This window comes from Alosa pseudoharengus, unplaced genomic scaffold (assembly GCF_046254945.1).
Source record: "Alosa pseudoharengus isolate Yale_2024_CS ecotype anadromous, Long Island Sound unplaced genomic scaffold, YU_APseudo_1.1 YU_APseudo_1.1_scf_10, whole genome shotgun sequence".
Taxonomy (NCBI): Eukaryota; Metazoa; Chordata; class Actinopteri; order Clupeiformes; family Clupeidae; genus Alosa; species Alosa pseudoharengus.
Genome location: NW_027468565.1, coordinates 1417854 through 1706211, shown reverse-complemented (window position 1 = coordinate 1706211; position 288358 = coordinate 1417854). Strand labels below are relative to the sequence as shown.

At 39.6% G+C, this 288358-nt stretch overlaps 2 protein-coding genes and 4 long non-coding RNA genes across 6 annotated transcripts; 1 reads left to right on the top strand and 5 right to left on the bottom strand.

The window, feature by feature from the left end:
- Window positions 1-4812: 4812 nt before the first annotated feature.
- Window positions 4813-6240, bottom strand: LOC143139008 (uncharacterized). The gene is made up of 2 exons (XR_012990317.1): window positions 6016-6240; window positions 4813-5837 (listed from the first exon to the last, which is right to left on the bottom strand). It is a non-coding gene; the product is annotated as an uncharacterized LOC143139008 (long non-coding RNA).
- A 2542-nt stretch (window positions 6241-8782) lies between these two features.
- On the bottom strand, window positions 8783-9920 carry LOC143139001 (uncharacterized). Its single transcript, XR_012990315.1, has 3 exons — window positions 9735-9920; window positions 9265-9393; window positions 8783-9103 (listed from the first exon to the last, which is right to left on the bottom strand). It is a non-coding gene; the product is annotated as an uncharacterized LOC143139001 (long non-coding RNA).
- Window positions 9921-16713: 6793 nt separating this feature from the next.
- Window positions 16714-18860, bottom strand: LOC143138999 (uncharacterized). The gene is made up of 4 exons (XR_012990314.1): window positions 18794-18860; window positions 18401-18430; window positions 17335-17424; window positions 16714-16801 (listed from the first exon to the last, which is right to left on the bottom strand). It is a non-coding gene; the product is annotated as an uncharacterized LOC143138999 (long non-coding RNA).
- A 55697-nt stretch (window positions 18861-74557) lies between these two features.
- Window positions 74558-278782, bottom strand: cep290 (centrosomal protein 290). Its single transcript, XM_076302635.1, has 47 exons — window positions 278262-278782; window positions 266951-267028; window positions 266729-266798; window positions 266567-266613; window positions 241003-241146; window positions 240832-240885; window positions 227257-227403; window positions 210688-210870; window positions 197593-197682; window positions 185840-185962; window positions 174339-174462; window positions 174063-174235; window positions 173795-173957; window positions 173552-173652; window positions 163735-163801; window positions 163515-163606; window positions 163247-163331; window positions 163018-163151; window positions 162711-162875; window positions 160389-160538; window positions 160149-160264; window positions 159952-160054; window positions 149011-149241; window positions 148722-148895; window positions 148511-148622; window positions 147924-148117; window positions 135461-135612; window positions 135259-135370; window positions 125380-125835; window positions 123140-123304; window positions 114330-114437; window positions 114118-114243; window positions 109955-110218; window positions 109740-109847; window positions 109430-109629; window positions 105502-105715; window positions 105204-105341; window positions 104893-105114; window positions 100920-101030; window positions 96844-96989; window positions 93301-93459; window positions 93087-93198; window positions 83400-83534; window positions 83230-83316; window positions 82970-83134; window positions 74951-75055; window positions 74558-74842 (listed from the first exon to the last, which is right to left on the bottom strand). Exons 1-47 carry the CDS (start codon window positions 278340-278342, stop codon window positions 74678-74680), a joined length of 6651 nt encoding a protein of 2216 aa, XP_076158750.1. The 5' UTR covers window positions 278343-278782; the 3' UTR covers window positions 74558-74677.
- Window positions 222498-225811, top strand: LOC143141970 (uncharacterized). Its single transcript, XR_012990846.1, has 3 exons — window positions 222498-222755; window positions 222902-223129; window positions 224933-225811. It is a non-coding gene; the product is annotated as an uncharacterized LOC143141970 (long non-coding RNA).
- On the bottom strand, window positions 223342-227216 carry LOC143141964 (uncharacterized). Its single transcript, XM_076302645.1, has 4 exons — window positions 226370-227216; window positions 225942-226042; window positions 225739-225812; window positions 223342-224817 (listed from the first exon to the last, which is right to left on the bottom strand). The coding sequence occupies exons 1-4, from the start codon at window positions 226568-226570 to the stop codon at window positions 223658-223660; spliced, it is 1536 nt and encodes a 511-aa protein (XP_076158760.1). The 5' UTR covers window positions 226571-227216; the 3' UTR covers window positions 223342-223657.
- Window positions 278783-288358: the final 9576 nt, after the last annotated feature.

Genomic DNA, 288358 nt, shown 5'->3' with positions numbered 1-288358 from the left:
AACCTGCCATCTCCGTGTCATCACTCCATACCATTGAGCCTTCTGAGTCACACCATTGAACAGCACCTGAATGACATCAGGCAATTAACATTCACACTCATTACACACTGCTGGTGTTTGTTAGGTTGAGAGTTCGAATCCTGCTAGAGCTTGAAGCTCAAGATGCACATGCTATTGGTTATTGAAGATTGACACCATTGAACAGCACCTGAATGACATCAGGCAATTAACATTCACACTCATTAGTTGCCAAGAATCAGAATGCCGACACACTCTATGACATATAGGGGAACTTCTTTGTTTACTATTTTTCCTTCATCAAGTCTATCATATTTATATTTCATCCATTACTGTTCTTCTCTATAAATGTCTAATTGCCCCAGAATATCCAAAAGTTTTCAGGTGAACTCTTTCAGGAAAGCCCTTCATTTTATTGTCAAATGTATACTTGGAGTTTTACTTGTGTGTTTACCAACACACATTTTCACCATGTGAATGTGACTGCCTAATATGTCGGATTGTTAGTGGCTCAGAGGGATAATGCCTAGTGCTGGTGTTTGTTAGGTTGAGCGTTCGAATCCTGCTAGAGCTTTAGGCTCAAGATGCACATGCTATTGGTTATTGAAGAGTCACACCATTGAACAGCACCTGAATGACATCAGGCAATCAACATTCACACTCATTAGTTGCCAAGAATCAGAATGCCGACACACTCGAAGACATATAGGGGAACTTCTTTGTTTACTATTTTTCCTTCATCATTAAGTCTATCATATTTATATTTCATCCATTACTGTTCTCTACAAATGTCTTATTGTCCCAGAATTTCCAAACGTTTTCAGGTGTTCTCTTTCAGGAAAGCCCTTCATTTTATTGTCAAATGTATACTTGGAGTTTTTCTTGTGTGTTTACCAATACACATTTTCACCATGTGAATGTGACTGGTAAAGATGTAGGATTGACAGTGGCTTAGTGGGATAATGCCTTGTACTGGTCATCCTTATGTTGAGAGTTCAAATCCCACCTGAAGCATTAGTGTTCAAATACAGTTGGGTTGTGGAGGTTAGCATACTAGAATAGAATGTTGTGGAGGTTAGCACACTATAACATTACAGCATTACAGCTACTTGTCAATATGGACTTGTAGTGCAAGGCAAGTATAACTGTATAATTATAGGCTGTTTATCTTATTGACTCCGACACAGAACCCACCACCACAAATGCAATTCAATTCTGTGGGAAACACTGCCTTCCATTATCAAACCCTTCATCTTATCCACAACAAATAAATAGTCCTGTAGAATCAAGTATTGTTAGAATACTGTTGGGTTGTGGAGGTTAGCACACTATAACGTTACAGCACAGGGTAATCCTAATTTTATGGATCAAATTTATTCCAATCTAACTCAAAAGTTTTGAACAACACAAAGGTTTTATCCAGATCAAAACCAAGAATAGATTATGTGATCTAATCCAATTTCAGGATCCTTGTTTCCTTTTGAACAACCCATTTTCAAGATTTGATCCAATCCGATAGCCGAAATCCGGTAACTGAAATCCGATAACCGAAATCCGATCACATTTCTTTTGAACAATTGTGCCCAAACAATCAAAGCATATGTAAAACTAAAAAGCTATGCTACATCATGTTCGTTTTGCTCGGACCCCGTAAATCACCGCTTGCGGTTATATTTATTATTTAACATCTTTCCTCTGCCATTGGAGTCTATGGCAGCCCATAGAACCGTCTGGTGAAAAGTTGTGAAATTTGGCACACTGATTGGGGACTCACCAATATTTTATTTCACCAAGTTTTATGCCTCCCTGTTGAACCCTCTAGCGCCACCAACAGGCCAAAGTTGGACGTGCGTTCACGCACGTAACTTTTGACCCGTTTGCCCGATTGTCAAAAATGTGGTATCGTTGGAATCCTTGGACCAAGCCGAGGTCAACGCACTCTATGACGTCAATTTCCGCCATGATGGATTTTCCGCCATTTTGGATTTTGTCAAAAACCTTTAAAAAGTTTCACGCCTCACATAGTTTGTCCGATTTTCACGAAACTTAGCACATAACATCTTCAGACCAAGCCGCACAAAAGTTATCGATTTTCATCTTCGGAACTAAAACCGTTTTCCCGGAACAGCCAAACGAAATATGCGGCGAAGCCGCCAAACAGGAAGTGAGCTCATATCTCAGCAACCCTTTCATCTGTCATAACCAAACTTAGTACATGGACTTATAACCCCATCAGTAGGGCACTCAAAAAATCTGGTGACCTTTGACCTCTAGGGGGCGCTGTAATTAAGAAATATGCCTATTGGCCTGTAGCTGCTGTTGTGCTTAGAATTAAAACGCACTAGTGGTGTCTGACAATACTGTGGAAGGTCCTTAGGCCGACCCAAGCCAACTTGTGATGTCATCGTAATTGATTTGGTCGCCATATTGGATTTCATCAAAAACATGAATAAGTATTCGGAAGTCACAAATTTCAGCTGATCGATCCTCACCAAAATTAGCAGAGACCATCTTCAGACCATGCCTTATCTGTGTATTTTTTTCTGGAACAATTGACAGAAGCATTCGCCTGTAACAGCCAATCGAAATTTGCGGCGAAGCCGCCAAACAGGAAGTGAGCTCATATCTCAGCAACGCTTTCATGTATCAAAACCAAACTTAGTACATGGTCCTCAGGACCCACCAGGAGGACGCTCAAGAAATTTGGTGACCTTTGACCTCTAGGGGGCTCTGTAATTGGCAAAAATGTATTTTGGCGTGTAGTTGCTGAATTATTCTGCAATGGAGGTCAATGCCAGCCCATAGAACCGTCTGGTTCATCCTGATGATGCACAAATCATTTGGTGACCTTTGACCTCTATGGGGGCATTGAAATCACAGCAAGCATGATAATATCTCAATCGATCTTTTATTTTTGATGTGAAACTGATGACAGCGAGTTCCATCCAGTTAATTCTAAAGCGTGCGTGCAAGGGTGGGGCGGGGTGGGACGGGCAGGGGCGATTGCGGCGGTGGTTTGGCTGGGTGAGGGGGCGGCGACACTCAGCCCTGGTTCAACCACACAAAATCAGTTATGTTTTGATGTGAAACTTGACCTTGTAACTCAGCCAATCTTGGGTTGTTTGACATGGAACTTGTTGTGACTGCTTAATGCTATATGCCTGATGCCACGGCATTGAGTTGCATGGCAAATCTGGACTGCTGAACTGCCTGCTTGGCCCCCTCATTGCTGCTTGCAGCTATATTTATTATTATTATTATTACGCTTCCGCCATTGGAGTCTATGGTAGCCCATAGAACCGTTTGGCAAAAAGTTCAGAAATTTGGCACACTGATTGGGAACAGTCCAATGATTAATATCACCAAGTTTCATGTCGGATCCTCGAACCCTCTAGCGCCACCAACAGGCCAAAGTTGGACATGCGTTCACGCACGTAACTTTTGACCCGTTGACCCGATTGTCAAAAATGTGGTATCGTTGGAATACTTGGACCTAGCCGAGTTCAACGCACCCTATGACGTCAATTTCCGCCATGATGGATTTTCCGCCATTTTGGATTTTTTCAAAAATCTTTAAAAAGTTTCACGCCTCACATAGTTTGTCCAATCTTCACGAAACTTAGTACATATGATCTTCAGATCAAGCCGCACAAAAGGTATCGATTTTCGTCTTCGGAACTAAAATCGTTTGCCCGTAACAGCCAATCGAAATATGCGGCGAAGACGCCAAACAGGAAGTGAGCTCATATCTCAGCAACCCTTTCATCTGTCATAACCAAACTTAGTACATGGACTTAAATCCCCATCTGTAGGGCACTCAAGAACTCTGGTGACCTTTGACCTCTAGGGGGCACTGTAATTAGCAAAAATGCATTATGGCCTGCAGCTGCTGTTGTGCTTAGAATTAAAATGCACTAGTGGTGTCTGACAATACTGTGGAAGGTCCTTAGGTCAACAGAAGACAACTTGTGACATTAACATAATTGATTTGGCTGCCATATTGGATTTAATCAAAAACATGAATAAGTATTCGAAAGTCACAAATTTCAGCTGATCCTCACCAAAATTGGCAGAGACCATCTTCAGACCATGCCTTATCAGTGTATTTTTTTCTGGAACAATTGACAGAAGCGTTTGCCTGTAACAGCCAATTCGAAATTTGCGGCAAAGCCGCCAAACAGGAAGTGAGCTCATATCTCAGCAATGCTTTCATGTATCAAAACCAAAATTAGTACATGTACTCAAGACCCCATCAGGAGGTGACTCGAAATGTTTGGTGAGCTTTGACCTTTAGGGGGCACTGCAATTAGGAAAAAGGCATTTTGGCCTGTAGCTGTTGATGTGTTTGGAATTAAAACTTAAGTGCAGTGTCTTTTAATACTGTTCAGACTTAGCCTTAGATATGTCTTGTTTTTTGAAGCCATATTCACAAGCGTTTGCACAACACAGCCAATCAAAATTGGCAGTGAAGCTGCCAAACAGGAAGTGGGCTCATTATCATATCTTAGCAACCCTTTCATGTATCAAAACCAAAGACAGAAGGCTCAAGAAATGTGGTCACCTTTGACCTTTAGGGGCCATTGCACTTAGCAAAAATGCATTTTGGCTTGTAAGTGTTCATTTGTTTGGATATAAACCTTACTGGTTATTGAAAAAGATCCTTTGGCTGACACGTGCCAACATTTGATATCAATGCAATTTATTTTGATAACAGTCTATGTATAAGGATGTAAAACTTGACGTATTGAAGTTCAGTCATTTAAAAATTAACTGAGTAATCAGTCTTTTTTTAAGTAAAGATAAGGCAAAAAACGTTTGTACTTTATTAATCACAATTTCATTATAGCATAGCTAGTGATATGTAATTACATTTTACATAGATTTTACAATCTCACATTTAGGTTAGTTAATTCCTTAGTGTTGTTAGTCTGTTAACTTTCAGGCTATTTATGGACTAAAAGTCATTACTGCAGTCATTGATAATCTGCTACAACTCTGGTAGACAAAACAATCTTTAAAAATGTGTCCTTTTTGTCATGTGATCCACATCATCACATCTTTTCTATCCTTAATATATAAACATCTTAACATATTTTCTGAATTATTCTGGTTTGTTATCAAAACATTATTAACAATAAGTGTTCCAATTGAAGAGGTAAAAATTGCATGATGTTACGCAAACAAATACCCTGAAAACTAACCTCCTAGCTAGTATGGAATTTATTTACAATTATTCTATCAAATGTTATGTCACAAATAGAAAGTTCCGCATAAAACAATGATAGAACAAAAAGCAAAGATGTCCAAAATAGTAAAAAAATAAAACTGAGAAAAAGCAAAAACATGAAGTCATTAAAGCCCCAATTACTTCTATTTCTCTTGTATTACTAAATGGTCCAATAATAATCTACAGAACAAAGTCAATCTTCTTAATTGGGCTGTCATCCCTTAGTCAGTAGATGGCCACATCTACTGCTCATTGCTCTTTGTAATGCTGTCCTGTAGTGCTGTTGTAGATTGCCAAGATCAGCTGCATGAGCCTCAGCAGGTCACAAGGCTGGTGAGAGTCCTGAGCCTCAAGCACTCTGACAAGTACAAGTCCGTCTGCACCACCACAACCACCAATGGAAAATGAGGATGAGTCTCAGCAGGCTCTTTGTCTGGTACAGTTGGTTCGATAGGCTGTGTGGCTTGTGAATGTCCTCAGCAGTCCTCACCATTGGCGTGTCCCATGGAACAGACGCATGGACCAGTTCTGTGCATACCACAGCTCTGAAGCATCTCAGCAGATATATTCTTTTAGACTGGGCAACTTTTATCTGTAAGGTAATTTTAGAGCAGATGTAAATTTACAATAAAAGTATACATTCTTTTGTTCCACAGGTGTAAGAAAGTAAAATGCCTATTCATTGACAGTGTATAAAATGTACATCCTACTAAAGTATGCATAAACGTTTAGATTGCATCTTTTGTGAAAAGAAAAGCATGGATACTCACATAACCTCATAAGATGTTGATAGGCTGCGATGCTGGTGGATGTCCGTGATCCTCAGCAAGCCCTGTGATTGGTGTAGGTCCCTTGCAAGGCTGCGTTCCTGGCGGATGTCTGTGATCCGCAGCAAGACTGGTGCAGTTCAGTCGGAAGGCCACATTGCTGGCGGATGTCCGTGATCCTCAGCAGGCCCAGCATCTGGTGCAGGTCACTCGAAAGGCTGGGTGGGCCTGGGCCAACATTGTCTGTGGTCATTTGAGAGCAGATGTACATTTACAATAAAAGTCTACATGCTATTGTTGCACAGGTGAAATAAAGCAACATGTCTTTTTCTTAAAGTTAACATCCTGTCAAATGTGTATGAATCAGAATTAGGATGCCTGTTTTTAAAAAAATGTACAGTTGAATATAATGGGTACTCACATAATGTCAATATGTCAGAAGATCTCATGACAGCATTTCCAACTTCACACCTCTGAAGTGGTTGGTTCACTTTTGTCTTACAAAGTAAGACTTCTTGCCCTCCATATTCAGTCCATTGTTTTGTGGTGGTTAATTTTACAGATCCAGCAGTGAAATGTAGCAATATGTTAGTGAACATATTCCATATATCCCATTATGAAATGAAATTCATAGAGCATCAGTAACTCTTTTGATATAATATCAATAACTCTTCCTTCTTTTTCCTTCTTTGTAATTATTCATGCCAAATAATAACACAATAATTGACAATAATATAACAAAACAAAAACAAAACAAAATAAAAATAGTTCATGCAATGTATCAACAAGTAAAGTAACATGTTACACACCATCTAAATTACAATGCTTGCTGTGGTAACAAAATACTTATAGTACAGTCGCAGCTAAAACAAATCAGTCCCACATAAAAGAACAGCCTAATACAAAATCAGACCCAAATGAAAAACAAAGAACACATCACACAGGCAGAAAAAATAAAACTTAAACCATTAAATATAGTTATTTCAAGTAATTGTACAGGACTAATGGCTGAAAATTGTCCTGGGTTGATTAAGTAGCCAACTGAATTGTCCTCACCCAATCTAAGACTTAGAAACAAAAACAAACTTTTTTCTCTGAATTTTTCATGTCAAGACATAGCATTTTCACACTAACAAAATAATTAACTAAAGTCTGGCAATGTATAGTAACATATTTGTAAATTAAATTATCAACTGATGCATATTTGATCTACTTTAACAATGCAATTTAGTTCGATTCATCATGTGAATTAGACCCTGTTTACAGAACTGCATACCAAGTGGACAATGATAAATATGTAGATTACTTCGAACATGTATTTTCATCACTCAAACAAAAACGGTAAGGTGTTCAGTTCAATTGGTATGAAAGATATACACAGATGCCACCTGTCAGTCTTGGTAGACATAGAAATCAATGCTTAGAATGGCTGTGTCCCACATAGGAATGGCTGTTGCTGTCTTTTTTTAAATCCAAAAGGTATTCTTCTGAACGTGTCTTCTGAATTTGTCCCCTTTACACATCACCTGTCTCCAGCAAGCATGTTTACTCACATGCTTCTCTCAAGAGATTGCATTGCTGTCCATGGCTTTCATGTCCTTCAAATGCCCTGGTGCTAGTGGCAACTCCACCAAACAGAATGTCCTTGGAGATCCTGCCCTTTTCCAAGAAATAGTGGTGTTGTAGCAAGCGGGCTGGGCCTCGGACCTGTTTTATCTTAAAGGCAACAGAACTGATCCCACAGTAAATAACAGAGGTTGTCTGTAATCAGCACTATTCAAGTGATCTTGTACATATTGTATCATGACTTTACTGTACCAAAGCATACGTCAGTAAGACAACAATAAGGGTGAAGCAGGAACACTTTTTGTGTCACACTACTGTATATGTTGAAAACTGTGGGTTAGCTGCAAATTGGTGGTGAATTGGACACCTTCGATATGCATGATAAACAGTAATGGCATGACTGTCCACTTGGTATAATTCCATAATTCATGAAAATGTTGAACAAAAAAGTTCCCTGTATAGGGGCCATTTCCCAAAAGAAGTTGCGCTTAAGATCTGTTTTCCTTGTTTGTTTTCACCACTCTTACACAATCTTGAGACAAAAATACACAATTTATTCTTTCACTTCATTGAAGATTTAAGGTATTCTTGTCCTTTAACTCAGTGTTGCAATAATACTACCAGTCTTCAACTGACTGTATATCTGTGTAAAATAATATGGTTAATTTAATTTTACTGTACTAAAATTGAACAGCTGTGTTTGCTGTTATTGATTGTTATCATTCTAACTAATTCACTGATAATGTTAAGGTTTTACAATAACGGTAAAGATAAAAACATTCAATACGCTATATATACAGTGCTATGTCTGTCCATTCATTATAACTTTAATTTGGATTCTTTTTAGCATTTAAAGCATTACACATAACTTGGTGTAATGGTGGTGTAATACAACGAAAATTAAATAATTCAACAAACATTAACAAGACATAGTCTAAAATGCTTGAGACAATTAAGGAATGATCCACTGACTTAAAAAAATCATCTACATAATAAATCAACTGTATTGCTTCCTGATATTTACACATTCATCTGTATATCTTTACCGTTATTTGCAACTTCTTTTGGAAAATGGCCCCTATACCCCTCCCATCCCCTGCAAGGAGCCGTCCAGTGTTACGCTCTCTCCTTGCCACCACCCACCCACCCGAACCCCACTTAGCGGACGGAATATGTAGTTAACTCATAATGACATTATGTGTATCATAGCCAGAATATACATACCTACCTATTCAAAGACAAATATCATTAATCACAGAAAACATTACAACAGTGAGATCAGTATGGCTTCATGAAAACTGTAGTATGTCTGCACAACTTCAACAACAACATCGTCTGTGCCTTTAATGTAGACATGATCTATTAATGTACCTTTTTCAGTCGTAGCTGCTTGCACATGTTGAGTGTATCCATGCCGTTCCAGTAAGTTGAGAATTGTAGACGATACAATGATGTCCTCATTGAAGTCTCCCATGATGAGTTTCCTCCCTGGATGCTTCTCAAGTTCAAAGATGACCTGTAATAACTGTTCTCGAAACATGTCAGTCTTATAAGAGCTGGGCCTGTACAACACAGCAGCAGTCAAATTTGCATGAGGTATTTCAAAATACATACATTCCAAATTGCAACTTTCTGGAATTGTCACCTGCACGTCAATGTTTTCTGAACAATACAGACCAACTCCACCTCTTTGTTGTTGTTTCAGCGCTGCAAAGGCTGGCTCGGAGTCATCGTAACAGTTTCCTCTCGGATTGTGTTTGAAGACGTATCCTGGAAGTTGTGGCTCTTCTTCAGTGTCTACATTGAGCCACGTCTCTGTTAAGCAAATACAGTCAGCGTTCATTAGAGCTTTGTGGGATTGAACATCCTGAATGTGAGCATTCAAACTCTGTACATTGTGAAGTGCTATTGTGCACACAGGGTTCATGTTGGATGAAACAGACATTCCAAAGTTAAACTCAGGCAAGCTTTTCATAGCCGAATCTACTTTGTTATCACAAAATATGGCAGATTCTTTGAAGTCCTCAATCATCAGCCCACCGAGAGTTCTCACGCGACTCAACGCAACATATGCTTGCCCTGGAGCAAAGATCTTCTTGAGTGATACAACAGCCCTTTCAACAGTAAGCCCTTGACATTTGTGTACAGTTACTGACCAGGCCAGGCTAATCGGCAGTTGCCTTCGTACTCCACCATTATTAGCCACTTGTTCCTCTTGGACTTCCACTATCGTTGAACTTTCGCAAACCCTTTTTGCTTTTGACCTCTGGATCTTTCCTACATTAGGGTCTTCAAACTCCACGTGGATAGCTGCAGGCATGTCATCGTCTTGTTGACTTTGAATGATTTCCACAACTGTGCCACATGCTCCGTTGACAAGGCCATCAGACACATCTATGTTTTTCTTTAACATGACCCTTGCTCCAACGCCCAACGAAACACATTTAGGCAAGCAAGAGTTGAAAACTTTTGTGTGAAAGCCAGCTTTCCGTTCCATTCTTCCAGTTTTGGGATTTCGGACAAAGTCTTGAGCACGTATGGTGATTGCGTCTGGGCAGGTCTCTTGCAGTCTCTTCACGTTATATTCATCAACTTCCACATTTGTAGCATACACATGAATGTCCGTAGATTCCTCACCAGTTTCACGCTGCTTCAATGTGAGAACATCACAGTCGGTGAGAGGCTCGTTCTTTTTACGGACTCTGAGACGATTAAGCATTTCAGCAAATGCTGCATTTTCTTGTCTTACGACTTTGGTCAGTTCTGCAACCTCAAAGTTGTTGTCCCACAGGTTGGCTCCTTTGTTGTCAGCAAAAAGAGGCGTGCCTTTCACAGGCTTGAGTTGAAAAACAACACAACACAGGGAAACCTTTGCAAACAAGGAATAATCACCAGTCTGCTTGATTTGACGCAGTCTACCATGAATGTAGGCCAGAAGACGGTGGTCGACCATGGACACTTCATCAATGATCAGAATTTGCAAGCTGCCCATTTTGGTTCGCAAAGAATTGACTTTCTCATCGCCTAGTGGTTGATATGGTAGTTTGACATTTGCACCAATAGAGAATGTATTGTGAATTGTTGCAGCACCAATGTTATATGCAGCCACTCCTGTAGGTGCTGTTAGAAGCACAGTGAGATCCTCAGGGTTTTCAGCAATCTGTGACAACAGCCTTGTAGATTCGTAATGTATCGCTTTGATTAAATGGCTTTTCCCAGTTCCTGCTCCACCAGTAATGAATAATCGCAACGGTTCAGGATTTTGTCCAAACAGTTTCTGCAAACACCACTTACGAACAGCATAGAATATGGCAGACTGTTCTTCATTTAATGATCGCAACAAATGCAATGCATCCTGTCTGGGCATTGACACATGATTTGTTTCCAAAGTGCATGTAGTCTGTGGGTTTGCTGTCAGGTCAGGAATGAGTCTGTCATCATCATCACCTTCATCATCTACAACTTTTTCTTTCATCAGATCCAAACAACGAAGACGCTCCCTTTCTGTTTCAGGACATATCTGAGCCCAGGCATCTTCTAAATCAATCTGGTCTTCCAGCAACTGTTTAGCTCTGTCAATCTCATCACTTTCTTTTTCAAATAAAGCTTTGTTGGTATCCACAATCGACTGCACTCTTTGGACATCAATGCCACATTTCACTGCACCATTTTTATAGAAATGCTCATATGTATCAAACTGGGGCGGTTTGAGGTGACAGTCTTCATAGTAAGGCAGAAACAGTTGCAGCAACGAATGGAAGTACTTTTCTGGGTTTTTTGTGGGAGAAAATCTGGGATACCTCACAACAGCAGGTTCAGTTCGGGTCCTTCGTTTCACAAAGCCGCAGTTGTTGTTGAGCTGTATAATGTCATGTGAATCTCTTTCAGTCGGAACCTGTGACTTTGATAGAACTCTGTATTCAGAACAAAAACTGGCCAGGCATAAATCCTCAAACTGTTCATTCTGGGGTCTGCTCTTATACCTCTCGATCACATTGGTCATCCAAATGCTGCTTTCATCATTACACTGAGCTTTAGTTTGGAGGACATGCAATGGAAAACTCATCCTAACAGGATTATCACCTACTGGAATGAACTGTACGTCACGAGAGCATTCTTTCAAGTGCATGTGTGTTAATCGATACACTGCCTCTTGGGCTGAAACTTCTCTGTTGTGTAGGTATACGCTCCCAAGCTGTTTGAATGCTGCTTTTGCATCAAGGTTGCCATTCATTGACTCGTCTTGGGCACGTTGTAAGAGCAAACCCATTTCCTGTTCTGCTTTTGTGATGTACGACAGTATGTAGACCACAACTGAAAAGGCATCTGTGACATACTGGATATCCATGTTGCCTTGCCAAGCACGGAGTAAGTCCTTGTTGTACTGGTTCACCCAAATGTCTCCAGGATTTCGTTTCAGGACAATGCTTTTCTTTTTGGAACATATGTTGTATGCCCTTTCAAACAAACCTTGATCTATCCCAAGAGACTCAAAAAATGCATCGACTGTATCAAAATTCATGTCAGGCATGGTCAACGCAGTTTTAACATTCTTTATTATTGCACCCGCACTTGTATTGTCCTCATTGCCATTCAAGTCCTCACAGTTACCACCTCTTGTGATGAAAGTACAGCTTGATGGTGGCCGTGGGAAATTGAACCTGCACACTGTGTTTTTCTTGCGGCAAGTCTTAGAGTGTCTTGTGCTGTGCCTCTGTACACTGCTCACAACCTCGTTAAGCTCTGCATCAGTTTCTGGTGGAATCTCACAGGTGATGTATGTATCTACGAACTGTGCCACTTCATCATCACTCTCTTTATCAATCTTGGGAGCATTTTCAACCCAAAAAAGACAGTGGACATGAGGAGAACCACGCTGTTGAAATTCAACACGATAAAAGTAGTCCTTTATTTTCCCTATGGGTTCTGCTGGCGACATGATTACATCACGGAGAAAGCAATGCCATCGGTGATCAAACATTCTTGCCACTGTCACAGGATTTCGACGTATGAGTCCACATTTGTCAGACCAATCAAGATCGTCAACAGACGTTTGTTTACCTTCTATTCTTAGAATAGAGTTCAGCATTTCAGGCCATCTCAAATCTGCAGAGCTAAAAGATGCAAAGAACGTGGGTATGGAGAGTTGTCTTATCATGGCAAATAAATCTTTCTGAACTGACATCCAGTATGGAGGTGTGCCACGAATTCCTCGTAAGAACTTGTATCCTTCGTCATTGCGCAATATTTTACCCAATGAGTCTGAGTCTAACAACATGTCTGGCAATGCATCTTTCAGAGAGGAGTTGCCGCCACCTTTGCGTAATGCCACTGATACACTAGATACAACTTGATGCACCTCTGATATGTATTGTGCGTAAAAAATGAAGTCTGTGTTCTGTGCAAAACGGCCATCTGCATTCAGAATGCGTGTATTCAGGTAACGTGACAGAGTTATTTTGGACTCTCTTTCATCATGGAATGTAGGTCCACCAGATGGATACAAAACAGGGAAACATTTTGCCTCATTGGTTTTATCGGTCAGCAACCGCACTGGACTGTTACCTTCACCTGGTGCCACATTAAGTATATCCTGAAAATTCTGATCAATGATCTCTGAACCCAGATCAACAGGTTGTAATGATGTATCTGACAAAAGCCCATTCTGGTCTTTGACATAAGTTACGTCTTCCTCTGCTTGCTCTTCAGGAACATTTTCATCATCACTGTTATCAGGTGTTTCCTGTTTGGTACTTTCCTCATGCTGGTCAGTGCCATTCAGAGAGTTTACCCATTCGTCATTCATAGTCACATCACCATACCACTTATTGTTTGCCATCAAATACCTCAGTGCATTTCTGACACGATCAGTGTGGACATACATGTACTCGTAATGACCTTTATATGTCAATTTGCGTTTCAGTTTCACTCTTACCATCTTGTCATCACATTCATTTCTTGGGAGTATATTTGTCACAGTTGTGTTATTAACAGGAACAGAGACGCAAGGACCATGGCAAGCTCTCTGGCGGCCTCGAGGCAAACACAACAACTTCATGAAGGGAATGTGACGTGCAATGAGATGTTGTTCCAAAGAATTCAGACATTTAAGTTCTGCTGGAATATCATCCAAATGCATGTTGTTGGTGACACTCTCTTCGGGAAGTTTTCCTCCAAGTATTTTTCGATGACATGTATGGCAAATCCATAATTTGCTTGATGGACTATCAGACAAATGGCACCTCTGCTCACATCCAACACCACACACATGTAAATATTGCAATGTTATGCATCTATTAGCCAATGCAGCCACTTCAGCTCGTTTGCTTTCATAGCAATGTCTTTTACACTCAACCACTTGCTTCCTGAAGAGTAAACGGTGACAGACTGAGCACACATATTCAGGACCACGGCTGACCTCCTGACGAAAATGACCAACAGCAAAGTCAATGTCTTCCTGTTTCTTTTGCCACTTTGCATAACTGTCACAACTACGTTTTATTTTATTTGCACGGATGTTGTTTTCTTTGTATGCCTTCTTGCTTGCCTCTTTTTTTTGTTTTTGAAAGCTAATGTTGTTATTGTATTTGGTACGACAATAACCACGGACAAGGGTCTGAAATGTATTGTTTGTCTTATATTTGGCTTTAGAATAAGCACGGACAAGATTCTGGAATGGCCTGTTTGTATTATATTTGGCTTTAGAGTAACCACGGACGAGATTCTGGAATGGCCTGTTGGTTTTATATTTGGCTTTTGAGTAACCACGGACGAGATTCTGGAATGGCCTGTTGGTTTTATATTTGGCTTTTGAGTAACCACGGACGAGATTCTGGAATGGCCTGTTGGTTTTATATTTGGCTTTTGAGTAACCACGGACGAGATTCTGGAATGGCCTGTTGGTTTTATATTTGGCTTTAGAGTAACCACGGACGAGATTCTGGAATGTCTTGTTTGTCTTATATTTGGCTCTTGAATACCTAAGTACCATTTCTTGAAAGGTGGAATTGTTCTTATATTTCATTTTAGAGTGATCACACTTCAATTTCAGATATTCAGGATCAGACAAATACTTATTCCGAACACGTGCACGCTTTCTCTCTCTGTAATCGCTGTCATTGTGATATCGCTGGCGATCTTTCTTTGCTTTCACATTTTCTGATTCATTGTTCAACTTTCTTTTTCGTGTTGACCTCAACTTGTCATCAATATTTACAGGCTGGCATGTTCCTGCGCAACGTCTTGCATCTTTGTGTTGAACACATGTTACAACCTCATAATGATTGCCAGTGTGATTTAAATAGATGCAATTCTCTGTAGGCCTACATGTCTGTGAGTCTGCAGGTCTGTGCATATTCCATCTTCCATCATTGAAAGTAAAGATAGTTGTTTGCAACAAGTCAGCAGCAGCAAAAATATCAATCTCTTTTGCCCATGAACCACAGTAGTAGATCCTTGATTTAGTCACATAGTCCTGCACAGATGTGTATTCATCCCTCAGATATGTTTCAAATTTGGTGCCGTTTCTCTGAAGGTGTTGCACGACAGCCCGTCTTATTTTCAAATGCTTGTCTTCATTGTGGCAAATGCTAAAGGCTAGGCTACGGTAAAAGCAATTCCCATCAGGTTTTATACTTTTTATCTTACAGGGACATCCCATGTCATCAATATCAGTTGCCATTAGGCCTACATCAACATTTCCGTTTTGAAGCTCTAAACGCGTGCACAGTGCATCCTGGTCCTGACGAGTTAAAGGTTTAAAAGCATGTTTGGGAACTCTTACATCACTTACAATGACATCATCATCAGTTGCCTGCACATCACACTTTAAAGGTTGAAAAGACTGATCGCGCGCACCTGCATCAATAAGAATGACATCGTCTGTTGCAGTTTTGTTTTGCTTAACACCCTTACTGGAACCTCGTTTCAAAACGTCACTGTAGAGTGGTCTGCTGTTTACATTACAACAAGCATTTGTGTCTGGTATGGTCTGTGAACATTCTGTGCCACTTGTGAAATTAGCTGCAACTGTAGACGATCCGCTTACAACTCCTTCACACACTTTAGGCTTACGCTTCACCACATCGCTGTAGAGTGGACGGCAACTTGCAGAGCTCGTTGAACAGCTGGATGAATCGTCCATCTGGGCGTTGGCATCAGTTATTACCGTGACTCCAGTTACCTCAAACCTTGGTGTGCTTACGCCAAAAGATCTTGCAAAGTCATAAACAAACGTGAACAGGGAGTGTACAGAGCTGAAATACGCAACACAACTTGTCCTTTCACCTTTCTGGTTGACGTTTCTGTTAGCGTGTGAATCAACAAAGGCAAACCTTGCTCCTACATTCACTATAGCACACGTGTTAGCACAAACAGTTAACAAACAAGCATCATTGCTAAACAGCGCCCGCTGCAGTGCTACATCAAAAGGCATGGCAACATCACGTAAAGCACTGTCATAGTCATCAACCTGAATAAATCCAGTGTAAGATTCAGCAAAGTTTATTGCAAAATGACAATTCCACATTTCATATTGCCTTGGCAATTCAGACACAGCAATGTAACCCCTTCCGTGGTCTCTGATTTTACCCTGTGCGCTCATTGACCTGTAAAGAACAGTTCCCTTAATCAAAACATCATCAAGATCTCTAGTATCCCAGCTCCACACGTTCTTCATCTTGGACTTCAAAACAGCAGTCAAACTGATGGCACCACACTGCTTGTTGCGCACATTTCCAAACCGTGGATGACCTTGATGAAAGGACCCCATCAGCACAGATCTTTCTGGAAAGTCATCAGATTGAGTCAAACAGGAACAATCATTAGCAACAGTTTGTTTATTGACACAGTATGGCACTGAGTTTCCATAAGAGGCATGAGACTTTGGTAGAGAGTCAGAGAGAGTGAGTGGAGAGTTTGGCATATAGTCAGCATATTTGTCTGCCAAAGGGTTTGGCAAAGGGTTTGGCAAAGGGTTTGACACCAGATTTTGAACCAGATTTGAAACCAGATTTGAAACGAGGTTCGACGAAAGGTTCGGCAAAGGGTTCGGCAAAGGGTTTGGCAAAGGGTTTGGCAAAGGGTTTGGTATATCGTTTGGCATATCGTTTGGCAAAGGGTTTGGTATATCGTTTGGCATATCGTTTGGCATGTTTTCAGAAAGTGATTGAAGGTCAGCTTCTTTCTTCTCAGCTGCCAGGAGCGGCTTACTCAGACGTGGCATCTGTAACACACAGAGAGTCCATATAAAATATTGAGTCTAACTTAACATTTCCTTAATCATCTCTTACAGTTACACTGTAATCATTTAAGCAGTTCTAAGATAAACATACTTTCAAAGTCTGCTTTATTGTCAATTTCTTTTCATGTCAAGACATAAAGAGATCGAAATTACGTTTCCCACTATCCCACAGTGGAGACGAGACATATTTTACCAATTAAGTCCACAGACAAACATAATTCAAGTAAACAATATAAAAAAAAAGTAAAGAAGGCACATACAATGAAGAAATTGCAGTATTTCGGTATTGCAGTGCATATATTTATATCGGAGATTTTTTAACAACTCCCTAACTTTAATTTATAATCCATTATTATAATATATATATATATATATATATTAATCATTCTGCAGCATACTGAAAAATTCTGCTACTTCCTCACTGTGAATAACAATTGGAGCGATGTTTAAAGTGTACAATGCATAATACACAATCGTAATACTTCTGGACAAAAAAAGTCAAATGGACACCAGACCTTGTCAGAGGACCCCTGGTCCTGTGATTGTGATCCACAGTCAACATATCTCTTCTTGGCTGCCAGAGACCTTTTGCTTGAACGTGGCATCTGTAAAACACAAAGAAAACACACGAGAAATATAGTCAGGTCTAATATGCCACATCTACTTAATTGACTCAAACAGCTACACTATAATCATTTTTCATGTACAGAAATATTAAAAGATAGCAATGCACGCATGAACAACTTGTAGACTTTTTAAAGCTTTTCATTTCAAGCAAATACATTCAAAAGCAATAATTAGAGTCAAAAAAACAGAATACTGCAATCCATTTGTGAATAAAAACTAAGACTAAGGGCTCCTGCACACTGTCTGTGTGGCCATTTTTATTTTTGGGTCCCATGTTAACAGGTTAGAGCTTGCACACTACCTGTGTGAGGCACAGCTCGAGCCGTGCCAAAAACTTGTGCATGCTAGAAATGGGACCCATTCCTATTTTTCACGCAACACACAAGCATGTTGGAAGCGTTTCCATTCAAAAGCGAAAGTGAAGAGATGTTTTAATAGGCAGAGGGGCCGCCACAGCGCAGCATCAGACACATTTCGGGTGTTCAAAAACACAGAAAACACCACGCAACAGAAACGCCACAGGCAGTGTGCAGGAGCCATAACACTAAATATGTGTTCAACATTGCATGCCTTTAAATAAAAACACAATTGTCCATACTGCTGGATAAATCAAGTTCAGTGCTTACTTGCTTGCATACTCTACCAGACCTGATATATTGTTTTTTCCAATTGAAAAGGTTACATGTCTAATCACTGATATCTTACAAGTTCGGAGACCAGTCACCTCAACCTGCCTCTGACCTCAGGTCTACAATGCCTGCTAATATTTAAGCAATTTTAGCTATGGCGCTCTCTAGCATTGCAGTGACAATGCTAGAGAGCGCCATAGCTAAAATTGCTTAAATATTGTAGGCTACATTTACATAATGCTTAATTCCACAGCCCTTAATCCTGCTTCTCTACTTTCATGTGCAAGGGTAGGTCACTCCACATTCATTAAGAACACATGCTTACCTTTCAAAAGGAGGGACACAATTTCAGTATCTGCAAAGGATAAAAAAATAGAAAGCAAAAGTAGTAATGTTTTAGAGCCATTATTAATATCAACTCAAACATTCCATTGTGTTCTTAATTTTTCCTGATATTTCATGCACATACACGAGTGAAAACAAAACCCAAGAGGCTTGCAATTGAAAAGGTTACGTGTCTATTGACTATATCTTACAAGTGCAGAGACCAGTCACCTCAACCAGCCTCTGAGGTCAGGTGTACAATGCCTTCACTGCAATACTAGAGAGCCTCATAGCTAAAAAATGCTTAAATATAGTAGGCTACATTTACATTGCAATAATCTACAGCCCTCAATCATGCTTCTCTACTTCCATGTGCAAGAACACCCATGCTTACCTTTCAAAAGGAGGGACACAATTTCAGTATCTGCAAAGGATAAAAGAGCCATTATTAATATCAACTCAAACATTCCATTGTGTTCTTAATTTTACCTGATATGTCATGCACATATACAAGTGAAAAAGCCCAAGAGGCTTGCTTAACATCATTAGGCCTATAAAATGGAACCTTTGTTGTACATATGTACAGCTACAGCTTAGACAGATGTTGACCAACTGGAAAAGTCATGACACAGGAATAAAAACGAATTATGCATACAAATCAAGTCCAGAATGTGTGCTGCCCATTGAGACCTTATCAATGACGCCGACTAAGAGTTGGGCGATCCAAACGATTGAACATATTTCTCCAATTGAATCATGAAAAGTTTCCAGTTTGAGTCGGAGTGAAAGTCGATCATTGTCAAAAGCAATACAGCATAGAAAGAACGTGATTATAAGCTTAGTGTAACATTACTAACTCATCATATATATAAATAAAAGTACTCCGACAGACATTTCAAATTTGCAACGTTAAGTTAACGTTATCGAACACGCTAGCTGCTAAGTTACCTTCCGTTAATCAGCTAGCAGCTAACGTTAATTTAGTTGGCAATTTAAAATACTCTCTTACAACAGTAAACCAACGTGATAACAGTAAACGACCAGTTATTAAACTCATACTAGTTTGCTCCAATCTGCTCATAATATTAATTGCTGATTAGCACTTCAAGTTAAGACCCCCCCCTCCCCAGCTAACTTTTCTCAATGTTCACTTAGCAGGCTAGGCTAACGTTAAAGTTAAGTTACTTCAATATATGACTCGACATTAACGTTCATGAAGCGAACTAATGTCACTCTCCAGAGACACCAACTAATATATAATGTTATAACTGCTAGTTCACTTATGCTTAGTATAAGTAGGTCAATGCAAAATATACAAACATCAATTCCCTCCCCTATTCAAGACACGTCTTACCTGCCGATGGCAATCAGGTTAAAGGAAGAGCATCTGTTAAACCAGACCAATTATAGTAAGATTGCACGTCATAATAAAAGTCGATAAATGTCACGTGTGACTGTAAATATTTCTAATCACAACCACAAATTATCTATCCACTTACAAATGAGAAGCAAACATATTTAAGAGTATAAATACAGTTATATAGTTTAAATTAATTAAATAGTTTAATTTTACGTTTCGAAGTAGATAGATAAGATATGGTATTCAAATCATTGTCGCCACAATTGGGATGTGTAGGTATGCCTATTTAACACGCCCTACCACGAAATAATGACATACAAATCACTGGCTTTATTTGATATAGCCTAATACACCACGCAAATGTCAGATTTCTCCTTTGCCCACTAAAAATCAGGCTGTTGAAAAAAGCATGAGTTTACAACTAAGAAGCCTAGGCTATCACTTATGTTTGTGTCACTGTCACGTTCAAGCCCACCGTCAGTTTATCAAACTGCAGCTAAAGCCAGTTTTGCGAGAGCATTAACACAAAAGCAGCCCAGCTGTGATTCAAACACAATACTAAACTAAAAGCTCAACCACACAACAACCACAGCAATAAAGCCCACGGATTATTTTTTGTTTTGTTTTAAATGCTATTCAATTACTGCCTATAAACTATCACCCATGGACACTGCAGCCACCACCACCCTTCCCTCACCCTACCACCAAACAAAACATGATTGAAAGAAGATTGAAAGAAATCGTGAACTTTATTTAAATTAAACAAATACGTAAATGCATACAAAGAGTCAAACAGAACAACGTTTTCCCCCCAAACACAACAAACTTTTTTCCCCCAACAAAAGTCAATGAAAACTGAGCAAAAACACACAACATCAAACAGTCGGTTCTGCGGCAAACAAACGCTCAAGTTCCTCGCCAGTAATTTCTCCTTCAGCCGCAGTTTCTCCTTCAGGCAACGGCTCAATGGACAAAGTCAGTCCGCTACAGTTCACGTGAACCTCGATGTTCCCGGTGCAGAGGAGGTGCTCCTCAATTACCTCCGCCTCGTTAACGTCGCCCAGGTGCTGCTTAGCGTAACTCCAAATGGCGGAGTTAGGCAGGCTGACGGAGTGGTCCTCGCCGTCGCATGTCAGCTCCAACGAGCCGCTGTATGTGGCTTGAAAGGACGAGGACTTCTGAAGCATCTTGCAGCCCTCGCACCTGTGCGTTGTGCAGCGCTTGGGGAACTCCTCCTGGTTCTTGTGGCACCTCCGACAGCGCTGCTTTTGTGCGATGTACACCGCGCTGACGCAGCCGCGGAGAGTGGTCGTGGTGTCACTGGAGTCGTCCAGGGGCTCAAGGGAGTCGGGCTCGCCCACGTCCTCGATCGCGGTCGCGGTTGTGATCGGAGTGCTGGTTAGTACCGTCAGGTCACCCGACTTCCGTGTCACCAGGTGGCACAACTTGAACGACTTGGAAGGCTTGACGTCCAGGATGCTGCTCTCCCACAGCGTCAGCTTAGTCTGGCCGCTCCTGTCGCAAATCCCGAACTCTTTAAGCTCCTTCATAGTCCCGTCCACCGACACCACCCGGCTCACGACGCCGTCTGCCAGTATCTTTGCGTGCAACTCGCTGACCTGTAACACCACACAACAAAGGCAAAACGAGTTAGTGAGGCGCAGAGTGTGTCCAGGAAGACCGTAGGCTGTGCGACTCTAGGCGCTCTCCGCTTACTTTTTGTCTCGGTCCGAGGGCCAAGACGTCTGAGATCTGCTGGCGGGTGGTTCCGGGGGGCTCTCTCCATATGAAGGGCGCCGTCTCCACCGCGTCCAAACCGCTGGCGCTGGAGAAGAGCACATCGTAGCCGGTGGGGTCGCTGTAACCTGAACAGAAATGCCAAAGTTACATCACTGGTCGTCTCGTTGGGCACATAAGCAAATTAAATCACTACAGGTGCGGGCTACTTACTGACGGTTTTCCTGACGTTGGCCAGCTTCACTGATCGCTTCGCCAGCGAGGACTGCGCGAAAGCCTGCCGCTTCTCAGCTGAAAACGCCACCAGCCGATGATACTCTTCGCGGCCGGTCTGCAGGGTGGCCTCGAAGTATCTCACGTTCCTCTTGGACATCTTTATGGGGGACACAGAGTGAACGTATCCTACCGCGGTCTCCAACTCGGATCTCGCTCGTTTCGCCGGGCTGGCCATTCTGCTGTTCTTCACCTGATTCCTTCTCCCTTTGACCAAGCAGCGCTTCGGCCGCAGCATTTAAACTCTCTCCTCGCATTTGTTACTTTGTTTCTTTCAAACCAGACTAACGCAGCCCCTTGACCCAGACGTCCCTGCACCTTGAATTGATACATCTCTTCACCAGTCTCGAAAGTATCGTTCTCGAGCCGCCAGCAATCAGACTGTCGGCGTTAATTAAAGCGCTTTACTTCGCATCAGCAGATGCAAAACGGCAAGACCCTCGGACAACGTTTTCAGCGGGGTCAACCGAAGCACATTAGGCCTATAAGATAATCGTTTGCCTACTCGATCTATTAGCTACGCTACTTTAATAAAAGTCATTAGTTCGATATCACTGCCGATGCAATAGTGCAAACGACATGATCCTTTCCTGCACTCTGTTGACATTGCACGCTCACTATTCGGGCTATACAGTCTGCGCTGGGAGCGTCATTTTCATGTCTGGCAGTTGTCAAATGCTTCGCTCACGTTTTTCATACAGAATATACACAATTCAAGCCACGGTCTCCCTCACGAAACACGCGTGCATTCTGCTCTGTTTTATACCTCCTGCAAAGCAAGCGGTACGAATCGTCATGTTTCAGAACCATGGACAATTCACTAGGCTACGTTGGCAACATTCATTAAATTAGCCTGTAGGGGGCTGCGCTAGGCCTATACTCATTTAATGTAGCCTGTTTTGGTTCAAGTCACTGGCCTACTCAAACAGCTAAAGATACCAAGCTTAATGTGTTTGCCCCCCCACCCCTTGCCCATTCAAAGTCAGGCTGTTAAAAAAAGCAAGAGTTTACAACCCGGTAGCCTACACCATCACTTCTGTTTGTGTAACTGTCACGTTCAAGCGCACAGTCATTGTTGATATTAACCTACGGCGTCATGGAACTTTTCTTTGAATATTGCAAGGGTGGCCTAAGTTTATCAAATATATTGCAGCTATAGCCAGTGTTTTGCGACAGCATTAACACAAAAGCAGCCCAGGTCTAGGCTAATTGTCAAACACAATGCTAAACTAAAGCCCAAGGATTTTTTTTTTAAATGCTATTCAATTTCTGCCCATAAACCATCACCCATGGCCAGTGCAGCCACCACCCCTTTCCCTCACCTACCACCAAACAAAACATGATTGAAAAAGATTGAAAGAAATCGTGAACTTTATTAAATTAAGCAAATGCATAAATGCATACAAACAAACGTTTTCAAACAGAACCACCCCCCCCCCCCAAAAAAAAAAAACAGAACAAACTTTTTTTTTTTTTTTTAAACAAAAGTCAATGAAAACTGAACAAAGACACAACACATCAAGCGGTCGTTTTTTTTGTTTCAGGCAACGGCTCAATGGACAAAGTCAGTCCGCTACAGTTCACGTGAACCTCGATGTTCCCGGTGCAGAGGAGGTGCTCCTCAATTACCTCCGCCTCGTTAACGGAGTCGCCCAGGTGCTGTTTAGCGTAACTCCAAATGGCGGAGTTAGGCAGGCTGACAGAGTGGTCCTCGCCGTCGCATGTCAGCTCCAACGAGCCGCTGTATGTGGCTTGAAAGGACGAGGACTTCTGAAGCATCTTGCAGCCCTCGCACCTGTGCGTTGTGCAACGCTTGGGGAACTCCTCCTGGTTCTTGTGGCACCTCCGACAGCGCTGCTTTTGTGCGATGTACACCGCGCTGACGCAGCCGCGGAGAGTGGTCGTGGTGTCACTGGAGTCGTCCAGGGGCTCCAGGGAGTCGGGCTCGCCCACGTCCTCGATCGCGGTCGCGGTTGTGATCGGAGTGCTGGTCAGTACCGTCAGGTCACCCGACTTCCGTGTCACCAGGTGGCACAACTTGAACGACTTGGAAGGCTTGACGTCCAGGATGCTGCTCTCCCACAGCGTCAGCTTAGTCTGGCCGCTCCTGTCGCAAATCCCGAACTCTCTAAGCTCCTTCATAGTCCCGTCCACCGACACCACCCGGCTCACGACGCCGTCTGCCAGTATCTTTGCGTGCAACTCGCTGACCTGTAACACCACACAACAAAGGCAAAACGAGTTAGTGAGGCGCAGAGTGTGTCCAGGAAGACCGTAGGCTGTGCGACTCTAGGCGCTCTCCTGCTTACTTTTTGTCTCGGTCCGAGGGCCAAGACGTCTGAGATCTGCTGGCGGGTGGTTCCGGGGGGCTCTCTCCATATGAAGGGCGCAGTCTCCACCGCGTCCAAACCGCTGGCGCTGGAGAAGAGCACATCGTAGCCGGTGGGGTCGCTGTAACCTGAACAGAAACGCATGGCAAAGTTACATCACTGGTCGTCACGTTGGGCACATAGCCTAAGCAAATTAAATCACTACAGGTGCGGGCTACTTACTGACGGTTTTCCTGACGTTGGCCAGCTTCACTGATCGCTTCGCCAGCGAGGACTGCGCGAAAGCCTGCCGCTTGTCAGCTGAAAACGCCACCAGCCGATGATACTCTTCGCGGCCGGTCTGCAGGGTGGCCTCGAAGTATCTCACGTTCCTCTTGGACATCTTTATGGGGGACACAGAGTGAACGTATCCTACCGCGGTCTCCAACTCGGATCTCGCTCGTTTCGCCGGGCTGGCCATTCTGCTGTTCTTCACCTGATTCCTTCTCCCTCTGACCAAGCAGCGCTTCGGCCGCAGCATTTAAACTCTCTCCTCGCATTTGTTACTTTGTTTCTTTCAAACCAGACTAACGCAGCCCCTTGACCCAGACGTCCCTGCACCTTGAATTGATACATCTCTTCACCAGTCTCGAAAGTATCGTTCTCGAGCCGCCAGCAATCAGACTGTCGGCGTTAATTAAAGCGCTTTACTTCGCATCAGCAGATGCAAAACGGCAAGACCCTCGGACAACGTTTTCAGCGGGGTCAACCGAAGCACATTAGGCCTATAAGATAATCGTTTGCCTACTCGATCTATTAGCTACGCTACTTTAATAAAAGTCATTAGTTCGATATCACTGCCGATGCAATAGTGCAAACGACATGAGCCTTTCCTGCACTCTGTTGACATTTCACGCTCACTATTCGGGCTATACAGTCTGCGCTGGGAGCGTCATTTTCATGTCTGGCAGTTGTCAAATGCTTCGCTCACGTTTTTCATACAGAATATACACAATTCAAGCCACAGTCTCCCTCACGAAACACGCGTGCATTCTGCTCTGTTTTATACCTCCTGCAAAGCAAGCGGTACGAATAGTCATGTTTCAGAACCATGGACAATGCACTAGGCTACGTTGGCAACATTCATTAAATTAGCCTGTAGGGGGCTGCGCTGGGCCTACTGACTCATTTAACCCGGTAAGAGTCTTCAGGGACATAGGCGGCCGCGTATCTTCTACCTGCCAGTGTTAATGTAGCCTACAGTTTTGGTTCAAGTCACTGACCTTATTCAAACAGCTAATTCAAACCATGACCGGCCACTAACAACCGCAGTAGGAGCACGACAATGGACAAAATCCACAAAGAAACATTATACAGAACGAATTAAAGACGGACATTCCTGTCCGTATAGTCAGCGAGACTCCTCTGTCTAGCTGAAGATGAGATTTCTTCGGCATCGGTGGTGCTAGCCAGCCACAGACGCTTCCAAACTACGTGTGTTAACTATGTCTCCAGAATAGCCAACCCTCCACCCATTTAAACTCTCAGTCTCATCTTGTCCAGGTGCATCATTTCAGCAATCATGACTAATTAGTGACAGTGATCCTTGCAGTGCGCCTGTAGGCCTATTGCCACAGTCAATCTGCATTCTCACCACAGTATTAACGATTTTTATATTAGGTCATATTTCATGATGCCTTTCAACACTCCAAGCCAACTTCCAGCATCATATAGCATAATATTTTGTACCAATTTATAACATAACCCTATGTCTTTGCTTTTCTATATGTAAGCACATTTGTTTGTGTTTGGTTTGCATGCAGTTTACACTTTCTATTCTAACCCTTATGGACAAGGCAAGGCAATGCAAGGGAATTTTTATTTAGGCCTATAGCCTATATTATAGTCAGCGATGTAGTGGAAACTAAACACAAGGAAAATCAGTTTATCCATCTCTGAATTTCCAGAAATAGACTTTATCCCCCTCTTATTAGAGTTTAGCCACCTCTCAAAAGAGTTTATTCACCAATTGCAACTTTTAACATTCAAAATCGCACTATATTATCTACATTCACAATATGTACATTCATCAACAATCTAGGAACCATTCAATACCACTGGTATTGTTATAGTAGTAGGACAATAACCTCCACCATCATCAAACATGTTCTGAATGCCTTTTTAAAAATCTGATACTGTATGGTGCAGTCCACTTCACCAAGATAACATTCATAGTTTACCACCTCATACTTTACCACTACATGCCTCATTATAGCGCAAGGCAATTCACTGTGTTCTCTAGGCTACAACAATATTTTATGATCACACGGGTGTACTATATATCATTTAATGAACGTGGTTACATTCATAACATAATACAAAAGGCCTACTATTTTGCAATGCATGTTTCCATACTTTATTTAGACACACCAAAAACCAAAGACATCTAAAAGGAACTTAGCTCATATCTCTGCAACTTCATTCAAGTCTTTCATCCATTGGTACATGTGCATCTAACCATAGGTGGTACTGCAAATAGCAAAATTATAGGCTAACTTTTGGCTAATAACTGTTGTATTTTAGCAACCCTTTCATGTATCGTAACCAAACTTAGGACATGGACCTATAACCCCATCAGTAGGGCACTCAAAAAATCTGGTGACCTTTGACCTCTAGGGGGCGCTGTAATTAGCGAAAATGCATTTTGGCCTGTAGCTGTTGATGTGTTTGGAATTAAAATGTACTAGTGGTGTCTGGTAGTACTTTTGGATGTCCTTAGGCTGACCCAAACCAACTTGTGATGTCAACATAAATGATTCGGCCGCCATATTGGATTTAATCAAAAACACTAAAACGTTTTCACTGGTCACACATTTCATCTGATTTTCACCAAAATTGGCTCAGACCATCTTCAGACCATGCCTTATCAGGTTTGACAAAAGCATTCACCCGTAACAGCCAATCGAAATTGGTGGCGAAGCCGCCAAACAGGAAATTACCTTGTAACTCAGCCAATCTTGGGTTGTTTGGCATGGAACTTGCTGTGACTGCTTAATGCTATATACCTGATGCAACCGCATTGAGTTACCTGACAAATTTGGACTGCTGAACTATCTGCTTGGCCCCCACATTGCTGCTTGCAGCTATATTTGGGGGCCAAGCAGCGAAGCTGCAGGGCAACCCTTAGTGATTCTATGTTTTCTTCCCTATTATTATTATTAGGGGTCCGAGCAGCGTAGCTGCAGGAACCCTATTGTTTCTGTACCGTTCATTTTTTGGCCAAAATTCTGTAAAAATCATACTGCAGCCTAAACCGTAACTCCAAAACTCTTGAAATTTTCAGGTATGGTTACCAGTACCCCCCTCTACCCATAACCCAAAATTTGGGGTACTGCACCCAAAGGTGGCGCTATTGAAAAAAAAAGTTAATTATGCTTATTTCTCCTTACCAGATTCACCTAGACTCAAAATTCTTTCAGAATATTAATCTCTAAACTCAGATGCATCTTTTTGGCCCTGGTCTTATGGTCTACAAATGTTTACTTTTTCCACAATTTCATGGAAAAGCCAAACATTATAAAAAGTTTCACACTCTTCAAAAATAATCGAATCTTCACCAAAATTCTCACAGACAATGTTTAGACCAAGCCTCACAAAAGTTACCGCTCAGAATTTTGATATTTTGTTCCATTTCAGAGATATAGGCCAATAAAGTTAGACCACTTAGGCCTTTTTTCCTAGATCACCTATATTCCTATAAACCGTAAGTCCTAGAAACTTGACATTTTCAAGTATTGTTACCAGTACCCCCCACTACCCATAACCCAAATTTGGGGTACTGCACCCAAAGGTGGCGCTCTTGTCAAAAACGCTTATTTCTCCTTACCAGATTCACCTAGACTCAAAATTCTTTCATCATATTAATCTCTACATTCAGATGCATCTTTTTCACCCTGGTCTTATGCTCTAAAAATGTTTACTTTTGCCACAATTTCAGAGAAAAGCCAAACATCATAAAAAGTTTCACAGGCTTCAAAAATTATCAAATCTTCACCAAAATTCTCACAGACAATGTTTAGACAAAGCCTCACAAAAGTTATCAAAAGAATTTGGATACGTTGTTCCATTTCAGAGATATAGGCCAATAAAGTTCGACCACTCAGCCCATTTCTCCTATATCACCTATATTCCTATATGAGTATTTTTTTTTTCTTGGATAACAACCATACAACCATCATTAGGTGGATACCATTAACAGTGCACATTTTCAGATATGTACTCTTTTTTATAAAGCCCTTAATTCTATTGTCAAATGTATGCTAGGAATTTTCTTGATGTTGTGTGTTTGCCAACACACATTTTCACCATTTGAATGTGACTGCTCAATGTGTATGATTGTCAGTGGCTGAGTGGGATAATGCCTAGTGCTGGTGTTTGTTAGGTTGAGAGTTCGAATCCTGCTAGAGCTTTAGGCTCAAGATGCACATGCTATTGGTTATTGAAGATTCACACTATTGAACAGCACCTGAATGACATCAGACAATTAACATTCACACTCATTAGTTGCCAAGAATCAGAATGCCGACACACTCTATGACATATAGGGGAACTTCTTTGTTTACTATTTTTCCTTCATCATTAAGTCTATCATTTATATTTCATCCATTACTGTTCTTCTCTATAAATGTCTATTTGCCCCAGAATATCCAAAAGTTTTCAGGTGTATTTTTTCAGGAAAGCCCTTCATTTTATTGTCAAATATATACTTGGAGTTTTTCTTGTGTGTTTACCAACACACATTTTCACCATGTGAATGTGACTACCCAATATGTAGGTTTGTCAGTGGCTCAGTGGGATAATGCCTAGTGCTGGTGTTTGTTAGGTTGAGGGTTCGAATCCCCGGTAGTGCTTTAGGCTCTAGCTCGAATACTATTGGTTATTGAAGATTCACACCATTGAACAGCACCTGAATGACATCAGGCAATCAACATTCACACTCATCAGTTGCCAAGAATCAGAATGCCGAGACACTCTATGACATTCAGGGGAACTTCTTTGTTTACTATTTTTCCTTCATCATTAAGTCTATCATATTTATATTTAATCTATTAGTGTTCATCTCTACAAATGTCTAATCGCCCCTCCATGCTTGGAGTTTTTCTTGTGTGTTTACCAATACACATTTTCACCATGTGAATGTGACTGGCCAACATGTAGGATTGACAGTGGCTCAGTGGGATAATGCCTTGTACTGGTGATCCTTAGGTTGAGAGTTCAAATCCCACTTGAAGCATTAGTGGGTTGTGGATGTTAGCATACTACAATAGAATGCTGTTGGGTTGTGGAGGATAACACACTATAACATTACAGCTACTTGTCAATATGGGCTTGTAGTGCAAGGCAAGTATTACTGTATAATTATAAGCTGTAGCCTATAATTATTTGTTATTCTTATAATATTTGTCATTTCTTATACATATTTAGTCGGCTCATCCACTTGACAGAACAACTCTATATCGGTTAAGGATGTCACGCATGAAACAATGCTGCAGAAACATGAAAATACGACTTTGAGTTTAGTAGGCTATAATTTTCAGTTCCTGTTTATCTATTGCACAATGGGTAATAATTTAAAGGAATCATGTTTGCAGTCTTGTAAATAGTGACCCTGCAAGATCCCTAGTCATTGCAAAATCATAGTCTGTGACTTAAAACTCTACTACTTGTCTTTAGATGTGAGAGGGTCTGAGACTGTAGTCTTTCAAAAATCTTTTCCAAATCTTTGCAAATCTTTCCAAAGTTTACCCGCTGGGAAACCCTGTAGCTCCGGAGCAGGGGCTCAGACCAGGATAAATTGTTTGCTCGCCCTCAGTTCGCTCTTTTGTTCATCTCAACCCAGCACTCCAGTGTGTCCTGCTCTGTGTGCGTCTTTGAGTTAACGTAAGTCATCATTTTAATCACCCTCACTATGACTTTTGTGATGTTTATCAGTTTGTAGAGTAGCTCTGCCATCATGTGTAAAGTTAAGGTCTTTGTTTGTTGGTTTGGTGTGTTGGAGTCCCATGTGAGAGATGATTAGGTGATGTTGGTTGACTTGGGATGTCAAGTATTGTTTAGTTGTACCTTATATAGCCTTATGATTTCAGTTTATTGTTCAAATGTCAATTGGTTTGTTTGTGAGTTGGGATCTGTACTGATTTACCCCATTTCACTGATTACTCCATTTTCTGTTTGTTTCCTCTTTGATGCAGCACACATACAAATAAAGAACAAAAGAACAGATGAATTGAAACTCAAATAAAGTTAACTTGTGTTGCACCGAAACCTGCCATCTTCGTGTCATCACTCCATACCATTGAGCCTTCTGAGTCACACCATTGTTTGTTAGGTTGAGAGTTCGAATCCTGCTAGAGCTTGAAGCTCAAGATGCACATGCTATTGGTTATTGAAGATTGACACCATTGAACAGCACCTGAATGACATCAGGCAATTAACATTCACACTCATTAGTTGCCAAGAATCAGAATGCCGACACACTCTATGACATATAGGGGAACTTCTTTGTTTACTATTTTTCCTTCATCATTAAGTCTATCATATTTATATTTCATCCATTACTGTTCTTCTCTATAAATGTCTATTTGCCCCAGAATATCCAAAAGTTTTCAGGTGTATTTTTTCAGGAAAGCCCTTTATTTTATTGTCAAATATATACTTGGAGTTTTTCTTGTGTGTTTACCAACACACATTTTCACCATGTGAATGTGACTACCCAATATGTAGGATTGTCAGTGGCTCAGTGGGATAATGCCTAGTGCTGGTGTTTGTTAGGTTGAGGGTTCGAATCCCCGGTAGTGCTTTAGGCTCTAGCTCGAATACTATTGGTTATTGAAGATTCACACCATTGAACAGCACCTGAATGACATCAGGCAATCAACATTCACACTCATCAGTTGCCAAGAATCAGAATGCCGAGACACTCTATGACATTCAGTGGAACTTCTTTGTTTACTATTTTTCCTTCATCATTAAGTCTATCATATTTATATGTAATCTATTAGTGTTCATCTCTACAAATGTCTAATCGCCCCTCCATGCTTGGAGTTTTTCTTGTGTGTTTACCAATACACATTTTCACCATGTGAATGTGACTGGCCAACATGTAGGATTGACAGTGGCTCAGTGGGATAATGCCTTGTACTGGTGATCCTTAGGTTGAGAGTTCAAATCCCACTTGAAGCATTAGTGGATTGTGGATGTTAGCATACTACAATAGAATGCTGTTGGGTTGTGGAGGATAACACACTATAACATTACAGCTACTTGTCAATATGGACTTGTAGTGCAAGGCAAGTATTACTGTATAATTATAAGCTGTAGCCTATAATTATTTGTTATTCTTATAATATTTGTCATTTCTTATACATATTTAGTCGGCTCTTCCACTTGACAGAACAACTCTATATCGGTTAAGGATGTCACGCATGAAACAATGCTGCAGAAACATGAAAATACGACTTTGAGTTTAGTAGGCTATAATTTTCAGTTCCTGTTTATCTATTGCACAATGGGTAATAATTTAAAGGAATCATGTTGCAGTCTTGTAAATAGTGACCCTGCAAGATCCCTAGTCATTGCAAAATCATAGTCTGTGACTTAAAACTCTACTACTTGTCTTTAGATGTGAGAGGGTCTGAGACTGTAGTCTTTCAAAAATCTTTTCCAAATCTTTGCAAATCTTTCCAAAGTTTACCCGCTGGGAAACCCTGTAGCTCCGGAGCAGGGGCTCAGACCAGGATAAATTGTTTGCTCGCCCTCAGTTCGCTCTTTTGTTCATCTCAACCCAGCACTCCAGTGTGTCCTGCTCTGTGTGCGTCTTTGAGTTAACGTAAGTCATCACTTTAATCACCCTCACTATGACTTTTGTGATGTTTATCAGTTTGTAGAGTAGCTCTGCCATCATGTGTAAAGTTAAGGTCTTTGTTTGTTGGTTTGGTGTGTTGGAGTCCCATGTGAGAGATGATTAGGTGATGTTGGTTGACTTGGGATGTCAAGTATTGTTTAGTTGTACCTTATATAGCCTTATGATTTCAGTTTATTGTTCAAATGTCAATTGGTTTGTTTGTGAGTTGGGATCTGTACTGATTTACCCCATTTCACTGATTACTCCATTTTCTGTTTGTTTCCTCTTTGATGCAGCACACATACAAGTAAAGAACAAAAGAACAGATTAATTGAAACTCAAATAAAGTTAACTTGTGTTGCACCGAAACCTGCCATTTTCGTGTCATCACTCCATACCATTGAGCCTTCTGAGTCACACCATTGAACAGCACCTGAATGACATCAGGCAATTAACATTCACACTCATTAGTTGCCAAGAATCAGAATGCTGACACTCTATGGCATATAGGGGAACTTCTTTGTTTACTATTTTTCCTTCATCATTAAGTCTATCGTATTTATATTTCATCCATTACTGTTCTTCTCTACAAATGTCTAATTGCCCCAGAATATCCAAAAGTTTTCAGGTGTACTCTTTCAGGAAAGCCCTTCATTTTATTGTCAAATGTATACTTGGAGTTTTTCTTGTGTGTTTACCAACACACATTTTCACCATTTGAATGTGACTGCTGAATGTGTATGATTGTCAGTGGCTCAGTGGGATAATGCCTTGTGCTGGTGTTTTTTAGGTTGAGAGTTCGAATCCTGCTAGAGCTTTGGGCTCAAGATGCACATGCTATTGGTTATTGAAGATTGACACAATTGAACAGCACCTGAATGACATCAGGCAATTAACATTCACACTCATTAGTTGCCAAGAATCAGAATGCCGACACAATCTAAGACATATAGGGGAACTTCTTTGTTTACTATTTTTCCTTCATCATTAAGTCTATCGTATTTATATTTCATCCATTACTGTTCTTCTCTATAAATGTCTAATTGCCCCAAAATGTCCAAAAGTTTTCAGGTGTACTCTTTCAGGAAAGCCCTTCATTTTATTGTCAAATGTATACTTGGAGTTTTTCTTGTGTGTTTACCAACACACATTTTCACCATGTGAATGTGACTGCCTAATATGTCGGATTGTTAGTGGCTCAGAGGGATAATGCCTAGTGCTGGTGTTTGTTAGGTTGAGAGTTCGAATCCTGCTAGAGCTTTAGGCTCAAGATGCACATGCTATTGGTTATTGAAGAGTCACACCATTGAACAGCACCTGAATGACATCAGGCAATCAACATTCACACTCATTAGTTGCCAAGAATCAGAATTCCGACACACTCGAAGACATATAGGGGAACTTCTTTGTTTACTATTTTTCCTTCATCATTAAGTCTATCATATTTATATTTCATCCATTACTGTTCTTCTCTACAAATGTCTAATTGTCCCAGAATTTCCAAACGTTTTCAGGTGTTCTCTTTCAGGAAAGCCCTTCATTTTATTGTCAAATGTATACTTGGAGTTTTTCTTGTGTGTTTACCAATACACATTTTCAGCATGTGAATGTGACTGGCAAAGATGTAGGATTGACAGTGGCTTAGTGGGATAATGCCTTGTACTGGTCATCCTTATGTTGAGTGTTCAAATCCCACCTGAAGCATTAGTGTTAAAATACTGTTGGGTTGTGGAGGTTAGCATACTAGAATAGAATGCTGTTGGGTTGTGGAGGTTAGCACACTATAACATTACAGCATTACAGCTACTTGTCAATATGGACTTGTAGTGCAAGGCAAGTATAACTGTATAATTATACGCTGTTTATCTTATTGACTCCGACACAGAACCCACCACCACAAATACAATTCAATTCTGTGGGAAACACTGCCTTCCATTATCAAACCCTTCATCTTATCCACAACAAATAAATAGTCCTGTAGAATCAAGTATTGTTAGAATACTGTTGGGTTGTGGAGGTTAGCACACTATAATGTTACAGCACAGGGTAATCCTAATTTTATGCATCAAATTTATTCCAATCCAACTCAAAAGTGTTGAACGACACAAAGTGAAGGTTTTATCCAGATCAAAACCAAGAATAGATTATGTGATCTAATCCAATTTCAGGATCCTTGTTTCCCTTTGAACAACCCATTTTCAAGATTTGATCCAATCCGATAGCTGAAATCCGGTAACTGAAATCCGATAACCGAAATCCGATCACGTTTCTTTTGAACAATTGTGCCCAAACAATCAAAGCATATGTAAAACTAAAAAGCTATGCCATCATGTTCGTTTTGCTCGGACCCCGTAAATCACCGCTTGCGGTTATATTTATTATTATTATTATTATTACGCTTCCGCCATTGAAGTCTATGGCAGCCCATAGAACCGACTGGTCAAAAGTTCTGAAATTTGGCACACTTATTGGGGACAGTCCAAAGATTAATTTCACCAAGTTTCCTGTCGGCAATTCGAACCCTCTAGCGCCACCAACAGGCCAAAGTTGGACGTGCGTTCACGCACGTAACTTTTGACCCGTTTGCCCGATTGTCAAAAATGTGGTATCGTTGGAATCCTTGGACCAAGCCGAGTTCAACGCACTCTATGACGTCAATTTCCGCCATGATGGATTTTCCGCCATTTTGGATTTTGTCAAAAACCTTTAAAAAGTTTCATGCCTCACATAGTTTGTCCGATTTTCACGAAACTTAGCACATAACATCTTCAGCCCAAGCCGCACAAAATGTATCGATTTTCATCTTCGGAACTAAAACTGTTTGCCCGTAACAGCCAAACGAAATATGCTGCGAAGCCACCAAACAGGAAGTGAGCTCATATCTCAGCAACCCTTTCATCTGTCATAACCAAACTTAGTACATGGACTTATAACCCCATCAGTAGGGCACACAAAAAATCTGGTGACCTTTGACCTCTAGGGGGCGCTGTAATTAAGAAATATGCCTATTGGCCTGTAGCTGCTGTTGTGCTTAGAATTAAAACGCACTAGTGGTGCCTGACAATACTGTGGAAGGTCCTTAGGCCGACCCAAGCCAACTTGTGATGTCATCGTAATTGATTTGGTCGCCATATTGGATTTAATCAAAAACATGAATAAGTATTCGCAAGTCACAAATTTCAGCTGATCCACACCAAAATTGGCAGAGACCATCATCAGACCATGTCTTATCAGTGTATTTTTTTCTGGAACAATTGACCAAAGCGTTCGCCTGTAACAGCCAATCGAAATTTGCGGTGAAGCCGCCAAACAGGAAGTGAGCTCATATCTCAGCAACGCTTTCATGTATCAAAACCAAACTTAGTACATGGTCCTCAGGACCCACCAGAAGGACGCTCAAGAAATTTGGTGACCTTTGACCTCTAGGGGGCTCTGTAATTGGCAAAAATGTATTTTGGCCTGTAGTTGCTGCATTTTTCTGCAATGGAGGTCAATGGCAGCCCATAGAACCGTCTGGTTCATCCTGATGATGCACAAATAATTTGGTGACCTTTGACCTCTATTAGGGCATTGAAATCACAGCAAGCATGATCATATCTCAATCGATCGATCTTTTATTTTTGATGTGAAACTGTTGACAGCGAGTTCCATCCAGTTCATTCTAATGTGTGCGTGCAAGGGTGGGACGGGGTGGGATGGGCAGGGGCGGTTGCGGCGGTGGACTGGCTGGGGGAGGGGGCGCCGACACTCAGCCCTGGTTCAGCCCCACAAAATCAGCTATGTTTTGATGTGAAACTTGACCTTGTAACTCAGCCAATCTTGGGTTGTATGGCATGGAACTTGCTGTGACTGCTTAAGCCTACATGTCTGATGCAACGGCATTGACTTACATGGCAAATCTGGCCTGCTGAACTGCCTGCTTGGCCCCCTCATTGCTGCTTGCAGCTATATTTGGGGGCCAAGCAGCGAAGCTGCGCGGCAACCCATAGTGATTCTACCTTTTCTTATTATTATTATTATTATTACACATCTTTCCGCTGCCATTGAAGTCTATGGCAGCCCATAGAACCGTACAGTAAAAAGTTGTGAAATTTGGCACATTGATTCGGGACAGTATAAAAATGAATTTGAGCAAGTTTTATGCCTGAACCACAGAGAGTCTAGCGCCACCAATGGGTCAAAGTTGACATTGCATCCATGCAATTAACTTTTGAACCGTATGCCCGATTTTGAATATCGCAATATCTTTGGAAGTCTTGGATGAGGCCGAACTCAACGCACCCCATGACGTCAATTTCCGCCATGTTGGATCTTCCGCCATATTGTATTTCATCAAAAACACTTAAAAGGCATCAAAGGTCAGAAAGTTTCTCCGATTTTCACGAAACTTGACGCAGATGATCGTCAGACCATGACTCATAAACGCATTGCTTTTTGGAGACATATTCAAAACCGGTTGCCTGAGACGACCAATCAAGTTTGGCGGCGAAGCCGCCAAACAGGAAGCGAAGTAATATCTCAGTAAAGCTTTAACGTATCAAAACCAAACTCAGTACATGGGGTCAGGACACCAATAAGGAGAAGGCTCAATAAATTTGATGACTTTTGACCTATAGGTGGCGCTATAATAAGCAAAATTACATTTTGGCCTGTAACGGGTGATGTGTTTGGAATTAAAACTTACTATTGGTGTCTGTTAATGTTAATGTTAATATACTAGTGATGTCTCTGGGAGGTCCTAAGGCTGACAGATGTGATTTTGTGATGTCAACATAATTGATCTGGCCGCCATATTGGATTTAATCAAAATCACTTAAAAGGCATCAAAGGTCACAAAGTTCATCCGATTTTCATGAAACTTGGTTCAGATGATCTTCAGACCATGACTCACAAACGCATTGCTTTTTGGACCCATATTCAAAACCCATCGCCCGTCTTGACCAATCAAGTTTGGCGGCGAAGCCGCCAAACAGGAAGTGAAGTGATCTCAGCAAGGCTTTTGCGTATCAACACCAAACTCAGTACAGGGTCTCAGGACCCAATTAGGAGGAGGCTCAATAAATTTGATGACTTTTGACCTATAGGTGGCGCTATAATCACAAGAAGTGGGCTCATATTTCAGCAATGCTTTCACATATTGAAACCAAACTTAGTATATGGACTTGGGACCTCATCCTGAGGACAGACAATAATTTTAGCAACGTTTGACCACTAGGGGTGCTATAATTTGCAACACTTTCTCGTATCGACACCAAACTTGGTACCTGGACTCGGGACCACATCCTGAATAAGGACAATACATTTAGTGACCTTTGACCACTAGGGGCGCTATAATTAGAAAAACTTTATCGTATCGACACCAAACTTGGTACATGGACTCGGGAACACATCCTGAAGACGCACAATATATTTAGTGAGCTTTGACCACTAGGGGTGCTACAATTATCAACACTTTCTTGTATCGACACCAAACTTGGTATGTGGACTTGTGACTACAACCTGACTACGCACAATAAATTTGGTGATGTTTGAGGTATGCATATGTGTGGGGGGTTATTGGGGTGTGTGGGGGAAGAAGTTTATCTGTGTATATGTGTGTGTGTGGGACAGGGGGGTTAATTGGGTGTGTGTATAATGTAGCAACATTGGGTTGCCATGACAACTCCTGCTCAACTGCTTGGCCCCCTCATTGCTGCTTGCAGCTATATTTATTATTATTATTATAACGAAACGCTCATTTGCCATTCAACCGTACAGTAAAAAGTTGAGAAATTCGGCACATTGATTCGGTTCAGTCATATCTTTAATTTATCAAAGTTTCAAGTCTGCACTTTGAGTGCTCTAGCGCCACCAACATTTCAAATTTTTTATTACATCTATGCACATAACGTTTGAACGGTACACCACATTTTGAACATTAAGGTATATTTGGAATCCTTGGATGAGACCGAACTCAACGCAGATGTGAATTTATGAGGTAAACGTAATTGATCAGGCTGCCATATTGGATTTAATCAAAAACACCTAAAAGGCATCAAAGTTCGCAAAGTTTGTCCGATTTTCACGAAACTTGACGCAGATGATCTTCAGACCATGACTCATAAATGCATTGCTTTTTGGAGCCATATTCAAAACCCGTCGCCCGTGGTGACCAATCAAGTTTGGCGGCGAAGCCGCCAAACAGGAAGTGAAGTAATCTCAGCAAGGCTTTCGCGTATCAACACCAAACTCAGTAGAGGGTCTCAGGACCCAGTTAGGAGGAGGCTCAATACATTTGATGACTTTTGACCTATAGGTGGCGCTATAATAACATGAAGTGGGCTCATATTTCAGCAATGCTTTCACATATTAAAACCAAACTTAGTATATGGACTTGGGACCTCATCCTGAGGACAGACAATAATTTTAGCAACCTTTGACCACTAGGGGTGCTATAATTTGCAACACTTTCTCGTATCGACACCAAACTTGGTATATGGACTCATGACTACAACCTGAGGACGCACAATAAATTTGGTGGCTTTTGACCACTAGGGGTGCTATAATTATCAACACTTTCTCGTATCGACACCAAACTTGGTATGTGGACTCGTGACTACAACCTGACTATGCACAATACATTTAGTGATGTTTGAGGTATGCATATGTGTGGGGGGTTATTGGGGTGTGTGGGAGAGGAAGTTTATCTGTGTATATGTGTGTGTGTGGGACGGGTGGTTAATTGGGTGTGTGTATAATGTAGCAACATTGGGTTGCCATGACAACTCCTGCTCAACTGCTTGGCCCCCACATTGCTGCTTGCAGCTATATTTATTATTACGCTTCCGCCATTGAAGTCTATGGCAGCCTATAGAACCGACTGGTGAAAAGTTGTGAAATTTGGCACACTGATTGGGGACACTCCAATATTTTATTTCACCAAGTTTCATGCCTCCCTGTCGAACCCTCTAGCGCCACCAACAGGCCAAAGATGGATGTGCGTTCACGCACGTAACTTTTGACCCGTTTGCCCGATTGTCAAAAATGTGGTATCGTTGGAATCCTTGGACCAAGCCGAGTTCAACGCACTCTATGACGTCAATTTCCGCCATGATGGATTTTCCGCCATTTTGGATTTTGTCAAAAACCTTTAAAAAGTTTCACGCCTCACATAGTTTGTCCGATTTTCACGAAACTTAGCACATAACATCTTCAGACCAAGCCGCACAAAAGGTATCGATTTTCATCTTCGGAACTAAAACCGTTTTCCCGTAACAGCCAAACGAAATATGCGGCGAAGCCGCCAAACAGGAAGTGAGCTCATATCTCAGCAACCCTTTCATCTGTCATAACCAAACTTAGTACATGGACTTATAACCCCATCAGTAGGGCACTCAAAAAATCTGGTGACCTTTGACCTCTAGGGGGCGCTGTAATTAAGAAATATGCCTTTTGGCCTGTAGCTGCTGTTGTGCTTAGAATTAAAACGCACTAGTGGTGTCTGACAATACTGTGGAAGGTCCTTAGGCCGACCCACGCCAACTTGTGATGTCATCGTAATTGATTTGGTCGCCATATTGGATTTAATCAAAAACATGAATAAGTATTCGCAAGTCACAAATTTCAGCTGATCTACACCAAAATTGGCAGAGACCATCTTCAGACCATGCCTTATCAGTGTATTTTTTTCTGGAACAATTGACAGAAGCGTTCGCCTGTAACAGCCAATCGAAATTTGCGGCGAAGCCGCCAAACAGGAAGTGAGCTCATATCTCAGCAACGCTTTCATGTATCAAAACCAAACATAGTACATGGTCCTCAGGATCCACCAGGAGGACACTCAAGAAATTTGGTGACCTTTGACCTCTAGGGGGCTCTGTAATTGGCAAAAATGTATTTTGGCCTGTAGTTGCTGCATTATTCTGCAATGGAGGTCAATGGCAGCCCATAGAACCGTCTGGTTCATCCTGATGATGCACAAATAATTTGGTGACCTTTGACCTCTATGGGGGCATTGAAATCACAGCAAGCATGATCATATCTCAATTGATCTTTTATTTTTGATGTGAAACTGTTGACAGCGAGTTCCATCCAGTTAATTCTAATGCGTGCGTGCGTGCAAGGGTGTGGCGGGGTGGGACGGGCAGGGGCGATTGCGGCGGTGGTTTGGCTGGGTGAGGGGGCGGCGACACTCAGCCCTGGTTCAGCCACACAAAATCAGTTATGTTTTGATGTGAAACTTGACCTTGTAACTCAGCCAATCTTGGGTTGTTTGACATGGAACTTGTTGTGACTGCTTAATGCTATATGCCTGATGCCACGGCATTGAGTTGCATGGCAAATCTGGACTTCTGGACTGCTGAACTGCCTGCTTGGCCCCCTCATTGCTGCTTGCAGCTATATTTTTGTATTGCAATCATTGTAGCCTACAGTTGTAACAGCGCGTAACAGTCGTTTTACTCCCCGGATGCGCTCATTATAAAGAATGTTTAACGTGTCCCAAAAACAGCTATCAATTAATCACCAAACGTCTTATAAACAAGTATTGCCAGGAGCAACACCTTGCAAAAAATGATAACAATAGGCCTAGGCCAGCGGTTCCCAAACTTTTCCCCCCGCGTACCACCGCCTACATTCCGACTCGGCTCGCGTACCCCCACCATCCGACACATAAACACATAAAAACGTAACGCATTCTATAACAACCCCCCCCCCCCCCCCCCCCCCGCGCGCGTTGACAATATTTGTCCGTTTCCCGGTTTTAGGTGCGTGCATTTGGTCAGTTAAAAAGTTATGAAAAGTAGCCTGCATAGTAGCCTAACTACATCCACATACAATATCTTATAATAGGCCTACAACAACGCCTGACAAGGATGTATTCGTTATTCGTTTGGACAACATTAGGCTATACAGCCTAGAAAGGCTAAACTTAGGCTACCTTTAGTTTGTTTAATGTAAAGCCTAGCTTAATGTTACCTTTCTTGCCCATCTGAAATAACTCCTAGCTTTGCTCTTTCCCTCCTTTCTGTTTTTGTTGTTTTCAAAAACCTGTTATATCCGCGAAACTTTGCCCCCCACGGACTACGGACCATCCAACGCATTCAAAAGTAACGCATTCTATTAGCTATTCCAGGCGTCATGTTTATGCCCTTTTTTTGATGAACACATACAGAGTTTATAAATGATATCCTTTAATTTCATGTTTCCATATCATTATGACCTTATTCGAAATTATGTATTTATTCATGAATTAATTACAAAAGATTTAAATTTTTCATTTTACACCTGTCCGCCATAGCCCTTTGCATCTCGCGTACCCCCTAGAAGCAGCTCGCATACCACAGTTTGGGAATCCCTGGCCTAGGCCTTTATATGGCTCTGCTCCTGCCTAGATTCGAACTCAGAACTGCCTGAGAGTTGCAGACCTGTTCTGGAAATACGTGCATTAACCCACTCGACCGTCAGACAACGCTATCTGCTTCGAGTAGGCCTATTGGGTAGGACTGTAGCCTACACTGGTTGCTGTGGCACAGTCTTGAGTGACCGAATTCGTTTTTCTTTGTCATATGAATGCTGTCATTTTGTTAACATTACTGTTAAGGAGATGCTGTAGGCAAAGTCTATATTTCAACCTCGTTAGTGTAGTAAAAAAAATCATAACTATTCACAAGGTTTCTGGGCAGCATATTTATGTTGTTAGCAAGCGAACTTCTCACGACTAACGACAAAGTAGCCTACTGCCAGCTGACGAAGCTCTCATTTTAAAACATTACTGAGAGACAGACACTGTACAATCAAGAAATCTTGCCACTGAATCCAAAACTATGTTTAACATTATGTACAAGGCTTAGGCTACAGTGGACTAGCATGTTGCAGGGGCTGCTACTAAAAACACAGAGAAACGCACTGAAAACTCGGCCAATCACAGCCCTTGCTGTCGAATGCGCCGTCTGGTTCGACCGTGGAACTCCACAGCGGACTATGCTGCCCCCAAGCGGCTGCAGTTGTACTTACATTTCACCATTCACCATGATCGTGAATGAAGTGTCAATTTTTAACTGGGACCCACTGTAGTGATCTTCCACTGACCTCATCCACAAGTGTTAAAAACCTGGGAGTTATAATTGACCAGGACCTAGCACTAAGTAATCACATAAAACCGATCAGCAAAACGTAATTTTACCATTTAAGGAACATTTCAAAGATAAGGAAGTCCTTATCCTTACCAGATGCCGAGAAATTAATGTTTTGTCATCTCAAGGATAGACTATTGCAATGCTATTATGCTGGCTGTAATAATACCTGTCTAAAGAGCTTACAGCTTATTCAAAATGCAGCTGCTCACACACACAAAAAATATGAACATATTTCCCCCATCCTAGCATATCTTTACACTGGATACCTGTTAAAAGTCATTGACTTCAAAATATGACTTATAGTTCTTGGTTGGTGGCCTGCATTGAAAGAGGACACCTCATGAAGACGCTCTTTTGTCTGCTTCTGACAGAAGAAGCACTTATCTATGCTGGCAGCAGCTGCTGCTGAACAAGTGTACAAAGTCCCTCTAGATGGACTTGATGCAGTTGCAGGTGTTGCTGCAGGTTCAGAAGATGGTCTACCACGTCTTTTCTGAAGACACTGAGTCCTGCCTGCTTCACATGATTTCTAGTAGCGAATCTTAGCATGCTGCAGATGATCACTGTTACAGGTGGATTTGTAGCAGTTCCTGTGCCAAACTGCTTTGTTCTGTTGTAAAATAACTGCACTGTAACAATGTAATCGTTGGCTGATCTGTGATCCCCATCTCCATACTTTCTCATGGACAAAAACAATATGTCTAGTGATGGGTCATTCACCAGTCCACACATCTGCCACTGGATACATAGCCCAAAATATGTTTCTTTTAGAATATGGGCTCTATCGTGCGTCCCAGCGCAATTGACTTTGTATACTCGCGCTTTTGTCTTTCCTATTTTGCAGTCAGCGCATATTGGAATTTTCCCTCCACAGGTACATGCCTGTAAATTAGGGAATTCGATTGCGCCCACCGGGGCGGTTCAGCGAAAAGACGGGGCGTGTTCCGGCGCAAACGTTCACTGTTGATATTTTGCAGTTTCAGAAAACAATTCCGCCACAGACCAGGAACTCCCTGGTCTAAAGTCTGTGGAGCAAATGCAGATGCTATTTTAAGGGCGCATGCATGACCAGGCCTGCATGAGTGAATGTGTTGCACACCAATCTACAGACACCCCCATGCACAGACGGAAACATTCAAAGCCTTGATAATATTTGTCCATTTCCCGGTTTTGTTCGTGCATTGGTGACCTAAAAATTTAGTAGCCTATATAGTACAACATCTACATGCTATATCTTTACAACAACAACGCTTAATTATGACCTATTAATTTGGACAACTTTATACAGCCCTATAAAGGCTAAAGTTACCTTTAGTTTTGTTCCAATTTACCGTTGTGTATGGCTTTAAACATCGCGTGCGCTTTAACATCAGCCTAAGCATTATTCCAGCTGCGTTAAGGTTTTAAGCACCACAATTTTGCCTACCTTGTTGTAGCCCATCTGAAATAACTCCAAGCTTTGTTATGTTCCCTCCATCCTGCAGGTGAGAGATTACATTAGAAAGAATTTCCCTTCATTCCCTGCCCAGCCAGATAAAGACTGGATTGATGAGTGCCTCCATTATAACCCATCCTGGAGAGGATCAGTTTCTAGGTTATATCAAATATTCCAAAGTATCTCCGCACCTTCACTTAGCCATATTAAGGATCAATGGCAAGAGGAATTAGGGAGAGAGATCTTGGACGTGAATTGGCATTATGCAATGGAAAGGGTACACTCCTCTTCAATATGTATTAAACACGGTGTAATGCAGTTTAAGATTGTCCATAGGCTCCACTTATCAAGGGCAAGACTTGCCAAGATATACCCTAATACTGATCCAACATGCCTAAGGTGCCATCTGGCACCAGGAACATTATTTCACATGTTTTGGTCCTGCTCTAAATTAGGTACATTTTGGTCTGGGATTTTCTATACGTACACACAGGTCTTTAACAGAAACGTTGACCCTGACCCTTTGATTGGGATTTTTGGGATTGCACCTTTGGGGTCTGAATTCACAATCAGTTGTCATTGCATTTACAAGTATGTTAGCGAGACGAATCATTTTACTGAACTGGAAGTCTGTTATCCCTCCGACATATGGCCGTTGGGTGGTAGATGTTATGGCCCATCTTAAGTTAGAGAGAATAAGGATAGCCTTAGGAGGCTCAGAAAGGAAATTCTGGAAAGTATGGCGACCATTTATAGATCATATAGAAAACAATTTCAGACCTTGTGTATGATCATTGTTTGGAATCACTGCAACCCCCCCCCCCCTCCCCCCCCTTTTTTTTTTTTTGTTTTTTTTTTTTTGTTTTTGTTTTTGTTTTTGTGTGTGTGTGTGCGGGTTTATTTGAGTTTTTTTCTTATATCTCTGTAATGTACTTTGGTTTTGTTTAATTTAAGTGATGTTCTGAATGTTACACTGTTACTGTTGAATTGTTGGTATGTTCATTGTGGAATATGTGTCTTCATTGGCCTCTACAGAATATATACATTGTAAGTCTAATTTGAATGTAGGTGGATACCAGAGAAAACTCAATAAAAATAATTTCATATATGTTCCCTCCATCCTTTCGTTATTTTCAAAAAACGTTTTATATCCATGATGGCCTTAAAGTCTTGAGTTAGTGAATTAGCTTAAATCAGCTTTTATGTGCTGTTAACCATAATAGACATAAATTAGAAAATATTAGATGACTTAAGGAGACGTGATGTTGAATTGCATGCCGATGCCATTTAACCCAAATGCCCCAGAGGCAGCACGGGAGAGTATGTTAGATTACATTGTACATTGCAAAAATATCACCATGCATTCATAACCTCGTGATTCAGAGAGAGTGATCCCAAAACATCGGAAAGTATGTCTTTTAGTCCATGAGCCACAGGCCCAAAAAGGGGCGTGTCACTACCACTTGGGGGGGCAAATTCTCACTATATTTTTCTGAAAGCTACATATCTCTGGAGTATAAAATGGTATGATAGCAAGTTGGATCTTGTAGCTTTGTGGCTGTACAGGCCTTCAAAGTTGACCTCTGATTTGAAAAAAGGAAATTCCGCCTATTGGCTTTTTTTTGTTAAACCACTCATAAGAGCCCAGAAAATAATCCAAACCTTATTATTACTGATGCATATGTGGTGTTTGATGTTGGCATACATATTTTGAATCATTATGTGATTTTGCCCTTCATTTTGGTTGATAAAATTCAAGATTCATGTGTAATAATGTGCAAATCTACGTTTTCAGAGACACAACGTGTTGCAGCACTAATTGAAATGCCCACTACCTCATTAATCAATGTATTTCTACCTTCCTACCTCCCAGCAGAGACTTGAAATACAAATGATTACATAGGTCTGCATTGCTATGCTATTTACTATTTGTAAATGTACTATTCGGAAACACCCCAAAATTCAGTAAATTAGTATTTTATTGAAACTACCCATAAGAGATATTCCAAGAGATCAAAACATCATGATTACCAATCACATATTACCTTTACATTCAAGGAATATCATATGAAAATTGTTCACATCACCACATGTACCCAGCTTAACATAAATATTATAATTTTATAATGTCCAGGGCACATGAAATACATACAGTAATTTTCTGTGTATTAGCCATATTGTGTATAAGCCACAGGACAGTGTTTTATGCAAGTTAAAAGAAACAAAACCATATACCATATTAACTGCCCCCGTGTATTAACCTCATAGCTGAAGAAATTTTGTATATATCATTGTATAATCATTGTATAAGCTGCAGGTAATAGTTGGGAAATTATGGTAATTGCATCACAGGTGCTAAAATGATCTACATTATACATTTCAGTTGTACTTTTGACTAGTAAGAATGTGGGAATGAGATGTAGATGAACTGGTTGGTGAAAATATTCATACTTTACACATTGTTATCATTATGTACAATTATTATTATTATCATACTTAAAATTGTCTTTCATCTGATGTTAAAATAATTTCCATTGAAAAGATAACTATTTTCCAAGACTTGATCTACAAGTACATACATTTACAACAGTTTTAAAAATTCTACACAGTTAGATCTGATGAGACAGAAACTGAAATTGGATCAATCCATTTTCAGAGGAATATGAGTTCATTTGCATATCTACAGCAGGCAAAGCAACACTAGGTTAGGGATGATCTGATTCAGGCTCATACTACAGGCAAAGATCATGACATAGAGGCTGGAGTCAGATACACCTAAGCACAAATTCCATGATACATTGACAAAGCAAAAATTAAATACATTTACGAGCATGAGTCAAAAAAGAAAACACAGGCACATGGCAAGACCATCATGTTAAAGACTGGACATGAGAGAAGTCTTTTGTCACCCTTTGGACCTTAACCATGGTCATTGGCGACACCTGAGGGGACCCCAAGGAAAACCTCTAAAGCAGCACTTGCAAAGCATTTGCAGAAACTTGCATCACTATCAAATAATCTTCCAGATATATATATAATACAGCAACAATCATTGATGGAATGTCTCTGGTCCTTATGCAGACATTGCTGCTGCTATTCATAGCATGATCCGTAAAGAGGCAAAGCAGAGGCAGATAATTTTCTAGATTAAATTAGATTAGATTTAACTTTATTGTCATTGTGCAGAGAACAAGTACAGAGACAACGAAATGCAGTTTGTGTCTAACCAGAAGTGCAAAAAAGCAGAAAAGTACAATGTGATATACACAGTATAGGCAGGTGGTGCATAGACAGGACAAGAAATATAGTGCAGTGTAGACAGTAGTATACAGTTGTTTTGCAGAAGGTGGTTTAGTAGCATAAATTAAATATAAATATGTGCAGTGTATTAGCAGTTACCTTATAAGAGCAGAATAAATATGGCTGTGTACTGTAATATGAACAATGTATGAACAACATGTACAGGTATGTGCAATGTAGTGGCGGTACCATTATAGTAGTAGTAAGAACAATATAGATATATGCAGTGTATTAACAGAATATTACAGAAAAACTGAATAAATATGGATATTTAGTATGAACCATATAGACAGATAGGTACAGTATGTACAACTATGTGCAGTGTGGTAACAGTACCATTGTAGTGCAGAAACAGTAACATTACAATAGTATTAACTAGATGTACCGCAGAGCGGTACAAAATATGACCGCCGCCCAGTCCAGCACATGTTTTCCACAAAAATAAGTCACGCTGAAAGGCATATATGATTCTAACTGTCTCACTGAATTGCATTATGCACACTCAATTCTCACTGGTATCTGCTAGACAACAAGTACCAAAACATGATTAGTTCATAGATTTCACATGTAATATACATTTTAAACAACCCCACCCCCATCTTGCCTGTTCATAATTCTGAGAAATTCTTGAATTGTGTGCATGTGTGCGTGTACATGCTTATGTTTATGTGCCTGTGTGTGTGCATGTGCATGCATGCGTATATATACTGTATGTCTACTGTGTGAGTATGTGTCATACGTAGGATTACTGTGAATGTATGTGTGTGCGTGTGTATCTGTTTATGCACATGTGTGCATATGGAATGGGTTTACATGACCCCTGGAGGCAAACATACGCAATAAATGGGTCATCCTAGGCCCTACGGTTCTCAAGATATTCACAGAAAACTGTGTCTGCCCTACCCTCCTTTCGGGGGGTCCAGTGCAGCGGGGGGGCTACAGATCAAAACGAAAAGTGATGGTTCCATGCTATCTATGTGGGGTTACATGCCCACCAATTTTCGTGTACCCCGGTCTTTCAGTGTCCCGGGAATCCTTGTTGGTGTACGGTCATGCAGTTTTGACCATGTCAGCCAGAGATATTGTGATGAAAACACCTAATGTTTTGCTTTTTCATTTTTAACTAGGTGGCGCTATACATGAAATAAGTGGTAATGGGATAGGTTGACTTGCCCCCTTAAGACCAACATACAAAAAAAAGGTGGACCTCCTAGGGCATACATGGGCAACATACGGCCCGTGGGCCATATCCGGCCCGTGGGCTTTCCCTGACCGGCCCGCGTAAGGTCCGTGAAAGAACAATAGTCAAGAGCCTAGCATAGAGATAATGCATGCAAATCAATATCGTTGTTTTTTATTTTGAAAGCGACTGCTATTTGTACGCCCATACATTTGTGCGTGGATGCATATGACGTAAACACCCTCACTGATGTTGCTGGTCAATAGAATTTATGCTTCTGCGTCGACACAATGCAGTTGCCTTTACGTCGGCGTAAACCTTTCAAAGTTTTGTGTCTCTTATGTCTGCGTCGCTCACCACCGCAAAGGTTGTTAGAACGAACTCCTACTGCTGCTCGTTGGCGATACGAAGTGTTCATTTCAAAACGTTACTGGCAGATAGACAGTTTACAATCGGATAACCCCGTAATTGTAACCAAAATATGTCTGAGTTTATTTGCAAAGCTTATGTTAGCGAACTAGTATGATGCTACTAACCACAGGTTGCTTGAAGCAGCCGGCTCAACACACAGAGCGAGTTCACCAATCACAGTTATGCAAAGCAAAAACCTAGCCTATATTTTTAAAATAGTTTTCTTTGTGCATATTGATTAACTAATGACAGCCTACTATTGTCTGCTCCACATTTTCGTAGTCTAATTCTGCATAGAGTTAATTTAATGATGGTAATGATTTAATGAGGAAATATTGCTGATTGTTGATGAAATGGTGGCACAGGCCTATCGGTTGTACTGACTCCTTCACATTTTCATGACCTAGCCTAATTATATAGATATTGTAGTACTTTTTTTATATCAGTCTTTGAAAACTGAAAAAAATGTCAATGTCAAAAAATCATTTTCGAGAATGAGGATTAAATACTGGACATAGATTAAATATTGCTGTTTTTCCTTTGTCTCCCTCACATTTTCATCTGTTCTTACGACTATTAAACAAAACCATATGATTTACTTAATGTTATACAAGAACAGAATAGAATTGAACAGAATTGAGTTCAGACTTGAGTTCGGTATTTTGAGTCCGGCCCTCCTCAACAGTCCCAGTTTGTCATGTGGCCCCTTGGGGAAATTAGTTGCCCACCCCTGTCCTAGGCCCTACGGTTCTCAAGACATTCACAGAAAACTGTCTCTGGCCACCTACAGGCCAGTTAGTGTATAGTAACATAAATTAATTTATTGTGTGGCCCCCCATGAACGGAATTCCACGAAACTTGGCGTGCATTCAGAGGGTGTCATAATGATCCTACACTTCCAATTTCGTGCAGTTTTGACTATGTTAGGTCACAGATACCTGCGATTACAACACCTCATTTTTACTTTTTTGTGTTTAACTAGGTGGCGCTATACATGAAACTGTGTCTGCCCTACCCTCCTTTCAGGGGGTCCAGTCCAGCGGGGGGGCTACAGATCAAAACAAAAACAGGAGGTTCCATGCTATCCATGTAAGGTTACATGCCCACCAAGTTTCGTGTACCCCGGTCTTACAGTGTCCCGGGAATCCTTGACGGAAATTTGGACATGCGAAAAAGAAAAAAGAAAAAAAATCTGACTAAACCTATATGACCGCCGCTTCGCTGCGCGGCGGTCATAATAATAAGTGTATGTGCAGGATGAAAAACAGTAGAATATGGCTATGTACAGTATAAGTGTAATTACAGTATGTACATTTGTAAATAAATAGATGGATGGGATAGATGGGTGGGAAAGGGTAGTGCAGTTGTGGGGGGGGGGGGGCTAGGGGATGTCCGCCTCCTTGTTGTCCCTGTCATGGTTGCCATGGTCGTGGACACCTCAACAGGCACAGGCAAGGAGGCATCAGGCGAGGGCGGGGCAGGGGGTGATGGGGGCTTAGTTTGTTGGATGTCACCGGGATGCAGAGCTAGAGTTCAGTAGGGTGACAGCCGCAGGAAAGAAGCTTCCTCTGAACCTGCTGGTTCAGATGCGGAGAGACCTGTAACGCCTCCCGGAGGGGAGTGGGGTGAACAGTCTGTGGTTGGGGTGAGAACAGTCTTTGATGATGTGCCTTACGCAAGCATCGCTTGCCCTGGATGGCCTCGATGGAGAGGAGTGAGGAACCGGTGATGTGTTGGGCAGTTTTCACCACCCTCTGCAGTGCTTTCCGGTCGTGGGCAGAGCAGTTGCCATACCAAACTGTGACACAGTTGGTGAGGATGCGTTCGATGTTGCAGCGGTAGACGTTCACCAGGATCTGAGGAGACAGATGGACCTCAGAAAGAAGAGACGCTGGTGAGCCTTTTTGATCAGGGTAGAGGTGTTGAGGGTCCAAGAGAGGTCCTCAGAGATGTGGACACCCAGAAACTTGAAGCTGGTGACATGCTCCACCTCAGTCCTGTTGATTAAAATGGGTGTGTGTGTCCACAATGAGCTCTGTCGTCTTCTTGGTGTTGAGAGCCAGGTTGTTATCAGTGCACCACGATGTTAGGTGCTGGACCTCCTCCCTGTAGGCCGTCTCATCGTTATTGCTGATGAGCCCAATCACCGTCATCTGCAAACTTGACAATGGTGTTAGAGCCATGTACAGGTGTGCAGTCGTAGGTGAAGAGGGAGTAGAGGAGAGGGCTCAGCACACATCCCTGTGGTACACTGGTGTTCGATGGTTGAGGAGGTGAGGTCTCAGGTGAGACTGAGGTCTGTTGGTTAGGAAGTCCAGAATCCATAAGTTTGGTTTTTCTTTTATCACATACACATATATTGGTAGATGTTTTTTCTTTACCTTGACATGTTTCGATGTATACTTCCGTCTTCATCAGAAGGTCACACGGTGGAGTAGTGTGACGCGTGTTTATCAGCTGATGTTGTTACGGAGGTGTGATCCACCTGTCAGTTTTTTGACAGGTGGACCACACCTCCTGCATGCCAGTCATTAAGCAGGAGAACAACCGATACCACCGCTGGATAAAGGAGGCGATTGAAATAAGAAAGTGGAGCCCAAAGACGATGAACAGAGATGAGGGAGCATATATGCTCTCCCATACCTGGAGTGCCGTCCTGGGGGGCGGCTGACTGACAGCAGGAGGTGACAGGTGGATCAAACCTCCGTAACAACATCAGCTGATAAAAACAAGTCACACTACTCCACCGTGTGACCTTCTGATGAAGATGGAAGTATACGTCGAAACATGTCAAGGTAAAGAAAAAACATATACCAATATATGTGTATGTGATAAAAGAAAAACCAAACTTAATTATCTCAAGTGTAGACACAATGAATGCAATAAAAGTAGTCCAGAATCCAGTTACAGAGAGGTATTGATGCCCAGTTCACTGAGTTTGGTGATCAGTTTGGAGGGGATGATGGTGTTGAAAGCTGAGCTGAAGTCAATGAACAGCATTCTTACATAGGTGTTGCTATTGTCAAGGTGGGACAGGGCAGAGTGAAGTGCCATAGAGATGGCATCCTCTGTGCTCCTGTTCTGACGATGAATTCAATGAATAGATTTAAGATCCTTTGTACTCATTTCAGCTACAATTTAAAAAACATTTGTACTGCAGACCTATGTATGTCATCATTTAACATTAATTTCAACTCGCAATTGAAAGTAAGGAAGGTAGAATAGTAATGATCAATAAGGTCTGCATTCAGGTATTGCCATAACATGTTGCTCTGAAAACTCAAATTAGCTTTTTTTTGCACATAAATCTTGAATTTTATCAACCAAAATGAAGAGCAAAATCACATAATGAGTCAAAATATGTATGCCAACATCAAACACCACATATGCATCAGTAATAATAAGATTTGAATTATTTTCTGGGCTCTTATGAGTGTTTTAACAAAAAAGGCCAATAGCCGGAATTTCCTTTTTTCAAATCAGAGGTCAACTTTGAAGGCCTGTACAGCCACAAAGCTACAAGATCCAACTTGCTATCATACCATTTTATACTCCAGAGATATGTAGCTTTCAGAAAAATATAGTGAGAATTTGCCCCCCCAAGTGGTAGTGACGACCCCCTGTGGCTCATGGACTATTTGTGGCAATTCTGTATTACATTTTGTCAAGAGGAAAAATCAATAGCTGACCGTTCCTAACTGAACAGTAAAATTATAGCCTGTGAACGCTCCTGGCTGCGCCTGGCAAATACCACCATAATAGCAATCAGCTATGGAACAAGCGCCTGTTATTAAAGGGAATGTGAGATGATGCCCTGATTGGTTTATTGCACGTTACGCCCAAACCACACCCATGATTAATGTAGCTACTTCAGACCACCCCATTTTAGATTTGCGTCGGGCGCAACAGTCAAATATCCCGCCGGTAAAATAGCATCAGCGCCCAAGATCCGCCCACAAAGTGACTTGCGTTTTGCGCAAAGACACTTCCGTTTCAGACCGTTAAAATATAGCCCTATGTGTGCCATCACCTGACTAACAGAAAGACACACCTCAGAATATAACCTAACTAGACAGTGCCAACATGAACTATGAAAATGTGCTTGCTCAAATGTAGAAGGCTAGGTGGTCACTAATATCACCAACCATGAAGAACAGAGCACTATGTGCTTATTCGATATTCTAAATTCTATCACTGCCAGCTATCATCAGCCAACTGTCACTGGTAGTCAGGGATGGATTACTGCACAGGCCTACCGGGCCCAAGCCCAGGGGCACAAGGATACAGGGAGCCCAAGCCATTGCATGGAATCATTGCCTCAATATCAACACATAGGCTATGAATCTGATTGAACTAAAGTATTGGCCATCCCCAAAATGCACCAGAATACAGGAAATCACATCAAATAAATTTTAAAAAATGTCCCCCACAACAATTAGTGGGGGGCCCTTAATACATCTGGGCCCAGGGGCCTGAAAGTTCATAATCCGTCCATGCTGGTATCTCTCTTTCTCTTTCTTACACACACACACACCTGTCTGTTTGTCTATCTGATCCTTTACCCTTTCTTTTCTTCACACTTACATAGGCGATGGAAGGCCTTACAGACTTCAGCTGGTACTATGTAAAAGTCTATTAAATTTGATTTAACAGAGATCTCTGCACTTTGTGCTCTGAATGGGTGTAGACAAGAACTGACAGAGCAGACTAGGCCTACACTCAAGCACACTAATAGGCATGAATTGATAGTATTGATATTGAAGTATTATTTTTATATGTGGACAATTTCGAGAATTTTAGGGCCAATTTCTTGTTAAAAATATCAATCATCAGCCTAAATTTTTTTTATAATGTTGTATTGTTTATGTGGCCCACTTTTGCACACTACCTTGTAGAATATCTTTGATTTTGGCACCAAACCCTATGCTATAATACCAGCAATGTGAGGTTTATGGACAAAACACCAAATTTGACATGTTTTTTTTACTCTTAAGAACCCCTAGAACAAAGATATAATACTCTCCAAAAATTAACATGCGAATCCCACAAGCCCCCCTACTACTAGTATCTGGTTGAATCCAAAATTATGCATTAACAAATCCCCCATTTAGTGGAAAGATTGGATTGAGAGGGGGATTGTTACTCTGGGCGATAGGGTGCATCAAATTTGAATGGGAAATTTTAATTTCAAAATATCAATTTGGCTGGCATTGCATTTTGTTCCAATTAACATAAAAATGACTTTTGCACAGTTTTGAGTAATTCCATTGAGATTTAGGGGTGCCACCTAACACATGAACTTTGGCGAAATTTCGAAAAAATTTTAGTCTAATTGCCAAAATTTGACCTGGAAATGTTGAGTACAGTGAACTTGTATACAGTACATGGGTAACTTGGGCATGTCTCAGAATTCAACTTTCAAGATTCTCCATTCACTGTCCTATAGACAAAATGAATGGAGGTCAATGGGACATGTTCACGTGGCCTTACCCTGAATTCTGTGCAGCAGTGATGGATGTCGGACACACATATACAATTTAATTGACTTTATTGTTAAACACAAAGGGCGATACTGACAAACTTAAAAGAACAAACCCTCTATAGTGGCTAACTCACTGACTAACAGGGCCTAATAGTAAAAGCTGACACTAACTAAACTCCGAACTTAACTGCTCAGTCTGTGCCAGAGTCTCTGCTCCACTGAGCAACATCACCAGGGAGAAAGAGAAAGAGAGAAAGAGAGAGGGAATGGAACCTGAACTCTGAACCTAGCCAGTGTGTCTCCCCCCAGATATGTCTCCCCCACCCGCCACCCAAGAGTAACCGTCCTATTCAGGGATTAGCTTGGGTTTGCAGCGGCAAAGGTTTGGTTGTTGGTTGCGGTCATGTTCAACTCACACACACACACACATACACACACACACACACACACACAGACACACACAGACACACACACACACACAAAGACACACACACACACATACAGACACAGACAGACACACACAGAGAGAGACATACACACAAAGACACAGACACACACACACACACACACAGACAGACACACACACACACACACACACAGACACACACACACACACACACACACACACACACACACACACACACACACACACACAAAGACACAGACACAGACACAGACACAGACACACACACACACACACACACATACAGACACACAGAGAGAGAGAGACATACACACAAAGACACAGACACACACACAAACACACACACACACACAGACACACACACACACACACACACATACAGACACACACTAAGACACACACACACACACACACAAAAACACAGACACACACACACACATACAGAAACAGACAGACACACACACAGAGAGAGACATACACACAAAGACACACACACACACACACACACAGACACACACACACACACAAAGACACACACACACACAGACATGCACATACACACACACAGACACACACACAGAGACACACACACACACAGAAACACACAGACACACACACACACAAAGACACACACACAAACACACACACACACAGACATACACACACACACACACATGTTCTCCACAGCCAAAGAGATAAATAGAGAGAGAGAGAGAATAAGGGATACAAAGGAGAGAAGAAAGACACACCCAGAGAAAGCGGATGAAAAAAGGAGAGACAGGGCCAGATGTATGTTTTTGTGCGCACGTCAGGCATATTTCATTCGCAAAGTGCACGTAAAAGCATGGCGAGGTATGTACAAACAGGCCGCACTGAGGAAAAAGCGTAGACTGCCTGTCGTGGGAGCTGCAAATGGCTATTTGAGCTTTTCCGTGTCATGCATATGCATTCATAGGAGGGTCAGGGGTAAGTGGGAGTATCGCGCAAACACAGGAGACGACAAGTGCTAATAGCATTGATTAGGTGTTCCGCCATATGTATGAAAACAGCGCATGTCTGTTTTGCGGTGAAAAACTTGCGCCTGTTAAAAGCAGGTGTAATCAAAATCGCGGTTGAATGCGTCAATTAGAGAAACTTTTAGAGACAGCTGAATAAGTATTCAGAGCATCAGTTTTCTTAATTGTGCAATAAATAGTTCAAGTATTTTTAAGTAGATTAGTAGAACTACTATGCCTACTCTGTATGTCGCTGCTCGTTGACATCTTATTATCATGTATGATCGCTAAAGTTTGATTCTTTTTAATGTCACAATTGGTTAACTATTCAACTGCGCTTGTGGTTCAGCTGTGGGCACGCAATTAGCTTTGCAGAGGGGGCGGGGAAACAACTACAGATATGATAGTAATATGTAATAACACACCCAACACAGATCAAGATCACCTCAAACAGAAAGATCACCTCAGTTTTCTTGAGCTGTAGTATTGTTTACCTCAGATCTCCATGGCGACCATTGAGCACTGTTAACCACTTTATCCAACAAAAACAGATGTGCGGTGGCACCCCTAAATCATAATGTACTGGAAAAATATTTTGCATGTGTTGTTTCTACATATATTGGAACACTTTTAGCACCCAGCCATATCAAAATTCAAGAATTGTGTTTTTTGATGCACCCTACTGGGCGATCTTTATTACTACAGGGGCTCTATCACCTGCCCTTTTGCCCCTTTGATGTCCAAGTGCCCTTTTGACAAGACCCGTTTTTTACTTTTTAAATTTTGTAATACTTTCGCTAGTTCCAACGTGAATATTCACTAAAATGTCTCATTAATAGTTTGTGAAATTAGAAATTTACAATAATAACAATTTTCTGTGTTAATTGAAATGCCTTGCGGCCACCAATCCGTGACGTCATACATTCAGTGAACTCAGAAGGTGCACGCAGGCACAGTGCTGCAGGAGACGTTTGGGAGCACGGTAAGGTCACTTGGCAGTTAGCCTATCTGAACATGCAATAGTATTCATCTTAGAGATAGAGAATAAAATGTTTAAAGTTGTTTTATGTTTAATGAAGTAGGCTATCAAACCCGTTTTAACCATGTCATGGTCCATCCATTTCAATAACCTGGCAGCTTTGAAAATCTAAGGCTGAACGTTCATAACATATTCTGATTAGGTTACTATGTTATAGTAGCTTAGGTTAGTAGACCTAGTTCATAAAACAGAGTAGGCAAACCTTTTCTAAATCGTCATAAGCCGACGACATAGGCTACTGTAGTATATTAAACCTCATCATGTTGGTTGCCAATTAGCACATCATCTGTTTTAACAATATATTTCACACCATATGTTTTGCATTTTCATGCACTGGTAATTCCCTGGAATTGCGTTTTCTAGTTAGAGTGCATGAAAATGCACTCTACTGTTCTTCCTAGGCTTCTTCTTCTTCTTCTTCTTCTTCTTATTAGAGTGCATGAAAATGCACTCTACTGTTCTTCCTAGGCTTCTTCTTCTTCTTCTTCTTCTTATTAGAGTGCATGAAAATGCACTCTACTGTTCTTCCTAGGCTTCTTCTTCTTCTTCTTCTTATTACAGCTTTATTATTAGCTTTGTAACTTTTATACTTTTTAAACTATTAATTAAAAACTGTTCAAAATTTCCCCATAGACTTAACATGGGCTGATGACATCACAATAGAGCCGTTAAGCAATTAGAATCCTATGGCAGGTGTTCGGGCCAGCTGCATCAACTGCCAGTCTCAGGCTTTAAGCATACAAACTGGCCCTATTAAGACTACACATCCTGTCCAACTGCTTCCTCTGCCAAAAACTGTTTCAAAATAAAAGTCCTCACTACAATATTTCACTGCTAAACAATTTAAGCCTTTAAACTACTGAACTTTTCAACTGTTCAGCCATTGTACCTGTTACTTGTCATCAACTATGACTCCTACCCACTGTAGCTAGTTAGCTAAGTAACATGGTTAACATAGTTAGCATGCTAGCATGTTAACATGCTAGTTAACATTTTTAGCAAAACTGCTAAAAATGATTAGCTAAGTTAGCTAAGTAACATGGTTAGCATAGTTAGCATGCTAGCATGTTAACATGCTAGTTAACATTTTTAGCAAAACTGCTAAAAATGATTAGCTAAGTTAGCTAAGTAACATGGTTAGCATAGTTAGCATGTTAGCATGCTAGTTAGCATTTTTAGCAAAACTGCTAAAAATGATTAGCTAAGTTAGCCAAGTAGCATGGTTAACATAGATAGCATGCTAATATGTTAGCATGTTAGTTAGCATAGTTAGCATAACTGCTAAAAATGATTAGCTAGGTTAACTAAGTAACATGCTAGTTAGCATAACTATTAAAAATGAAAACATTAGCTAAGTTAACTAAGTTAAGTAACTTGGTTAACATTATTATCTTTGATAACATAGTTAGCATAACTACTAGTAAACATTAGAGCCATTCCAAATGTCAGTTATCGTCAATTATCTACCTAAATAATTTAACCAGTTAAATTATCCACCTATTTAACCGTTCAATCATTCCAACTATATTAAACCTTATCTACCAAGCAAATCATTTAACTATATAAACTATCCACCTATTTAACTGTTCAGTCATTCCAACTATATTAAACCTCATCTACCTAGCAACCAATATAGTTTGTTTTTATTACAGTGCATGAAAATGCACTGTACTGTTCTTCCTAGGCATTTTATTACAGTGCATGAAAATGCACTGTACTGTTCTTCCTAGGCTTCTTATTCTTATTATTCCTCTTCTTCTAACGCAGTTAATGCAGCTTCAACCGTTTAACGTAGAAACTTCATTCAAACATTGACGCGTAGGTCTTAATTAGGACATGTGGGCTTTGTATTTTTCAACTTTGTAACTTTTATACTTTTTAAACTATTAATTAAAAACTATCAAAATTTTCCCATTGACTTAACATTGCCCTTTATGACATCACAGCAATTAGAATCTTATGGCAGGTGTTCAGGCCAGCTGGCCCAACTGCCATTCTCAGGCTTTAAGCATACAAACTGGCCCTATTAAGACTACACATCCTGTTCAACTGCTTCCTCTGCCAAAAACTGTTTCAAAATAAAAGTCCTCACTACAATATTTCACTGTTAAACAATTTAACCCTTTAAACTACTGAACTTTTTAACTGTTCAGCCATTGTAACTGTTACTTGTCATCAACTATGACTCCTACCCACTGTAGCTAGTTAGCTAAGTTAGCTAAGTCACATGGTTAGCATAGTTAGCATGCTAGCATGTTAGCATGCTAGTTAGCATTTTTAGCAAAACTACTAAAAATGATTAGCTAAGTTAGCTAAGTCACATGGTTAGCATAGTTAGCATGCTAACATGTTAGCATGCTAACATGTTAGCATGCTAGTTAGCATTTTTAGCAAAACTGCTAAAAATGATTAGCTAAGTTAGCTAAGTCACATGGTTAGCATAGTTAGCATGCTAGCATGTTAGCATGCTAGTTAGCATTTTTTACAAAACTGCTAAAAATGATTAGCTCAGTTAGCTAAGTCACATGGTTAGCATAGTTAGCATGCTAGCATGTTAGCATGCTAGTTAGCATTTTTTACAAAACTGCTAAAAATGATTAGCTAAGTTAGCTAAGTCACATGGTTAGCATAGTTAGCATGCTAGCATTGCTAACATGCTAGTTAGCATAACTACTAAAAATGAAAACATTAGCTAAGTTAACTAAGTTAAGTATTATCCACCTATTTAACCGTTCAATCATTCCAACTATATTAAACCTTATCTACCAAGCAAATCATTTAACCATATAAACTATCCACCTATTTAACTGTTCAGTCACTCCAACTATATTAAACCTCATCTACCTAGCAACCAATATAGTTTGTTTTTACTCTGTATGATATTTTACATCATATTTTTTGCATTTTCATGCACTGTATTTCCTTCAGGAAATGCTTTTCTAGTTCTTATTATTCCTCTTCTTCTAACGCAGTTAATGCAGCTTCAACCGTTTAACGTAGAAACTTCATTCAAACATTGACGCGTAGGTCTTAATTAGGACATGTGGGCTTTGTATTTTTCAACTTTGTAACTTTTATACTTTTTAAACTATTAATTAAAAACTATCAAAATTTTCCCATTGACTTAACATTGCCCTTTATGACATCACAGCAATTAGAATCTTATGGCAGGTGTTCAGGCCAGCTGGCCCAACTGCCATTCTCAGGCTTTAAGCATACAAACTGGCCCTATTAAGACTACACATCCTGTTCAACTGCTTCCTCTGCCAAAAACTGTTTCAAAATAAAAGTCCTCACTACAATATTTCACTGTTAAACAATTTAACCCTTTAAACTACTGAACTTTTTAACTGTTCAGCCATTGTAACTGTTACTTGTCATCAACTATGACTCCTACCCGCTGTAGCTAGTTAGCTAAGTTAGCTAAGTAACTTGGTTAGCATAGTTAGCATGCTAGCATGTTAGCATGCTAGTTAGCATGCTAGTTAGCATTTTTAGCAAAACTGCTAAAAACGATTAGCTAAGTTAGCTAAGTCACATGGTTAGCATAGTTAGCATGCTAGCATGTTAACATGCTAGTTAGCATTTTTAGCAAAACTGCTAAAAACAATTAGCTAAGTTAGCTAAGTCACATGGTTAGCATAGTTAGCATGCTAGCATGTTAGCATGCTAGTTAGCATTTTTAGCAAAACTGCTAAAAATGATTAACTAAGTTAGCTAAGTAACATGGTTAGCATAGTTAGCATGCTAGCATGTTAGTTAGCATAGTTAGCAAAACTGCTAAAAATTATTAGCTAGGTTAGCTAAGTCACATGGTTAACATAACTACTAAAAATGAAAACATTAGCTAAGTTAACTAAGTTAAGTATTATCCACCTATTTAACCGTTCAATCATTCCAACTATATTAAACCTTATCTACCAAGCAAATCATTTAACCATATAAACGATCCACCTATTTAACTGTTCAGTCACTCCAACTATATTAAACCTCATTTACCTAGCAACCAATATAGTTTGTTTTTACTCTGTATGATATTTTACATCATATTTTTTGCATTTTCATGCACTGTATTTCCTTCAGGAAATGCTTTTCTAGTTCTTATTATACTTCTTCTTCTAACGCGTTTAATGCAGCTTCAACCGTTTAACGTAGAAACTTCATTCAAACTTTGTTACGTAGGTCTTACTTGTGTCATAGGGGCTATGTATTTTTCAACTTTGTAACTTTTATACTTTTTAAACTATTAATTATTAACTTTTAAAAAATCCCCATTGACTTAACATTGCCCTTTATGACATCATCGCAATTAGAATCTTGTGGCAGGTGGCCAGGCCAGCTGGCCCAACTGCCATTCTCAGGCTTTAAGCATACAAACTGGCCCTATTAAGACTACACATCCTGTTCAACTGCTTCCTCTGCCAAAAACTGTTTCAAAATAAAAGTCCTCACTATAATATTTCACTGTTCAACAATTTTACCCTTTAAACTACTGAACTTTTTAACTGTTCAGCCATTGTAACTGTTACTTGTCATCAACTATGACTCCTACCTACTGTAGCTAGTTAGCATGGTTAGCATAGTTAGCATGTTAGCATGCTAGCATGTTAGCATGCTAGTTAGCATTTTTTGCAAAACTGCTAAAAATGATTAGCTAAGTTAGCTAAGTCACATGGTTAGCATAGTTAGCATGCTAACATGTTAGCATGCTAGTTAGCATTTTTTATAAAACTGCTAAAAATGATTAGCTAAGTTAGCTAAGTCACATGGTTAGCATAGTTAGCATGCTAGCATGTTAGCATGCTAGTTAGCATTTTTTGTAAAACTGCTAAAAATGATTAGCTAAGTTAGCTAAGTCACATGGTTAGCATAGTTAGCATGCTAACATGTTAGCATGCTAGTTAACATTTTTTATAAAACTGCTAAAAATGATTAGCTAAGTTAGCTAAGTCACATGGTTAGCATAGTTAGCATGCTAGCATGTTAGCATGCTAGTTAGCATTACTATTAAAAATGATTAGCGAAGTTAGCTAAGTCACATGGTTAACATAATTAGCATGTTAGCATGCTAATTAGCATAGTTATCATAACTAATAAAAATTATTAGCTAGGTTAGCTAAGTCATATGGTTAGCATAGTTAACATTTTAATATTGTTAGCATGCTAGTTAGCATAGTTACTTGGTTAACATTATTATCTTTAACATAGTTAGCATAACTACTAGCAAACATTGGAGCCATTCCAACTGTTAGTTATCGTCAACTATCTGCCTAAATAATTTAACCATTTCAATTATCAACCTATTTAACTGTTCAGTCATTCCAACTATAGTAAACCTTATCTACCAAGCAAATAATTTAACCATATGAACTCATCATATTTTTGCATTTTCATGCACTGTATTTCCTTCAGGAAATGCTTTTCTAGTTCTATATGATATTTTACATCATATTTTTTGCATTTTCATGCACTGTATTTCCTTCAGGAAATGCTTTTCTAGTTACAGTGCATGAAAATGCACTGTACTGTTCTTCCTAGGCTTCTTCTTCTTCTTCTTCTTCTAACGCATTTAATGCAGCTTCAACCGTTTAACGTAGAAACTTCATTCAAACTGCGTTGCGTAGGTCTTACTTATGACATGGGTGCTATGTATTTTTCATCTTTGTAACTTTTATACTTTTTAAACTATTAATTAAAAACTGATCAAAATTTCCCCATAGACTTTACATGGGCTGATGACATCACAATGGACTAATTAACTTGATTTGCACCTGGTATCATCTTCCAGCTGCTCATCTAGGCCCCATCAAAGAATCAGTTCAACTGATTGCACCTGTATCAACTGCTTTCTACTGAACTAGACCAACTCTTTCTGTGTCTCTCCATTCTACAAGGATATAAGACACATTTCCTCCAACTTTCTATCCATTCATCCTCTTCAAACCATTCACTCATCCACCCATTAAACTATCCATCAACATCCATTAAACAATCTGCCTATCAACATCCATTCAACTTTCTGTCTATCAACATCCATTACACTATCTACATTTAACTTTTAAACTATATACTCTGTCTCAGGCTTTAAGCATACAATATGGCTCTATTAAGACTGCCGTTAAGCAATTAGAATCCTAGGCCAGGTGGCCAGGCCACCAGCATCAACTGCCAGTCTCAGGCTTTAAGCATACAAACTGGCCCTATTAAGACTACACATCCTGTTCAACTGCTTCCTCTGCCGAAAACTGTTTCAAAATAAAAGTCCTTACTACAATATTTCACTGTTAAACAATTTAACCCTTTAAACTACTGAACTTTTTAACTGTTCAGCCATTGTAAATGTTACTTGCCATCAACTATGACTCCTACCCACTTTAGCTAGTTAGCTAAGTTAGCTAAGTAACTTGGTTAGCATAGTTAGCATGCTAGCATGTTAGCATGCTAGTTAGCATGCTAGTTAGCATTTTTAGCAAAACTGCTAAAAACGATTAGCTAAGTTAGCTAAGTCACATGGTTAGCATAGTTAGCATGCTAGCATGTTAACATGCTAGTTAGCATTTTTAGCAAAACTGCTAAAAACAATTAGCTAAGTTAGCTAAGTCACATGGTTAGCATAGTTAGCATGCTAGCATGTTAGCATGCTAGTTAGCATTTTTAGCAAAACTGCTAAAAATGATTAACTAAGTTAGCTAAGTAACATGGTTAGCATAGTTAGCATGCTAGCATGTTAGTTAGCATAGTTAGCAAAACTGCTAAAAATTATTAGCTAGGTTAGCTAAGTCACATGGTTAACATAACTACTAAAAATGAAAACATTAGCTAAGTTAACTAAGTTAAGTATTATCCACCTATTTAACCGTTCAATCATTCCAACTATATTAAACCTTATCTACCAAGCAAATCATTTAACCATATAAACGATCCACCTATTTAACTGTTCAGTCACTCCAACTATATTAAACCTCATTTACCTAGCAACCAATATAGTTTGTTTTTACTCTGTATGATATTTTACATCATATTTTTTGCATTTTCATGCACTGTATTTCCTTCAGGAAATGCTTTTCTAGTTCTTATTATACTTCTTCTTCTAACGCGTTTAATGCAGCTTCAACCGTTTAACGTAGAAACTTCATTCAAACTTTGTTACGTAGGTCTTACTTGTGTCATAGGGGCTATGTATTTTTCAACTTTGTAACTTTTATACTTTTTAAACTATTAATTATTAACTTTTAAAAAATCCCCATTGACTTAACATTGCCCTTTATGACATCATCGCAATTAGAATCTTGTGGCAGGTGGCCAGGCCAGCTGGCCCAACTGCCATTCTCAGGCTTTAAGCATACAAACTGGCCCTATTAAGACTACACATCCTGTTCAACTGCTTCCTCTGCCAAAAACTGTTTCAAAATAAAAGTCCTCACTATAATATTTCACTGTTCAACAATTTTACCCTTTAAACTACTGAACTTTTTAACTGTTCAGCCATTGTAACTGTTACTTGTCATCAACTATGACTCCTACCTACTGTAGCTAGTTAGCATGGTTAGCATAGTTAGCATGTTAGCATGCTAGCATGTTAGCATGCTAGTTAGCATTTTTTGCAAAACTGCTAAAAATGATTAGCTAAGTTAGCTAAGTCACATGGTTAGCATAGTTAGCATGCTAACATGTTAGCATGCTAGTTAGCATTTTTTATAAAACTGCTAAAAATGATTAGCTAAGTTAGCTAAGTCACATGGTTAGCATAGTTAGCATGCTAGCATGTTAGCATGCTAGTTAGCATTTTTTGTAAAACTGCTAAAAATGATTAGCTAAGTTAGCTAAGTCACATGGTTAGCATAGTTAGCATGCTAACATGTTAGCATGCTAGTTAACATTTTTTATAAAACTGCTAAAAATGATTAGCTAAGTTAGCTAAGTCACATGGTTAGCATAGTTAGCATGCTAGCATGTTAGCATGTTAGCATGCTAGTTAGCATTACTATTAAAAATGATTAGCGAAGTTAGCTAAGTCACATGGTTAACATAATTAGCATGTTAGCATGCTAATTAGCATAGTTATCATAACTAATAAAAATTATTAGCTAGGTTAGCTAAGTCATATGGTTAGCATAGTTAACATTTTAATATTGTTAGCATGCTAGTTAGCATAGTTACTTGGTTAACATTATTATCTTTAACATAGTTAGCATAACTACTAGCAAACATTGGAGCCATTCCAACTGTTAGTTATCGTCAACTATCTGCCTAAATAATTTAACCATTTCAATTATCAACCTATTTAACTGTTCAGTCATTCCAACTATAGTAAACCTTATCTACCAAGCAAATAATTTAACCATATGAACTCATCATATTTTTGCATTTTCATGCACTGTATTTCCTTCAGGAAATGCTTTTCTAGTTCTATATGATATTTTACATCATATTTTTTGCATTTTCATGCACTGTATTTCCTTCAGGAAATGCTTTTCTAGTTACAGTGCATGAAAATGCACTGTACTGTTCTTCCTAGGCTTCTTCTTCTTCTTCTTCTTCTAACGCATTTAATGCAGCTTCAACCGTTTAACGTAGAAACTTCATTCAAACTGCGTTGCGTAGGTCTTACTTATGACATGGGTGCTATGTATTTTTCATCTTTGTAACTTTTATACTTTTTAAACTATTAATTAAAAACTGATCAAAATTTCCCCATAGACTTTACATGGGCTGATGACATCACAATGGACTAATTAACTTGATTTGCACCTGGTATCATCTTCCAGCTGCTCATCTAGGCCCCATCAAAGAATCAGTTCAACTGATTGCACCTGTATCAACTGCTTTCTACTGAACTAGACCAACTCTTTCTGTGTCTCTCCATTCTACAAGGATATAAGACACATTTCCTCCAACTTTCTATCCATTCATCCTCTTCAAACCATTCACTCATCCACCCATTAAACTATCCATCAACATCCATTAAACAATCTGCCTATCAACATCCATTCAACTTTCTGTCTATCAACATCCATTACACTATCTACATTTAACTTTTAAACTATATACTCTGTCTCAGGCTTTAAGCATACAATATGGCTCTATTAAGACTGCCGTTAAGCAATTAGAATCCTAGGCCAGGTGGCCAGGCCACCAGCATCAACTGCCAGTCTCAGGCTTTAAGCATACAAACTGGCCCTATTAAGACTACACATCCTGTTCAACTGCTTCCTCTGCCGAAAACTGTTTCAAAATAAAAGTCCTTACTACAATATTTCACTGTTAAACAATTTAACCCTTTAAACTACTGAACTTTTTAACTGTTCAGCCATTGTAAATGTTACTTGCCATCAACTATGACTCCTACCCACTTTAGCTAGTTAGCTAAGTTAGCTAAGTAACTTGGTTAGCATAGTTAGCATGCTAGCATGTTAGCATGCTAGTTAGCATGCTAGTTAGCATTTTTAGCAAAACTGCTAAAAACGATTAGCTAAGTTAGCTAAGTCACATGGTTAGCATAGTTAGCATGCTAGCATGTTAACATGCTAGTTAGCATTTTTAGCAAAACTGCTAAAAACAATTAGCTAAGTTAGCTAAGTCACATGGTTAGCATAGTTAGCATGCTAGCATGTTAGCATGCTAGTTAGCATTTTTAGCAAAACTGCTAAAAATGATTAACTAAGTTAGCTAAGTAACATGGTTAGCATAGTTAGCATGCTAGCATGTTAGTTAGCATAGTTAGCAAAACTGCTAAAAATTATTAGCTAGGTTAGCTAAGTCACATGGTTAACATAACTACTAAAAATGAAAACATTAGCTAAGTTAACTAAGTTAAGTATTATCCACCTATTTAACCGTTCAATCATTCCAACTATATTAAACCTTATCTACCAAGCAAATCATTTAACCATATAAACGATCCACCTATTTAACTGTTCAGTCACTCCAACTATATTAAACCTCATTTACCTAGCAACCAATATAGTTTGTTTTTACTCTGTATGATATTTTACATCATATTTTTTGCATTTTCATGCACTGTATTTCCTTCAGGAAATGCTTTTCTAGTTCTTATTATACTTCTTCTTCTAACGCGTTTAATGCAGCTTCAACCGTTTAACGTAGAAACTTCATTCAAACTTTGTTACGTAGGTCTTACTTGTGTCATAGGGGCTATGTATTTTTCAACTTTGTAACTTTTATACTTTTTAAACTATTAATTATTAACTTTTAAAAAATCCCCATTGACTTAACATTGCCCTTTATGACATCATCGCAATTAGAATCTTGTGGCAGGTGGCCAGGCCAGCTGGCCCAACTGCCATTCTCAGGCTTTAAGCATACAAACTGGCCCTATTAAGACTACACATCCTGTTCAACTGCTTCCTCTGCCAAAAACTGTTTCAAAATAAAAGTCCTCACTATAATATTTCACTGTTCAACAATTTTACCCTTTAAACTACTGAACTTTTTAACTGTTCAGCCATTGTAACTGTTACTTGTCATCAACTATGACTCCTACCTACTGTAGCTAGTTAGCATGGTTAGCATAGTTAGCATGTTAGCATGCTAGCATGTTAGCATGCTAGTTAGCATTTTTTGCAAAACTGCTAAAAATGATTAGCTAAGTTAGCTAAGTCACATGGTTAGCATAGTTAGCATGCTAACATGTTAGCATGCTAGTTAGCATTTTTTATAAAACTGCTAAAAATGATTAGCTAAGTTAGCTAAGTCACATGGTTAGCATAGTTAGCATGCTAGCATGTTAGCATGCTAGTTAGCATTTTTTGTAAAACTGCTAAAAATGATTAGCTAAGTTAGCTAAGTCACATGGTTAGCATAGTTAGCATGCTAACATGTTAGCATGCTAGTTAACATTTTTTATAAAACTGCTAAAAATGATTAGCTAAGTTAGCTAAGTCACATGGTTAGCATAGTTAGCATGCTAGCATGTTAGCATGTTAGCATGCTAGTTAGCATTACTATTAAAAATGATTAGCGAAGTTAGCTAAGTCACATGGTTAACATAATTAGCATGTTAGCATGCTAATTAGCATAGTTATCATAACTAATAAAAATTATTAGCTAGGTTAGCTAAGTCATATGGTTAGCATAGTTAACATTTTAATATTGTTAGCATGCTAGTTAGCATAGTTACTTGGTTAACATTATTATCTTTAACATAGTTAGCATAACTACTAGCAAACATTGGAGCCATTCCAACTGTTAGTTATCGTCAACTATCTGCCTAAATAATTTAACCATTTCAATTATCAACCTATTTAACTGTTCAGTCATTCCAACTATAGTAAACCTTATCTACCAAGCAAATAATTTAACCATATGAACTCATCATATTTTTGCATTTTCATGCACTGTATTTCCTTCAGGAAATGCTTTTCTAGTTCTATATGATATTTTACATCATATTTTTTGCATTTTCATGCACTGTATTTCCTTCAGGAAATGCTTTTCTAGTTACAGTGCATGAAAATGCACTGTACTGTTCTTCCTAGGCTTCTTCTTCTTCTTCTTCTTCTAACGCATTTAATGCAGCTTCAACCGTTTAACGTAGAAACTTCATTCAAACTGCGTTGCGTAGGTCTTACTTATGACATGGGTGCTATGTATTTTTCATCTTTGTAACTTTTATACTTTTTAAACTATTAATTAAAAACTGATCAAAATTTCCCCATAGACTTTACATGGGCTGATGACATCACAATGGACTAATTAACTTGATTTGCACCTGGTATCATCTTCCAGCTGCTCATCTAGGCCCCATCAAAGAATCAGTTCAACTGATTGCACCTGTATCAACTGCTTTCTACTGAACTAGACCAACTCTTTCTGTGTCTCTCCATTCTACAAGGATATAAGACACATTTCCTCCAACTTTCTATCCATTCATCCTCTTCAAACCATTCACTCATCCACCCATTAAACTATCCATCAACATCCATTAAACAATCTGCCTATCAACATCCATTCAACTTTCTGTCTATCAACATCCATTACACTATCTACATTTAACTTTTAAACTATATACTCTGTCTCAGGCTTTAAGCATACAATATGGCTCTATTAAGACTGCCGTTAAGCAATTAGAATCCTAGGCCAGGTGGCCAGGCCACCAGCATCAACTGCCAGTCTCAGGCTTTAAGCATACAAACTGGCCCTATTAAGACTACACATCCTGTTCAACTGCTTCCTCTGCCGAAAACTGTTTCAAAATAAAAGTCCTTACTACAATATTTCACTGTTAAACAATTTAACCCTTTAAACTACTGAACTTTTTAACTGTTCAGCCATTGTAAATGTTACTTGCCATCAACTATGACTCCTACCCACTTTAGCTAGTTAGCTAAGTTAGCTAAGTAACTTGGTTAGCATAGTTAGCATGCTAGCATGTTAGCATGCTAGTTAGCATGCTAGTTAGCATTTTTAGCAAAACTGCTAAAAACGATTAGGTAAGTTAGCTAAGTCACATGGTTAGCATAGTTAGCATGCTAACATGTTAGCATGCTAGTTAGCATTTTTAGCAAAACTGCTAAAAATGATTAGCTAAGTTAGCTAAGTCACATGGTTAGCATAGTTAGCATGCTAGCATGTTAGCATGCTAGTTAACATTTTTAGCAAAACTGCTAAAAATGATTAGCTAAGTTAGCTAAGTCACATGGTTAGCATAGTTAGCATGCTAACATGTTAGCATGATAGTTAGCATTTTTAGCAAAACTGTTAAAAATGATTAGCTAAGTTAGCTAAGTAAAATGGTTAGCATAGTTAGCATGCTAGCATGTTAGCATGCTAGTTAGCATAGTTAGCAAAACTGCTAAAAATGATTAGCTAGATTAACTAAGTCACATGGTTAACATAGTTAGCATGTTAGCATTGCTAACTACTAAAAATGCATTAGCTAAGTTAACTAAGTTAAGTATTGTCCACCTATTTAACCGTTCAATCATTCCAACTATATTAAACCTTATCTTCCAAGCAAATCATTTAACCATATAAACTATCCACCTATTTAACTGTTCAGTCACTCCAACTATATTAAACCTCATCTACCTAGCAACCAATATAGTTTGTTTTTACTCTGTATGATATTTTACATCATATTTTTTGCATTTTCATGCACTGTATTTCCTTCAGGAAATGCTTTTGTAGTTCTTATTATTTTTCTTCTTCTAACGCAGTTAATGCAGCTTCAACCGTTTAACATAGAAACTTCATTCAATCTGCGTTGCGTAGGTCTTACTTATGACATGTGGGCTTTGTATTTTTCATCTTTGTAACTTTTATACTTTTTAAACTATTAATTAAAAACTGCTCAAAATTTCCCCATAGACTTAACATGGGCTGATGACATCACAATGGACTAATTAACTTGATTTGCACCTGGTATCATCTTCCAGCTGCTCATCTAGGCCCCATCAAAGAATCAGTTCAACTGATTGCACCTGTATCAACTGCTTTCTACTGAACTAGACCAACTCTCTCTGTCTCTCCATTCTACAAGGATATAAGACACATTTCCTCCAACTTTCTATCCATTCATCCTCTTCAAACCATTCACTCATCCACCCATTAAACTATCCATCAACATCCATTAAACAATCTGCCTATCAACATCCATTCAACTTTCTGTCTATCAACATCCATTACACTATCTACATTTAACTTTTAAACTATATATCCTGTCTCAGGCTTTAAGCATACAATATGGCTCTATTAAGACTGCCGTTAAGCAATTAGAATCCTATGGCAGGTGTTTGGGCCAGCTGCATCAACTGCCAGTCTCAGGCTTTAAGCATACAAACTGGCCCTATTAAGACTACACATCCTGTCCAACTGCTTCCTCTGCCAAAAACTGTTTCAAAATAAAAGTCCTCACTATAATATTTCACTGTTAAACAATTTAACCCTTTAAACTACTTAACTTTTTAACCGTCTAGCCATTGTAACTGTTACTTGTCATCAACTATGACTCCTACCCACTGTAGCTAGTTAGCATGGTTAGCATAGTTTAGCATACTAGCATGTTAGCATGCTAACATGTTAGCATGCTAGTTAGCATTTTTAACAAAACTGCTAAAAATGATTAGCTAAGTTAGCTAAGTCACATGGTTAGCATAGTTAGCATGCTAGCATGTTAGCATGCTAGTTAGCATTTTTTAGAAAACTGCTAAAAATGAATAGCTAAGTTAGCTAAGTAACATGGTTAACATAGTTAGCATGCTAGCATGTTAGCATGCTAGTTAGCATTTTTTACAAAACTGCTAAAAATGATTAGCTAAGTTAGCTAAGTAACATGGTTAGCATAGTTAGCATGTTAGCATGCTAGTTAGCATTTTTAACAAAACTGATAAAAATGATTAGCTAAGTTAGCTAAGTCACATGGTTAGCATAGTTAGCATGCTAGCATGTTAACATGCTAGTTAGCATTTTTAGCAAAACTGCTAAAAAGGATTAACTAAGTTAGCTAAGTCACGTGGTTAACATAGTTAGCATGCTAACATGTTAGCATGCTAGTTAGCATTTTTAGCAAAACTATTAAAAATGATTAGCTAAGTTAGCTAAGTAAAATGGTTAGCATGCTAGCATGTTAACATGCTAGTTAGCATAGTTAGCAAAACTGCTAAAATGATTAGCTAAGTCACGTGGTTAACATAGTTAGCATGTTAGCTTGCTAGTTAGCATAACTACTAAAAATGAAAACAACAGCTAAGTTAACTAAGTTAAGTATTATCCACCTATTTAACCGTTCAATCATTCCAACTATATTAAACCTTATCTACCAAGCAAATCATTTAACCATATAAACTATCCACCTATTTAACTGTAATTAGAATTCTATGATAAAAAAATGGGGCAAATATTTAACATTCTATGAAGGAAGAAAATAGTCTCTAAATTGAAATAATTCCCTGAGAGATGCATCTATTGTATTTTTTGGTCATTTAGTTTTAGTGGTTTGCATGTGGTATGTTATTGTAATACATATGTATTAATCATATCTTGTATGCATTTGTTTTTATTGGTAGGGTATTTTTATTTTTTTGTTTCTTCCTAACATGCCAAGACATCTTATATGTGGACAATATCTGTGTGCAACCAAGTGAATTTGTTTGTGGTGATGTGTTTTGGTCAGGGTGGGGGGTGGGAGGGGTGTTGTATCTGTATTTATGTTTGTCTGTATTCAAAAAAAAAAAAAACTGTTACTCACAAAAAAAAGTTGGAACAATATTTTAAGTTACCTTCAAACTAAAAAGGGAGGTAATGTGGTGTATTGACACATTAGTTTGATCTGATAGGCTTACCGTAGTTTGAGTTGTTGTGTACTGTGCAAGCTCAAGATCAGACGTTGTATGGAACATACATGTATGTGCTGTGACCGTCATTTATTAGTAAAGCCTTTTGAACGTGTGCAGCCGTCTCGTTAATGGAAGTACACCACAGTTACTTATAGATTTGATAGTGTAACGATAGTGCATGAGACACTTGGATACTGGACACCAGAGACGGATGCTTTAAGTCAAAGCAGATAAGCATAGTTGTAATGGGCATGAATAAAAAAGACAAAAAACGTCCTTTGCCGAACCCAAAATTTAAATAAGAATTTATCTTAACTCTATAAATATCAGAGTGGGATAGGTTGGGATATTGTAGAAATTTCACTTAAATTGCAACCGCAATATGCCTGCTTGCCGACATTCAAACGACAACGAAAAAGATATCAAAGCACCAAGCAAGCAACAAGAGGGTTGAGTCTGAATGACACTGAGTTTTAGACACTGAGTTTTTAAAATATTTTCGTAATGAAAATGGTCATTTAACCAATAAAGGCTGAAAACATGTACAGTAGGCTACATGCAACCCAGCAGAAGACTATTATATTGGCAAATCATTGAACACCATTCACACATTGTATTCTGCACAGTCTCTACATGTGGAGTGCTAATGTGTCTACTGTAAATTATTCAAATCATGTGTGAAAGTCATTAGGCTGAAAGCGCTAATGTGTCTATTAAGCTCATTAGCCTACTTTCAATAGGCCTACTGTACAGCCTGAGAGGGAGAACATAGCCTACTGTAGAGTAAACAATCAGTTTACTTAGTTATATTTGTTTAGTTAAATCCCATTTTCTACCCCTATGTCCATAATATGCTTATAGAAAGGTGAAGTCAGGAAAGTGCTTCAGAGAAAACGTGTTTATTGAAATAATGAACATTCTACATTCTACTGTCTTCATTTAAAGCACGTTGAATCCCTGGGAAGATCTTTGTGTTGTGCGGAGGAATTCGTTGATCTTATTGATGCAGTCCTTCATGTCACTCCTCCCCATAGCAGGAACCTTTCGTTGCAGTGTTGAGACCATAAAGTTTTTCACATTCTGCGGCTGTACTCGCTTTCCCTTCGATCCATCCCAGTTGGTGGTTTTGCTCCAGGCTTTATATTGTTCCTCTAGTCTGGGCTTCGATGAAACGTTACATTCGCTGCAAGGCCAAACCCAAGAGCAGAGATGAACTGATCTCTGCAATAGAGTCATTTTGGAGGTACAAACTCTCCCTGCTCCTGCTTCTATTTTACATTGACATTTTTTTTATTTAATTTTTGCGACATTCTCCTAATGTCCCTTTGCACGAAAAATAACATTATCAGCAGAATGCATTCACGCTTCAATCAAGAATCGAACTTTGGTCGCCTGCGTACTTGCCCGTTATGCTACTAGGCCACTGAAAGAGGTGTAAAAGTGACAGTGAGATAGGGAGGAGCAGCCCTCTTTTCCATGCGCTGTAGCAAAAAAACCCAAAACATATTCTCTTCTCCCCTAACCTGGCAGGAAGCATGCATAAGGATGTAGATCCAGGAATGCACAAATATTTTGTTCGTAGTCCAGTTTGCAACAATTATTAGTTATTACTAAGTTGTAAACACTTCGGAAAAAAAATATTTAAAACGGGATATACCAAAAAACGTTGGTGTAATCGCTTCCTGCAAGGACTTTTACAGGCTTTTCCCAAATCACGGAAGAAACGTTGACTCAGCGGTATAGTAGCAGATAATCAGGCAAGTCTTATTTAAATAAACTCCTGGTGCACTTACAAACTTTCTAATGCCTCGTTATTGGACTAAATGTCGTAGTTGTACTACTGCAGAACTTTCGTACCATTCAGGGCATTATTAGTGGGGTAATTTACGAGATAAAAGTTGGTTCCATCATGACTGCAGAACGTCATTCGTTTCTGACGGCGCTACTCGACCAGGGCTCGACAAAGGGAAAAAAGGTTCTGGGAGGGTGTTTGGCTCGGGGTCATGGTGCAAAGAACCCTAGGGTAAAATTACTCCGAACCATCGCTTTAATGTCCCAAAACGGCAACAAGTCGTTTTACTCCCTGTTTGTGCTCATTATAAAGAAAGTTTAACGTGTCCCAAAAACAGCTATCAATTAATCACCAAACGTCTTATAAACAAGTCTTGCCAGGAGCAACACCTTGCAAAACAAAACAAAAAATGATAAAAATAGGCCTAGGCCTATTAATGGTTGGAATGGAAAGATGCAAGTTATGTTTTAAAAACAAATGCTCCCATTACCCCGCAAAAGTTTCAAAGTAGCCTACACCCAGCCTAAGCCTACTTCAGCACACCTCATCGACTGTCTGTAGTAAGCTACAACTTACAAAAAAGATTTCTAAAGAAAAACGTCGCATCATTACTCCTGCGTGGATTTGAACTCAGGACTGCCCGAAAGCTGCAGACCTGTTCTGGAAATACGTGCATTAACCCACTCGACCGTCAGACAACGCTAGCTGCATCGAGTATTGGGTAGGACTGTACACTGGTTGCTGTGGCACAGCCTTGAGTGACCGAATTCGTTTTCCTTTGTCATATGAATGCTATCATTTTGTTAACATTACTGTTAAGGAAATGCTGTAGGCAAAGTCTCTTACTGTATTTGAATGTACAATATGTGATTGATAATTTATTATTTGTATGTTCTGATTTTTAATTGGACCCCAGGAAGACTAGTCTGCCGCTTCTGCGTCAACTAATGGGGATCCGCAACTAAACAATAAGGGGAAATTCACATTTGTGCAGTGTAAATATGCTCTGTGTCTATGGCAGACCATTGAAGTTAACACTGGCCTGCCATTCTAATATATTGGAGATGGTTGTGTCATGGCTGTTTAAAGACGGCAAATGACACTGAATCTGAGGTCTCTTTTATTAATACCATGAAGACAAATCTTAATATGCATTTAGTGTTGGCAAGGATAGTATGTTATTTGAGTATCAAACACTCACAAACAAGTCTCAGTGTGAATTATAAATTACTTAATGTTTCTCGTTACAATCTTAGATTGTAAAGCGCCCACTGAAGTAGACTCTGCTAGAGAAAGCCTTTGATTAGCTTCATCCAGATCTAACTGAAGCTTCTGACTGGTCACTTCTAAACAGGCCTTTTCCAGTTTCAGTTTCTCTGCTGCCTCTGCCTCCTGTAATTAGAAATTATAATTACAATCTGTATGCTTGGTATGAAAGCATGTTGCAAATAGGTAAATTAGTTTAGCTAAATCTTAAAAGTTAAGATGCACAATCCTTACCTTTTTAATGTCTCTCCTTAACTGGTCATTTTCCATCACAATTTTCTCCAGCCCCATTTTTCTTGACTCCATTTGCATTTTTCCTTTGAGTTTATCATACTCCGACTATGAGAGGGAGATGGCAATGATACAATTACATAGAAGATAATGCAGTTTCAAAACATTTACAAAATGGGAAAGCCTATCCAAAATGTTTCTTTTTTCCCCATCATTTATTATTTACCCTGTTTATGATGGTATGATATCCATGGCTGCCATGTGTAATGCATTTGTAAAATGTGACATTGCAAACATTGATGTTACTTGAGCCACAGATATCATGACATCGCTCTACACACAAACTAGGATATAAATAATGAGAAATAATAATAAAAAAGATTATTCTTTCATTTTTTTTAAACCACTCAAAGGGAAACATCTGTTTGTGTATAATAATTAGTGTACATTTTTGTTTCAGGCTAAAACAACATTAATCGGTGCAGTTTGAGTAAAACCAGAATTGCATTTACAACTGATTATCCCCTAGAGAAAATAAAAACTATAGTATATCAGGACACTTATTAGTGGTAAAAAAATAATTAATCTTCTATGCTACTGTGCAGAGGAAGTCTTTTTAATTACCTTTCTTTAGACTTACAAAAAGTAAAAATTCTTCAGCTTATCTGCAGAGCGCCTTTCCATAGTAGCAATGTGTAATGTTTTTTTTAACTTAGTTAACCCTTAGAACCCTAAGCTGTTTTTAGGGCATTTTCACTACCTTTATTCATAAGGATTTATTCTGGTCATTGTAAGTGCCACACACATATATTATATATTGTTTTTTTCAGGAGAGTTTAGGCTATTCAGATCTGCCATAATTTCATGTATTAATACTAGCATTGATTTTATTTTGATTTTTAAAGAATTAAAATATAAAAAGTGTATTATAAAAATTCTTATATTTCGACATGTATCTCACCACAGCAAGCTCACAGCTCTACATGCATTTCATGTGTGTGTAGGGCAGACTGTCCTGAATCGGGCAATATAATTGCCATGTTGGAGGGATACTCTGGGGCTGAGCAATTTACAGAAATATTTGCTGTGTGATTTACGGAAATAAATGCCATTTTTTATTTAGTGATGAAAAATGACATTTCTGCGCTCCATATCTGTGACACGAACTGATCTGACCTGACTTGACCCGAGGTTGCGTGTTAGCCTGCGTGCCTGTGTGTATGCAGTCATAATAATTCTCAACTCTTTACTGCATTGCCATGAACAAAGTAAAAGCAAAAAAGGTGTTTATTTGTTGAACAAATTGGGATGCAATGTGAGCCTTGAATTGGATGCCATGCAGGAATTTGCTAGGATCTCAAAACCGGAATATAAACATGCTTTGCCATAAGAACAGACAAAAACGTGGGGTAAGTCCAGCTATATGAAGTTATTATTTTGCTGTCACTTCGTCTGTTTTATAACCCAGAAGGATGTATCAAATGATAGCTCTGAGTCTCCTCTTTCATCTGACATGCGTGGCATATCTATGCGATCACGGGTCCGCGAGTAATTCAAACGAGAGTAATGTTGGTTTGTGTACATGACTTATTATTTTGCAGTCACTTCGTCTGGTTTTATAAGCCAGAAGGATCGATGAACATGGTACCAATGGATAGCCCTGTGCTCCCTCTTTCATCTTATATGCTTGCCATATCGATGCGATCACGGGTTCGCGAGTAATTCAAACTAGAGCTAAATATACTGAAATAGCAGAGGAGGCAGCTAAGCGAGGTTGGAGTGCACGATTAAGGCCTATTGAAATCGGTGCACGTGGGTTTGTGGCCAGATCTGCTATTGGCTTGCTGTCTGAATTGGGCATTTGTGGTCGAAGTCTAAGGCAGGTGGTTAGTAACATGTCCTTAGGCATAAAAAAAAAATGTCTTGGGTTCCGGTTTCCGACCGACCCTGTCAATTTATGTGCGACCCAAATTTATTTTATGAGCTTGGGGAAGATATTAAATAAATCCACAAATAAAAGGCGAACTATAATTACATTAATTACCCCTTGCGTTATGTATAGGGATGAGCGTATTCTCTCTTTTACAAAGTAGCCTATGCACAGCTGTTCACGAAGACGATTGTTTTCGTCACTTACCAAGGCACTCGCAATTTTGTCCAAACACCGCAACTTTTTTGCAAATTTGACCAATCATCGTAGTTTCACCGTGAAATTTCACCTACCACAACAGTCCCTCGCGCAAAATATTGAGCCAGATGGCACACTTACTTCTGCACCTTTTGCATATGACACCAAAGACTGCCCTAACGTGTTCGTTCCTCTACAGTTTTGACGACAATAAATAGAAGGCTAACGTTAATGATCTGCTTACTTGCATCTCTCAACCTGGTGTTGCTAACCTACCTAGGCTATGAAAGTAAGTTAATTAAGGCCTACTTGGTTTACTAATTTTTGAGTAGGCTATGCAACCCATTGGCAAACGTTTACCTGGATATGTCCTTTTAGCTTATGTCATGTTTGCTAGCTTGTGGGCTTAGTTTGAGTAATGCTACCAAAATCATAGAAATTAATAAAATTGCAAGACATTTACCTCTTCTATGATCCAATAATGATTTCATTCGAGTTGTTTTTTTTAACATTTATTTTAACTAATGACATAGAAGACATTCCCAATTGCGTCCACATATCGTAATGCACTATGCAAAAAGTGATTTACACTCGTAGCCGAACACAGTGAGATGCAAGCCTTCCAATCCACTCAGAAATGTACTTAGGCTACTCTCACGTCCAGGGGCAGGCAGTCAATTAGACGTACACCACCAATGTAATGACATTAAACAGAAGTGTAGTCAAATAGTTTAAATCAATATGAAATTACTAGATACTTACTTGACTATTAGTAATTATGCAGGCCACAGACTATGAATTATTAAAAAGATATGAACTTAATATGAATTACAAAATATATGAATGTATTGAAACATATGACATGATGCCATCTCTTTAGGTGACTGTCTTTTTTGGACAGTTCTACTATAATGCTTTGTGAATGACCTCAGTCAAAGCATTTTCACAAATAAAGTAGGCCTACTTTGATTTTCTGTAATCCTTACTGTTTACCTTTGATTATCCTTTTTAATAAGCATCAAGATTATCAGTGTGATTTTGGTCTTACTAACCTTAATTGCCCTAAATTTAAACTATTTTTGCAATTTTCACTTCCTCCCGCAATTTCTCCACAAGAAACAGCTAAAATCACCGCAACTTCCATCCAGGCATTTTAGGTCGCAACAGTCTCAAAAAACCTCGCGAAATCCTGGTGGGATTGATTTTCTACCTATCCCTTACTGCCACTGGAAAAAAAAAAAAAAAAAAAAAAAAAAAATTCCCTACCAACCCATGGCCTCAACTGACAACCAACAGGAACCAAACATTTTTTTTTTTTATGCCTTAGCAGCAGAACGGGCAAGCGAATGGTTGTGGGTAAGGAGAAGTTACCCTTCCTGGGGCGCAAGCTAAGGTAAGCTAACTGGCTCATTTGTTTTGGTCGTGGGTAAGGAGAAGTTACCCTTCCTGGGGCGCAAGCTAAGGTAAGCTAACTGGCTCATTTGTTTTGGTGGTGGGTAAGGAGAAGTTACCCTTCCTGGGGCGCAAGCTAAGGTAAGCTAACTGGCTCATTTGTTTTGTGTTTGTGATGGACTGTGCCTAGGTTGATGGTACTTGGCTAAGGTTCTTTATGGTTTATGGTTCAGTCCACATCAACGGGACGGACCGACCTAGCCAACTTAAACCATGCCTAGGTTGGTTAAGGGTATTTGGATGCTTGTTGTGGTAATATGGGGCAGCATGGGGCGTAAGCTAACTGCTAACTGCTGGCTAATTTGTTTTGTGTTTGGGATGGGGCCTAAGATAATGGGCTAAGCTAACTGGCTAATTTGTTTTGTGTTTGTGATGGGCTGTGCCTAGGGTGATGGTACTTGGCTAAGGTTCTTTATGGTTTATGGTTCAGTCCACATCAACGGGACGGACCGACCTAGCCAACTTAGACCATGCCTGGGCTGGTTAAGAGTATTTTGAGTATTGGATATTTCAATGTGGTAATATGGTGGTAGCATGGAGGGGAGTGTCTCCAGGACGCTGGTTTCACTGTTAAGCCTTCATGAGGTGTCGTGGGCCTAACTTAACGAAACATCGGTGAATGAGGGTGCCCACTTGATAACCCCAATGACATGCCGCATACTATATAGGCTACTGCTGTTGGATAGGCCATTTGCATTGTGCTTGTGACCATTTGTTGGCGGATTTGTGGGTAGTGTGCTTTTTAAAGTTAAACTTGAGCAGGGGCTTCTGAATGTGTTTTTACCTTGGATTTTGGCACAAGGGATTTTAACATCTAATCCGGTGTATTAATGTAATGTGTGTGCAGGTGAATGCAGAGAAGTATAGACTGTAAATATGATGCAATTTGATTTAATTTCATGATTTTTTTTTAATTTTCATACTTGTACAGACAAGTGTGTAGTCTCGTTGGAAAGCCCCACTTCTGCTCTTTCACTTTAAGATCTGCTTACGTTATGATCCAAAGCCAGTTTAGCCTACTGTAGCAATAGCTCAATAGAAATGGAGTCGTGTGGCCCCAGCCGTGGCGCGACTGGCTGGGGCTCCTGCACCATACGCCGGCGACCCGGGTTCGATCCCCGCCCTGTGGTCCTTTCCGGATCCCACCCCCAACTCTCTCTTCCGCTCGCTTCATGTCATTCTCCACTGTCCTTTCTATAAAAAGGCCAAAAAAATATATAGTTATAAAAAAAAGGAATGGTGTCGTGCATGATTGAGCCAGAATTAGAGAAGGAATCAGATACTGAAGAAGAATCAGTCCCTAAAAGATTGGAAGTAAATGTCTCTGACTGTCTGACTGACAGTCTGTATTGTTCTTTTGCATGTTTTCTCTTCTGGCACTTCAGCCTAGGCACAAAGCGTAACTTCCAAACACTCCCAACCAGTAGCCTATAACTGTTGTGAAAAAAATATATATACCCCCCCCCCCAAAAAAAAAGAAAAAAAAGAAAATGAGGTTGTAATGAATTGGGTGTCGTCTTGAACTTCAGTATAGGATGATAAAAAGGGCGATGATGAAATGGTGTGTGTGTGTGGGGGTGGAGGGGTTGTTGGGGTGTGTGTGTGTGTGTGTGTGTGTGTGTGTGTGTGGGGGGGGGGGGGGCGGGGGGTGATGAAATGGTGTGTGTATGGGGGTGGGGGGGGTTGGTGTGTGTGTGGGGGAAGGAGCCTGGTATGGAACAGTGTGCCTTCCATGGCACACCTAACCCCCCCACCTCCCCCCAACATTCTACATCAATTGTATGCACCATATTGCTATGTAGCATAGTAATATTATACACCATTTTAAAGCTTGGACTCTTCCAATCCATATATGACGACCTTTTTCATGTACATATCTGTATAGTGCTTTACATTGTCAGATTAATCTTACTATGTCTCAATTAAGTTGAATCAATGGTATCGGTTGCCGTCCGACCGGGGTGGGGGGGTGTGGGTGCTGGCATCTTGTTTGTGCGATACACTACAGACTCTGTACATTTAACAATTAGTTATTAAACACTACATATTAACTAAATAACCAGCTTCTCAAAATAACAGTTAATAAAGTAATAACAATCTTTACAACAGTATACAAATATTTAAAAAATATGTGTAATTTGTAAAATTTTAACAAAGACTATTTACAAACTATAGAACAAGTGCAAAAGAAAGTGCAAAACAACAAAATTTGCAAATGTGATCAGTCACTACTTATGGCAGAGCTGACAACTAGCATCGCTACAAGCCATCCTCCTTGGCTTTAAAAAGAACATTTCAAGGGCCCTTTGGTTATTGCACTCTTTTACTATTGGACCATTAATGCTTATCTTCATGCAGGCTGTCAGACTGTTGCCCTGCAGCCTGTTCCGCAAGTCTGTCCTAATCTATACACCGAGAGTGAATTAAGTTTAGATTATTTTATAGTTTTGTGTAATATGGATGGAATTTGACCGCAAAGCACTTTTTAATTTAGAGGCTGAAGCGGCCGCTCTGTTCCGCTCCGATACCGCTCACACCACGAGTCTGAGGCGTGCCCAAATCCACCAAGAATTCATGTATTCCTAATAAAACCAAGACCATTAAATTTCAAAGATATTGGCCATAGTAGCCTAAGTTTGTTGATGGGGATGGAGTTAGCTAAATAGGAGCTAGTTAGGAGCGCCTGCTCACGGCTGTAGGCTAAAAGTTTAACATGGGCAGGTGGCAAAGTATCAATATTATTTTACTGAACGACTTGTCATTAGGTCTTGTGCCTAGTCTAAAAAAGCTGTTCCAGGTCAGTATATAAGGCTATCTATTGCTTGCTTAAGGTCTGGGAATTGCACTTACTCGGTTTGGATGGGAGGGTTTAGTCTACCGGTGCTCTGTTTGTGACGAGTTACTGTATGTTGGTCGTGCCTGTTTTGTGGCTGTCATACTTTTAAATGGCTTCGCAAGAAGTACAGAACATAACTTGTACTACTGTCATCTTTCCAAATATTTCCCATATTTCTTTTCCTGGAGCGGTGTCTTTATTATTTTAACTTCTCGCGTCTTCAGCTTCTTTACTGTCTCCATCTCTACCGTCTCCACCTATGTGGCAAGTATGCTTCAACAGATATCTTTGAAAAGCAATTATGAATTAAATATTGATGCTAGCCTTTTCGTGATACTTGAAGTATTTAAAAAAAAAAAAATGTAATTAATTTTAACTGACCCGCCCACAAATGACCCGAATTTCATTAAAATATTTTTTTTTTATGACTCATAACCGCAGGCGACCGCTAAATTTCGGGCGGACCGCGCAACACTAAAAGCTCGATTTGATTTTGCTCCAACCAAAAGTACCTCTGTTTTGTCATCATCTAGCTTTATGTGATAAGGGAGCAAAGGGCATCTGGGTTAGTTGGCTCTACAGAAATATATAATTGGGTATCATCTGCATAGCTGTGGAAGTTTACATTATGCTGACTTATAATGTTTCCTAACAGAAGCTTATATAGGGAAAAGAGCAGAGGACCAAGACAGCTCCCCTGGGCCACACCGAAAAGCAAGTCATGTTATTAATCTTATATTAAGATCAAACAATCTATTTGGGATTGTTTTTAGTATGAAGAGACTTACCTTGCACTCTCTCGAAAGATAATTTTGACTTAATTTAGGAAGATTTTGACTTATTTCAAGGAGTCTTATCAAGACAAATTTACTTAATGCACTGGCAGACAAATGTGCTCGTTTTCAGGATGAGACGTCTTAAAAGGAGTCACTAACTCATCTTCTAACTAAGAAAGAGCCAGGCAAGTCTCTTTATACTGAAAACAATATTAACTAGATTTTTTGACCTTAATATAAGATTAATAACACTTGGTTAGATTTTATTAGATAAGCAGTTTTTGCAGTGTAGTGCTAAAAATGTTTTTGGGTGTACTATCAAACGTATTACCTACTGTATGTTACCAATAGCATCCCTTATAGAAGTTACATTGTTTTTGAAGATGTCTGCAATTTCTTTGTATCTTAGAGAAGATGCCTGACTGAGTGTGTCAAAGGATGGTTGATGTACTAGCCTGTCAATGGTGGAGAACAACATCCTAGAGTTTCCACTGTTTTCAGCAATTACCTAAGTGGATCCTTCTCTCACTCAGAACAGGTCTATTATAATTTGCTATTTTTCTTTTAGAATGGCACGGTGAACCTGTAACTTAGTGTTTCTCCATGTTCTCTCAGCTTTCCTACAGGGAGTGATTTACTTTGACAAAGTAAACAAACAAAGTTGCCCCCAAAAGCTATCCTATATGCTATTCTGTTTTACATCCATATTCTGGTGTTACTCAAAACTGCACAGACGTTGTTGACATCGTTTTGGTCCAAAACAAAAATAGACCCTATGTTGTTGTTAGACCAGTTTTCCTTTAATTTAGTTACAGGGAAATATTACACACCTTTAGTTTTTCATGCTCTTGCTCAATTGTACGTAGCTGCTCCTGCATGCCTGTAGCTGAGACCTTCTTCAAAGCCTCATTTTCTCTCTGAACTCTCTCCACTACCTTCTTCATCAGGCCAATGGTCTTCTCCAGCTCAGGAACTGTTTTACCACTACCACCTGCCTACAAAAGGAGAAAATCACTGTATAATTGTGTCACTGTATTGCTGTATAATGTACAAGGCAAAGTGTATTAATATAGAGCAATATGTGATTTACCTGGCCAATGTGCTCAAATTTAGTTTCCAATGTAGCCTTCTCTTTTATGAGAACATTGCACATGTCTTTGAGATCAGACACTTGATCCTGTTAGGAATATGTCAAATATGAGAAACAAAGAGTAGATTGGTGACCTGTAAATATATGCTCTTTTAGGTTATACAGTATACCTTTAATCTGGGGACGTCTTTGGTTGCTTGCTCTAGTTGGAGACAGAGCTCCAGGTTTTTTGCAGAGAGCCGGAGGTTTTCTGCCTGTAGTTTGTGCTTTTTCTGTGATGGAGACCCAGCACGCTGTACCAGTGACTGCAAAAACAAAGTTTATTTTTATGATTGTGTCATGACCAAAAACTGGTTTGCGCAAGATGGATTACTGACCGTAAAAAAAAAAGTTTATTGTCGAGTTCTACGTTCATTGTGGAGGTCTATGTTCTAGATCTTGCCATTTTGGCAAGCTTTAATGTTGTCAGTGACAGAGGCTTACTTACTTGGGAAACCAATGGCATTATCCTGACATTGTCATAAAATTAATTCATTTGGCATTGTTTAGATTAAGACAATATGCTAGTCTATGTCTTTATCAGTTATCATTTTTCACAAATGGTTTCATAGGCTATTCAGTAATTGTGAAGGTAAATTAAGTTTATTCCAACAGGACAGTGAAGAGTGACAGGAAGTGAGTGGGAGAGAGATGGGGTGGTATTGGGAAATGACCGCAGGTCGGATTCGAACTTGGGTCCCTGTAAGCACTTGGACCCATACAGGGTATGGGCGCTGTAGCCTGTTGCGCCACAGCGCCCCCCCCAGGAAGTCATTTTAAGGTGACATCAGTGATCTGAACCAACAACCCGTATTTTTCGTAGTTCCGTGCCTATAAGTGCACGTCGCAAGAAAGTTATCCTCACTTATTCTTCTGAAGCGATGATGCTTGATGAAGAGATACAGAGAACAGAAGTCATATTCATGAACATGCATTCACTTTCAGTGAAGTTCACTTGACGTTAACCAATGGGAACACATCTTCCACAGTGCCTCATTGGCAACTGTAGGCACACATTGACAGTGCTAGAGTCTGACCACAGCGGAGTCACCGGAGCGCGCTGCATTTATGCTGAGCATGCTTATAGATCAGACTCTTGGCCCTGGATGGTCTGCAGCTTGAGATGAACAGTGGGAGCTCCTGGGCGTAGGAAGGGCACGAGGGGCTGACAGCACTGACAAAGCAAGTAAAGGTGTCGTCTTAAAGGAATTATCCGGAGTAAAATGCACTTTAGATCAATTTACGGATGATTGGGAGTACATACGTTGAGTTGACATCCAAATCATGTCATTCGGATGTGTTTTGAGAAAGTTCGATGTTACCGTTTAGTCAAAACTCGTTAGCCTGGAAGTGACGCAGGCATGTCATTTCGCCGCTACAAAACGCTATTTTTATACCTCTTCTACAGTTCCAAACAACATTACACTTACGTGGTAGTGAGTAGAGGGTCCCTAAAGCCAAACCGAAGTATCCCGAGGTCTTTATGTGGTCGGATAGAGAGTCCAGAATGAATTTCATCAAGCCAGTACCTTTCCGGAAATGTTGCCATCTTTGCTGCCATCGTCAGGGGAAATTATGTAAGCACATAATGTGTCTGGAAAAACGGCGACGAAATTGTGAATTTCCAGAGCGTGTTACTCCACACTCAGCAATCGACTCCTACGGACTTTCCCCTGAAGATGGCAGCAAAGATGGCAGTTTTGACTAAAAACGGTAACATCGAACTTTCTCAAAACACATCCGAATGACATGATTTGGATGTCAACTCAACGTATGTACTCTATGTGCCTTTTATTACCACTATGTTTTGTATTTTATTATTATTATTATTATTATTATTATTAGAGATGGAATTTTAGGGCAGATAACGATAACCGATATTTATAGGTCTGTTGTGGCCGATACCGATATGATAACCGATAATATTACTCTTGGAAAAAAAAGTGAATTGGGGACAGCATTTAAGCATGATGCAATTGCAGTAGTTTCACCTACCACCAATGATGGAGAGAACTCATAATAATCCTCAATGGTACAGCAGTCAACAAAATACCAGTAGCCTAGGCCTATGCGTGGCTCCTTTAAGTGAACCTGGCATAAGTGAGTTGCGAATGAGTGACCAGCAACAGTGTATGAATCATTTTCATATCAATGGAGTAAACGCTCAATGCAGATGAACTGCTATAAGCTGGGGAAAAGCTATAGCAACCAAATCAGAGTTTGTGAGGGAAAGTTATGTTTAGTTTCAACTGCGGGTAACTGAATAAAGCTGCAACTTCTCGGACTGTATCTTGTGTCCGTTTACTCTATTGCGCACAACCTCCTGCAACCGAAATGAAAGGGGTTTTTAAGATTTTAATCACTTATAATGATGACCTGTCTGGAACTAAGGCAGGAATGGGTAACCTCGGTAATAATACAAAATCCAAGCAAACAAAATGCAAATATAACACAAAATACAACTATCTACTTGTCCCATCGAGTTTGTTTATTTGTTTCCCCGACTAGCGCGGTAAAATGCAAACACACCAGCACAAGAAGGCTCTACGAAGGCTGAGCTCCGCTCTACTTAGGTTAAACGGAGGATCATTCACAAGAGGATTTTGGGCTGCACAGATTCAGCGCAGATCCACATATCTTGTTGAAATCTTGGTGAAATATATCCACACCTCTGACATTATTTTGAGGAGGAAGTATAGCCAACCAAGCTCAAGTAGCTCAGTGTAGCCAGGCGGGCCTTACTAGGGCTGAAACGATTCATCGAGTTACTCGAATAACTCGATTACAAAAATGACTCGAGGCAAAAACCCTGCCTCGAAGCCTCGTTAATTCCTATGACGCGCACTTGTTCCACACGGACCGTTGTTCAGGAAGCACACCACTAGCGCGTGAATCGTGATACATTCTGAATTTAGCTGGCGCGATGGCGGAGTCAAGATATCCATAAATGGCAGAGAATGTCTAAAGTTTTCAAGTAAAGTTTTGGGATCATTACATACTCAAAAAGGAAAAGAACAAGCATCTGAACCTAAATATCCACTCCATGCTGTTTCACCAAGCGTCAATAAAGTAGGCTAGACTATCAATCTATCTAGCCTATCTATCATCTATCTACGTAGCCTATAGCCTACATTGATGTTGGCTGATTTTAATCACATACTGTATTTGTATTTCGTGATAGCTTGTTTAGCTTTGATGTTTTTAAGTAAGTAAACTTATTCACGTTCAATTGCAAGACAGTATGCCTAAAAAAGAACCCCTCACACACATGCATGCACCCTCATCTTTCCTCACGCACCGCACACGTGCACACACACACACAGGTTGCTAGGTTACCATAGCAAATAGGCTCACCCCAGAAATGATTTTTTAGTAGCCTAATGGTAAAATGATTTGTTAGTAGCCTAATGGTAGGCTATGTTTTAGTAGCCTAATGGTAAAATTATTTGTTAGTAGCCTAATGGTAAATGCTGCAGGTGTAGAAATCTACATAAAACAGATATTTATGTTGATGTCAGGTCTAGATTACAGCATGAAACTTGTTGTAGGCTACATATTAATACATTCAATTGCTTTCCCTCTTCTCCCTCCCAGCACAGCTTTGTTCGCCCAGCTAAGTCATGCACAAGAGGCTGCAATTTTACAGAGAGCATTTTGAACATTATTTAATTGATGGCACTGGCACTTAAAAACACTAAATGGGTAAATTGCAATAAATGGGCTTAGTTTTGTAGCCTAATCTTGGAGTTAGAATAAATACCTCTGTGCCAATTCCTTGATCATTTTACAGCCATGTCATTTTCGTTATGCATTATGTGTTTTGGTTGTTTAAAAATGCAAAAAAATGTTTTTATCCGATTAATCGATCGATAAAGTGCTAGATTAATCGATTACAAAAAGAATCGATAGCTGCAGCCCTAGGCCTTACGTACACCTAGTAGGGAAATTAGGGATTTAAAAAATATCGGTACAGATTATTGGCCGGAATTCTGTTATCGGAACGATAATATTTTAAATTTTTCATCGGCCAATAATATATCGGCCGCCGATATATCGTGCATCCCTAATTAGAGGGGATGCATCCCCTCTATTGAAATCCGAAAACTTCTTATTATTACAGTGCATGAAAATGCACTGTATTGTTCTTCCTAGGCAACAACTTCTTATTATTATTCCGCTTACCACTTTTTCCGTACGCTATTTCTCTTGAACAGTTTAACTTAGAAACTTCATTCAAACTTTGTAACGTAGGTATTCAAACGGACGAAGCTGCTATGTCTTTTCAACTTTGAAACTTTTATACTTTTTAAACTATTAAAGAAAAACGTTTTAAAAATCCCCATAGACTTAACATTGCCGATTGTGACATCATAATACGGCCGTTAAGCAATTACAATCCTATGGCAGGTGTTCAGGCCACCTGCAGCCTCAGGCTTTAAGCATACAATCTTAGCAAAGTTAACATGTTAGCATTGTTAACATTTTTAACAAAACTGCTAAAAATGATTAGCTAGGTTAGCTAAGTCACATGGTTAGCATAGTTAGCATGCTAACATGTTAGCATGCTAGTTAAATTTTTTTGCAAAACTGCTAAAAATGATTAGCTAGGTTAGCTAAGTAACATGGTTAGCATAGTTAACATGTTAGCATGCTAGTTAGCATAACTGCTAAAAATGATTAGCTAAGTTAGCTAAGTAACATGGTTAACATAGTTAGCATGCTAACATTATTAGCATAGTTAACATGTTTAGCAAAACTGCTAGAAAATGTTAGTTAAGTTAGCTAAGTACCATGGTTAGCATGTTAGCATTGCTAGCACTTCTATAAAACATTAGCTAAGTAACATGGTTAGCAGAATTAAAAATCTTAGCATAACTGCTAGCAAACATTAGAGCCATTCCAACTTTCAGTTATCGTCAAATATCTACCTATATACAGCCATTAAACTATTTCAATATCAACATTCATTAAACTGCTAGAAAACGTTAGCTAAGTTAGCTAAGTAACATGGTTAGCATGTTAGCATTGCTAGCACTGCTATAAAACATTAGCTAAGTAGCATGGTTAGCATAGTTAAAAATCTTAGCATAACTGCTAGCAAACTATAGAGCCATTCCAACTTTCAATTATCGTCAAATATCTACCTATACACAGCCATTAAACTATTTGAATATCAACATTCATTAAACTTCCAGTCTGTCAACAACTTTTAAACTATTTACCTTCAACTTTTAAACGGTCTACTTTTAAACTATCAACTTTTATTAAGCTATGCAACCACCATGTCTATCCTAGCATCACCATAGTAACCATCTCTGTATTATCTGTTTTAACTATACATGATTTCTTTTTACCTTTTTGTGCGCGCTATTCAGCCCAAACCGCTTAACGTACAAATTTGGTTCAAACACCGTTCCGTAGATCTTCCAAGGCTTTACCGTCCTATCCGTTTTTCATTTTTGAGAAGTTTATACTTTTTGAGATATTTGTAATTAAAAGTGTATTTTTCCCCCATAGACTTGAATAGGGGCTGTGATGTCATAATAGAGCCAGCTGCGCTCGTTAAGTAGTTCTCAGAGCAGTTCCCAGGCTAATCAGAACACTGGCACAGGTGTCACCTGTGAGGAATTCAACTGTCTCAGCCTCTAAGCATACAATCTAGCTCTACCTGAACTACACATCCTGTTAGTGTTTCCTGTGTGTCAAAATAAAAGTCCCAGCCATATATCATGCATTCAGCATTATATCTCCAGAACGGCTTGACGTACATGCTTCAAATTTGGTACGAGTGTTTTTATGGACTCAAAGATGAAGTGAGTTGAAGGTTGAAGGTCAAATGTCAAGGTCAAAAACACCTTGAGTGTGATATCTGAATAATGCCATGTCACACAAGATTCAAATTTGGTTACTCCAAAAGCACCTTTGCAGGTATCACAATTACCCTACCAACAGCCCCACCAACACCCTAACCAGCAGACTGCATCCCCTTGTGTAATTCCTCGGAATTGCATTTCTAGTTATTATTGTTTTTTTTTATTTGTTTTTAATATGTGTTTATTATTATCTGTGTTATTTTCACTGTATTTACTGACTTTAGAATGATGAGTTTGGGATAACTGGCAATTACCATGTCCTGATAATAGCAATAGGAATATGAAATATAGCTGCAAGCAGCAATGCGGGGGCCTAGCAGAGCGCTATAGAGCAGAGCGCAGAGCAAGCACTCAGCAGCAAGAGGACAAATTACACCAACGTCTTTGTGCGTTCTCACAATCAGCTACCATGTCCCTCTACCAAGTTTGGACTTCATACACCAAAGTGTTGCTGAGATGTGGGCTCACTTTCTTTATTACAGCCCCCCTAGAGGCCAAATAAGACCACTTTCCTTCATGTCCTCACAATCAGCTAATATGTCCCTGTACCAAATTTGGACTTCATACACCAAAGTGTTGCTGAGATACGAGCTCATTTCCTGTATTACAGCGCCCCCTATAGAGGCCAAATGATGCCAATTTCCTAGTGTGTCATCATAATCAGGTAACAGGTCCTTATACCAAGTTTGGACTTTGTACACCAAAGCGTTGCTGAGATACAAGCTCACTTCCTGTATTACAGCGCACCCTATAGAGGACACATGATGCCAATTTCCTAGTGCGTCCTCACTATCAGATACCAAGTCCCTGTACCAAGTTTGGACTTCATACATTAAAGCATAGCCGAGATGTTAGCCCACTTCCTGTTTGGTGGCTTCATCGCCATATTTGATTGGCTGTCACGGGCAAACAAAAATGAAATTAAAAAATCTGACAAGTATCGTTTGTGCGGCTCGGTCTGAAGATCATCTCCGACAAGTTCTGTGAAAATCGGATGAAATTTGTAACCGCTGAAACTTTTCGTAGAGTTTGGACTAAATCCAATATGGCGGAGGTCCAATATGGCGGAAAGTGATAGGTTAGGGGTCGATGAACTCTGTATGGTCCAAGGATTCAGACACTACCTCAATTGTGAAAATCAGACAAAAGAGTCAAGGATCACGCGCATGAACGCATGTCCAGCATTGAACTGGTGGTGGCGCTAGTGTGTTCAATGTATATGCACGAAAATTGGTGTGAGTGATTGGGACAGTGTCCTGACTAATGGTCTCAAGTTTTGTTATATTAACTCAAAGCGTCACTTAGATGTTTGTCCACTTCCTGTTTGGCGGCTTCGTCACAATATTTGATTGGCTGTCACGGGCAAATAAAAATGAAATTGAAAAATCTGACCAGTATCGTTTGTGCGGCCCGGGCAAAAGATCATCTCTAACAAGTTTCGTGAAAATCGGAGGAAATTTGTAACCGCTGAAACTTTTCGTAGAGTTTGGACTAAATCCAATATGGCGGAGGTCCAGTATGGCCGAAAGTGACGTAGTAGGGGTCATCCAACTCAAGTCAGTACAGGGATTCCAACGGTGCATGATTTGTGAAAATCGAACGCACCGTTCAATTGTTACATACGTGAATGTGAGTCCAGATTCGACCCATTGGTGGCGCTAGAGTGTTCGGCATAGAGTTCTGTAAATTGGTGAGAGTGATCATGGGACGGTCCTGAATCAGGGCGCTAAATTTCATAATAATAATGACTTGCAAATACCTTTCAACCCAGCTTTTCAACTTTCGGCCAAACTTTGACCTGTTGGTGGCGCTAGATGGCTGGGTTTAGAGATCTGTAAATTAGCGTTAGTGGTCAGTGGAGTGTCCCGAAACTTTCTGGCAAAAAATCTGAACTTTTTAGCCAGGCGTTCTATGGGCTGCCATAGACTCCAATGGCAGAAGTTTTATAATAATAATAAATATAGCTGCAAGCAGCAATGTGGGGGCCAAGCAGTGCGCTAGAGCAGGAATGGCGTTGCAATGGCATGAGCAAGCACTCACAGAAAGAAGCCAAATTACACCAATGTCCTTGTGCGTTCTCACAATCAGCTACCTTGTCCCTCTACCAAGTTTGGACTTCATACACCAAAGTGTTGCTGAGATGTGAGCTCACTTTCTTTATTACAGCACCCCTAGAGGCCAAATGAGACCACTTTCCTTGCATGTACTCACAATCAGCTAATATGTCCATGTATCAAGTTTGGACTTCATACAATGAAGCGTTGCTGAGATATGAGCCCACTTCCTGTATTACAGCGCCCCCTATAGAGGCCAAATGATGCCAATTTCCTACTGTGTCCTCACAATCAGGTTCCAAGTCCCTGTACCAAGTTTGGACTTCATACATCAAAGCGCTGCTAAGATAGGAGCTCACTTCCTGTATTGCAGCGCCCCCTATAGAGGCCAAATGATTCCAATTCCCTAGTGCGTCATCATAATCAGGTAACAGGTCCTTATACCAAGTTTAGACTTTGTACACCAAAGCATTGCTGAGATACAAGCTCACTTCCTGTATTACAGCGCCCCCTATAGAGGCCACATGATGCCAATTTCCTAGTGCGTCCTCACAATCAGATACCAAGTCCCTGTACCAAGTTTGGACTTCATACATTAAAGCATAGCCGAGATGTTCGCCCACTTCCTGTTTGGTGGCTTCATCGCCATATTTGATTGGCTGTCACGGGCAAACAAAAATGAAATGAAAAGATCTGACAAGTATCGTTTGTGCGGCTCGGTCTGAAGATCATCTCCCACAAGTTCTGTGAAAATCGGATGAAATTTGTAACCGCTGAAACTTTTCGTAGAGTTTGGACTAAATCCAATATGGTGGAGGTCCAATATGGCGGAAAGTGATAGGATAGGGGTCGATGAACTCTGTATGGTCCAAGGATTCAGACGCTACCTCAATTGTGAAAATCAGACAAAAGAGTCAAGGATCACGCGCATGAACGCATGTCCAGCATTGAACTGGTGGTGGCACTAGAGTGTTCAATGTATATGCATATAAATTGCTGTGAGTGATTGGGACAGTGTCCTGACTAATGGTATCGAGTTTTGTTATGTTAACTCAAAGCGCCACAGAGATGTTAGTCCACTTCCTGTTTGGCGCTTCATGGCCATATTTGATTGGCTGTCACGGGCAAACAAAAATGAAATTGAAAAATCTGAAAGTATCGTTTGTGCGGCTCGAGCAGAAGATCATCTCCGCCAAGTTCTGTGAAAATCGGATGAAATTTGTGAACGCTGAAACTTTTCGTAGAGTTTGGACTAAATCCAATATGGCGGAGGTCCAATATGGCGGAAAGTGGCATAATAGGAGTCATTGAACTCAGGTCGTTCCAGGGATTACAACAGTGCCTGATTTGTGAAAATCGGACCCACCGTTCAATGGTCACATGCGTGAATGCAATCCAGGTTTGACCCATTGGTGGCGCTAGAGTGTTGGGCATAGAGTTCTGTAAATTGGTGAGAGTGATCATGGGACGGTTCTGAATCAGTGCGCCGAATTTCATAACTTTAAACCCAGCGGTTCTATTTTCGGCCAAATTTCGACCCGTTGGTGGCGCTAGACGGCTGGGTTTAGAGATCCGTAAATGAGCGTGAGTGGTCAGTGGAGTGTCCCGAAACTTTCTGCCAAAAAATCTTTTTAGCCAGGCGTTCTATGGGCTGCCATAGACTCCAATGGCAGATGTGTAATAATAATAATAATAGGAAAAGCTAGTAACTCAATGGGTGCCTTCGCAGCTTCGCTGCTTGGCCCCCAATTATAACTAGACTAGATTACAACTAACATTAATGAAAAAAGTAGGTGTTTCCTGAAGAAAGGAAATGGACGAAGCATAAAAAACGAGAGAGATTGAAGAATAGACATGCAAATATATATATATATATATAAATGGGACTTACAGATGGTTCCCTAGAAAGTTCACTCTCCAGACACAGTATCTTGTCTTCGAGATATCGGTTCCTAAGGTGCAGGTCCTCTATTGCAACATCTCTTGGCAAAGCCTGTTGTTGTCTGTTCAAGGTCACAAAGTGGAGTGTTGACACAATGATTCAGATACTAACCAATTGCTAACCAATTGTTAAGCCTTAAACACCTAACACAATATTAACTTACTTTATAGTTTGTATCTGTTGCTCCAGCTCAGCATTTCTCCTCCTTAATTCCTCATTCTCCTTTTCAGATGCCTGACTCCGTGCTTCCATGACCTGATTTGTAGTCACTCCACGATTCCGTGATAGTTTCTTTTGTAGATTAATTTTCTCCTCCTCCAACCTTTCACAATGATATTGCAAAGGTAAGAAACCACAAGAAGTTAACAAATTGGATTGGAGAAGTCTGGAAAAAGTCCTCATCTAGTATGCTAGTATGTTTTTTTTCTCCAGAAACAGAGGCAGACAGAAGCTGTGTGATCCAAAAGAACATGCAATGATGAATCTTTTTAAAGCCTGCAGAGTACTAATCACCATTAAAGGGGTTATAGAATGTAAAACTGTGTTTGGGGTCATTCCACGTCAGTTCAACCAGGGCCCACGCACTTAGGTCTCAGAAAATTCTGAAAAAATTACCAGGTGTACCTATGTTACCCAGGAGACACACTGTAAAATTACTCTTATGTAAGATCAATACTTTCCAAGATACAGCCAGTTTTACAGGGGGAGGGGGGTGTCGATTTTGTTCGGGCTCTTTTTTTTGTCAAAGTTCACAAGCCCACAGCGCAAGAACTAAACCATGTAGGAGGCTCAAATTTTGCTTGGTGGTACATAAATAGGAATAGTATGTAGCAAAATCGTCACGTTTGGTCTGGATAATCCTGCATGGTCATAGCTGTCCCTCAAAGTTGATACAAATTTTATTGGAGTTTTTGGCTGGGCTCTGTTTAAGCCTTCAGAAGACATATTTGTACTCAACATAGGCTCTTGATTTGTTTTCCTTACTGAGATAATTAGAAACACTCTCACAAAAAGCAATGAACAGAAAATAAATCCCTTCAGGGTCTGAACAGCAGACCTCACAAGTCTGAAAAATCATTTTGGTTATCATTTTCAGTAGCCTAGAAATCTAGACGCACCCTAGCGGCGGCAAATTAATTTGCTCAGCCTGTACGTCTAGTATCGAACCATAGGAATTTCTATTGGCTTAACACCGTGGATGTTCTCCAATCACAGCTTATTATAAGCAATTGGCTTAACAGGATAACGACATCCTGCGACGGTGAACAACAAGGAAGGTGGCTATGGCGAACGAAGAGCGGTTGTATGAATCGGCGTTGGCGTCAACTTTGGAGGAGTTGGACTTGTGCTTTTCTTTGAAAGTAGAGCAACACAATGCACTTAAGTCATTCCTTTCGAAGAAGGATGTATTTGCCGTTTTGCCGACCGGATACGGATATGGTCGTAGCGCTGGCCTATTGCATGCCTAGGCAGTTTGAAAGACAATTCTCTGCCCGCCCCTTGGATTAAGCAGGTGAATGATTCGATTCCAGACTATACATTTCAATGATATAGGATGGCCCGCCAGGCTACATTTTCAGAGCACCCAAACACCTTGTGGGAATATACAAAGATTTTTTTAAATATGTTTTCCTTATTCTCCATGATCCCTTCTTTTTGAAAACACCAATTTGACTTGTCTTATGCAAATCTTTCTTTTTTATTTTCCACCCTGAACATGGGCAAAATGCCCCATTGACATCAATATGTTTTATATAGTCACCACACTGCCACCTGTGGTTGTATAGAGTAACCTGTGGTAGCTCTATACAAAACATATTGATGTCAATGGTGCATTTTGCCCATGTTCAGGGTGGAAAGTGTTAAAGAAAGATTTGCATAAGACAAGTCAAATTGGTGTTTTTAAAAAGAAAAGATCATGGAGAATAAAGAAAAAAATATTAAAATCTTTGTATATTCCCACAAGGTGTTTAGGTGCTCTGAAAATGAGAACCAAAATGATTTTTTAGACTTTAAGGAATTTATTTTCTGTTCATTGTTTTTTGTGAGAGTGTTTCTACTTATCTCAGTAAGGAAAATAAATCAAGAGCCTATGTTGAGTACAAATATGTCTTCTGAAGGCTTAAACAGAGCCCAGCCAAAAACTCCAATAAAATTTGTATCAATTTTGAGTGACAGCTATGACCATGCAGGATTATCCAGACCAAATGTTTTGTTACATACTATTCCTATTTATGTATCAGCATGCAAAATTTGAGCCTCCTACATGGTTTAGTTCTTGCGCTGTGGGCTTGTGAACTTTGACAAAAAAAAGAGCCCGAACAAAATCGACACCCCCCTCCCCCTGTAAAACTGGCTGTATCTTGGAAAGTATTGATCTTACATAAGAGTAATTTTACAGTGTGTCTCCTGGGTAACATAGGTACACCTGGTAATTTTTTCAGAATTTTTTGAGACCTAAGTGCGTGGGCCCTGGTTGAATTGCGTGGAATGACCCTTTGCCTTGGTGTAGGTTAGTAAAATAGACATACAATGAACCTCAAAGCCTATTGTCACCTTCTTCGTATGCAAATCCCACAACTTGAAATGGCCACTGTTAAAGCAGACCAATCTCAACAAAGCCCCATTGTTACCTAAAACGTGGGGACTGCACTCATGTTTCGCCCCCAAAATTCACATACACCAGCCCATACAGCTCAGCTACCGGAAGTCCTGCCTTCCTATGTCTATGTTTTTATTTGCTAGGTTAGACCACTGAAAGCCTGTAGACTTAGTAATTGAAAAACATGAAAAATGCAGTCAATAAGTGAGAGTACAGTAACCATCACATTGGTATTTTTTTCCAGTGTCTGCCAACTGCTTGAGAACAATAGACAGCACTAACAGTTAACTTAGTGTGCTATTAACCCATAGGCAGTAAATGGGAAACCCACTAACATGCTAGCTAACTTTGTATGCTAACCTAAGTAAACATGTCATGAAATAGGATAACGTTAATTAAATGGTTGTTAGCCTCTTGCTATGTTTCTAGCTGTGCGATTATACATAGGACAACAGTAGTTTTAAATCCACCAGAATTTGTGGTGTATAGGAGGGGGGTGTCGAACAACAACATTTGGGGGCTGAGGGGGTGGTCGCCCAGGGCATCATACAAGGTAGGACCGCCTCTGAAGACAACCAGTGTCTAAAAAAACTAAAAGAAAAATTAACTATAGGGAGGGAAAGTAATCTCATTGCCCCTTACTGGTTGCGTTCCTCGAGCTTAGCGGAGTTGATGGGATTCTACATAGCTCATTTTAGGAGAAAAATTATATCTCGGTCCACATCGGGAAATTAAATGAATGGCTTCCATCTGATATGAATTGGGGTCACCTCTATTGCATCTAGTGGTCATACTTTATTTTTAGGACCAGTATGAATTGTTCTGAGTTTCTTTGTAATATGGTGATAATGAATTACAATTGCATGTGATGTCACCGCTTTGAGCGCTTCATCTCTAACTGATTAAATTGGCAATTTGCTTGACTGGCTCAACATATTTTTGTAATGACCAAGAGCCATGTAAACGATTACCTTTATGTTAGGGTAACTTGTGTTGTGCTCCTACTCACATGAAGAGCTGGCAGTATATTTTAAGTGTCAATGCTAATTAACAAACTATGCTACGATGAGTACCGTCAAAGGAAAATGAACAAATGTATCAAACCTGGTGTAGAGATCTTTGGTTGTATTCAACTGTTTTGACAAAGTTTCCACCTCTCTTTCCTTCTCTTTCAGTATTTTTCGTATTTTTTCCACTTTGGCTTGCCACTTTTTAGCTTCCTCCCACCTTGTAATCTCTTCTTTTGACATCTGTAAAACAGTTCATGACATTAAGCATTTTTAAAAACATTATACATCTAGATAAGGGTAGTTTCATATGCATATGTCATACATGTGTACCGCAAAATATGCAATTGTGTTGGATAACTGTACAGTATGTTAATGACTAGACTGCATTGCAAAAAAACAAAAACACATTTGGTGCCACTTCAACACATGATGTTCACAAAACTGGACCACACTAGAACATTTTGTAGTATGTTACAATAGTGAGGTTGAAGAAATCTGAGAATTATCATAATTTTAAAGGAAATAGCTGGTATTTAAAAATATATTCCAAGTTTCCGTCAAACACGAGTTCAGAAATATGGCTGACCTGGTTGAACTTATTTAGCAGAGAAAATAGGTCAGATATGCAACAAACCAAGTAACTTACAAGGTTGTAAAATGTAACTACTAATGTTTTCCATCACAGTATTTGTCTACTATAACAAATTTTCCATAAATATGCTATAACTACAAGGCAGTTAAACAATGGATCAGTGAACACAAAAGCACTATACATAGAAATGACCATAATATTCCGTAGCTGTACACTTCATTGATTTCAAGCATGATATTTCATCGTTACACTTTTGTAGCATTGAACAGGGGCCTTATGTACAAAAACTTGCTTGGAATTCATACTAATTCATATTAGTCATGGAGATAATAAACACCAACGCACTTCTGAACTCCTGATCGGCTGAATGGCGCTTAAAGCGCTGCGGACAACGGCGCCGACATGAGTGCAGCGCACTCCACTTTCGACATTCAGTTACATTAGATTCCATTGTTCTCAATACAACTCTGCATACTTGCGTACATGCAAACCTGGAAAGTAGCGTACGCACAAAAAAAATCTGATGCATGAAACTGTGCGTACACAGCATTCCACGCAGCTTTTCCTTGTACATGGTTATGGTTATGGATTTAGCAGACGCCTTTGTCCAAAGCGACACATAAATATAAACAACATAATAATATTTAAAATTGAACAGGGAACAGATTAGAATGTAGGTCAAATATAACTAGAAAAGCATTTCCTGAAGGAAATACAGTGCATGAAAATGCAAAAAATATGATGTAAAATTTCATACAGAGTAAAAAGAAACTATATTGGTTGCTAGGTAGATGAGGTTTAATATAGTTGGAATGACTGAACAGTTAAATAGGTGGATAGTTTATACAGTTAAATGATTTGCTTGGTAGATAAGGTTTAATATAGTTGGAATGATTGAACGGTTAAATAGGTGGATAATACTTAACTTAGTTAACTTAGCTAATGTTTTCATTTTTCATGCTAACATGCTAACTATGCTAACCATGTGACTTAGCTAACTTAGCTAATCATTTTTAGCAGTTTTTAAAAAAATGCTAACTAGCATGCTAACATGCTAGCATGCTAACTATGCTAACCATATTACTTAGCTAACTTAGCTAATCATTTTTAGCAGTTTTACAAAAAATGCTAACTAGCATGTTAACATGTTAGCATGCTAACTATGCTAACCATGTGACTTAGCTAACTTAGCTAATCATTTTTAGCAGTTTTGGAAAAATGCTAACTAGCATGCTAACATGTTAGCATGCTAACTATGCTAACCATGTGACTTAGCTAACTTAGCTAATCATTTTTAGCAGTTTTGCTAAAAATGTTAACTAGCATGCTAACTAGCATGCTAACATGCTAGCATGCTAACTATGCTAACCTAGTTACTTAGCTAACTTAGCTAACTAGCTACAGTGGGTAGGAGTCATAGTTGATGACAAGTAACAGTTACAATGGCTGAACAGTTAAAAAGTTCAGGTTCAGTTGGACAGGATGTGTAGTCTTAATAGGGCCAGTTTGTATGCTTAAAGCCTGAGACTGGCAGTTGATGCAGCTGGCCTGAACACCTGCCATAGGATTCTAATTGCTTAACGGCAGTCTTAATAGAGCCATATTGTATGCTTAAAACCTGAGACAGAGTATATAGTTTAAAAGTTAAATGTAGATAGTGTAATGGATGTTGATAGACAGAAAGTTGAATGGATGTTGATAGGCAGATTGTTTAATGGATGTTGATGGATAGTTTAATGGGTGGATGAGTGAATGGTTTGAAGAGGATGAATGGATAGAAAGTTCGAGGAAATGTGTCTTATATCCTTGTAGAATGGAGGGACAGAGAGAGTTGGTCTAGTTCAGTAGAAAGCAGTTGATACAGGTGCAATCAGTTGAACTGATTCTTTGATGGGGCCTAGATGAGCAGCTGGAAGATGATACCAGGTGCAAATCAAGTTAATTAGTCCATTGTGATGTCATCAGCCCATGTTAAGTCTATGGGGAAATTTTGAGCAGTTTTTAATTAATAGTTTAAAAAGTATAAAAGTTACAAAGATGAAAAATACAAAGCTCACATGTCATAAGTAAGACCTACGCAACGCAGTTTGAATGAAGTTTCTACGTTAAACGGTTGAAGCTGCATTAACTGCGTTAGAAGAAGAAGAATAACTAGAAAAGCATTTCCTGAAGGAAATACAGTGCATGAAAATGCAAAATGTAAAATATCATACAGAGTAAAAACAAACTATATTGGTTGCTAGGTAGATGAGGTTTAATATAGTTGGAGTGACTGAACAGTTAAATAGGTGGATAGTTTATATGGTTAAATGATTTGCTTGGTAGATAAGGTTTAATATAGTTATAGGAATGATTGAACGGTTAAATAGGTGGATAATACTTAACTTTAGTAAGAGCGTGTTACTCCACACTCGGCAATCAACTTCTTACGGACTTTCCCCTAAAGATGCCAGCTGCAGCAGGAACATTTCCAGAAAGGTACTGGCTTGATGAAATTCATTCTGAACTCTCTATCCGACCACATAAAGACCTCGGGATACATCGGTTTGGCTTTAGGGACCCTCTACTCACTACCACATAAGTGTAATGTTGTTTGGAACTGTAGAAGAGGTATAAAAATAGTGTTTTGTAGCGGCGAAATGACATGCCCTGGTCACTTCCAGGCTAACGAGTTTTGACTAAAAACGGTAAAATCGAACTTTCTCAAAACACATCCGAATGACATGATTTTGATGTCAACTCAACGTATGTACTCCCAATCATCCGTAAATTGATCTAAAGTGCATTTTACTCCGGATAATTCCTTTAAGGACCAAGCATAACACTTTCATTTTTTTTTATCGCATTAATCATGTGCGATCTGCTGTTATCAATCGCTTCTTCTGTTATCAACGATCCTCTTTGACTGCTACTATTTTGACCCTTTGATGCATTGTTTCTTGTTCTCAAACTGCCACAGACACTTCCTAGTAGGCTTCTGCCTAATCAGTAGTCATGTAGTCATGGAGATAATAAACACCAAGGCAGTTCTGAACTCCCAATCGGCTGAATGGTGCTTAAAGCACTGCGGACACCGGTGCCGACATGAGTGCAGTGCACTCCACTTTTGACATTCAGTTACATTAGATTTCATTATTCTCAATACAACTCCGCAGGCCCGCTGCACATCGTTTGAAATTTGATTTGAAATAATCAAATACGTCTTAAAATTAAGTTCATAAAGTAATTTTCTTTGCCTTCATTAGATTCCCAATCAAGATATACTGGTGAGAATTGCTTTACATTGTTAATATGAACTTCTGGAAAGTTCAGAAATGCAAAATAATAGAATTTTAATCATGTGATAAAATATGTGATTTAATTGCGATTAACTAGAGAAATTCTATGATTAATCACAATAATAAAAAAAAATAATCGTATGACAGCCCTAAAAAGAAGTAATGTAAAAATGCCAATTTGATGGTCATGTTAAGAATGTAATGTAACAAAAGTCAACTGAAAGTAATTACAACATAGAATGTAATGGTGAAAGTCATGGTCTGAGTTCTTAGATGAGGACATAGTGGATGGTGACTTACCTTGTCTTTATCCTTTCTTCCAACCATAACATCTGAAGGCTCTGATGTCTCTAATTTGCTTTGCTGTAACCCTTCTACTGAAGACCCTTTCTTTTCGCTTTCATTCTGATACTGCAAAATATAATAATAAATAATTCAGATCATCATAATTTAGGTTACCCACTTCAGTCCACTTTTTTGACTCTACTAACCTGTAGTCATGCCTATGGGCGCCTGTAACACCCGCCAACGTAATAATTTCCCAACAATGTAATTAATATGTTGCAGGAAGTTATCATGTTGGTGAGAAGGTTAAAAAAATGTATTACATTAACTTCCCACAAAAGTAATAAATCAATGATATAATGGAATTCCATCTGTTATATTGATCTTAAGAGTATATTATGTAGGATATCCTAAGGGACAATGGAAGACACAGTGTTTGGGTAACAGAAAAATAAGGCACATTCAAGTGCGGCAATGACACAAACCATTTTCAATTGACATATTGTTCAATGGACGCATTCCTTATTTTATGGACATGAGTATACTATTAAATTATATTAATTTATATAATATTAATAATAACAACAACAATAATAATAATAATAATAATAATTATTATTATATCTATAGTCTCTAACTACAGTGTCTGTGCAGATGCCATATATTAACAAGACCATTTATATAGCGCTTTTCATGACACTCAAAGTGCTTTACATTGAAGGGGGAACCTCACTAACCACCACCAATGTGTAGCACCCATTTGGGTGATACAGGACAGCCATAATGTGCCACTGCAGTACAGTGTCCCCGTCACTGCACTGGGATCATTGGGACATTGGGATCAATATATTATAATCCGTTGGTATCCGGTATCCGTTGGTCTGGATGCTGGCACAAATTAAGTGCCATCTCTGCTCTGAGTTGAACATAAATTGTATAATGATGTAAAAGTAGTATATTTTTATGGAACTTAGGTTGTAGTCTTTCACAAATGGAGTAGAGTATATCATATAGCACACTAACATAAAAATAAAAAACATGATTCTTAACTGTTCCAAATGATAGTAATTGAAAGATAATTCTTGTGGCTCTGATCTATTCCCGAGGGCTCTGACTATTTCAAAAAGTTCCCACATTAGAGTTAAAATGATAGAAACAATAGGATAAACACTGCAAAAAAATAACATCTAACTAAGTGTTATTCTTTTATTAAGATCAAAAAAACTATTTTGTATTGTTTTTAGTAGGAGATTTTAGTAGAGCAAAAAATGTAACCAAGTGTTATTAACTCATTGAATGCCAAGCTGTTTTCGGGAGCTTTGTCCTAGAGTGCCAGCAATCTAGACCATTGTTGATGATTTTTGTACAGCCACAGCATATTCTGTGTTATAGCTATGAACACATACAATGGCTCATTTAAAAGGTGAGACTTTAAGCTCTCGGTGGGTGCAAACCGTGTATTTCTACACGCCTCTGTTCCTGAGAAATCCCAAGCTAAACAGTGGCTAGTTTTCATCAAAATCGCTGTTTTTTTCTAGAAATGGAGATATAACGTCTTTCATGAAATATGAAGTGTTGCCTGTTACTTACTTGTGTAAACTTTCCGGGAAGTGATCAGCGAGACCTGGCGAGACTGCCACCTAGTGATAGACCCACGAAAATGGCCTGGTTTTGACCTGACGTGCATGCGTCACTGATTCGACCCAAAGCGGCAACCGAGTTATGTCCAGATAAAATGTCCAGATAAAATGTCCAGATTGTGCGTTTTCATGAGTTTTCGATCGTCATATATTTCATTTCCATTAATCAGAGTTCCCAAAATCACATATAAGGTGTGTTAGAGTGTCTAGTTTCGTAATTTAAAAAAAAAGCTAAAAGCGTATTGGTTAGCATTATTAGCTTTGTTAAAATAGTTAGCATAACTGCGAGCAAACATTAGAGCCATTCCAACTGTCAGTTATTGTCAACTATCTACCTATATAGAGCCTTTAACCCTTTAGCCGCCAGGGTTTAAAAAGAATAAATTGGATTTGTACATCAAAATTTCAAAAGGCCATGGCTTGCAAGTGGTCAGAGATAAAGTCCTACTGTAAATGTAAAAATCATTTAGTATGAACAGAAGTTTATGAAGGGGGTGAATTTACTCATCTAATTTGCATATTATGACGTCACTGGATGGTAACCATCGTGAATTATGCACATTTCAGTAAATACTACATGTTGAACATATTTGAGCAGTTTTACTTTCTTTTTTTGTCATTTCACCGACATAACAAATGAACAGGAATACAGTCACATGTAAACCAACAATAGTAAACTATTACTATTACCACAAACCTTATTCTACTATACAATAAAGTAGCCTGGTCAAATCAGTTCCTATCGTAGTTCTTCAGAGCCCTATTTTTACTACCCCTGCTGTCTTTACTACGTCCATTACGGACACTATCATCACCTTTACCACTGGCACCTTCAGTTACGTTGGGCAGAGGGTCGACATAAGCGTGGTATGCTTAGTGAACACTGTCGGAAAGACGCAAATGACGCACCTCCATTCACAGACGCAGCGTGACTAGACGATCGCTCATATTCTCCAAAAGGCAGATATTCTCCTTCAGAATCAGACTAGGTAAATAACAGACCCAAGACTTCATCACATGTTAACTTTTTCTTCAACATTTGGTGTATTTCTGCTTCAATTTGTGCAAAACTATGGCCTGCATTGCTTCCGTGTTATGGAGGAAATGCACGTCTTCTTATGTGTTTCTCGTGTGTAATCGCGTGTAATACCACGTCCATTACGGACACTATCATCAGTATTACCACTGGCACCTACAGCTATGTTGGGCAGAGGGTCGAAATATGCATTGTATGCTTAGTGAACACTGTCGGAAAGACGCAAATGACGCACCTCCATTCACAGACGCTCCGTGACTATCACTGCCAATAGACGATCAATCATATCCTCCAAAATGCAGATTTTATCCTTTAGAATCAGAATAGATGAATAAAAGACCCGAGACTTCATCACACGTGAATTTTTTTTTCAACATTTGGTGTATTTCTGCTTCAATTTGTGCAAAACTATGGCCCGCATCGCTTCCGCGTTATGGAGGAAATGCACGTCTTCTTCGTGTGTTTCTCGCGTGTTTTTCACATGCTTCCCGAAAACTTTGAAAAAAAAGGTTGAGCTTGAATCGAAGCTCTGGGTGTCTGCCAACTAGTGGTCAAGAGTACAAATGAGATTTTACACTGTACTCGCGTCTATCGTCTGTTTTATTCAGTAATGACGCTTGTCGCAATATTGCGACATGGGCGGTTAGAGGGTTAAACTATTTGTCTATCAACACGCATTAAATTATCAGTCTATCAACAACTTTTAAACTATCTACATTTAACTTTTAAACTTTCAACATTCATTAAACTATGTGTATCAACATCCATTAAACTCTGTCTATTAAACTATCTGTCTGTTAACAACTTTTAAACTCTCTACATTCAACTTTTAAATTGTCTACTTTTAAACTATCAACTTTTATTAAGCTATGTCTGTCCTAGCGTCATTTTCATGCACTGGTAATTCCCTGGAATTACATTTTCTAGTTACAGTACATGAAAATGCACTATACTGTTCTTCCTAATTCGGTCGGTACCGGTAAAGGTACAGTGTTCGGTACCGAGTGACTTGCTTTGCAATTATTTGATTACCGATCAAGATGCACTGATAAGAATTGGTTCACATTAATGCAAATTAATGTTCGCTAATGCAAACAATGGTCTAACTCAAAACTCCTCAGATTAACATAATTTTGCTCTCAAACAAAAGTTTAAACCCATATCAACCACAAATAGGACCCAGGTTGTTTTGACTCTAGATTTTCTCAACAGGGAAATGACACAGACAACCAAGTACACATTTTTAAGAATTCAGGAATTATTAAAGCACATCGGCAAATTTACTTGGCAGCATGGAATCTGAGATACTGACCTGCAAATTGCTGGTGAGCCCTTTTACTCTCAGTTTCAGATTAGCAACTTTGTCTTCCAAGCCAGTCTTCTCAGCCTGCAGTTTACTCTGAGCTCTGCGACTCTTCTGAAGTTCTACAACCAGGCCCTCATGGGACTCCCTCATGGAACTCTCCTTGCTCTGGGCCACACTTACACTTTCTTTTGCATTTAAGAGTTCCTCATTTAACTCCTGTATACGACCCTGTTTCATAAAGAAAAATTCAGCTCAGCTCAGAGAGAAACAAATGGACAAATGGACCTCTACATCCAACTTAAGGCATGTAAATTAACCTGCAACTCCTTGGTGTGTTTGTCAACAATCTGCTGAATATTTAACTCCTCTTCTCTCTGTGTGACACTGATAATTGTTTGATGCTCTGCATGGGAGGTCATCTCAGCACGCAGTTCTAGTAGTGCCTTGCTCAATGCCTGTCAGAAACATAGTTTTTATTGCAAAATATACTCAACTGGTAGAAATAAAACAAATGTTATGTACAGATAATTTCCATTCTGATATATGGAAAGTCTGAGTTTTTAAGTTTTAAGTATCTGATTTGTTTCATTAATCAATTACTGTAACATTGACAACCCTCTGTTGCTTTTCCTTAAGGCAAAGCTGAGCTTTTAGGCTCTCCACAAGATTCTTCATGGTTTGGCTTGGTGAGCGAAGATTAGCCTCTTTCTGAGAATCCAACTCTGTCTGAAGGCAATGCAGTTGTTTCTCCATCTGAGCAACCTGTGTTCCGAGTTCCTCAGCTTCCTGTTGTACAACTTTTTTCTGAGCTTTGTAGCTCTCTTCCAGCCTGTAATGCGAATTTCATTAGAATATTGTACTAGTATGCTAAAAAGACACATGCATAAATTTGATATGCCGTGACCAACAAAACCGTATCAAACCAAGTGAATTGTACTGTAACAGGGATTAGAAACAGTTCAAAGAACGAAAACCGGAATCAAACTAAATTTTTGGATGAACGTAACCAAAAACGGGAACAAAACAAACTTCACTTGTTCCGGAGTGAAAACACTATTTTCAATTTTAGATAACTGGTTAATAACGGTACGTATCGTTCAGATTAACTTTCTGTTGAAATAATATTATTCAAAAGTCATAGGCTTGGAAAGTCACCTGCCCACACAAGTGTTCCCCAGACCCCTCAAAGGATGAATTTAGTCAGATTTTATGAATCAGTATCTCCCCTGTATAATATGCTAGGCCTATTATGAGTTGATCAAAAAAGGATTTTCATATCCAACACCATCTTACTGCCTTTTCCAATTATGCAGCCTAAATCACAAGGCAATGTCATTTTTAAAGGAACATTATCAACCATTCTTCTATAACGTTCTAATTGGTTACCATTTAGAGGAGTGGCCTTGGAACACTGGAACGGGAACGAAAAAATAAAGTTTTTTTAGAACGAACCGAAATGAAAATCATTCTGTTTTCAGTCCCTGGTAGTTTAATTGGATAGTTCCAATTGGAACTGTGTTTCTCTGACTGGTAGTTTTCCATCAGAAAAAGTCATTGAGTATCATTCTTCAATCGTTCTTACAAAGAAATTTGCTCTTAAAACCCATGTACACAAGCCTGACGTAGCCAACTCGATTTTAATCAGAATTGAGTCTGGAACTGGAGCATTGAGACATGATTATGGGACATATTTCAAACGATACAAGGGAAAAAAAGATTCTGAACATAATTGGATAGACCTAATCAATCAGTGCTACGAAATAGCCTACCGTGAATCCTGTAGGGATAACGGCCAAAACATCCTTCTACTTGACAAATGCATTAATCACTATTTTCTGTATGTTATGTTGTCAACAGACGCGATAGCGACATCTAAACGTTAAGCTACTCTAGCAAGTTTTTTGCTGTAAGCAAAATCAACCTCCAGCCTAAGGCTAACAGTGGAAGTCCTAGGGCAGGCTGCCAAACATATCCAAAAGGAAATTTTTTTTAACCACTTAACATGCTCAAAATAGCACCATACTTCTGCAGTAGTATAAGTGTACTGGGAGTTTATTAAAAAGACTGTTTTACAAGACCTGTACCTGTACAAAGAAAATTCCATGGCTTCCTGGTCTGGTATTGTCAAATCAGCCGGCATTCAAAACAGCATCAAACCTCGTCAGTAGCTTGCTCAAGGTCCCTACACATAAAATGAAGCACCAACAACGTAGTTAACGAACCCGGAGTTTATTACAGAAGACTGTTAATCTCACAGAAGACTGATATCTCACACAGAGCATGACGTTTATTGCCGGAAGATAATGCCTTATACAGACTTTCCTTTGAGAGGAGCAGGTAGAGGGGACAGTTGGTAAGCGTTCTTTTAGTCTTCTGTAATAAACTCTGGGTTCGCTAACTACGTTGTTGGTGCTTCGTTTTATGTGTAGGGAGCAAGGCACCTAACCCCTCACTGCTCCCCGAGAGCCGCTGTAGCAGGCAGCTCACTGCACCGGGTTAGTGTGTGCTTCACCTCACTGTGTGTGTGCTGTGTGTGTTCACTAATTCACAGATTGGGATAAATGCAGAGACCAAATTTCCCTCACGGGATCAAAAGAGTATATACTTATACTTACTTACAAGGATTTGTGAACCCGTAGCCCCCATGTAGTTTATGGTGTTGTTTTGATTCCATAGACTTAAAATTTACTGTTACAGATTTGTGACTTTAGTGTGCGCATGCAAAATCTGCAGTTAAATGTGCTCGCGACTTTTGCACCTTTTACAGTTAGTCTAACTATATACTCTTTTGATCCTTTTTATCCCAATCCGTAAATTAGTGAAACACACTTAGCACACAGTGAAGGGGTTAGGTGCCCCATAGTTTATCTTCATAGTTTGCGAGTGTTTGCAAACGTTCGCCAAAAACAAACACTTGCAAATTTGAACGCACTTTATTTAAGAAAATCTTAGGAAGATATTGGTGTATAAGGCTATTATACACTTATTGTGTATTGTATATTACCCTTATTGTGTTCAAAACACTGAACTGGCGTTTTGAAAACACTGACTGAAGAGCTGTTTGCAACTCAGGCCACCCATGACCTCCACACGGACATTGATTCATATGCCTCCTCCGTTTTGAACTGTATCAAGGATGAACAGTGAGGTCAGACTCCTGCTGAAGGCACGAGACATTACATTTAGGTGATGCTCAAGCCTATAGCTCATCCAGGGCTAATCTGAAAAGGGGCCTAAAAAAGGCCAAGCACATCCACAAGCTAAAAGATTGAGGATAATTTCATAACTCTGACTCCGGACGCATGTGGCAAGGCATCCAGGCCATCACAGATTACAAAACTACTAACTCCAACCCCCTGTCACCGACACCTCCCTGCCTGATGAGCTGAACCACTTCAATAGCCGCTTTTATAGGGACAACAAGGAGGTGGCCATCAAGGCTGTGGTATCTGCAGATCACCAGCCCCTCACACTCTCCACCACTGCTGGTCCTGAAGGTATCCCCGGACCCGTACTCAGGGCCTGTGCAGTGCAGGTGACTGAGGTTTGGACTGACATATTTAATCTGTCACTAGCCCCAGGCAGCTGTCCCCGCGTACTTTAAAACCACCTCCATCGTGCCGGTGCCAAAACACTCCACTGCAACAAGCCTTAATGACTTCCGTCCAGTCGCACTCACCCCCATCATCATAAAGTGCTTTGAGAGGCTGGTCCTGGCCCACCTCAAGACCTGTTTACCAGCCTCACTGGAAAATGGTGACTTTTACCGCTGCCCCTAGCATCCCCAGGCGGAAAACCAACCTTGTAACATTGACACTACCGTCCCGGAAAGAGAAGTGAGAAACAACAAAACTTGTTTTAAATCGTGTTTCTTACCTTGTAACATCCACATTGTCTGCCGAACTTATGCTAACCGTTTTGCTAGCTTGTAAACAAATCCATGTGCTTTATCGTTACCTTTTTCCACAGTTTGAAATAGCATAATGCACAATTTCTCCAGCAGAGGGGGAAATCCTGCCAAGTTTCCCTTTAAGTTTCTGCACTACCATGGTACTGTTACCACACTGCACATAGCTGTATGTATACTGTAAATATCTGTTTATGGTTCATACTAAATATCCATTTTTATTCAGTTTTTCTGTAATATATCCTGTTAATACACTGCATATATCTATATTGTTCTTACTACTACTATAATGGTACTGCCACTACATTGCACATATCTGTACATGTTGTTCATACATAGCCATATTTATTCTGCTCTTATAAGGTTACTGCTAATACACTGCACACACTTATATTTATTTAATGTATACTACTCTAAACCACCCAACTGTATACTACTGTCTACACTGCACTATATCTGTTGTCCTGTCTATGCACCACCTACTTTGTATATCACATTGCATTTTTCTGCTTTTTTGCACATCTGGTTAGACACAAACTGCATTTTGTTGTCTCTGTACTTGTACTCTGCACAAGGACAATAACGTTGAATCTAAAAAAGCCAAGAGTGTGATTAGTGACTAAAAATATTATGTACTTGTCTTTATCCATGACATGTTTTCTGGCCTGGATGTCCATGATATGTCTCTGTTTGTCCAACTCTGCGGTCTTCTCTTTAATCTTATCCATCAGGGTGGTGAGGGAGTTTTCTTGCTCAGCAACAGTTTGCTCCAATTCAGCTAAACGAGCTAGGTGTTTTGTGGTTGGTATGGTAATAAAGGGTTTCTTCATTAAGTCCTGAAAAATATCAATGATAATCGTACAATCTTTCACTGTATACCACTGTCCTTGTACTACTGGGCTATTATATATATATATATATATTCATTAAATTGTAGTGTTCTTACCAGAGCTGTCTGTTTCAGGTGACCTAATGAAGCTTCTGTAAGTAGTTCAAGCTTCTGTTGAAGAGTTTGCATATCTTCTTTGTGTTTTTTTGTAATGTCTTCTTGTTCCTGTTAATGAGAAGACTGTAACTATATTTTAAAGTATTTGTGATGTATTGAGACTTAAGAATATAGATGAAATCTAATGTCATAGAACACCAGCGACTGTACTGTACTTGTCTTGTTCTAGCCAGAAGATGTTGGTACTTCTTCAAGACTTCTTCTTTCTGGTTCAGGCGTCCCTGAAGGCTATTTATAGTTTGTTGAGCCACTCTGAAAGCAGGTTGGCTCTCAAGATTGTCCTGTCTGCTGAGGGTTGCTAAGATCTTCTCCTTCTCAGCAATATTTGGCAAGCAAAGGCGCAACTCATTAATGACCTTGTCTCGAGTGAGAACATTTTGCTCTGCTTTCCATAATGCTTCTTCCTTCTCTTTCAGTTTCTGTTTAGGGAAAGGCATAGTTAGCACTGACGCATTCCAAAAACTGCTTATCTAATAAAATCTAACCAAATGTTATTGATCTTATATCAAGATCAAACAATCTAGTTGGTATTCTTTTCAGTATAAAGAGACTTACCTAGCTTTTTCTCTTAAAATAATTTCACTTAATTTCAGAAGAGTTTGACTTATTTTAAGACATCTAATCCTGAAAACAAGAAAATTTGGCTGCCAATGCATTAAGCAAATTTGTCCTATAAACAAGCAAATTTGTCTTGCCAGTGTGTTGAGTAAACTTGTCTTGATAAGACTCCTTAAAATCAGTCAAAGGGCCCTATTATCGAAGTTTAAAACGCATGGTCACTGGCGAAAAGCTTATTTAAATTTAGTGGGATGTCGAGTCCACATTGGGAGTGTTTTCGTTATCAAATGTCGGGAGGATGGCGCAACAAGGTGTTCCTAAGTTTCTTAATCAGCCATGGGTGTGTTTTGGGCGTAACATCATTTAAACCAGTGTTTCTCAAACTTTTTCAGACGAAGGACCACTTAACCAATAAAAAAGAAACGCACGGACCACCTAGCTAAAAAAAAAGATTAGACCTACTTCAACAGTATATTAGCCTACACAATAGGCCTACTCACTGAACCACCTTGCTTATTGTCTTTGCACTTTGCTTATCGTGTCAGAGGATTCATATGATTTAAACTGCCATATCTTACAGTGTTGAGAACTGTTTGGATTTACATACAAGTTGGTTCAATATTGCAAACAACTTGTCTATATTATTTTTTATCATGTCTGCTCGCGGACCACTTGGAATAGCTTGCGGACCACACTTTGAGAAACACTGATTTAAACCAATGATAATGACATCGGTCATTCCATTTAACAGCAAGCAGCGCAACTTCAAACAGTGCATCAGTATTTTGATAGTCAGTGGTGCATTTGAAGGAATCTGCTTGCACGCGAGACCATATGGAACAGTTATTACACTAAATCAGGGGTATTCAATTAAACTTCAGCGAGGTCCAGTTACTGAAAATTTTGGAGCATCAAAATGTTTAACATGCCTGTATAGGCTATATATATATATATATATATATATATATATATATATATATATATCGTCACATGCCAAAATAAATAGTTAACAGAGAACAATATCAACATTTTAGAGTGGCCCAGCCAGAGTCCAGACCTCAATCAGTCAAAAAAGTGAGCACAAGGCCAAAGTGATGGCAAATAATCATTCCTGCCTCAAAACCCAGATGCTGCTAAAAAGGTGCGGTCTATTATCATTGTGGAGACATTGAGAGGCTTGGTAGGTATTATAAGAACCATTTTGAGAGCTTTGATGGCAAATAAAGATGTTTCTATTGATTATTTAAAAAGGGTATGAATAATTTTGGAAATGCCATTTTTCATAAAAATGTTTAAAAAAAGATACAAATGATTATTTTTTTGATTCCATGTTTCTACCACATTGACTTACAACCTTTTGGCATGTGGCAGTGTCATTTTCAGTCAGAACAAACATATTGGTCAATCATATATTTATATATATATGTATATATATATATATATATATATATATATATATATATATTATTTCAAGTTCACTTTAAGATCTTAAAATAGCTAAGGCTGCTCTGTTTTTCTTCCCAATTACCCTTATCTTGCCTTATTTCTCCTCATTCCTCGTAGGAGTATAGCCTACACACATCTGCACTTGTCTATTATTTGAACTCATTGGCAAAGTGAAACTAACTTTACCATGGTGTCAGTCAATGACAAAACAGTTATACACAGTTAATTACTTTCACTATTGACTGACAAATTGGTTACCATCGAAAACATAGCCTGGAATAAGGAACACTTACCCCAATAATGTTAGAATGACTGAATAAAAAATGCTTTCTAATTATGTTTCCCATTGTAATTGTGTAATTTGTAATGCTTTACATTGATGTGCGCTGGTGCGCATTTGTGGATGAGAGAAGCAGGGTGTCTTATAAAATGAAGTCAATTAAGTCAAAATGATCTTTCGAGAGAACGCTAGGTAAGTCTATTCATACTAAAAACAATACTAAATATATTTTTTGATCTTGATAGTAACTAAATAATAAACTAAATAAATAACACTTTTTTAATTTTATGATTTATTATTATTTATTATTTTATGATTTTATTTTTTGCATTTATGGTGAGCTCGGGTTCAAACTGAAAAGGCTGAACGGCAGACGTGCTCATCTCGCTGTTGCCTAGGCTTACTGTCAAGACCTAGCCGGTTCAACCAAGTCACATCACTACCCAGAAAGCATTTGAGACGTACATAACCATGGCGGCCTACGAGGAACAGGTTTTCTAAATTTAAAAAAAATAAACACTATAACATTTGGAGTGTTTTTATACCACCTTTTTATAGCTGACGCCAACGTTATTCTTATAAGGCCAACTAGTCGGGGTTCCTTTTAAGAAGCACAAACATAGTCTAAAATCTGCCCCGATAGCATAACTATGTAGCTATGTAGCTACCTGCCTGAGCTAGCTACTAGCAGAATAACTCAAGCTATGTATCTGTGACCTCAAACAACAGGCCGCTATGTTGTTGAAAACGGTCGGAGTAATATAATAGCTTCGAAGCCAATTTAATGGGAAACAAATTTGTAATAGGGGAATCGTTCACCTAGCATAGCTATAGAGCATAGCTGGTTATGGGGACACTACCTACTAACCACCCCCCCCCAAAGAAAAAAAAACAACTCTTTCACCAGCCACTATATATATATATATAATGAAAATGTGCTACCAATGTGCTACCAACTTGATCTAACTATACTGTGTAGCCAACATAATCTGATTTTAATATGTACAGATATGTAGGCTATATTTAACATTTAGCATTTATTTTCTATTTGGTCTGTTATGAAATAAACGCATTGACCCATTTAGGCACAGCTCAGTTAAATTTAAATGCATGTTTAAAACTTAAATACAGGCATGCTTAGCATTTTGTGAAAATAAATCATTAAGGCTACATTGACAAACTCTTAACCGTGAGCTGCCTGTATATTCTCTGATTCTAATATTTACAGATATCTAGGCGATGTAAGCACAGCTCAGTTTTAAGAAATGCTTAAAGCCGAAAGACCATGTTGAATTTTGCTACAATTTATTTCAAAATCGGATTACTCTGGATTACTCTGGACAACTATAGGCTACACGGGAATGCATTACACCTTTGTGTTCGGTAAGGTCTGCTGTTTATTCTGATGTATGGTTTGTCATGTGTTGCGTGAAGAGTGTGTAGGCCTACAATATTCCACCGAGACGAATGGATGTGGAGATGGGCGCAGAGAATAATTATTAAATCTCTTTAAGTTATTTTTCTCGCGAACTGTTTATCACAGCAAATAGTGACTAGCTAGCACCGTTTAAAAGCTGAGAAAAGGCTCTTTCATGTAACATGTGTGATGAGTAGCCTACTTCTCGAGGAGTTCAACAGAGAAGAATGGGTGAATTTGGATGCACTTCATATGCCTTGTAGTGAAGTGTAGCTGAAGCGCTGCGCCATGCTGCGCAGGAGACTGCGGCTCACTGGTAATTATTATAGGTAACTTCAAATCAGCACGATTTACCCTTATAGGCTACTGCACATTACAAGATCTGTATGAGATGATCTGCAGCACTGAAGTGAGAAATGTTTTAACTCTTTGTGTAGCAACCTGAATATTGGTGGGGACATTTCAGTCGTAATTTGACATTGGTGTGGACACGTCCTTCGGTCCCCACGCAAATCTACGCCCCTGGTTAGAGCCGTGAGAAGTATTTACGACGACAAGGTAAAATATAAATATTTCGTGATTCTAGGGGGAGCTCTAGGGTCACCAAAAATATACACCTGTTCCAGCAAATTGCAAGTCGCTTGCTTCTCTGCAACAGTGTGAATGAGCTCTTTAATTTTCCTCAGGGAATGATTCAGCTGCTGAGAGACAGTCAGAGTTGGATCCGGGAGAACACCACTTATCTGAAAACCACAGTCAGAGGGAACAACAATGAATCATTACATATTACAATTATAATTTGATTATTTTGATAACTTTTGTATGATACCTTTTGAGTAGCATTGTCAACTTGATTCTGTTGTTTCTCATAGTGCTCCAGCTGGCGCTCCAATTCCACCTCCCTTTCTTCCCAAAGCAACTGATGCTCCTCATGAATCTGTGAATTGTCATCAAGATCATAGAACTCCTGTGGAATACGTGTCTAAATGTGTCTTAAAACTGATTTCAAAGAACGCAGAATTCAACAGACTTTAATTGACAGCACAGAGGTGAATTAATCAAGGAATGAAACCAAAGGCTACAAAGGTGATTTACTTTAAGCTCAGTATTACAAAGCTCTTGGTTCCTATAGTCCTATATGTCTCCTACATTAAACCTTAAAAGACTGAGTTTTTGCCCTAGTCATACAAATACTGTAACACCCCAAGAAGCCTTGGAGAGCCTGCTTTTGAAATATTCATATGCATATTTATTATAACATTATCATATGCATATGTATTATCACATTATTAAAATTATATTATTTTGCATTTCTGAACTTTCCAGAAGTCCCTATAAACCATTGGTTCCCAAAGACTGGGTCGCGACCCACAGGTGGGTCGCAGGAGATTTTATTTGGGTCGCCAGCATAGTCACAATTTATGTTGTGCAGGCTAATAGCTTATAGCCTACCATTCAGCCAGGGAAGCTAGCACCTTTCTTTTAGGATCTAGTTCGTTTACTACCACAGTCTAGTGGTGTCATTATTTTTGTTATAACTCAATCTGTGCATTTTTGCATGTAGTATAGTTGCACAAACAATACCAGATACCAGCTCTTCAGCTTGGCCGAATAAAAACTAAAATGTGTCATTTAAAATCTCAAAGACCGCGCTGTCAACAACGAAGCAAACACCCATAGACCGGATTATGTTATTGACAGTTTTGATTGTAGATGCACTCTTTAGCAGCCTCCTCACATTCCTCCTTAGTTCTGATTTAAAATGCACAACAGTGCATCAGATTAGGGTACCTTTTAAATGGACATTTTAAACGCTGTTTTCCTGGCGTTTTCCGTCTCACGAACTCCACTACAGTAAGGCACATTATCGTTGATCTTTCTGTATTCTTCACCTATTGCGCAAAAGCCTCTTGTTCTGATATTGATTCATTTCACAGTCTTACAACATAGCCTATCACAACACCAATACAGCCTTAGCACAAACAATCACAATTTTAAAAATGCAGATTTAAATTCCAAATAAAGAAACCTCCACAATTAGGCTACAATATAACGACGAGTTATTTGCATATGTTTACATCGGAATCGACGCCCACGGTGTTATGGATCCAAATGTCTGCAACACAACGTAGACTAACATCTCTGTTTAGAAATTGAGGAACAACTTATTATGCTGAGAGTGACTCGTAGCATGCGAGAATATCCCCAAACTCTCGGATGCGCATTAAAACTGATCTTTTCTGATCTTTACTGATCCATTGTAGAATGGTTTGAAGCAAAACACCTCCAATGTGCGTCGGGGTTCTGTTCGTCCTGTTGGGACTTATTTTCCGATAATTACCGACGGACAATACATTATCCCTTACATAAATGCTACAGCAGAGGTACATGCACAAAATGTATACACATTATAAAAGGCATAACAAACAAAATAAGGATTGACAACTAGAAATGCAATTCCAAGGAATTACCAGTGCATGAAAATGCTAAAGTTGTGATGTAAAATATCATGTATAGTTTAAACAGATAATACAGAGATGGTTACTACGGTGATGCTAGGATAGACATGGTGGTTGCATAGCTTAATAAAAGTTGATAGTTTAAAAGTAGACTGTTTAAAAGCTGAATGTAGATAGTTTAAAAGTTGTTGATAGACAGCTAGTTTAATAGATAGTTTAATGATAGTTTAAAAGTAGACCGTTTAAAAGTTGAAGGTAAATAGTTTAAAAGTTGTTGACAGACTGGAAGTTGAATGAATGTTGATATTCAAATAGTTTAATGGCTGTGTATAGGTAGATATTTGACGACTACTGAAAGTTGGAATGGCTCTAATGTTTGCTAGCAGTTATGCTAAGAATTTTAACTATGCTAACCATGTTACTTAGCTAATGTTTTAAAGCAGTGCTAGCAATGCTAACCTGCTAACCATGCTACTTAGCTAACTTAACTAACATTTTCTAGCAGTTTAATGAATGTTGATATTCAAATAGTTTAATGGCTGTGTATAGGTAGATATTTGACGATAACTGAAAGTTGGAACGACTCTAATGTTTGCTAGCAGTTATGCTAAGATTTGTAATTATGTTAACCATGCTACTTAGCTAATGTTTTATAGCAGTGTTAGCAATGCTAACATGTTAACCATGTTACTTAGCTAACTTAACTAACATTTTCTAGCAGTTTTGCTAAACATGCTAAATAAGTTAGCAATGCTACCATGTTACTTAACTAACCTAGCTAATCATTTTTAGTAGTTTTGCCAAAAATGCTAACTAGCATGCTAACATGCTAGCATGCTAACTATGCCAACCATGTTACTTAGCTAACTTAGCTAATCATTTTTAGCAGTTTTGTTAAAAATGCTAAATAACATGCTAACATGCTAACTATGCTAACCATGTTACTTAGCTAACTTAGCTAATCATTTTTAACAGTTATGCTAACTAGCATGCTAACATGCTAATTTTGTTAACCATGTTACTTAGCTAACCTAGCTAATCATTTTTAGCAGTTTTGTTAAAAATGCTAACAATGTTAGCAATGCTAACATGCTAACTTTGCTAACCATGCTAACTAGCTACAGTGGGTAGGAGTCATAGTTGATGACAAGTGTTGACATAGTTGATGACAAGTTTAAAGTTGTTGATAGACAGCTAGTTTAATATATAGTTTAATAATAGTTTAAAAGTAGACTGTTTAAAAGTTGAATGTATATAGTTTAAAAGTTTAAAAGTTGAATGTAGATAGTTTAAAAGTTGTTGATAGACAGCTAGTTTAATAGATAGATAGTTTAATGATAGTTTAAAAGTAGACCGTTTAAAAGTTGAATGTAAAAAGTTCAGTAGTTTAATGGGTTACATTGTTTAACAGTGGATTATTGTAGTGAGGACTTTTATTTTGAAACAGTTTTGGGCAGAGGAAACAGTTGAATAGGATGTGTAGTCTTAATTGACCCAGATTGTATGCTTAAAGCCTGAGGCTGCAGGTGGCCTGAACACCTGCCATAGGATTCTAATTGCTTAACGGCCGTATTATGATGTCACAATCGGCAATGTTAAGTCTATGGGGATTTTTTAAAAGTTTTTCTTTAATAGTTTAAAAAGTATAAACGTTTCAAAGTTGAAAAGACATAGCAACCCGATCTGTTTGAAGACCTACGTTACAAAGTTTGAATGACGTTTCTAAGTTAAACTGTTCAAGAGAAATAGCGTACGGAAAAAGTGGTAAGCGGAATAATAATAAGTTGCCTAGGAAGAACAGTACAGTGCATTTTCATGCACTGTAATAATAATAAGAAGTTGCCTAGGAAGAACAGTAGAGTGCATTTTCATGCACTGTAATAAGAAGTTGTTGTTGCCTAGGAAGAACAGTACAGTGCATTTTCATGCACTGTAATAAGGAACGTGGAAGTGTGCAAAAGGAAGTGTGCAAAATGTAGGCTAGGCCTACAGCATATTTCAATGAAGTGCATAACAAACAGAAATAGCCTAGTCCTTATCTCCATTAACTATGTTCAGTTTGCGTGTAACAGTGTAGAAGTGTAAACAATGTTTATGTCGTAGGCTAGATTAAAACTTAAACTTGAAGTGCTTCGGTGATATTTTAATTCTATGTCGACTGAAGGACTACGTACACATGAGTCGGCACCAGTGTACGTATGAACAATTAATTTTATGGAGCTGCGCCAACAAAATAGAACTGAATCGTGATTTACACGGCGGCGGAGGCAAAGTGTGATGCTGTAGTGCGGAGTTGTATTGAGAACAATGGAATCTAATGTAAAGTAATTGAATGTCGAAATCAGAGTGCACTGCACTCACGATGACGCCGGTGTCCACATCCCTTTAAAACGACATTCAGCCGACTGGGAGTTCAGAACTGCGCTAGTGTTTATTATCTCTATGACTACAGGAGAACTAGGCAGAAGCCTACTAGGAAGCTTAGAGCGCTCTAGAATCTTTGCTAGGAAGTGTCTGCGGCAGTTTGAGGACAAGAAACGGTTCATCAAAGAGTCAATATCATAGATATACGTAGATGTCGTTGAGTCCATTGAGCTCTATTAGCAGGAATAAGTCAACATGGCCGCCAATTTGGTAGGCGGCCACACCAGTCTGTTGGTTGGGTCACTTATGATCACACCCTGTTCCTCCATTCGCTGTAGCTCTGCTTGGACTTTGGGAAGAAGTGGCAGAGGGACTCTAATGGCGGTGTGTACAGCATATGGGACAGCTCCCTCTCTTAGGTGTATCTTCACCGGGTCGGTTTTGAGCACCCCCTGGGGTCCCACTGCTGTCCTAACCTGCTGTATTCTCTTCACCATCCCCATCTCTACCGCTATCTCCCTATCAGGTTGCTAACTGTAGGCCCTTTTGTTACGTATATGTTGAAGATATATTTCTTGTTTTTATGCAGTGCGCTAGCAGTGAACTGGCCCATTATATCAAGTGTCCCGCCCGGGTTTTCTAATGATCTGTTGGGTGCCTCAAGCTTTCTTTCAGGCCTAAGAGCTCTAAATGTTTTTCACGTTCATTACAGTGACATCTGCTCCTATATCGATTCTAAATCTGACTGGAGTGTGTCCTATGTGAATCTGTTCAGTCCACTGTTCAACACTACTTTGTTTTACTTACTGCCCCTAGGTAGAAGATTTCCTCTTCTTCTTTGTTCTGAGTAACTTCCCTCACTAACTCAAAAAACTATGTATCTCCCAATTGCCACTTTTCCCACATTTTCTGCATTCCGACTCTAATGCTGGGCATTTGGTTGGGATTTTGTGATTCTCTTTCCCGCATCGACGGCACTTGAAATCTCCTGAGTAGTGCTGTCCATTGCTCCCCTCTTTCGCCTGCGGTTTCCATCCTTTCTGTGTTAGGCGTCTGTGTTTCACTTCTTGTACGGTGAGCTGTGCATGCTGCTCTTGTTGGGTTATCTGTTATGCTACTTTTTCCGCTTGTCTCACCATTGTCACTGCTTTTTCTAGAGTGAGGTCAGACATTAATTGCAGTAGTCTGGACAGTTCTTTGTCACGAATTCCCACAATCAGTCTGTTTTTTTTTTTTTACCGTTTTAATAATGGTTCTTGTCGTCCTCCTCCATAAAGACGAATGTTTTGAATATATTTTCGGCTTCGTTGCCCATAGCGTAAATGAGTGTGCTAACCCGAACATCACTGTTTTTATAGCTTAACTTTGTCGCCGACCTGAATCATGTGAACCTCTGTCTCCATGCAGGCCATTCATCCAGCTTTTCAAAGTTGTCCGGTGGTTTAAATAATCAAATAATACTGCTGGCGAATACAGTTTATTTACTCTTGGCTTTCTTTATTGTCTCACTGCAAACATCTCCTATGATACAACATGCGTTTACTCTCTGAACTCTTCCTGTTCGTTGAGGCTTGGCTGCCTTTTGGAATATTTTGGATTGGTCTAACCACAGGATAGTTTTCCTCTTTGTCTCAGTCAATCTTAACCCTTTAGCCGCCAGGGTTTAAAAAGAATAAATTGGATTTGTACATAAACATTTCAAAAGGCCATGGCTTGCAAGTGGTCAGAGATAAAGTCCTACTGTAAATGTGAAAATCATTTAGTATGAACAGAAGTTTATGAAGGGGGTAAATTTACTCATCTAATTTGCATATTATGACGTCACTGGATGGTAACCACCGTGAATTATGCACATTTCAGTAAATACTAGATGTTGAACATATTTGAGCAGTTTTTCTTTCTTTTTTTGTCATTTCACCGACATAACAAATGAACAGGAATACAGTCACATGTAAACCAACAATAGTAAACTATTACTATAATCACAAACCCTATGCTACTATACAATAAAGTAGCCTGGTCAAATCAGTTCCATATCGCGGGTGACTTTGTAGTTCTTCAGAGCCCTATTTTTACAACCCCTGCTGTCTATACCACGTCCATTACGGACACTATCATCACTATTGCCACTGGCACCTCCAGCTATGTTGGGCAGAGGGTCGAAACCGGTCGAAATAAGCATGGTATGCTTAGTGGACACTGTCGCAAAGACGTACCTCCATTCACAGACGCACCGTGACTATCAGTCAATAGACGATCGATCATATTCTCCAAAAGGCAGATATTCTCCTTCAGAATCGTAATAGGTGAATAACAGATCCAAGACTTCGTCACACGTGAATTTTTTTTCAACATTTGGTGTATTTCTGCTTAAATTTTTGCAAAACTATGGCCCGCATCGCTTCCGCGTTATGGAGGAAATGCACGTCTTCTTCGTGTGTTTCTCGCGTGTTTTCGCATGCTTCCTGAAAACCTTGAAAAAAAAGGTTGAGCTTGAATCGAAGCTCTGGGTGTCTGCCAACTAGTGGTCAAGAGTACAAATGAGATTTTACACTGTACTCGCGTCTATCGTCTGTTTTATCCAGTAATGACGCTTGTCGCAATATTGCGACATGGGCGGTTAGAGGGTTAATTGAGCTCGGCCAAGATAAGTCGGCAACATTTCTGTATCATATGTAAATATGGTTTCTTTTTTTGCATGGTATGGAGTTTTGCATGGAGTTTTAACCAGCATTTGTGAATGCCCTTGAAATTTCAGGTTGCCGCAAATTTGTGGCAAGGTCTGGACTTGTTCCGTTGTGGAGCAACTATGCCCAAACCACGGTTCGGACCAGAACTCCTGAACGATTTTGTTGAGAGCTGAAAATGCAGCTGTGTTTGACAGAGGACAGATGTGGGTTGCTAGTGACAAAATATTAGCTTTCAGTATGGTATGATGTCTTTGTAAGTGACATTTAAAACAAAAAAACTTTTCAAAACTTTCATCCCGGTTCTTCCTAAAACGCTGTTGCTAAAAGGTCATTTAGATTTCCCGATCACGTCTGTTGTACAAGATATTGACACTGCAATGACCAGAAAACAATGTTAAAGAATTTGTGGAGAAGAAGGCGGCATTTGTGGAGGAGAAAAACCCCTGTTCACACACCATAATCACATCCCAATGGAGCAGTATCAGACTCTAATCCTGACTAGAATTGAGTGTAATGTCAGGCTACATCTTTACTTCTGAAAGACTGCATCTCTTGAATGATTATGGTGCCAGTGAATCTAATTTGTTGTGAAATATTCCTCCTTATGTTGTCTTTATCATTACAAAACTTCTTCCACCTTTTGTTTCCCCCATTCCAACATTTTTGAGAAACGTTGCTAGCATCAAATTTACTTTCAATATTTGATATATTGTCTATGTCCTTTTTGCAGCTAAATATGGGCTTATGAGATTTTTATGTTATGACATTCTGTTTTTGCCAGTCGGCATTTATGCTGTTTTTTTGTCCCAAAAGTTAATTCTGGAGCTTACTTATTCAGGAATAAGTCTCAATAAATTTGCTCTTAATGTTGTGTGTGCATGTTTGTAAGTGTAGATCTGGCAGAAGTAGAGGAAGAACTAATGGTTTGCTGATATGTTTACAAAGTTATCCTGAGAGATGCTCACTATCTAACTGAGCATGGACTAGGCCATACATGGGCAACATACGGCCCGCGGGCCACATCCGGCCCGTGGGCTTTCCCTGACCGGCCCGCGTAAGGTCCGTGAAAGAACAATAGTCAAGAGCCTAGCATAGAGATAATGCACGCAAATCAATATCGTTGCTTTTATTTTGAAAGCGACTGCTATTTGTACGCCCATACATTTGTGCGTGGATGCATACGATGTAAACACCCTCATCTGGTGAATAGAATTTATGCTTCTGCGTCGACACAATGCAGTTGCCTTTAAGTCGGCGTAAACCTTTCAAAGTTTTGTCTCTTATGTCTGCGTCGCTCACCACCGCAAAGGTTGTCAGAACGAACTCCTGCTGTTTGTTGGAGATACGAAGTGTTAATTTCAAAACGTTACTGGCAGATAGACAGTTTACATTCGGATAACCCCGTCACTGTAACCAAAATATGTCTGAGTTTATTTGCAAAGCTTATGTTAGCGAACTAGTATGATGCTACTACCCACAGGTTGCTTGAAGCAGCCGGCTCAACACACAGGGCGAGTTGACCAATCACAGTTTTGTGCATAAAGTTAAAGCAAAAACATAGCCTACATTTTTAAAATAGTTTTCTTTGTGCATGTTGATTAACTAATGACAGCCTACTATTGTCTGCTTCACATTTCATAGTCTAATTCTGCATAGAGTTAATTTAATGATGGTAATGATTTAATGATGAAATATTGCTGTGTTGATGAAATGGTGACACAGGCCTATGGTTGTACTGACTCCTTCACATTTTCATGGCCTAGCCTAATTATATAGATATTGTTCAGCCTTTGAAAACTGAAAAAAAAAATGTCAATGTCAAAAAATCATTTTCGAGAATGAGGATTAAATACTGGACATAGATTAAATAGCCTATTGCTGTTTTTCCTTGGTCTCCCTCACATTTTCATCTGTTCTTTCAAGTAGTAAACAAAACCATATGATTTACTTAATGTTATACAAGAACAGAATAGAATTGGACAGAATTGAGTTCAGACTTGAGTTCGGTATTTTGGGTCCGGCCCTCCTCAACAGTCCCAGTTTGTCATGTGGCCCCTTGGGGAAATTAGTTGCCCACCCCTGGACTAGGCCTATATATTTAATCAATTGTATTTGAACAGGTTTACCTTGCTGTCCTTAATGTGATCATCCTCCAAAGCACTGATGGACCGTTCTTGTTCCTCTATCACAGTTTTCAAGTATTTGATTTCCTCCCTCTGAATACTAACTTCTCTATTACTTTTCAGCTCCAGCAGTCGGGCCTCTTCCAATTTTCTGTGCCACTCAATAACCTAAAGATAAGACATTACATACATACAAGCAATATGTATGGAAAGGTTAATAGTTGAAACAGCAAACAGAAAAAATAAAGAATTAAAGGAGAATTCTGGCATTTTCCAACTTGAGCCCTATTGAAGGACAAAAACAACAGTGTTTGACGTTGTCCCCATACAAAGTTGCCCCCAGCGTAGATGCTTAGCCAGCTAACTTGCTGAGTCAATAATGAACAGATCTGTTCATTATTGACTCAGCAAGTTAGCTGGCTAAGCATCTACACTGGGGGCAACTTTGTATGGCGACAACGTCAAACACTCACATTATACAGTTTCTTTACTTTCACTGGCAGGTTTGCTTGAGAACAAGAGAGTTAAGGCTAACTCTTTGCTGGCGAATGACAGGGACAGTAGAATTGTGTTTGTGTGAGAACAGAAAAATTAGCCTGGAAGCTAGCCTGAATTTACCCCATCCACAAAATTAGAGGGCAGGAAATTCGGTATGGAGTCACTCCATTGACAAATTTACATGCCTGATCAAGATGTGTTCGGGCTAATCAAATTGTTTGGCTGTATACAATAATGGGCAAATGAGCATCAGTGAAGAAGTCACCCACGTCACCTGGCCGTGCTTGAGGTGATTTTGTTTACAACAAAATCACTGCTGCTGGAGAAGCAAGATATTTAGATTCCTCTTTTGCATCTGTTATACAAGATATTGACAGCGCAATATCTTTAACAGACAAACAGAAATATCTTTAACAGACAAACAGAAAACATTTCACTTTCTTAAATGTTGTTGGTGATGTAAATTCAGGGTGGTCTCCAAGCTAGGTTGAAACACAAACCCATAATGTGTTACCAGACTAAAATTCTGATAAGAATTTGTCTGACCACAGCAAAATACAGAAAAATGGCCATCGGGCAAATACAAACAATACAGGAAGATGGGGCAAAACATGGTATTGGGAACTCCTTGCGGTTGTTGGAAGGTTCCCCATTGCATTGTTGTGACTGAGAGCAAAGTGGTCTCAGTCTCAGAGCAAAGTGAGCACATTGTTCACTTTAGTAGTGGCTGGCACGCACATACGCAAAATCATTGGAGATAGGTGTTGGAGGCTTTGTAGCAAAGTCATCCACAACACTTAGATAGATATATAGAACGCTTCTGTTTTCGTACTGCAGGACGTTATTCCATTTTCAGAGAACGCACCTGTTGAATGAATTGAATAATTACGTAATGCAGTCTAGTTATAGCCTGACGATTAAAATGTAGGGTCTGGGGACTCACCATTCGCAGTGCTCAGTCTGAGGGGCGGGATAAGCGCTACAACTCATGAGTCCCATGCGTTTTCCCACCAGCGGAGCTAGTTGGCTAGTTCAAACTTTTGCCAACTTAAAAAAAGCTTGTGTCACGCTGTTCGCCAACAGCAACATCCACCTTCTTTGTTTTCAAGTAGCAGGGAATTCACGTCGAACCATTTCAACTCTGCCATCAATGATTATGTTAAGCCCGCCTAACGACTCTATACACAATGTGATTGGTCCTATCGAAGTTTAATTTTTCCAGCTCGCAAGCCAATGGAGAGTTGCTAGACTAGCCTGGGCAGCTTTTTTGCTGCTGCTAGGGTGCGTCTAGATTTCTAGGCTAGTCTACTTATGCAAATTGTTAAAATGAACTGCTTGTGCTAGCACAGTATGGCTGAGGGATTTTTTAAAAATGGTACCAGGTACCAGTTTTTGCTAATGGAAAACCAAAAAAAGCTCAGGGGTGAGTTGAGCAGATACCATGCATTGGAAAAGCCCAGTTCACCTCTTTGGGGTATTGAGACTTATCTTTTACACCTTGTGGCCGATGATGGTGGTGTCACCTGCATATTTCAATATTTTGACTAAGTGGTGGTGCGATTTCAATATCATAATATCACTTTCAACTAAATTTCATTTTCAGTTTTCACATAATGCACTGGTACTGTACCGTAAATGGTCCTGAGGGGAGACCTTTGTATACCATATAACTCACCTACAGTTTTACCATATTACATCAGTCTAGTGTGCTTGTCTGTATTTATCTATATATAAGTGACACAAACCTTCTGAGCCCCTTTGGTATCCTTAAGAGTGGTCATGAGGTCATCTAGTCCTTTGACTTTGAGCTCCAGTTCTTTTGCCTTGCTTTCGAAGTTCCTTCTCTGCTCTCTCGCCTGAAGAGCCTCATGTCGCACCTGATTGTGATCCTCCTTGAGGTGCACCATGATCTGGAAAAATCTCTCCTGCTGAGCCAGGGGCAGGGCACCAGAAAATTGCCTCCGCAATGACTGTATTGTCTGTCTAAGGTGTTTGGCTTGACCGTGAGCATACTGTCGAACGTGCCACAGTGTTTTTTCCTTTTCATCCAACTGCTGTTCAGCACGCAACAACTGAGCCTCCACTTTACAGAGCTGGCTAGTGGTGGTCTCCAGCTTACACAGAGCAGTTGTTTCACTTAACTGCAAGGCAACAATGTGCTGATAGAGCTTGGCAATGAGGGCCTTTTCATCTGACTGGGCCTGGGTGGAAAGAGAAGAATGACATAATATTCAAGTCATCAACCGTTAGAGTAAAATTCAAATTTTATTGAACAAACCTCCCATTGAGAACAGTATTTTTTTTTTAAATAAAAAAACTCAAAATGCACTGTTCCAAATTATTATGCACAAGAGAGTTTCAAGACATTTTATAGGTTGTAAAGAACTAAAAATGGTCATTTGTTGAGGTGATATAAATGAAATCAAGTAATTTCAATCAAAAACATCATAACAGGAAAAGTTACATGTTAACATAGGACCCCTTCATTGATATCACCTTCACAATTCTTGCATCCATTGAACTTGTGAGTTCTTGGAGAGTTTCTGCTTTAATGTCTTTGCAGAACAGCCTCCCAGAGCTGCCAGAATGTCAGAATAGCCTCCCATGCAGAGCTTCTGCTTGGATATGAACTGCCTCGCACCCTCATAGATCTTTTGCTTTATGATGCTCCAAAGGTTCTCAATAGGGTTGAGGTCAGGGGAAGATGAGTGCCACACCATGAGTTTCTCTCCTTTTATGCCCATAGCAGCCAATAACCCTGAGGTATTCTTTGCAGCATGAGATGGTGCATTGTCATGCATAAAGATGATTTTGCTACGGAAGGCACGGTTCTTCTTTTTTTTTGTACCACGTAAGAAAGTGGTCAGTCAGAAACTCTACATACTTTGCAGAGGTCATTTTTACACCGTCAGGGACCCTAAAGGGGCTTACCAGCTCTCTCCCCTTGATTCCTGCCCAAAACATGACTCCACCTCATTGCTCAGCCTTGTTGGGACATTGTGGCCATTCACCAACTATCCATTACTCCATCCATCTGGACCATCTACGGTTGCATGGCACTCATCCGTAAACAACACTGTTAGTCTTCATGTATTCCTGAGCCCACTGCAACCGTTTCTGCTTGTGAGCATGTTTAGGGGTGGCCGAATAGTAGGTTTATGCATACTTGCAAACTTCTTGAGCATCCTACACCTTGAGGTTCGCGGGACTCCAGAGGCACCAGCGGCTTCAAATACCTGTTTGCTGCTTTGCAATGGCATTTTAGCAGCTGCTCTCAGCAACAAATTTCTTCACAGTACGATGATCACGCATACGTTTTCGGGAAATATCCAATGTTTTTATACCTTGTCCAAGGTAGTGCACAATTTCACGCTTTTCAGCAGAGATCCTTTTTATTTCCCATATTGCTTGAAATCTGAGGCACGCTTAATAATGTGGAACATCCTTCTTAAGTAGTTTTCCTTTGATTGGGCTCCCCTGTCAAACTAGTTATCCAGAGTTTAATTGAAAAACAAAAAAATGAATGTTTATGACAATTTGGAACACGTTGTAGTGTCTTACATTTTTGTAAAAAATATATTTTTTTTGTTATTGAAGAAAAATACACCAATACACTTAGCCTTGTGCTGATAAATCACGCCCCTATATGCTCGTTTTAAAGGCCTCGCCCCTAGAATTTACAACATGGAGATGCATTATACGTCCAAAAGAGAAACATTTGTGACCCTGTGAGCCACAGTGATGTTGCAAGTCCAGCTGAACCTTGTTAATTTTGACAGCTAGAAAAGTGTCATTAAGTAAGCCTATGGCTATTTAAGTGCAACAGATTTTATTTTTGCAGAGAGAACGCAGCATACTTCAACTATATATTCAGTAAAAAAAACATACTGCCATTTGCCCTTTTGAAAATAATACAAAATAATTTATTACTGTTGCACTTTCCAAAGACAAAGTAATTCTCTCCACATAGCCTATGGCTATCTTAATCCATGAAATGGGTCAACATAACAGGCTACATACGGCAAGTAGGCTACAAATGTGCAGGAAAAGTCTTCAACTCTTCAACTTACCAATCCTCCACCGATTTAGTACTGTACCGTGCTATGCCGCCTCAAAAACTTGCCTACAAGAATTGAGACTTTCGAGCGTAGCCAACTCTCACGTTCAAATTGATAAATGCCATGCTTTGCATGGAAATGAACATACGCCTGCCCTATACCTGTTTTATTCTCGTTGTGCCATTTCTTTGGAAACAATCTTGGTTGGTAGCTACGAGGCTCATAATTCGCTTTTATTTGCAAATAGAAAAGCCAGCAACAGGTCTTGTCTATTACGTAACCTGAGCACACTTCGGTTGATTTTGCTTGATTTCACCATCACATCTGTTGTACAAGATATTGACAGCACACGCTTCATAATCATGTCACAATGGAGCAGTATCAGATTCAAATTCTGACTAGAATTGAGTATGACGACGTCAGATATCCTAATATAACGGTAGTCCTTAGGTTGGAAAGACAGGTAAAGTTGAGTATCATCCGCATAGCAGTGACCAAAACCACAAGTAACCAAAAACACTTCAGGAACAGATTGAAACGGTCTATACAGTCTATACAGTATGTGTATGTGTCGTTCCGGTTCCGGCGCCGACAAGTGTGGCAGCCTTCTTAGTAGCTCTGTGTCTTTGTGTTTGTTTCTACGTCTTTTGTTTACTTTTTACTTCGCAACTTTTTGGATTACACACTTTGAGGAGTGTTTTTATTCTATCCTATGGATATGGACATATTACAACGCTCCAGCGACAGCAAACTTGTGTACACAAGGAATCAGCTGATCGCACTACGACGGAATGCTGGCTGTGTTCGCGACAACATCCCAGAGGAACTGTGGTGCTTTCGGGGTTGCAGAGTGGGAGTAAAAGTGAAGACGAGGCGTCGGGAGAAGAAGTGGAGATACAAGCCCTCATTTCCATCGATTGTGATGGGAAACGTGAACTCACTGGCGAACTCACTGGCAAGACTGACGAACTGGATGCCCTGGTAAGAAACCAATAGTTGTACAGGGAATGTAGTTTGTTATGCTTTACGGAGACGTGGCTAACAAGCCATATCCCCACTTCTAACGTTGAGCTGCCCGGCTTCAGTGTAGCTCGGTTTGGACAGAGACTGTAAACTTTCTGGCAAAAAGAAGGGAGGAGGACTGGTGCTGTACATTAACAATAGATGGTGAAACCCCGGACATGTTACAGTGAAGGAGACTGTATGCTGTAAGGATGTGGAGTTATTAGCGGTTAGTCTCCGTCCGTACTACATGCCGAGGGAGTTCTCGCACGCAATTGCTGTCTGTGTTTACGTTCCACTTCGAGCTCTCCCGGATACATCGTGCGACGTCATCCACTCCACAATCGCAAGGCTTCAAACCCAACACACTGATGCCTTTTTTGTGATCTCTGGTGACTTCAATCACATAACACTGGATTCCACACTCACAAATTTCTACCAGTTTGTTGACTGCCCTACAAGGAAAAACAGGACAATAGACCTCATGTATGCAAACGTGAGGGATGCATACAGTGCAAACCCCCTCCCCCCACTGGGCAAGTCAGACCACAACCTCATTCATCTCCAGCCAATGTACAAGCCCAAAGTACAGAGGCTACCAGTTGCCACACGCACCTTCAGGAAGTGGACACCTGAAGCGGATGAGGCTCTGAGAGACTGCTTCGAGTGCACTGACTGGAGTGTGTTACAGAATGGAGACGACTTAGAGGAGGTCACACAGTGCACAACTGACTACCTGAACTTCTGCATGGACATTGTTGTTCCCACCAGAACTGTACGCTGCTTTCCCAACAACAAGCCTTGGATAACCAGCAATGTCAAGACCCTTCTTAACAGGAAAAAGATGGCGTTCAGAGAGGGGGACATGGCAGAGCTGAGGCGTGTGCAAGGGGAACTCAAAGTCAAGCTGAAGGAGGCTAAGGAGGACTGCAGAAGGAAGGTGGAACAGAAGTTGCAGGAAAACAACTTGAAGGAGACATGGAACTGCATGAGGATTATCACTGGCCTGAAGAAGAGCAGCAGCTCTGTGGAGGGGGACCTGGACAGGGCGAACCAGTTGAACCACTTCTACAACAGGTTTGACTGCCCTGCTCCAGCTCCAATGGCGGTGGTCTGTCCACCATCCCCCAGCCCCCACACCCCCTCAATACCAGTGCAACACTCACCTCCATCATCACACGCTATCGTACCCCCACCATCACTGGATATTGCACCCCTCCCACACATGGCGATCACGAACAATGAGGTGACAACGACCTCAGTCAACAGCCATCAGACACACAGATCCCAGATGCACCCCTCCCCCTCCCCTTACACCCCCCATCATCACAACAGATCAAGTGAGAGCCCAACTAAAGACACTGCGCAGCAATAAAGCAGCAGGGCCTGACAGACTGTGTCCAAGGCTACTCAAGGCCTGTGCTGCTGAACTAGGGGAGCCACTGAAGCACATCTTCAATTTGAGCCTATGCCTTGGACAAGTTCCAACAATGTGGAAGACATCATGTCTCACCCCTGTCCCTAAGAAGCCACACCCTAGTGAGCTTAATGACTACAGACCTGTCGCTCTTACATCACGTGATGAAAACAATTAAGCCGCTGGTCTTAGGCATGCTCAGACCCCAGGTACGCCATGCACTAGACCCGTTACAGTTTGCATACCAGGAGAAAGTGGGCGTGGACGATGCCATCACTTATCTTCTACACAGGACACATTCTCACCTAGACAAGGGGAAAAGTGCTGTGAGAATCATGTTCTTTGATTTCGCAAGTGCTTTTAACACCATCCAACCCCTCAGACTGGGAGACAAGCTCTTGCAGATGGGTGTGGACGCTCACCTGGTAACCTGGATTACAGATTACCTGACCGAGCGACCACAGTTCGTCAGGCTGAAGAACTGTCTCTCTGACACTGTGATCAGCAGCACCGGAGCGCCACAGGGAACTGTGCTCTCTCCAGTCCTGTTCACCCTGTACACATCTGACTTCTGCTACAACACCGAGTCATGCCACATGCAGACGTTTTCTGACGATACTGCAATTGTGGGGTGTATCAGGAACGGGCAGGAGTACAGGAGCCTGGTGGAGGACTTTGTGCAATGGTGCAAACTCAATCATCTTCAACTCAACACTTCAAAACCAAAGGAGATGGTGCTGGATTTCCGCAGGTCTAAGCCCCCTCTGCTACCAGTCCACATTGATGGGGTCAATGTGGAGGTAGTAAGCACCTACAAGTACCTGGGTCTCCACCTGGAAAATAAACTGGACTGGTCAGCCAACACTGATGCACTCTACAAGAAAGGGCAGAGCAGGCTGTACTTCCTGAGGAGGCTGCGGTCCTTCAATGTGTGCAGCAAGCTCCTCAGGATGTTCTACCAGTCTGTCGTTGCCAGCGTCCTCTTCTATACTCTTCAGTAGTATGCTGGGGAGGAAACACAAGGAAAAACGATGCGGGGCGAATTGACAGGCTGGTAAGGAAAGCTGGCTCTGTAGTGGGAGCTGAACTGGATTGCATCACTTCACTATCTGACAAAAGGACCCTGAACAAACTGATCAACATCTTGGACAATGAGTGTCATCCACTCCACAACCCTATTGTTAAGCAGAAGAGCCTGATCAGCTGGAGACTTCGCTCACTGCCTTGCACAACAGACAGACTGAGAAAGTAATTTGTCCCCAGGGCCATTGAACTGTTCAATGCTTCACTTAAGGGAAGAGGAGAGATAGACTTCTCTGCATAGTCTGTCTGCCTCTTCACCCCCCCCCCCCTTGTTTGGATACTGTCTGTCCACTAGCCACTTTTTACCACTAGCCACTTTTACCACTGTCTTTCTGCCTCACTGTTTGCGTGCTATATTAGCACATTAGCACATATGCATAACCCCTCCCTCCATGCCACACTGTGGCCACACTTATACCTTTTCTTAAAATAGTTATATATATAGATATATAGACTTTATTTCTGCATTGTTGCACTGTTGGACTTACTCATTTGCACTATCACCATGACCACTATCACCATTGCACTATCACCATGACACTCACTCACACAGAGCACCTTACCTTACCTTACTATGCACAGAGAATCACAGGCTCAGTCCCTGCCTCAGTCATTACAAGTGCCTCTTGATTGATTAATCACCACTATGTGGATACTGTTTTTTAGAATTGATTTAGATTAAGTGTTAGTTAGTATAATTTGTATTTTAGTATATTTAGTATATTCTTTATCTTCTACTGTCCTTATTGCTTAGTTGTGTTTTTATATTATATAATTTAATTACTTTTTCTGCTGTTAGTGAATGTGTGTGTGTTGTCTGTATGCTACTGAGACCTTGAATTTCCCCTGGGGATCAATAAAGTATCTATCTATTAGAGATGTCCGATAATATCGGCCCACCGATATTATCGGCCCGATATTAGCATAAAAATGTAATATCTGTTAATATCGTTATCGGATTTTTTTTGCCTTAAAACCGATAAAATAATGCTTGCGTTACACCCAAATAGTGCCTATGCGCTCCTGAAGCGTTTACCGGCGCACAGATTACGACCTCATCAAGCTGCGTCTTGAAGCATACAAACAAGCGTGGATGGCTGCAGTAACAAACTTGCTCGCTCTGTTTCAACATTATGTCTGTGGTTTGGAATTGGCCATGGCCGTCGTAGCCCCTTGAGTTGGCCGTGACGCCCCTTTGAAAATCAGAGGTTTACAGGCCACGGTGGCCTTGGTGCCCCCTTCTTTAAATATTCTGCTTTGCGTCCTACTAATAGCGATATATATTTAGCCTATGGCCAAATTACGCAGTGGAGAAAGTGACAGCGCAAGAAAGTGCGTCCAAATTAACCAATATTCTTCTCAGTTGAACTACTCGCGAAGTAGCCTACTCATCACACAGACATCACAAGTATCACATGAAAGAGCTTTTTCTCAGCTTTTAAACGATGTTAGCCGCTAATTGCTGTGGTGAACGGTTCGTGAGAAAAGTAAATAATATCATTCAATCATAAATTCTACTGAAGGTTTTGCGTCCATCTCCCTACCCATTCATCTCGGTGGAATACTTCAGAACCCTTTGTTTAACATATGACAAACCATATATCAGAATAAACAGCAGACCTTACCGAACAGAAAGGTGTAAATCAGTCCCCTGTACAGTTAGCCGTTCCAGACTAATCCCGTTTTGAATTTGCAGTAAATTTCAACATACATGGATGTCTCCAAATTTGGGATTTAAGTTTTACACTGTGTTTAAATTGTTCCACATTATTTCATAACGGGCCAAATACAAAACAAATATTACAAATGTCGCCTAGATATCTGAAAATATTAGATGATCAGATGATTTACAGTTATATGTAATATGTCATGTTTTATGTTTTTGTATACAGTGATGCAGGTCTACTGCAGTGAATACAACTTTGATCATTTTTATAGCCTACTACTGTATAGTTAACTTTGGCCTTGGTGCCCTGACATGTGGCCTTTGTGCCCCCCACCAAATATGCCCAACTGAAGGCCAAGTGGCCTTGCCTCTAAAATGGTGAAATTCCAAGCCTGATTGTGGGTATGGCCCGTTATGTACTTCACCTCAAGCCTGAAGTATTTTTTGTAGCTCAAACAAATGTTTTCAAAATTGTGCAGTATAGTTGCTTGCCACATTGTAATTGACTCATATTTGTGCATTCATTCAATTAAGGTGATTGAGTTTTAGTTAAAGAAACAGTTCATGAAGCATCCTACAAATGCAGGCTCATTTAACACAGAAAAAGGGTAGCCTGTCATACACTATGCCTGTTATTTTAGTTGGCTTTACATTCTGCTATGTTGCACATAGTTGTTCAGGTACAATGTTTTATCGTTTGTGAAGAAGTCAAATTTGCCCTATTTGTTGTGGGCATTGTCAAGATTATCTCAGGGAGAGTGTAATCCAAACTGTTGTTTGAGACAATTAAAAAATAAAAAATAAACATGGCACTTTTTCCCTAAATTAAGTTGAAGTATTTTTCTTATTTTGCACAGACAATGTTAACATTTGGAAAGCCTTGTTGCATTCAAGAATGCATCCAGTGGGGCATCACAATAACATTAAGCATGTTGTGTTAATTCCACAACAGGAGATATGTGATGTTACCTAAATTAGTTTTGAGGAAAAATAACCCACATATCGACATCGGTATCGGCTGATATCGGAATCGAAATTTGAGAGTTGGACAATATCGGCATATCGGATATCGGCAAAAAAGCCAATATCGGACATCCCTACTATCTATCTATCTATCTATCTATCTAGTTAATATGATATAACTTGGTTTTGGGTACAATGATAATATTTAGTTTTCATGCCATGTTATTTTCTATGTCGATTAATACCTTATCTGTGGCCTTAAGCTAAAAGTAATTTCTCTAGCTGTTGTTATGGTCAAATTAACCCTGATTGGGTGATTGGTAATACTTTTGCCTATTTAGGAGGTGCCTCATTCTGCATTGGGGAGAGTGAGGGTTGGTACTGGCTTGGTGCGAGACTATGTTTCTCCCCATTTGACAACAGTCAGCTTACATTTCAAATCATAGTCTACTTCTTTCTCTTTATCGCCATGGCGGTACGCATTTAGAATAAAGAATAACGTTCGCGAACCCTTTTGTTTTGTTTAGCATAAAAACAAGCTTACCATCGGCCTATCCGCAAATTTTAAAGACAAGGGATGAATTGAACGATGACGAAGTCGGACATACAGGCATAGTTCATATTGAAAAAAGTTATAGGCTAGAATTTGGAACTCTAGCTTTTCCCCATCACAGTCTTTTAATGCCATCTAATCATGATGTTAGCGTGCGCAGTCTGCACCATACTTAAGCTCAAATCACACCAAAGATTCGCGACGAGATGAGCTGCAACATTCTATTAACCAGCAACTTGATGCAACATGCTAAAACCTTGCAACTGTGACTAGACATGGTGAATGCTTTGCGACAGCTTGCAACACATGCAACATCTAATTCACACTGCTGCAACTCCTTTCTGCAACGGTTTCGTGTCGTTGCAAATCTTTGGTGTGAATTGGGCTTTAAACAGACGATCTGACGGGTTTTAGAAGATTAAATACAACCCGAAACTAAAAAACAGACCAGGCTTCTATTGGTGACCGGCCTTTAACCCAAACCTGTAGCCACGCCAGGTGTTTGGAAGAGACAGGCGTCTATTTGGGACTCGGCTATTATTTGAAGTTTTACGAGAAATCACAAATAATGCAGAGATTCTATGATTTTTTGCTGAAATATTTTGCATGGTTATGGTTATGTGAAGAGATATTGCAATTATGGAAAATCCTTGAATTAGCATGAGATTTGTGAAAACGCAAGATCCATAACCCTAGAAGGAGTGAAAACCATATGGAAATCATTTGGTCAACAATGCTCCATTTTCCGTTTCATGGGTTGAACTGTTTGTTCGAATTTTTCTTAATCTGTCCAACATGAAAACCGGTTCAGAACTTTGCTAACACTCTTGTATCCAAACTGCATTGGTCTGCACAGTCTGTAGGTAGGGGTAGTACTCTCACCTGATAATCTAAGGTCTGTCTCCTTAGAGCCTCAATTTCCTTTTCTCTAGATTGCTGTCTGGCCTCCAGTGCAGAAACCTGCATTTTTGCCACATTGGCCACCTCCTGCAAGCTATATAAAATGAAAAGATAATTTCAAACTAGTTCTAAAAGTTTTATGATGGTTCAGATACATTATTTAGCACTTTTACCACATCCTCACTTGGATATCTCCATCTTCATTTCAGTGTGTATCTTCTCAAGATCAGCAATATACTTCTGGTTGCTATCATTCACAGCATTACTAACACTGTTAGCCAGCTCATCACGCAGCTCCTGCTCTACTCTCTGGGCATCCAAGTTTTGCTTCGACACCTGGTAAGACATAAATCAGAGCAGGATAAGTTAATTAATGAGAATTTAGCAAGTAACTTGACAAAGATATGTCTAAATGCACTACAATAACATTTATATATTTATTTTTAATCACATAATTTAGGAACATTGACCACTGACTAAGATATTTGTTTTAAATATTTCAGGAAAATCTTAGCCAGCCAGATGGCTGAAATATACTGTTAAAAATATGTTTGAAAAATGTTACAATGCAATTAATCATGGAATTTATATATTTTTATAATAATTTCCCAAAACTATTAAAAAAAAATATGTCCAAATAGCCCAGAGCCATGCAAAAGCATTTTTGACACATTCTTTCTTAAACATAAAATGCACTATTTTTATCCTAATGTCTGATCTAGTTATGTTAGTGACTTTCCACTACTGCTGTGCAGTGGCGGTTCATCAATGGAGGGCACTCGGGTGCTGACCCTTCAAAATATTGAGAGAAAGTCTACAACATAAATTAGATAACACAAATTCCGATTTTTCACATAGATCTCTATTTCTTGTGGTCACCGAGTACTGTAGCTGCCTGGCTGCTATAGCTGTTGGCTGCAGCAACTCGAGCTAGGTAGCACAGATCGCAGATCACAGATTTTTCTTCTTTTTTGTATCAACAATATTTGGTGACTTCAAAAAAACAGAGAACTATGTGAAAAACTAGTAAGACCAATAACTGTCAAAATCTTACCAATGACTCTGCCGCAGCATTTGTAGACCTCATGTTCTTATCTACCCTCTTTGTGTGATACTTTAGTAGAGAATTTTATTTTCATTCTCAAAAGACAAGCCTATGGAATACTGGGAGAATGTAGTCTGGTCAGACGAGAGCAAAACTGAACTTTTTAGCTGTCAGTACACACCATGTATGGAGAAGAAATGCTGACATCAGATGAAAATGAATTAGTTATCTAGCCTGTTGCCTGATGCTTTGGTAAGCGTAACTAACTTAACTTCATTGTGAAATTATTTTATGAAAAAAAAAAAGCAACGGGACTCTGAAAATAAAAATAGAAGTTAAAAATCTGTCTTAAAGGAACACACCACCCAATGTCAGTAGTAATATATGTTCTTACCTTAACTTTCACGAGTTGAGTCATACCTCTCCCGTGTCGGTACGTGCACTCAAACGCTCTGGTGCGCGGCTGGACTGTGTTAGCATGTTGCTATGCTAGCGGGCTTTGCCGTAACTAAGCGTAGAAGTAATCAAAAACATCCACGTTTTCCGGACTTAAATACAGTTGCACGAGTAGTTGATAGAAATGCTACGGCCACGCAACATGAAACGTGGCGATTTGCTATGCAGTTATGGTTGAAATAATAGCCCATCAGCGCATCTCTAGTGTGTGTGCCTCTCTCTCGCTCAGAGGGGAGGGAGAGTCTGAGGGTCGATCCAGCATGGATTCTAAACTCTGTGGTGGATAGGATCTACAATTAGGTGTTAACAATACTACTACGCTAGGTCGAAGTACTCCCAAGTGCTATTGCGCCACACATTGTAGTTCTCCTGTTTATTCGCTTGGAAAATCGCCACGTTTCATGTTGCGTGGCCATAGCATTTCTATCAACTACTCGTGCAACTGTATTTAAGTCCGGAAAACGTGGATGTTTTTGATTACTTCTACGCTTAGTTACGGCAAAGCCCGAGAGGAGGTATGACTCAACTCGTGAAAGTTAAGGTAAGAACATATATTACTACTGACATTGGGTGGCGTGTTCCTTTAATGCTGATATACTGTACAGTGCAACCGGAAAGGCTTCTGGCTTATAAAAACAGACAAAGTGATAAAAATAATAACGTCTTGTACAAAAACCAACGCTGCACACCATTTACTCTCGTTTGAATTACTTGCGGATCCATGATTGGATAGATATGCCACGCATGTCAGATGAATGAGGATACACAGAGCTATCATTTGATACCAAGTACATCCTTCTGGGTTATAAAACAGACGAAGTGACAGCAAAATAATCAACAATTACTGGCGATACATACAAATTCATAGGGCTGTATTTTGGGTCACCAGCGCATGGCGTAATACTCGTTATTCACTCGCGCAAAGTTGAATTCGGTATTTTGCACGTTTATTTTTTAAGCATTGCGCCCAGGGGTGTGGCAATTAACAACCTAGGGAGGGGCCTAGCGCGTTGTCTAAAAATCGCCATCATACACCACCTAAACCTGGTCAGAAGTCAATGGCGAGTTGTTCATATGCTATTTTAAGAGCGCATGTCACCAGTCATATTGGCAGGTGCACGCACCATCCTTCTATCATTCATGAACGCACACCAGCGCACGTCCATGCAAAGCATTACAAATTGCACGATTACAATGGGAAACATAATTAGAACAAAGATATTACGAAATACTGTACATCTCATAATGAGTAGTTATTCACCATCATTTGCAAATAGGTAATGACGGTTAAAAGTGATTAGGGGAGAGGCGAGAGACACGTATGGAGCACAGCTGAAGACGCACTGTCACGAGATATAAGCAACTCCTCTGCAGGATAAATGTTGTTTTATTCAGTCATTTGAGCAATATGCCTATGTTTTCGGTGGTAACCCATTGTCAGTCAATAGTGAAAGTAACTGCATATAACTGTCTTGTCGTTGACTGACTCCTTGGGGAAGTTAGTTTCACTTTACCAATGAGTTGCATTGGTAAAGTCACTCTCGATTTTGAAAATTTTTGAATGCATATTTCAAAATATGCTTATTTACGTAGGACGTTTATCGCTGCACTGCACTGTTTCCAAGGGGACCAGTTTCAGGGGAGCTCCACCCCATGGATCGTGTACTGACAGGTCTCACTTTGATGATAGTCAGTCGCAAATTAAAAAACGGATTACGGGAACCGATTGTGGGTTAAGATGCAAGATGATTATCATGTCTGACCTCAACAATAAAGACTCCCTGTATGCAGTTTGCTTGCATAAAATGATTACGCGGATTTTGCAACAACACGCCAACAAACACGGGTATGTAGTGAGCACACAAAATAAAAATATGTGCAATAAACTTCAAATAGCCCAGGCTACTTTGGACTTTGACTAAACAAACGACAATTCCGACTGCCAGGTCCCAAATTGAAACGAGCGATAGGCTAATGCCACATAGCTAGACAACAACAAGTGGCAGACTGAGCGACGTCACTTATGCTAAAGACTGTTTTTGAGTCACATCGTTGCAAATTTCAAACAATGATGCATCATTCCACAAAATGGTTTGTCTTCAGTATTAGGAAGTTATTCAGTAAGCTTAATACACATTTAGCCTTAACTCAAAACAGTTGTTAGGCTTGTGTCATTCTGATCTGTACAAATGTCACATGCAGCCATGCCTAAATTTATTAGCTGCTACACATGTATTAGAGGCCACATTAATTATAGGCTAATATATTATAATATTCAGTATTCATTATTGAATGCTTAGCTGGAATGTTTCCCTATCATCCTATTTTTAAAGCAGGCATACCTGTGGGCATGTAATTGGGCTACGGGTTTTCTTCAGGAATGGCATGTTTGAACAGGCACTGCACTAGTACATAGATTGTACTGGACTCCCTCTAAACTGTACAGGCTTAAGCTCACTGCTAACCCAGGGTGCTGGAAGTGCTCAGATGATGGCACACTAACCCATATGTTGTGGCACTGCCCAAAAAGTGCAAGACTTCTGGTCATCAATTCATGAGTGCATTCAGAAAGTCGTGGGCCTAGAGGTTCCCTTTTGCATTCGATTATACTTATTAGGAGACCCATCTACACTAAAAGCTGACATTGCGACTGTCCATGCAGAATGGGTCCAGACAGCTATTATGATTGGTAAGAAACTACTGGTCCAACAGTGGAAGTCAGCCCATGTCCCATCAATCACAGATTGGTACAATGCTTTGACTACAGTCGCTGCATATGAGCAAGTATCATTTACCCTGCTGGATAGGTTAGATTGGTACTACTTCAAATGGCAAAACTTTCTTCAATTTATAAATGACCCTCAGGGGTGAACTACAGGCTCAGCCCCCTCTCCACACAATACAAGAGCTTTTCTACACATTCTAGCGCAGGCCTCCTCCCTATGTATTTTGCTGTTGTTGTTGTTGTTTTTTACTTTAATTTTCTTTGTTGTGGTCTTGTCTGGTTTCTTTGTAGGTATATAAATATATTGTGTATGTATGTTTGTTTATTTGTGTGAAGAATATTTTCATGCTCTTCATTTGTGACTGGTAACTTGTACTGATGTTTAAAACCAATAAAATTTTCAATCACAAAAAAAAGAAAATATAAAAATGTTTATAATACGCTTTTTGTATTTTTATTATTTAAAATCAAAATTAAATCAATGCAAGTATTAATACATGAAATTGTGGCAGATTTGGGTAGCCTAGACTGCTGTGTGTATGGCGCTTACAATGACCAGGATAAATGCTTCTAACTAAAGGTAGTGAAAATGCCCTTAAAACAGTCTAGGGTTCTAAGTTTTAAGAATCACTGCAGGAGAAAAAAAGGCAGAGGTCGGAAGATGGGTTCGGCCAAATCGGCTCATACTTTGTATGTGTGATAGGTATGTGGAACTATGAACAGCCATATGATTAAAACCCTTCAGCTATTTTACTGAGTTCTAGGGCACCCCTTGGAGACCCTTGAAAATCAGGCAAGAAAATTACTGAAATTGCAATGGCTACCCTGATAATTCTGATAAAGATATGAACATAACTTTTATATTTCCATAGAGCCCCTAGTTCCCTAGTTTTACAGACCAAAAGTTGAAGATGAAGTGAAATTAAGAGGGTGTACTAGGGGGATATCATTACCACTGAAAGCAGAATTTTCATCTATCTAAATTTTTATGAGGCATTATCTCACATGCGCAGTGGCTTTTGTGGATGGTTTTACTGTTGCTGGATAGAGGAACATCTACTGATTCAAAAACAATTGTCGTCTAATTGAGCCACACATAATGCGAGCCATGGCAGGAGGGTCATTATGGGCATTTTTTTGGCATCATACTCTGAAAAGCCATTTTTAAACAGCAATATCTGGAAAACTACAGTCAATATCTGTTACTTATAGCATCCAGACATGGAATGTCAGGGGTGTAGCTCAAGTATAACCTAGAATGGTAGGTACTTAAACTTCTTCCAAAATTTGGCTTGGCGAAATAAAATAGCACATTTAAAGAGTTGTTGAGCCCCCAGTTTTTCAGATAGAAGACTTAGATTTTACAGTAAGCATCTCTGGTACCAGGTTAAGCACTGTACAAAATGTGGTCTCTCTTAGATCAGTGGTTCTCAAACTTTTCACAATGAGTACCACCACAGAAAACAATTGGCTCCCCGAGTACCACCATTATTACTGGCATTAAAATACAATAGCGTAGGCCAATTTTACAAAACACAAAACAGTGGTGTGATAATTGAGCCAGTAGAGAAATAACTGTTCAGAATTAATCTGTAGCCTTGGGTAGGCTTCTGCGACGTTTTGGTTTCGTAAATTAATTTGCCCTACTTCTTGACTGCAATGTAGTCAATTGACTGTTTGACATGTCATTTTTATTTTTCTGTACAATAAACAAATACATCTGCTTTATGCCGCAGAATTACATTCATATTTGGAACTTACATAGTCCAATGCATCGTTACACTAGTGTTTCCCAAAACCATAGTAGCAACGAACGTTCGCAAGCACTATCGTAAAGTTGTGTACTTACAACTACACCTCTCGACCTGTGGTAGAATGCTAGTAGAAGCATAGTTCCAGGGATCTTCATGTCAAAGACGTCACTGACGCCAGTTATTTGTTTGCAAATTAATAATTATAAATATATTTAGTTTCTAATTGATATTTACACTTCTAACCACCATACATCCATATTTTAAAATGCCCAAGGCAGAAAATACATAAATTAAAAGTAAATTTGCAGCCATGTGCACGTAAGTAAAAGTCACACACCTGCAAATAATAATAAGGTAGTGCGCACTTTTTGACGAGTCAGCTGAGAATATGTAGCCTTTGATTTTCATGGAGGGGGGGGGGGGGGTGTCCTTGTTAGTTTACGCAAACCAAGCCAAGAAGGCTGATTCTGATTTTGATAATATGATCTGCACAAAAGATAAACTTAGGTAAACAACGATGTCAATATTGTTGTCAAAATCTTAACCCAGACTTAACCTCGAACTCTTGGACAGGGGACTGGTAACTGCTGTGCAACGGCGGCTGTCATCTGCCGGCCTAAATGCAATGCGCCACAGAAGTATGTGCAGGTGCCCTACACAGTACCTACACAGTAGATCACATGCCACATTTTCACTTTCAATAGACAGATGCAATAGCCATTGGTCAAGTATTGAGTATAAAGCAATTAAGATAGTACCCTATACAAAAAGTACTTCATACTATCATAAAAATTCGATAAAACTAATAGCATTTTGCAACTTGACAAAACACTGAATTAAATATCGTAGGCACAGGAGAAAACTTGTACATCCATTGGCCCGTGGGGAGATCACATGCCAGTTGCCTCTCCCATCAGTGTTATGACTCGTTCGGCTGTGAGCTTGTTTCGCCAAAAAAAAACTCTATTGCAGATATCAATGCGTCTTTGTTCATGGGTTTGGCCTCACAGCAGAGGCTTAGACAACTATGACCCACGTTTTGGTTTCGTAATTTGCCCTACTTATTGACTGCAGTGTAGTCAATTGACTGCTTGACAGGTTATTTTTATTTTTATGTACAATAAACAAATACATCTGATTTATGCCGCAGAATTACGCACTTGGCCAGCCTATAGAACGGGCACATTTTGGAGAGAATAGAGAATGTACGCGCGCAAGAATCTGTAGGATATTTGTGGCTGGTTACCAGCAAACAATGTTTAATGCATTAACTCAAGACGTCAAACATTTTCTAAACAATACAAACAGAAAGGATGCAGCAGGCAGCAAATGTAGAAGAGTAATTTCCAGTGGAAGAACAAAATGCTGAATGAAGCCCAAAGATATGAAGGCATATCTGGCAAGTTGTTATTTTTTAAAGACGTAAATGGTTGGGCTATAGGCCTGGTTTGCAAGAAGGAGATATAAAGCGTGAGCATGCAGAATGCAGGCTTGCCCAAAAAAAAGGCCTGTGGTTTGCGCAGCCTACAGTAAGTAGGTCTTAGTGAGTTAGGAGTCCTCTAGACTTTTTAGCTGTCTCAGAGGTGGAAAGTTGCGTTCGTTGGGGGCAGGGCCGGATTAACAATGCATAGACCCTTGGAATGTCTGATGGCCCCCCTGCCCCCCATCCAAAGTGAATCGGGCGGTCAGTTAATAGGCCCATTTAAGGCACGAGAGCATCTGTGAGGCCAAGCCTCACCAAGTAGCCCGTTTGTTTACAACTAACATTACATTTAATTAAACTGCTTATAGGTTATGCCGAAATAGTTTCAACATTTTGAATATCAGTGTCGGGTGAATTAGGAAATGCCTTATGGCTAAAAGCTGCTTGGGATCCCCCGTCAAGCAATAACCATACAAAAAGTTAAAAACAGATGACATGATGCGCGTCACTGACATAATGCGCAAATAATATAGTCTAGATATTCCAATATATTCAAATACATGTGTTTATTTTAGAGGGGATATTCAAACGTCATTTTTGAGCAATTTTGACTGTAGCGTGACTTTACAATATGAAGATGTGATAATAGTTTAATAATAAGAATTATAATTTACTATTAAAAGATTTTTAGTCATATAACTGCTTAAATCTAGCTTGCTCTAAAACAAATAAAAATGTGCAAATGCTGCAAGACAACCAGTGTGAAACAAGTTAGACTTATAATGTTTAAAAACTTAGAAGCTTAGAATTAAAGTGTGTTTTCCTAATTAAAAGCATAAATTGTTTTTGCTAGAATAACCTGTTATAATTTTGCTTAAATTTAGAGAGTTTTTTTTTTCTTAAACATAAAAGAAAGTTTGCTTATAAAACTGTTTTGACTTATAAAACTGTTTTACTCAGACTTAAGGAATATTTACTTGAAACATAAAATGTGTTTGCTTAGATATAAAAAGATTGTGTTAGAATTAAAGTGTTTTATGCTAAATGAGATGTGCTTTGAACAAAATGTAAAAACATAATGTACCAGCTGTAAGAAACTTTGTCAGCAAAACAAAAAGCTGACTGGCAACTAAACAAAAAAAACAAAAAACAAAAAAAAGAAGCAGAACCAATATTTCATGGTAAGACATAATACCAAACTTGGACATGTCCTGCCTGACTAAGAGGGGTATAAAAAGAGAACAGCCCCTTGTTCTTTGGTTCTTTTTTCTTCTTTTTCCTTTTCATTTTTTTGGACCGAGCATTTAGCCTTTAGACTTAGACAGTTTTCATTCCTTGTATTTTTTGTTTGTATTTAATAAAAGTCAAAATCCTAACCTTTGATTAGGAGTTTGTAAAAAGACCGTCTAGCGTTTTTTTCATATTTTTCTGCCTCTCCTGTGTTGCTGAGAACCCCGGATGCCTTGCAATAGGGCCTCCTGCTCCAAAGATTTGACTTCGCTCCAGGTAAGTAAGGCGTCCGTTTGAGGGCTACTTTCTAAGACACTGTATATGGGCAAAAAACATACTGCACTGACATACACAGGAGTAGCGAACTGAAGTTCTTATATGTTACAAGAACTGTCATTTAAAAAGGAGCTTTAATTTAATTTTGACAAGAATCCCCAAATAATAGGGTAGTTGATTTTTTCTGAAATCTGGACGGCCAGACGAACGTCCGTAGTGAGTTTCTGACCTCTCTCAGATTTTGATGACAAACAACTCTTGCAAATACAGCTCTGAATTTCTTCCTCTTTTAGTGAAGTTAACCACATTTTGAAGTACAAGTCGAAGGGAACAGGGAATAGCGACTAAGAGATAGAGAGAGACTCTGAAGTGGTCTATTTTCCTTAGCCCCTAAACCCCAAATTAGGGATTTTGATTCAGATAGGGAGAGCCTCTCCATCAAGTCAATCCTCTTGTACAGCCTAAACCCGTTGAAAAGGGGCCCTCACACCAGACACACACACTGAAAGATACTTCCTCTTTTACCCTGTGATATTATCACAGTCCGAAGACGAACACCAACAGGAGTAGCGATCTCAACTGTGTTAAAGGGAATCCCTTTGGACACCAGAGTAGTCACAAAACGCACACCTCCTCTTTTACCCTGTGAAATCCTCAGAGTCCGAAGATGAGCGCACCCACACCTACAGGAGTAGCGATCTCTACTGTGTTACGGGAGCCCCGTAGACACCAGAGTGGACACAAAACGCAACAGACAGCCCTAGTCCACTGTAGGCTACGCCAATCGTCTATTAACACCTTCCACCTAACCCCGGTGAGTGGGGATCGCTATAATGCGTGTGAAATAGCACCATTGAATAGCCTATGCAAAATAGCCTTAAAATCGTTCCGGTGTTGTGTGCCTTCTGGTTTCTCCACCTACTGGTTTCCTTGCGCGTGCATGCGCTGCAGCAGTTGTCAGACATTCACAAACAAGTTGTTTTAGGCGGTTTGCGCCATGAGCGCTCGGCTACATTACAGCCACTCGGACAAAAGACATGTAAAAAAATATATGTTTTGAAAACTAGCATTAAACTGGATTCGATCCCGCAAAAGCAACACAGGCGTGACTCCATCCTGATTCCACTTCATAGACTTGGTAGTCGCTCAGACAAGGAGTTATAAGATAAAGGCAATACCATTTGTGTCACCTAATGCAGTTCAGTGAATTAGCAAGATACCATCAGAAGCCAACAATCATAAAGCACCTGTGAGCGCGCACGCTCTCTCCCCTGCGCATGAAGCTGTCTGCGTGTTGTAGGCTAGATTTGCGTGAGTTCTTTCTATCTGCTTTACTTTTGTGAGTTGCGACCACCTAGGCTATGTTATAGACGTTCTATGAGGTACCAGTGTTTAGCTGTGTCACAAAACGATAAGCTTTGTCAGACTACTTTTAAAATGATATTCAGGGCTATATACATTTTAAACATTCGGGGCTGAAGACCCGACAAAGCCTTGCGTTAATTCTTCAGGTGGGAAGTGTCAGGAATTTTCATACGAGAGACGCTCTCATTGGTGGTTAGTATATGGAGTAGGGAATTGACAGCAACATATCCAATCACATTATGAGAGATGCTGAATTTAACATAAACTGCGATGTTTGATTTTAAATTAATGTAAATTTAGCCGGGACTGTAAGCTGGCACATCTCGCGGTTGTATCTATTACAAACAAACATGCAATGTGAACGTCTGGGATTGGGGAGAGCACTAAATGCTCTTCTGAATAATAATCTTTAATAATCAAAAAAATAAACGCTAATGAAGTAAACTTGAAGTGACCATCAAAAATCGTTTATCGCCTGTAACTCTGTGATAACAGGACGTAACAGGAAGGCATTTGGCTGAGCAAAGGAGGTTAATATGCTCTATATTTTGTCCAAATGATGTCTGTCTATCATCGTTGCACTCGGAGAAAACCAGAATGTTTAATTTGTCCTGCGTTTCTTCTACGGCTACAAACGGGATTCACTCGCCGTTAACCAAATATTTCTTTATTAGGGCAGGGCAGGCATATTTCTGGCTATTAAATTATTTCTAAACCAGTCTGCTAAAGTCTGTAGTGAAGTCTGTGTAGGGTTTTCCAGCTCCATTTCTTTTTACGAGACACCCTGCTCACTTGAGACCTCTGCCGGTTGTTGCAGCATCGTTGCAGCGTCACTGGAAAAATACGAATTAAAGTCGCGTGATCCCGCGCGCAGACCGCGAGGTAAGCTGGCCAAGTCGAAGCACTGCCCACTGCAGCAGAGTAATGGATACCTACAAGAATTGTTTCAAATAAGACCAAAAAAGATGTAGGCAACGAATGAAATGTTAGGTATCTGCCCGATGTAAGTATCTGCGCGCAGGGAGTATAGAAAGCGAGTTAAGTGAAATAGATCAACCTATTTTGTTCTTGCTGTTTGTCTCACGATACAGCCCGTATCTCTGAAACCTATAGAAAGCCCCACACGAAGATGTTTTGTGGTGCGTTGTTAAATGAGACATTTTATTGTTTATTTTTTCCCAAAAAGTGGGGTAGCCACTGACCATGTGACCTCATGAGCTAAACCATTAATGAAAGCAAAACAGCCATAAACAAAACAGCCAGATGGCTCTTCATAAAATAACAAAAACACCTTCATAAACAATAACAAGTTTTATCGTGAGACTGCGTGTCGTTCTGAGCAGCGTATCGGTAGGCTAGGTATTAAAAGCAGAAGATTTTCAGTTTGCTTTGGGATTCAACTCACTTTTGGATTGTTTGATTATAGTGCTAAATGTTGGGACTGTCACAGGAGACATACTGTAGGTTTATCAGCCATCGAAATGAAAGCTCATCAGGTGGTAATATTGTGGAAACAACTGAAAAAATGTTGGGTATATGGGGCCATGACGAAATGAGTGTAGTTTGACACAATAAAAAAATTGATTTATTAGATATTCATAATCCACAGACCTTAGGGTTTAAAACAAGAGGTCATGTGTTCAATTCCGTTTAGCTAACCCAGAGATATTGGCCAAAATGTGAAGGCTATCCTCATCTCAGCAAAAAAACAAGTTTTGAGAAAATCAGCGTTAAAGTTCCAACTACACAGCGCAGCTTCTAAATGCTCCCTTCACGCAGGCGGTAAAACTTGTGAGGCATTCGTATAATTTGTGAGGTAGGCTAGCCTATAATGTTCGATCAACTTCTGAAGACGACAAGGACAAAAATAGCCTAATGCTTAAACGTCAACTTTTTATCCAAACTTTTCATGCACAGCCTACACATTTGGCCTTCAAAATCAAATTTCTAGGTCGTTTTACAGTAAGATACGTCTATGAGTGATAGGTAAGAGATAAAGGAATGTGTTAGTGGTGAAATTAGAAAATGCATAATTTTGTCATTTTCGACCCTCGCTGCATTCAAATCGCTATATCTCGAAATGGATTTCCGCGACACAAGATTCATTTAGTCATGGCATGCCCCATATGGTCCATACTGTAGCATACAGGCGCGCATAGACTCAAAGTGGCAAAAGCCGGCGTTCCTAACCCTGGCATTCCTAACCTGGTGGTTATTTGGGTCATTGAAGCTTCACTGGGGGAAATATAAATAAAAGACGCATGATTCACTAGACGCGAGAATCAATAGTGTCTTGCTATTGATTTTTTCTATAACATTTGACATGAGAAAAAAAAAATGCACAAATACCCTGAACCTGAAAGACAAATTTACCTCCAGGAATTTCTTCTCAAGGTCAAAATTACGTTGTTCCACTTGTCTTAAAGAATTACGAAGGTGCTCATACATTCTCTGGGCGTGCTCAGCCCTCTGCCTCTCATTCAGCTCCTTCATCTCCAAAGTGGCAATCATTTTAGAAACAGACACTATTTGGCTGTTTGTCTCAGCCTTTTCAACGCTGCTGGTATCTGTTGAGTAAAATGACAGACACCACAGCACTATGGATATGTTCATAATATAGATGGATATGTTCATATTATAGTCATTTTAATAACTGTATTAATATTGCACCTTTTTGACTAGGAATAATGTGTATGACTATAGAATATCATAGCACAATTAATTACAATACAACAACAAACTCCTATAAGTAACCAGGGCGACCAATAAAATAGACATGGGGATTCGGGAAACACACATTTTAAGAGTATAGGTGTTTAATATATGATACAATCTCTGATATATAATCTGGTGCCAGACCATGTAGGGCTTTGAGAGTAATCAGCAAAAGCTTCAAATGAGTCAATAGCCTGCCTGTGAATTATGCACCACCTACTATCATTTGAACTTTCAACTTCTACCTTGAGAGTTTCTGTGATCCCATTCTTGTTCTAGGATATGAACTCTCTCCTTGTTGATTTGCAGTTCTTTGCTGAGGGAGCTGATGTGTTCACGAAGAGACACATTCTCTTGCTGAGGAAAGACCAGAGGATATATAAAGATATGTTTTATACATATTTTAAAAGGTGCAGTCTAAAGTAATCATAAATATGAAACAATGTGCTTTTTTACCTCTAAATGTTCCAGCACAGTGGTCCTCTGAATTAGATGGTTGTCTTTTTGCAGCAGGTCTCTATATTTAACAGTTAGGTTGATGTACTGTTTATTGGCTTTCTCAAGTTCTGAGGAAGGGACACTTTTATCCAGAGTCTTCTGTAATGTAGTCATTTTGAAAACAGCCATGTCCTTCAAATATAAATTACAAGTAAGAACCATCCAATCTAGTACAAGCAGCAAATAAAATGTACTTAAACATTAACTGACAATCAAATTATTAACATGCTTTGGAAAATAAACTTACCTTATATCTTTGTAAGTAAGATATCCTCTCAGTTACAGAAATTTCCATTTTAACAAAATCATCTTTAAGCTTGTTGTTCTCCTTCCTAAGGTGCTGTTCCAATTCCAGCAAAGTGGTGCAGTACCTACTTAGAGACTTTTCATTCACTCGAAGCACAGTCATCTTTCGCGCTGCCTCCGAGATCAATCTCTTGATTTCTGTAGGGTGCTTTTCTAAGACATCAAGCCAATGCTGGGTATAAACAGATAAACAAGGTGAGTAGGGAACTTTTTTGGCAACAGATTTCCACATTTAATCAGAATCCAACAGACAGGGTGGATAACATAAAAAAAAAACGTATTTGCAGTGGCAGTGTGGATGATTTAAAAGAATTCCATAAATACCTAAACTCAAAGATGGAAACCATTAAATTCACATTAGAGTATGACTTTGACATAATTTATTGTTTTGGATGCGTCTGCGAAAAAAGTGGGAATGAGTTTAGGTAGCCCGGTTTGGTGCGGGCATGGACCAGTCGTGCTGCGGCCTCCAGAGTCCGGATCAGGATCTCAGCTGACCTCCAGGTCTGTTGCGGTAGGTGGGGCCACTTTGCGGAGACGGCGTGCATGCCACCGGGTTCCGTCTGAAATGCGAAAGGTGGCAGGGCCCAGGTGCTCAGTCACCTAGTGAGGCGCTGACCAAAATGACAGGAGCTTATGGCCCAGTGTGGGCCTTCGGACCCTGACCCAGTCCAGAATGGTGAAATCTGGGTGTTTGACCCTGTGGGACCGGTCAAAGCGTTGTTTAGTTGCCTGCTGTCGTGCTGAGACCCGGTCGCGTAGCTGGCCAGCTGTTTCCCGCTGGGCCCCCTGTGATGTCAGGTGAGCAGGAACACGCAGGCGATCCAGGGGCAGTGGTAGCACGCCCTAACATCAGGAGTGCTGGTGAGCTGGTTGTGGTATGTTGAGTCGCTTGGCAGTGCAGCAGGGTCCACAGAAGTGCTGCTGAGAACTGAAATCCCTCTGCTAAGTGAGCTCTAATAGCGTTCTAGATAGATAGATAGATAGATACTTTATTGATCCCCAAGGGGAAATTCAAGGAACTTCTTCAGCGTCTGATTCATGTGTTCCACACCCCCATTCGCCTGAGGGTTATAGAAAGCTGTTCGTAAGTGTCTGATTCCCCGCTCACCCAGAAAAGTTGTGAACTCCGCAGAGATGAATTGCGGCCCATTGTCTGTGGTGATTGTCTTGGGCATGCCCCAACGAGCGAAAAGCACCTACAGAAAGTCAATGACCGCCTGTGTGGTGACCGACCCGGTAGAGACTGCCTCCGGCCACTTGGAGTACAGGTTACGATGAGGAACCGTTGGTGATGTGGGATGCCACGGAGCTCACCGCAAATGTCCATGTGCTCCCAAGGCCCAGCTGGCCATAGCAGTGGCTGAAGGGGAGGAGCTGGTGGGGGACCAGTCTTTCCACTCACCAAGCAGGCTGTGCAGTCTCTCACCATAGCCTCAACATCACCATCTATGCCTGGCCACCAGACCACTTCTCGGCAGCGCTGCTTCACCTTGACAATGCCGAGGTGGCCTTCGTGAGCCATGGACAGGACACATGCCCGTAAGGCGGAGGGTACGACTGTACGATGGCCCCTTGCAACGCAGTGGTCGTTCCAGCAAAAAAGTCTTTAAAGCTGCAGAATGGCACCATAATGGACTCTCTGGTAGGCTGGAGGCCACCCAGAGTGGATGAAAGTGCGGAGCTGTGAGAGCACTGGGTCCTGTTCAGAGGCCTGTTGGAGCTCGTGAAGTGACACTGTTGCCTCCAGAGGGGAGTGGAGGAGCTGGATGAGGTCCAGGTCGCTGTTGTCTGGATTCAGGTCCACAGCTGAAGGTGGTGTGGAGCATGAAAGTAAAGCGTCCAACAGACTCGCCACTCCCGACCGGTAGCGCGACAATGTGACGTCACAGGAGCGTTGTAACCATTTATACTCGCGTGTGGTGGTTGCGACACTAGTTGCAATATTCTCCTAAACAGAGGTGTCGCTGTTGTGAAAAGACTAATGCTAACTACGTTACACAGTAGAAGAAGCTGCAGTAAGAAACACTAGTAGCTAGCCTCTGTGATGGTACTTCAGACTTTGGTTGCTGCTATTCACAACTACCATCATCATTATCATCTAGTTTCCAAGGTGTGTGCACAGGTAGATAGAGAGATATATAGATAGATACTTTAGTCATCCCGAGGGAAATTTTAATAATTTAAACAGTTTAGTTAGCTGGCTAGCTAGCTAGCAGCTGGCTGAGTTTGTGTAATTTCCTGAAGTGGAAAGAGATTTTGTTCAGGCCTTAGTAGATATCCTTTGTTTGAAAAGAAATTGTTTCTATTCTTTCCTCTTAATTCCATGTGTTGCAACTCTCGCTGGTAACTTTGTTAACTTATCCAGCAAACTATTAAAAATTCACAACTGTAACAAAACACTGCAACTCTAGCTTGCCCTCAAACTAGTCCATCTTACGGTTTCCGGTTTGTCGTGCTCAATAGAGTGGTGCGCTACCGTGTGCTACCCGGCCTAAATCCTGGCGCGCCAGAGAGATCTATGTCATTTTGACGTCACATAGTCGCGCTACCGGTCGGTTGCGGCGAGTATGTAGTAGCCACCACATTCTCTCGCCCCGGTGTGAACTGTAGCATGAAATTGTACTGGTGAAGTCTCTCGTACCATCGGTGGATGCGCAGAGGCCTGTGCCCAGAACCAGACATCGCGAGCAAGGCTGTAAGTGCTTGGTGATCCGTCCGTAATGTGAATGAACGGCCATACACATACATATGCCACCGCTCACAAGCCCAGACACAGGCCAGGGCCTCTCTCTCCCCGACGGAATACTTCTGTTCTGCTGAATTGAGGGCTCTGGAGGCAAATGTAATAGGTCGCTCTGTGCCGTTGTGGAGCTGAGACAGCACAGCCCCCACTGCGTAGTTGGAGGCATCACAGGTGAGAAATGATTGGCTGGATCTGTCGAAGTGGGCGAGTACTGGTGGTTTGATGAGCTGGGCCTTCAGCTGTATGACAGCATCGTTGCAGGCAGGGGTCCAAAGCCATTGGGCGTCCTTTATGAGGAGCTGCCGTAGAGGGGCGGTGGTGGAGGAGTACTGGGGAAGAAAGTGCAAATAGTAGGCTGTCATGCCAAGGAAAGAGGCCATTTGGGCCGGGCTGGAGGGCATGGGCAGCCGTTGAATGGCCTCCACATTAGAATGAAGTGGGCTGAGGCCTTCTGAGCTCAGACGAAACCCCACAAACTCCACTTCAGACGCAGAAAAAATACATTTCTCCCCATTTAGCGTGAGATTATGGGAGGCCAGTGTGTCGAACACCCGTGTGAGTTGTTGGTCGTGAATGGCGGGTGTTGGTCCATGTACTACTATGTCGTCCAGAAATATCACCACCCCTGGGATACCAGCGAAGATGGTGGACATTATTTTCTGCTAGGGGTGGAGCATAGGCCAAAAGGGAGCCTGGTGTAGCAGAAGACGCCTGCGTGTGTGACGAAAGCGGTGAGGTTACGGCTGTCCGGGTGCAGAGGTACCTGCAGGTAGCCTTTGCGGAGGTCAAGCTTTGAAAGCATTGTGGAGCCGTAAAACTGAGAAGTCAGCTCCTCTGCTGTGGGCAGCGGGTATTTGTCGGGTCCAACGGCCTTGTTCACCGCCCTCAGGTCCACACACACACGCAAACCCCCTGACTTCTTCTTCGCAATGACCAGGTTAGAGATCCAGGGCGAGGCGTTGACTTGCTCAATGATGCCTATGTCCAACAGCTTTGTCAGCTCTGCTGTGACGTCATCTCGTAGTGCCAGGGGAATGCGGCAGAGAGGCTGTATGACCGGGTGTATGTCCACGTGAAGTAGAGGCTGATGGGTGAAAGCGGAGATACAGCCAAGGCCGGAAAAGAGTGCTGGCCATTGCTGTTCCCTTGGTGTGCTGACCTGGAGAATCTTAGCCCCACAGCTGTCCATGAACGTGAAGCCCAAGCTGGTGATAAGGTCCAAGCCCATTAGGTTAGCTCCATGCCGCGCCACCTAAAAGGTGAAGGAAGCCATGGATTTGTTGCCGTGTCGCACTGAACAGCTGAGGGAGCCCACTAAGTCGATCTGTGCATTGCCATATCCATGGAGAACGGCCGAAGGTGTCTGCAGCATGACATGGGGCAGGAAGCGCTTTACTGTGGCCCAGTTGAGAAGAGATAAAGCCGCTCCGGTATCCAGCAGCAACGGTACACAGACCCCATCTAATTCCACCGTGCACGTCTTGAAGGACACATGGGCAGAGCTGATTGAGTGTATTGGTGTTGGGGCCGACGAGCTAGCCCCAGCCTGTCGTGGGCCTGACCGTGGGCCGACCCCAGCCGGTGCAGAACGACACAAGACTTTGGCAAAGTGGTTGTCTTTCCCACAGCGCTGGCATGCTTGTCCTCTGGCAGGGCATGTTGGAGCCAACGGATCCACGGTACCGGAGGCTCGTCCGGTAATGCCAGGAAAGGTGTAGGTGCTGGGAGTGCAAGCTCCATCCTCGTCGCCAATGTTATGTGTGTGCAAAACACTAAAAGAATTGGGAGAGCCACGGCATGTTCAGCTGTTTACTTTCACTAGTTTGAACGAACACACAGAAACTGGAAACCAGCAGCGGTCATATCAAAATGCGCTGAAAATCTTGTGGTATGCATGCCATACAATAGGACTGTGCATTACCTGTGCATAGATCATGGAGAGATTTCAGATGTGCAATAACTATAAAAGGCGAAAGCTGGCAATGTGGAATATTCCGCTGGTTGGCGCACACGCAGTGTTCAGATTGGTTGTCTGTCCATTCACGCGGATTTCACTGGAGCAGATCTTGCACACAACTTCGGTAGCCTATGTCTCTTAGCTTTCCACTTTCATCAGGCAATATATGTAGCCTATAATATGCTGTGCAGTGTAACTGTAGGGCTATGTAATTTTATGTAAAAAATGTAAAGTTGATTTCTGTACAGACATATGGTAATTAGTGTCGACATGAAATTGTAAAGATGTGTTGGCTAAATATAGGCCTAACAACATTTCTGTTCAATTTGTTTGATGATATGAAAATGGATGTTCCATGTGAAGTTTGTCATACTCAGGAAATGCTGTAATTTGTTGACAATTGTTTGCTGTGTTCAGCCTTTGTATAAAAAAGATTGTTTGCATCTTACTACTTTTATTTTTGGAGTATGAAGTAATATAGAAAACTGTATTATATTGAACTATAGAGTATCTTAATGCATTCCGTCAAGTCAAATATCCTATATGGCTTTAATAGAAAAAGCAACACATCGTGATGCATCGAGGAATTGAATCAAATCTCTGACATGATAATTGTAATCGAATTGAATTGGGAGATCAGTGACGATTCACACCTCTAACTGTTATGCTAAAGTTGCTAATTGTGGGTAAAAATGTGATAGTCTATGAAAATCTATGGTGCTGAGGGGTTCGTTTTGGTTAACTCCCATAGCAAAACTCTAAACACAAAAACCATTACTTGTCAGATGACAAATGTGTGTAGGGCAAAACGTCAGACCTCTACATTATCGACAGTTTTTTGGCAGGTGTGATTATCCAAAATCCACGTTATTTTGCCATAGGAAAAAAAGCATGGACACATTGTATACAAAGGGGCACGTTCTCCTGAGGTGTATTGTTTTTTCACGTAGTATAAAAAATGGCAAAGAAATCAAAGTGTGGCTCCACTCCATTAAGGTGGATGCCAATAAAGCAAAATGTCACTTATGTGCAACGCAGTTTGCAATTAAAAAATCTTGCACTAATCTGTTAGGCTACATTTACATTTCTTCACTTTAATACTGAATATGGGTCATTCTATAATTTGGGGTACATTTCAAGTGGAGAGAAACCAAAAAGAACACACCTCAAATCATAGAACACACCAAGTTAACATTACAAGTATTTGCTGAGCTTAAACCTGTAAGACTTCAAGTATTTATTTGAAAAAAAATGATCTATCATTTTTTTTAACTTAAATCTCACATAATAAGGGGCAGCCGTGGCCTACTGGTTAGCGCTTCGGACTTTTAACCGGAGGGTTGCCGGTTCGAACCCCGACCAGTAGGCACGGCTGAAGTGCCCTTGAGCAAGGCGCCTAACCCCTCACTGCTCCCCGAGCGCCGCTGTTGTTGCAGGCAGCTCACTGCACTGGGATTAGTGTGTGCTTCACCTCACTGTGTGTTCACTGTGTGCTGAGTGTGTTTCACTAATTCACGGATTGAGATATATGCAGAGACCAAATTTCCCATCAAAAGAGTATATATACTTATACTTATACTTAATACAGAAAAAAGACATTGTATGTAATTGATGTTATAACAGTTAGTAAATTAATCTTCAAAAAATAGATCGTTAGACTTAATAACATTATGTTTAGTCAAGTTGAATGCATGAATCTGTAGTCGGAGACAGTCAATAATAAAAAAAAGTCATTTAATGTAAAATGTAAAAGTCATTTAGTTAATATTTTGTGGATAAATTGGGTCTAAAATAAATATAAAGCATTGTTATTGCTGAAAGGTTGTTCTATTAGCATAATTGTTCAAAATTAATTCCATAAAGATTTATCTTTTTGATAATAACTAAATCTTCATTGAGACGCGAATTGTACCCCGAGAATGACCCATATGTTAAGTAGGCCTATACAGAAATAATCTTTTACATATTGTTTATTTTTAATATGTTCATGTTAATATTGATAACTGATTTGTTATTTGTTTCACCATTAAAGGAGAATGTATTTATTTTTAATATGCTCATGTTCATTTTGATAACTGATTTGTTTTGTTCACCACTAAAGGAGAATGTATCTTTGTTGTTGAAATTGATTTACAATGGTATAAAAAAAAGTATTATTTAGAAACAGGCATCGACATCAAGGTATCAAAATTGGCACCGTACATTTTGAATGACAATTTTTAAGACCCCGCGGGTACCCTGCCAGATTCATTATGACAATAGTGTCCTTTCTAGATTCCAGCTTGGGTAAGGCCTCTGTTTCACTTTTTGTCATGTTGTTGGATTTTTCCTCTTGTTTGACACAGGTAACATTAAGGCCAATTCCAATGCTACCCCTTAGCTCTACCCTCAGTTTTGTGCGTTTATGTTAGGTGTAGGGGCAGAGGCATATCAAGCTTTTTAAAAGTGGGGGTGGGGGGGGGTTTAGGATAGGGAAGTATTTTCTGAGGGGGGTGCGGACAATATTGGCGGGTAACAAGAATTTTGAAATTCTTGTTACTAAACACACCATTTCAATGCAGTTTGGGAGGGACAGAACAGAGCAAGCAGCGCCCCTTTTCTGTGTAGCTCATGTGACATGGTGGCTTTAGGTGAATGAAGATGCAGATCATCTCACTAATTAATTTATTTGTGCAAGCCCATGGTCTGCGTTCACTCCAGCATGGCAAGTGAATGTTTTTAAAGCTGTCACCGCAACAGGCTATATTTGCTACGATATATGCTATTGTAGCCTAACAGACAAAAGCTTAATTTCGAGGTATCACTGGGCTATTAATGCATAATATCTAATATAACTATAATATATATTAAGTAAATGTAAAAGACACAGAATAATGACAGAACTGTAAGATCAAATTCAAAAACGTTTTAAGTCTACCCAAAGCATGTTTGCAAACGTATGCAAAGGGAATATAAATAAATATAAAAAGATTAACTGTGTTTACTTGCGTTTAGCCTCCACTAAGTTTACATCCCTGGTTACAGGAATCCATGTTGTTGTTGTTTTAAATATTGTTGCTTCTAACCCACGTTATCTCCTGCGTTTCACTTGCGCAGGGACGCACACACATTGCATGAGCGCTCATACCAATTGTAGGCTATGCCTCTATAGTTGATAACACCAAAGAAGTATTAAGAAGTATTTCCTGATTGGGGAAACTTTTAGTTTATTTTTCTTTCAGTCCGCGGTTCCATAATACCATTCAATCTTGCTGCAAATGATCAGACGTGTGACAGAAGCACCGGCATAATTTAACTTTGCGGTTCCGCGGACCAGTAATCCTCTTGTCGAGGAGGCTCATAGTTTGTGAGAACAGAACGCAGTTGCACTCCCTGCATTTCTACATTTTTGTGACAAAAAGTAGGAGGGATATAAAATCTTGTTTCAGCAAAAGTGGGGATGTTATAACACCCAGAACCCCCCACTTGCAACACCCCTGTGTAGCGGTATCCCGCTTCTCTTTTGGATGGGGGGGTACAGCTAGGGGTTAGGGCCACATAGCCCTTCAAATTAAGATTTTTCAGTCTCACTACAAACGAGGGGTATGAGACATTTTCCATTATACAACCGCACTACTACTACTACTGCACTTTTTACTCCCTCCCCCCCCCATAAATGCACAAATAGGCTGACACCAGACATAATTTCACTGCATTTCTTACTTCTAGTAACTATATGCATGTGACAATAAACTTCCTTGTATCCTTGTATCCTTGCATAACAGAAAAAGTTGGGACGTTGTGTAAAATGCAAATAAAAACAAAATGTGATAATATACAAGTCTCGTAAACCCATATTTAGCAGCAAAAAAGACAACATATCTAATGTTGAAAATGAAAACTTTGATGCCAGCAACATGTTTCAAATAAGTTGGAACGGGAGCATGTTTACCACTGCACTGCTTCACCTCTTCATTTAACAAAATTCTGTAAATGTTTAGGAACTGAGGAGACTATTTGCTAGAGTTTTGAGAATTAAATGTTGTCCCATTACTCCCCAATGCACGATTTCAGTTGCTCAACAGTATGGGGTAGTCTTAATCATGTTTTTCATTCCAATTTGACAAATTTGGACTGCAGACAGGCCATTTTAGCACATGGACTCTTCCTCTATGGATAAATACTATTTGAATATGTGCAGAAAATGTTCATTTTGCCATTGTTTTCCTGAAATATTCAAGGTCTTCCCTGGAATAGATATTACCTGATGGCAGTATATGTTGCTCAAAAGCTGTATACATCTTTCAGAATTGATTGTGCTTTGCCAAATGTGCAAGATGCCGTCATAGATAATGGGTTTGGAACTTAGCGTTTGGAGCGCTAAAACAAGTTGGATAGGTTGGATACTTGGACAGGCCCTCTCCTCTTTAGCCCAGATGAATCCATGATTTCCAAAAAGAATGGCACATTTTGATTGGTCTAACCACAAGACCTTTTTCCATGTTACCTCAGTCCATTTTAAACAAGCTCAGGCCCAGATAAGACGGTGGTATTTTCTGTATTGTGTCTCAATACAATTTTGGCTGCAGTTTTTGAATTGAGTATCAAACTGTGCACATAGACAATGGTCATCAGAGGTTGTCCTGGGCCCATACAATGACAGGTGTGGAAACAGGTCTGGTGTTGATGCAGTGCCATCTGAGGTCCAAAAGACCACGACCATCCAGTGTGTTTTTCAGCTCCTTCCCTTGTTTGCAAAGATTTCTCTGGATTCTCTTAATGTTTAAATAATATATTGTCCTGTAGATGATGAACCCCCCAAATACTTCACAATTTCATCTTAAGAAGCATTGAAATTACATTGTTTCACTTGTGCACACAGGTTTACACAGAGTGATGAATACCGCTGTATCTTTACTTCTAAGAGACCCTGCCTCTCTGGGATGCTCTTTTTCATACCCAAATCATGTTGCCAGTTACCCTAATTAGTTGAGAAACATTGCTCCTTTTGTTTTCTTCTTATCATTACACACCTTTTCCAGCATTTTGTTATCCCTGTCCCAACTTTTTTTGAAACATGTTGCTGGTATCAAATTCAAAATTAACATATATTTTCCATGAAATAGTCAAATTTGTAATTTTCAACATTTGATATGTTGTCTGTGTCCTTTTTGCAAGTAAATATGAGTTTAAGAGATTTGCAGATTATTACATTATGTTTTTATTGGGTATTAAGATCGGCTTGGTAGTGTATAGGTCTAATTGAGTGCCTGTCACTTTAAGACGTTCGTGAGGGAACCCTTGCAATTGTAACACAGTTAAACGGCTGCTGATGTGTGGATGCAATTCATAACGTTTTTTACATAGTTAAAATAAAGGTTCGCACTTCTCCTTGGGACATCGGGATTTTGCAAACATTCAGTGTCAGAGTCAATAAAATGAACCCTTCAACGAAATTGACAAGCAGCTGTAAGTAGGCTAAGCATGCTAAATTCAACATCCAAACAGTTTTCTAACGTTAGCTTTGAGATAGGCTACTGCTTGATTGCATAATTTAACTTAGTTTAGTCTCCTCAATGTAGCCTACTATCTTGTGATAGGCAGAGTTAACTTCAATGCAGCAGTTTTGAACAAATTTGCGCAGCATGGTCACGATGCTAAGCGGATTTAATAGCAATTTAGCCAGATGTCTTCTATGCAATGCTTCTATGTGGCAACAATCCTTCAACAATCGTGAATATTTTGTTAAATGCACATGCAGAGGAGGGGCAGCGGGCTACGAGAGAGAGCGGGGCGGGGCAAGGAAAGGCTGCGTGCGTAAAAAGCGCAGCTCAATGCAAGGATTTGATCTTATATTTAATTTAAATTAAATTAAATTGAATTAAACATAGAATATTACTGTGTGGCGGCCGGTTTTGATTTCATGGTGCCCCGCCACAGATTAGTCAATGTATGGGAAACACTGCCAAAACCCCTCCCACTCATGTCATATTGCTTAAGCATACATCGGGCACACCGGCAACATGGCAGCACAAGTGAGTGCGAGACTCATAAAGGGAACATTTTGACAGTAATAAGGATTTTTAAATTACAACTATCATTGTTTTACGTCACATTCAATCTTGTGGCCATATATACGATCCTGTGATAAGGTGTGAAGGTGAAAAAGTGTTAAGAATGAGGCCTCAAATCATACTCACAGTAAACTCTTTGACCTTCATCTCATCCACCTTTTTCTGTTCCTCCAACTTATTATTTGCCTCCTTAAGTGACTCTCTCTCCTTCTGCCATGCCGCTCTCTCTCTGAAATCAAAACCAGCTAGAGTTAATATTTTAAATAAAATCGTTTGCTATCTTTTTTCAATTATAAAGAGATACTTTTTCTTGTCAACCAAACCTTTGGTATTCTTCATATAGAAGACATTGCTGGTGCCGAATCACAGCTAGTTTCCTTCTATACTCCTTTAAAGCCACCTGGAGTCGTTTGCATATATCTTCTTTATCTTTAACCTCCTAAAAGAAAATAGTTACATGGCACACAAAATCAGACCAAACTGCTGAAATATCTAGTCTATTATAAATATGTTCTTTCAAAAATGTATACATTGTTTAAGAATGAAATATGCTTTTAACAAACCAGCAGAAGTCGAACAGCGTAATCATTTAGAGAGCTGATGGTGTCCACACTAGATGGTGTCAATTCCTCGGGAATGAACAAGGCCTTAAAACCCTCTTTGTTCACATTAGATTTCATCAGTGTTTCTAACTCACTCTCCAAATGCATAATCTGCCAAAACACATTCAAACAAAAGTGAGTGCAACATTATGCAGCGATTGCTGTGCAAAATTAACGGTACAGAAATTTTTCCAGCAGCGGTGCTGTTGATCGTAGGAAGCCCCCCCCCCAAAAAAAATACTCCTTAAATGGTGACTTCTGGTGGATTTTGTGAAAGAAATGGACATATTGAGTTACAAATTATGACATAACGTGCACGTCGAATTGAGTGCCTGTCACTTTAATGCCATGACGGCCCGTGAGGCTTGCTTGATTCTCACCGTTTTAAACTAACTTAGTAGCGTTGTTGTGCATGGTGCATAAGAATATGTGGATGAAATAAATTATGTTTTCCTTGTCATTTGGTAAAATAAATGCTCAAAAACTCAAAGAAAATCTATCTTGGATTATAGGAGATAAGTGTCTTGTATCATTTCTATAATGTTGGTGAGCTCTACAGGAATTACAAACTATCTCCAGATGTAAATGGTTGCGCATCCTATTACTCAAATTCAATAAAACCCACCTATAGGCAAGCCAGCAGGGCTTTGAACCGATTTGTTTTTCCAATCGGTTCGTTCCGAACAGAAACGGAATTATAACGTTTCCGGTTATGAGTTCCACCAATAAATTGACGTTCCCGAACCGGTTAGAACAAAAAAATACTGTTCCCGGAACGGTTAATTTAGTTCCTGTCAGCTGTTTAATGCTATAGAATTATGTCACATCTTTCTCATCCAGCTTAAACCAAATGTAATAATATTACAACCATTATTACATAATAATAATAATATTATTATTAATAATAATAATAATTAAATAGGCCTACAATTATTTCAAATGTGTAGTTTATTGTTAAAAGAGAAAATTTCCACACAAACGTAACGACATTATTAAGACACGTGGTTATGCCACTCGGGCAACAACAAATTGCAACTGTCGGGGGGGAAAGGCCATCCAGTAGGCCGAATGTTCGCTAGTCCATCATTAACGTGGAGTCGACAAATATAGCTATTGATATTGTGTTTGGAATGAGCGTTTTAATTAACGATGGATCATAATTTACCTCTTATTTAAGATGTTGAGTGGAGACTTTGTAATCCACCGCTCTCTCTCCATTCAGTCAGCGAATGTCTGATGTGATGTCACACAGGAAGTAAACCTCAGCCGTCATGGTAACGTGCGCAGGAAAATAATTACTTTTTTTTTTTTAGTTAATTAGGCAACGAAACCTTTGAGGAACGAAATAAAACCGGTATTAACCAGTTACCATTATTTTTAAATAAGTGTTCCTGTTCCAGAACATAAAAAATAATAACGTTTCCGGTTTCGTTTCTGTTCCCTGTAAAATACAAAAAGTTCCCGGTTTTCGTTTTCGTTCCTTGAACCGGTTCAAAGCCCTGCAAGCTAGACCTTAGTTTCACAGCCTAGGTATGTTAGCCTCACAGGGCTTGAAAGCATTGCCTGTATCACAAACAAAAACGAAACAATGCGTGGAATTTATCTGGGAATAGGCTACTGAAGGTAGGGGCAAGCTATCTCGCTGGTGTGTTTAATTTGGTTCCTTGGTTAACATAATGTAGGCTACGTTTTTTTTGCACAAAATTGCGTCTGCTAACTGCTGACTGCGCCTTCAACATTAGCCTACTATTATTTGTTGACATCAAACCTAAACAAACGGCAGCTGTTCCTGAAGTTTTTTTTTTTAATTAGGCAACTTTTTTGCAGTGGCGCTTGAATTCCAGGAGCGGCGCTGCGCCGCTGATGAATACATTGTAGGGGAAACACTGTACACAGTGGTGAAAATGGAAAGAGTGAAATTAAGCCACAGGTAACTATGAACTTTAACAACGAAATGAGTAAAATTGACAATGCTTGCACTGCACAACTTTATAAACCCATACCATAGGGACCACATATTCCTGGGTTATTCATATAGGACTGTATTTTTCCAATCATATGTGACTTATAAAAAGCATAAAAAGACTACCACAACCAAAATGTAAACTACAATGCCTGGAGGGATGACTGACTCATTTGGCATTGCTACAGAGTCAGTGTCAAATGTTTAATCAGATCAGTACTGAATATTTGTTCCAATTTCAGTCAGCTAGTTACTTGACAACTTGAATATATGGAGCTTAATTATTATTACAGCATTTAAGAAGTATCAAAATTGAATACCTTTTCATTGGCCGTTGTCAGTTCTCTCAAAGTCAGCGCTGAATCCTCCCTTACACCTTTCATTTCCTGTCTGAGTTCATGGTTTCGGTCTGCTAAATAGTCATTCTGCATCTTAATTTGCAGATTGGTTTCAGGCGTACCTTCTGAATTTCTCATTTCTAAAGCCTTTAATGTACACAAAAAGCCACACATATGAACACATTCCTAGCAGGTAAAAGCTGAGGCAATGTTTTAATGTGAATTACTGAAACTTCTCAACCTTATAAAATCATATGTCAAAGAGAGAACCTTCCAAGACCAAACTCACAGTCACAAGTCTTTCCAAACTGGGAACACTAATTCCCAATTCTGTGTGTGTCCTTTTCTGGCTGTCCTGTAAAGCTGCAAGTATCTCTTTAATGCCTTCTTCCAGGTGTTTATTTTCATTTAAGAGTTCATTGACTGTAAAGATAATGCACATTGACTGATAATCTGTTTTCACATTAAATTCACATTAAAATTAATTTTAAAAACATAGTATAGAGAAGAAAACATACGTTTGGCCTTAAATTCAGATGATTCCTTTTCTGCTAGCTCCAGTTCTATCTGTTTGCTTTTAAGCTCCATCCGAAGATGCTCATTCTGTGAAATATTGTAAATGTGAAAATGTGAAGTATTTCTGTGAAATCCCCCCCCCCACCCCCCCAAACACACACACACACTCGTACACTGTATATATTATAAGTAATATCAACATATTTCATGGTACTTCAGGCACTTGCCTTCTAAAAAGCAAGCAAGACTTGATAAGGAAAGCAGATATACCATTTTTTTAACTTTGTCATCTTCTGTGGATGCAATAGCAGGCTCTCTTTGTGTGTAGATGTTAGCCATAAGTTCACTGCTCACCGTCATACCTGAGTGAAAGTACATTACACAACTAAATGAAATCATACATTAGTTTGTTTCATTAGACAATAAATATCTAGAATAACTACAACAGGAACATGGACCTCAAATACAAGATTGAATATAGGTGGTTTACCTTTTCCTTTCACCATGACTCTTAACTGTTTTTTGAGATCAAGTCTCTCCTCCTCGAGTCTCTCTATCTGTGACAGGGGACAGATAATCAAAAACCTAACTTTGCGATAGGGTTGGGCACCGAAACACGGTTCTAATATGGCACCGGTGCCGACACAAACGGTAGTAACTGCATCGAATAACAACGTGGATTTCGGTGCCTCATTTCGGTGCTTAAATAGCGTTTTTTTGTTTTGTTTTTAATACGAGGCATCACTGCATGTCATGCGCCATCTCTAACGTCTTGCTCTGATAGCAACACATCCAGATACAGTTAGCTAACATATGATAAACACTGGATGTATAAACCAGAGGGGTGCACCACATGAGTGGACAGTGTTTGACAGCTTGCGTGAGCCCAAGTAGCTTACTTTAAAGCGATATCGCGAGCTCCTGTCAAAATCTAGCAGTGGGCCTAACTACACACAAGCAAAAGGCTATGAAACAAAATCAACAGTAGGCTAGCCTAGCCTATACGTTACACAATATCCTTGCTAATGCGCTAACTGACATTTATTTGAAATGTTATCAGCAAAGTTGGAAGGTGAAAACTTTATTTCACGGTGTGTTAAACAACATAATGGCATGATATTAATCTTTCATGTGCATGAGGTCCATATAGCATCACAATGAATATGAACATCATGTTAAAAGTTAGCTGGCAAAAACAAATATGTAGGTTACATACCTGATGTCACTGAGCTGTCAAAGAGGCTACGAAACAATCACCGTATGTTATCGCTAATTAAACTCAGCTGACTGGTGTTAGCGCATAGCCATAGTTGCTGTTAAAATGTCTTCTGCTGGGAATCTTAACACTTCAACACCGACATGTAGCGTAACATGTTCAAAACTACTGCGTGTTATGGGTTAAGACATACAATTTCTTGAAGCATTTGGCAACACACTGAATTAACTGGAAAGTAGAGTCCCTGTTAGATTAACTTGCTTGCAAATGCCGTTGTCCATGACCTGGCAGTTTTATGGCAAGCGGTTTTAACATACCTTATGGCAAACCGCCTACACTGGGTAAACTTGAAAGCAGAGCTTACCATTGTGTGTGCATGCATGGCAAGCTGTTTTAACATTTAAATGTATTATTCATAGGAGCAATGAGATATTGATAGTAAATTGAATATAACAGTTCAATTTCATGTTCAAATTTGTCTCATCAATAAAAAAAGCAATTCATGCTTTAGACCATTTTAATTTAAAATATTTTAAAAACAAAGTACCGGTTCAGGCACCGTTTCGGCACCGGCACCGTTTCGTTTAAATGTAAGTATCGTTTTAGCACCGGTATCGGATAAAACCCAAACGATACCCAACCCTACTTTGCGAACACATGGATGTTATTTCAGTTAGCCTATTAGCTGGTTTGATGCTCATTGGGCTCAATGCAAATCAAACCAGCTAATAGGCTAACTGAAATAACACCATGCCAATCTCTAGGTATGGTGAAGGGTATGTGATGATGTGGGGCTATTTTAATTCCAAAGGCCAAGGTAACTTTATCAGGATGCACATAATTCTGGATCCATGAAATAACTGGCCTTTAAAAATAAAAATCTGCCTGTCTCTATGGGAATTTAACATAGGGGTGGGAATACTTATGACCCCTGTATTTTAAGGAAGGTCATTTATTTTTATGATACAATATAATGATAAATTTTTATTTTTATGATACATATAATGATACATTATTCATTCACTAAGAAAATTGGTGTCCTTAAAGGTTAGATATTTCCTCATTTTTCACTTAAGGCATTAAGATCAATTTCCAAAAGATGATTTTATATTCCTCTTTTCAGTCAACTTTAGCATGGGTGCCAATACTTTTGACCATCACTGTAGGATTCTAATTCCTTAATGGCTGTATTGTGATGTCACAATCGCCAATGTTAAGTCTATGGGGAAATTTTCAATAGTTTTTAATTAATAGTTTAAAAAGTATAAAAGTTACAAAGTTGAAAAGTACAAAGCACACATTTCCTTAGTAAGACCTACGCAACGCAGTTTGAATAAAGTTTCTAGGTTAAATGGTTGAAGCTACATTAAACACGTTAGAAGAAAAACTAGAAAAGCATTTCCTGAAGGAAATATAGTGCATGAAAATGCAAAAATATGATGAGTTCATATGGTTAAATTATTAGCTTGGTAGATAAGGTTTAATATAGTTGGAATGAATGAACAGTTAAATAGGTTGATAATTGAAATGGTTAAATTATTTAGGCAGATAGCTGACGATAACTAACAGTTGGAATGGCTCCAATGTTTGCTAGTAGTTATGCTAACTATGTTAACAAAGATAATAATGCTAACCAAGTTACTATGCTAACTAGCATTTTAACAATGTTAAAATGTTAACTATGCTAACCATATGACTTAGCTAACCTAGCTAATCATTTTTATTAGTTATGTTAAATATGCTAACTAGCATGTTAACATGCTAATTATGCTAACCATGTGACTTAGCTAACTTCGCTAACTAGCTACAGTGGGTAGGAGTCATAGTTGATGACAAGTAACAGTTACAATGGCTGAACAGTTAAAAAGTTCAGTAGTTTAAAGGGTTAAATTGTTTAACAGTGAAATATTGTAGTGAGGACTTTTATTTTGAAACAGTTTTTGGCAGAGGAAGCAGTTGAACAGGATGTGTAGTCTTAATAGGGCCAGTTTGTATGCTTAACCCTTTGCAGACCGCACGTTCTAATTTCGGTACCCCAGTACCGATGACGTTCAGTCTAATAACTCTGCCATACCCCAACCAATTTTATCAATGAAAACTTCCTCAAAAACGTCACATCGTAGGCTTTCTGGCGATATGATTGGTTAAGGGATTTGTGGCGCGAATTACTTTTACTACGTGAAGGAAAAATCAAGAGTTGACGTCTCCCTCCACTAGAGGAAAAACAGCAGGAAGCACTATGCATCGTTGATCTTCACGTCGTCTAAAGGAGAAACTACTGGATCATCTGAGGTAAAAACAAGTCTTTTTATGTTATTACTACTTGTTATCCATGTTATTACTTCAAAATCGTTTTTAAAAGTTATTTTTGCTGGTAATTACACCTTGTATGCATGGCCGTAACATAATGCGTGTGTGTGTTCACTTCAGCTGATATGACAGCTTGTATTTTAGCACACCGTAATCTTTAGTAAACTCATTATTTTCAATCATTTTTGGGGGGTTACTATATGTCAACCAAGATTACAGACCTACTAGGACTGAAGCTTTAACGATTTGTTCTATTTTGAACGATGTTGCTTGCTCGTTATCTGATGATACAGAAAACTAGCTAAGTTAGGTAAAGTTAGCATCAGGAGAGGCTGCAACATGTCCTTGACGCGTAGTCGCGATAAAGTTCACTCCCGTGCTTCATGACTGGCAACTTTATGTCAAGTACACCTAATCGGTATTTTATTGTCAAATAAACCTTTCATTCCTTCGTAATATGTATAACACAATTTACAGTTGTTTGTAGCCAAGTTGCTTAGCTTACTTAGATAGAAACATCTGACATGAATGACAACGTTAATGTTATGTTACCGACGTGAAGACTGTGTTGATCACCGATGGTGTAAGGATTTTATTCATTGACTGCTGTTTTCATCAATACATGACTGAAGATGTGTTAGAAATGTGTCTTCGTATTGTTTAACTTTTAGGCTGTAAAGTTGGCTGCTACGATTATGAGGTTTTTGGGTGGCTAACTATGATGGGAGCTCATACACCCAAGCCTACTCGTCGACACATAATTTTATGGGGGTAATTTGTCTTTACGCAACTGCAGTAGCCTATGCACGGTGTGTATGTGTATGCATACGCTGTTTAGATGTTTTCTGAATATCTCCTGACTCATGTTCATGAATCAATGTTTGCTTGTAAGCTGGTATGCTATGTATGGTTTAACCAAGGCAATAACACTTATAGTGAGCTCTGAGACTAATGTTACCTCTCCAAGCAATATTGGAGTCCTCCAGTGACAAAAATACTTTTAGTGAAAAGAGTCATGGTTGGTGGTGATTAAGATTATGTGGAAGTAATGTAAAATAAAACTAAACAACCTATTCACTATCAGATCTGTGATTTTTTGTTATTTTAGATGGAGGGAGAGAAGTACGTGCAACTGGGGTGAAAGCAGCCGACTGCTGATGGCAAACATGACCCCAAGGACCACAATGGCATGGACATGGGACATGGATGGGTAGTTTCTGGATGAAGAGGAAGACAATGATTTGCTAGAGGAGGAGAGTAATCTCCCGTCATCCTCAGCTGGGTAAGCATGTTTGTGTGTGTGTGTGTGTGTGTTCGCCCAACTGGGCGTATACACATTTCTGGTTGTGATAAGAGTGTTGCTTATAACAATAATGACAGGGATTATAGTGATTATAGTTTAGATAGATAGATAGATAGATAGATAGATAGATAGACACTTTATTGATCCCCAAAGGGAAATTCAGGAAGTTTGCTTAGATTTGTAATTCAATTTCTAATTTTCTTATCTGACAATTTCTTTATTTTGAGCTTGGTCAAGTCCCATGTCAGGTAGAAAGCATACACTTTGCCTATCCTTCTAACACAGACAGGGACACCAACTCCAGTAGCATTTACACCTCATCGTCTGCTAGGCTTAGATGGACACACACACACACGCCACAGCTGTGACAACACACACACCACGGATCTGGTGTGAATGCGGCGTTAGTGTATCACCTTATGTGTAGGGCAAATGATATTGATAATTATATATTGTATCGAAGTAAATGCTGTATGGTTGTTAAATGTATTGAATTTCTTCTAATGTTTTAATTGTTTATATGTGTGAATGTAAATTGATGCTTTGTTATGCTATAATATGAATTGATGCTTTGTTCATCATGTTAAAGTATTTTGTTGATCTTTGTTATACTGTTGTCTTGTAGTTTGTAAACATATGTTTATGTTATTTACCTGAAGTTGTTGTTCCTGATTATTTAATGAAATTGTTAAAGACTTATCTAAATAAAATGATTTATTTCCTCTTTCGTAAACCTAACACATGTGCCAGTGTCTCTTATTCTTGTTTTCATAGTAGAATGAAGCACACGGAGAAGCAGTTACCATCTGCCTAGTCTTTATTTCAGCCTTTATCTTTCCTCCCCACAATTGATTTTGCCTCTTCAGAGTACAGTAAGACATCCTATATTTAGCTATGCATCTTGTTTTTATGGTAAAACATCTTATATTTGTTACATGACCATTATATCTGTGTATTTTTGGTCAGATGTCAAACCAGGAAAGGAAAACATCCTACTCTTTAAAAAATTTACTTATTACTGCGACTTGCAGTTATGAGTAAATTAATCATAACTTCTGAACCAAAGGTTTCTTTCACTGAGGAGAACACAACACTGTCTATCTTTCACACACTATATCTACAATAGACATTAGGTGAAAAGTAAGATTCATCTTGACAAATTGATATTTTCGTGTTTTTTGATGTTGAATTTTGAAGGTATTGTTTAAAAACAATGTGTGTTACCCTCAAACTTATTAACTATGATATGTGCCATTTTAAAGGGCTAGTTCTCCTGATTACAATGGTGGGTATATCTTATCTCTGCCATGTAGCATGGCCACACAATAAGCCTTTTTGTCTCACAAGGGCATCAAGTATGAAAAAACGGAATGTTTCGTGCCGTCGGCAAAGGTCTAATAAATTTATCATAACTTTTGAACAAAAGGTGATACATTGATTCTGTTTTCATCACTGAGTAGAGGACAAAATTGTGAATCTCCCATACACTCTAAGTTTTTCTCTATCTACAACAGAAATTGGGGGGAAAATGAGATTAATCTTGACAAACTGATAGTTTTGTGTTTTTTGGGGTTGAATTTTAAAGATATTTTTAAAATAATATGTGTGTTCTCCTCAAAATTATTAATTATATTTTATACCATTTGAAAGGGCTATTTCTCCTGATTATAATGGTGGGTAAATTATATCTCTGTCATGTAGCATAATCACACAATAAGCCTTTTTGTGCCATAAGGCCATCGAGTATGAAAAAATGGAATGTTCGGCGCGGTCTGGAAAGGGTTAAAGCCTGAGACTGGCAGTTGAGGCAGGTGGCCCGAACACCTGCCATAGGATTCTAATTGCTTAACGGCCGTATTGCGATTGTCATAATCATAGTGTTAAGTCAATGGGGAAATTTTGATAGTTTTTAATTAATAGTTTAAAAAGTATAAAAGTTAAAGTTGAAAAATACATAGCCCAAATGTCCTAAGTAAGACCTACGTAACAAAGTTTGAATGAAGTTTCTACGTCTAACGGTTGAAGCTGCATTAAACGCGTTAGAAGAATAAAAATAAGAACTAGAAAACGCAATTCCAGGGAATTACCAGTGCATGAAAATGCAAAACATATGGTGTGAAATATATTGTTAAAACAGATGATGTGCTAATTGGCAACCAACATGATGAGGTTTAATATAGTTCAAATGACTGAACTAGGTAGATGAGGTTTAATATAGTTGGAATGACTGAACAGTTAAATAGGTGGATAGTTTATATAGTTAAATGATTTGCTTGGTAGATAAGGTTTAATATAGTTGGAATGATTGAATGGTTAAATAGGTGGATAATTTAAAATGGGGAAATTTTGAACAGTTTTTAATTAATAGTTTAAAAAGTATAAAAGTTACAAAGTTGAAAAATACATTGCCCGGGTGTCCTAAGTAAGACCTACGTAACATAGTTTGAATGAAGTTTCTACGTTAAACGGTTGAAGCTGCATTAAATGCGTTAGAAAAAGAAGAATAAGAAGAAGCCTAGGAAGAACAGTACAGTGCATTTTCATGCACTGTAATAAGACATTTTGGTAGAACAGTATAGTGCATTTTCATGCACTATAATAATATTAAGAATAATTCGGATAACAGTAGAGTGCATTTTCATGCACTCTAATAATAAAATGCCTTGGAAGAACAGTACAGTGCATTTTCATGCACTGTAATTAAGAATAATTCGGATAACAGTAGATCGCATTTTCATGCACTCTAACTAGAAAAGCATTTCCTGAAGGAAATACAGTGCATGAAAATGCAAAAAATATGATGTAAAATATCATACAGAGTAAAAACAAACTATATTGGTTGCTAGGTAGATGAGGTTTAACATAGTTTGAATGACTGAACAGTTAAATAGGTGGATAGTTTATATAGTTAAATGATTTGCTTGGTAGATAAGGTTTAAAATAGTTGGAATGATTGAACGGTTAAATAGATGGATAATTTAAATGGTTAAATTATTTAGGTAGATAATTGACGATAACTGACAGTTATGCTAACTATGTTATCAAAGATAATAATGTTAACCAAGTTACTTAACTTAGTTAACTTAGCTAATGTTTTCATATTTAGTAGTTATGCTAACTAGCATGCTAACATGCTAACATGCTAACTATGCTAACCATGTGACTTAGCTAACTTAGCTAATCATTTTTAGCAGTTATGCTAAAAATGCTAATTAGCATGCTAACATGTTAGTGCACTGTAATAATTCGGATAACAATAGAGTGCATTTTCATGCACTCTAATAAGAAAAGTTGGAATAACAGTACAGTGCATTTTCATGCACTGTAATAAGAATAATTCGGATAACAGTAGAGTGCATTTTCATGCACTCTAATAAGAAGCCTAGGAAGAACAGTACAGTGCATTTTCATGCACTATAAAAAGCCTTGGAAGAAAAGTACAGTGCATTTTTATGCACTGTAATAAGAAGAAGCCTAGGAAGAACAGTACAGTGGATTTTCATGCACTGTAATAAGAAGAAGCCTAGGAAGAACAGTACAGTGCATTTTCATGCACTGTAATAATATTAAGAATAATTTGGATAACAGTAGAGTGCATTTTCATGCACTCTAATAAGAATAATTCGGATAACTGTAGAGTGCATTTTCATGCACTCTAATAAGAAGAAGCAGCCTAGGAAGAACAGTACAGTGCATTTTCATGCACTGTAATAATAATAGGAAGAACAAAATACTGAATTTTCATGCACTATAATAAGAAAAGTTTGGATAACAGTACAGTGCATTTTCATGCACTGTAATTAGAATCCTGGGCCAGGTGGCCAGGCCACCTGTCAGTTTCTCAGGCTTTAAGAATACAATCTCATTCTCTTAAGACTACAGGTCCTTTTCCACTGCTTCCTCTGCCCACAACTGTGTCAAAATAAAAGTCCTCACTACAATAATTATCTTTTAAATAATTTAACCATTTAAACTACTCAGCTGTTTAAAGGTCCAGTATGTAGGAAATAATGGAAAATAAACTGTAACCATTCCAAAAATGATCACCATATGTTGTCAGAGAGTAAGGAAACACAATGAATTGAAGTAATGGCTTATTTGACAACATTACTCTAACCCGTAAAACCCATGAAAAAAAATGAGTTACGGGGCGGAACGATTAATTCTAGAATAGCGTATTAATAATGGGCTAGCGCGTCCTCCTATTTGGGTTGCCAAAATAGCAAAGGCCAACTGTCAACAGCTGTCAGTTGTAGTCATGAACGCCTACGAGAGGCAGGTAAATTTCCAAAATTAAAACGCATCTGTGTAAGTTAAACAGTCACCACTGGAGATAACGTGGGTAGCAGCAACAAACAACGTAGCCTTTTTAAAACAATGAACGAAGCGGACTCTTGCTGTCCATGAAAATATACTGGATAGATCTTGTTAGGCATGTTTAAGTTAGGCTAATGAACATGTTGCATTCTATACTGCCTGATTATGTCATTCTTTAAGCTACATAGCCTGTCTCCAGTTTTCCTCAATTTGACTAATTAAGAAGGGATAATAGGATATTTGACCGGCATATCATCAAAATGTCCGGAAAACGAAACCTCTGCCGGTCACTTTGAACGGCACCATTTTTTTCTAGCGGAAACTCTGTGTTAACTGTTTTGCAAAAGGGTGTGACAAATGTGTGAACCCAATCAAAACGTGTGAACACATTTGCGAGATGACTTTTGCTTTGCAAGAAGCTGTTAATGAAGACCAAGTGAATCCCAGTTTCTTTAAGCAGGTCAAAGCAATCGAGAAAAACTGTAAGTGGATCAACAGGCAGGTGCTCAGTGTTATTGTTGCTGTGGAACATGTGTGACGCCCATTTGTCAATTGAATTACCAGCAGAGTCCAGCCAGAACTTTTGCAAGAGTACAACAATGTTGTTCCTGGTAGAAAATGGAAAGGCTTAAGTTGTTATCATCTTTTCATTTTCTATCATACAAATAGAGGGGAAAAACAGTCAAATATCAGCTAAAGAAATAGCAGCATATAGGGCGATCCAGATTTCTAAAGATCAGAATCGGCATTGGCCATAAAAAATAAAAAAAACATATCAGTCTGGCATTCCTACCTTTTGGATATTTTCATTTTGGAGCATGCTACAGGCAAATTTCATAAAGCTACATCTCGTACAATCAGTTACTGGTCAGCTGCTTTAGCTTTTTTTAAAGACTTAATGAAATAGTTGGTTTGGTACCTATCTAAGCCATGTGTATGATGTAAAACTCTAGACTTTGTTGTATTTATGTATTTTTATATTTTATATTTTTTTTTGTCTGTTTTTTTTGTTTTGTTTTTGATTACTTTTAAAGCTTTGCTGTTGCGTGTTTGCCTTGTTGTAATGAAATATGAATCAATAAAAACATATAAAAAAAACACATCAGTCGACCTCTACATTACACAGATAAAAAGCACAACAAATTATGAAACTAGCATTACCTCTCTCATCAATACTTGATTTTCTGCTTTATACTGCCTTTGTTTTAAAGCCTTAGACCTTCGGAATTCAGTCAAATCCACCTCTCCCTCCGGGTTTAGACCTTTTAAAAAAAATTAAAAGGACATTGCAATAATTATTTTTACACAATAATTCAATAATTCTTCAACACATTGGAATCTAAAACACAAATTACTGCTCCTTAAATCAAATCCAGAGTGATATGGCAAATACTTTGAACTGACCAAGTCTCTCTCTCAAGGCCTCATTCTGGTCCAATAGATCATTCATTCTCATCTCTAATTTGTTGATTTCCTTGGTCATTGCTTCCGTCTCATCATCTCTTATTCGTAACTGGTCTTTAAATTGTTTGATTTCAGCAATAGCAGCTTCTAAGCCATCTGTGCCCTTAAATTAAGCAAGTCAACAAATGAAAAGAAGACATTTTAGACAAGACACTTTGTTTTCATTTTATGACACTGGAGATTTGCTTCATGAATTTCCATAACTTACAGACTCATAGACTCTTATGCGAGTAAGAGTGTCACTGAGCTCCTTGTCCTTGAGTCTGGCATCTTTCTCAGCTAATTCTGCTAGTTCCTCAGCCTCGAATGCCCTTCTCTCAGCCACAAGGAGCTTTGCCTGTAGTTCCTCTATCTTCCGCAGGTGCACAGTTGTTAGAGGACCTAGTGGTATTTTTGCATCTTGTGAATTTCAAAAATACAAAAGTAAACCAAATATTGCATGATATGTAGGGATGTTTACAAGAGAATTATGTTTTATGTTTACCTTTCTCTTTCCTCAAGGGCTTCTTCATTTCTTCAATTAACTTTGTGTTTTTTTCCATTTCATTTGTGTATTGTTCCACTTGATCACTAAGCATCTTGATTTGATTGTCTCTTTCTTGAACCGCCTAATTACACCACATTATGATTGGTTTAGACTTGGCAAAAATGGGAATCAAAATAAATAAACCATGCACATATATACAGTTAAGATATACATTATTCATACCCCTGAAAAATATTTTATTTTTTATTTTATATTTTGATTTAATGTTGATTTTATGTTTGTTCTGACTAAAAATGACACTGCCACATGCCAAAAGGTTGCAAGACAATGTGGTAGAAACATGGAATCAGCTTTTTCATCTTTTTAAATTTTTTTATGAAAAATGGTGTCCAAAATTATTCATACCCTTTTTAAATAATCAATGGAAACATCTTTATTTGCCATCACAGCTCTCAAAATGGTTCTTTTGGGAAGTTTTTCAACTAGGGGGACCTGGCGACCTTCTCAAAGTAAACGGTAACATTAAAACAAGGGGCTACATTAAGACTCTGGAGGAAAGATCAGGCAGTGTGCCGAGAGACCTACCCCAATAGACGGCATTGGATCATTAAACCACACAATGATCCAAAACATACATAAAGCCAAACAAGGCAAGAAATGGTTAACAGAGAACAATATCAACATTTTAAAGTGGCCTAGCCAGAATCCAGACCTCAATCAGTCAAAAAAGTGAGCACAAGGCCAGAGTGATGGCAAAGAATCGTTCCTGGCTGAAAACCACGACGAAGGCGCACTCTAGAATCACTGTGGAGACATGGAGGTGCTTGGTAGGTATTATAAGAACCATTTTGAGAGCTGTGAATGCAAATAAAGATGTTTCCACTGATTATTTAAAAAGAGTATGATTATTATACAAAGGGTATGATAATTTTGGACACACCATTTTTCATAAAAATGTCAAAAAAGATGAAAACGCTTCTTTTTTTATCTATGTTTCTACCACATTTTCTTACAACCTTTAGCTATGTGGCCGTGTCATTTTCAGTCAGAATAAACATATTGGTCAAGAGAAATTCAACACTAAATCAATATTTGTCAGGGGTATGAATGAATTATTAACTGTATATATAAACAGTATGCTATATCAACTGACAAATTAAGTGACATTTTATAAAACTTTTATCAAATATATGTAACTAACTATCAAATACTCACAGCACACAGCTCATAAATAAGCTGAAGCAGCAAAGTATGGATGGAAATCAGACAGAAAAAAAAGAAGGGACAGGAACCATGAGAAATTTAGTTTAAATTTACGTACTCCACTTGGAGCATTGAGCATTAATTTTTTTTTGTCTAAAGCTAGAAAGCAAACATGATAACAGCAAATTTGCCTTACAAACACTGCCAACAACAAAGCTGGTATTGCTCAGACAATGGATTTTGTTAAATGATATAGCAATATAATGTCAGCTAGATATAGAATAGCCTGACAGCTGGAAATTACAGTAACAGATATGTTTAGACAAAGGTAAAAAAGTATCTAAACATAGACAGAAATAAATAAATAAATATGCATGTACATACATCGCTACATATACAGTGGGTCCCGGTTAATTTTGGACGGGTTCCTTCATGAATCACGCACCCCATTTTCTCAACAGAAATAGCACAAACTGCAGTTGACACAAACAACCACAAGGTGTCACTTGGGAGTTCGGCCACTACTATTTTTGATGCGACTTGACTTAGCCTACTGCTTCCACGCAGCGGGGGCACGGGAACTTAAATTGATCACGGTAGTTTAAGCTTACACTTGACAAAACATTCTAATATGAAAATGTAGATGCAATTGTTGTAAAATGGTGCAGCTCCTTTAAGAAAGCACCGTGCGCGCAGGGATGGAGAGAGAGAAAGCGAGAGGGGATATGCGTGTTAGAACTTAGATGCGTGTGGAAAAAGTACGTGCTTTTGAGACTGGAGCGAGTCATATTCAAAATAATGCAAAAAATAAATCCGCAGATAAAACCAATTATCCTCATTCATTGCAACCTCAGCATGCCTGCTTGCCGACGTTCAAACGCACCTTTTGCGTTTGAATGTAGCACAAAAATTTTTTAAACAGCTGGACAAATGATTTAGCTAATTGATTATAGCCTGTACACCAGCAATTGTTGAACATTTACCTGTACAAGTACATTGACAGTAGCCCAGCCTAACAGCATGTTGTAGGCCTACTGTAAAAATTTCACTTAAATTGCAACCGCAATATGCCTGCTTGCCGACGTTCAAACGACAGCGAAAAAGATATCAAAGCAACAAGAGGGTTGAGTCTGAATGACACTGAGTTTTTGAAGTTAAGAAATATTTTTGTATAAAAAAATGGTCATTCTTCAATCTCCTTCACTGACGCCTATGGAAAAGGCTTAACGTCCCAAAACAACGATCAATGATCATCAAATTTCTCTCTCATATTGCTCCTCATAACCATCTATAAAAAAGTGTTTTTTCTTTTCTTTTTGAGCACGTCCGAATCCCAGGACATAAAGCACTGGACCTTATAATAGGCTCGAGATATAATTCCAAAGGGGGCAGATAGGGGCCACTGCACTTAAAAAGATGAAGCTTCCCGAACTTTGAAATTGCGATCAGTGACTGGCATCGGGTGAACGAAGCTTTTCGAAGTTGAACAGGCTATTAAAAACTATTTGCGCACCTCCATGTCACAGGAGAGACTGGCTCTCCCTTCTATGAAAAAGACGTTAGGCCACCTGAAAACTGACCTGATTACATTGCTGAGTTTGCGGCAAAGCAAGAAAATGTTTTTTTTCCTGAGTCAGGATATGGCGAGTCAGTGTCATTTATTTGTCCAATGTTAGCCTATAGATACAGACCAGTACATCTTATCAATAGTTTGAATGTCGTGTGTGTTTCTGCTCATTGACAAATACCGTTCAGCACAATGATTCATGCCCAATTAATTCCCCCTGTTAAAGTGTTCGCCTTTGTTACACTATTTGGTTTCGTGATGTAGCCTATGATAAACACCATATGGCCAAATATGTGACTCAGCTAATGTTAAAGGCTATACAATTGAATTTCCCCTCTTAAAGACAAGTTGGTGTAGCTTATTAGACTAGACCAGGGATTCCCAAACTGTGGTACGCGTACCCCCGGTGGTACGCGAGCTGCCACTAGGGGGTACGCGAGATGAAAAGGCCAATGGCGGAAAGGAGTTAAAAATGATTAATTAATTAATACTCTAATTAATTCATAAATAATACATAATTTCGAATCAGGTTATAATGATATGGAAATGTGAAATTAAAGGAAATCATTTGTAAACTCTATAATAGGGTATGTTTTCATTAAAAAATAAGCTACACACAATAGGCTACACGTGATTTCCTGCGGGCAGCCAGAATATCTAGCGCGTTAGTTTCGTTGACGTATAGGCTAGGTAGAAGGCTGCGTAAACATGGAAAACTGGCTAAAAACAGGGACACTGTCCAAAAGGCCTAATTAAAGCGATCGAAGAGGAGAAGCGAGAGAAACAGAGCAGGACACAGGGAACGATGGAATGGGATGGGGGGCAGACTAATGAAGGTGGAGATGGAGCGCAGGGGGATAAAAGAAAGAACGAGACAGAAAAACGAAAGTATGATGAGGCATATAGGCCTAGGCTTCACGTGGATTGGGAGACAGACTGCCCAAAGCCACAGTGCGTGGTCTGCTTGCCGACGTTCAAACGCACCTTTTGCGTTTGAATGTAGCACAAAAAATGTTTAAACAGCTGGACAAATGATTTAGCTAATTGATTATAGCCTGTACACCAGCAATTGTTGAACATTTACCTGTACAAGTACATTGACAGTAGCCCAGCCTAACAAGCAAATGTTGCAAAAGACATCAAAAGACGCAATTAATCAGAAATAAATAATGTAGCCTAATCTGCATCGCTTTATTTAACAAACTGCAAGCAACAAGAGGATTAAGTTCGCTGTGAGGCCAAACCCAAGAGCAGAGCCTATCTGTTAAGGCAGTCGATAGGCTATATGGTAACGAGCTGTGTGTGCCTGGAAAGACGATAGATGACGGCTCTGGACATCCCATACCCTCCCCCCACTTCCTGTAGCCTACCATTATGAAGGCCTGCGGGGAGTAGCCTAAAACTACTCGTTGCCGTTTTGGGACATTAAGCTTTTTCACGTTAAGCCCCCCTCCCTCATCCCCTTCTTTCACAAGCAGTGGGGGAGCGCGGGGCACAAAGTAACACTTTTTGGCTTTGGCTAAATATTTCTAAAATCACAGTGTTTCCTCTATGTTGATTTGGTAGTGGCGGCCCGCCACGGTTTAATTTTCTTCCCCCACGGTATCAGAAATGGGACAGAAGCACAATAGTCGCAGTTGCCTTTTAAATGATCCTGCCGACATTATGCACCCCCCGTTGGCAGCCGTTAACATTGCAATTTAACAACAAGCAGAACTATTCAGAGGTTTGGGGCTGTCCAGTTTACCTCCACATAGTGTGTGGATGTGCTTATTGTCCAAACGTTTGCTTTCTTCTGAGTCACTATTAAACAACACCTCCACCAAAAACGTCACCGCGGTGGGTCCGTTTTAATAAGACAACGTTCAACTTGTCAGTTCTGACAGCTCACGTCCTGATATCAAACATCTGGAAACATTAAAACGATAAGTGAGTCACTAATATAATACAAATTGGAAATAGTCTATAGATGTAGTAATAGATGTAATGATGTTAAAATAAATAATTGTGTTGTATGACACGGAAAAGTTTATTTTTTAATAATTTGGGCTACACAGACGCACAAAGGCCGCACGACCTAAACGTTTGTTACCCTTGTTGCTAAATGTGAAAATTAGCAAAAAGAAGTGCAACCATTTTTTAAAATGTCTAACGAATTAGGCTACAGAATGCTTAGCCTAGGCCAGGGTACGGTGTACATTTTAGGACATCCTCAGCTGTCAGACTCAGGTGTCAGACATCAGATGAAAAGGCATCAGGTCTCAGGAAAACCGCTGTCAAGTTTACGGAATTACACAGTCATGTCTCAGACATCAGATGAAAAGGAGTCAGGTCTCAGGAAAAGCGGAGTCAGACGAAAAGTTCTCAGATGAAAAGTTATCAGAGTCAGGTTTCAGACATCAGATGAAAAAGAGTCAGGTCTCAGGAAAAGCGGAGTCAGACAAAAAGTTCTCAGATGAAAAGTTATCAGTCAGGTCTCAGAAAAAGGGGAGTCAGACAAAGAGTTCTCGGATGAAAAGTTCTCAGACTCTTTTTCAGATTTCTGTTAACTGGTACAACAAGCAAACTTATTTGTGATATAATAGGCTACGAAATAGTTGTTTTCTGAAAGCTAGTTCACTCGTGTGTAGGCTAAAATAAACCCACATTGCCATGGATACTACAAACAAACTTGGCTGAAGAATCATACATCACGTGAACTTGAGCAGTGCTCAAACTAGCTTGCAGAAAGAAACTATTTAGTATTATATCCATACAGTCTATGATTATATCACAAATATGTTTGCTTGCTGTACCAGTTTGCTTGCTGTACCAAACCAAACGTATTTGTGATATAATAGCCTAGACTACTGTAAGGGAAGCTACACCAGGAGCGTTCCTTTTGCAGCGCATAAAAACATTTAAGAGTGGTCTATTTTTTTCGAATGTATGCGCCGCTATCACGTCTGGTGTAGCTATTTCCATTGATTATAGTGGAAGCTTTGTTGCAGCAGATGCAACGCTTCAGTTGTGTAGCTTCCCCAAAGATTGTTTTTGGCTTCCCTGTAATACGAAATAGAATTCTTGTTTTCTGCAAGCTAGTTCACGTTATGATTCTTCAGATTTGTTTGTAGTATCCATGGCAACTGGAGGACTAAACGTGGCCTACACGAGTGAACTAGCTTTCAGAAAACAACTAGCATTTTATTTCGTAGCCTATTCATGGGTTTCATCAGGTCCCTTTTCACAGGTGTATTAATCAAGCACCATGCAGTCTGCATTGATAATCAAGGTGCTTGATTTTATACACCTGTGGAAAGGGACCTGATGAAACCCATGAATATCACTAATGAGTTTGCTTGTTGTACCAGTTAACAGAAATAGCTGTTTTTCTGAAACCTGACTCTGATAACTTTTCCTCTGAGAACTTTTCGTCTGACTCCTTTTCTTCTGACAGCGGTTTTCCTGAGACCTGACTCTGATAACTTTTCATCTGAGAACTTTTCGTCTGACTCCGCTTTTTCTGAGACCTGACTGATAACTTTTCATCTGAGAACTCTTTGTCTGACTCTCATTTTTCTGAGACCTGACTCTGATAACTTTTCATCTGAGAACTTTTTGTCTGACTCCCCTTTTCCTGAGACCTGACTCCTTTTCATTTGATGTCTGAGCCATGACTGTGTAATTCCGTAAACTTGACAGAGGTTTTCCTGAGACCTGATGCCTTTTCATCTGATGTCTGACACTTGAGTCTGACAGCTGAGGATGTCCTAAAATGTACACCGTACCAGGGGTGGGCAAACTGCGGCCCGCCGAGCATTTTCATCCGGCCCGCCAAGCATTTCATTTGGTTATCAGGCTGCTCGCTATTTTTTTCCTGCGATAGAGACGACTACTGCAAACTGCTTTTCACTCTCCTTAGAGAACGTTTGCAATGTCAATGTCAAAACATCATGTTAAATCGAGATAACATCATGTTAAACTAAGTTAACTCCTTTGCAGCAGATCTAACGTGAACATTATGTGATCCATTTAATTGGGAAAGCGTCTGCACTCACGAGAGGGAGAGAGAGCCGCAGGTTCCAGCTGGCTTGTCATTGTTGATAATTCATATATCCTTCTTATAAGAAACTTTTAAAAGGAAATCATGAAGGCAACAGTATAGTTCCCACTACTGACCATTTAAAAACTGTGAGAGGGCCCAGCCGTAGGTACAGCAATAGCCATAGCGGAGCAGGCAGAAGATCATTGAGAAATACACGTGAATTAAAGCGACAGTGCACAATTTATACATTTGTTAAACAGCATAAAATTAGCAGTATTTTTAAGCAATTCATATTTTAAAAGAAATACTTTTCATACTAAATTATAGGCTATAAAAAAAAAAAAATGTATGTATGTGTCGTGGGGGGGGGGGGGGGGGGGGGTTGTTGTGGGGCCTGCCCCCACTGCTTAAAAAATCCTAGAGGAAACACTGAATCATGAGTTTCACTAGTCACATGTTTTAACAAGCAACACTTGTTATTGAACTGATAACAGATGTGTGTCGAAAATTGACCTTATTTTCCATACGGAGAAATAACATATGCAGAGTCTAACCAAGGTCAATCTTGGCAAAAAAAGCCATCAAACCTGAAAACACATGAGGCAAAAGTGCAAAACATCACAAAACTAACTAAACTAACACGCACATATTTTTGTATTGCAATCATTGCAGCCTACAGGTGTAACAGCGCGTTACAACTAACCCCGCTGGGTCACGTTTCTTTTAAGATAAGATAGCTCCTATGTGTTGACTACATGTTTCAAAACGGTGTTAATTTTTAGCCTACAAGACGATTATTAGTCAGTGAGCTGCACCCACAACTCAGTAATCGAAAGACAAGTAGCCTACCACCTATTTAGGCCTACTTTGATGCCTTCAAAAGACGTTTTGCCGTAGATCTACGTGAAAACACGTCCATACGGACTGAAAATTTGTGGAACACCGTCTCATAGTAATGTGGTTAACTGACCAATATGTCCCGATCAACCATCTGCAACTAGGAAAAAAGTCCATGTTACATTTAACCCCGCGTTACTTTGTGCCCCGCGCTCCCCTGCAGCTTTCTGAAGCTGTAGGCCTAACAACACATACAGCCTTGACATGAAAAAGCTTAACATTAAGCTTGTTTTACTCTCCGTATGCGCTCATTATAGAGAACATTTAACGCGTCACAAAAACAGCTATCAATTAATCCCCAAACGTCTTATAAACAAGTCTTGCCAGGAGCAACACCTTGCAAAAAATGATAACAATAGGCCTAGGCCTTTATATGGCTCTGCTCCTGCCTAGATTCGAACTCAGAACTGCCTGAAAGTTGCAGACCTGTTCTGGAAATACGTGCATTAACCCACCCGACCGTCAGACAACGCTATCTGCTTTGAGTAGGCCTATTGGGTAGGACTGTAGCCTACACTGGTTGCTGTGGCACAGTCTTGAGTGACCGAATTTGTTTTCCTTTGTCATATGAATGCTGTCATTTTGTTAACATTACTGTTAAGGAGATGCTGTAGGCAAAGGCTATATTTAAACCTTGTTAGTGTAGTAAAAAAATCAGAACTATTCACAAGGTTTCTGGGCAGCATATTTATGTTCTGTTAGCAAGCGAACTTCTCATGACTGCCGACAAAGTAGCCTACTGCCAGCTGACGAAGCTCTCATTTTAAAACATTACTGAGAGACAGGCAGGCACTGTACAATCAAGAAATCTTGCCACTGAATCCAAAACTATGTTTAACATTATGTACAAAGCTTATAGGCTACAGTGGACTAGCATGTTGCAGGGGCTGCTAAAAACAGAGAAACAAACTGACAACTCGGCCAATCACAGCCCTTGCTGGTCCGGTTCGACCGCAGAACGCCACAGCGGACTATGCTACCCCCAAGCGGCTGCAGTTGTACTTACATTTCACCCAGCTGCGTGAATCACCTTGATGGTGAATGAAGTGTCAATTCTTAACTGGGACCCACTGTAGTTCCAAGCGGCAATTAACAGGGTCCAAGCAGTGAAGCAGCCACAACCGGAGCATTGAGAACTTTGTAAGTGTACTTTATAAGTGTGAGACAGTTTACAGCTTACAGCACACGTTGCACGGCATTCAACCAGTCCAACGTTGTGCAACATGAGCTGAACTGTTACATGACTTTTTCAAGATGGCGCCCGCCTGCAGTGACGGACTGGGATTAAAAAACGGCCCTGGCATTTTCACCAACCAGCGGCCCACACGGGGACGCGCATGCACGCGCGTGCATGTGCCCGCAACACACAGATAGTACTTCATATGCACGGACATAACACGTTTGTAGCCCCCAATACGTTTAATATGCATAAAGACTGAACCAAGAACATGGATATATCAATGCACAACTCCAAAATGAATGCAATATGATATATGAAAATGAAAAAAGAATAGCCTAGAATACATGGATTTCTATGCAACGTCACGAAAACATGCGTGCGCAAGAGGCAGAAAGCACCATAGAACAGCATAGAGCAGTGCTCTCCATGAAAAGAACAAAATTAGTTTTTGTGCTGAAAACTGCACCAATTCGAAATCACGATGGTTAGAGAATGTTCAATATGTTCAATATCCCTAAAGGAATGCATGTCTTCGCCAAAAATGACAAAATACGATGTTAATGCAAATGAACGGCAAACTCTGAAATAATAGCCTGAAATGAGATGTTATTATCATTGAGACAACAGGGGACCAGAGGTATATAAAAAATTCTGATTGTAGCTTACAGCAGGCGACTATTTAAGTCAAGTTTATAAAGTTGTGGCACCAAGCGTCTTCTGCCCCACGGCTGCGCGCGAATGTAGTTTTGTTGGTAAACGGGAAACCCATCAGAGCAGCCGCCCCACAAACGTGTCTTAATTAACGTCATGCAGTGAAAAAGGTGCGAAGGAGCTTGCTCTTCTCCGCAACCCTGTCTATCACGTCATCAGCATCCAAGTTCATTATAGGACCTCTTTCTCTGTCGCCATCAGCATAAAGGCCTCCAAATTATCCTGTGACAATCGTGTCCTTAGGCGATTCTTGATGAATTTAAGAGTGGAAAAACTCTGTTTGCATGCCACTTGAGTACATGACACTGTTAGTAGGAATTTTTGCTAACCATATAGTTGTAGGCACAGGTAAAGAGGTTTAACTGCTGGAGAAGGAAATAGCAACAGATTGCACAGTTCTTGCAGGTAGCACATTTCTTGCTCACCAGTCACCAGGTTTATTTCTGTATCTTCCTATATCTCGGTGGCATCATCAAAGTCTGATGTGTCAATTCCGACTGTAAATTTTCAACCGTAGCACCTTCACTGAATTTAAGCAGACATTATCTTATGTTTCGAAGTGCATTTGGGGGCAGTTTATTAGCTTTTATAAGGGGAAAATTCCGAGGATCAAGGCATGCTAGATCGGCAATTCCCCGTGCTGAAGGAAGTAGACGCATTCGGTTTTGAAATGCCCAGAAGTCATTACTTCATGTAGCCTAACTTTTGTAAATCAATAATAAAATAAAAGATACAGGCAGCATATTTATTGTGTTCCAATTTCAAACAAGGCACTTTTAAATCATTTGATTGAATAAGGTTACAAAAGAATGTAGACTGATGTAAATATTGAGGGTCACCATGACTGTAGTGTAGAGACTCATGTCTGGTATAAATACTGATCAGGTTCCTACTGTGAACGAGGCAAAGGGAGTTAGAGATAAATGGCTTATTCGAAGCCATGTAACACTATTGATGCTTGATAGTGGGCCGAGAGATATTGTAAAACCGTCTTTACGATAATTGGGCCGCGCAAACCCGACAAGCATGCCGCTCCGTGATTGGCCGGCCCAAACGGCCCACGAGGGGCCATGGCCCTTCTGGCATCTGCCCAAATGCCAGACCGTCCAGTCCGTCACTGCCCGCCTGTATTGCCTGTATACGTGAACTGTACTGTCTTTCTAAACTATATATTTTTTAATAAACTGTATGTACACTTACAAAGTTCTCAATGCTTCGGTTTACATATAGGGACTGTCATTACGTTACCGTCAAAGTGTGGTGCTATTTTGAGCCTTGTTAGTGGTATAGAAATAACATTTTTTTTTTACTTTACTCTGTGCCCCTAAGACAGGAGTGTCAAACACACAATGGGCCGGATCTGTTGGAATGAGACCTTATGGGGGCCTTGTGAATGTGAATGTTTTTTTTTTTCTCTCCTAATTTTCACTTCCTACAAAAAACATCTGTGGGCTTGATCTGGCCCCCGGGCCTTATGTTTGACACCTGTGCCCTAAGACTAGCATTATAAGCTAATTAGCGGTTTGCAATTAAACTGGTCACATTCGATTAGCATGAAAAAATATCCCAGGGAACAGTCGAACTCGGTACACATGTGTTATTAACTAGGATAATTTTGCGCTGGAATTGTCCTTTAATGATCAGTTTTGACGACTCAGTTTTATCAATAAAGATGTCATTTTCACAGGAAAAGAACATTTTAAAAAAATACCATACAGAGCTTGAGATATGAACTAAAACATAAATGTGCACATTTAAGCGCCCCCTGGAGTCAGGGTGAGGTAATTATAATTTTGTGAGATTGCTGCATGGGTAGGAATCTACCTACCAAGTTTGGTGCCTGTGCAGCTTAGCTGCTTGAACCCCTAATAATGTTGCTGATAAGATGGAAGAAATAAGTATTGCAGATGCCAGACCTGCTGGAGAGCTAATATGTTGTTCTTATCAGAATCCATGTGTGATGCTTTAAGCTTCTCTCTCAGGTCACGATTCATCTGTTGGTATTCCAGGACCTCGTCATCCTTCTCAGATAGCAATCTCTGTGGATAAACAGAAAACACATGCATAAGAAAAACTGGAATAACTTCTAATGTAACACTGCGGTAACACTTTACTTGACACCGTCATAAGATTGACACGACACTGTCATAACTAAAACATGACACGGTCATAAGTGTCATAAACGTTATAAACATGTCATAAACGTTTATGACCTGTCATTAAGTGTCATTCGATTTTGTTATGACAAATTGACATTGCTTGGGTTGTCTTGATTATGACAACTTGACATTAATCAAAGTGACATTACCATAAGTTGTCTTGGTCATGACAAGTTGACATTAAAGGAAAATTCCGGTTTTTAGCACTTTAAGGCCCTTTTCTGGTTTGTTTTGGATGAACTAGAGTGGTGGACACCGAAATTTTGACGATTGGTCCTGTCTCGACTTTTCTGACTCGTTTTGAATCGCCTTTGACTGCTCAGGGTGGCTGCCAACAGGCATACTGTAGGCTACTCAAACATGTCCTAAAACAACCCTTAACGTTCGTTTTCAAAACTTTGCAACTCACCGAGTGGTTAGTGGAGTTTGTTGACTATTAAAAGCAAATATATCGGCGCAATGTATGATTTTCAGCCGTCTTATTTGCTAGGCCTATTGTGTAACTATTTATTCAGACACCTCACAACCGTGTATAAACTTCCGTTCAATATTTGAACCTGAAGCATAGACGGTGGCGCAGTAATATCAACGTGCAATGAGTCTTCCAACAGTAATCAATGGGATTTTACAAAATGCCAAATAAAACACGCTGTTGGCAGCCACCCTGAGCAGGCAAAGGCGATTCAAAACGAGTCAGAAAAGTCGAGACAGGACCAATCGTCAAATATGTTTGGGATGTCTTTGTAATGACAACTTGACATTAACCAGGATGACATTACCAGAGGTTGTCTTTGTCAAGACAACTTGTCATGACATTAAATTTGTTTGGAGTGTCCTTCTAGCACTTGGTTAGATAGATGCACTTGGTCATTGGTCCCCAATCATTTTCTTCCGAGGGCCAGCTCACTATGCCTGGCTCTAAGAGAGGGCCAGAGACTCAGAGTATATCAACCATAAATAGCTTAGTGCTATGAACAACAGCAGTCTACCTTAGTTGAATATTCCATTACATTTAATCATAGGCTACTGCAATTTAATACCATTGTTAGCTGTGTTTATGTTGCCATCATGCCATATCAGTGTAAAATGTAGCTCACATGAAATAATACTAATAAAGAACTCTTTTTCTTTGCATACATAGCTCAAGTTGTGAACAAGCAATATCCTACAAATAATTTAAAATTATCAAACTATGAGAGTTTTATGAAGTGCTGGCAAAAACATCTGAAATGACCACCATTCTAACTTTCACTCACCTGAAGAGAACTTTGTGAACTCTATGAACATTTGAACGAGTGAATAAAAAATAGAAATAATTATCCCGGAAAGACCCAGACATATGACTTGAATATAAGTTAGTTAGTTATTAATTGATAAACTTTTAGAATACTTTGAGCACTGATGCAGTCAGCATAGGCCTCTTACATTGTTTGCAGGTATGATGTATGAAATGTAGGCAGCTACATTTCATTCTGTTTTCGATGGCAAACGCAAAACAGCGGCAAAACAACCAATAGTGGACAAAAAGAGTATGACGTGTACTGTTAAGACTTGGCATAGAGAATGAATGGGGGAAATTACAGAGGTTATACAGTGATGGCCAAAAGTATTGGCACCCATGCTAAAGTTGACTGAAAAGAGGAATATAAAATCATCTTTTGGAAATTGATCTTAATGCCTTAAGTGAAAAATGAGGAAATATCTAACCTTTAAGGACACCAATTTTCTTAGTGAACGAATAATGTATCATAAATAAATAAATGTTCTTCCTTAAAATACAGGGGTCATAAGTATTCCCACCCCTATGTTAAATTCCCATAGAGACAGGCAGATTTTTATTTTTAAAGGCCAGTTATTTCATGGATCCAGAATACTGTGCATCCTGATAAAGTTACCTTGGCCTTTGGAATTAAAATAGCCCCACATCATCACATACCCTTCACCATACCTAGAGATTGGCATGGGTGTTATTTCAGTTAGCCTATTAGCTGGTTTGATGCTCATTGAGCTCAATGCAAATCAAACCAGCTAATAGGCTAACTGAAATAACACCATCTCATTAAATATGCGCAAATTTGCATATATTTTCGGTAGATAGATCTGAACATATGATAAAGCCAGGTACACAATTATTTTTTAATTTTGTTTGCATACAAGATAAAAATAAAATTACAGAGGGATTTCAGGATATCTGCTTTCATTACCTAGGAAATCAGAATATACTGTCCATAGCCTTAAAACATTTTTGCCATATATTTTTGATTAAAATGTCACATAAATCAGGCCAGGAATTATTTATTAACAAATCCCTCTGTAAATATCTTCAGAACACTGCTACGTGTATATCTGGAAAGTTTGGTGTACATAGGTGCTACATAGGCTGAGATGTTTCTACTGGAAAATGAGAAAAACTCAATTTGAGAAAACAGCCTTGGAACACAGCCAAGAGATTCCGTTCTCAGCCTAGACTCGCCTTTGAACTTTCGCGATTGGTTGCGGTTACAAAGGAAGTGTCCATATTTGGATAGCACAACGTCATGCAGGAAAAACAGAGCTTTCCAACGGTACTACACATGTTATGTTTTGTAGCACGGTCGCGGTAGAGCATGAAACGTTAGAAGACTAACTTTTGGTGAATTTAGGAGAAATATACTGGCGCGAGTAGACAAAATGTAATGAAATAAACACCTAAATGTGTAAATCGGGCTTTGTTGTTGTAGTAGTGTGAAAGAATACATGCTAAGGTAGCAAATTAGCCCAAAATCTCGAAATTGACCAGTGCATGAAAAAACGATGTTTTCACCTGCCGTGTCTCGCCTTAAGGCATTAAGATCAATTTCCAAAAGATGATTTTATATTCCTCTTTTCAGTTAACTTTAGCATGGGTGCCAATACTTTTGGCCATCACTGTAGTTTGACGATGTCGTACTCCCGTGCGGGCCAGATGCTATATACCACGGACATGTTTTGGGGGGCCACTCAAAATGAGGTGGCGGGTAGGGCTGGGATGGTATGGATGTTTTCTTACCGCGGTCGGTAAGCAAGAAATTACCGATTACCGAACTGTTACATTCATGACGCTTATGCTAATGTTACAACTGTAGGCTACCGCACGTTTTAATGGCTGCGTCAGGTAAAAAGGTAGCTAGCCTTGACCTACGTCGCTGTTAAGTTAAATTCTTAACAAACTAGAACATATTTTTTAATTCTTTCATGAACTAAATATGTATGACTCCTTTCTGGCCAAATTTCACAGCTTTCACGTTTAACAGCATTATGTAAATAGAGTTTGAACGGAGAGAATAGAAAAGTGTTATGATTGTGCCACTTCTCCCCTACTCTCACATAGTAAACAAATGTAATGTTAGAACATTGCGCTCCCCAACACAAACCCGAAAGGTCGGGTTTGCTTCATCTTTTGATGATAAGTTTTGAAAACGGAGGGTTAGCCTACTTAACGTAACTGAGGTTTTCTGAGTATCAATGTCATAAGATGGTTCATCACATTACACATCATGACAGGCCTACTACGTGCACACATGTGCAGGCCAATTATAGGGGGATTCGACTTCATGTAGGCTAGCCCCTGCAAACGTCTAAGCTGACTGCATAACGTGATTATCTCTGAGACTCTGCTACGTTTTAAACCCGGAATTGTGCATATGTCATGGTTGAAAACGTCGAAGTCGAATCCCCCAAATTGTTCACAGATTTTATTTTTTTTGCGGTTATGACGGTGACGAGCTCAGACCCGCGGTAGGGGCCACGTGACCGCGGTATTGCGGTAACCTTCCCAGCCCTAGTGGCGGGCCGTAGTTTGGGGACCACTGCACTTGGTACTTAATGCTTCTTTGCACTTCTGGTTGGATGTCAACTGCATTTCATTGGCTCTGTACCTGTACTCTGCTAAATGACAATAAAGTTGAATCTAATCTAATCTAATGTGTGACAGGATATTTCACAAAACTGACTGTCATGACACCATTATGACAGTGTAACGAACACATTCTTTGACCTAAACTAAAGTGATACCATCTTGCTTTGTCATTAAGATATCATGAAGGATAAGACTGGATGTCAGGACACCATTTTGATGTCATTAAGATATCATGAAGGATAAGACATGCCATCGATGAGGCTCTGAGAGACTGCTTCGAGTGCACTGACTGGAGTGTGTTACAGAATGGAGAGGACTTAGAGGAGGTCACACAGTGCACAACTGACTACCTGAACTTCTGTATGGACATTGTTGTTCCCACCAGAACTGTACGCTGATTTCCCAACAACAAGCCTTGGATAACCAGCAATGTCAAGACCCTTCTTAATAGGAAAAAGATGGCGTTCAGAGAGGGGGACATGGCTGAGCTGAGGCGTGTGCAAGGGTAACTCAAAGTCAAGCTGAAGGAGGCTAAGGAGGACTACAGAAGGAAGGTGGAACAGAAGTTGCAGGAAAACAACATGAAGGAGGCATGGGACGGCATGAAGATTATCACTGGCCTGAAGAAGAGCAGCAGCTCTGTGGAGGGGGACCTGGACAGGGCGAACCAGTTGAACCACTTCTACAACAGGTTTGACTGCCCTGCTCCAGCTCCAATGGCGGTGGTCTGTCCACCACCCCCAGCTGACTCAGACACGGCTCTTGTTTGCGTGCATGCCCTACCCCCGCCTCCCAGTCTCTCCAGCTCTGCATCCGGGTGACACCCAATGACCTAAGCCACCATCACCTCATGCCCTGCCCCCGCCTGACGCCTCTTTGCCTGTGCCTGTTGAGGTGTCCACGACTCTGGCAGCCTTGACAGGGACATCAAGGAGGTGGTCATCCCCCAGCCCCCACCCCCCCTCAATACCAGTGCAACACTCACCTCCATCATCACAGGCTATCGTAGCCCCACCATCACTGGATATTGCACCCCTCCCCCACATGGCGATTACGAACAATGAGGTGACAACGACCTCAGTCAACAGCCATCAGACACACAGATCCCAGATGCACCCCTCCCCCTCCCCTCTCCTTACACCCCCCATCATCACAACAGATCAAGTGAGAGCTCAACTAAAGAAACTGAACATCAATAAGGCAGCGGGGCCTGACAGACTGTGTCCAAGGCTACTCAAGGCCTGTGCTGCTGAACTGGGGGAGCCACTGAAGCACCTCTTCACTTTGAGTCTACGCCTTGGACAAGTTCCAACACTGTGGAAGACATCATGTCTCACCCCTGTCCGTAAGAAGCCACACCCTAGTGAGCTTAATGACTACAGACCTGTCGCTCTTACATCACATGTGATGAAAACAATGGAGCGACTGGTCTTAGGTATGCTCAGACCCCAGGTACGCCATGCACTAGACCCGTTACAGTTTGCATACCAGGAGAAAGTGGGCGTGGATGATGCAATCACTTATCTTCTACACAGGACACATTCTCACCTAGACAAGGGGAAAAGTGCTGTGAGAATCATGTTCTTTGATTTCGCAAGTGCTTTTAACACCATCCAACCCCTCAGACTGGGAGACAAGCTCTTGCAGATGGGTGTGGACGCTCACCTGGTAACCTGGATTACAGATTACCTGACCGAGCGACCACAGTTCGTCAGACTGAAGAACTGTCTCTCTGACACTGTGATCAGCAGTACCGGAGCGTCACAGGGAACTGTGCTCTCTCCAGTCCTGTTCACCCTGTACACATCTGACTTCTGCTACAACACTGCAATTGTGGGGTGTATCAGGAATGGGCAGGAGGAGTACAGGAGCCTGGTGGTGGACTTTGTGCAATGGTGCAAACTCATCATCTTCAACTCAACACTTCAAAGACCAAGGAGATGGTGGTGGATTTCCGCAGGTCTAAGCCCACTCTGCTACCAGTCCCCAATGTGGAGGTGGTAAGCACCTACAAGTATCTGGGTCTTCACCTGGACAATAAACTGGACTGGTTAGCCAACACTGATGCACTTTACAAGAAAGGGCAGAGCAGGCTGTACTTCCTGAAGAGGCTGCGGTCCTTCAATGTGTGCAGCAAGCTCCTCAGGATGTTCTACCAGTCTGTTGTTGCCAGCGTCCTCTTCTATGCAGTGGTATGCTGGGGAGGAAGCACAATCAAGAAGGATGCGGCCAATTGACAGGCTGGAAAGGAAAGCTGGCTCTGTAGTGGGAGCTGAACTGGAGTGCATTACTTCAATATCTGACAAAAGGACCCTGAACAAACTGATCAACATCTTGGAAAATGAGTGTCACCCACTCCACAGCACTATTGTTAAGCAGAAGAGCCTGATCAGCTGGAGACTTCGCTCACTGCCTTGCACAACAGACAGACTGAGGAATTAATTTGTCCCCAGGGCCATTGAACTGTTCAATGCTTCACTTAAAGGAAGAGGAGAGATAGACTTCTCTGCATAGTCTGTCTGCCTCTTCACACCCTCCATGTTTGGATACTGTCTGTCCACTAGCCACTTTTTACCATTGTCTTTCTGCCTCACTGTTTGCGTGCTATATTAGCACATTAGCACATATGCATAACCCCTCCCTCCATGCCACAGCCGAACTGTGGCCACACTTATACCTTTTCTTAAAGTAGTTATACATATAGATATATAGACTTTATTCTTGCACTGTTGGACTTACTCATTTGCACTATCACCATGACACTCACTCACACAGAGCACCTTACCTTACCTTACTATGCACAGAGAATCACAGGCTCAGTCCCTGCCAGTCATTGCAAGCGCCTCTTGATTGATTAATCACCACTATGTGGATACTGTTTTTAGAATTGATTTAGATTAAGTGTTAGTATAATTTGTATTTTACTATATTTAGTTTATTCTTTATCTTCTACTGTCCTTATTGCTTAGTTGTGTTTTTATATTATATACTTTTAATTACTTTTTCTGCTGTTAGTGAATGTGTGTGTGTTGTCTGTATGCTACTGAGACCTTGAATTTCCCTTGGGGATCAATAAAGTATCTATCTATCTATCTATCGCACACCAAATTACCTTCCTAACACATTATCATGGGATGTAAAAATCGTTGGCTTGTTTTGTAACCTGATGACCAAGATCAACACTCACACTCAGTAATTAAACATTTTATTCCCAAGGCTTTCACTTGAAAAAACATTGAACAGAAACAGTTTAGAAATTAAGTAGGTAATGAAATCAAAAAGGTGCTGAAAAGATGCTAATCAAAAAGGTTGTTTTTATCAAAGTTAGCTTATAAGTGATGGGCAGGAGGTTTCCTGCCTTTTTCTTGGGTTCATGTGTCATGACAGTGTCATGTGTTCATGACCAGTGTTGGGCAAGTTACTTCACAATCGTACTTATTACTTATCAAAGTAATTTGTTAAATTCATAATGGTGTCATGACATCCAGTCTTATCCTTCATTATATCTTAATGACAAAGCAAGATGGTATCACTTTACTTTAGGTCTAAGAATGTATTCATTACACTGTCATATTGATGTCATGACAGCTATTGTTATCCTTTATGATATCTTAAGGTGAGACAGTACAGGTGAATAGGGTAAAATTTTTAAATAATAGACATCACCATGAAACTTCATCAGTTGATTACTTACACACCTATGAAAAAAATGTTTAATTATGCAAATTAGGCATTCTCTCATTAAATAAGCACGATGACTAATACGCTTATAACACTTTTCTTACCTATTTGTAGTATATTTTGCAGCCCCCCAATCTAAAGCGAGGACCATGTAGCCTATAGTTCCACAAGCCCAACCTTTTATCTCTATACTGTATCTAGCTTGGTTTAGCTGTGAGAAATGCACCTTTAAAAAGTGCTGCAGTGAGCAGTAATCGAACCCCGGACTGGAAAATGACAAAAACTCAATTTGAGAAAACAACCTTGGAACACAGCCAATGAGATTCGGTTCTCAGCCTAGACTCGACTTTGAACTTTCGCTATTGGTTGCGGATACAAAGGAAGTGTCCATATTTGGATTGCACAACGTCATGCAGAAAAACAGAGCCTTCCAACGGTACTACACATGATATGTTTCGTATCACGGTCGCGGTAGAGCATGAAACGTTAGAAGGCTAACTTTTGGTGAATTTAGGAGAAATATACAGGCGCGGGTAGACAAAATGTAATGACATAAACACCTAAGTGTGTAAATCGGACTTTGTTGTTGTAGTAGTGTGAAAGAATACATGCTAAGGTAGCAAATTAGCCCAAAATCTCAAAATTGACCAGTGCATGAAAAAAACTATGTTTTCACCTGCCGTGTCTCGCCTTAATGACAAATCAAAATGGTACCACTTTACTTGAGGTCAAAGAATTTATTCGTTACACTGTCATAATGGTGTCATGACAGTCAGTTTTGTGAAATATCCTGTCACACATCTATCTGATCAAGTGCTAGAATTGGCCTCTAACCTTGCACATCTAATTATAATAAATGTTATGTCAAAATGTCATGAATACAAAAAGAGGTGGATTTTTTGTTTATGTCAAGCTGTCATGACAAAGACATCCTCTGGTAAAGTCGTGTTTAATTCCAAGTTGTCTTAATAAGGACACTCCAAACAAATTTAATGTCAAGTTATCATGACAAAGACAACCTCTGGTAATGTCATCCTGGTTAATGCCAAGTTGTCATTCCAAAGATATCCCAAACATATTTAATGTCAGCTTGGTAATGTCACATTGATTAATGTCAAGTTGTCATAATCAAGACAATGTCAACTTGTCATAACAAAAACAGAATGACACTTAATGACAGAGATCATAAATGTTTATTACATCTTACTAACGTTTATGACACTTTTATGTCAGTGTCATGTCATAGTTATGACAGTGTCATGTCACTCTTATGTTGACGGTGTCAAGTAAAGTGAACAAAACTGCAATATACAGCTCTCGAAAATATTAAATAATAATAATAATTAAGAGACCACTGCACATTTATCTGATGTCATCCTACAGTTGCAGTACAGAGTGACATTCGAATGAGTTGACGGTCATATTCAAATGTGCAGTGGTCTCTTTTTAGATATGACTCTATGTCACAAAATAAGCCCTTAGCAACAAGGGGTACGAGTCCCAGGCAATGTCTCATCTGCAGGATAAATATCCTATGGATTTTAATTCAGTCATTCAAACATTATTGGGGTAAGTGTTTTTTTTCAGGCTATGCTTTCGACTGTAACCCCTTGTCAGTCAATAGTGAAAGTAAATAACTGTAGAACTGTGTATCGTTGCCTATGAGATTAGCCTGGGTGCCGTCCCGCCCACAACATTTGAGGTCAGGAAGTTTGGTCTGGCATTGCTCCGTTATGGAGCAACTATGCACCAGAGCTGGGCGGACCAAACAAATCGGGCTTTACGATGATGGACAGGTGAGCAACAGTGCCTCGTCTATCACGTCATCTGAGCACGCTTAGGTTGATTATGTTTGCAACAAAAACGCTGTGGCTAGAAGGAGACAGATGACTTCTAAGACCCCGTATGGAAAATGCATATTATTTCAATGAGGTTTTATCACTGAAAACGATTATTTAAACTTTGGCTAAAGTTGAGATGTGGGAAAACTCATGGTTTCACTTTCATCAAGGGAAAACGGCGTGTTGCATTGTGACATGTTGTTTCCTCATTCGTTTGAAATCTCTGATTGACCACCTGTTTGAGGGATTTGCGACAGCCTTTCCCAGCTGTTTTTAAAAACAGAGGGGATATTACAGGGTTCCTACACATTTTCCATTTTAAAATTCCATACTCAAATATTCAAACTTCTCTGTAGATTTTTCTGACCATATTCTAGACATTGTCAATGGAGCGTTCTTTTAGCATTTGAAGAGCTGTATAATAATGTTTATTATTAATTTGTTAGTCCTCAGAAAACACTTGCCCATTGTTGGATACTTTTCATTGGGGAAGTGCTGTGTTGGAAGGTGCACTCACATTTTTAGTTCTCTGTAGATACAGCATAGCCTACATACATGTATGTTGGAGACTAGTGCACTGCTGGCAGAGGCCTCACCGTAATCAGTATTATTTGTTTGCAATAAAAGTTTATCAGATAATGCAGTATTCATGTCTTGGTAACTTCAAAAAATCAAAACTTTTACAAAATCAAAAAAGTCTACCAGTGTTTTAGCAGAAAATAGCAGAGCTACGCAAACATACCAGTGCACAATAGGGCATGTGCATAGAACAGGGTTTTTTGTACAGGGTTTTGCGCCGCTACAAAACGCTATTTCTATACCTCTTCTACAGTTCCAAACAACATAACACTTACGTGGTAGTGAGTAGAGGGTCCCCTAAAGCCAAACCGAAGTATCCCGAGGTCTTTATGTGGTCGAATAGAGAGTCCAGAATGAATTTCATCAAGCCAGTACCTTTCCGGGAATGTTGCCATCTTTGCCGCCACCTTGAGGGGAAAGTCCGTAGGAGTCTTATTGCTGTGTAACACGCTCTGGAAATTCACAATTTCGTCGCCGTTTTTTTTTAAACGGCGACGAAATTGTGAATTTCCAGAGCGTGTTACAACACACTCAGCAATAAGACTCCTACGGACTTTCCCCTCAAAGTGGCGGCAAAGATGGCAACATTTCTGTAAAGGTACTTTCTCAAAACACATCCGAATGACATAATTTTGATGTCAACTCAACGTATGTACCCCCAATCATCCGGAAATCGATCTAAAGTGCATTTTACTCCGGATAATTCCTTTAAGCTTAGTACTGTAGATGCAATAGTCTGGAAACACAAATATTTCTCCATACCCTTGTTTCTTTTTTCCATACTTATCCAGACCTGGAAATTACTCAAATCAAATTTCATACTTTTCCAGGTTTTCCATACTGCGTAGGAACCCTGATATTAGGCTATCAGTTCCTTCCTTATACCTTCCACCCTACTACGTATCTCTTAGATTTCGCTAATGAGTGTTGTAGTAGATATTGACGGCGCAATATCTACTACAAAAGACCAGAAAACAATGTTAAGGCATTTGTGGAGAAGAAGGGTGGTTTGTGTGTTCTTCCTACACCTCACGGTAAGCTATTTCGTTGCTTTGATTGGTCTATCCAATTGAGTGCAGAGGCATTCCCCCCCTGTATCGGTTAAAACACGCCCCATAATTACGTCCCAATGGAGCAGTATCAGACTCATATTCTGACTAGAATTTGAGTATGACGTCAGGCTACTATGAGATCACGGTGAAGTTACTTTCACTTTGCCTATGAGTTCAAATAATAGGCAAGTGCAGACGCATGCAGGCTATACTTTGCTAGTCACACACAGTAAAGCAAGTAAAGCAAGGTTTAGTGGAATCCTGGTGTTACATACACAGTCTCGCGTGCAAGCAGATACCTTCAGATTAGCTAACTGTCAAAATACCAACACGCTGTTTGATGTTGCGCTCCTCTTAAAAGTAATGACTGATGTCACTCTCATTGGTTTAAAGGATGTTATACTCAAAACACATAGACCATCCACTAAAGCCCTAAATGTACAATGAATATCAAAATGTATGTAAAATGGAAAAAAGCACCTTCCACTCCTCCACTTTAGCACTGACTGCAGCCATGACTGGGTCGTCTTCCTCAGCCCTCCTCTGAATTTGGTCCATTAGCTCTCTCACCTACAAAAACAAATGAGTAATTCAGATAAATGATTTTAAAAATGTACCTATCAACATGCTTTAATGAGGTCAGTACAAGTCAAATACAGTAAGGCGTAATTCCATTTCTATTTTTTACCCCTCCCCCCTTGAAATGAAGTTACAAGGGATGTTCCTCTATGAAATAGGCCAACCTTTCAAGAACCCCATACATAGCCTCATTACACAAACTCTTACATACAGTGGGTCCCAGTTAAAAATTGACACTTCATTCACGATCAAGGTGATTCACGCAGCTGGGTGAAACAGACATGTGGACTCGAGTCACATGACTTGGACTCGAGTCAGACTCGAGTCATGATTTTAATGACTTCAGACTTGACTTGATAAAATTCTGCATGACTTGCGACTCGACTTGGACTTGAATACTATTCACTCAAGACTTGACTCGGACTTTGCCTCTTTGACTTGTGATGACTTGACATGTCTCGAATCAAAAACTAAATTTCCTGATCGTGGACCAGTCACCCCAGAGACGCTTTCCCTCCGCGACTAAAAAAAAAAAAATAAATAAAAATAGCGGAGACAAGCGGCCAGAGCACAGTTCAGTGCTGCCGCTACCCCCACACGCGTTACGCACTGTGTGTAGGGCACCAAGAGACCGAGGAAGGACCAACATTTAGCCAATAAATAGTAGCTTTACTGAAAACTGATTTGCACTCTTGTTAGAGAACGTTTAATGTTAAAATGCACCAACAGCATGTTACATAAAGATGATACTTTTCGAGACCTCTCCATGAAGATCCAACTTGAACTTATGCTAGCCTACTGCATTTAATTGAGAACGCATCTAAGCATGCACGAGAGGGAGAGAAAACGAGTAGGTTCCAGCTGGCTTGTCATTGTTGATGATAATTGATATTTTCTTTTAAATATAAGAAACGTATAAAAGGAAATTGTGAAGGCAACAAATACGAGATTAGAGGAGATTGCGAATTTATCCGGTTCTCACTAGCCTACTGTTATAAACTATGAGATCCAGGTCACTATGACATACTAGCTGCACTCACTGTGATTTGGAAAGTGGACAAGAAGAGTTGTCTTTGCCTTTGTGTAATGGAACTGGTGAGTCTTGAAGTATTCTATAATTTATTTACATGAAGCACATGATATGCAGATTGAAACGCATTCCACTCAGCTACTGTAGCTAGGTGGCTACTGGCTACCAGGCTCATAGGCTAATTCACTTTTAATTGCAAACAGAAAATGTCAAGCAAGCGTCATGTCATTCATGCTTCTCTTTCCAAAGGAATGAAAGCTGTTTGTGCCAACTTAATATCATGCTTATCATTGTTAATATTGTGCTATACATGTGGCACAAACAATGTTTGAGTTTGTGGACTAGCCATAGGCTCAATTCGGGGATATAAATTGTTCCATGAACAATTTATATATAATTATGAATGTAAAGTCAGTCAGTTAGCTAACGTTAGTAGATAGCTAATACGAGATAAGATACAACAGCTGGTAAAAAAAGATCATTATGAGAACGTGTGGACAGTGGCACAATGGGCTTAAAGTGACAGTGCACCATTTACAAATGAGATAAACAGCATCAAATGTGTAGTATTTCTTAAGAAATTAATACTTTAAAACAAAATGACTGTCATTATTATCTTTTAAATAATATAAAAGTGTTGACCTTGGCTTCCCTTATGAGTCGCCACTGGCAGACAGCCTAATAATAATACAATACCGATAATAATAATATAATAATAATATAATAATTCTAATAATTGTTTGCAGGCAAATCTGTGGCATAGCGCAGTGAAATGCCATTAGTCAAATTATTACCCATCCTTACAGTGGGCTCCGCAATTTGGAAAAACAATATATATATTTGCAGCTGTGCTGAGTGTCATGTAGCTATACGTTTTGTACAGATTACTCAGGTATGCACATGTGTATATTACACAGGTATGCGCATGTCGTAAAAGATTGCAAGACAGAAACATTGAACATGTTTTAATCTGTATTTATAAAAAAAAATACTGTGGATTAGATGTAAGTGCTAAAATTATGATCGATAGTCTAATAATGGCATTATTAAGTGAAGAGTACCTGATGACTTGTTTAGGACTTGAAAAAGATTGGGACTTGGACTTGGACTCGACTTGGCTTTGATGTGACTTGGACTTGGACTCGACTTGCCCTTCTCTGTATTTACTTGGGACTTGACTTGGACTTGACTGCTAAGACTTGGGACTTACTTGTGACTTGCCAAACAGTGACTTGGTTCCACCTCTGGGGTGAAATGTAAGTACAACTGCAGCCGCTTGGGGGCAGCATAGTCCACTGTGGCGTTCCACGGTCGAACCAGAGGGCGCATTCGACAGCAAGGGCTGTGATTGGCCGAGTTTTCAGTGCGTTTCTCTCTGTTTTTAGCAACCCCTGCAACATGCTAGTCCACTGTAGCCTAAGCTTTGTACATAATGTTAAACATAGTTTTGGATTCAGTGGCAAGATTTCTTGATTGTACAGTGCCTGTCTCTCAGTAGGCTAATGTTTTAAAATGAGAGCTTCGTCAGCTGGCAGTAGGCTACTTTGTCGGTAGTCATGAGAAGTTCGCTTGCTAAAAGAACATAAATATGCTACCCAGAAACCTTGTGAATAGTTCTGATTTTTTTACTACACTAACAAGGTTGAAATATAGCCTTTGCCTACAGCATCTGTTACAACTGTAGGCTACAATCATTGCCATACAAAAATATGCGCGTGTTAGTTTAGTTAGTTTTGTGATGTTTTGCACTTTTGCCTCATGTGTTCAGGTTTGAGGGCTTTTTTGGCAAGATTGACCTTGTTTAGACTCTGCATATGTTATTTCTCCGTATGGAAAATAAAGTCAATTTTCGACACAGGTCTGTTATTAGTTCAATAACAACTGTTGCTTGTTAAAACATGTGACTAGTGAAACTCAAATGATTTTAGAAATATTTAGCCAAAGCCAAAAATTGTTAGAGAGAAGGAGAGATGCCGGTGCAGCTCAGATGTCTTCTTAATTTTCTTTATTCTTTAGTAAAAGGTGCAGAACATTATTAAACTTTGACTAACGTTTCGATGTTCGTTAGTCAAAAACATCGACACATCGAAACGTTAGTCAAAGTTTAATAATGTTCTGCACCTTTTACTAAAGAATAAAGAAAATTAAGAAGACATCTGAGCTGCACGTCTCTCCTTCTCTCTAAAACAGGGGTGTCAAACATACGGCCCGCACGATGATTTTGAACGGCCCGCACGTCAGTCCCTCAACAACGAGAGAAAACTTACCTTGTGTGTGTGTAATGTGTATCACACCAAATTGGCTCACCATACCGTCCCAACTATGCACAGTATCCCATTAGCTGCATGCCATCAGGTTATTTACAATTTTCTATCGCGTAAAGTTAGTGAACACGTTATCAAAATTAACGCGCACACATTTTGTTTGAGCAGGAGACAGAATACGCACGCAGGCACAACTAGGCTACTTGTTGTTTTCTTCTACTCGGCTATCTATATATGGTTATCAGCACACACTGTTGGGCTAATTCACTAGTTATGGTTATGAAGTTTAAACAACGAAAACAGAAAGGATGGAGGCAGCAAAGCTAGAGGAGTTATTCCAAATGGGCAAGAACAAGGTAGGCAATTGGTGTGCTTGTCAGAACGTTAGGTTACAGCTGTTTAAAGCCAGACGTCACCGTACGCTAGAACAAAGCTAAAGGTAACTTTAGCTATAGGGCTGTATCAATTTGTCCAAATGAATAGGTCATCGTAGACGTTGTTGTTGTATTATTGCATGTGGATATTGTTATGCTATGTAGGCTACTTTTTTTGCAATGCAGGGACCTAAAACCGGGAAACGGACAAATATTGTACACGCGTGAATTTGTTTTTGCAGGGGTGGGGGTGGGTGGGTGTACGTACCATAGCTCTCTCTCTCTCTCTCTCTCTCTCAGACACACACTCACTCACTCACTCACTCACACACACACACACAGTACCTTTCTTAGCCACAGTTAATTTTAGTGGTGATATGTGTTATGGACATTGTTAAGCATTATTGACTGCAGTTTTTTCTCATCAATGTCAGTCCATGAATGCATATTGATCAGTTGTTAACTAATACTGTAGGCCTAGAAGTTGCATTTGAAAATGTTACTGTTGTAGGCTGTTTGTTTTTTATTTCAGCCACACTGTTTTAAAGTGGTTAGGACCATTATTTCACAGCCATTTTGAATAAGCCATAGCCTACTGCAATACCGATTTCATGGTTGCACCATGCACATGTTCGCCGATGATGTGGCCCTCAGTAACCTATAAATTCAATGATGTGGCCCTCTATGAAAATGAGTTTGACACCCCTGCTCTAAAATATCTGTCCTGGCCTGTGCAACGGATTGTGGCCAAACGACAGAAGCGCGGAGAACCCTCCTTTGTCTACCAAAAAGTGTTACTTTGTGCCCCGCGCTCCCCCACTGCTTGTGAAAGAAGGGGGTGGGGGAGGGGGGCTTAACGTGAAAAAGCTTAATGTCCCAAAACGGCAACAAGTCATAATGGTAGGCTACAGGAAGTGGGGGGAGGGTATGGGATGACCAGAGCCGTCTTCGCTGTGCTATACAGAAAGCATCTTCTATTGTCTTTCCAGGCGCACACAGCTCGTTATAGCCTACCGACTGCCTTAACAGATAGGCTCTGCTCTTGGGTTTGGCCTCACAGCGAACTCAACCCTCTTGTTGCTTGCAGTTTGTTCAATAAAGCGATGCAGATTACATTATTTATTTCTGATTAATTGCGTCTTTTGATGTCTTTTTTTGCAACATCTGCTTGTTAGGCTGGGCTATACTGTCCTGTACAGGTAAATGTTCAACAATTGCTGGTGTAGGCCTACAGGCTATAATCAATTAGGGACTGTTCATTATTTATTTAAGGGGCTACCGGAGGAGTTTTGGGAGTGTTAGTCAAAAAAGACGTGACCCTCCCTCGCCAGCAAGAAATTTTTCTATGACCCTCCAAAGTGATTGAGAAAAAACGCATGACCCTCCCCAGTCCCAACAATTTAGGCTATTGATGCCTTCTGTAGGCTACTGAGTCAATTTGGGAGCTTGCATGCTACGACTCCTTCCTTGAAATGCCTTGAAAAGGCTGTCGTTTGCACATTTTCACAAATAATCACCGGGACCGAAACAAACCTGTCAACTTTTCCCGGGTTTATCGCGTATTTTAACATTTTCCTCGCTGTCTTAGGAGGAGCTGCAGGGCCGTCGCAAGGGGGTGCGAGACCCTGTGCGAACTTGACAGATGCATGAACTTACGTGCATGAAATCATGCGATAGCTTACTTTACACATAGCCAAGGCTACCGTCGGTGCATTTTAATAGTAGCCTAGTCTAATAAGCTACACCAGCTTGTCTTTAAGAGGGGAAATTGTATAGCCTATAACATTAGCGGAGTCACATATTTGGCCATATGGTGTTTATCATAGGCTACATCACGAAACCAAATAGTGTAACAAAGGCGAACACTTTAACAGGGGAAATTAATTGGGCATAAATCATTGTGCTGAACGGTATTTGTCAATGAGCAGAAACGCACACGACATTCAAACTGTTGATAAGATGTGCACTATGGAAACTGGTCTGTAGGCTAACATGGACAAATAAATGACACTGACTCGCCATATCTTGCTTTGCCGCAAACTCAGCAATGAAATCATAGGCCAGTTTGCAGGCATAACGTCTTTTTCAATTCATAGAAGGGAGAGCCCAGTCTCTCCTGTGACATTGAGGTGCGCAAATAGTTTTTAATAGCCTGTTCAACTTCGAAAAGCTTCGTTCACCCGATGCCAGTCACTGATCGCAATTTCAAATTTCGGGAAGCTTCGTTCAAAAGTTTTAAGTGCAGTAGGCCCCTATCTGCCCCCTTTAGAATTATATCTCGAGCCTATTATAAGGTCCAGTGCGTTATGTCCTGGGATTCGGACGTGCTCAAAAAGAAAAGAAAAAACACTTTTTTTATAGACGGTTATGAGTCTGAACTCCGTGTCATTCAGACTCAACCCTCTTGTTGCTTTGATATCTTTTTCGTTGTCGTTTGAACGTCGGCAAGCAGGCATGTTGCGGTTGCAATTTAAGTGAAATTTCTACCTACAACATGCAACATGCTTGTTAGGCTGGGCTACTGTCAATGTACTTGTACAGGTAAATGTTCAACAATTGCTGGTGTACAGGCTATAATCAATTAACAAAATCTAAAAAAATCGTGCTACATTCAAACGCAAAAGGTGCTTTGATATCTTTTTAGTTTGAACGTCGGCAAGCAGGCATGCTGCGGTTGCAATGAATAAGGATAATTGGTTTTATCTGCGGATTTATTTTTTGCATTATTCTAACACACATATCCCCTCTCGCTTTCTCTCTCTCCATCCCTGCGCACGGTGCTTTCTTAAAGGAGCTGCACCATCTTACAACAATTGCATCTACATTTTCATATTAGAATGTTTTGTCAAGTGTAAGCTTAAACTACCGTGATCAATTTAAATTCCCGTGCCCCCGCTGAAAGTCTCATGCGCTTATCGTTACACTATCAAATCTATAAGTAACCGTGACAAATAGGGTATAAGATATATAAACATACGCTATTGTATTATCATATATGTTTGGTAATGGCTCAGCTTTCTCTGATTGTTCTACTAACTTGGAAACTGCATCATGGAAGTCAAGTCGCATCAAAAATAGTAGTGGCAGAACTCCAAAGTGACACCTTGTGGTTGTTTGTGTCAACTGCAGTTTGTGCCATTTCTGCTGAGAAAATGGGGTGCGTGATTCCTGAAGGAACCCGTCCAAACTTAACTGGGACCCACTGTAGTTGGCGAGACAAGCGAGGCAATGGGAAAGATTGGAAATATTTTTGTGGGCGGAGGATGAACGAAAAAATTGGTTGGTAATGGAGCTGTTGGTCATGGTTTTGGTAAAGGGCATTACCATGGCTTCGTGCCTATTGCCGAATTACAGATATCTTTGACCAACACCACTCCCACGTGCAGTGCCCGTTCAAACATGCTATTCCTGTAGAAAACCCCTAGTCCAATTACATGCCCGCAGATAGGCCTGCTTTAAAAACAGGATGATGGGGAAAAATATCATTCAGCTAAGTATTCAACAATGAAAAGTGAGTATTATATTATAATACAATATAATAAATGTGCAGTGAGCAAAATTTAAGCATGGCTGCATGTGACATTTACAAATCAAAATGACAGAAGCCTAACAGCTGTTTTGAGTTAAGGCTATATGTTTAGCCTATTGAATACACTTGATGATAGAGAAGGAAATTATTTTGTGGAATGATGCATCTGAAATTTGCAACAATATGACTCAAAAACAATCTCTGGTAGCCTATAAGGCCTTGTTCACATTACCATTTTTACCATATCCAGATTGTATCTAGCTTTGTTTGGCAGTCAGGATGGTGAAAAATGACATGAGATGAGAGGTTTCGAATGTGATTCTAATCAGATTTTTTCAGATCCGTTTCAATCGGAATGTCTCAGTCTCTTGAATACGGACGTGAGACGTACGTGTCTTGACTTTATTTTTGAGGCAAATAAATGTCACTCGACAGCCACCAGCCTTTGAGAAGACGTGAAATATCCACTGGGATTTCATTTCTTACTATTACACCTGGCAGGCAATCTGTGTTATGTGACTAAGCTGCTGCCTAGAAGGTAAAACATGTCTACATGCAATGCTATTAATGCCACTTCGAAAGTTGGTTTAGATCCAGTGAAACTGCAGTCATGGAAACGTAACGTCACACTTCAGTACTCTATCTGGACAGGCAGATTGGATCTGATCACTTGCAATATATAATGTAGACGATTTTCTAAGCATACATGCTTGGAACTAAATTCTCATTCTGGTAAAGCACTGCTACTGGAGCTTTGTGCAAATCACTTAACCCAAGAAGCAGTAATTTTCCTGAGTGAGAACATAGTTCGAAGTTTGTATATGCTTAGAAAATCGCCTATTTGTAGCCTACATGTTGTAACTATACAAGTCACAACATGTAAATGAGAAAATGTTAGCGTTCTTAAGTCACTTTTGGGTGCTATAGGCTAGTTGGAACTGCCCACCTCAATAAACTATGTTAAGCTATGCTAACAGTGGGTGCTTCAGGCTGACTAACTGCATGCACAGAGACGAGAAGGGTATGCATCATCTTATCTAACTTTAGGGGAGACAGTGAATAAGCTAATTTCCCAAAATGTTGGCGTGTTCCTTTAAAGGTGGGGTGATTGAAGACAGTGCAATCCGAAGATCATGTTCGACATTCAGTTTGTTTCTGTACTTGTTCTTTAGCTGCGTGAGAGCAGAGAAGCCAGCTTCGCATAAATAGGTGGTACTGAAAGGCAAAAGCACTCTGATTGCATGGTGACCAAGAGCAGGATATTCGTGCACAACGCTGCACCAAAAATGAGGGAGAGTCAACTCTGAAAACTTCTTCTGCAGGCCGCGATCACATGATAGGTCCACCAATTGAGATTCAGCTTCGGATGACATTGTCACCGTTTCCATGTCAGTTCCAAAAGGGTCCCTTATCCAAACGTGAGCCAGTGCGTTTTCCTCCTCTGGGAAATAATCAGAGAAGCGCGTTTGCAGTCTCTCCAAATGAGATAGCATGACCTTTTTCAGCTCTGATCTGTCTGTATCCATCAGGTTTTTGACTTCATGACACGTGTTCGGTAACATGTCAAACCTTTTGCTGGTAACATGCTTGGACCACAGACTCAACTTTTTCTTAAATGCATTGATTTTGTCCATTTGTTCGAATCAGTTGTGCCCCTTCCCTTGTAATGACACATTCAGAGTGTTCAAATTATCAAAAATGTCAGCAAGATAGGAGAGACGTGCGATCCACAGGTCATCGTTAAAATGTTCTGCCAGCTGTGACTTTTTCTGCGCTAGAAATGCTGCCAATTCGTTTCTGAGCTCGTAAACTTGGGATAACACTTTCCCCTTGGATAACCAACAGACCTCGGCGTGATAAAGCAGTTGTTCGTGGCCGCTACCCATCTCTTGACAGAAGGCTTGAAAACACCTTGCATTCTTTGCGCTGTGCCTGATGTAATTGACAACTTTCACAACCTCTCGCAATGTTTCGTGAATCTCCGGTACCATGTCTTTGGCAGCTAATGCTTCTCTGTGCAAAAAACAATGATTCCACGTAGCGTTTGGTGCAGCTACATCCAAAATTTGTTTGACAACCCCTGAATGTCTTCCCGTCATTGAAGCTGCCCCATCCGTTGTCACGCCAACACAATTTGACCAGCAGAGCCCCACTGAATTAAAATATGCATCCATTGCAGCAAAAATCTCCACTGCAGTGGTAGATGTCGGCAATTCTGCACTAAACAAAAACTGCTCTTCAAAATCATTATTCCACACATGTTGCACATACACCAAAAGAATGGCACGATTAGCCACGTCAGTGGATTCATCAAGTTGTAAAGCGAAACAGTCAGTGGAGAGACGCTCGGTTAGCTGCTCAACATCATTAGACATGTCACAGATCCTCCTATGAACTGTATCATTAGACAAAGGAATTGTCTTTAATTTTGCAGCTTCTTTTTCACCAATGAGTGCAGTGCACATGTCTATTGCACAAGGAAGGATGACCTCTTCTGCGAGAGTGTGGGCCTTTTAATTCTTAGCGACTCTGTAGGCAACCAGATAGGATGCACGCAGTGCCTGCTTCTGCACGGTACAGGCACGTTCAAATGTCTTCTGGGACACCTCAAGATTTTGACTCTTACCTTGGAAAAAGGCCAGAGGTTTATCCTTATGGCAAGCGTGTGTTGTTTGTGTACAGTAAGTCTGCTGCTGCCTCCTTCTGAAGTCTACAATTAGCTCCTTGGTTTTGCTAACATTAATTTGGAGACAGTTTGCCTGACACCAGGCAATCAGCTTTTTCACCTCTTCCAAGAAGGCAGTCTCATCGTTGTCGGAGACGAGGCCAAGGACTACTGTATCATCAGCAGACTTAACATTACAGTTACATTTAGTTTACATGTTGACAATGAATGGTTTTGGTTGTTGGTGGCGTTATTGCATCCTTTAGTTAGGCTACAATGCAGAATTATTCCCTCGCGATTGAGAGCTCCTGTAGTCGCATGTGCATTTCAAAACATTGTGACGTGAAATGCCACAAAAAGCGGCTTAGGATTGTTTGTGAATCGGCTAGGTCAGTGTTTCCCAAAGTCTGGGTCGCGACCCACGGGTGGGTCGCAGGAGATTTTATTTGGGTCGCCAGCACAATTTATGTTGTGTTATAGGCCTAACTGATACCATTTGTCATTTGATACCAGGAAAGCTAACAGTTTTCTATTAGGATGTAGTTTGTTAACTACCACAGTCACGGTTTTGTCATAAAAGCTCATGAAACTGGGGGACGAACGCATCGCAGAGGGGGTGCCAGAGCATGGATATCTACCTCTCAAAATGAAACCGTTCTGTGGGGCGCCTGCCATGTACCTCGCAGTTGCAAACTACAAGGGACATGAATCCGCCTATTTGCACGAACATTAGATACCAGCTCCTCAACTTTACCGATTAAAATCTAGTGACCGTGCTGTCAACTAAAACAGACATCCATAGACCGGACATAAGGCCGTTCAATTTGCATGTAGATAGTTTCGATTGTAGATGCAATCTTTAAAGTTAATAGCAACCTCCTCACATTCTTATTTCTGATTTAAAATGCACAACAGTGCATTATATTAGGCTACAATTTAAATGGACATTTTAAACACTATTCCTCTCGTTTTCTCCAAAGTAAAGGCGCATTCTTCCGGCTATTGCTCAAAAGCCTCTTGTTCTGATATAACGACTATACAATATAATATAATACAACAATACAATACAACGACTTGAGTTATTTGCTGTTTACATCGGAATTGACGTCCACAGTGTTATGGACCCATTTGTCTGCAACGCAACGTAGCCTACAACATTTTTTTTAGAAATACAGGACGGGCTTACTTTGCTGACGAATGAAGACTGCGCAACATGCGAGAATTTCCCCAAACTCTAAGATGCACATTACATGTAAAACATATCTTTTCAGTAGTTATTTCCAACTTTTCATGCTGATGGTGCTCAAAATGCTATGTCTATCTATCTAGATCCTATAGCAATGTATGACTGGGGAAGGCATAGAACAGTTGGAGAACCTGTGGCCTAAAACAATATTGGTGGTTGCAGGGTAGATTTGAAGTGAAATGGGTTGCGATGGTCTGTCATTTTTAAAAAGTGGGTCCCCAGAAAAAAAGTTTGGGAAACACTGGGCTAGGTCTTAGTGAGTTAGGAGTCCGTTCGACTTCTTCTAAGCTGTCCCAGACTTAGGTGCTACTTTTAGGGCTAAAATTATCTGTGAATTAGGCCTACTCCTAGTCAAAAAAATGAGGAGTCCTTAAGTTACAAATGACACGGCCATTATTTTTTGGGGACTCTCATAAATTCACCAGTAAGGAGCTACTTTTAGCTTTAAAATTCTTTGTGAATACCTGATCTCTCTACTATATTCTCAACTGATGTCTCTAATAGATCAAAACCTAAAAAAAATGAAAACCAAGTAGGAGGATAAGCTTGCTATAGACCTGCCTGAGGAATATTGGGCCAAGGCACTGAAAATGGTCCATGCTTCATCTTTATGTGCTAGACTTGGGCTTATACAGTTTAAATACAGTTGCATAGAGTTCATTTAAGCAAGACAAAACATCATTGCATTCGCATTACTTCTGGCCCATAGGAGAATTTTGTTAGTTTGGAAATCTTCTCCCATCCCCATCAGCTTCTAGCCTGGCTAACGTCAGACCTCATCTCATTGAGATGGGGTCTGGGAACTAGACATTCATTATCTCGTATTTGAAACGTGGTTTACGAATGCCTAGAGCAGTTGATTGGGCGCTACGAATGTCTATCAAATGCGTCTGTACGTAGCTCATAACGGCTTCGGTGTGTTGTCATCGTCTTGATGCCCTCCCTCCGTTCTGAGATTGGTTCCTTCGTTGAGGTGAAAACGAAGTCCATAGAATCCAGGCTGCCTAGCAGCGTGAATAAAATTGCGCGCGTAAGGCAGCCTGGGAAAACCCAGGCTAATCAGCTTCTGCTTGGCTGGAAGATGTAATGGTTTTTTGGTTCTTCCAAAACTAGAGAAGATAAAATTGACACTGACAGGGTCTGTGGAAAGGTTCTACTTCAAGTGGGGACCTTTTCTGTCGTACTTCAAAAAGCTGAAAGAGCTACCCACTGGTGAGGGTCCCTGATTGTAACTGAGATTCTCCTTTTTTTCCTCTATCCTTTCCACTGTATTCTTGTTTTTTTTTTTGTACATTTTCTTTTCACTTCATTGTCTATTTATTTATCTCCCCCCCCTTTTGATATTTGATTTGCTCATTGAATGGTTGACACATTGTAAATGACTGCTCTGTTTGAGCACCTAACATGTTACAGATGTATGTGGGCCTATGCTTTGAAAGAGTATTGATACATAGCTGTGAGAATGTGCATTCATAATTGTGAAATGTTGTTTTGTGAACATATTAGCTGCCAAGGGGTGTTTGTGGTGGGTGGGTGATGGTAACCTTTTTCTTGTTAAAAGAATAATAAATAAAAATATTGTGTGTATTGTGTAATTCCTTCAATAAATAAATATAAAAAAAAGAAAATCACATCTGTACTATATACGAATAATTTGTCATCTGAAACTTACTCAAAGTCACTGAGGTTTGAATTCTTAACCAAATAGTATATTTCAGCTTTTAATTAATACATTTTTACATTTTACATTACATTTTAGCAGAAAAAAAAAATATATATATATTAAGATCCCATATCCATTTGTTGATGATGAAGCTCAAGAAGGAAATTTGAGAGATGAATGTTCACAAGGATAACAAGGTCATATTAGAGTTTAATGAAGTTTTACCTGAGCTTTGGCATGGTCTCTATCCTTCCGCAGCTGGTCCATGCTGGCATCTGACTGCTGAACTATTATTTTCATCTTGTTGTACTCATCAGTCATCTTCTCCATCTCCCGTACAGACACCTCAAGATTCCTCTTCATCAGTTGACTGTCAGTCTTCAAACGACCAATTTCTTCTTCTGCCCTCTGCACAAATCATTTCAGGCATTTACTTATGGTATTATGCAATATAATATTTAATATTATATCATAATATATTTTTATCAGCTTTCAACCATAACTTTACAATGTTATCCTTAGATGTGTTATGACCAGGGTTGGGTAGTAACGGATTACATGTCATCTGGATTACGTAATCAGATTACAAAAATCAAGTAACTATAATCAGCCCAGATTACAATAAAAAATTGTGTAATCAGATTACAGTTACATTGTTGGGGATTACCTGATTACATTTTATCATGCAAATAATGCAATTTTTCAAGATTATTCATACCCCTGGCAAATATTGATTTTCTCTTGACTAATATGTTTGTTCTTAATTAAAAGGACACTTGCACATGCCAAAAGGTTGCAAGACAATGTGGTAAAAACATGGAATCAAAAAAAAGTGTTTTTATTTTTTTAAACATTTTTATTAAAAATTGCGTGTTCAAAATTATTCATACCCTTTTTAAACAATCACTGGAAACATCTTTATTTACCACCACAGCCCTCAAAATGGTTCATATAATACCCACTAAGCCTCTTCATGTCTCCACAATGATTGTAGACTGCACCTTTTTAGCAGCAACCTGGGTTTTGAGGCAGGAACGATTATTTGCCATCACTTTGGCCTTGTGCTCACTTTTTTGACGGATTGAGGTCCGCTCTAAAATGTTGATAATGTTCTCTGTTAACCATTTCTTGCCTTGTTTGGCTGTATGTTTTGGATCATTGTGTGATCATTGGGATAAATCATCATTGGGATAAATGCAGAGACCAAATGTCCCTCACAGGATCAAAAGATATACTTACTTACTTACTAACTTACATACTATTGGGGCAGGTCTCTCGGCACACTGCCTGATCTTTTCCTCCTAATCTTAATGTAGCCTCTTGTTTTAGTGTTACCGTTTACTTTGAGAAAGTCACCAGGTCCCCCTGGTTGAAAAACATCCCAAAATAATAATTTTCTCACCCCCACAATTGGACATGGTGTCATTTGGGTTTAATGCTTCCCTTTTTTATGCCAATCTCAGGCCATGTCCCTGGGTCAAAAAAAAATCCAGCGAAAGCTAAATTCTTTGTCCAGGTGTGCCCTTATAAAGGTTAAGCAGAGTTGTGCATGTTTGGAGAAGAGCGGAGAAAAATAGAATGAGAATTCTTTCATCAATTCTGTGGTGGTGTCTTTTACTTAATTGCATATTTATTGAATTAATCTAAAAGTAATCTTAATGTAATCCAAGATTACATTACATGTTTTTGGTAAATTGCCATGTAATTTGTAGTCAGTAATGGATTACATTTCAAAGTAATCTGACCCAACCCTGGTTATGACCTTGTATAATATAAATGAAAAGTTGTCTGTTGGTGCGCACATCCAAGGCAGGTGCTGGACAAAAAGTGCTAGGCTATCAAATGAAAAAAAGGGTGGAATGCACACTTGCTCCCATCAGGAATTTTTTAATGACTTTCACCAGTGTGTAACGTTTCAAGCTTACACTCTTCATCAGACTTGAAGGCCTAACTGATGTTAACACAGAAGGTATGCAACTTAGGTCAGTCCAAGAAATGCTCAGATGTTATTTTACAAGCCCAGTTACAACCCTATTGGCCAGAGAATAAAAGTCTGTTTTTGGCAGATTTAGCACCCCCTTGTGGTTTTCTGGAGACCCTCATGAATAATGAATTACCTTGCAGCCAATAGTACTACTCACTTCGTAACACTCTACACACTCCTGTACAGTACTGTAGGTACCAGTATGCAACAAATGAACGATTCTGCCAATAAACTGAAAAAGAAGACTAGACTACTCACTTCAAGATGTGCTTATGTTATGCACCAAAGCCAGTTTAGCTTAACTTACATGATTGAGACAGAATTGGAAAAGGGATCAAATACTGAGGAAGAATCAGTCCCTCAATGATTGGGATGAAATGTTTCTGACTGTCAAATATTGTTCTTTTGTAGGTCTACGTTTTCTCTACTGGCCCTTCAGCCTAGACACATGAATAAATGTGACAAAGTCTCCTGGTTCAGTTGTTTCCAGTTTCATAGAAACGAGGGTGTTAGATTTGCAGTAGCCTAACTACAAAATCCAACCTAATGACGACCCCCACTCACCGGGGCTAGGTGGAAGGTGTTACAGTAATAGCCGATTGGCGTAGCCTACAGTGGACTAGGGCTGTCAAAATTGCTCAAAAATGACGTTCGAATTTTCCCTCCAAAATAAACACATTGGAATATCTAGGCTATATTATTTGCGCATTATGTATGTTTTCAACTTTTTGGAAACTTTTGAATTAACTGAAAGAAAATAAATATTTTTCGTTTGAAGTTTATTTTTACGTAGCCTACAATGGCCAGTTCTGACAAAGCCGAAATTACTCCTTTTGAAACAATGAGTGCAGGCCGCGCGTTTGTATGGTTATATTGCTTGACAGGGGGGGATCCCAAGCAGCTTTCAGCCATAAGGCTACTTTGAGAACATTTCCTAATTCACCCGACACTAATATTCAAAATGTTGAAAACTATTTCGGCATAGCCTATAAGCAGTTTAATTAAAAGTAATGTTAGTTGTAAACAAACATGCTACTTGGTAAGGCGCTCGTGCCTTAGATGGCAAGAAAAATCTTCACGATATAGGCCTATTAACTGACCGGCCGTTTCACGTTGGCTGGGGGGCAGGGGGGGCCATCAGACATTTGTGCCCAGGGGTCTATGAATTGTTAATCCGGCCCTGCCCCCAACAAATCACACCTTCCCACCTCTGTGACAGCTTAAAAGAAGTCGAGAGGACTCCTAACTCACAGAGCTTTTCACAAACCTGTTTTTGTGGCATTTCGCCATGTTTTGAAATCCTATGCGGCTTCCAATCGTGAGGAAGCAATTTTGCATTGTAGGCATAACTAACATGCAATAACGCCACCAACAACAACCAAAACTAGGCTACTCATTGTCAACATGTAAATTAAATGTAACATTATTGTGAATCAAATTAAAATGTTCTCCTCTTTGCAAACGTAGGCATAGGCATAGTAACAGATTCATTTAATAATGTTATAAAGATACTACATCAATCCGTATGTTTCATTAGGCTACTAGGCTATTTGTTTTGCCTTACTCTTGATTTATTTAGGCTAGGCCTTTTTATTCAGTTATTCATCATCTTCCGTCCTTGTGTAGCGCACGCATTCTCAGACCTGTCACTCATCATCGTAACGGAGGTGTTTGGAATCATTCCCGCATTACAAATCATCAGCCAATCAAGGTGGTCACTTCAGTCAAGCTCGTGCATAAGTAATAACGTCATCCATAGCAACGAAGACTCACTCTTAGTTTAGGAGTTGTCATTTTTCCTTACTAAGAGTAGGTCGGAAAGGCTTTGTGAATAACTTAATAAGAGAAACTCCTAGCTAAAATCTTTTATTGCTATTTAGGAGTACTCCTAGTGGTAAGATAAAAGGCTTTGTGAATATGGCTCCTGGTGTCTAACCCAATGCATAGCCCATTTACACAAAATAATGGTCGAATATTACTGATGATCATTGTTATTTAAGAACATGCAGTGCGCGTAGGGCACCAAAAACATCTTGCTTGTAAAAAATAATCATACCGCACATTGTGGCGGGTCTGTTATTTAGCCCAGTGTTTCTCAAAGTGTGGTCCGGGGACCACTGGTGGTCCGCAAGCTATCCCAAGTGGTCCGTGAGCAGACATGGTAAAATATGATATAGATGAGTTGTTTGCAGTATTAAACCAACTTGTATGTAAATCCAAACAGTTCTGCAACACTGCCCGTGTAAACTATGCCACTTTATTAATTATATTAATCCTCTGACACAATAAGCAAGGTGCAAAGGCAATAAGCAAGGTGGCTCATCGAGTAAGCCTATTGTGTAATATACTGTTGAAATGGGTCTACTCTTTTTTTTAAGCTAGGTGGTCCATATTTTTTTATTTATTGATTAAGTGGTCCTTGGTCTGAAAAAGTTTGAGGAACACTGATTTAGCCAACTTACTGTAGGCTGCGCAAACCACAGGCTTTATTTTGGGAAAGCCTGCATTCGAGGAAGGCCTTCTGTTAAAGAATTTTATATAAAGCCTGCGCTAACAGTAATCCTCCTGCCCCCGCTACCACAGCTGTGGATAGTGTGGCATGCTCACGCGTTATGTCTCCTTCTTGCAAACTTGACTAGGCCTATAGCGCAACCATTTACATCTTCAAAAAATAACAACTTGCCAGATATGCCTTCATAGCTTTGGGCTTCATTCAGCATTTTGTTCTTCCACTGGAAATTACTCTTCTACATTTGCTGCCTGCTGCATCATTTCTGTTTTTATTGTTTAGAAAACGTTTGACGTCTTGAGTTAATGCAATAAATATTGTTTGCTGGTAACCCGCCACAAATAGCCTACAGATTCTTGCGTGCGTATTCTCTATTCTCTCATGTAAAATTCATTTTATACAACCCCACCTCCATTTTGCCTGTTCAAAATTCTGAGAAATTCTTGAATGTTTGTGTTATGTTTATGTTATGTGTGTGGGTGTGTGTGTGTGTGAGTGTGTGTGTGTGTGTGTGTGTGTGTGTGTGTGCTTGTGTGTGTGCCTGCGTATGTGCCTGTGCATGCAAGCGTACATATGTCTACTGTGTGAGTATGTGTCATACATATGATTACTGTGAATGTATGTGTGTGTGTGTGTGTGTGTATCTGTTTGTGCACATGTGTGCACATGAAATGGGTTAACATGACCCCTGGAGGCAAACATACGGAAAAAAATGGTCATCCTAGGCCCTACAGTTCTCAAGATATTCACAGAGAACTGTGTCTGCCCTACCCTCCTTTCGGGGGTCCAGTCCAGCGGGGGGGCTACAGATCAAAACGAAAAATGACGGTTCCATGCTATCCATGTGGGGGTACATGCCCACCAAGTTTTGTGTACCCCGGTCTTTCAGTGTCCCGGGAATCCTTGTTGGTGTACGTCACTAAATGTACACATAAATTATTTTATTGTAAGGCCCCCCATGAACGAAAGTACACAAAACTTGGCATGCATTCGGAGGGTGTCATAATGATCCTACACTTTAATTTTGTGCAGTTTTGACCTTGTCAGCCAGAGATATTGTGATGAAAACACCTAATTTTTGGCTTTTTAATTTTTAACTAGGTGGCGCTATACATGAAATAAGTGGTAATGGGATGGGTTGACATGCCCCCTTAAGACCAACATACATAAAAAAGGTGGACCTCCTAGGCCCTACGGTTCTCGAGATATTCACAGAAAACTGTCTCCGGCCACATACAGGCCAGTTGGTGTATAGTAACATAAATTAATTTATTGTGTGGCCCCCCATGAACGGAATTCCACAAAACTTGGCGTGCATACAGAGGGTGTCATAATGATCCTACACTTCCAATTTCGTGCAGTTTTGACTATGTTAGGTCACAGATACCATCAATTACAACACCTCATTTTTACTTTTTTGTGTTTAACTAGGTGGCGCTATACATGAAATGAGTGGTTATGGAATGGGTTGACATGGCCCCTTGAGATCAACATACAAAAAAAAATGGTCCTCCTAAACCCTACGGTTTTCGAGATATTCACAGAAAACTGTGTCTGCCCTACCCTCCTTTCGGGGGTCCAGTCCAGCGGGGGGGCTACAGATCAAAATGAAAAACGATGGTTCCATGCTATCCATATGGGGTTACATGCCCACCAAGTTTCGTGTACCCCGGTCTTTCAGTGTCCCGGGAATCATTGACGGAAACTTGGGCATGCGAAAAAAAAAAAAAAAAATCTGACTAAACCTATATGATCGCCGCTTCGCTGCGCGGCGGTCATAATTATAAGGATGCCATTTAGGGGTGTAAATCACAAGTTTCATCACAATTCGAAACAATATCAATTCTTTAACCCTCTAACCGCCCATGTCGCAATATTACTGAATAAAACAGACGATAGACGCGAGTACAGTGTAAAATCTCATTTGTACTCTTGACCACTAGTTGGCAGACACCCAGAGCTTCGATTCAAGCTCAACCTTTTTTTTCAACGTTTTCAGGAAGCATGCGAAAACACGCGAGAAACACACGAAGAAGACGTGCATTTCCTCCATAACGCGGAAGCGATGCGGGCCATAGTTTTGCACAAATTGAAGCAGAAATACACCAAATGTTGAAAAGAAATTCACGTGTGATGAAGTCTTGGATCTGTTATTTACCTATTATGATTCTGAAGGAGAATATCTGCCTTTTGGAGAATATGATCGATCGTCTATTGACTGATAGTCATGGTGCGTCTGTGAATGGAGGTACGTCTTTGCGACAGTGTCCACTAAGCATACCATGCTTATTTCGACCGATTTCAACCCTCTGCCCAACATAGCTGGAGGTGCCAGTGACAATAGTGATGATAGTGTCCGTAATGGACGTGGTATAGACAGCAGGGGTTGTAAAAATAGGGCTCTGAAGAACTACAAAGTCACCCGCGATATGGAACTGATTTGACCAGGCTACTTTATTGTATAGTAGCATAGGGTTTGTGATTATAGTAATAGTTTACTATTGTTGGTTTACATGTGACTGTATTCCTGTTCATTTGTTATGTCGGTGAAATGACAAAAAAAGAAAGAAAAACTGCTCAAATATGTTCAACATCTAGTATTTACTGAAATATGCATAATTCACGGTGGTTACCATCCAGTGACGTCATAATATGCAAATTAGATGAGTAAATTTACCCCCTTCATAAACTTCTGTTCATACTAAATGATTTTCACATTTACAGTAGGACTTTATCTCTGACCACTTGCAAGCCATGGCCTTTTGACATTTTTATGTACAAATCCAATTTATTCTTTTTAAACCCTGGCGGCTAAAGGGTTAAGGCAATGATTTGATTATTTTCGATATTTAAAAATTTGTAGCAATTCTCGGTGATTCTCTGAGATACTGGGGTCTGTTGTCGATAGGAAATTATAGATTTTGGTTAATTTTCATGGATTAAAAAATAGCAAATATTATAGCAACTGGTTTCCTCAGTTCCTGGACAATTACAGAATGTTGTTAGATGAAGAGGTGAAGTAACAAAGTGGCAAAAATGCCCCTGTCCCAACTTTTGAGACATGTTACTGGCATTAAATTGAAAATGAACATATTTTTTCCAAAAAACAATATAATGTCTCTCCTTCAACAGTTGATATGTTGTCTTTGAACTATTCTCAATTAAATATAGGGTTGACATGATTTGGAAAATCATAGCATTCTTTTTTTATTTACAATTTACATTTATTGATATAGGTCTCTGTTACGGAGGAAACCACTGCAAAAATAAAACTCTTGTCACAAATTTGATCGTGTTGGTAAATATGTGTTGTAGGATGTGATTTTTACAGTGTAACAATTTTTTTTTAAATCCAGTGAAATTGCTACCTTGGCAACACCGTCATGACTTTGGCCATTTTGTTGATAGGTAGGTCTATTTAATGCAGCTGTCAATTGACAAGCGCGACAGCGCCGGTATTATCGCATGTAGGCTATTTATTTATTTGTACAAAATTTAACGTGATGGTAAGCCAATGTTGTGCAATAGGCTGGCCGTTCTAACTACAGCAATACAGGCCGTTCTAACAACAGCAAAGAGCCCTAGAGTCACCCACTGTCAGAAACATACCAGTCAACTTTTTTACAGCTGTCTTCCTGTTTTAATATTTTTCCGTAAAATATCCCATATTTTATTAGTCTCATTACATTAGCCCCATCGGACTTGTCCGTCTCTGTATTGTTGTCCTTTTACTACCCCCTGCCCTTCCAGCGAAAAGATTTTTTTTTAAAGCATCATTTTGCTTGCCTGAACTGAAGGCGACTAGCCTAGAAATCTAGACGCACCCTAGCGACGGCAAATTAATTTGCTCAGCCTGTACGTCTAGTAGGAAACCATAGGAATTTCTATTGGCTGACGCCGTGGATGTCATCCAATCACAGCGCTCTATTTTGTTAGAGAGTCTTAAGGCGGGCTTAACAGGATGACGACAGTCCTACGACGGTGAACAACAAGGAAGGTGGCTATGCCGAACGAAGAGCGGTTGTTTGAATCGGTGTTGGCGTCAACTTTGGAGGAGTTGGACTTGTGCTTTTCTTTGAAAGTTGAGCAACACAATGCACTTAAGTCATTCCTTTCGAAGAAGGATGTATTTGCCGTTTTGCCGACCGGATACGGATATGGTCGTAGCGCTCGCCTATTTCATGCCTAGGCGGTTTGAAAGACAATTCTCTGCCCGCCCTTTGGATTAAGCGAGGTGAATGGGTCGATTCCAGACTATACATTTCAATGATATAGGATGGCCCGCCAGGCTAGAAGGCGACCTTAAAGTGATTAGAACAGTGTGGGAGAGAGCATTTGACGCCAAACTTTATTAGACCTAGCTTCACACCTTGTTTAGTTAGTGCAGCAGTTTTGTAGTACAAATTCTTGCTCTCACCAGAGGGATTGCAACAGAAAGACCGGCAAAACCGGAAAATCTCCCTTATTTTCAATGCTCTATGTTGACAGCTACAGTATGGTCAGAAAACGAGAAGAAAATTACTGAGGAGTTGAGTCAGCGGAGGAGTGGCGCTAGATAGGATAAATATGCTAATCTTACAGCCAACTCCTCACATCCATCGCCATTATTATATTTGTATTAGGCTATTAATACTATATTAGCTAAGTTAAATACGTTTTAGACAGTACAGACAGCTGCCCCTATGCAATATGCGGAGACATCAGCAGTAGCCTGATGTAGTCGCCTACCGTAGATTACCTTTGGACGTATTGCATTTGCATAGATAGCATTGCTAGACCGTAGGCAATGTTAGCCAACGTTCAGTAGCCAAGGCTAATATTTTTATAGATGGTGCGCCTGTCAGCTCGTCGGCTATGCACGGCAAGTGGCAAATAATAGGAAACTCAGCGGAGAAAGATATCAGTAGATAATTCTGATTTGTATAGTGTTTTGTTCACTTGGATTTTGGAAATGTAGACAAAAATATGTTAGCCTTTTCTGCCTCCAGAACATTGCATCATAGATCTGTAGCCTAGAAGTTATCAGACAAGAACGATCACTGGCTAACCCACTTTAAACTACTTTAGCAAAGTCCTTGGGTGCAGGTTGTGAGCAACAGGCAAACGCAAGATACAATTGCAGTCCAATGAGATGCAGCTTTATTCTCTGTGATCATGGCAATGTTAGACGATGTCGTTGGTGGAACAAATATAAGTTTGCCGACCTTGACTCAAGCGACTTCAGGTGCGTATGTGTGCCAATGTATGAACAAGACAGTTAGGCTATGAATATCGGGGTAAGTTACAGCTGACAATAATGACGGATCTTTACTAAATGCTATATTGAGTCTATTAGATATGGGTCCACAACGATTAAGTTTATCTACTCTTGATATTGACGAGATGAAGCCGTTAGGTTACTGTGCTCTCCTCAGCTCAAATCTACGCGCTGCAGGCGATTGTCACATAGACTAGCCTATAGTACTGGAATGGCCGCGGCGGTGTTTGCGAATAAGCCCTATTGAAAACTGACAATTATAGAATGTTGAAGACACCATTCCATCATTTTTCTAGATTCCACAATACAGTGTTTAAATTCCAATGTCTGATCCGGTGAATATCATGGCCTAGGGCAACCAGACAGTGATAGAGGACGGAGGCGTAAAATGTTTTAACAATAACGAGGGTTTATTTTATAAATCACAACGAAAATGGACGATAACAAACACTAGACTAATGTATAAGCAGGTAGGGCTGCACGATATTAGGAAAACATGCGATATGCGATACCATTATTGAGTACTGCGATAACGATATAATTTGCGATATTTAAATATACTGCTCAATAAAGGTTTTCCACACATATTTTGAAACCTTCCACCCTTTTCTCCATTCTCAAACTACATTCACAGAATGTCTGACAGTTCTTGCAAAATAAAACACTCGCCTCAAAAGTTTTACTTGTGCTCAGAACCAAACAGTGACAGAGTGATTCAGTGTATGATTGAAGTGTTCCCTTAATTTTTTTGAGCAGTATATTTAATGTTTTTTTTTCATTCTGCTTGCTGCAAACATACACTGTAGGGTTGGGGGGGGGGGGGGGGGGAATGTATAATTACAGAAATAAATGTATAATTTTTAAATAATATAAAATATAATGTAGCCTATATGGCCTGATGAAAGTGGACAGCTAAGAGACCTACTGACTAGGCTATCGAAGTTGTGTGGAAGATCTGCTCCTAATCCTCATAAAAGACGGGTGGACAGCCAATCTGAACACTTGTGCACCAACCAGCGGAATATTCCACATTGCCAGCCTTCGATGGGCCTAGCAAAGAAGCTAGGCCTACTTAAGCTATATCGCGGCAATCATCTCAGTCTGTAACCTCATACAGTACGCTGCGCATCCCACGTTATTAGGCTACCGGCATGCCGACTACGAGGGCAGCGGAAAGTGAAAGTAATTGGGCTGCAATCGCACAGTCCAGAAGTAGGTTAAACAACTTTTACAAATAACGAATCCTGATTACCTCTGTGCTGCTGTCTGGGGCTTTTGCTAAATGCAAATCATGAAATACAAGCCTTACCGACAGTGAAAGACAACTTCTGATATAACGATAACGAAAGAAATTGTTTATTTTAACACGGTGGAGAAGGACGCATTTGCGCTGTGTTTGTAACACGGCATCCTTCATAAAACCAAAATATTCCCATATAACAGACGTGCTTTTCCTTTTAGTCACTAATTCCTCTTCACCCAAGTGTAGCCTACCTCGCTCGACTCACTATTTTCAGCCATCACGACTTAGCTCCCGCTTTAACACCTAAAACACCACACACCTAAACTGGTAGGGGACGGGCTTCTTGGGCTGCATGACGCATCAGTTTGGTAAAATATGTTGACATTCAGAATGTGAATACACCATAGACTGTATGGAATGCGCACGGCTCAGAAAATGTATCGAATTTATCGAAAATTAAGTAATCTTTGCGGTATGTCCATCGCAAGTGTTGATATCGCGATAACGATAGATTTTAGATATATCGTGCAGCCCTATAAGCAGGTAGTAGTCAGTTCTCAGTAGTGTGGTGCGGGCGTGTGTTGGGTGTAGGAAATGTAGCGTATGCATGTTGCATGTAAAAGGAAATATAAAGTAAATAGAGCAGCGGTAACTGGCACAGCAAGCAGCAAGGCGCAAAGTGACAGAAGAGTGGGACCGAGAACCAGAAGTAGGCCGCGATCTAGGCGACCCCGGCCACTTCATCAGTCCTAATTGGGGAGACACATGCAGACCATTACAGACAAGGCCTGGCGGCCGTCACAGTGAACTAGTTGAGCAAGCATACATTTGCAGTTTCTCTGGAAATGCATCCTAGCCCGATCATTCAGCCAGTGGAGTCCTCTGGGAAGCCAAGTGTTGTCCAAAGAGAGACCAATGGTGCAATTCACCTTTGGCTAAGCCCCGCCCCCCTTAGTTACTGTTGCTACGTCCGACAACTTCTGGGCTCTAGTTTTCTGACTGGTTATCGTAAGACTATCCACAACATGGCTTATGCTGTGACAGCTCTTCCTGCTGAACTTTTGTCAAAGTTTTATAAAGCAGCAAATAAAGTGTCCGATAGGAGTAGACAAAAAGGTCTGCAATATGCGTTCGAAGGCTATATTCAGGACATACAGGTGAAACGCAAAGAACAAGGCATCCAAATAGAGGCAAAAGCATACCGGTCACAGTCAAAAAATGAACCACCGCATATCCTACTAATCGAGACGGAGGCTGGGACTGACAATATCAAGGAGCAACACTGTTCATGCAAAGCTGGGTACGTCTCTATTCACTTCTAAAATCGTTATTACGAAGCAAACGGACTAACGTTACGCACGTATACGTTGTATTTATTCAGCATGTGCTAGCGTATCAACAACCGGTAGACTATTCAACTGTAACTTAAGGTGATGTTATGGTTAGCTCCACAGGGTTTTGCGCGCACATCATTGGGCTTATCCATACCCTGGATCTCTGCAAGGCACAACACATAAACGCTGTGCCAGTTCAGTCCTCCACAAGCTTACCCCAACAATGGCATAAGCCAAGAGGTGCTAAAGTAGCACCACAGCCTGTGACAGCAGTCGTTGTGGCCAGGGCCAAGACAGAGCGAAAACGGAGACCCATCTTCTGCCAATACCGCAATGACAGGTGAGTCACAGCTATGTTTATTTTTAACACCATGTAGGCTGGCTATCCCATTGTGTCCCTCCACCATAAGCAACTTAATTGTATGTAGCCTATGTGTTTGAGAGCACATGACATACGCAGAAATGTATTTTGCATTTCAGATTACTTGACATACGTAGAAATGTGTGACTTTTCCATCTCACAGGGCCATCTCTGAGGTAACAGATCAGGATTTGTTGTTATTGAGACAGCTGACAGGGACACCTATGAGCTACATAGCAAGCAAACCCCCGATAGATGTAGTGATAGGTCAGGAGAAGTACCCTCTTGGAAGTGGCTTGAGCTACCAGGTAAAGCAGATTATGTAAAACTGTTAAAGATAATGACTAATTTCTTATCATTTGCAGGAAGACATTTTATTACAGTCACATAGCCAACATACATTTGATTTAATTTTCAATAACAACACAATAATTGATTTATCATGTTAAAAAAAAACATTCAAATTCAGGAGCTTAACTGTGTGTAGACAGATCATTGTGCTGTATCCTATGCTTTTATAATGTTCGGCTGGAAATTGGACAGCATACAGACCACAAACCATATCTGATTTATGTTTCCAAGTCTGACATTAGGGATCCGTCCAGAAACCATTTTAAATTTCTTCACTTTGGCTATGGCTCTTTCTACATGTACTCGGTGTTTGGCTATTTTCTTTGTCATCTCAACGTCTGTAGCTGGCATCTGACTATTTGATTTGGCAAAGGGGGGAATGTTCAAATTAAGCCCAAGCTCCTTTACATCCTTCTCAATAAGAAAACCCTTATCCACCATGAGCCCATCACCTGCCTTAAGATAGCCACACTGAAGCAGACCTTTCAGTAAATCTTTGATCCCACATTGTCTAAATAGCTCTTGGTCTGAGATTGATCCTGTGTAAAGTGTGGATACAAAGATAATGGCACCACGAGGATCACAGGCAATAAGACATTTAAGTGTGTTGGCAGATTTGTAGTTTGAGTAAGTCTGACTTTGAAGTAACAGTGATGTTGGTTTTTCTGTCTTAATCTCTGTACCATCAAGAATAGCAAATGTTGTTGGGAACTCTGCTCTGTAGGTGTCAGGCATGTTTTGTGTTATTGTGTCCCTGTGTGGCCAAATAGACATGTTGCCTAGCCTACCATACATGAAATCAATCCATGAATTGAATAAAGTGCTAACAGTTCGTTCTGGAATTTGAAATTTGAAGGCCAGCTCTTTCAGATCAAAGTTTTGCCTCAGCTTCATAAGCACAAGTAGGAACTGTTGTCTTAAAGGCATGAGGTTGATTTGCTGATCTACTCTGTGGTATGTCACAGGGCTAAGTGTTTGTGTATCTGTTGCAGTACTGGGTATCCTAAAAAAAGCACACAGCTTGTTGAACTCATCATAACTAAAACCTGTGCTGTACTTAAAGTACTCAGGCACATTGCAGTTAGATATAGTCTCCGGTGTGAGTTGGTAATGAACTTGAGTGGGTGTGGTGTGGGTGAGTGAGTGAGATGAGTGAGTTTGAATCTCTTCCCTCAGCAAGGCATTTTCTTTTTCTTTATCGGCAAGTTGCCTCTTTAATTGATTTATTTCTTCTTGGTCCTCTGTGCGATCCTGGTGTGGATCCTCTGTGTGAATCTGGTCTGTGGGAATCTGGTCTGCTGTGTGAATCTGGTTTTCTGTGTAAAAACACAACAATGACATTAATAAAATGAGGCCTAGTAAAAAAAAATAAAAAAAACAAGAAACATAATGTAAATAATAAATGTTTTTTTCCCCCTTCAATGCATACAGCTCCCACTATTGGACAACACTTCACAAGCATCCTCCCAATCAAACTCCAGTGACTTCCCAGCATTCCCTTTGCCACCACAGCCAGGCTCTTTCTGTACTGTCCTTAATGAAGTGCAGATGGAAAGGTTCAGTACCATAGTAGTCTCAAAGGCTGAGGCAGAGGCACTTGAGAAAAACACCAGACAGCAGAGTAGCAACAACATCTGGCATCATGTCCGCTCTATCCGCCTAACCTCATCGTCCTTCAAAAGAATATTCTCTAGAAGAGCTGACTTTGAACAACTTGCCATCATCATGCAGAGGAAGAAGAAGAGCATCATGACAAAAGCCATGAAGAGAGGCCTGGAGCTTGAGCCAGCCGCTGCAGCCCAGTATGCGGTCATCACTGGTAATGATGTGCAAGTGTGTGGGTTTGTCATCAACCCTAACGCCCCCTATTTGGGTACATCCCCTGACAGAAGGGTTCAGAGTGATGAGAGTGAGACCTATGGACTACTCGAAATTAAATGTCCAATGAAAATCAGCTACACCGATTGCCAGTACCTTAAAAAGGGTAGCGATGACACCTACAGGCTCAATCGTACACACGAATATTACTTCCAAATCATGGGACAATTGGGGATAACTGGGATGCCATGGTGTGACCTTTTTGTGTCATGTGAAAGTGACTATCACCTGGAGCGAATTTGTTTTGATCCCGAGATGTGGAGGAAAATAAAAGATAAACTTGACTGGTACTTTTTTGAGCACTTTCTCCCTACAATGTGCAATGACAGTCCACAACAGTCACATGAACTGTAGCCTACCTGTTTCAATGACGATGGACAACTCCTCTGATGTGGTGTCCTGCACTGATGAGCCTGATACTGTGGAGATGCCTCTGTAAATAGATAGATACATACAAATAAATACATATGTAAAATCGATTAAAGTGTTTGATATTATTCTGATACTGTGTTGTGGCTGTAATATTTTTTCTGTGATTGAATTATATAAATATACCTCTTACCTCTTAGTTGGCAGTCTTCGACTTTTGACTGCACTTCCTCCACCAGGAATAGCAGGGACTGGATTTGGGGATTCGGGACTTGGTTCTCCATTAACAAAATGCTGAAATAGTGATGTAAAATATTGTTGGACTGTGGCAACACGGTGGCGGTAGTCACCTTAAAAACTACCACAGCGTATCTATAACATTAACGTTAGGTGTTTGTAACTTTAATAACGAAGTTAGCTAGCTGCTAACATCCAGCCGCTAGTCAAAGAAAACAATCCTGATTTATGTGATAGCTAAGCTATCCCTAAACTTGCTTGCTTGCTAGCACATTGATTCTTCAATAATTAGGTTAGAGAACCGAAATCATAACCTAACACAGCATAAAATTGTCTAACTAGTATATCATATAACTTCACAGTAAGATTAAAAGCAAAATTTACCTTAGAGCACACAAAAGTGTGCTTGTTGATCCTCGAGGGGTTTAGCTGACTGTGAGGACGTCCACACAGTTTAATCCAAAGACGACACTTGTCAGGATTTGACTTCGGTTTTGGGAAGGGGAAAAAACGGACACCCCCCTCCAACCTTTCTGGGAAACGCGTATCTGTATTACAAATGCCCCAGGCACAACGTTTAACCATATTTTTGATCAAAATACCTGCCGAGACCGAAAATATGAGACGCCTGCGTTAAAGTCAATGGAGCGATGTGAAAAAGTGTCGGACCTCTATGGGAGCTCGTTGTTGGCTGCGCTGTGATTGGTCAATCTACATTCTAGGGTGTGGCTTAGCCAAAGGTGAATTCGACACTGATGTGCCTTGAACTTGGAGTTCACCTCGGCGTTTTTGTTTTTGGCTCCATCTTTCGACTTGCCATTGCATTGCATTTCATGTATTGTTGCATTCTGGCCCACAGTTATTGTGGATGATTTTGATAGTCAGGCTCACTAGTTCATTGTTTGAACTCCAGCTGATAGACTGACGCTCCACTGAACTTTTTTCTGCTGGATTGAGGCTAAGGGCGCTTTCATACCTATTTTGTTCGAATTCACAGGCTGAATCAATGTTTTTTTCTCCATTGTCCCTGGGTTTGTTTGTTTTCACATGGCAGCTTTTACATCAGAACAAATGATTAAAAACCTATGTGAGATTAAATTGTTCCCTGATGTGACAGCCGAAGACACTATCCCACAGTCACCTATCACTTATACCCACATTTACCTTATTAAGACCTCCAATATGTGTGTGTGTGGGCCTCTCACACTCTCTCCCCAATTGAACCGATCTTTGGGGGAAACACAAAAAAAACAGAGGCTCTGCAAAAGTACCTGTAATTCCTCCATACATTGGTAGAGTTGCCGGCTGGTTATGTTGAGGCGTCTCTGAGCCTCAATTCCCTCTTCTTTGGACTGAACAGGCACCCTCTGGTCCAGTTCTCTACGATAAAATTCCACATCTTGACGAAGCTGATCATTCTGAAGGGAAGACAGAAAAATTGTCAATGCATAGCTGTTTTGTTAAAAAGATCTGTTGCAATCAAACATCAGAAATAGAAATCTGTTGCCCTCAAATTGAATAATTCAATACGAATGGAATGGCTCAGCACGGCTGTGCTCAGCTTGGTTTGTCGGCCAAACATAACCTGGATCAGGGTCTACCTTTAAGAAAGGGACAAAGGTCTCCCGACAGACAAAAATATTTAAAAAAAGTGGCGGCAGAACTCTGCAACACAAAGCATAACTTTAGTTTCCTGTTTATACCCCTATTGCCATATATATATATATATATATATATATATATATTAGGCATGCATATACTCGCCCACAAAGAAAATATTTGGTTGGTCCAAACAGAAAATAACCCATTTAGTTTCCACGTATGTGCTTCTTTCTTTACAGACCAAGATCACTTGGTTAAAGTGTATTCCATAATTTGTAAGCCGGAAACCTTGGTAACATTAATGTTTCTAATTGTGGATTTTTGCGCTAACTTGGCAGTTATTGTGTTATTTATCCACACTCCTTAATAAAGGCAAGACATGGCAGGTGAAAACATTGTTTTTTCATGCATTGGCCGATTTCGAGATTTTGGGCTAGCTTGCTACCTTAACATGTATTCTTTTTACAGCAAAAATTCCGATTTACACATTTAGGTCTTTATTTCATTACAGTTTTTCAACTTGTACCTGTATATTCCTCCTAAAATCACCAAAAGTTATTAGTATTCCAACCAGGCTTGGAATTTCACCATTTTGGGGGCAAGGCCACTTGGCCTTCAGTTGGGCATATTTGGTGGGGGGCACAAAGGCCACATGTCAGTGAACCAAGGCCAAAGTTAACAATTTCAATCATTTTTATAGCCTACTGTATAGTTAACTATACAGTAGGCTATAACTATACAGTAGGCTATAAAAATGATTGAAATTGTATTTAGCCTATTCAATAGACCTGCATCACTGTATGAAACATTACAAAAACATGAAACATGACATATTACATAGAACTGTAAATCATCTGATCATCTAATATTTACAGATATCTAGGCTATAGGGTTATCAAGTGGGCACCCTCATTCACCAATGTTTCGTAAAGTTAGGCCCACAACACCTCATGAAGACTTAACAGTGAAACCAGCGTCCTGGAGACACTCCCCTCCATGCTGCCACCATATTACCACATTGAAATATCCAATATCCAAAATACTCTTAACCAGCCCAGGCATGGTCAAGGTTGGCTAGGTTGGTCCGTCCCGTTGATGTGGACTGAACCATAACCATAAAAACCCTGGCCAACCAACCATCAACCTGGGCACAGCCCATCACAAACACAAAACAAATTAGCCAGTTAGCTTAGCCAGTTAGCTTAGGCCCCATCACAAACACAAAACAAATTAGCCAGTTAGCTTACGCCCCATGTTGCCACCCTATTACCACAATAAACAAATACCCATGCCTAGGTTGGCTAGGTTGGTCCATCCCGTTGATGTGGACTGAACCATAACCATAAAAACGCTAGCCAATTACCATCAACCCAGGCACAGCCCATCCCAAACACAAAACAAATTAGCCAGTTAGCTTATGCCCCATGCTGCCACAATATTATCACAACAAACATCCAAATACCCTTAACCAACCTAGGCATGGTCTAGGTTGGCTAGGTTGGTCCGTCCCTTTGATGCGGACTGAACCATAGCCATAAAAAACCTTAAGCAACCACCATCAACCTAGGCACAGTCCATCACAAACACAAAACAAATGAGCCAGTTAGCTTACCTTAGCTTGCGCCCCAGGAAGGATAACATCTCCTTACCCACAACCATTCGCTTGCTCGTTCTGCTGCTAAGGACATGTTACTAACCAACTGCCTTAGACTTCGACCACAAATCCCCAATTCAGACAGCAAGCTAATAGCAGACCTGGCCACAAACCCACGTGCACCGATTTCAATAGGCCTTAATTGTGCACTCCAACCTCGCTTGGCTGCCTCCTCTGCTATTTCAGTGTACTTCGCTCTCTTCAGCTCATTGGCCTCTTCCACTCTGTCCTCCCAAGGAACAGTGAGTTCAATGAAGTAAACTATCTTCTCTAAATCCGACTATAGAATTACGTCGGGTCTTAGTTTAGTGCTCACTATATGTGGAGGTACCGCCATCTGCTGGCCAAGATCAACCTTCATTTCCCAGCCCGCTCCATTTTCCAACTGGCCGGTTTTACACCTGGCCTTCGCGGAACATGGTTTATCCCTCTGACGTACAAAGTTAATTTGCCTTACCCCTTTACTAGCTGCTAATGAATTGACTTCTCTCCTTTTATCCTCTATTGCCGCTGCCACACATTTCAATACCTGTTTATGATGCCAGGTATACCGCCCTTGGGTGAGACTTACCTTGCACCCTGATAGGATATGGTGGAGACTGCCCACACACGAGCAAAGTATGCATTTATCATCCTCACCAAACCATTGACTTAAATTCTTGGGAGATGGGAGCACATCATATGTAGCACCTAACATAAATCTGATCCTACCAGCTTCCATGCCCCATAGATCTTTCCATTTAATCCAGGAGTCTCAAACTCAAATGAGCTGGGGGCCAATTCTGCCAACGTCATCTGATTGGAGGGCCGGCTATTTCTGAAAATGCAATGTTCTTTTTTTCCAAATACCACACAAAACTGCAAACAGAAAGTGCAAGTGTTTTTATCTAGTTTTAGACACCTGTGCTAGCAACCTTAGCTTATAAATAAAATAATGATAAAATAAATATTAATACAATTTATAAAATAAATGAAAAACATAAAAACAGGTATGTGTGTGTGTTTCACACCAAATAAAAATATTTCCTCTCATAACTTTTTTAAACCTGGCAAACTAGGCATCAGGGTTAAGAAAGCCATTGCCAACACCATTGGATTTTTATATCAAAATGTCAAAAGGCCATGGCTTGAAAGTGGTCAGAGATAAAGTCCTACTGTAAATGTAAAAATCTTTGAGTAAAACAAAAGTTTATGAAGGGGGTAAATTTACCCATCTAATTTGTCACTGGATGGCAAGCACCTCAAATTATGCACCTTTCAGTAAATACTGGATGAACATATTTAAGCAGGTTTACTTTCCTTTTTTCATATTACCCACATAACAAATTAACAGGAAAACACCTAAGATGTTGTGGTTTAGTAATAGATTACTACAATATAGGCCTACAATAAAGTATTCTGGTCAAACAGTTCCTATCGCGGGTAATCTGCAGTACCCAGAAGTTCGCATCATATTGCGAGTGACTTTGTAGTTCTTTAGAGCCCTATTTCTACTAGCCCTGCTGTCTGTACCACATCCATTACGGACACTATCATCACGATTACCACTGCAACCTCCAAGCTATGTTGGGCAGAGGGTTGAAACAAGCATGGTATGCTTAGTGGACACCGTTGTATACACGCACCTCCATTCACAGACGCACCGTGACTATCACTGTCATAGACGATCGATCATAATCTCCAAAAGGATATTCTCCTTCAGAATTAGAATAGGTGAATAACATAGCTTACCTAAGACTTCATCACACGTGAACGTTTTTCAACATTTGGTGTAGGCCTATTTCTGCTTAATTTCTGCTTCAATTTCTGCAACACTATGGCCTGCATCGCTTCCGTGTCATTACATATGCACGTCTTTGTGTTTCTCGCGTGTAATACAAGTATTTCCTGAAAACTTTGCGCAGCGATTTTGGGTTTGAATCAAGCTCTGGATGTCTTGCACATAGTGGAGCAGAGTAGGCCTACAAAATGAGATTTGTCACCGTACCTGGATCTATCGTCTATTTTAATCAGTATCGTTGTTTGTCGCAATTAATAGCCTCAAGGGCCGGATTAGATTATTATTTTGTCATACGTCGCGGGCCGGAATTGGGGAGGACGCGGGCCGGATTTGGCCCGCAGGCCGGGTGTTTGAGACCCCTGATTTAATCCATCTTTTTTCCACCCCTTCCCAGTTCACCCACTGCCCTTGTTTTGCCTGCGACACTGCCTTAGTACATCTTACAGTCTACTCCTGTCTATGCATTTCCTCCACTACCATTTTCCTCTTTTCTCCTGCAGAAGCCTTACTCCACAAGGGTTTACTTACACCCACCCCTAGACCCCCCTGCCCCCCCGCCCCCCGCCCTATGCCTCAATGCTGATTGAGCTTGCTTAACTGCCTGTTCTGGGTTCCACTTCCTCCCTGCATTAACTGTGGGTGCAACTTTCCTCACCACTGGGTCCTTGGTCATTTCCAATCTAGCCTTAACACACTTAAATTCCTCTGTCAGACTAGATATTGGAAACTCTACAATGCCCTTTCCATACAAGGCTACACTGCGTGGGACTCCGAGCCATTTTCTGACAAAGGAGATTAGCTATGTACCAAAAATGACATTTTACCGTGACTCAAAGAGCTGTAAACAGTGTTGTAAGGCTGTGTACAAAGCCGCTTGGAGCTCCAGTGGAATTTCGATTTCGCAACGAGAATTCTCGGTCTAGCCATTGATGTGCTGAGTGAGTGGGTGGAAATAGGGCAATTCATTTATCAAATGTCATTTTGAAGTATTAAAAAACATCTTTGTTTTCGATTTTTTGAACGAAAGGGGCGTAAGTTGGTGCTTTTACGATATAGACTTGAATGTCCTACATGCAAAGTCTTTTACATTGGAAGGGCAAAAAAGACGCTTGCAGGACAGACTGGCAGAACACAAATATGCCATTTGAACAGGCCACATCAACTATCCCATGACATGACACTATCTGGAACACCACAACAGCGACCCATCCACATTACAGGCCTGTGGTATAGACCACATTCCACTTACCATAAGAAAGAGCCATAGACAATGACAATTAAATCAACAGGAAACTTTTTGGATCTATAAATTATATAAATGATGTTGGTTTGTTGTATTCAGTGTTAATTTCGTTGACAAAGACTATGACAAAAATATTCGTCAATTAACCTTTTTCACGGACGAAAACTAAATAAAAACTAAATATAAAGTCAGATATGATGACGAAGACTGTGACGAAATATAACTGACACTTAAGTCAACGAATAAAAATGAGACAAAAATGTTAGGGAGGGACGAATGGAGAAGAGATCCAATCAGAACTACTCTTTTTGTGGGACAAGTTGGGAAGAAATCCAATCAGAGCAAATCTTTGAAGGTAGATTAATCTACGCAGAAGCAGCAGAGCCATTTTAAAAAGCCGCAGCAAATGCAGGTGCAACAGCAGTTACAAAGGAGGAGAACAAAGACGAGTTTGCAGAACTTCGCACGGTTTCGAGGACATTTTCACAACAGTTTGTTTACATTATATGCACAGTCTTAGTTACACAGATGTGGCTGATTTCATCTGACTTCGCTCATTAATCGCATTTCATAGAGACGTTTGACCCAGTGCAGTCTGGCTATGGTGACTGAAGCAGGCAGACAAGAAAGCACTGCTTTGAATGAAACATTTAGCCTACGTTTTCAAAAAGACGCTCAGACCAATACTGTTGACAGGAGCATCAATCTACTATTTCTGCAGTAAGGAATTTCCGTTGCCTACCATAGCAGTTCTCACGTCTGAAGAAGTACTTCAATGCAAAACAATTCGGAGGTAGTCCTACGAGTTAGCACACTTCTTGATGATAATAATGCTAGCCGCCAGCCTAGTCAAAGGTAACTTCGCTAACATTTTGCTGAGCCCACCTTAAAGGGGTGGTTCAGGATTTTGGATATAGGACCTCATTTCCAAGTAGGCAAGTGTGATATTTATCAGTGGAGACCGTTTTCAACACGTTTCATCCAGTCCTTCTAATTGCAGAGTTCGCAGGTGCTAGGCTAGCGCAAGTCAACGGTATGTGTTAGCCTGCCACTAAAAACAGTCTTACCCACTCCAAAGTACACCCGAGGCAAATTCCAGACAATCGATGTAAATGTCTGTTTTGATAGAATAGTGTAAGAAATAATCATAGACAACCAGTGTGAAACAAGTTAAACTTATAATGTTTAAAAACTTAGAAGCTTAGAATTGAAGTGTGTTTTCTTAATTAAAAGCATAAATTGTTTTTGCTAGAATAACCTGTTATGATTTAGCTTAAATTTAGAGAGTGTTTTTATTGAACATATAAGAAAGTTTGCTTATAAAACTTAAAGTGTTTTGCTAATATTTACATAAAATGTGTTTGCTTAGATATAAAAAGTTTGTGTTAGAATTAAAGTGTGTTATGCTAAATGAGATGTGCTTTGAACAAAATGTAAGGGCAGAATGTAAGAATAACCTTTGATTAGGAGTTTGTAAAAAGACCGTCTAGCATTTTTTCATATTTTTCTGCCTCTCCTGTGTTGCTGAGAACCCCGGATGCCTTGCAATAGCTCCAAAGATTTGCTCCAAAGATTTGACATCGCTCCGGGTAAGTAAGGCGTCCGTTTGAGGGCTACTTTCTAAGACACTGTATATGGGCAAAAAACACACTGCACTGACATACACAGGAGTAGCGAACTCAGCCAGGCATTTGGGAAGGAAAGTCCTATGCTCCAGGGCAGACAAAAAAACAAAAAGGCTTTGTTAACAAATTTATTTGGCGCGACAAATTGTTTGTGAAGCTAAAGTCTAGGACCCGTTGTGATAAATACAAGTGTATTTATAGATAGAATCTAAATTGTTATAGATCCGTTGTGGTCAATTGAAGTTCTTATATGTTACAAGAACTATCATTTAAAAAGGAGCTTTAATTTAATTTTGACAAGAATCTCCAAATAATAGGGTAGTTGATTTTCTCTCAAATCTGGACGGCCAGACGAACGTCCGTAGTGAGTTTCTGCAAGTTGTTTGGATCTGCATCTGGTCCCGTCTTCTATTAATCCTCAAAATATGGTTAGATTTTGTTATGGACATGTCAACACCATATGTTCGCACAGACCTGTTTATTGAATCAGAGTCACATCTGCAGCAAATAAGGTAAACTACCTGCTCGGGATAACGTGCTAATTGCTTATCCAGTTAACATGCATCCCATTAAGATCCACAACACCGGATTCACGCGTTCTCGCACACTTTCCTGCAAACTTGTCCGACTTAGCAACAGTAACTATGGGACTGACAATGGGAGGAGGGGGTTGGGATCGGTCAATTTAAAAGGACTGGAGGAAACGTGTTGAAAACGGTCTCCACTGATAAATATCACACTTGCTTACTTGGAAATGAGGTCCTATGTCCAAAATCCTGAACCACCCCTTTAACTAACCGACAAATTGACTACATTTGTTGCACACTTGAAACAAAATGTCTTTAGAAGTATGTTGGTGGTTACATTTATTTTAGGACTGTCAATCGATTAAAAAATGTAATCGAATGACATACTCTGTGATTAATTTATCTAAATTAATCGCATATATAATTTTTGCTGTGAAAGTATTTTAAATATTTAAAGTCAAATGAATCATTAAATAATCAGCATTAGTGACATTAAAGTTCAAAAACTATTTTATTATTATTTTCACTGTTCAAAAAATGGCCATAATAATCTATGATATGACCTAATATGCTGAGGAAATAAATTCAAAAGTGCTTTGGGAATAAGTTTTTTTTCCACATACAAGGCATTTCAGGCCACAGATATGACCTAGGGGACACAATGAAAATAAATTAACACCCTCTATGTCAACACTATTTATTTGCATTGATGTGCGACTTTAGAGTTGACAAACTCCAGTGATATGCAAATTTCTTGCTGCAGACATTGCAGAGGACTTTGTTTTAATCAACACTTTATTTTTATCACCACCATCAGGCCGTTTTTTAGTAAGTAAATGTTCCAATCAATGATCTAGGCAGCACATTTTCTTCTCTCTCCTTCATTTTACAGTCTAATGATTACTGACTAGAACGGCTCGGGGTCAAAGGTCATATGGAATCGATTAATCTGCGCTATTGTTTTCATCAGTTATTTTTTTCTCAAATTAATTAATCAAAATTAATCAGTTTTTTTGACAGCCCTAATTTATTTCCATTCCAATAACTTCGCAAACTACATTTCTGTTTGCACTTGTAGGCTATGCTGCTTCTCTATTCTCTCATTGTCCTACTGTTTTTAACTGCTCTATTTCTTATCCTGGACTGCCATCTACTGGAAAGAAAAGGCAACAACTTATGTGAATTAAAATCTACAACATGTTTGAATGGCCAGAAAAAGGATAAATCATAGGGGGTATTCCAAACCAGGCTTGGAATTTCACCATTTTGGGGGCAAGGCCACTTGGCCTTCAGTTGGGCATATTTGGTGGGGGGCACAAAGGCCACATGTCAGGGCACCAAGGCCAAAGTTAACCATACAGTAGGCTATAAAAATTATTGAAATTGTATTTAGCCTATTCAATAGACCTGCATCACTGTATGAAACATTACAAAAACATGACATATTACATATAACTGTAAATCATCTGATCATCTAATATTTACAGATATCTAGGCTATATTTAACATTTATTTTATATTTGGCCTGTTATGAAATCATGTATTGAACAATATAAGCACAGCTCAGCTTTAAAGGAACACGCCACCCAATGTCAGTAGTAATATATGTTCTTACCTTAACTTTCACGAGTTGAGTCATACCTCTCCCGTGTCGGTACGTGCACTCAAACGCTCTGGTGCGCGGCTGGACTGTGTTAGCATGTTGCTATGCTAGCGGGCTTTGCCGTAACTAAGCGTAGAAGTAATCAAAAACATCCACGTTTTCCCGACTTAAATACAGTTGCACGAGTAGTTGATAGAAATGCTACGGCCACGCAACATGAAACGTGGCGATTTTCCAAGCGAATAAACAGGATAACTACAATGTGTGGCGCAATAGCACTTGGGAGTACTTCGACCTAGCGTAGTAGTATTGTTAACACCTAATTGTAGATCCTATCCACCACAGAGTTTAGAATCCATGCTGGATCGACCCTCAGCCTCTCCCTCCCCTCTGAGCGAGAGAGAGGCACACACACTAGAGATGCTCTGATGGGCTATTATTTCAACCATAACTGCATAGCAAAACTTATCATCCATCAGCCATCCATCAGCACCAAAGTTTTTTGACCAATTTTCAAAACCGCACCCGCCCACCATCCGCTGGTTGTTTTAATGTAGGCTATATGATTCACTGAACAAAAATGCTGATGTGGTACATGAAAATTTAGCTAAAAATTTGGAGAATGCAATGCAATCAAGCATTTTGGACGATATATTGTCACAAGCTGGCAGAATAGGCAACAGGCCGATGTGCGTTTTATTTGGAGACTGTTTTGCGAGACAGAGACTGAGTTTGCTGCTGATATTCTGGGGATAGGCTACAACATAGCCAATGTACGACTTTAGCCTTTTAATATATTTGCTGCATTGGATCAGTCTTTCTAGAACAGGCAAGGGCTTTCTAGCCTCACGTCAGCAGCGCTGCATCACCCATATAGCCTACATTAAAACAACCAGCGGATGGTGGGCGGGTGCGGTTTTGAAAATTGGTCAAAAAACTTTGGTGCTGATGGATGGCTGATGGATGATAAGTTTTGCTATGCAGTTATGGTTGAAATAATAGCCCATCAGCGCATCTCTAGTGTGTGTGCCTCTCTCTCGCTCAGAGGGGAGGGAGAGGCTGAGGGTCGATCCAGCATGGATTCTAAACTCTGTGGTGGATAGGATCTACAATTAGGTGTTAACAATACTACTACGCTAGGTCGAAGTACTCCCAATTGCTATTGCGCCACACATTGTAGTTATCCTGTTTATTCGCTTGGAAAATCGCCACGTTTCATGTTGCGTGGCCGTAGCATTTCTATCAACTACTCGTGCAACTGTATTTAAGTCGGGAAAAAGTGGATGTTTTTGATTACTTCTACGCTTAGTTACGGCAAAGCCCGCTAGCATAGCAACATGCTAACAGAGTCCAGCCGCGCACCAGAGCGTTTGAGTGCACGTACCGACACGGGAGAGTTATGACTCAACTCGTGAAAGTTAAGGTAAGAACATATAGCCTCGTGAGACCATCCTGATCTCGCGAGCTTCAGGGTTTCACTCGCAGATCAGTCTGGATACTTTCCGTTAAAGAAAATTTGGAGCAGTTCACCAAACGAACGTCCAATCAGCGTTGGCTTTGAGGCGGGTTGAGGTGTGACGCAACGAACAACATGACGGCATCCACAGAGATGAGCATAGCTATCGCGCAAGTTTTATTCAAATTAGAAAGTATTCCTGGGTAAACTGTGAAGCTATGAGTCTCAGCCATGCAGCTGGGAGGAATGAACGACACAGACATCCTCCACGGCTGATTCCAGTTCATAATGGAGGAATATACTACCTTCAGAAGTGTAGGGCCTACCGTGAAAACTTGATGGGAATTGTCGTTGATTAGGTTCATAAATGGTAAGTTAAAACATCTTAACGTTTGTCACGTTACCTAAATTAATTGTATGTTAAACGGCATTAGAAGAATACTTTGTTCATCTAATTGGTTGATTTGGCCCGTCGATAACCAACAAAGGTGGTGATAGACAGATGGTTTATCCAATCAGCTAACCAGTATGTCCGCCCCTTCCCAAAAGTTCTTCAATGAAAAGTTCCCAGATGGATATGCGGAGCAAATCCATCAGGCGGAGTCAGGTTAAAGAACATATATTACTACTGACATTGGGTGGCGTGTTCCTTTAAGAAACTCAAATAGCCTAGATGCATGCTTAGCATTTTGTCATCATTAAGGCTACTTTAACAAACTCTTCAGCTGTATATCCTCTGATTTTAATATTAACCGACATCTAGGCGATATTTGTAACATTTATTTTGTATTTGGCATGTTATGAAATCACGTAGGAAAAAAATTAAACACGTTGTGAAACTTAAAGCCCAAATTTGGAGACATGCATGTCGAAATTTGCTACAAATTCAAAACCGGATTACTCTGGAATGGCTAACTTCACAGGGGACTGTAAACCTTTAAACCTTCGTGTTCGGTAAGGTCTGTTGATTATTTTGATATATGGTTTGCCATGTTTTGAACGAAGGGTTCGTTAAGTATTCCAAGATGAATGAGGAAGATGGCCGCAGATCCTAGAATTTATGATTCAATTAAATCATATTATTTATTTGTCTCGCGAACCGTTCACCAAATGGCTAACATCGTTTAAAAGCTGAGAAAAAGCTCTTTCATGTGATGTGATACTTGTGATGCCTGTATGATGAGTAGGCTACTTCGCGAGTACTTCAACTGAGAAGAATGGGAATCTGGGCGCACTTTCTTGCCGTGCGCTGTCACTTTTCCACTGCGTAAAATGCTACAATAATTTGCGCTGTGAAAAATTATTTTGTCAGGCCATAGGCTAATGAAATACGCTATTAGTCCGACGCAAACCAGAATATTGAGAGAAGGGGGCACCAAGGCCACAGTGGCCTGTAAACCTCTGATTTTCAAAGGGGCATCTCGGCCAACGCAAGGGGCTACGACGGCCATGGCCGCCGTGAAATTCCTACCCTGTTCCAAACATTACCTTGGTGTTAGGGTAGCCTACGCTGCACATGTCATTGGCAGTGAGTGGTAACTTCAGTCATTTGCATTTATCATGTTAAAAATCTGATACCAGGCACTACGCTGATGCCTGAGCCAAAGGGAAAATTATAATAAAAGAGAGAGAGACGCTGAACTTTAGTCTATAATGTTGGTTTGGCTCTTCATTGATTCACTCATCTGCCAAACTTGTTTTTAAGATGTTCATAGCAAAAATGAATGCATGTGATTAATTTAGATTAATTAACCACAGAGTATGTATTTAATTGTATTATTTTTTAGGCAATTGACAGCCCTAATTTCAATAATATTGTACTTCATCTTGAAAATTCTCCATCACGGCAGCGAGGCAACAACATTCCATTTTGAATGGACCCATGGAGAGGCTTTCCATTAATTATTATAAAGGTATGAATAATTTTGAACATGGCATTTTTCATAAAAAATGTAAGATGAAATTGATGAAATAAATATGAAATATGTGACCCCATCTGTGAAGAGCCGGCTAAAATCGTCAGATCTATTCATGAGATAAGGCGTGTCAAAGTAGGCTAACATAAAATGAAAATTTTTGGTCATTGTGTGTTTACTGCTATAAATGATAGATTATGTGCTGAGGTTATAATATAGTGCTCAAAATTCAGTTTATAATATGATAAACACATATCATATCACGTATAGAACAGTGAATCACCAAAAAAATGACTTAAGCTGGGTTATCACAGACAGGGTCACATATGTTAACATTATTAATAGAGTACCAAAGCCGTGACATGCCGTTGCCAAGGTAGCATCTCCACTGGATCTAAATAAATCAATCTATCCATAGTGGTGACCATAGCAGTGGCTTTCTTAATCTATTTAAATCATTTTACAACATTAGTATATTTTTTTTACACTGAATCACATACATATATATATATATATATATATATACACACAACATATATTCATATCAACATGATCGAATTTGTGACTACAGTTTTTTTTTTTTTTAATCATGGGTTTCCTCCATAAAAGAGACCTGTATTTCACTTCACAGCTTGCGGTTAAAATCAATTCGGGCGTGTCTTGGCTTCCCTTTTGAGACAAAAAACATCACTCTTAACAGCCACACTTAGGTACTCTATTGCTTCTGTAACACCATAATTTCCCTTTGGGGATGAATAAAGTAATCTATCCATCTATCTATCTATCTATCTATCTATCTATAATACCTTTTTTGGTTCCATGTGTCTACCACATTGTCTTACAAACTTTTGGCATGCAAACATTAGTCAAAACAACATTAAATCAATATTTTCCAGGGGTATGAATAAATTTAGGTTTAACTGTATATGCCCAGCACTAATACTTGGTTAATAATATATTTGGTTTGAAGTTTTAATCTTGAGGCTTTGCTCATTTTTCACCTCAATGCAGCATTTTACTGCTGATCATATTGGAATATTGAGTTGATTTTCAGATACAGCTCAAATTAACTTGTAAAAGACATGAACGGCAGGAGAGGTAATTGAAACATACTAAAACCAGATTTCACCTCCTTTGAATTGGCCAAGCACAGGATAAAGATATTTTTTCTATAGTTACTATTGCTATGTACAAAATGAGCATCCAGGTGCCAGTCTGAGAAGTCAAGATCTACTAAATGCTTTTGTGCCTGCCGGCACATCATATCCAAAGCCATTCACCATATAATTTGTATCTTTTGTATTCAGCAGTACACCCACTAAGAGTAAATTCAATCGGATGAACAGTTCTCAAGATATGTCAAGAACACACAAGGAAAATATTCCTTGCTTTATAATGAATTAGATTTCAATCCAATGCCACCAGCATTCTTATACATACCTCTCTCTTCAGTTTCCTATTTTTATCTTCAATGTCCTCCTCTCTGGCTGATAGCTGTTCACCAAGAAAAAAAAAAACAGCTTAACATCAAAAATGTGCCACTATTTAAGAGGTGTACTCTAATGCACTACTAATGTATTGCATTAAATGACTAGGTTTCAATTTGAATACCTTCTCATTTGCCTTCTTTTCTTTCATCATTTCTTTCTCCAGCTGAACCAGTTCCTTCTCCTTGCGCTGCAAGTGACTCTCCAGCTGACGAATTTCATCTCGAAGGAAACCTGTATCTCTACCCCCAGCAGAGCGATTAACCATCTGGACAAGACACAAAGTGAATACTTCAACAGTTCTGTTATATTATTGACTGAGATGCTAATATTAATTGGTGAAAATACACTTCTATGAAAATAACAATGGAACTATATTTAAAGACAATAATTCAACTATTACATTTCTATTATAATATAGAATATGTATGTTTCTATTGTAACAAGTTGGTGGAGCAGTAAGAAAAGGAGCTCAGTGGAATTAGTGCTGTAATCCTCTTAGTACTGTCACAGTAGTCCGAACACACAGACGAGGAATTGCATTTATGAAGTAGGGATGCAACGGTACAATGTAATTGAATTTCCCCTTGGGGATCAGTGGCTCACTTGGGAAAGTATCACTTGGGGAAGTATCTATCTATCTATCTATCTATCTATCCATGTGCCCACGGTTATGTCTAAATCACAGTTTTTGGGCCAAGGCATGGTTTTGGTAGTATTCTAAAAAAATTACTACCTAACTATTTAGCCTATTAACTCATTGAGTGCCAAAAACGTAATATTACGTTTTTCCTTCCCATGCGTTGAGTGCCAAAAACATAATATTACGTTTTTAGCTTTTTTTTTAAATTACGAAACTAGACCTTATATGTGATTTTGGGAACTCTGTGATTAATGGAAATTAAATATATGACGATCGAAAACTCATGAAAACGCACAATCTGGACATTTTATCTGGACATTTTATCGGTTGCCGCTTTGGGTCGAATCAGTGACGCATGCACGTCAGGTCAAAACCAGGCCATTTTCGTGGGTCTATCACTAGGTGGCAGTCTCGCCAGGTCTCGCTGATCACTTCCCGGAAAGTTTACACAAGTAAGTAACAGGCAACACTTCATATTTCATTAAAGACGTTATATCTCCATTTCTAGAAAAAAACAGCGATTTTGATGAAAACTAGCCACTGTTTAGCTTGGGATTTCTCAGGAACAGAGGCGTGTAGAAATACACGGTTTGCACCCACCAAGAGCTTAAAGTCTCACCTTTTAAACGAGCCATTGTATGTGTTCATAGCTATAACACAGAATATGCTGTGGCTGTACAAAAATCATCAACAATGGTCTAGATTGCTGGCACTCTAGGACAAAGCTCCCAAAAACAGCTTGGCATTCAATGAGTTAACAAAACAATCTATTAAAGCCCCCCTATGCAGTTTTGGCAATTTCTTCGCTGTTTTCTAGCTTTTTGCTCGCAGTTTTCTCTGCAGAGCTCCCCCTACAGCTTCAGAGTATATATTTTACGACACTCCTCAATCGGTCAGTCTGCTGTTTCCTCTTTCCCTGTTCCTCCGGCAACGGTTTACACGCTTTCTGCTCACAGATGCTAGGGGGAAGCGAGACGGCCACCCCAGAAAAAGTAATATAACCACTTTGATGACTCCACAGCTGTTAAGTTAAGGTAAGGTAAATTAAGCTAAAAATCCTGCATAGTTCCCCTTTAATATTGACTAGGCCTGCTTTCTACAGTTTGTACCAGACATGGGGGACTCGAGTCACATTTTTTAGGACTTGAGACTTGGTTCAGATGATCTTTAGACCAAGCCTCAAAAAAGTTATCCCTTTTAGTCTTAAATTCTAAAACCGTTCGCCCGTAACAGCCAATTAAGATTGTCGGCAAAGCCGCCAAACAGGAAGTGAAGTGATATCTCAGCAAAGTTTTCTCGTATCAAGACTAAACTTACCCCATGTGCTCAGGACCCAATAAGGAGGAGGCTCAAGAAATTTGGTACATTTTGACCACTGTGTGGCGATATTAACACAGGAAGTAGGCTCATATCTCACCAATGCTTACACATATTGAAACCAAACTTGGTACATGGACTTGTGATCCCATTCTGAGGACACACAATACATTTGGTGACCTTTGACCACTAGGGGCGCTATAATTAGGAAGACTTTTTCGCATCGACAGCAAACTTGGTACGTTGAGTCGTAAACACATCCTAAGGACCCACAATAAATTTGGTGACATTTGACCACTAGGGGCTGTATGATTAGCAACACTACCTATCGCTACCAAACTTGGTATAAGGACTTGGGACTTCATCCTGAGGATGCACAATTAATTCGGTGACCTCGAATCCAGTCCAGTCCAATTCAATCAAGTCCAATCCAATCCAATCTAACACAACACAGTCAAGTCCAGTCCAGTCCAATCCAATCCAATCCCAACTCCTGCTTAACTGCTTGGCCCCCACATTGCTGCTTGCAGCTATATTTTTGCATGTTTTTGTTGTATAATGTTATTCACTTGTTACCTAACGTTACTTGTTGATTAGCTGTGTGTTTGTGTAGCTTCTAGCTTGCTTCCAGCTGTTGAGGTAAAGTTGTACGGTTACAACAGCTAGGCTGTCAGTGTAGTTAAGTCCTGTCCTGAACTGAATTGTGTCGATCGTCTGATCAACGTGAGAAAATGTCTTATTTGATCATTATCTGAGACTTGCTGTAGTGTAATACTCGTTAGGAAGGTAGGAAACATCTGGCTGTGTTACATTTACACTGATCATACTTGCTACGCAGTGTAATAATACATATAGCAGTATGTTTAAGTTTTGCTCAGTTTGCCATCTCTTGAAACTCTTGATTTTCAAGGTTTCTGTACTATAATCTGTATTATGCCATTGACTGTTAAGAACCAAATTATTCATACCCCTGACAAATATTGATTTAATGTTGATATTCTCTTGACCATTATGGTTGTTCTGACTCAAAATTACACTGCTACACGACAAAAGGTTGTAGGACAATGTGGTAGAAACATGAAATCAAAAAAATAAGTGTTTTAGTCTTTTAAATGTTTTTTTTTTAATGAAAAATGACATATGAAAATGTCCAAAATTATTCATACCCTTTTTAAATAATCATTAGAAACATCATTAACTGCCATCACAGCTCTCAAAATGGTTAATATAATAATGGTGACTTTCTCAAAGTAAACGGTAACACTAAAACAAGAGGCTACATTGAGATTCTGGAGGAAAAGATCAGGCAGTGTGCTGAGAAACCTGCCCCAATAGGCAGCATTGGACCTTTAAACCACACAATGCAGCATGCATACAGCCAAACAATGCAAGAAATGGTTAACCAAGAACAATATCAACATTTTAGAGTGGCAGAGCCAGAGTCCAGACTTCAATTTGTCGAAGAAGTGAGCACAAGGCCAGAGTGATTGCAAATAATCAATCGTTCCTGACTGCTGATTGCTGTTAAAAAGGTGCAGTCTAGAATCATTGTGGAGACATGGAGATGCTTGGTAGGTATTAAATGAACCATTTTGAGAGCTGTGAATGCAAATAAAGATGTTTCTATTGGTTATTTAAAAAAAGGGTATGAATCATTTTGGACATTTCATTTCTCATACATTTTTTTAAAAAAAAGATGAAAATGCTTCTTTTTTTTGATTCCATGTTTCTCCCACATTGTCTTGGAACCTTTTGGCATGTGGCAGTGCCATTTTCAGGCAGAACAAACACATTGGTCAAGAGAAAATCAACATTAAATGTTTGCCAGGGGTATGAATAATTTTTTTCTTAACTGTACATACAAACCTGTTTACTGAACATAGTGAATACTTTTACAAATACATTTACAAATTGTGTTTTTTCTGAAGTAATGTGGCAAAAATGATGGTTGCTAAATGGAAATTAAGATATTATTGTGTGGGTTTTTTGTAGGAAAAAGGAAGTCACAGCAACAGGACCTACTGGAGCACATGGAGAAAGTGGATGAAAGAAGAGACCGATTGTTCCTTGAGCACAGCCAGAGATTCAACGAAATGTTCTTAGATAGAGTGGAGAGTACCAGCAATGCTTTATTAGGCCTCATGGGACGAATTGTCTCCGCAATTGAAAAAGAACAGTTAATTCACACTGGCAATCTATCAATAGCATTTATACTTTTTACTACACTTAATACATACTATTTATAATATTTACTGGTAATGTCTATTACTATTGATTCTGTTTAGAACAAGTAGTTCATTCACACTGGCAATATGTCTATCAATAATACCATTTATACTATTTACTACACTTAAATACATACTACCGTAAAAAACTTCAAATAATCGCAGAGTCCCAAAGAGACGCCTGTCTCTTTTAAACGCCTGGCGTGGCTACAGGTTTGGGTTAAAGGCCGGTCTCCAGTAGAGGCCTGGTCTGTTTTTTAGTTTCGGGTTGTATTTAATCTTCTAAAACCCGTCAGATCGTCTGTTTAAAGCTAGAGTTCCAAATTGTATAACTTTTTTTTCAATATGAACTATGCTTATATGTCCGACTTCGTCATCGTTCAATTCATCCCTTGTGTTTAAAATTTGCGGATAGGCCGATGGTAAGCTTGTTTTTATGCTGGCAACAAAACCAGAACGGTTCGCGAACGCTATTCTTTATTCTAAATGCCATGGCGATAAAGAGAAAGAAGTCAGAAAAGGAATTTACCTTAGACTAGGCTATATCAGAGCCCGTCTACGGACATTCTCTGGCTATATACTGAAATAGGTTAATGATGTAAAGTCAAGTGCGCTTCTATGGGACTGGTGTGTGAGTCGGAGTGGCAAGTGCTGCGCATAGTTGCAGTGGAATGTGGCTGCCCAGGGCATTATAAAACTTCTCACTCTTAGACCTACTCATACACGGCGCTGAAATGGCGTATTCACCCCTGGTCAAAAATATGTTCCCGCGCGCCTGGAAGTAGGCTATGATTTGAATGTAGACTGTTGTCAAATTTGGCAAATACAAAACGGGAGAAACGATATGGTTCATGCTCTCTCATGAGGTTTCATTCGTGCCGAAAAGGAGGGAGAATGAAACATTAAGCACGTTCCACTTTTGCATAAATAATTCCTGAACGGTTTTGGTCAGGGCTGATAATGCAACTGTATTTGACAAAGGACCGATATAGGCTATTTGCTAGTGACAAAATATGAGCTTTCAGTGTGATACGATCTCTTTGTAAATTATGTTTAATTAAAACGTGTTTCATCTGTTCTGGCTATCCCTGCTATTTGGATCTTAGGTCTACTGTATCTCACTCAATGAACAACATCTCAACACTAAATGAATGATGATCCGTAATTGTCATCAGATAGCCTTATCATATAGGTAGACATTCAGTGTGTTTGAAATAATTAATTCGATAATATTTTCCATCTTTGCAGAGGAAAAGTTTTGTGTAAAGGGAATTAAAGGCCTGTCTCATATAGACGCCTGTCTCTAATACTAGCCGGTGCAGTTTGGCGATTTGGGAAAATAAAGCCCGGGCTATTATTTGGAGTTTTACGATATTTGTAATATTTACTGGTAATGTCTATAACTATTGATTCTGTTTATTATCTATTGTCTATTTGTCTATAATATAACATCGTCTATATGTACGTGTGTGTTTGTGTTCATTCATCTTGGGTATTGAAATAGCGCATTAATGCAGCCATTTCTGTAGTGGATAGGCTGGGTCTCCAATCAAAAACTGTCCAATGTCATGCCCTGAAATATTAACCTTGTGTTGACTTAATATTTGTCCATCACTCAATCTCTCCCACAAGTCAGACTGTCTTAGAATTCGAGCGTCATGGACACTTCTAGCATACCCTACACATATCCCAAAACAACCCTTTAGCATTCACAACACCCTGTAGCACTATTAGTCCAGGCAAAGTAACTAATTTTGGAGCCAAAAATAGAACTAATTGTAAAAAAAAAATTCAGCATAGATCATTTCTATGAGGTGTCCAGAACAACATACTAAAAGTCCTAAGAAATCCTAGTTGAGGAAATTTGTTTAATTCTCATCAATCCAAGATGTGTGCCAGTATAAGGCCAGACAACAATACACCCCTATGGGACTATTTTCTCCCTTTACGTCTATCAAAATAAAACTTTACACAATGAAAGTATCCATGAAAAGTTTTTTTTTTTTTGTATTACAAGTTTGTTTGAAAATTCATTTCAATATGCAAATGAGCTACATACTAATCGCATATGCCCAAAATACACCCTAATGGGCTTATTTTTTTCCTTTACTCCTATCACAATCAAACCTTGCAGTGAAAATATACATGGAAGGTAACATTTTTTCCAAGTTTCTTGGAAAAATCCATTTTAAATATGCAAATGAGCTCAACACTAGGCATAATTGACTTATGGCCAAGAAGCCATAAAGTCACAAGTAGAAAAAACAGGGACCAAATAACTAACATATTCTTGTCCATTCAGTAAGTTAACGTATGCATAAACGCGATAATTTTGAAGTCATTTGTCACACTTACCACCTGGGTCACTTGCCACAAAAAGACTTATATTGACCTTAAGAATTGATTGCACAATCTTGCCTCCAGCTGCTTTCTAAATTCTTTTTTATTATTATTTGCGAACAAGCCTTACCTAATGACATTCCCCCACAGATAACATCAGGAGAAAGTCAGAATAGCCATCTTAGTCATTACAAACTCACAGTTGCCTGATTTATCAGATGAATATGACCCAGAGGGGAAGAACTAAGCAAAGAACAAACCAGGAAGGTGAGGGGTGCCAGAACCAAGAGCCACAGTGAAGGGGTCCAGGATCCAGGCTGGATTTTTAAAAGAAAAACATAAAAAAAAAAACTTTAAAAAAAAATAAAAAAATAAAAGGAAACTCCCCTGTTGTTGCTACCTTGTCGTGGTGGGGAGGCTTGTGTGTGTGCCTCAGTGACCCTGAAGACTATACTGCCGGGGGATATAACCCTGGCAGGTACTACCAATCCAGGCAGTTTTCAGGTTAGAGGCCAGTCTAAAAGCAGCATTGCCATCACCCATTGGCAGTAGGATGATTGGATGAAGATTGGACCTATGCATTTGTCATATTATTATTCCTGCCAGTGTGTTTTATGCTATCGATAGTGTGGAATAGCACTATCGTAAAAGCTCCAATTTCAGTTTCAGCCCCTTTCGTTCAGAAATTCTAAAATAAAGATGTTTTTAATACTTCAAAATAACATTTGATAAATTAACCTTACATTTTCCAGTAGCCATAGATGTGTAGATTTGAACAAATTCTGGTTTGGTTCTTAGCAGGAGCATCTACTGCCTTCAAAATCCTATTTTGTTTACTGTGCGCTCGGAGTTTGGTGCTGGGCTGATGGGTGGCCACTCACGCGGCACATCTTTGTGAAATCAAAATTCCACTGGCGCTCCAAGCGGATTTGTACACACAGCCTTACAACACTGTTTACAGCTCTTCGAGTCACGGTAAAATGTAATTTATGGTACATAGCTCATTTAGATACACTTATGTTGTGTGTGCTTACATTTCTTTAGGAATCCGCCGAAATGAATACGCTGTTAAGTGACATACACGTAAAAGGACAGAAATAGGTGACTGACATCGATAGCTTACAGTATAGGAAAGAGATGCACAACTTTCTGCTCATCTTGTGTGAAAATGGGTGGTATTGGTGACGTTTTCACAAGCGAGGGTGTGTCGAGGTGTAATGCGGAGAGGCTAATGACATGTCAGTCTGACACCAAACGTCTCAGGGTCATGAGGCTTGTAGCCTGGGCTACTATAACCAGGTGGCCCCTCAAATTACCCTAGCCTGGCCTGGCTCGACGGTCTAAAGCCGGCTATTGGCTCTGTACCTGTACTCTGCTAAATGACAACTAAATTACAATAAAGTTGAATCTAATCTAAAAATATTACGCCTAGTCGGTAGCAGGCATAAGGTAAAAATTGAACACTTCTTACAATCTTTTCTACAGTTTAATTAATTACATTGCTAGCATTCTCATGCTAGGTTGTTAGCAAGCTAGCATTGATTTTAGCTTAACACTTGACTAGCAAGCGCAATAAGTGGCTTTGGACCTTTTTTAAGTCCTTAAAAAAAGTCATTTTTTACGCGCTTCCAGTTCTGAACATTCTCCCACTCCCGCTTCGGTCACTTCCACAGTGCGCAAGTTCGAAATCAAGGGCGGCCATATGAAAGAGGAGTGATTTATTTAAAATACAACCAGACTTGTTAATTTAGGTTTATATGAAAACGAGGAACGTGGACTTTCTCATTGACCTTCTGAAAGGCATTTAGATAGATAGATAGATAGATAGATAGATACTTTATTGATCCCCAAGGGGAAATTCAAGAATATGTTATATAATTATAATTTAAATCCAGAAAGAACAAAAAAAAAGTAAAAGTCAAAGTATCTTTATTTGTCTCTGTAAGGAGAAATTTGTTTTGGACGCTGAGAGAAATTGCTGCAAGAGTCAGAGACACAAAACAAGCACAGGGTTAAAACAATTACAAGACAAATGTACAGTAAACATTTGGGCTACTCAAGGAGCTGTGCAAATTGCAAAATTGCCACTCTCTATACTTGTTCTGCCATACATACCTTACAGACATGTATTCAGTCATACATGAACATTCATTTAAAAATTCATAAATCTCCATACATTCAGTTATAAATATGCATTCATTCCTCCATTCATAACCATACATCATCATCATCATTTTTATTCAGGGAGAAATTGACTGAGCATCAAGCTCTTTTACAGCAAAGATTGGACATTCCCTCAGAGGAATGGTGGTAGAAGTTTGCCCCGTGTCGCGAAGTCCTAGGTTATTTAATGTGATGTTCATATGTGATAATAAAAAAAAAGATACCGCACACTGTTCTATAAGCTCCCAGAGTGGTTTATTAATAACGTTTCGACCAGAGGTCTTTGTAAGTTTATTAACAACGTTTCGACCAGAGGTCTTCGTCAGGATGTTAATAAACCACTCTGGGAGCTTATAGAACAGTGTGCGGGTATCTTTTTATTTTTTAATTGTCGGCTAAGACTTATACCCTGTTTAAATTTTGTAGATGTACGTGCACTCCACTCATTGACATATGTGATAATAAACAATGCAAATCAATATTGAGTAAGGATTCACTTTAGGCTACACAAATAATGATCCCTAAATGGCATATTTGGACAGGCTGTATAGTAATTGCGCAATATGCAGGCTATCCAACGAAAATGACTATATTAAAGGAGAAATCCGGTGTGATATTGACCTAAAGTGTATTGAAACATGATACCGAGTGTGAACGTATGTCTCATAGCCCATCTCGGCTTGTCCCCTGCACTCCAAAATCTGGCGCTAGTTAGCCGATGCTACCAACAGCTTTTTCAATTGTGGTGCTTCTGCATCGGGCTAGCCATGCAAATAAATCACTGTTTTACACCATTTACGAGGCTCAATGTATCTCCACACTTTATTGGTAGACTTCCGAGGGCCCTGACATTTAAAACGAGACATTGAGAACTTTGAAAAAGCACTGGTAGTTTACTTACAAGACGATTTATACAGACAGTATCTTCACGAAGTTTAGCGTTTGCAGCCATCTTGAATTTGGTCACGATAAGTCGAGCGACGAGTAAGAATGAACAGGTATGATAAGGGATCAGATTCCTAAAATAATTCAGTGGAAATGCATGGATTCCAGTTTCTTCCAGTAGCAGCAACTGGAATCCATGCATTTCCACTGAATTAGTTTTGGAATCTGATCCCTTATCATACCTGTTCATTCTTACTCGTAGCTCGACTTATCGTGACTAAATTCAAGATGGCTGCAAACGCTAAACTTCGTGAAGATACTGTCTGTATAAATCGTCTTGTAAGTAAACTACCAGTGCTTTTTCAAAGTTCTCAATGTCTCGTTTTAAATGTCAGGGCCCTCGGAAGTCTACCAATTAAGTGTGGAGATACATTGAGCCTCGTAAATGGTGTAAAACAGTTATTTATTTGCATGGCTAGCCCGATGCAGAAGCACCACAATTGAAAAAGCTGTTGGTAGCATCGGCTAACTAGCGCCAGATTTTGGAGTGCAGGGGACAAGCCGAGATGGGCTATGAGACATACGTTCACACTCGGTATCATGTTTCAATACACTTTAGGTCAATATCACACCGAAATTCTCCTTTAAGTAGACATGGGACGTAAGAAACTTGTGGATAGCTGGGATTTTTGCTGCACCCAGTGTGAATTGGCAGCTTGTTAAACCTAGGCTACATTTGCAGGCAGACGAAATGAAGCCAACGCAAATTAAACTTACCGATAGAAGCGCACATCTCTCGGGTGTATTGTGGTTCGAGCAGGCATTTCAAGAGTCTGCAACTTTTAGACTTAGACTTTAGACTTATACTTTCAATAAACACACCATTAGTGCACATATTAAACAAAATTTTGTTACTTTGGCTCACGGTGGAGTGGACACTTTATGCATTATGAATTGTAAAAATATTCACAGAATATAAAGTGCTAGTATAATTTAAAAGGTTAAAAAAAAATCTAATTGTATAAAAAGTGCAATGATAAAAGAATAAAGTAACAGGATGTTATAGTCCAGTGAGGATCCCATGGAGGTTTGGGGCTGCACGAGGGGTTATTACAGCCATAGATTAGGCTTTATTACAGTGCATGAAAATGCACTGTACTGTTCTTCCTAGGCTTCTTATTACAGTGCATGAAAATGCACTGTACTGTTCTTCCTAGGCAACAACTTATGTTTCTTATTACAGTGCATGAAAATGCACTGTACTGTTCTTCCTAGGCAACTTCTTCTTATTATTACAGTGCATGAAAATGCACTGTACTGTTCTTCCTAGGCAACTTCTTATTATTATTCCGCTTACCACTTTTTCCGTACGCTATTTCTCTTGAACAGTTTAACTTAGAAACTTCATTCAAACTTTGTAACGTAGGTATTCAAACGGACAAAGCTGCTATGTATTTTTTATCTTTTATACTTTTTAAACTATTAATTATAGCACGCTACAAAGACTCTCTGCTCTACACTGGCATCTTGTCTGAATGCAGCATGTCCTCTTTCCTCAAGACCTACTCGTTCTAAACCTCGCCATCCATGGCTGACGAACAGTATAGTCTCAGTACGAAAGGAACTTAGAGCTGCTGAGAGGAAATGGCGTAAATCCAAAGATGGAAATGATCTTAGTAACTACCAGTCTTTGCTGTCATCCTTTTCATCCACTGTTACACTTGCAAAAAAGGCATTCTATCAAAGCAAGATTGAGAGCGCCACTGACAGTAGACAACTTTTTTCTACTTTCAAATCTCTCCTCAATCCTCCACCACCACCATCAACTACTTCACTGTCAGCAAATGACTTTGCAACATTTTTCACTGAAAAAGTTGCTAAAATAAGTGCTCAGTTTGATGCTCCTATAAGGAGGGCTTTGCCTTGTGTTAGTATGACCCCATCATTTGACTCTTTCTCTCCTCTTGATGAGGAAGCAGTCTCTCAATTGCTTCAGCGATGTCGTCCAACAACATGCCCATTAGATCCTGTCCCGTCCACTCTTCTACAGTCTATCTCACCCGCTGTTCTACCAGCAGTCACACATGTATTTAATGCTTCTCTCAGTTCTGGAATAGTTCCTTATTCTTTTAAACAGGCTAGGGTTACACCTCTGCTAAATAAAAGTACACTTAATCCAACTGAGGTGAAGAACTACAGACCTGTCTCCCTTCTTCCTTTCTTGTCAAAGGTTTTGGAGAAAGTGGTCTTCAAGCAAGTTTGTGACTTTCTTCATCAGAATAATCTACTAGACCCTATGCAGTCTGGTTTCAAGAGTGGTCATTCTACTGAAACTGCTCTTCTGTCTGTGACTGAAGCATTGAGAGTAGCTAAGTCCTCTGCTCAGTCATCAGTATTAATTCTACTAGATTTATCTGCAGCCTTTGATACTGTTAACCATGACATTCTCCTATCTATACTATCTGAACTGGGAATTTCTGGAAAAGCTCTTGACTGGTTTGAATCTTACCTTAAAGGGCGTTCTTTCAACGTGTCTTGGCAGGGACAGGTATCTAAGTCTCATGCCCTCACCACAGGTGTGCCTCAGGGATCAGTATTAGGACCCTTGCTTTTCTCTATTTACACCACTTCCTTAGGTGATACCATTCGCTCCCATGGATTTGACTATCACTGTTATGCAGACGACACTCAACTTTACCTGTCTTTCCCACCTGATGACTCTAGTGTTTCCCACCGGATTTCTGCATGCCTTAAGGATATTTCAGCCTGGATGAAAGATCGGCACCTTCAGCTTAATCTCTCAAAAACAGAGTTTTTGGTGTTTCCAGCTAAAACAGCTATTCCCCAACAGATTAACATCCAGCTTGACTCAACTTCACTGACCCCAACTAGATCGGCACGAAACTTGGGCGTTGTAATTGATGACCGACTTAACTTCTCTGAGCATATAGCTTCTATTGCAAAATCATGCCGGTTTATGCTTTACAACATTAGGAAGATCAGACCTTATCTGACACAAGATTCCACACAACTTCTTGTTCAGACCATGGTCATCTCTAAGCTGGACTATTGTAATTCACTATTAGCTGGCTTACCCGCTTGTGTAACAAGATCATTACAGCTGATTCAAAATGCTGGAGCACGCCTGGTCTTCAATCAGCCAAAGAGGACACATGTAACTCCTCTCCTAGTTACTCTCCATTGGCTCCCTATAGTAGCCAGAATTAAATTTAAATCTCTCACTTTGGCCTATAGGACACTAACTAGATCTGCTCCTAGTTATTTTAATTCAATAATCAAGCCTTACATCCCCAACCGCCCACTGCGGTCTTCTGGTGAGCGTATGTTGTGTCGACCAGTCATAAAAACTGGGTCTAATTCCAGACTCTTTTCTTCAGTGGTTCCATGTTGGTGGAATGAACTGCCCAGTGCTCTCCGTTCCTGTGGTAGTTTTGGGTCGTTTAAGAGGGGTCTAAAGACATTCCTATTCAACATATACTTAGTTGTTTAAGCGCTTATGTGTTATGGTTTATATAATGTTGTTTTATTTTAATTGGGCTGTTAATTAATTTGACATTATTGTTTATTATTGATATTCTCCTTAATGTAGTCTTAGCATGTTATTGTGTTTATATTATTGATTGAATTGACATTATTGTTTTATTATTGCCTTTCCCCTTTTTTACATTGCTTTTTTTATTAGGCTATTGATTGAATTGATATTATTGTGTACTACAACTATTCTCCTTACTATATTTGACCTAGATTTTAATCTGTTCCCTGTTCATTTTTAAATATTATTATGTTGTTTTGTATTTATATGTCGCTTTGGACAAAGGCGTCTGCTAAATCCATAACCATAACCATAATTAAAAACTGCTCAAAATTTCCCCATAGACTTAACATTATGATTATGACATCACAATACGGCCGTTAAGCAATTAGAATCCTATGGCAGGTGTTCGGGGCACCTGCATCAACTGCCAATCTCAGGCAGTAAGCATATAAACTGGCCCTATTAAGACTACAAATCCTGTTCAACTGCTTCCTCTGCCAAAAACTGTTTCAAAATAAAAGTCCTCACTACAATATTTCACTGTTAAACAATTTAACCCTTTAAACTACTGAACGTTTTAACTGTTCAGCCATTGTAACTGTTACTTGTCATCAACTACGACTCCTACCCACTGTAGCTAGTTAGCATGGTTAGCATAGTTAGCATGTTAGCATTCTAGTTAGCATGTTTAACAAAACTGTTAAAAATGATTAGCTAAGTTAGCTAAGTAACATGGTTAGCATAGTTAGCATGTTAGCATGCTAGTTAGCATAGTTAGCATAACTGCTAAAAATTATTAGCTAAGTTAGCTAAGTCACATGGTGAACATAGTTAGCATGCTAGCATTTTAGCATGCTAGTTAGCATAGTTAGCATAACTACTAAAAATGATTAGCTAAGTTAGCTAAGTCACATGGTTAGCATAGTTAGCATGCTAACATGCTAGTTAGCATAGTTAGCATAACTGCTAAAAATTATTAGCGAAGTTAGCTAATTCACATGGTGAGCATAGTTACCATGCTAGCATGTTAACATGCTAGTTAGCATAGTTAGCATAACTATTAAAAATGATTAGCGAAGTTAGCTAAGTCACATGGTTAATATAATTAGCATGTTAGCATGCTAGTTAGCATATTTAGCATAACTAATAAAAATGATTAGCTAGGTTAGCTAAGTCATATGGTTAGCATAGTTAACATTTCAACATTGTTAGCATGCTAGTTAGCATAGTAACTTGGTTAGCATTATTATCTTTGTTAACATAGTTAGCATAACTACTAGCAAAAATTGGAGCCATTCCAACTGTTAGTTATCGTCAACTATCTGCCTAAATAATTTAACCATTTCAATTATCAACCTATTTAACTGTTCAGTCATTCCAACTATATTAAACCTTATCTACCAAGCAAATAATTTAACCATATGAACTCATCATATTTTTGCATTTTCATGCACTATATTTCCTTCAGGAAATGCTTTTCTAGTTACAGTGGGTCCCTGTTAAGTTTGGACGGGTTCCTTCAGGAATCACGATCCCCATTTTCTCGGCAGAAATGGCACAAACTGCAGTTGACACAAACAACCACAAGGTGTCACTTGGGTGCCACTACTATTTTTGATGCGACTGACTTACTGCTTCCATGACGCAGCGGGGGCAGGGGAACTTAAATTGATCACGGTAGTTTAAGCTTACACTTGACAAAACATTCTAATATGAAAATGTAGATGCAATTGTTGTAAAATGGTGCAGCTCCTTTAAGAAAGCACCGTGTGCAGGGATGGAGAGAGAGAAAGCGAGAGGGGATATGTGTGTTAGAACTTAGCGTGTGGAAAAAGTACGTGCTGTTGAGACTGGAGAGAGTCATATTCAAAATAATGCAAAAAAAAGCAATTATCCTCATTCATTGCAACCAAAGCATGCCTGCTTGCCGACGTTCAAACGAAAAATATATCAAAGCACCTTTTGCGTTTGAATGTAGCACGAAAAAATGTTTAAACAGCTGGACAAATGATTTAGCTAATTGATTATATAACCTGTACACCAGCAATTGTTGAACATTTACCTGTACAAGTACATTGACAGTAGCCCAGCCTAACAGCATGTTGTAGGCCTACTGTAGAAATTTCACTTAAATTGCAACCGCAACATGCCTGCTTGCCAACGTTCAAACGACAACGAAAAAGATAATAAAACAAGAGGGTTGAGTCTGAATGACACTGAGTTTTTAGACACTGAGTTTTTGTAGTTAAGAAATATTTTCGTATAAAAAAATTGTCATTCTTCAATCTCCTTCACTGACGCCTATGGAAAAGGCTTAACGTCCCAAAACAACGATCAATGATCATCAAATTTCTCTCTCATATTGCTCCTCATAACCATCTATAAAAAAGTGTTTTTTCTTTTCTTTTTGAGCACATCCGAATCCCAGGACATAACGCACTGGACCTTATAATAGGCTCGAGATATAATTCCAAAGGGGGCAGATAGGGGCCACTGCACTTAAAACTTAAAAAGATGAAGCTTTCCAAACTTTGAAATTGCGATCAGTGACTGGCATCGGGTGAACGAAGCTTTTCGAAGTTGAACAGGCTATTAAAAACTATTTGCGCACCTCCATGTCACAGGAGAGACTAGGCTCTCCCTTCTATGAAAAAGACGTTAGGCTACCTGCAAACTGGCCTATGATTTCATTGCTGAGTTTGCGGCAAAGCAAGAAAATGTTTTTTTTTCCTGAGTCAGGATATGGCGAGTCAGTGTCATTTATTTGTCCAATGTTGCCTATAGATACAGACCAGTACATCTTATCAATAGTTTGAATGTCGTGTGTGTTTCTGCTCATTGACAAATACCGTTCAACACAATGATTCATGCCCAATTAATTCCCCCTGTTAAAGTGTTCGCCTTTGTTAAGCGTTCATCTTCCGATAGTTCGTCAAAGTGACGCTTCACTCTCCGTGCTCTAACATTTTCAAATGTACTCTGAACCCCCATTTATTTGCGAGTGTCTGCGCTGTAGCCTAGGCCTGGTCAAAGGCACGCAGGTAGTCAGAAAGGACCGGTATAGAATTTTCCAGCAATTGCATTGCGGGGGTAGCGACGGAGGTCACAGGCCCTGGTGCGACTGCACTTGCTGCACCAACTATATTTACGCCACTGCGTGGAGCGCTAATGTGTCTACTGTAAATCATTCATGTGTGAAAGTCATTCGGCTGGAAGCGCTAATGTGTCTAAGCTCATTAGTCTACTTTCAATAGGCCTACTGTACAGCCTGAGAGGGGGGACATAGCCTACTGTAGAGTAAACAATCAGTTTACTTAGTTACATTTGTTTAGTTAAATCCAGTTTTCTACTCTATCTCCATGATATGCTTAGCCTATAGAAAGACGAAGTCGGGAAAGTGCTTCGGAGAAAACGTATTTATTGAAATAATGAACAGTCTACATTCAACAATTTAAAGCACGTTGAATCCCTGGGAAGATCTGCGTGTTGTGCGGAGGAATTCGTTGATCTTATTGATGCAGTCCTTCAGTTCACGCTTTCAACCGATCATTCTCGGCGTCTCTCTCGGCTACTCGAGCTTTCTCCCCTCCCCCACCCCCTTCTTTCACAAGCAGTGTAGCTTTCTGAAGCGGTGCCTTTTGAAGCTAATGTAACAAATACCACCAATATTGTTGTGTGGCAATAAAAGTATCCAGGGTTTGCGCAAGTAGCCTAAATATATAAAAATATATAAGGACCTTAACGTGAAAAAGCTTAACGTAGCTTAATGTCCCAAAACAACAAGTCGTTTTATGCGCTCATTATAAAGAAAGTTTAACGTGTCCCAAAACAGCTGTCAATTAATCACCAAACGTCAAGAGGGTTGAGTCTGAATGACACCGAGTTTTAGACACTGAGTTTTTGAAGTTAAGAAATATTTTCGTAATAAAAATGGTCATTTAACCAATAAAGGCTGAAAACATGTAGCCTACAGTAAAACTGTAGGCTATAGCCTACAGTAGGCTACATGCAACCCAGCAGAAGACTATTATAGGCTATTGGCAAATCATTGAGCATCATTCACACATTGTATTCTGCACAGTTTCTACACGTGGAGCGCTAATGTGTCTAGGCATACTGTAAATCATTCAAAATGTGTTTAAGTCATTAGGCTGGAAGAGTGTCTACTGTCAGTGACTAATGCGAGAAGCGGGTTCTGTGTTGTAGGCTATGCATTTTTCAGACACTTGGCTGCAAGCTCCCTTCCCCCACCCCCTTCTTTCACAAGCAGTGCCTTTTGAAGCTAATGTAACAAATACCACCAATATTGTTGTGGCAATAAAAGTCTATCCAGGGTTTGCGCAAGTAGCCTAGCCTAGGCCTATATAAATAAATTAAGGACATACAATCCTTAAAGCTTAACGTAGCCTAGATTAATGTCCCAAAACAAGTCGTTTTATGCGCTCATAATACATGGATTTCTATGAAACGTCACGCAACCAAGAGGCAGAAAGCACCATAGAACAGCATAGAGCAATGCAAAAGAGCAAAAGAATAAAATGAGTTTTTGTGCTGACAACTGCACCAATTCGAAATCACGATGGTTAGAGAATGTTAAATATGTTCAATATCCCTAACGGAATGCATGTCTTCGCCAAAAATGACAAAATACGATGTTATGTTATTAATGCAAATGAACGGCACACTTTGAAATATAGTCGGAAATGAGATGTTATTATCATTGAGACAACAGGGGTATACAATAAAATCCGATTGTAGCTTACAGCAGCCGACTATTTAGGTTAAGTTTATAACGTTGTGGACGGCCACCAAGCGTCTTCTGCCCCACGGCTGCGGCACAGTCTTGAGTGACCGGATTCGTTTTCCTTTGTCATATGAATGCTGTCATTTTGTTAACATTACTGTTAAGGAGATGCTGTAGGCAAAGGCTATATTTCAACCTAGTTAGTGTCAGAACTATTCACAAGGTTTCTGGGCAGCATTTTTATGTTCTGTTAGCAAGCGAACTTCTCATGACTACCGACAAAGTAGCCTATACTGCCAGCTGACGAAGCTCTCATTTTAAAACATTACTGAGAGACAGACACTGTACAATCAAGAAATCTTGCCACTGAATCCAAAACAATGTTTAACATTATGTACAAGGCTTAGGCTACAGTGGACTAGCATGTTGCAGGGGCATGTTGCAGGGGCTGCTAAAAACACAGAGAAACGCACTGAAAACTCGGCCAATCACAGCCCTTGCTGTCGAATGTGCCGTCTGGTTCGACCGTGAAACGCTACAGCGGACTATGCTGCCCCCAAGCGGCTGCAGTTGTACTTACATTTCATCATTCACCATGATCGTGAATGAAGTGTCAATTTTTAACGGGGACCCACTGTACAGTGCATGAAAATGCACTGTACTGTTCTTCCTAGGCAACTTCTTATTATTCCGCTTACCACTTTTTCCGTACACTATTTCTCTTGAACAGTTTAACTTAGAAACTTCATTCAAACTTTGTAACGTAGGTATTCAAACGGACAAAGCTGCTATGTATTTTTCATCTTTGTAACTTTTATACTTTTTAAACTATTAATTAAAAACTGCTCAAAATTTCCCCATAGACTTAACATTATGATTATGACATCACAATACGGCCGTTAAGCAATTAGAATCCTATGGCAGGTGTTCGGGCCACCTGCATCAACTGCCAATCTCAGGCTTTAAGCATACAAACTGGCCCTATTAAGACTACACATCCTGTTCAACTGCTTCCTCTGCCAAAAACTGTTTCAAAATAAAAGTCCTCACTACAAAATTTCACTGTTAAACAATTTAAGCCTTTAAACTACTGAACTTTTTAACTGTTCAGCCATTGTAACTGTTACTTGTCATCAACTATGACTCCTACCCACTGTAGCTAGTTAGCTAAGTTAGCTAAGTAACATGGTTAGCATAGTTAGCATGCTAGTTAGCATTTTTAACAAAACTGATAAAAATGATTAGCTAAGTAACATGGTTAGCATAGTTAGCATGTTAGCATGCTAGTTAGCATAGTTAGCATAACTGTTAAAAATGATTAGCTAAGTTAGCCAAGTAACATGGTTAACATAGTTAGCATGCTAGCATGTTAGCATGCTAGTTAGCATGATTAGCTAAGTTAGCTAAGTAACATGGTTAGCATAGTTAGCATGCTAACATGTTAGCATGATAGTTAGCATAGTTAGCATAACTGTTAAAAAATATTAGCTAAGTTAACTAAGTAACATGGTTAGCATAGTTAGCATGTTAGTTAGCATTTTTAACAAAACTGCTAAAAATGGTTAGCTAAGTAACATGGTTAGCATGCTAGCATATTAGCATGTTAGTTAGCATAGTTAGCATACCTACTAAAAATGATTAGCTAGGTAAGCTAAGTCACATGGTTAACATAGTTAGCATGTTAGCATTGCTAGCATGCTAGTTAGCATTGCTAACATGCTAGTTAGCATAACTACTAAACATGAAAACATTAGCTAAGTTAACTACTTGGTTAACATTATTATCTTTGATAACATAGTTAGCATAACTACTAGCAAACATTAGAGCCATTCCAACTGTCAGTTATCGTCAATTATGTACCTAAATAATTTAACCATTTAAATTATCCACCTATTTAACCGTTCAATCATTCCAACTATATTAAACCTTATCTACCAAGTAAATCATTTAACTATATAAACTATCCACCTATTTAACTGTTCAGTCATTCCAACTATATTAAACCTCATCTACCTAGCAACCAATATAGTTTGTTTTTACTCTGTATGATATTTTACATCATATTTTTTGCATTTTCATGCACTGTATTTCCTTCAGGAAATGCTTTTCTAGTTTATTGTATGTGAGTGTTCAACAGTGTTATGGCCAATGGAAATAAACTGTCTCTGAATCTGCAGCTGGTCAGTAGACTCTCGATGGTGCCTCTGTAGAAAGTGATCAAGATGGGGGCGGGGGGGGACTCTCCTCATCTGGCGCAGGAAGTGCAGGCGCTGCTGTGCCTTTTTTGCCAGGGAGGTTGTGTTAAGGGACCAGGTTAGTTTATCGGTGATTAGCACCCCCAGGAACTTGCTGCTGCTGACGACCTCCTCCGCAGTGTCATTGATGAGGAGTGGTGTATGACTGGGCCGAGATTTCCTGAAGTCAACAATGATGTCCTTCTTCTTTGTCTTTGTCAACATTGAGGATCAGGTTGTTGACTTTACACCAGTCCACCAGGTGTTTCACCTTATCCCTGTAGGCCAGTTCGTTGTTGTCCTGGATGATGCCCACAATGGTTGTGTCGTCCTCAAACTTCAAAAAGTGGTTGGTGCTGAATCTGGGATGACAGTCGTGGGTCATCAGGGTGAACAGCAGGGGGCTGAGAACACAGCCCTGGGTGGAACCGGTGTTCAGGGAGATAACGCTGGAGCTGTTATTATTCACCCGTACAGACTGGGTTCTGTTGGTGAGGAAGTCCAATAGCCAGTTGCATAGGGGGGTGCCGAGGCCCAAGTGACACAGTTTGCACACCAGATACTGAGGGAAGATCATGTTGAATGCTGAGCTGAAGTCCAGAAACAGCATCCGCATGTGGTTGTTCTTATCCTCCAGGTGTTCCAGGCTCAGGTGGAAGGCAGAGGAGATGGCATCCTCTGTGGAGCGGTTCGGCTGGTAGGCAAACTGGAATGGGTCTAGTGATGGTGGGAGTTTGGAGGTGATATAAGCACTTCATTATGATGGAACTCAGTGCTATGGGACATAGGTCATTCAGATTAGTGATGTTGGAAACGGAAACCCTGAACTGGATGTGAACCCGATGCAAAGCCAAAACGAGAAAATAACAACTTCATAAATTATGTATCTAAATCAATTTGTTGGCCTTTACCATTTCATGGCTTCTGCTGAGAAACAAATAGTTCGCCACGCAGACTGAACTTGAATCAAACATTCTTCAGAACGCAGCTGATCAACCCATTTACTTTCACTTTCAACAAAATCCACTAGTGATGAACAGACTAGGCTACTTGAATGGGGGGCCAGCTTCACACAGGTGATTCTGAGGCTTTTTCACGCCTGGTGAAGTTGTGAATCGTGAGCTCATTAGCAAGGATCTTATTGGTCATCTGGGCTCCTGTAGGTGACGTTTGCAGACATGTGACTTAGTCACGTGACGGCGCCATTGTTGGACGGCAAAAAGAGAGATGTTCTTTTACTGTCTATGCGTACGGCAAATTACATTATGATGAAGTTCAATGTATTGCTGTGTTCGGGGTCTGATAGTCATATAAAGATGCCAGTGGTGTTGTTAGATGAAATGGTTCATGAACGCAAATGTAAATATTTATTTAAACTGGTGGTAAAAGCACTGTTAGGACAGCTAGATCGTAATGTACTGTAGATTAACACCCATGAGTAGCGTTGTAGTGGGGATTTTTAAAATAATTTAATTTAATTTCACTTATAGAGCGCCAAAACATTACACGTCTCATGGTGTTAAAACATTCAGAGAGAGCCCATGAGTAACAGGGGCGAGGAAAAACTCTCTAGAATTGGAGATACATATAGGAAGAAACCTCGAGCAGATCCACGACTCAAGGGCCTGACCCATCTGGCTAGGGTCAGTTACAGGGCAGAAAGGTCTGTATACATGATAAGTGAAAGGTTAGTTTGGTTAAATTAGAGGTTAGTTAAGTTAAATTAGTTAGCTATTTCAATGATGTCATTGCAAAAACTGTAACACTCGCAACTCCACATACATCGGCGTGTAAGGCGAAGGCCAAATTGTTACCAGCTTTCGTGAACATGAAACCGAATTCACAAATCCATGCAATGACTTGGATTAGCTTCAAAATGTAATGTCTTCACCCAAACTACATTTTTCCACCATAGTTTATGAATATCGGTCCTGTAGCTTTTCATTTTATTGTATCATACAATAAACCATAATGTAGAGTAGCCTATGTAATCTAGCGTAATCTAATCTCATTGAAGCATAACATGTGGCATGGCTTCATTCATTACCACACGTAAACCATGGCAATAACAATAGCACACACAAGATTCACACGTATTCAATATGCTGTGGGCAGTGTAGCTCAATTTGAGGGGGCGTCATATCAATGTCATTGCTGATGATTAAAACGCAGAGGTGCACAGACAATAAAACAAAACAAAACAAAAAATTAAAAGACAGAAATACATACAAATACATACATACAAATACATACAAGTGCCAGTTGCTGTCTTTGAAAAGTTTTTGTTTGGATAGCTGCACCAATCTAAGTTTTTCCTAAAGTTGTTTTGTGCGCAGGTTCACCATTTGGGTCATTGCTTATGGTTAGATAGCCTATCACTTTATTGGTTTACTATGTGTCAGTCATTTCCATTACAAATAGGACTAATACAATTTTTGATATTTCATCCCTAAACACAACACATGAGGCGGCGCTCCCTCAATAAAAATCACTTGTAGCCTATTACGCACACTTGCTTATGTATGTTATCATGTCATTTTGACCACTGGACTAGTCTACATGCTTTCTGCAAAACACAATCGAAGGAATTACATCAGTCGGCAACGAAGATGCTTGCTAGATTCGGATACAGGCAGTTGTAATAATCTATGGTTTTCTAGCCACTTTCTAACTACTTTCGGGTAACGCGGAACGACGAGCTGCATAGTTTTCTGATGTCTTTAGGCATGGTGGTGTGCTACAGCATGATGGTAATTGTTGTAACAAATTTTTAGGGCGCCTAATTGGAGACGTTTGCGTGATGCATGTAGGGATGTAACGATTACCGGTATAATGGTAAACCGCGATAAAAATGTTGACCGTTTTCATTTCAAATATCATGATTATCACTCTTGATTACCGTGGTGTGGAAACTGTGTGTTTAATCCTTCCCAGCTTCATCCGAGCCTGCTTTTGACATACAGTAGGCCTGGTACAATGGAACAAAACTGGTACCCTACTGATTCTGTTGTCTAATTGATGGTTTTAACTACGATTCGGATTAGGCTACACCTGATTTTAAAAGGCGGAACTTTTTCACCGCAAAACGTGCACTGTATCATGTAGCCACTCTGCGTCTTTTTATGTTTGCGTCCACATTAAATCCATTCCACTCACGTTATGAGGAGAATATAGTAGCCTAAAGTTTTATTTTGAACACTTACTTTGGTCTCACTCATTGCATCCAAATAACAGAAATAGCAATCTCCAAGTTATGGTAGGGTAAGTTAAGCTATAAGCACATAGCCAATTAAACATGAAGAAAAAAGTGAACGGGACACTTTTTGAAACTATTTCAGCTTGTGTAGGCCTATCAGTGCTTTCTGAATATATTGAACACACTTTTAGAAATACCGTGATAATACCGAAAACCATGATAATTTTGGTCACTATAACCGTGAGGTTAAATTTTCATACCGTTACATCCCTAGATGCATGCACTTGTTGTTATCACTGGTAACAACGCTTATGATATTAATAAATGCCTATTAAAATGGTGAAAACAATGCTCCAAGAAGTGGGGGGACAGCGTACTACAGCCCTGTCGAGAAGTATTTCTGGGCTAAAATATTGCTTTATGGATAAAGTTAATTTAATTGCTGGTGTATTTGTGAAACATAAACGCGGTTATACCAAATAAATGTACTTTTCTCTTTCGAATGTCATACCATTCCAGGGTTTCCCACAGCACTTTGCAGTCAAAGCGGCCGCCTTGGCAAAACATGCCTGCCGCCTTAACTACGTCGTCAAAAAAAAAAAGTAGTCCACCTCTGTCCTGTTTTCTCCCTTTCATTTCAAACCGTGACCAACGCCAGTCTCCCTTCTCCGCAGAACGCATTAAAAAATTAAATCTTTACATAAGTGATATATGCCTCCGAATCAGAGCAAGTGAGCGGAGCTGAGCCGCGCAAATATCCCACTCGCTCTCAAGAATTAGTCAAATCACGAACAGCCACAGCTCCGTTTAATTGTCAGGTGTGATAAAATGCGTTCATATTCCAATGTTTATGTCATAAATGTTGCAGGCCTATAGAAAGGTTTTGTGGTAGGATTGTCCAATGGTCAAGTTGTTGCTTCAATTTGTGTTTTAATTTATGTGACGCAACGATGCTGGGTTCATCAGTTTTGCGCACATTTAAAATGTTTAGCCGACCGCGTAATTTGTCATTTTCATTCTATAAGTTTCACTTTTCATGTCATGAATGCAACATGCCTATGATAAGGCTTTGCAGTTGTACAATATGGTCAATCTATTGTCTCAATTGTGTTTCATGTGACGCGAAGCATGACGCAAATTTGAGCGGAAGAGCGGCCGAGTAAACAGCCACCTGCTCTCAGCGCAGTGTTGACTTGATGGTGAGCCCTCTAAGGAAAGCCCTCTAATCGGACGGGAAAGACTGACAAATAGACGGGCCTAGGCCCGCCCGTGGCTACGAGTATGCTTTCTAAATTATTTAGATAACTCCATCCCCATCCACGAACTTCGGCTACTATGTCCTATATCTTTGAAATTTAACGGTCTTGGTTTTATTAGGAAGGCATGAATTCTGGGTGAGTTTGGGCATGCCTCAGACTCATAGTGTGAACAGTATTGGAGCAGAACAGAGCGTTAAAAAGCGCTCAGCGCTCAAATTCCATCCATATTACACAAAACTATAAAACAATCTAAACTTCATTCACTCTCGGTGTATAGATCAGGACAGACTTGCGTAACAGGCTGCAGGGCAACAGTCTGACAGCCTGCATGAAGATAGGTATTAATGGTCCAATAGTAAAACAGTATAAGTATATATACTCTTGTATTCTCAGTGCAATTACCAAAGGGCCCTTGAAATGTTCTTTTTAAAGCCAAGGAGGATGGCTTGCAGTGATGCTAGTTGTCAGCTCTGCCATAAGTAGTGACTGATTTGCACATTTTATTGTTTTGCACTTTCTTTTGCACTTGTTCTATAGTTTGTAATAGTCTTTGTTAAAATTACACAAATTACACAAATATTTTGAAATATTTGTATACTGCTGTATAGTTTGTTTGGTGTTATTACTTTGTAGGCTATCGCACAAACAAGACGCCAGCACCCACAACCCCCCCCCCCCCCCCAACCCCCACCGGTCGGACCGACACCATAACCCCCCCACCCTGGTCGCCAATATCAGACACCCTACCCCCCCCCCCCCTTGGTCGGACAACCTACCACCTTGACTAACACATTTCCTGCGGGAAACCCTGCATTCATTTTCTGACCAATGACCATACAGGAGCTAAGTCAGTTAGCCACAATGCTAACGCTAGCTATATAGTAAGTATAAGTATAAGTATACTCTTTTGATTCTGTGAGGGAAATTTGGTCTCTGCATTTATCCCAATCCGTGAATTAGTGAAACACACTCAGTACACAGTGAACACACAGTGAGGTGAAGCACACACTAATCCCGGCGTAGTGAGCTGCCTGCAACAACAGCGGAGCTGCCATTAGTGCAGCGCCTACCAGATGATCATGATATAGCTTTATTCTATAAAGGAACTACTGCAAAACTGTCTTACCTCCAGTTCACTCTGTAGTTTGGATACTTCGGTTTGAAATGCATTCTCTGGGTACATAAACGCAAAACATACAATGTTTCATATTTAATATATTTTATATTTCTCATGATTGCAACATTCAACGAAAGTTCTTCTATGTGGCTAAAGAGAAAAAAAACCTACCAGTTCTTGCCAAATCAACTCCAGCCTTGTCTATCATCTCATATGCACATAAAAGTTCTTGACATTTTATCTGTCGGAAAAAAAAGAGTAGAGAGACTGCTGATACTAGCAAAGCTTCATATACATCAATAAACTGTAGAAAATATTTCCACAGTACAGCAAAGATGATCAAATTACACCATAACTACATCAATAATAGACTAAGAAATACTGTAGCTTTACCTTCAGGAGAGTCTGCACTATGCTGAAAAGTTGGGCTAAAGATGCCGTTTCTTTTTCTTGTAAATCCCTCTTCTCAACCTAAGGAGAAAAATGTCCAGGCAGTGAAATTAAATTAAAAGTTAATGGTAGTGAATATCAATTGAAAACTAGATTTGCGGTTCCGAGGAAATGCAAGAGTGGGTTTGATCAGGGGCATGGAACTCGGCACCTCATTTATGAAAATCGGGCACACGGATCAAAAGTTATCTGCATTAACGCAACATCCAATAAGCTAAAACGCATAAATATCGTGGTTGCTATGGTGGTCACTAGGTTAGAAGGCCAGCGCCTCCTGAGAGGCCTGAAGGGTCAGTTCTGAGGTTGTTGGCTGCTGGAACCGAAAAATGGACTGCATTTTCTTAAAAGACAATGTGACTGAATGTGACTGAAGTGCGGGCAAAGTTTTCACAGAAATGTACGATTTTTCCCACCCTCATCGACCTTGTCATAAAACTTGTTTAAATGATCACACGACGCCTCCTTGCTGCTTTGTCGTCTACATCAGCCTTTCTCAAACTTCTTTGACCTGAGGCCCAGTCAAGGCATACTTTGGGGTCATAGGGCCCACCTACATGAACCCACCCCCTCCTCCCACCCCCCATCAAATTGTAATGATATCACAATTATTATTATTTTTATACTATATTGCTATACATGCACTTCAAAACAGTCACTGTTTAAAGTGCTAAGATTGTTCACAAAAGTTTGTGAAAGCATGCACATCAGAGTACTGCTTTACTAATGTAAAATATAATTAGGCCTACAATAGTTTCATTGTTTTTGCATTGTTGCATGATGCTTGCATGAGAAATACTTCTCAAAACAACAGCAATTATATGGGTGCCGTTGTTTTTGGGATGTTTCCCTCATGCAAGCATCATACACTGATAGAGTCATGCTATTTAATTACATTTCATTTGAATGCCTGAATGTAAGAATTCAGGAAACACAATACCAGCTTTTAACATTTCTGTTGTTTACTAGTTTATGTAAATCACATAACACATGAACTGTTTACATACTACTGATAGCCCATTACAGTACACAATAATACTGTGCCCATTCATTTACATATATTAAACATCAGGCGTCTTGTTTACACATTTAAACCATATTTGCACTTCGAATTTTGACTCCAAATTGTAGTAACTACATCTACGAAGTCTAAGGAAGATAACCAGGTTTTATGATTATCGAAGATAACTCGATTTTATGAGAACGCCAGCCCTCAGAAAAGCAGTAACTATTCATTCATTCACTTCCTTTTTTCTAGCTCGCAAAATCGCGGTTGTTCTGTTTACACATTAAAACCATATTTGGGTGGATGACAAATAAGCCTGAAAAAAGGAATTTTAAAAAACTTCAAATATCATCCCTAAAAAGTGTTTATCTGTGTTGCTGTATCTCTAAACTTGACTAATATACATTTATATTTATATGTGAATTTGTCATGTTAGTGCCTAAAATTGTCATATGGTGTGACGTGAAAATAATTTGAAATAAAATGAAAATTAGATACTTTTTTCTACTTTAATTTATGTCACTGTACATTTTAATCATGTTTGCTTTGATATGCAACATTTCCTTGTGAACATTTAACAAGTTATTTTGTCAAGGTGGAGAATGCTCCTAAGTGTAACCAGATATTTTAGCTTTATTCTGATATTTCTTGTAAGAACTACTTTAATTATTTTTCAATTATAAAGTATTTTTTTGTGACATTATTTAATGTCACACCAAATGACATGGTGTCACGCCATACGATGAACTGCACCACTCCACTATGTGTCAGAGCAAAACAGGGTTTTTAATGACTATAAAATCATTAACAATGAATTTTGAAGTCACTGTATGAATGGTGTATGCGTGTAACAGCAAAATAGATGAAAGTTTAGTATTTATTTTTTAAACTTACATCGCATGGTAACATAAAAGAAAAAAGTATGAGAAATATGAATTGTACAGATACATTTTTTCCCAATAATCACAGATTTAACAAAAAAACATATAATATCTGAATTTAAAACATGTTTTTACAAGAACTTTTATGTAAAAATGCAATTTGGTCATAGGGTGTGACAGAAATGTCATATAGTGTGACTTTTTTTTGTGTGAAAAAAGCTGTCACACCATATGATGCAGCGTCACACTATATGACATTTTGACAGTTAAGCTAATTTTCTAGACAGTTAAATACAGCTAACTATTATTTAGCATGCAACTGACCACATGGCAGCAGTGCTTTTTAAGAATTCATGAAGAATATTTGTGAAAAATAGCTACTTTTTAGGCAAATGATGTCACACCATAAGACACTAAAATTTGGCCACGATTGATGATGTCCAATTCAAAGCTTTTTATATAAAAATCTAAAAAGCAGAACTCCCCTCTTGACCATGCCAATTACTCCTGACATTCTATTGTTACTTCCTGGTTAAGCAGGGTCCTCTTCACAATAATAATGTCCAAATGAATGCCCGGTCAAAATATACAATATAGTGTCACGCCATATGACAACCATTTTATGGACAAAATATATTTGATTATAACTTAGTTGGACAGCATGCATAAACATCAAAACTTTCTGTGGTTGTAAAAAACATCCAATTATTTTATATGCATGGTAAAACTTTAAAGTAATTATACTTTTTATGGATATACGCGCTTTTTAGGAAGTTCGCACACATGGTGGACAGTCACACCATATGACATTTTTTATGTCTGGATGATTATTTTAAGTCAAAAGTTAAATACAAATCCAATAAATTTAATTTGACAGAACTTGAACCTACCAGACCTACAACATTTCCATATCAATTCTTAACAATTGCCATTTTTTATAAGTGTGTGACACATGGACAGTCTGAATTCTGCTATTTGTCATCTACCCATTTACACTTCGAATTTCGCCTCCAAATTGTAGTAACTACATAGAGATAACCATGTAGTCTGTTCAAAGTTAAGATAAATTTTGACAGAACTACAGACCTCGTGAAAGTAGTACCTAAAATGACTCCATTCACTTTATTGCAAAATCGCGGTTGGTCTGTTTACACATTAAAACCATACTAACAATTTACATTTCGACTCCACATCGTTGTAACACCATACCAAGGGTCTTAAGAAGTGAGTCAATTTGGCTGATTACTACGTTTTGGCCTCTATGGGGTGATGTGTTTGAAGTTAAAACATATTAGTCTCTGTTAATCTCTGTTAATACTTTGGGAGGTCCTTAGGCTGACATATCAACTTTTGACATTAACATAATTGATTGGACCGCCATATTGAATTTCATCAAAAACACTTAAAAGTTTTCACAGGTCACAAATTTCATCCAATTTTCATGAAACTTGGCACAGATGATCTTCAGACCATGTCTCATAAATATTGCACAATACTGAATGCTCAGGTAAATACTAAGTAGTAAACCAACTGTGTAAATCATTACTAATAAATGTAATGATTTCCCTGATTTGTGAAAATCGGATGCACCGTTCAATCTTCACATGCGTTAATGCAATCCAGTTTTGACCCATTGGTGGCACTAGAGTGTTGGGCATAGAGTTCTGTAAATTGGTGAGAGTGATCATGGGACAGTGCTGAATCAGTGTACCAAATTTCATAACTTTAGACCCAGCGATTCAATTTTCGGCCAGATTTTGACCTGTTGGTGGCGCTAGATGGCTGGGTTTAGAGGTCCGTAAATAAGTGTGAGTGGTCAGTGGAGTGTCCCAAAACTTTCTGCCAAAAAATCTGAACTTTTTAGCCAGGCGTTCTATGGGCTGCCATAGACTCCAATGGCATAATAATAATAATAATAGGAAAAGCTAGTAACTCAATGGGTGCCTTCGCAGCTTCGCTGCTTGGCCCCCAAATATAGCTGCAAGCAGCAATGTGGGGGCCAAGAAATGCGCTATAGCAGGAATGGCATTGCCATGGCATGAGCAAGCACTCACAGCAAGAAGCCAAATTACACCAATGTCCTTGTGCATTCTCACAATTCAGGTAGTGCAGGGCTCTACAGTGCGCCCATTTCACTCGCACAAGCGAGTCAAAATGATGGCGTGCGAGTGCAAAAAAATATTTAGGCGCACTGGTGCGAATGACTTCTAACCATGTCAATGTTTGTCTACAAAATACACCGCAACATCGAGAAACATTACTGTGCAAACCATAGAATCACGTCGCGAATGCAGCATAAAAACTACACCTCCCATCAACGTTAGCAGTTTCGCGTTGTGACTCGCTAGTAGTCGCTTCTATCAAATCCAAAAGCGCGCAGAAAAAGTGGAAAGTTAGACTAGCCAGCCAAGATGCAAAGATTGAAGAAATTAGTTCTTCTATCCACCGAATTCATCGGATATAGGAGGAACAGGATGAGAGTCTGAGAATGCAGTGAGAGAAGGAAAGGTAACCTAACATGCCTTTTAGCCCAGTTGACGTATTGGCTGCAATATGCAAAATATAGCTGTAGCGAACAGGCACAAAAGTAGCCTCCCGTAATACTCCCATTTTATTCAAAGGTAGAACTCTACTGACAAATCCAGGCTTCCACGCATGCTTGTTTGTTTACACCGAATACAAGCTGAAGTGCGAAACGAAAGTAGGCCTAACGTTTGCCTACTGCCCCCATCAATGCAGATATTTCAAATAAAAAAATAAAAGGATAAAAAATATATCCTTGATAGCCTATGTTGGGTTTTGTGGTAGAGAAAATGGACTGTTTTAGTAGTAGTATTAGGCAGTATGCTGTCAGATAGGTCACCATGGGCATATTGGATTAGCTACAGATGGATTCACAAATAAATAAATTAGCCTACATTTGGCAGGATACTTGATATACAGGCTAAATGCAAATATGGCAATGTATTATATTATTTTACATTAACAAAATGTAGGAAAATAGAACAAACTGAAAATAAAGTAGGCACTGATCTTTAAAATCCTGTTTCCTGTAGCCTAAATGTTCTCAGTCATTCTTAATATTCGCAATTGGTGCACTGGCATGTTTAACTGTTAGCTGCAGTATAATGTTAGATTATGTGTAAGTTAATGACAGAAGTCAAATTTTTGTCTGAACTCCTACATTTTTTAACTTGGGCGCACAAGTGCTTCTGGAAAAAAATGTTAGTGTAGAGCCCTGTAGTGTCTGAATCCTTGGACCATACAGAGTTCATCGACCCCTATCCTATCACTTTCCGCCATATTGGACCTCCGCCATATTGGATTTAGTCCAAACTCTACGAAAAGTTTCAGCAACAAATTTCATCCGATTTTCACAGAACTTGTCGGAGATGATCTTCAGACCGAGCCGCACAAACGATACTTGTCAGATCTTTTAATTTCATTTTTGTTTGCCCGTGACAGCCAATCAAATATGGCGATGAATCCACCAAACAGGAAGTGGGCTAACATCTCGGCTATGCTTTAATGTATGAAGTCCAAACTTGGTACAGGGACTTGGTATCTGATTGTGAGGACGCACTAGGAAATTGGCCAATGTCACTGGTGGGAATAATGTTTCACGGGTTTGGAGTGTTCATCGGTAAGTTACCAGGGTGTTAGTGGTGTGGCGAACGAGGCTGTGTCCATGTAGCGCTAGCTTCTGTCTTCTGACCGACAGCTTCGCTGCTAGGCCCCCAATTAGGTTATATTAAAAGGCTAAAGTCCTACATTGGCTATGTTGTAGCCTATCCCCAGAATATCAGCAGCAAACTCAGTCTCTGTCCCGCAAAACAGTCTCCAAATAAAACGCACATCGGCATGTTGCCTATTCTGCCAGCTTGTGCAAATATATCGTCCAAAATGCTTGATTGCATTGCATTCTCCACATTTTTAGCTAAATTTTCATGTACCACATCAGCATTTTTGTTCAGTGAATCTTTTGTAAATTGCTTTACAATAGCGTCGGGCCCTTGTCAGCAGCCTTCGGCTTGCCTCTTGCCACTATTCACTCCTTGTCTTCCGATGTCATTTCTGAGTCATCTACATGTTTACACATTCACCTCCCTAAACAGAACCAACTTCACGTTGACTTCAACCTGTGTTATATCCTAGATGCCTGGGTTATTTTGTTTCGATATTAGCCTATATATAAAACACATAGTAATTGTAGCCTACCATTTAGGGCAGGGGTGGGCAACTAATTTCCCCAAGGGGCTACATGACAAACTGGGACTGTTGAGGAGGGCCGGACCCAAAATACCGAACTCAAGTCTGAACTCAATTCTGTCCAATTCTATTCTGTTCTTGTATAACATTAAGTAAATCATATGGTTTTGTTTACTACTTGAAAGAACAGATGAAAATGTGAGGGAGACCAAGGAAAAACAGCAATAGGCTATTTAATCTATGTCCAGTATTTAATCCTCATTCTCGAAAATGATTTTTTGACATTGACATTTTTTTTTTCAGTTTTCAAAGGCTGAACAATATCTATATAATTAGGCTAGGCCATGAAAATGTGAAGGAGTCAGTACAACCATAGGCCTGTGTCACCATTTCATCAACACAGCAATATTTCATCATTAAATCATTACCATCATTAAATTAACTCTATGCAGAATTAGACTATGAAATGTGAAGCAGACAATAGTAGGCTGTCATTAGTTAATTAACATGCACAAAGAAAACTATTTTAAAAATGTAGGCTATGTTTTTGCTTTAACTTTATGCACAAAACTGTGATTGGTCAACTCGCCCTGTGTGTTAAGCCGGCTGCTTCAAGCAACCTGTGGGTAGTAGCATCATACTAGTTCGCTAACATAAGCTTTGCAAATAAACTCAGACATATTTTGGTTACAGTGACGGGGTTATCCGAATGTAAACTGTCTATCTGCCAGTAACGTTTTGAAATTAACACTTCGTATCTCCAACAAACAGCAGGAGTTCGTTCTGACAACCTTTGCGGTGGTGAGCGACGCAGACATAAGAGACACAAAACTTTGAAAGGTTTACGCCGACTTAAAGGCAACTGCATTGTGTCGACGCAGAAGCATAAATTCTATTCACCAGATGAGGGTGTTTACATCGTATGCATCCACGCACAAATGTATGGGCGTACAAATAGCAGTCGCTTTCAAAATAAAAGCAACGATATTGATTTGCGTGCATTATCTCTATGCTAGGCTCTTGACTATTGTTCTTTCACGGACCTTACGCGGGCCGGTCAGGGAAAGCCCACGGGCCGGATGTGGCCCGCGGGCCGTATGTTGCCCATGTATGATTTAGGGAATAGGCATTTAAAAGAGAGACAGAGTGATATGACTCAGAAATGACATCGGGCGATGGCAGTGCGAGATGTTCTACAGAACTTCTACAAACTCAATAACATCCACAGCGGAAAAAGAAGGTAAGAAAAAATAGTCGGAAAACTTACATGTGTAAGGCAAGCAAGCAAGTTTGGCGGTTGTTACTAAAAATGTGAACATGCACGTTGCACTGTTGTGCGGTGGACTTTCAGAATGAATGGAGTCGGCGTTTCTTTAATATCGAGGCACCAGTTTGTCCTATCGGCCTGCTGGTATAAAATGAATTGCGTTGTCTGTCTGAAAAAGACGCGCTCTCTTCCCGTGCAGTCAAAATGAATGGGAGTCTTCAGAACAGGCTTGTCACAGTGTCACCCTGAAATGACAGTGCATAAAGTAGCCTATAATGTGAATGACTTGTTATTTTATCAAGGATTTCTTTCTTTTTGCAAAAAATAAAGTACAATAGGCATTAATTAGTAGGCCAGCAGCATGTTGAAATTATGTGGCAAATTGCGTTTTTTATTACAATGATAAAATTGTAAAAGGACGTGACCGAAGCTGAGGCAAGCCAGGCAATAGGCCTATAGGCCCGATTGTAATTGTAAAGCAATTTACAAAAGATTCACTGAACAAAAATGCTGATGTGGTACATGAAAATTTAGCTAAAAATGTGGAGAATGCAATGCAATCAAGCATTTTGGACGATATATTTGCACAAGCTGGCAGAATAGGCATGCCGATGTGCGTTTTATTTGGAGACTGTTTTGCGGGACAGAGACTGAGTTTGCTGCTTATATTCTGGGGATAGGCTACAACATAGCCAATGTAGGACTTTAGCCTTTTAATATAGTCTATTTGCTGCATTGGATCAGTCTTTCTACAACAGGCAAGAGCTTTCTAGCCTCACGTCAGCAGCGCTGCATCACCCTATTAAAACAACCAGTGGATGGTGGGCGGGTGCGGTTTTGAAAATTGGTCAAAAAACGTTGGTGCTGATGGATGGCGGATGGATGATAAGTTTTGCTATGCAGTTATAATAATAGCCCATCAGCGCATCTCTAGTGTGTGTGCCTCTCTCTCGCTCAGAGGGGAGGGGGAGGCCGATCAAGCAAACAACCAAGTGCTATTGCGCCACACATTGTAGTTCTCCTGTTTATTCGCTTGGAAAATCGCCACGTTTCATGTTGTTTGACCGTAGACATTTTAATCAACTACTCGTGTAACTGTATTTAAGTCGGGAAAACGTGGATGTTTTTGATTACTTCTACGTCTGGCTACGTCTGAGCCCGCTAGCATAGCAACATATTAACACATTCTCGCCGCGCACCAGAGCGTTTGAGTGCACGTACCGACACGGGAGAGGTATGACTCAACTCGTGAAAGTTAAGGTAAGAACATATATTACTACTGACATTGGGTGGCGTGTTCCTTTAACCCCATTATAAAAGGAGCAAAATGCTATGCTGTGTTTCACCTGAGGGGGCACTAAAAATCTATTAAATTGTAAATGTTTATTTTGGTGTTCCTCAAAACACCTACATGCATTTATTCTGTGAATGGGACTTGGTATAATATTGGTACTTTACACATTAAATATCCATGTAGGCCTACTGTACTTAACTATTTCCACATTTGTTATGGTCCTAGCTACCCCACATAAAATAATATTATTGCATTGCACAAATGCAATGGACTATTATCGCTGTTCTTATTATTCTTCTTCCGACCAAATTCAACGTTTAATGCGACTGAAACCGCTGAACCGTCTGACCTCATTCAAAGACTCCTACAAAGCTCATGTAACGGACAATCGTACAGTGTAATTATTCATATTTGTGAACTTTATACTTTTTGAGATATTTACGATAAAACAGCAATAAAATCCCATAGACTTAACATTGACCGCCGTGGCGGCAACTTTTAGCATTATGACGTGACCTGCACCTGAAAGCAATCAACAGCTGGTCCGCTGCAATCTTTCTACCACTGGAGCTCTGAATCTTCTGAACATTTTGGCCTGCCGTGATACTTTACTTGCTCGTAAAACTCCCCTCCAGAGGCACATTTCTCTAACTACAGACAAGGTAAGTGGTCCGATTTTTGGTATTTGACTCATTTATGTAGTCTAACATTATGTTATGTAGCATTCTATACTATAGGCTATGTATGAAATGATAGGTCACAAGTAGCCAAACTCGGTAGCTCTAACGTTAGGGGAATAGTTAACGTTATCAACGTTAATAAGTCGTCACGTCACTTTAAATTGACCGGTTAGCTGTAGGTTTCGATAACGTTAGCTAACGACATTCAAACCTAACCTCGCTCCCAGCTAAGCACTGACGTTAACGTTAGGCTACATTTGCTCACTAACCAGTAGCGTTTTAACTAACGTTATACCATCTGGCTCTTGATAACCTGTTGAAAGGGACCTGATGAAAACCTTACCGTTTGGAAACGGACCATATGACCAAAGTATTGTTAAAACACACTACAGAAGTTGAGGTATAACGTTTGTGCTGTCAACATAGCTACAGAGTATGTTTACTTGGCCTAGGCTACTCATTTCTGCATTATTCTGGCCTATAAATTAAAGCTTCCCAGTTGTAGGCTACATCCTAAAGTAGGCCTACATTGTAATCTGTAGAAAAAATGTGGATAACAGACCTAGCAAGCTGTAAGATATAGTGTAGATCAAGATGCTTAATATCAGAATGGTCCATCCTTAAGACTCAGTTTATGATTATCAACAGCAACAACACACCCTTTGCCTACAAAGTGTTCTAAGCTGTTTACTTTAAACTGTTTGGCTATCAACTATCCTTAAACAGAAATTAATAAATCACAAAATGTTGCTTTGTTTGCAGTGAAATACTATAGGCTAGTATATCTACAGATTTATGGTGCAACAACTTCACTTAAATATCTAAGTTGTATTGAACAATTGTACACATTCCATGTTTTTGGTATAACTCTAACTTGTTTGCTTTTGTCTTTTAGAGACCAGACCAGACCAGTGTGGTGATGACCGTGTATTACATTATGTGTGTGCCTGTCTGTGTGCACATCCTGCCAACCATACATCGCTGACATTAACACTAACATTAATTCCTAAAAACATGTGACCATATCTCAACATATCTGCACATACCTTTTAACTATAGACGTAGATCTGAGATCTACACTGAGACATTCTGAGTATTATATTGTTGCAGGAGGACTATGCCGACAACTATATGAAGCATGCATACATTTGAATCATGTGCTGTGACATTTGTGAAACTTAGCTGTGCTGTTAGACCTCTGTTTTTAGACCTGAGCTGTGCTGTGTGAAAATTAAGATTCTAACCTAAGGTCTGTCTAAAACTGATCATCTGAAGGGCTGGATCTTGTTCTTCAGTCTATATCACCATCAAAAGTGACCTATTTATTACAATTAACTGAGACCTCTTGCTCTTGCTGCCACTTCAGAATTACCACTGATAAATAGATTTGTCTTAGGATAATATGATTGGCATTATCATGTATATACACACACACACAACTGTGATTTTTTTTTTACTTCAAGCTTACATTGGTTGTTAAGTGTTCATTAGTGTATTCTGAGTAACATTCTGCTGTATTAAAACAAAGAATGTTGATCAATATTGAATTAACAATTTATTTTTACTGACTGTCATATACTCTAGCTAACATCTAATCAAGTAAGTGGTTTTCAAGAATACTGGACACGTCTAATCTGAATAGCTGCCAATCATACTGTAAGTAATGTAATGTTATACACAGCAGCTTTTTTGCATTTACATGCAATGGTAATTCACTGGAATTGCATTTTTATTAATAATAATACGGCGGTTTTATCTTAAAACTAGAAGCTAACTGTTAGACGTAATAGTGGCATCGTTGGCTTGCCATAGCTGCTACATATCCATTGATAACGTTACCCGAACGCAGTATTGATGTACGATAACTTAAGTTAATGTTAAAATGGTTCACTTCACTGGTATAAATAGGCAACAACTTACCTGAAGTAATGTGTCGACAAGTGCCTCGACGTTTCCCAGTTCATCTGGATCAACATTTTCAATCTCATTCCAATCTAACATTTTGCAGGTTGGGTTAATTTATTCACTCGAAATCAAAAGTCCCGAGTTAAGATTTAGATCTAATTCTAGCTTCTACAAACATTTCGAAATTCAGGACTTACTAATCTTTTTAGGTTAATATGATCTAATATTATCTAAGTTCGCAATGAATAACATTAACCAAACTAACGTCAACACGTGTAGCACTAACAGTTATTAACGTTAACGTTAGAAGCCACTGTGTTTAGTCAACGTTGATGTTTAAGCCGAACACAACGAACGTTAGTTAAAACCTCTAGCTGCTAGAACTACCGCATTCACTCAGATAAACTTACAACTGAACACGAAGCGGTAGTACTACTGATAACTTAATGGGATAAAATATGTTGTTATATTTTACAGTGTAGGTATGGTTGTAACGGGTAAATTCCTTGTGTATCAAAGAGGTTCTTTCCACAGTGTTTGGCTAGCAACCCTGATAGCAACCCTACGAAGATTTTTCATCCGCTACTCGACATTCCTTCAAAATAAAAGTAGGAACTAGATGTCCAACATGGTGAAACCGGTCACTGAAGAAGTTCAGAGATGACTTTTAAAAAATCATTAACAGCACTGCAAAAAATAAAATCTAACCAAGTGTTATTAATCTTATATTAAATTCAAAAAATCTATTTGGTATTGTTTTTACTATGAAGAGAGTTAGTACTCTCAAAAAATAATTTTAACGCAAATTTGCTTGTTTTCAGGATGAGACAAGTCAAGCTCTGAATTAAGTCAAATGATTTTACGAGAAAGTGCTAGGTAAGTCTCTTCATACTAAAAACAGTACCAAATAGATGTTTTTATCTTGATTTATGGTTAAATTTTATTAGATAAGCAGTTTTTGCAGTGAGGTGGCTATATTATTATTATTATTATTATTGTTGTTTATTACTTTTTATATTGTCATTAGCAGCATCCTGTCTAATCCTGTCTTTTGTTTTTGTGTGTGTGTGTGTGTGTGTGTGTGTGTGTGTGTGTGTGTGCGCGCGCACACCTTTTTCCAGACCTTTTGATCACAGAGGTAGATAGAGATGCAACTGCAGCACCGATGGCAGAAGACACAGAACAGAATCGTGTAGTGACTCCCCTGAAACAGCAGTGTCTTCTTTCACGCTACAAGATTAGATTAGATTAGATTCAACTTTATTGTCATTGTGCAGAGTACAAGTACAAAGCCAACGAAAGTATAAGTAAGTATAAGGATATATACTCTTTTGATCCTGTGAGGGAAATTTGGTCTCTGCATTTATCCCAATCTGTGAATTAGTGAAACACACTGAGCACACAGTGAACACACAGTGAGGTGAAGCACACACTTAACATGATCCGTAAAGAGGCAAAGCAGAGGCAGATAATTTTTTAGATTTAATTAGATTAGATTTAACTTTACTGTCACTGTGCAGAGAACAAGTACAGAGACAACAAAATGCAGTTTTCGTCTAACCAGAAGTGCAAAAAAGCAGAAAAGTGCAATGTGATATACACAGTATAGGCAGGTGGTGCATAAACAGGACAATAGTGCAGTGTAGACAGTAGTATACAGTTGTTTTGCAGAAGGTGGTTTAGAGTAGCATAAATTAAATATAAATATTAGGGCTGTCAAAATAACTGATTCATTTCGATTAATTAATTTGAGAAAAAATAACTGATTAAAAAAATAACACAGAGTAATCGATTCTGTATGACCTTTGACCCCGAACCGTTGTAGTTAGTAACCATTAGACTGTAAAATGAAGGAGAGAGAAGAAAATGTGCTGCCTAGATCATTGATTGGAACATTTACTTTTCAAAAATGGCCTGATGGTGTTGATAAAAAAAAAAGTGTTGATTAAAATAAAGTCCTCTGCAATGTATGTGATAAAAAATACTTCTTCCCGAAGCACTTTTGAATTTATTTCCTCAGTATATTAGGTCATATAGATTATTATGGTCATTAAAATAATAATAAAAGAGTTTTTGAACTTTAATGTCACTAATGATGATTATTCAATGATTCATTTGAATTTAAATACTTTTAAATACTTTCACAGCAAAAATCATATATGCGATTAATTTAGATTATTTAATCACAGAGTATGTAATTAATTCAGTTTTTCTTTTTTTATCGATTGACAGCCCTAATAAATATGTGCAGTGTATTAGCAGTTACCTTATAAGAGCAGAATAAATATGGCTATGTAATATGAACAATGTATGAACAACATGAACAGGTATGTGCAATTTAGTGGCGGTACCATTATAGTAGTAGTAAGAACAATATAGATATGCAGTGTATTAACAGAATATATTACAGAAAAACTGAATAAATATGGATATTTAGTATGAACCATATAGACAGATATGTACAGATATGTACAACTATGTGCAGTGTGGTAACAGTACCATTGTAGTGCAGAAGCAGTAACATTACAATAGTATTAATAATAAGTGTATGTGCAGGGTGAAAAGCAGTAGAATATGGCTATAAGTGTAATTACAGTATGTACATTTGTAAATACACTATGGGTGGGATAGGGTAGTGCAGTTGGGGGGGGGGGGGGGGGGGGGGCTAGGGAATGTCTGCCTCCTTGTTGTCCCTGTCAAGGTTGCCATGGTCGTTGAGGTACATTTTTCATATTACTGCTGATGTACAGCCTTCACTGTACTTCTTTAAGAGATAGATAAAGTATTTTTTTGGAGCCCACACAGACCTGTGTGCAGACCTTCTCCCTGTATCTCTCTGACATGTTTTGTCTGGCACCTGTAAATATATATTTTGGATGTGACGTGAGATAGGCCTCGCTGACTTACATGCCTGAAAAAACTTTGCGTAAACTTTACGGATGGTCAATGTTGGCGGTGAAGGATGCCTACACACAGTTCAGCCCCGTTCACGCAGCGTTTTTTGTGTGTAGCAGGCTTTATAAATGAGGCCCCTGATGTGAAAGGGCAAGTAGCCTATAGATACTGACAGTTAAAAGGATCAGAAAGGTTACCGCCCCCTATGTGGGCAAAAGCATGCTACAGTAACATCACACAATGAAAGTCAATGGGCAAACTCGCTAGCAGTTACACTTTATTCGTTTTACATTCAGATGGAGTTCTGCTTGTTTCTGAACACAATGATTTGAAGGAATTGTGTTTACTTAACAGTCCAGTATATGCTAACAGTATAATTCACCCTCGATTTCCCAATGTTGACGACAAATTTCTCTGGAAGCTAATATTCAATGGTCTCTAAGTAGCGAACTTAATATTGTTAATGAAACATAACCAACTACACATTACTTATTAAAACTATTCCAACAGACATTGTAGGGAATGTACATTAATGTGAGAATAAATTAAGATGCAACTTATGATCGTGTAAAAATAAGTCACAAACAGCGAACAACGATTAGTAACTGATCATAGGCAACTTTTGGCAAATAAAAACTGTAATAAAAACAACACAGAGTAACGAAAATAATGAGCATAAATCAAAGAAAATTGCCATACAGAGCGGCGCATCTGGCCAGCGTGTCCGTTAGGCAACACGTAATGTAATCTAATGGAGGTGCACCGGCGTGAGTACATAGGCTACAGAAAACACCTTTAAAAAGATTCAATCTTTTAGCAAACATAAATAAACGGCTCAAACACGTTTGGACTGAGAGTTATCTGTGTGTCAATTAATGTTCCCTCATTTTGGTAATTCCAGTTAAACTGCCAGAACTGTCTCGAGTGTAGCCTACTCATTCATTCTAAAAAACATTGGGTTAAAAACAACCCAATTTCAACCCAACCACTGGTTAAATAGTGGTCGAGCCCAGCACTGAGTTATATTAGCCCCGAAAATTGGGTTGTTCGGTCAACCAAATAAATTGGGTTGATAGTCTAACCCAAACATTGGGTTATCGTAACAAAACTGTTAGGTTAAACCTACATAATTGTTGGGTAGGCTATCTTATACAACCCAGGATTTATATTATTTTCACTGTCATTTCTGGGTTATGCTGACCTAATTTATGGGTTATTCTAAGTATCTTATTTTCCTCCTTAATCCAATCACTATTCATTTATAATAATTCAAATAAATGTTTGCAAATCATTAATGTTACAATATAATGTTTTAAAATCCATCCAATGGGCAACAATAGCCATGCAATGAAATAAAACAGTTTGACATTTATTTATTTGGCAGTTTTTTGAACAGATAGCTAGAAAAAGCTTGTGATAACGTTACTTCCATGAAGGCAGGCAGATTCCACCGTCCGTTTTGTGGGCAATGTTGCCAGATTGGGCGGGTGCCCGCCCAATTGGGCTTCTTTTGACTTCGTCAGGCGGGGGAAAATAAGCTTTAGGCGGGCAAATAACATTTTGAGTTGAATGGTCCTCTATGACAAAATCGTTGTTGGGGCGGTTTTTTGCTGAAGATGGCGGGTTTTTGAACGTGATTGGGCGGAAATCCCATAACCCAATCTGGCAACACTGTTTGTGGGTCACCCCTGTGAATCAAAGAAAAAAAAAAAGAGTGCATTAATCACTGTTATTTACATAACTTTATATCAAGACTTTCATGAACCATTATCATTGAATGATGTTGACAAACATTAAAAATCCACCAGGAGACAAAATATTAGCGCAACACACTCGGAAACCATGACCACCTATGGAGTTGTTATAATAACTTGTAGATGCTACCGGGTATCGTTAGCTAAATGACTGTCTGATAATGCTACAACCAGTGCCCGTCTTCTCTGCTACAACCAAAAACACCCAGTAACGTTAAGTTACATGGCTATAATATGAAGCTACCCTGAATGAATTAATAAGATGTTGTTTGCCATTATTATTACCGTACGTGTGGCTTGTGAAGAGACTAACATTACTTCAACTGTATTGGCTAATATTAGCTGACAAACATTAGCGTCAACCATAGGCTACAATCACCACGAATCATATTTAATTAGCATAGATGCTAGCTATATGGTCTGCTAATGTTAACCAGCTTAGTATGCTCATTTTAGTTCGTTGTAAAAGTTCGTTTTGTTTCTGTCAGCAGTTCATACCCAGTGAACAAAGAACTCTGTTTTTATGAGTCTGTCTTTGTGTATATTTAACATGAACAGTACTCTGGAACGGCTTATTGTACAGGGGATTGCATTATACCTTTGTGTTCGGTAAGGTCTGCTGTTTATTCTGGTTTACGGTTTGTCATGTGTGGAACGAAAAGTTTGTGAGATTTTCCATCTATTTGAATTGAAATGAGCGCAGAGCTATAGTAGCCTAATATGATTATTTCTTGAAAGTTAATTTTCTTGCGAACCGTTTATCGCAGCAAATAGCGGCTATAGCACCTTATAAAAGATGAGAAAAAGTTATTTCATGTGAGGCTACTTCGCGAGTAGTTCTAAGAGAAGAATTGTACAGGACAATACATTAACTTATCCCTTACTTCACTAACTGCCACTGAAGAAAGACTTCTCTGCTGACAACGGTCTGCACTGCTTTCATCTAACTTATAGACACTGCTATTTTTAGATCTTTATCTCAGAGAAAATAATTATTCAAATCACCGCTAAAGACCACTGTCACCACCACTGGTAAATTACGTTACGTTTTGCGCAGAGAGCTAACTAAGGTATTTCCAAACCTCTTAGGGCGGGTTGCACCAACGTGGTTTAAATTAATCCTAGTTTAGGCCTAAACTAGGTTTAGTAAATCTACGTTTAAATAGGGGTTTTTAAATTAACCAGAGACTCGTTGCACATCTTAATTTTAACCATGGATTAGTTAATCCAGTTTAAACAAAGATTAACAAAAGATTAATTTATACTCATTGTCTGCCATGATGGATTCTGACAAGATGTAAACAAATCACAATGTTAAATGGCCCCAAACGGACCAAAATTATAGCCTATCTGTAAACCAATCGCTCTAAACCATGTACCCATATCACTTTCGATACTTTTTAATAGACGGTAGCTGTTACATTGTATCACTGTGACCACCTACCTGTAGTGCTAGCTGCTAACGTTATGTGTCACTTAATATTCATTTCTACACAAACCAATAACCAAACTAGATTTTGTTCAAATACACATACAATTTGGTGCAGTTCTGAACATCTTAACTGAAGATGTAGCAGAATAATATTGCATTTTCATTTTTTACCGGGGGGGTGCAAATCACAAATGAGTGATTATGGGCCAGGTTGATGTGGGCCCTTGAGACCAACCTACCATAAAAGATTCTTCATCCTCGGTGCCACGGTTCAGGTAGTTATTTAGGAAAAACTGCTTTTTTTGCGGTTCGGGGGGCCCAGCACGGGAGGGGAGTGGCCCCCGGGGACGAAACGAAATTTTTCCGTAAAAGTCTAGTGGGGCTACATACCCACCAAATTTCATGTGCCCCGGTGGTTCGGTGTCCCGGGTATCGTTGACCAAAAATTAAGGAATTAGATGACGAGAAAAAAAAGAAAAAAAAAACGTTGACAATCCCTATATGACCGCTTCGCTAGCTTCGCTAGCGGCGGTCATAAATAAACTGCCAAATAAATAAATGTCCAAAAAACTGTTTTATTTCATTGCATGGCTATTGTTGCCCATTGGAAGGATTTTAAAACATTATATTGTAACATTAATGATTTGCAAACATTTATTTGAATTATTATAAATTAATAGTTATTGGATTAAGGAGGAAAATTAGATACTTAGAATAACCCATAAATTAGGTCAGCATAACCCAGAAATGACAGTGAAAATAATATAAATCCTGGGTTGTATAAGATAGCCTACCCAACGATTAAGGTTTAACCTAACAGTTTTGTTAAAGATAACCCAATATTTGGGTTAGACTATCAACCCAACTCATTGGGTTGACCGAACAACCCAATTTTCAGGGCTAATATAACTCAGTGCTGGGCTCGACCACTATTTAACCAGTGGTTGGGTTGAAATTGGGTTGATTTTAACCCAATGTTTTTTAGAGTGTAGGCAGAACCAAAAGAGAATTACGAATAAGGATTAATGAACATAAAAGCAATATCAGGAACCATGATGTGAAATCGTCTGTAGCTAGGCATTTTAAGTAAGTCTGCACTTTAAAATTCCATGGCATTGAGGCAGTGAAACAACTCAAGAGGGGTGGGGACAGAGAGCGCTACCTCCTCCAGCTAGAAGCCTTCTGGATTCACTTATTAGACATCGTACACTCCAATGGCCTTAATAGTATTAAATTGCTTTCTCTGAACTCTTATATATAGGCTACTTATGGATTGGTACGTGGGAAATATAGGGTCGCTGGTACACCTGTCAATATTTTTTTTGTTTTTTCTTTTCTTTCTTTATTTTTATTATCATGATCTGTAGCCTATTCTTTTCTTTTCCTTCACTTTGGTGAGTGACTCGGGTAATATGCAACTGTGGATCTTTTTTGATATTGTTTGCCTTTATGAATGGCTTGCCATGATTTTGTGTGTGGTCTGACTGGGTGCACCCAAGGGTGCGGTTAATCAGATTACGTCATGTGATCCACCTGTATCTGTTCCTTTGAAAAACCATTCGGTTTGAGTGTTCTTGTCACACTGAAGACGGCTTGACGCCGAAACGCGTCTGTGGGCATGGTGCAATAAATCTTTTTAAAAAGTAGCCTAGCCTAACATACAAGAGAGTGCGGTTTCCTCCACTTCCATATTGACATTTTTAACTTGTGTCGTGGAAAAACTAGTCCACTTTCGAATCCACTAGCAATTTATCACTTGACTATTACTAATTAGCACTCTGGGACAAGGCGTCCGAAGGAGACAGAATAGACAGGAGATCTCTGAAGACTGCTGAATCTTTATTCACCGTATTGCAGTGATAATCCAGTCTAAACAATGTTCAGAACAGGTGTCAAGCAATAGGGTGAGGTGAGATGTCATCAGATGGCGGCCCCCGATGAGATCTACCATCAAAATGGCTGCGGCCTATCTTTTATACTCCTTAACCTTGAAGTTGGGCCTTCTCGCCCCCTCGAAAGATACCTGTTGGCCTATCAGCATCCACCAAGGTTACGGATATTGGTGGGACCCCTTGTCATATCATGCATAAAAATTATATGCAAAACTGTCTGATTCTGTTTTTTTCCAGTTACCATTACCTCATCCTCTCGCTCTTTACCGTCTAGGCCCAGTGTCACTGTGCACTCATTCACCCCACTCTTTGACACCTGGTCTGGTCTGCTTAAGATGTGTACAGGCCTTGAAGTCTCATAATAATTGCAGTAATATCAAAGATTATAAAAAACATACATGCATCCTTTAAGTCATAGAAATCCACCACACTTGCACCCAAAGTACTTCATGTAGCCTACGTGAGTGAGCGCGCCTATATTGCTGAAGCCTTCCATGTAAACAATTAAGCATGCGATATGAAAGTCTGGGATTGTGGAGAACACTAAATGGTCTACTGAATAAACAAGTCGAACCTTTAAATGAAAAAGACTCATTAATAATAAAAAAAAAATTCCGCTAATGAAGTTTATTTTGACCATCAAAACTCGTTTATCGCCTGTAACTCTGTGATAAAATGACATAGCAGGAAGATATTTGGCTGACAAAAGGAGGTTAACATGCTCTATGTTTTGACCAAAGGACGTCTATCATCATTACACTCGGAGAAAACGGGAATGTTTCATTCGTCCTGTGTTTCAATCGTCCCGAACAGAACAGAACAGGTGTTCCAGTTTAGATGGTGAGCAGTTTAACTGGTGATATTTGCAAAAAATCAGTGAATATTCAACAAGACCCTGCCTAGGCTACTTCTTAATCTGCTCTGCCTCCGATAGTGCAGGTTTATATTAGGCTACATTTTCACGAAGTGTTTGCAAGTGAGACAATATAACGGATATCGCTGAAAACATCACCAGTGTATGTCTAATACATGTCCGTTTAAGCATTATCCACAAATATGACACATACTGATATGAATGGAAAAAAATAAAACTAGCGATCTAGCTGGGATTCGAACCACGCATGGACAAGAAAGTTGATTGGATTAGCTTCTACATCGTCTATACCACTACACTACGAGCCGCTGAAATCAATGCCAGATTTCTATGTATATATTGAACTGTTAGTCAAAGTTAACACAGGTTAACATAAGTGAGAAATATACGCCCATGTTAACTGGTGCCATCACAATTTAACATGGGCATATGCAAGCCTCAAAACAACAAAATAGGTTCATCTTTGCCTCACATACCAAAACCTAACTGATGTACAACAAACTGGCATGTCCCACTAACACTTTATTCCGTTTTGGGGGTTAATAATATGAAATACGTCAGTCATGGGCAAAAATTATCATAACTTAGTGTCACGTCTCGGTGAAGTTATGCAGTGAGCTGTCTAATGATTTGAAGTGAACACATGAAACTTATTTTCCCCGAGTTAAATATTATTTAATTTGTTGGTCCTAATTTGACGACACAAAATAGTTATCATGGTAGCTTACAAAACTAATTAAATTAGAAAATAGTTTAGCCTACTTACTGCTCGTTCAGCAGTCTGTTGCAAAACATTCACTTAGCCTAGATGTTTGCTATAATGAATATCTTGATCGATTGACAAATAAGCTGTCACAAGACAACATAGACCTACATTCATTTAATAGGAACACCATGCTATTGCATAGATACAAAATAACCAGTGGTGTAATTGGTTAGCAGGGTGGACTATTGCTGCTAGCTTGCTATTTTAGTGAGCCGTTCGAGGCACAAAAAATGAGCAACGTCTGAATGGGGTCATTTGTTACTGTTTGTGATGCAAAATTACTGAGGCAAAATTAATCTGCATTATTCAAGGCATGCATTCACTGTGTTTGCTCATGTTATAGGCTATCACCAGTTAACATGGACATCAGGATAGCTAAGTTAGTAGACTAGTCTAAAAGACTAAGCGTTGCTCTCTGTGGTGTAGTGCATAGTGCTTACTGCTTAGAACATTTTGCCTCAGTGAGACTCATGTTCGAAACCCAACAAAACCTTCGCTG

What these genes read in the sequence shown, in the direction of transcription:
- LOC143141964 (XM_076302645.1), bottom strand. Translation starts at nt 226,570, where the DNA reads ATGGTTAAACGTTGTGCCTGGGGCATTTGTAATACAGATACGCGTTTC. An exon ending in CGAAGACTGCCAACTAAGAG is followed by an intron (nt 225,813 to 225,941) that starts GTAAGAGGTATA and finishes ATCTATTTACAG; the next exon opens with AGGCATCTCCACAGTATCAG. An exon ending in GTCCATCGTCATTGAAACAG is followed by an intron (nt 224,818 to 225,738) that starts GTAGGCTACAGT and finishes GTTTTTACACAG; the next exon opens with AAAACCAGATTCACACAGCA.
- cep290 (XM_076302635.1), bottom strand. Translation starts at nt 278,342, where the DNA reads ATGTTAGATTGGAATGAGATTGAAAATGTTGATCCAGATGAACTGGGA. An exon ending in ACCTGAAACAGACAGCTCTG is followed by an intron (nt 109,630 to 109,739) that starts GTAAGAACACTA and finishes GATATTTTTCAG; the next exon opens with GACTTAATGAAGAAACCCTT. An exon ending in CATGTCATGGATAAAGACAA is followed by an intron (nt 105,716 to 109,429) that starts GTACATAATATT and finishes TTCGCATTACAG; the next exon opens with GCTGGAAGAGAGCTACAAAG.